This window comes from Cavia porcellus, unplaced genomic scaffold (assembly GCF_034190915.1).
Source record: "Cavia porcellus strain 051 isolate PalLab524CR breed Dunkin Hartley unplaced genomic scaffold, mCavPor4.1 scaffold_13, whole genome shotgun sequence".
Classification (NCBI taxonomy): Eukaryota; Metazoa; Chordata; class Mammalia; order Rodentia; family Caviidae; genus Cavia; species Cavia porcellus.
This window is the reverse complement of record NW_026947496.1, coordinates 1,100,984-1,389,341: the sequence shown is the minus strand read 5'-3', so window position 1 is coordinate 1,389,341 and position 288,358 is coordinate 1,100,984. Positions and strand designations below refer to the sequence as shown.

The window sequence follows — 288,358 nt, the reverse complement described above, 5'->3', positions numbered from 1 at the left end:
CTGCTGGAGATAGAAGGCTGGCCACCCGCGTGCTCCAGCAACAGGTGGCTCGCCTGCAAAGGGTGCTGGCAACAGGCATGTGGCACAAGGCATATGCCGTCAACTGGCGGCTGTCTGCCAGCATGTGGGGTGATGGCGGTTAGCCGCTGGAGCTTGCCTTGACAGGCGGCAGGACGAGGATATGCCCCCGTGACAGATAAAAAGGATGTCGGCACACACCAGCTACAGCCATCAGGCCACAAGCGTGCGCCATGACAGGAGGCTGGTCACCGGCGCACGACAGCGGCAGGCCAGCGGCGCGCACCGCCGACAGACCTCTGGTGCCAGCCCGTGCCAGCCACTCGTGACTAGAGATACGCAGCAGGCCGGCGGCGTGTGCCGTTGACAGACCGCAGGCTGCCTTTTATCTGTCACCCGGGCATACCGTCAGCCTGCCGCCTGTCACCGTGGCGAGCTGTCAGCCTATCACCTGTTGCCAGCACACACAGGCAGAAAGCCGTTTTTTGGCAGCACGTGTCAGCGGCCTCCCACCTGTCACCGGCACGTGCTGGCAGCAGGCCGCCTATGGACTGTGCGTGCCAAGCGCCTACAGCAACTTGCCAGCACGGACCGGCGACCTGTGGTGTGTTGGCACGCACTGGCCACCTGCCGATTGATGTGGGTGCACCAAGGGCCTGCACTGGCGACTTGTGGCAACACTGTGGCATGGGCCGCTGACAAGGAGTCTGTTGTCAATATCCGCCAGCGGGCTGCTACCTGTCCCCGGCGCATATCGTCAGCCTGTGGTTTGTCGCTGGCAAGCACAGGATGGCTGCCACTTGTCACCGGCATGCTCTGGCGGACTGCCACCTGTCTCAAGAACGTCATGGCATCCTGCTGCTTATTGCCGGCTAGCGGCAGCGGCCTCGCGCCCATCACCGGGGCGCGCTTTCGTCGTGCTGCCTGTGGCCAGTGCGCACCAGTTGACTGCCCCCAGTTACTGACGTGAGCCGTGTCAGCACCCTGTCGCTGGTGCATGCTGGTGGCCTGTCGTGACTTGCCAACGCGAGCTGCCAGCCTGTGGTCTGTCTGCGGAATGTGCCGGTGGCCCGCCGCCTGGTGTTGGCACAGGCTGGTGGACTGCCACCTGTCAACCACCCATGCCTGAGGATAGCCTGTCAGTGGCCCACGCCTGGGCCATCCCGCCCATTGACTGCCCACAGGTATCCAGCCATCTGTTGCTTGTGCGGTCTGGAGGCCTGCCACCTGTTGCTTGAGCGTGCCGGCAACTTCTTGGCCAGAACTGGCATGTTCCAGCGGCCGTTGACTGTCCCTGGCACATATTGGTGCACTCTTGTAACGAGCCTGCATCGGCTGGTGGCCTGTGATCTGTCAGTGGTGTGTGCCAGCAGCATGCCGACTTTCCCCAGTGCACACTGCTGGCAAACTGCTTGTCACCGCCCAAAACCAATGGCCTGCTGCAACTCACAAGGGCGAGGCGGCGGCCTGCGGTCTGTCATCAGAGCACACCAGTGGCCTGCTGCCTGTCGCCGGCGAGTGCCGGTAGCTTGCCACCTGTCACCGGCACGTGCCAGTGGCCAGTCGGCTGTGGACGGCATTCACCGGCAGACTGCCACCAATCACCAGTGCGGGGCAGAGGTCAGCAGCATGTATTCAGAGCACGACTGCAACCCTCTGGCTCTGCTGCAAGCACCATCGACCTGCCGGCTGTAACTGGCGCATGCCAGGGGCCCTGCTGCCTGTTGCTGGCATGCTTCCTGTTGGCAGCAAACACCAGTGGCCTGCTGCCTGTCACCGGCGTGGGCAGGTAGCTTGCTACCTGTCACCAGCACATGCCGGCAGAGAGCCACCAGTTGCTGGCATGTGCCGTGGCCCACATGCCTGTTGCCAGCACGCATTGCAGGCCAGTAAATCATACAAGTTATAAGCAGGTAAATTAAGTGGAGTCTTTATCATTAATTTTAAATGCATACACTTCTGTTCCAGGACTATGTTGGTTGTCTTTATGAACTAAACTTCAATTTAACTGAAAATTGCCACCTGTCACCAGCATGTGCCAGGAATAATCCATAATTATTCCTAAAACTCCAAAAAAGTTAAGAATTACTATTATATAGAATCAATGCACATTTTAATATCATGACCTCAAGCAAGTAAGTTAAATGAATAAAGGTTTCTATTTGTCCTGAATCTAAGTGGTCGCCTCCACAGGATCTTTCCCAGCTGCTGCCCCAAGAATTACAGGCGCTGGAGCAGGGCGGGGACCACTGGGGGCCGGAGTTTGAGGGCAGGACTCGGATTGGGGAAGGCAGGTGGCACGCTACTGAAGACCGAAGGCGATTGGAGGAGGCAGATCAGGGGTTGAAACTCAAGGAGTGGGCCAGCAAGCTGACAAGTCTACCGAGGAGGGAGCCTGCTGATGGAGTGATGCAGAAGAAGACGGCCAAAGTGCGGGGTGGATTGGTCAAAACTGGCCGAGGAGGCGTGTCCGGCGGGTGAGGGATGGGCGGCTGGCTTCCCTGCCAGCCAGTCAGAGCCACTGGCTAGCAGGGCGAGTTGGGGTTTGACTGGGGAGCACGGTGCAGAAGGCGTGTTCCCCAGCTCAGCGGCCCAGACACCGGTTTCCTTCTCTCCTTACCCTGCGCTCCCGCCTGGGTTCTCGGGGCGGGGGTGGAGGAAAGGGGCGAAAGAGGAGGCGGTGAAAGCAGGGTGAAGGGCGGAGGGGTCCCGTCGCGTGGCAAGGCGCGCTGACTCGCACTCTCTCTCGCCCCTGCCGGGTGCCTCTGTCCCCTTGTTTACCAAAACTTTATTTCCATTGTTTTCTTGTCACTTCTCCCCCCCCCACACCCCTTGTTCGCCTTTTCATTTGAACATCTTCTTCCCCTTTTCCAGTATCTGTTACACATTTTGGTTTTTATTTACACTTTTGATTTCCACACTAAGTAAACCATGTAATGTTTGAACATGTGTGTCCAGTTTATTTCACTTAAGAATGTGATCTCAAGGTGCATCCATTTAGCTAGAAGTGCCTCAACTTACCTTTCTTAATGGAAGAACAGTATGCATTTTATTTTTAAAAAACCCCACATCTTCTTTATCGTTCATTGGTTAATGGGCATTTGGGTTGTTTTCAAGATTGAGCTGTTCCAAACTGTGCCATTGTCACCATGATTTTGCATGTGTTACTGCGGTTTTAATTCATTCAGGAAGATACCAAGAAGGAGAATTGCTGGGTCAAATAAAGTTGCATTTTTTTTTCGTGGACTGTCCATACTGATTTCCACAGTGCCTCCCCCAGTCTGCACTCCCACCCGCAGTGGAAAAGGGTGCCTTTTTGCCACAGCCCCACAGCGTTTGTTATTCTTTAATGTCTTGGTGATAGCCTTTCTTTCTGGGATGAGATGGACTCTTGGCATTGTTTTCATTTGTGTCTCTCAAATGACTAATGATGCTGAACATTTTTTTCTGCATTTATTTACTGTTCGTCCTTCATCTGAGAAGTCGCTATTCATTTCAGGTGCCTATTTTTGAATTGAGTTTTTAAAATTTGGGGCGGCTCTGATTTGTTTTGAGTTCTTTATATATTTTAGATGTGAGTCCTTTGAGGAACAACCAGCAAGATTTTTTTCCCCAAACTGTGGGTTGTTTCTTTACTCTGTTGGTGCTTTCTTTTGCTATGCAACAGGTTTTTTTTTTCATATGATGAGATCTCAGATGTAGATTCTTTGTGATATTCCCATGTGATTAGGCTTTTGTTCATAAAATCTTTGTCTACCCCAGTGTCTTCAAGAATTTTACCAATTTTATCTTTAAGCAGATTTTTCTGTTTTAATATATAAATATTTGGTCTTTTTTGATTTTAGTTTATGTATTTATTTATTTCATTGGTACCGGGGATTGAACTCACGGCTGCCTGCTTGCAAGGCAGGGGCTTATGCTGCTGAACTAAATCCCCAGCCCTTGATTTTAGTTTAGTCCATGGTGAAAGATACAGGTCTAGTTTCAATCTTTGGCATGTATAAAACCAGTTTTCCCAGCACCATTTATTAAAGAGGATACCTTCCAGTGAAGAGGTTTAGTTCCTTTGTCAAAGATAAGGCCGTGGCTGATTAGGAATTGTCTGCATCTTCTAACTTGTTCTGTTGAACATTGAGTCTGTCCTCCCCCCAGTATTGTGCTTTTATCACACTAGCTTTGCGGTATAATTTCAAATCAGATATTGTGATGCGTCCTGCCTTGCCTTTGTTGCAGAGAATTACGGGTTTGGTATTACAGCTCTTTTCTGTTTCCAAATGAAGTTGAATGTTTTTTGTAATTCTGTGAAATATACTATTAATATTTTGACCTTGATATCATTAAATCTCTATAGTGATTTTGGGATTATGACCATTTTCACTCTGTGGGTCTTCCTACCCATAAACAAGGGATATCTTCATTTTCTGACATCCTCGTCAATCTCCTTTCTGATAGTATGATAGTTTTCAGTGTAAAGGTCTTTTATTTCTTTAGATCAAATCCTAGATACTTTATTTTTTTGGATGTAAAACTACCAAAACTGTAAAACTACCAGCTCTTTGTTTTGAAGATTGGAGACCACAAATTCAAAATTGATAGCTTTATATGCTTTCCTAAGGGATGAACAGAGGCTTGGGATTTTTGTTATCAGCCTTTTGAGATTTCCCATAATCCCATTAGGGGCGGGCTGTCCTCTCAGACCTGCTAAGATTAAGACTAAAACCAGTCAGACTAGGACTACTAAGGAGGCTGAGAGGCTCTAGGGCAAGTTCCTCAGTAGTTGAAGATCACCTCTGAGTCCTGTGATAATTCCTCAGTCAGTAAATGCCAAGGATCTGGCTGCCTTGTGGCCTTTTGTTCCTCATGAACAACTGGTCATCCTGGATCCCTTGTGTACTGCCATTTAGTCCCTTGCTCTTTCTTCCTTCCCTGTGCCATAAAACCTGGCTAGAGATTGGGGGCTCACACAGGGATCCCTGACAGGATGCTATTGTGCAAGGTTTTTTCCCTGATTGGGCTCTCAGTGAGTTTATTTGTGTACAGGAATGGTACTGACTTCGGAGTGTTGACTTTGTATCCATCTATGGTATTGAATTTGGTTATTAAATCTAGAAGTCTTTTGGTCTAGGTTTTGGGATCTTTCATGTAGAGTGTCATGTCATGTACAAGTAATGATAATTAAACTTTTTCCTTTCCCATTCTTACTTCTTTTATTTCCTTCTTTTACTTGCTCTGGCTAATGCTTCCTGAACTATATTGAATAAGAGTGGTGATAGTAGACATCTTTGTCTTATTCCTGATTTTAGAGAGAAAGCTTTCAATTTTTGACCATTTAATATAATGTTAGCTGTTGGTTTGTCATAGATGATTTTTCTAAGATTAAGGTAAAGAAAAAATAAGAAAAAAAAGGTAAAGACTGTATATCCCAGTTTTCTGTAGGGTTTTTATCATGGATGGGTGTTGGACTTTGTGGAAAGCTTTTTCTGATCATTTGAGATGATCATGTGATTTTTGTCCTTGGTAATATGGTATATTACATTTATTAATTTGTGTATATTGAACCATCCCTGCATCCCTGGAATCAGTCCTAATTGCTCATTATGTGTGTCTTCTTGATGATTTGCTGCTGCATTCTGTTTGCCAGTATTTTACTAAGGATTTTTGCTTGTGTAGGGGAGATTGGCCTGTAATGCATTTTTTAGCTTGGATCCTTCTCTGGCTTTGGTATCAGAGTAATGCTTGCTTCTGGGAATGAGTTTAGGACTATTGCTTCTCTTTCAGTTTCATTAAAGAGTGGGAGGAGAAGTGGGATTAAATCTCTAAATTTCCTATCTAATTCAGCAGTGAATCTATTAGGACCTGAGCTTTTCTTTATTGCTAGGTTTTTAATTACATCTGCAATTTTACTGACTAAAATTGGTTTATTTAGAAGCTTTGTATCTTTTTGATTTAACTTTGGTAATTTGAATGTATCTAGGAATTTGTTCATTTCTTCTGTGTTTTCTATCTTATTAGAATACAGTTTGTTTTTTTTAGAATATAGGTTCTTGAAGTAGATATTGATTTATCTTCTGGATTTCTCTAGGATCTGTGCTGGTGTCACCTTTTTTATTTCTCATTGCATGGATTCGAGTCTTCTTTTCGATAAGGTTGGCTAAGGGTCTGTCAGTTTTTATCTATTTTTTTAAAGAACCAACTCTGATTTATTAATTTATTGTTTTCTTAGTGTCCATTTATTGATTTATGCTCGGATCTTAGTAATTTCCTCCTTCTTACTAGCTTTGGACTTTACTTGACCTTTTTCTAGAAGCTTAAGGTTGAACACTGGGTTGTTTATTTTGAACTCATTCTGGTTTTCTGATGTGGGCATTCACTGCTGTCAACTTCCCTTCTAGGAATGCTTTCATTGCATCCCATAATTTCCAGTACGTTGTATTGGAATTACTGTTTAATTGTAGAAGCTGTCTTAAATGTTTAAAATTTCATGTATGAAATTTTAAAATGCGATGGCAAGCCGGGCGGAGCTGAGAGCCAGGCCCTGCCTGCAGTGTCCCTGAGTCAGGCCCACGGAGCTCTCTTCTCCCTATCTCCAGCTCCCTCTGTCCCAGCTCCAACCCCTCCTCCTCGCCCTCCTCTTCCTCCTTGGCCTCCTCCTCTGTGCCTCTGTTCCTCCTGCTCTTACTTACCCTGCTCCTGCTGTAGAGGACACCGGAGCCCAGCAAGGTGAGTGGTCCCCGGGCAGGGCGACTGGGAGTGTGGGCCAGCTCGTGCGTTGGCAAACCTGGGGGACGCTCACAGGTGGGGTTGCAAAGGTGATCTCACCCTGCGCGACCCCCAGGTTGGCACGGTTTTGGGTTTTGGCCACATCAGTCATTTGTCTGGGAAGAGGATACCTGACACCTTGCAATGGAAGCCTCCATCCTTTTTTAAAAGGCAGCCCAGACAACTTTTGGGGGTGTGACCTGCTTATGTTAAGCCACATGTATATCTATATAATAGGAAGGCAAGGATATTAAATAGTACCTTAAGAAACATTTGTAATTATTTCTAATATTGACATTGTATTTAGATTTTCTTAGTTTGATAAAAATATAAAGATAAAATATGTAGTTTTGTTCAGAGCCAAAAATCGTATCATCCTTTTTTGCTGTATTTCTGATTAATTTTGCACAGTGAAAATTCGATATCAGATATAAAGTTCACATGTTTGAAATTTCCTAATGAGAAAACAATAATAAAACGAGGTAAAAATGATATTAGATTTCTTGATGTTACAATCAAAACAAAGACATTTTTTCTCCATAGAGTTGGTAGTTGCTGTTAATTTTGCATACAAGTGAGCTTCATTCGGTAAGACCAAAAACCAAGATGAAAAAAAAAAAACGGTCTTTTAAGAGGGTTAATTTGGTACAACTACCAGTACTGGAATTAAAATGACAGATTAATGGATTAATTTCTGGAAGGATATAGTGAGATCATGTATGATGAGAGGAGATTAGATTTATATGAGGGTAGGTTTTTAAACTTGAGGACTGTGCTCTAAAGTGTGATTGTTGAAATAGGCAATGAAAGAAGCAGGTGTTTTTCTTGAGTGGCTTTTAGTCAGCCATGTAACCACAGCATTTTGCGTGTATTTCTAAACATTTCATAGATGATAATGATTGTGTAAAACTAAAACCTTAGAAAATTATACATAATTCTGTCTCTTAATTTATTAATTTACAATTATTTTATTCAGTATTCACGTACCAACATGCTCTTACATAATTCTGATTTTATTACTTTTAATTTTTATTTTATTGTTACATTTTATATATATAAATATTCATCATAGGGAATTTGTACCTGGGTATGATATATTTAGCTTCTTTTTTCCCATTCCACTCAACTCCCTTTAACCCTTTGTCCCTTTGTTTACCAAAACTTTTATTTTCATTGTTTTCTTTTGAACTCATTCTGGTTTTCTGATGTGGGCATTCACTGCTGTCAACTTCCCTTCTAGGAATGCTTTCATTGTATCCCATAATTTCCAGTATGTTGTATTGGAATTACTGTTTAATTGTAGAAACTGACTAAATTTTTAAAATTTCATCTATGACCCATTGGTTATTCAGAAAGGTGTGTCAAAGTTCTAATTTTAATAATGTTGTGTTACTTTGAGTCCATGTTAAAAATAATTTATCGTCTAATTTGCACAAATAAGAATACTTAAAATGTACAGCAGTTTAAAAATTTCGATATATAAAATTTCATCTCCAAGGACTCGTTATAAACTAATTACTATATCATTTAGAACTGCAATTACATTATTTTCTTTATTTCATTTTATTTTAAATTTGTCCTGGACTGGATCTTTGATAAAGCAGTTCAGTCAAAAGTGTTAGTTTATTGACATATGTTCTTTCTAGGTCATTATTTTTCAACATAATTTTGAGTTAAATGAAATGAAGACAGGAAATGCATTCAAATAAAATAATTATTTAATGAATGCCAATATAGTGCACATTGAGACAGATGAGAGAGTGGGTGATCTCCCAAGACCACTAAAGTATTACATAGCAAATAAATCTGGACTTGTAAATGTATATAATCGAAGAATAATTAACTAACTGATACTTGAATGACTGGAGGATTCCAGTTTACAGATTCAGTCAAGGGGAGTGACCCAGAATTCCCTACAAAGGTTTTGTGCAGTAGAATACATGTAATTTTCTAATTAAAATGGAATTTAAAATGGAATTGTTTGGGATTAAAAAGCATAAGGTATTGGTACTTTTTACTGTTTGGCCATTACAAACTATCAGAATGGAGAGATTGCAACCTAGAACTCTTAGGAGAGTGTGCATGTGTATCAACCCCGGGACATTGAGCAAAGACAAAAGACAAAGCCACCGGCTTCAGAGAATCTGTAGTGTCCTTAAGGAAGTAGTTTTGTCTAGGTAGGAGTATATGTATGAAATAACAACCAAGGGGAAATGCGCAGTATGTAGGTTATTAAGGGAGAGAAAACTCCTAATGCCTGGGAAGCAGGAGAATCCTTACTGATAAGTAATTTTAGGTGAGGAAGCTTTGAAGAATTGGCATGTTTCTAATCCATGGGGCTTGCAGACACTTAAAGAGATCACAATACTCAGTAGAGGGGGAGAGTCCAGAAAGTATGAAAGTGTGGCAGCTTGCCCTACGACAGTGCTTTCAAGCCTCTCAGCCTCTGGTCCTGGCCCACTGTTTGTTCCTTGATGCCTGTGCCCTGTGTCCCTGTCCAGTTATTGGACAAATACTTGTAGGTTGGTTACTGTAGACTGGTATGGTCCCATATACTGTACTGGGGAATTGTTCTTCATAGCTGTGACCATAGTGGGATCTCTTTATCAGTAATACACAACTTGAGCTCCTTTAAATATTGTATGTGTAATTTTTTTACAGCCGGACCTTGGTGTTACTCTGTCCTAATCTCATGCCGATGCCCTGTATCTTTTATAGTTCAGGCATTAGGCTTAGGTACTTTTTATTCTTCTCATGTATAATTTCATGTTGTGTTGGTCATATTTCTGTCACTGAGAGAACTTAAAAAGAGGATTTATTTTGGCCTAAAGTTTCAGAAATTTCAGTCCATGGTTAGCTGGCGGCATTGCTCTTAGGCCAATCACAGGATAGAACCTTCATTGGAGAAGGTTGTGGCCCAGCACAGCTGTCCACCTCATTGCAGTGAGGAGCGGAGAAACAGAGCAGGTGTGTCTTTGTGCATATTCCTTTTTTATTCCATTCAAATCCCCACCTTATTCGGGGTGCTGCCATGTAGAGGGCAGTTCTCCCCCCTTGGTTTTCTGTTCCTCATGTCACCCTCTGAAACACTGTCACACACACACTCACTGTTATTTTAGGTGCCTCTTAATCCAGACAAATTGGCAATTAAGATGAGTACTTGCCGATTTACCTTGTTCCCTGTACAGCTGTGTCTCCCGATGCAATTTCCTCTACTGGGAATGCTTCTAATTATTTTCCTTCTGGTTTTAATAAACTCTTAAATACTTTTAAAAACCCTTGTGGGCCTTTATCACCTGTATGAAGCGTTCTCTAACCAATAGCTACATTCTCATCTTCACATAGTACTTTCGGCACTGTATTTTAAGTATATGTTCTTATCAATGTAGAAAGTTATATTCACTTTTTAAGTTGTAATATTTACCATGGTATCTGTCATTCAAAATATATATATTAAGAACCCTCTTTCTGAAATGAATCCCTTGCCCTGAGTGTATTGTTTGGTGTCAGCCCCTTGTATATGCTTCCTATGATTGGTTATTGCCAAATCCCTGCAAGCGTTGGTCCCGTTTAAGAGCCTGGGCTTAGAGGACCCTCTCGAATCTTACAGATTGTTTGATGAGGGCCAAATGATCTGCCCAGTTTTTCCTCAGATCTTCTCTTACAGGAATTAGACCACATTTTTGTTCTTTCTTGAGTACCAGAAGAGTCCTTGTTTAAGTAAGAGCTCAGAGTAAAAGCAGGCTACTGAGCACACTCTGCCCTCCCCACATAGTCCTCCTTAAGAACAGTAATGACCTAAATCAGCACCAAGAAGTTCAGTGCACTTCTTTGCACTATGCTGTCTTTCATTTGGGTACAGAAATAGCCTTCTCCAGTACTATAAACTGTACTATATACTGGTTTTGTTGTGGTAGTTGCTATCTCCTTTCCCCTTGGTTTCTCTGTAAGGAAAAGGAAGCACAATTTTCACTCATATACTGAATGAAATTCATTGTATAAAAATGTGCTGATTTTTACAGATTTGGTTCCAACTTGCAGGAGTTCTAAACAGAGATGAGTTATGTATTTAAAAATGGTAGTAGACCTTAGAACTTACCATGACTGGCACTTAAATCCAGTGTGCCTTAGTCCAAAACCACTTTATTATTCTATGGAATGGAAGAGGTAAATTCAGTAGTGTGGTATCAGGAAAGTAATGAAAAACAAAAGCTAGAGAAGCTGATGGGGGCCATGTTGTCATGGGGCCCACTGTGGGGCTGACAGAAGGATTTGTATGAGAGGTTAGATATGACATCATCTTTGCATAGTTCTTTTACCTAGTTCATCTGTCCATCTCTAGGTTTATTGCCTCTTCGAGCTCAGGCACTTAACCTCATCATTTGGACAGTGTTCCTGCTTTCTCTCTTGGTAAACTTCAAACTTGGGCCTCTGTGATAGTGTCCATTGTCTGCTTCCTTGGGTTCTGGATAGTGAAGTTACTGGAAAAAGTCATGTGGCACCATGTTAGAGCCAGACAGATCTGTGCATAAATAAATTCTGTCCCATCAGGTCTCAGTGGGATGACTAGTCAGCAACAGCATTTTGACTCGTACTGTATAGAGCTGAGCTGTTATCTTGTCCCTTATCCTGGCATAACATCAGTTTGCTTCCTGTGTTCTTTGTCCTTTCTTCTGGAACCTTGTCTTCCAATTTGTCCTGGAGGCGCCTCCTGCAGGAAATAGAAATGCTGTTTGAGAGTGGCCTGCACTGCTATAATGCTTTTACTCTGCACTGGAAATAAGCACACATTGCCGCTGGCTTTTATACATCTCTCTCTCTCTCTCTCTCTCTCTCTCTCTCTCTCTCTCTTTCCAGTAATTTACTTTCCAGAGAGTTTATATCTCTGCTTTTTTCAGTGATACACTTTCAAGAGACTTTTATCTGTATTGTAATTTTTTTTACTTTTTGGCACACTGTAGATATCTATCAGATGATGAATTTCTTGTTTACTCTCTGGCAGTCCTGTACTTTACTGAAACTATTATTTAAGTTGTCAGGTTTTTTTGTTTATTTGGGTTTTTGGTCTGAAAAATCCGGGTGCTTTGGTCTTTCTTAGCTTTTTTTTTAATCTTACTGACCTTTGAAAATATGGAGGCTTTTGCTTCAGGCATACAAGGTTTAAAAACTAGCTATATTGAAATTAAGATCCATATAACCACTCTAACTAAACTCTTTAGAATGTACTGAGAAGAAACTTCAAAACTGTTCATGTAAGCCAATAAATGTTTTGTTCAGTAGTGAGTCAGTCTATGAAATGAAAATGTTGTTTTACTTTTCCCTACTTGGCAGTTAAAATCTCTGTAATTTTAAAGTGTTTGTTTCCTACTGAGATTCTGTTTTTTGGACACTTTGTGTCTTGCTTTTCGCCTTGATCTTACTAAGTAGCCCATGCTGGCCTCCAACTCCAGTTTGGAATGATCCTCCTGCCGCAGCCTCCTGAGCACTGGGATTACGGGTTTACGTCTGTCTGAAATTCATTTTTCTATCTTTTGCGCCTTAGTCCCAACCCACTTACTGTTTTGGGAGATTTTGTTGTGGCTCAATGAGAGAAGTCAGATTACGTAGTAGCAAGGACGTAGCAGTCCATGTAGCAAGGATTGTTCACTGGGTCTGGCTTTCCAAATCCATGATGTGAACAGCTTTCCTCTGCCATGATGTTTCTGTCTTGGAGCTAGCTGACCCTGAACAGAAACCTCTCAATCTTGAACTGAAGGAAACCTCTCCTCCTTCAAGCTGTATTTTGTCCCAGCAATGGAAAGCTAACTAGTGTGCCAACTACATCTTATTTTTGCATTTGCCTCTCATTTTTTTACCTTTGCTCTTTATCTTTTTTACTTTTGCTCAGCTTGATGACTTTTGGTATATTTCAGCTGTTTCTGTTCATTTTGTTTGGTGGTTATCTTCCCTCCTGACAGGCCCTTGTTTCTGGTTACTCTGTTGTAGAAGCTGATTGTGAGGGACACATTCCAGTGAATGGGTTGAGGAAGAGTGTCTTAGGCCTCTTGAGGTTATAGCGAGCATGGATTCAAGTCCCCTTAATGTAGAAGGAGCAGTGTGTTGCGGAGACGCTGAGGTAGTTTATAGAGGAGAGGTGCATCAGTTTAAGCTTAAGGGGAAAGCAGGGTTACGGTGAGGTTGCAGCTGGGCTTCCGAAACCAAGTACGCGGCCTAGTGTTTCTCACTTGCTTTGCTTGTCTACATGAGAACAGTCATGGCTACCTGCAGTTTATAAGGCTTGCAGCTCTAATTGAAGAAACACTGGGATTTTCCTTATTGTTTTAAGGTCCATATATTGAAGGGAAGGATAAGTTAAAGAGGTTAAAATCCCAAGCTTTAAAAAACTGAATGATTCTAAAGCCTTTCAAATATATTTCTTGCCCAGTACAATACAATACTTGATTTATTTTGATTTTTAATTTTATTATTTTTTATTTTGAACGAGGTAAAATACAGCAAAACAAGAAAGAACAAAGCCAATCAAGACAATGCAGTGAAACAGAACTTCAGAGCAGGATACCGGGATAGCGATAATAGGTACCACAGTATATCTTGTTATCTTCATAGTAGTTGTCCATTCAATCAGGTATGGCAAACTCAAACTAAAAACAGAACATTATAAAACCTATTGAGATAGAATATTATATAGAGCAAAACAATCAGGACAAAGCAAAACAATGAAAACAATGTTTGTCTTCAAAGAGATGGTAGAAGGAAATCTCTCATATTTGCTGTGTTGCATACGGTCATCCTCCGTATGTAAACAAGTAACAAGAGGTGCTCCTCAAGCCCCAGGTCAGCATAATCAACCCAACAGGAGTTGCTCTATGTGCTTAGTTGCTATCCACTCTGGCTGTCCTCCACATCATCCAGATGCTAATGAAGTGGGGTGGGTGTCGGAGCTCACAGGAGACACTGACTTGTTCTCACCCTGGCAGGCCTGCTGCTCGCTCCTGCTGACACCTACCTAGAAGGAGGGCTCTTTGCTTTCTTGCTCAGCTCCCAAGTTCCAACATGGCTGGATCTCAGGAGACGCTGACTTGTTCTCTTCCTAGGGTGCCTGTTGCTTTTGATTTATTTTTAAATTGAACATCTGTGCAGTAAGAGTTGTGTTTTATTTATGTGTAGATAACTATAAGGGTGAGTAGAATGGGTTGCCTTCCCAACAGAACTATAGGTTGGTGTGGGAAAGTGGCATAAATATGCATGATTAAACATATTCAATAAAGAGATTATGATGGGATGAGAAAGATGAGCTTCATAAAGGTTTTATACAGAATAACTTTAGCAGATCATTGCTTGTGGGTGAGAGGAGGATGAGCATTGTTTTCACCAAGTAGAATAGCATGTGCCGTGGCACAGAGGTGAAGGGTCTGAGGAGTGTCATTCAGAGTTCCACAGCTAGAGTGGAAACGTTGTATGAGAAGTCAGGAGCTGAGACTTGAGTGGGAATCAAGGGCTGGAATATAATCGGCTGTGTGTGACCTGACTGAAGAGTTGAGCTTCATTGTATCAGTGGAATTTTCAAATAAGGGACCGTGTATCCCTCCTGGTATTTAAGTAAAATAACAGTGAGTATGGACAGCAGGTTAAAGGGAGAGAACAAAGGGTGGGACACCTATTAGAGAATTTTACGGGGGCTTTCTTGTTCACAGGGACTAAATTCTGAAGGATTAAGGAGACTGAAAGAGTCAAACTTAATGACCATATTTTTTTTCTTGAAGTCCTCTTTGTCTTCCTCCTCAACACTTGTCTCATACACTAGAATTTTTTCCTAACTACTCTTTATAATTTACACACAGAAGCATCAATGCACAATATATAAATCATCCATAACTTAGTAATCATTTTTGGAATTACTGTGTCTGTAATTACCATAAACTCTATAAAAACATGAACTTTGCTGGTCATTTTCAGTATTGTCTCTCATCAAGCATAGAGCATGGTAAGTGGAAATTTATTGAATATTTGGAATGCTGTGAAACTTCTGAGCAAAAGGTTAATTTTCAGTAAATAACAGTTTGAGAGATTGGGGCCGTGGAGCTTTCTGCATTTGATGGTAACTGAAGTCAGATGCAGATGAGATTATCCACATAAATATGCACAGAATGGGTGAGAACACTTAAGAACTGCACCATCAGTAGTAGGAAGAAGGTCACAGTTAAGGTGTCTGTGAAGCTGCAGGTAGTTCAAATAAAAACTAAGACTTGGAGGGAGAACTTCAATAAGGAAGATACAGAAATAAGGAGAGAAGGGTAGCAATGTCCAATACCATGGAAAGATCATGGAAGATAAAGATGGAAAAGTGTCCATTGGCTTTTGGAAGTTTAGAAAATGCCTGCTAAATTTAGCACGTGTTTTTAGTGGGAAAGGAGAGAGTCTCCATAGTAGTTTCCTTGAGCTGCAACAAAATAGCCCAAAGTTATTAAAACAAAAGTTTCTCGTTTCACAGGGAGGCTAGAATTCTGATGTTGAAATGTCAGCTGGGTTTGCTCTTTCTCTGAAGGTTAGGGGAGGATCTTTACTTGCCTCTTCCTAGCTCCTGGTGCATGCATTCCTTACCTTTCCTGTGGATTTATCAATCTAATCTTTGCTTCTGTGCTTACGTGAGTTTTTCCAATATCTGTGTCCATATTTGTCTCCTGTTGCCAAAATATCAATCATTTGATTATGAACTAACCTAACCAATATATCATTTTAACCTATTATGATCAGCAAATAGCATATTTCCAAGTGTAAGATGATATCCATAGGTTCCAGATGATAGGATTCGAACATTATCTGTTTGGAAGTCACCACTGAACTCACGGTAGTCCTGAGCTAAACTGTAGTACACTAAAGTTAGAATGAGAGGCAAAGAAGTTAAACAAAGTGTAGGCAACTAGAATAGTCTTTGTAAAAGTAAAGCAAAGTGAGAAAGATGGCAGATGACAGAGGCTACCAGATAAGAGAATAAGGGGTGTGTGTGTGCTTCAGTATTGGGGCTTGAACCCAGAACCTTGTGCATTCTTGAACACACTGCTGAGCTATATCCCCAGCCACATGTGATTTTTTAATTGCTGCTGTTATTGTTAAAGTTTATTAAAGTACAAATTGAATGATCTACTAAATGCCTCCATTATAGGGTATAATTTGCCAAAAAAGAACAGTTATAACTGTCAAGCAAATATAAAATTGGCAGATCAGATATCAGCTGTTTCATTAAAGAAGGAATCAGTAAAATGGTAAAACTAGACCACAGGAGAAAAAGTATATGTTTATAGGTGTTATGATATGACTACTAGGTTAGGTGACCAGAACTAATTCATGGCCATCAAGGTGGAAACTGTAATTTTGGTTGGTTTTTCAACTCTACAGAAATTGTATGAATCTCTATGAGATAGTAATCTATGATTTAGCATATAACCAATATTGGGGTCTTTAATCAGTGATAAATAGCAAGTCGGACAAATAGATTTGCCCTATAATCTTTGGGTGGCTTTTGCCCTGAGTGATATTTGAACTTTGTTACTGTTTCCAAGTTTTAAAAACATTTTCTGACATACCTGTACTTGCTACAATCTGTGGAAGTGGAGATGAAGACCTGAAAACCTTGAATTAGTCCTTGATAAAAATAATGTTGGCTTTACTTTATGAGCCATTAACTAAGAGAACACTGAGTGGCCCACCTGAGACTGGAACCTGTTACTTTCTAATGATACCTATCTGGGGGTCTTGTGATTTTTGTTTTGTGTTTACTCAGTTCCTTTGCAGAGAGAGATCATTGTTAAATCTAGATGGAGAGTTTCCTAGGAAGATGTGCAAGTGGTACACAGTACCTAGGAAGCAGAAATATTAGGTAGAATGTAGGTAGTTGGAATGGGCATGAGATCCAGGACGGGTAGGAAGAGAAATGAGGCCAAGATGATCTTAATAGAGAAGTAGAGAAGTCAGGTTCCCAGAAAGTATACAGTGGCTGTAAGAGCTGCATGGCTGAGTGCCTGGCCCAAGTGAGATGTGATATGCAGAAGTGAGAATGATTTCTAAAATGGCTAAAGTAAATCTTACAGGTTTGTCTCAGAGTTTGTGGCTCTGAGAATGAGATACTGAATTGGAGCTGAGGTAACTAGTAGCAATTACTTTGTCATAAATTTCTGTTATTTATAAGGCATTAGATGTTAGCTTTAGAGTGGAGATAAATTTTATAAAATAGAGAGGTTGTTTAGCTTTAGTCACATTGTAGCCAGATTAAGCTGGATCAGCATACATTGACAAGCTTCTCAGGTCTCCTTTTAGTGGTGGTGTTGTAACATTATGGGAATAGTGCCTATGTATATATTTGTTGATCATATTAATAAGACTTATGCTCTTCCTATCAGTTGTTTTCATATAGTATTTTGTTTAATTCTTACTGTTTGAAGTTTGAATTGTTAGTGTCTCAGTTTTACAGATGGCAAAATCCAGACTTAGCAGGGATAGATAGCCTTCTCAGGGTCATAGTGGCAAATAGGGCATTTCAGTTTGTTGTATGACTCCACTTTGTTTAACCATTATGAGCTAGATAGGTGGTGTGTGTGCTTGGTAAGGGTTGAGGATTTATATATTGCTTTCCTTCCTGTTATTAAATTTTATGAATTACTGCATGTACAGAGGTGAATTTTGGCTTCAAAAACACGGAAGATAGGAGCAAATTTACTTGCCTAAAAGTTGCTACATTGACTTTTTTGACTATAAATACATATGTAGCTTGTACCCTGAGCAAAAATAAGTAAAAGAAAGGAGCAAACAAGCCCTTAAAAAATGAGACAGGTGTGATGGTACACACATGTAATCTCAGCACTTGGGAAACAGAGGCAGGAGAATCATTGTGAGTTTGAGGCCATCCTAAGTTGCATAGTGAGTTCAAGGTCAGTCTGACTATGTAGCAAGTTCTTTCTCAAATTCTGGACAAAGGAGAACTGTAGATGGAAAAAAAAAGAAAAAATAAATTAAAAAATCTTCATGGTGGGGGGTTTATACAGGTAGATCCTGGGATACTTAGGGCAGTGAAACTCCTCTGTATAATACTATAAGATGAATGCATGTCATTATGTATATTTAGCCATCTATGACATAGCCAACAGCCAACATCATATTAAGTGGCCCAAAGCTGAAAACCTTTACCTTAAAATTGAGAACAAGCCATGAATGTTCATTATCACCACTCCTGTTCAACACAGTGCTGGAAATACTAGCCAGAGCAATTGGACAAGAGAGAGAAAAGGAAAAAGGATAGGACAAGGCGAAGTTAAATTACCATTATTTGTAGATGACCTGATACTCTACATAGAGGACCCCCCCCCAAAGCCCCATTGAAAAACTCCTAGGTATAATAAATAAATTCAGCAATGCAGCTGGATACAAAGTCAATACTCAAAAAGCAATAGCATTCCTATACACTAACAACAGAAATCATTGAGAGAGAAATAAGAGAAGCCATATCCTTCACAATAGCATCCACAAATGTGAAATACTTACGAATCAATCTAACAAAAGAAGTAAAAGATCTATTCAGGGAAAATTGTAACACCCTGAAAAAAGAAATGGAAGAGGACCTCAGAAAATGGAAAGACATCCCTTGTTCATGGATAGGAAGAATAAACATTATGAAAATGGCCATTCTCCCAAAATTGTCATACAAATTTAATGCAATCCTAATTAAGATACCACTAGCATACCTCACAGATCAAGAGGAATCATTCCTAAAATTCATCTGGAACCAGAAGAGACCTAGAATAGCAAAGGCAATTCTAAGCAACAGAGACAAGGTAGGAGGCTTGGGCACGTGTAGTCATAATCCCTGAGTTGAAGTTATTACAAAGCTGCTGTAATAAAATCAGCATGGTACTAGAATAAAAAGAGACCTGAAGATCAATGGAGTAAGTAGATTAAAAGATACAACTACAAACAAACTCAACCACAAGAATCAAACCGCACACGAAATACTTCATAGAATCAATAACTGGGATCACATCCTATTAAAGAGGTTTTATTTTGTCTTTGTCTTTCCTTTTTTTTTTTTTTTTTTATTGGTACTGGGGATCGATTTCACGACCACATGCTTGCAAGAAGGTACTTATGCCGCTGAGCCAAATCCCCAGCCCCTTATTAAAGAGTTTTTGCATGTCGAAAGAAATCTCCAGTGTAGTGAAAAAAAAAACTCCCACAAATTGGAAAAAAATCTTAGTAAACTGTCTCTCAGACAAAGGACTTCTGTCTAGAACGTACAAATAATTAAAAAAAAAAATCAGGTTCTCAAAATTCAAAGACCTTTTCCAAAAATAGGCATCTGAAATGAACACACAGTTCTCAGATGAAGAAATAACAAATGGCAAATAAATACATGAAAAAATGCTCAGCATCATTGGTCATCAGAGAAATGCAAATTAAACAACACTGAGGTTCCATCTCACTCCACGAAGGATGGCCAGGATAAAGAAAACTCCAACAACAAATGCTGGAGAGGCTACTGGGAAAAAGGAACTCTTCTGCACTGTTGATGGGAGTGTAGACTAGTGCAAGCACTGTGGAGGTCAGTCTGGAGATTCCTCAAAAGGCTGGGATTGGAAATCCCATTTGACCCAGCTATCCCACTTCTGGGCATATTCCCAGAAGAACTGAAAACAACATACCACAGTGTTATATGTGCATCTAAGTTTATAGGAGCATAGTTTGTAATAGCCAGATCTTGGAAACAACCTAAATGCCCATCAGCTGAGGAATGGATAAAAACTGTGTTTTTTTTTATTCAATCTAGTACTACTCAGCTATAAAGAATGATCACATTGAGATACTTATAAGTAAGTGGATACAACTGGAGACCAAACTCATAAGTGAAATAAATCAAACTCACATCTGTATATACTATATCGTCTCCCTAGTGCAAAAAATGGGAAAAGTACATAAGATACAAAAAACTCAATAAATACGGTGAAAGGATAAGAATCTACTTAAAGGGGGAAAATAATATCTCAGGGAAAGTGAGGAAAAAGAAAAAAATATAATTATATAAACACACAGTATAGCTAAGATGATTGTGCTGCAAATTGTATAAGTTATTGGAACAAAATAGTTAACATTCCTAGGAATGAAACAGTATTGCGTGTTATTGTATGGTGATCTGAGGAACCCTTAACATTATGTAAATCAACAACCTCAGTTATGCTTCTACTACCTTGTTTTGAAGGTTTAGATTATCAGTGTTTTGGCCTCTTTGCTATTGTTAATTTTTGTTTTGTGTTTTTCTAGGAATTTGTTTTGTTTTCCCCTCTAATACAGAAAAGAATAGGTATAAGTGTAGAGACTCATACATGCATACTACTTCTCCTAAAGAGTTTATGGGAATCGATTATATAATGCATGATGAAGTGAACAGCTGCTTTGAAGAAAAAGAGACACTAAGGTACCCGGTGCTGATTCTATAGTGTCCTGCTGTGAAATCCAGCAGTACTATTATTCTTTGTTCAGAGTGGTTTCAGTCTGTTTTGTATTGTTCAATTTCAACATACATGACGGTATGGACAGCTATTTTGAAGAGAATGAGAGACAGTATGGAAGCCATTGTTGATTTCCCTATTATCTGGTTTTGAAGGCCTAAAATGCCTTCATCATCCTGTTCTGATCAGTTTAATACTATTTTGTTTTGTATGAGTTCATTGTGTGTGAAGATATGGACAACTATTCAGAAGAAAACAAAAGACAGTAAGATAGACATTGATGATCTCCTGTTGTCTTGCTTTAAAATCTGTGTGTCTTACATTGTGTTCTTCTGATCTGCTTTGTTCTATTTTGTTCTGTTCAATTTTATCTTCTTTGAAATAAAATTTAAAAAATGTAAAATCTATTTTAAAAAATAAAATTTCTGGGTTGTATATTTTATCACTACTACCACAACAAAAAAATAACAGGGCTAGAGAATGATGTGCCATGTGACTGCTAATGTGAAGTAAACTAGAACAACTGCATTTTAATTTCAGATAAAATTAACTTCAGAAAAAGGAAAGTTAAAACTGACAAAGGGGACATTAAGTGAAATTAAAGTACTAGTTTGATTACGTGTTTGAGATATGCAGTAACACAAATTAAGAAACCTCACAGTTAAAGAACTTCTGTCTTATTATTCACAGCGGTAGGTAATATACCAAAAACGTCACTGTATCCAGTGAAATTGCATGTAGTAGTTAACGGTTGCAGCTTCATGTTTTTGAACTTTTATTCCTAAATATTTCACCTTGTTTTTCATTTTATTGTGGGATCTCACAGATGTGTTACAAGATCCAGAAATAGTACTTAGAGGATACTGGCAGCCTCAGTAGGCCACAGTGATAAAAACAATATTCAGGCTCTCTGCAATTATGATGAATGATACATTGCTCTTTTTTTCGACATACTTTTATAAGCTTCCTGCATTTGTGTTGGCTGCTGTGAAAGGAAGTATTTTTGCCCCTCACAGGGTTCATATGATTAAAAATCTGTAATACATCTTTCTTAGTAATAATATTACTAAAATATGAATGTGGCAAGAGGGGCACATGAATCATCATCAGAACATTATCCTAAAAATACTTAATCTGGAATTTAGCTAGAATACAGTAGGTTTGCATTTCATGTTGTATTATTTGATTGGCATTTGAATGTATTTAATGTTCTTTCTGTTTTCTCTAGGGATAAGTAGTTTTAAAGATCATTGCATTTTTTCCCAGAAAAGTATCCAAATTCATATGTGGCTTAACACATCTGAACCTTACACTGTTCAAGGGAAGTGAACATGTGTTCTATGAGTAATCCCCTAGGTAAATCTGCATCTGAACCAAAGAGCACTAAGATCAACTTTCAGTGTTTTTTTTCTGTTTTTCTACACTGAATAAAAGTACAATTCAAAAATTACACCAAGAGCTTTCTATGGTTTATGATTAGTTATACTCGAGTGGAATCCATGTAATGGAGGAACAGAAGGTAGATTAGTTGACAGGGATGGTGGTTAAGATGTGGTTGGGAAAGGAGATGGCATGTTGGGATGGTTGGGGAGAGTAAGAACTAGACCTTTGACATCTATTTTGGAAGTTATTTCCCACTTGTAATAATTTTTTGTCGCCTCTTACCTTAATATGGTAAGTAAAAGGAGGTAGTGTGTCCTTGTCACAGACGATTATTCTTCCAAGCACCAAACACTAATCAATTTTTCAGATCCTATTGATACCCTTTTCTCCCTATGTTAAAAACTCTTGATGTATTGTCTAAAAAAGGAAGGCAGAGGACATTTTTAATAGTTTATCAGGATTTAAAAGCCACATTAATCTTATCACTCTGTTTAATTTGATTTTATTCTGTTCCAGTCTTTCTACTCATACTAGATTTGAGGACACAGACAGCTATCCCAAAACAATAGGATATACTATGGTAACTATCGTTAATTTCCTGTTAACTTAACTTGAAGCCCTGCATTACTTCTACGATGTCTTACTATGACTGATCTTATTTGAATCTGGTTTGTTAGGTTGCTGTTTTGTCTTGACTGATTTTATTTGAATTTGGTATGCTTGATAGTATCAAGTCTAAGAACAGAGCAATTACTCTGAAGATGAGAAGATGTAATAGGATACCCATTCTGGTTTGATTATTAACTGCTTTTGAAGTCCTATAATGTTGCCAATGTTTTGTTTTTATTAACATTGCTAGGTAGTGCTGTTCAATTATATTATGCCTGATGATATAGACAATTCTATTGAAAATAACAAGAGACATCATAGTAACTACTATAGATCACCTAGTATTGAGGTTTTATATGTCTTTATCATTTCATGTTTTTCTGGGAATTTGTGTTGCTATCTTGTTTGGAAAGAATAGGTATATGTGTAGAGATTCATGCATGTGTAGAACTTCAAACAGTTTACAAGAATAGATTCTATAATGTATGTTGTAATGAACAGATACTCTGAAGAAAATGAGACACTAAGATACCCAGTGCTAATTCCATGGCGTCATGATACAAAATCTGGCAATACTATTATTGTCTGTCTAGAGTGGTGTTAGTCTGTTTTCTTTTGTTTAATTTCAACATATGTAAAGATATGGACAGCTATTTTGAAAAGAACGAGAGACATTATGGCAGCCATATTTGACCTCCCTATTGTCTGGTCTTGAAGACCTAAAATGCCTTCATCATCCTGTTCTGATCAGTTTAGTACTGTTTTGTTCAGTATGAATTCACTGTGTGTGAAGATATGGACAACTATTTGGAAGAAACCAAGAGACAATATGATAGTGAAGATCTCTGGTGGTCTTGCCTTGAAGTCTGTGTTTCTTAATTGTTTTCTTATGATGTTTTGTTCTGTTTAATTTTACCCTCTTTAAAAAAAAAGCTCTTGATGCTGGGAGAAAATCATTTGAAATTTGAAGACTAATAGGATTATTTTTCTTCTTTAACTTGAAGAATAATGAAGTGTTCTATTTACTTATTTTAAAATTGGGAAGTGTGAGCACAAAACTTTTCCATAACTGCTGATGTTTGGGAGAAAACTTTTCTCTCCATTGATCCTTAGGGAGTAGAAGAGCATTACCCTTTAGGCCAAATGAGACTGAGCCAAGAACTAAACCAGATTTTCAGCCTGAGATTTCCTAACCTTGACTCTAAGTTAGCACTTCCCAAACTCAGCGCTATTTACATGCAGGTCCCATTATTCTTTGTTCTGGAGACTATTCCTTCACTGAGATATTTTAGCAGCTTCTTACCCTTTCCAATGAGGTGTCAGCAACATGCCTCCCCCTATTTGTGACAACTAAGAATGTCTCTAGATACTGCCAAGTGAGTGGTAGGATCATGCCTGTGGGATCTCAACCTCCTGTTTGAGAAACACTGCTGTGTGTTATTATTGACGAATATTTTCCAGCTTTTAGTTTTAAATATTTTGTCATATTTGAAGAATTTTGGTACAATAACTATAAAAAAATAACCTGGGAACATATTGCTACTTTAGAAGTGAAAGGACAAAGTCTTTCCTTAATGTGAGAATTTAATGTTCTAGCCTTTGAGTTGTGAGTTTTGTATTTTTCAGTTGTGAGTTGTATTTTTCAGACTAGGTGGGAGGTCATTAGTGGGTCAAGAATAACCATGTGGAAATCTACAGGGTCACAATATAAAATGTATTTCTCCAGAATAACAGACATTCAAAGCAGCTGGTCTAGTGAAAGCACAACCTTCTTTTGAACCAGATTATTCTAAGTATTTACTCCATATCAGTAGGTGACAGTTATGCTATTTATCTAGTCAGGTTGAACTTAATAAATACTGTATTCTTTGAAATAGGGCGTATTCAGACTTGGCCAGAGCAGTAGACAAGATACTTGACTTTTAACTTTGATTTTTAGTTCTTATCATCTTGCTTGCAAGACGAGGAAGCTCTGAACTCTATCACGTATTTTAGAACATTCTTGGCACATTTCTTGTGGACTCTTCCTGCCCTCCACCCCCCACACAGATTCTTAAAGAAAGACAGCTCTGTTTTAATTGTTTTTTATCACCATGTATGCAAAAGATCCGTTTTTATCAGTTTATTAACTTATATAGAATTTATGCTTTATGGTGTAAAGGACAAGAAACATTGTATTTATTCAAGATCACACAGAAGCATAAAGGCATCTAAAATTACTCTAACCACTCTACTTGTGTTATTTCATAAAGCACATTTTAAAATGACCTTGGGTTGACTAATTGGCTATGGGGGATGCATTAAACAATCTGCTGTTGCAAAGTTATGGATAAACATTTCAGTTACTCTAAAAGCAGCCTTAGCTTTTGTTTACTAAAGAAAACACACTAATATTTTGAGTTATTTCATTTATCCAGTGGTTTTTAAAGATTATAACACTTCTAGCAAGCACACATATATTTAGTATTGCTCTTTAAAAGTAGGCCAGGAGAGTGGCTGGAAATACAGCTCAGCAGATAAGTGCTTGCCTGGCAAGCACAAGGTCTTGAGTTCGATTCTTGATTAAAAAAAAAAAAAAAAGACCAGGGATGAATATTAATACAAACTCAAGGGTAAAAATTCTTTGTCAGTAAAGGATATGACTTCTAAGTATTACCATAAGAGTTACATGATTTGTTTCTTCATTAAAGTTGGGACTAGTTTGGAATTAATTTTTCATAACATTTCCTTATTCATACTATTAATATTTACTATCTGCTACTTACTAGATACTATGTAAAATTTTTATGTGTATAATTTTTATGCATATAATTTTTGTTAAAATTTTTATGTGTATAGTTTTTAAAATTAATCTGTTCTAATAAGTGATGTGATTACTTTTAAAAGTAATAAATCAAGAAAATTCTCTTAGAGTTGTGTTCATAATGAGGTTAAAACTCAGCAGCATCACATTTAATACAGTTTTTGTGTAAATACTGTACTATTCCAATGACATGATCATAAATAACTTGTAAGGAAGAAAATGCTTCTATTTTAAAAGTATGTATTTGTGATCCTGTTAGAAAGGGATTCATTTGAATCCTATCGTCATACATTAATCATCTTATTAAAAGGATGTCATTCATTTGAATCATGTTGTTAATGAATGCTAAATAATACAGTTGTAGCAACAGCCGAAACTTGTAAATGAACATATAATCAATGCCTCCTGCATGCTCAGTGAATAAAATGAGGGATGCAGATATTTCATTTTTACAAACAATAAGCTGGTTATCTAAGTTCTTGTATTTACTTGCTGAAAAATAAATGAAGCAAATGTCAGAACCAACATATAAAAGTAATTTTTTCTTTATCTTTAATAAGCTATAAACTTTAAAAGTATTAAACTTTTAATTATTTTCTCTGTTCTATAGGAAGAAAATGGAGAAGGAACAACAAAATAGTCAAATTTAAATAGAATATAAACTTAAACTTCAAAATCAACTACTTTCAAGAGGAATCATTTGTAGTCTATAATAGGATCAATAGTTTGCATAATTTTTTATCATATGTTAACTGTTATTAAGAAATAATCTTGCTTCACAGGAGATTTTAGGAGCTTATGATTGTTAAAAAAAGGTGAAGCTGCTCACATTTTTATATTAGTTATCTTAAATAGTTTAAATTGGTATTGTTTTAAATATTAGGCCATTTTGATATATTTATATATTTGTAACTCTTTGCTAAGATGGGTTTTAAGATATGTTCAGATTGTAAAGGTCTTTGACATTATAAATTATATAAGTAATCATTATTTGAACCTGACTTGATTTTTCTTGGCAATTGTGACTAGATATGCTAAGCGCTATGTCATTTTATTTTCTGTAAAGATATACTGGTGGTATAAATATCTGAGGTCATGTGTATTTTTAAATCACCATTAAAAATCTTGATTACTCAGAAGTTTAAAACAAAAAAACAGTTTATCACCCCATTTTTTTTTAAGGTGATGGATGTGGACACACTGTACGAGGCCCTGAAAGTGGAACTCTTGCATCTATAAACTACCCGCAGACCTATCCCAGCAGTACCCTTTGCAAATGGGAGATCCGTGTCAAGATGGGAGAACGAATTCGGGTCAAATTGGGTGATGTTGACATTGAAGATTCTGATTCTTGTCATTTTAATTACTTGAGAATTAATAATGAAATTGGACTTGGCAGAACAGAAATAGGTAGGACATTTTCTTAGAAGTGTATTTCTAGTACATTTTTGCTTTAAGTTTCAAAACTAAAGCAGTTTCATATTTAATATTGAGTGACTGCTGCATGAGGCAGTATGTGAGAAATTATTGAAAGTGTAGAAACCTCAAATTTGAATCTTGTAAAAGGAAGGTTGTCTATTTACACTTCTAGTAAGTTTATGTTGATACCTTTGCATAAGATGCTACTGTACTACAAAGAAGGAAGAAATTATCCTTTGTGTTTTCCATTGATCATTTTGTTTCCAGTAGGAAATACAAGCATGATTCATGCTTAGGACACTGTGTAGTAAGAAGATGGGTTTTGGATCCCAACTGCCTGAGATAAAGGCTTTAGTCTGCCATGAAGTGACTATATGATCTTGGGCAGTTCACTTTACTTTTCCATTTTCTCATTTATGAAACAGAGAATAAAACTAATTCAAATAAAGTACTAGGAGTTACACCAGACACATATATTTAGTAAATAGTAGTTATCATTGTACTCTTGTTTAAAAAGTCGTTCTCAATTATAGCTGCATACTACAGGTCTTCTGAGACTTAAAAAAAAAAAAACAAACACATTGTATATGTGGTTCCCGTCATAGACCAGCTGAATTAGAATTGATTGAGTGAAACCAAGATCTCAGTATGATAAAAGTTTTTCAGGAAAATTTACTTTGCAACCAAAGTTTGGAACCTTTGGTTTAGAGATCAGTACCATTCTTAAGTTACTTAAGAAGTAAAATCTGAAAGATTTACAAGACAGTTTTGGTGAAGTAATGTTAAAAATTAAGAACTCTAGAATTTTCTTCGTTTAGAAACATTGATTAGTGCTGGTATGTAAAATGTCTTTTAGAACTATATAGGTATGTAGGATTCTGTTTTTTAATACACTGCATTCATTCTCAGGTCTCCCCATGTAGAGCCAGATCTTTGACCTCTCTTACACACCAGAGGAAAAATTTCTTCTGTGTTTCTCTGTTTGATGAGTGATAATCAGTTGTCTCTCATCAATTCTTGATTAACATATTAGCTTGATCACAACCTACATAGTTCCATCAATTTAAGGTATCTGATAACTCGTAGAAATTCAGATTATGGAGAATGTAGAAACAATTTCTGCTCTTACTAGTAGAAGACCACTAAATGGTAAATGCCTGCTGACAGTGCAGTAGAGGGGGGGCACTATCACTGAACATTCTTGAAACAACATTGAGAAAAGGTGAGTCCCAGCCTAGTCGCCTATAGTACTTTACAAGTTGTAAAGGAGACAAAGAAATATGTTTTACTGACTCTATAGAAAAAGTGGCTTCATTTCTTTAACATTCAGATATCATTTAAAAAAGAGAGATGGAGGAGCTATTGAACATTGAGGCGTATCAGCTAGAATAATGTGTTGGTCTTGTTGGATTCTTTTAAGACAAAGTCTCAATGCAGTCCAAGCTGGCCTTGAACTCAAGACAGTCCTCCTGCCTCAGCCTCCCAAGTGCTGGAATTACTAGCATTTGTTTGTACCTGGCTCTTGTTTGATTCTTGATTCAAGTTAATTTTTAGAAGGAAGACATTTTTAAGATATCAGTGGTGCTGAAGGTGTAGGTCAGTGATAGAGTGCTCACCCAGCATGTGGACATCCCCAGATTTGGTCGCTAGCACCTCTCTCGCCTCTCTCTCACACACAAACACACTCTCTGTCTCACTCAGCAATTTTAAAGAGGAATTAGACATCCAGTGATAATAAAGAATGATAATTGTAGATGTGATAATGTTATGTTTTTATTGTAACTTGTTAGAGACATTCTGAAGTTCAGTTCAAATGTCAAGGGTATATTTTTAAATATTTCTGGACCACGAAAAGGCAAGCAAAACAGGGTGGCACATTTGGAAAGCTGAATGCAGGACACAAGAGTTGTTATGCTTTTCTCTTATTGTGTTGTTTTGAATATTCTTGTAGTGAAATGTTTTTAAAATCAAAAGACAAGGGAATTGTCTTTGGACAGTAAACAATGATTCTGCTAGAGGGAAAAAGTGACATGGGAACAATTTGGGCTTCAGATTTAAATTTCTGGGGTTCTGTAATCATGGCTTCAGGAGTTTCTTGCTGTGGGTCCGTCCTGCAAGGCATTGACCCTACCCAGGTTGCAGAGTTGTCTCCTGTACCTTAGGAAGGGCAAGTGAAAGAAAATAGTGTCTTGCCTGGCATGTTGAATGAATCGTAGCTGTTCCTTACTTGCATTGAGTGTGCTTTTCCTTTAGTCTCTCTTCATCTGAATGAATACAAAGCTACAGAAAGATCAAAGGGCTGGTGATGATAGTTGCATCTGAACTTAGTTTGTTATGCTTCCCATGGCCCATATTCTCCTGAGTCCTCTGTTCTGATAATCACCGATGGTTATTGAGAGGAAAGCAAGTTTCCTTGCATACTACAGGGAAGATCATTTAAGAACAGTCCTGGTTGAGTTGGGTATGGTAGTGCATTCTTGTAATCTCAGCAATTGGAAATCTGATGCAGAGGATTGTTGCAAGTTGGAGACCAGCCTGGGCTACAGAGTGAGCTCAGAGGCAGCCAGAATTGCATAGCAGTTCTTAGAAAGCATATCTTAAAAAGACAAAAAAAGAAAGAGAAAGAAAGAAAGAAAGGAAGAAAGAAAGAAAGAAAGAAAGAAAGAAAGAAAGAAAGAAATTCTCTTTAACATAAACCTACATAGAAACATAGGGTTCAATATTCAAGTGATAATGATACCAGATCTTTTTCCCTTTGTTTTTTCTAACTTCCCCTTCCAGAAAGACACAAGTCCAAATGAGCTCCATTTCACTAGAATGATAGATCCTATTGGTATAAAAATAGGTTTTAATTTTATGTTTATTTCAAAAATTTTTGGGCTGAGAATTTAGCTCAGCAGTTCAAATGCTTGCCTGATATGTGAGGTTGTGAGTTCAATGCCCAGTATCAAAACAACAAATAAATAAACAAATAAAAAGAATTTTTCCCAAGAGAGATGTTATTATGGAATAATAAATAAAAGATTATTTAGGGGAAATTATTTCTCAAGGAATAATTTATAAAAATCATAAGCTTAAAGAATATATGGCAGTTAGGCAGCTATTTCATGTTCTCTTAGGGCTAATGTGTAATAATATTTAATACCATAATTATGATTTTATACGACTACTTTCTGAATTGCTAAACTGTACAGTAATTTTTGTGGAATAACTCCCTGCATTAGTAGGACTAATTTCACTTGGAGACATTGCTAGGTTGTATATGTTTAATGTAGGAATTATTGGCTGTCTGTACCTGACTTCTGTTGCTTTTTAGGTACACTGTATTAGAATGGGAAAGTTTTATGAAGTCTTGAATTTCCCTTTTCCTTTCTTCCTTTCTCCTCTCCTCTCTCCTGGCCTCCCGTCCTTTCCCCTCACTTTCCTGCTCTTCCCCTCCTTTCTGGTCTCCTTCTCTGTGTCCTTCCTTTCCCTTTCCTTCCCTTCTCTTTCCTTTAGATTGAACTCAGGGTTTTGCTTTATTTTGAGACAGAGTCTTGCGGAGTTGCCCAGGGTGGGTGTAAACTAGTTATCCTCCAGTCTTGGCCTCCCAGATACACCATGCCCCACTTACTTCTCCTTTTTAATTATTTCCTAATTCCCAGTATCTGAGCTACAGTAAATTACTCCAGAAATATAAAAATAAAAGTATAAAAATTATTTATTGTATCAATTAGGCTTTGCTAGAGGAACAGACTTAATATCTCTAATATTTTTTATATTTATATAAAGTATATAAAATGTGTATATATATATATATATATATATATATATATATATATGTATATGATCTATGAAGGATACACAAGGGAGGCTTACCGTGGCTGCCTGTAGAGTCGGAGTAGGAGAAAAGCTGTGTAGGTGCTGGAGAGCTGGAGGATCGAGTCAAAAGTTGATGCCGGGAGCTCACTGCAGAGTCCCCTGCACCTCAGGAAGCTGAAGGGCCCATATTGGCAGGTAAAAGAGGCTCTGGAACGCTGAAGAGTCTGTGCTGGAAGCCTACAGACTGACGTTCCAAAGGCAAGAAGCAAGTAGCAAGCCTTTCTCCTGCTTTTCCTTTTCCTTCTATGAGCCTTTGCCTGGTGGGTCTCCCTCTTGAGGAAGTACATCATCCAAGACACATCTGTAACTGTGCCGTGCTGTCCTACTAGGCACTTCTTACTCAAGTTGACACCACAGTTTACTATCAATTTATTATTATTAATGTGACCTACATATTTTATCTCTCGTAACTTTTTTCTCAACATTTAGGCATCTTTTCCTGTAGGTCTATAAACATTAATCAGTATCATGCCCCCATAGACATTACTGATAATGAGTCCAAAGATAGAATTTTAAAACTGTTAAAAATCAAACTTTTACTTACCTGTAACCTTTTTCCATTTTTATATGTTTTCTTCTTGACTTTGTTCAAAAATTTCCATTAATGAACTTTTTTTGAGGAGGGAGATTCTAGGTGGGTCTATAAAAAGAGAGCATTAAGTCTAGTGGGGGGGGCTGGGGGTTTAGCTCAGTGGCATAAAGTCTTCCTGGAAGCGAGAGGTTGTGAGTTTGATCCCTAATACCGCCCCCCAAAGTCTAGTGGGTTGTTGGGAGCCTGCCATATTACCCATGAGAATATAGCCACAAGATGGCACCCGCCTGCCGCCTCCGCCGCTCCCCCGCCCATTGTGTGCCCAAGATGGCACACACATCCTGCTTCCTGGTTCTTGCTCCGCTTACTGTCCCCGCCATATATGGTAATGATTGATTGCTTCCTTGTTGCCGCCCAATGGCCTGTCCCCACGTGTAATCCCATGATTGGATAACATTAGCTATATAAGCCCAAGTATAGGAAGTGCCCGACGCACAACACGGAAGAAGCAGTCGAGGACGGACATGTATTGAGGTTGTTGCCCAGTCAATAAAGGTGCTTGCAGAGGCTGAGTGTTCGTGTGCTCCATTCCACGGGACGGAAGCGGCTCCGGACAGTGGGTATTACAAGAAAAGGAAGGAATTTAAAAGTGTTTATATCAATGTGTTCAAAATTAAAGAAATACATTCTTATAACTTCATTCAAGATACTGGTTTAATTCATGTCCCTTAAACTCTCAGGTAATTTTTATAAAGAAAGAAACTGAGGTCTTCAGAGCTTTATTTCTGTACTATTTGTCTCTATAGTATGCTTTGGTCTTCCTGTTGTAAGAGAAAAAAATAACTTCTCTTTTTGTTTACCATTAAACCTCTTTGAAAAACATTAGAGTAATATTGTATATGGTCATGATAGCTAACATGTTTCAAAATTCTTAATTCTTTATGAGCTCTGTGTAATAATAAAAATAACTATCATGCATGCACTGCTTGCTGTGTGACAAGTATTATTTGTTTAAAGTGCCTGAATCAGGTAACTTCAGTCTTTACTAGAACCCTTGAAGTCAATACTAGTACTCTATTTACTGTTGGGAAAACTATAGCACAGAGAGGTTAAGTAACTGGTTTGATATCCTGCAGCTAGCAAATGGCTACAGAGAGTTTAAAACTAGGAAGCCTAGTTCTGGAATTGGTGTTTCTTACCTTTTGATATGTACGATTTCATTGTATCCTACATGAGTCTGCAGTGTATTCTATATTACTTCCGTAAAACAGAAATATCAGAGAAGACAAAATCAACTTGACTGTAACTATATAATATTCAGGGTTTGAACTGAGGTCTGAGTATTCATAAAACCCATGATCTCAACGGTGGATGACTTACTTTCTTTTTACTTCTTAATATTTTACAATCTGGTTCCTCCAATTGTTGAAATTAATAACTTTTTAAGTGAGCTTAAACTCTTAGCTCATAACTTTAGCAGTTTCAAACTTAACAGAAAAGTTGCAAGAATAGGATAAAAAATTTCCATATACATTTTATCTAGATTTTACTTTCTTAACATTAAGATTTTATCTTTTTTCCCTAAACTGATAGTAAGTTTTGTCCATGTTGTCCTCTCGCTTCTGTGCATTAAAATGTTTAGTTCCTTAAAAGTAAGGACATTGACTTTCCATAAGTTACATAGATCATAGAACTATTATTGAAATTAGCATTGATGTCATATTCAGGTTTCTCCTGTTATCCAAGTAAGGTGCTTTATATTATGAAGAAAGACTTGATAATATATTTTATTCAATATCCACATCTTTTTAATCTCCAATACTGGGCAGATTTTGTTTTGTTTTGTTTTGTTTTGTTTTGTTTTGTTTTGTTTTGTTTTGTTACGGGGGATTGAGCTCGGGACCTTGCGCCCAGCTCTGGGCAGATTATTAAAAGAAAGGGCAGTTGTTTGGTTTCTTTTTATGTTTCATATTGGCAGTTTTGAAGAGCATTGGGTTATTTTTTAAGGCTGTTCCTTAATTTAGTTTATTTGATACTTTCTTGTGATTGTATACAGTTCACAGATTTTTGATGGGAGCCCCTCAGATTTGATCCTCTCAGTGCTTCATATCACGACACATGTTGATTTGTTTTGTTATTGATATTTTCTTGTCTAATGTGTACCCCAAGTATCTACACCATAGCTATCTTTTTCTTCACAAGCAGTACCTATCTTATGAGATTGTCTGAAATAATGTAAATTTATACCCACTAGTTTTAAGATCCATTAATGATTCTTATATGTTAGATATAATTGCCACATGATTTTCTAATTTCATCATTTCTTTTATGTTTATTAGTTTTTTTCTTCCGTTGAAAAAGGCAGCTTTCTTTTTTTTCTCACATTCATTGGTTCTCACATGCATAAGAACTTAGTGGATTCTCATTGACCTTTTACTGTTATTATTTATTATATTGTTCATATTGTCCCGGGTTTCCAGTGGGAGCCTCTTCACACCATCTCCACTGTGATGTCCTTGAGTGTTTCCTTACATCCTAGCATAGGATAGTCCAGCTTTCTTCTTAATTGTGCTTTGCCTACCCCAGACCTATAATCAGGCATTTTCTTGAGGAATTATGAGTACAGTGTCTGGTTGCAAATCATTGTATGGTTCTGGCTAACATGTCCTCTCAACAGACAGATCTGGTATATCTGTTTTTATATCCCACTTACAGTTATTTAAAAACATGAGTTCATGCTGGTATTTTGAATCCTTATCTAACATTATAGGGTTCATTCTATCATTTCTTGTGCATATTTGTCGCTCATTTCTCTGACAGTGAGATATCTGCTTCTTATGATCTCTTAATATATTTTAGTTTTTCAGCCTGTGTTTGGGGAAAGTTCAGAACTCCTAATAACCCTTAGCTTAGCATCTCTTCACTTCAGTGCTAAACACTGTCTCAACCGTGCACAAAATTAATGTGGGCTCTCTTTCCCTTTAGCCACCTTCAAATCTTAAATTGTGTTGTTGTTTATGTGAGGTACCATTTAATCCACTTGTTTTTGTTCATATTTCATTATGAGTTTTTACTTACATCCTTGTTTTCAATATGTGGGACATTAACCTGGTCTTCAAAGTCAAAGCAGACCTACAGCTGTGCACTCAGGGAGGCGGCAGCCTCCCAGGCAGCCTGCTGCTTTTATTCTTCTGATCTGCATCTGCCTGTCTGCTCTGACCAACCAGTTGTGCTAGTCTTTCTCCATCTGGTCTGCACTTTCTTTGTACAAGTGATGTATTTCTGTTTTCTCTTTCCTCCTGCTGTTTTGTACATAACCCAACATGCTGTCAAAACACCCTTTGCTTTGTCTTCCCTGTTTACAATGTATCCTTGAAATCATTCCCTGTCACTTCACGGACATTGCTCTTACCATTTTTAGAGGTAAACTGAATTTTATAGTTTAATGTAATCATTCTTTTATGTATGAACATTTTGATTGTTTTCATTATTTTCCAGATGCTGGATTTTTGCATTTTTTGAAAAGTGACTATAAAGTAGTCCCTAAAGTGCAATTGCTAGGTGAAAAGGTAAAACGTATTGCCAAATTCCCTTCTATATAGGTTGGGCAGATTTTAACTAGCAGTTCAAAAGAATGTCTGTTCCCCATAGTCTTTCCAGTATAATAATATGTTATCGTGCTTTTTAAGTCTTGCCAGTTGATAAGTGAGAAATAGTATGCTGGCATAGTTGTAATTTGCATTTCTTTGAACTGTGATTGAGGTTGAATTGTTTTCATATTTGAAAAAAATTTTTTTTATTTTTGACTATGTCTTTTGCTCACTTTTGCATCAAGTTTTTCAGCCCTTTGTGTCTTTCAGGTTTTAGGAAATTTCTTACAATCCTTAAGGGCTGTTACTATCTGTGCTGGTTACTTTTCTCTCATTGCCGAGACAGAATACCCAACACCCAAGTTAAGGAAGGAAATACTTACTTAGCTCATAATTTGTGAACATTTCAGTCCATATTCAGCTGACTCATTGCAAAGTGGCACATGCACAGGGCAGCAGTGCATAGTGGCTGGGAGACAGCAAAAGCAAGAGCAAAAGGGACAAACATGAGAGAGAAGTATTCTTTCTGTCTTTACATTGTAGGTGGGCCACACCCACCCTAGAATTGGTATAGCACTCACACTCGTAATCCCAGCATTGGACCAGGAATCAATCACAAGTTCTACAAGCTACCCCCATGGCAGTGTGAGGCTTTGGGGGACATGCAGGCATAAAACCATGGCAGTATCTATGTGATATGTGGTATAGATAATTTCCCCTAATTTGTCAGTTGTCTTTTGACTTTGTTTTTGGAGCTTGTTTGTGGGGGTTTTGTGTGTGTGTGTGTGTGTGTGTGTGTGTGTGTGTGTGTGTGCGCGCGCGAATGCGTATGTGTGTTTACTGTGCAAACTTTTAAAAGTATGGTAAGATTCATTCTCTTTTCTCTTACTGCATCTGGATCCTAATTTACAGTTAAAAAAACAATTCCATAGATACCATTTAAAAGAGTTTACACATTTTTTCCTAGTGTGATTATATAGTTTGACCTTTTTATATTTAGGCTCATGGTACATGTGTCATTTTTGTTTTTGTTTTTCTTTTGTGTATTATACAGATTATTGCAGATCTGATTGTATGTTTTTCAGCTGATTAGTCACTTGCCACACCACTGAGTGCTTGAAGCCTTTATCTTTCTCCAGTGGTTTGAAATATTTTATTATCTACTTAGTTTCTGAATGCTCTTGTGTCTATTTCTTGACTTTCTCTAATCTATTCTTGGCTTTCTCTAATATTCCTCAACTGTCCATATAGCAGAACCTCACATTTTCAATTACAGAGGCTTTATGGTGTGGGGGATTTTTTGTTTGTTTTTTTTTGGTACGGGAATCTAACTCATGACCCCACAACTGCGAGGCAGGTGCTTATGTCATTCCAGAAATGTTCATTGGACCATTTTTGCCTATTTGCCCATAAGAAGTTTCATATAAACTTACATAACTTTGTAAAATAGCTTGTTGATAGTTTGCGGTAATTGTGTTATATGTAAGTTGCATTGGGTGTTATGGCATCTTATTTAAGAACATCAGTGATTTCATGTTGTCTTTTTTACTTTTATATTTATTTATTTATATTTGGTACCGAGGATCAAACTCACGACCTCGCGCTTACAAGGCAGGCACTGTGCCACTGTGCTATGTTCCTGGCCCTTGAGTTTTTTTTAAACCTTATAAATAAAATATTTATCATTTCTACCACTCATTCACCCATTCAGATACTTTTTATTGAACATCTGTCATGTGCTAGGATGTAGAGAGATGTGAAAGCAGTGGTCTTATTGTCAGCAATGCCTGCCCTGAATCCACATTTTTTAAAAAATTGAACTCATGACCTCACACTTGCCATGCAGGCTCTATACCACTTGAGTTAAGTTCCTGGCCCCACATCTTAACTATTTTCCAGGAACATTTTATTATACAACTGTTTTTGCTGCTTGCACTTGCAAGTCTTTGACTGTATTTACAGTTTTCTTCTGCCTGTGACATTTGTACTTAACTTTTTTACTTTATGTACTTTTCATATTCTGCACCTGTCATGTTGTCTTTCAGTAGTGTTTTAAATTTTATCTCATGTAAGGTTTACACATTTTTTTTTGTTAAACTTACTCCTAAATATTGTGTCTTCTTTAATACTTTTACAAGTGGAGGTGTTTTTGTGGGTGTTTTTTTTTTGTTTGTTTTGTTTTGTTTTTTTGTCACTGTTTTTTCTAATAGGTTCCTAGTTATGTGAAGGTTAGATTTCTATATGTTGATTTTATAGCCTGTTTATTTTATTGATTTTTTAAATTGTTTCAGTTTTATTACTCACTGCATAGGAATTTTCACATGCAGAGTCCCAGCTGCAAATGCAGTTTTGTTATTTATTACTTTCTGTGTTTGAACTATCCCTACGTTCCTGAGATGAATCCTACTTGTCATGGTGTATAACCTTCTTGATGATTTGCTGCTGTATTCTGTTTGCAAATATCTCATTGAGGATGTTTGTCATTTATTCCATTAGGGACATTGACCTGTAGTTTTCTTTTTTGGTTAGACCTTCACTGGCTTTGATATCAGAACAATGTTTGTTTCGAGGAATGAGTTTAGAATTGTTTCCCTTTCCAATTTCATGAAAAATTTTGAAGAATAGTGGCATTGGAATGTCTCTAAATTTCCTTAGAATTCAACAGTAAATCCATCAGGACCTGGCATTTCTTTGTTAGCACGTTTTTAATTACATGTTCAATTTCATCAGTTACAATTGGGGCTATTTAGGATCGTTGTATCTTCTTGATTCAGCTTTGCTAATTCATATATATGTAGGAATCTCTACATTTCTTTTGTGTTTTCCATCTTACCAGAATTCATTTTCTTGAAGTAGGTATTAATAATCTTCTGGATTTCTGTACAATCTGTGATGATTTCTCCCTTATTGCATGGATTTGAGTCTTTCCTTTTTTCTGTAAGATTGGCTAAGGGTTTGTCAGTTTTATTTAATCTTTCAAAGAATCAGCTCTTCGATTCATTGATTCTTTGTATTATTTTGTTAGTCTCCATTATGTAATTTCTGCTCTAATCTTCATGACTTTCTCCCTTGCATGAAGTTTGGGCTTGACTTCTTCTTTAACTGCTACAAAGTTGCAGTTCACATTAGGTTATTTATTTCACCTCATTCTGTTTTTCTGCTGTGGTATTTATCATTATAAAATCCCTAGTAGGACTGCTTTCATTATGTCCAGTAAGTTCTGGATGTTGTACTGGAATTATCCTTTAATTATAGAAACTGTAATTTCTTCTTTAACTTCCTGTGACCCCTTGGTTTTCCAGGAAGGTGTTATTTAATTTCCACGTATTCATGCAGTACTCTTGGTTTCTTTCTTCCATTGATTTGCAGTTTCATTGCACTACAGTCTGATGATGCTAATGGAATTATTTCAGTACCTTTGCATTTACTTAAGCATTTTCTGTGTGCTGTCTGTTTTGGAGAATATGCTGTTTGCAGCTGAGAAGGATGTGTATTCTTTTATTGTGGGCTCAACATCCTAAATGTCTACTAGATGCATTTGCTCACAGGCTTAATTTAGTTCAGATAATTAAATAATCGAATTCTGTTGAATTTTTTTTCTTGTTGATCTATTTGTGCCATTAGTATTTGGTGATTCCCCCATTATGATTGTATTAGTATTTACTCAATTTTTATGTCGGTTAATATTTGTTGTATATAGATGGGTACACAAAATATATATGTTTGGTGCACACATATATTTATGATTGTTATCTCTTCCCCTTGGATTATTCCCTTAACAAGGCTGTAGTTATTTTCTTTGTCTCTCTTGATCAGTTTTGGCTTGAAATCTGCTTTGTCTGCAAATAAAATAGCTTCCTCTGCTTTTTTCTGGGTTCCTGTTGCATGGAATTTTGTTTTCCATCCTTTGATTTTCAGTTTGAATTTCCTTTTAATTACATGTGCTTTTTGTATGCAGCATATTGTTGGAGCTTATTTTTTGATGTATTCTGCCAATCTATTTCTTTGACTGGTGAATGTAGACCCATTAATATTGCTAGCTATAACTGATATGTTTTACCTTATCTTTGTTTTGCTATTTTCCTGATGTGGGTTCTCTGTGTTTCCCCTCTATTTAATTATTTGCCTTGCCTGATGGATTCATTTTGCTGGGATTCATGGAGTTGTAGCCTTCACTGTCTTTTTTAGACATTTTGACCTTTTAAACATTTTGGAGTGCTGGTTTGGTGGTTATGAATTTCTTCAGGTTTTTGTTTCATTGGAAGTATTTCTTCATGTATTTTGAAAGTTAGTTTTGTGGGTATATCAATCTGGGTTGGAGGTTGTTTTCTTGTTGGGTTGAAGTTCTAAATTGTCCTTGACTGAAGGTTTCTTTTCAGAGGTCTGCTGTGATTTGGAAAGCTTTTCCTTTATAGTTGATTTATTTCTTTTCTCGAATGGCTTTTAATCTGATGCGTTGAAGTTCTGGAATCTTGCCAAGACATAATATTGGAACAGTTTTTTTTTTGTTTGTTTTTTGTTTTTTCTCGATATGGCTAATTTTTGTTCTATAAGCCTCATTTATTTGTATGTCAAATGCTTTTTCCATGCTTGAGAAGTTTTCTTCATTACTTCTGTAAACAGGTTTTTTGTGTCCTTTGCCTTATTTCAGGCTTTTATTTTGACTCTTATCTTACTCTCTGCATCACTAGCAGCAGTTGGATTGATTTTCCATAGTTCTTTGCCATTTTTAAGAAATCTTTCTAGTCATGATGCTAATTGCAAGCCTGTCTTGCAGTCCTGTCTTCTAAATCTGACATTCTGTCCTCAAGATTGTTTAATTTTGCTGTGTATACTTTAACTAGAATTTTTAATCTCTTGGATATCTGATTGAATCTGTTCCATAGATTCCATTTCTTTACTGTATTATACACTTAAGCTTTCTTTCATTTTCTTATGCTCCTTTATTTTTTAAATCTGTATGTTCTCTACATTCACTAATCCTGCCCTTTATTACGGTAATCATCTCTGAAGTTACCTGAGAAATTGTTTCTGATTTAAGTTTTTCCCAGAGCCTCCTCCATCTGCTTTTTTACCTTTATTGTTACCACTTCAGAGAGTCTAGGTGCAGCTGGCTTTTGGGTTTTGAGTCTGTTGCAAGATCCTATTTGTTTTGGTTTTTGAGGATGAGGAATTGCTACCTAATTGACCTTGAAATGCCCCTGGCCTGAAGTATTGTTTATGACCCTCAGGCGGTCTCAGTCTTGGCATACAAACAAAATCAACTAATTGGAACAGTGTATCACCTTATGTAACTATAGCAATAAGCACACCTTTGAAAATCAGAAATGTGGTTTAAATCATTCACTTACCACCTTTAATCATGTGAACAAGGTTTGTAGTGTTTTGTTTTGTTTTTTTAAATCAGTATCAAGGATGGAACTCATGACTGCCTGCTTGCAAAGCAGGTGCTTATGCTGCTGAGCAAAATTCCCAGCCCAAGCTTTAGAGTTATATAACAAAAATTGAAAACAGATTATAAAATTGTATACATAGTAAATATTCCCTCTGTGGCAATTTTACCCTCGGGAGAAAATTTAAAAGAGATTAGAGAAAAAAATAGAGCAAAAGAGAAGGGATTAGAATAAAGACTGGGGAACAAAACGATTAGAAAACCTTTGGGAACTGGTGAAAAAAGCAGAAGGGAAGCAGGGAGAAACAAGAACAGAGCAGAGTAACGACAAAAAGAAATAAAGAAACAGTGTTCTTGGAGAAAAACATGAACAATCATGAAAAAAATATTTTTAAATGAAGAAATAATATTTAAATGCAAAGAAAGTAAAGCAGAAAAAAAAAATCAAAAAGCCCACTCTAGGAATAGTCTGCTGTCCCTGGTAGACAGAGGGGAGAGAGAAAACCCAGATCTGTATCAGTTGATCCTGCAACCCAGCAGTAGAATTACAGCAGCAGTGGGTGAGGCCAGGAAACCTGGGTCTTTAATTCCACCAAAGTTGGGGCTGCTTCTGGTTTGTGACTGGGAGGCTGAAATCTGAGCAGCATGCAACTCTCCAAGTTCCTCCTGCTGGCTTGAGCTTGGCCCTCTGACACTGGGAGCCGCTAGATGGAGCCAACCCAAAGTTGGTCTGGATTCTGATTTCCCTTGACCTCTCTATGAGATGGTGACTGGCCGGTCACTCTTTCCTGGGGGACAGCTGAACCCAAATAACACACTGGCCCCTGCTGCCCACAGTGCCCACTGCTCCATTCCACTGGCATTTTTTCTCCATAGATGCCTCTGAGTTGCCAGTAGTCACGGTGCTTCTGCAGATTCCAGCTGCCCTCCTGTGTCTGGAGCTGGGGCTCAGGGAGAAAGCACCGCTTGCCACCTCCCTCTTTTATGTTGAGGCCCCCTTCTTGGCTCACTCTTGGTGCTTCAGTTCTTACTCAGATCCTTGCTGGGTCCTAGTATCGCATTTGCCTCCTCTCCGTCTTACTCAGGTTGCTGTATTCCTGCATTGGGACTCCATATCTTAGAGAGGTTTGACTTACCCATTTTTAATAGTGTCCTTATCTCTTGCCACCTATGTAACATACAGTGAACTCTTGTAATTTTTTTTTGTTTTCTTTCCTATTTCCTATAATCGGAATATAAATTTATAGCACATAGCATGTATGATTAAAGATTTTATATTTGTAAAAACTTTTATTTTAAAGAGATTAAGAAAAAGTACATCACAAAGCAGATCTGATCAGAACAATGTAAACAATACAATATTTCACAAGACAACCCGTAATAAACAGTAACTATCATAATGTCTCTTTCTTTGAAATAGGTGAGCATAACTTCATATACAGTAGTATCAAACATAACAAAATAATATAAAACCATTCAAAAGAATGAAAGAATTACAGGACATTCAGAACCAAAGCAGAGAACAAACAATGGCTATTATATTATCTCATGTTCCATAAAAAAAAATGTTTATACTATCACATATAATAAAATCCAATAAGATAAAATATGGTAGAACCAATGGAAACAGAAGAACAAAAGCATACTAGGACTTCAGAGTAAGATGATATTAAATCAGCACTGGCTATCACAATGTGTTGTGTACTTCAAAATAGCTCTTCATACCATCACATAACAAAAGCAAACAAACCAGGATAAAACCATTGCAGCTAATGAATGCAAACATTATAATGCTTCAAAGCAATGTAGTTAGGAATCATGATTACCATAAACTCTTATGTCCTCTTACCACTTCTTACACTAGGGAGATTATATGGTACATATGCATGTGGGTTTGATTTATTTCACTTATGGATATGGTCTCAAGTTGCATCCATTTATTTATAAATACCTCATTGTGATCATTCTTTATAGCTGATCCATTTCTCAGTGGATGGACAGTTAGGTTGTTTCCAAGATCTGGCTATTACAAATTGTGTTGCTATAAACATGGGTGCACATATATCACTGTGCTATGATGTTTTCAGTTCTTCTGGGACTATGCCTAGAAGTGCAATAGCTGGCTCGAATGGGACTTTGAATCCCAGCTTTTTGAGGAATCTCCAGATTGATCTCCACAGTGATTGCCCCAGTCTGCACTCCCACCACAGACCGCAGACCGCTGGCACACACTGGCGTGTTGTGGCAGGCGGGCAGCACGCCCTGGTGACATGCGGCAGGCTGTTGGCACTCGCCAGTAATACACATCAGGCCACAGGCGTGTGCTGTCAACAGGCCACAGGTCACCAGCCCACGCTGGAGAGTTGTGGTGTGCCGCAGGCGCCCACCAATTACAGGCAGCTGGTTACAGGCATGCGAGAGACAGCAGGAGGCCAATGAAGCGCCCCGGCGATAAGCGTCAGGCCGCTGGCGCATACTGGCTACAAATCGCAGTCCGCCAGCCCATGTTGGCGAGTTGCTGCAGGCTGCCGGCATGCGCTGGCAACAGGCGGCTGGCAGCAGGTGCCTGTTGGAGATAGACGGCTGGCCCACCCGCGCGCGCCAGTAACAGGCAGCTCGCCTGCAATGCGTGCTGGCGACAGGCATGTGGCACACGGCACACGCCATCGACTGGCAGCTGTCTGCCAGCATGTGCTGGTGATGGCGGTTAGCCGCTGGAGTGTGCTGTGACAGGCGGCGGGACGATGATATGCCCCTGTGACAGATAAAAAGGATGCCGGCACACACCAGCTACAGCCATCAGGCCACAAGCGTGCGCCATGACAGGAGGCTGGTCACCGGCGCACCTGGCGGCAGGCCAGCGGCGCGCACCGCCGACAGACCCCTGGTGCCAGCCCTTGCCAGCCACTCGTGACAAGCGATATGCAGCAGGCCGGCGGTGTGTGCCGGTGACAGACCGCAGGCCGCCTTTTATCTGTCCCCGGGGCATACCGTCGGCCTGCCGCCTGTCACCGTGGCGTGCTGGCAGCTTGTCCCCTGTTGCCAGCACACACAGGCAGAAAGCCGTTTTTTGGCAGCACGTGTCAGCGGCCTCCCACCTGTCACCCACCTGTCACCGGCACGTGCTGGCAGCAGGCTGCCTATCGACAGTGCGCGCCAAGCGCCTACAGCAACTCACCAGCACGGACCGGCGATCTGCAGTGTGTTGGCACGCACTGGCCACCTGCCGATTGACCTGGGTGCACCAAGGGCGTGCACTGGCGACTTGTGGCAACACCATAGCATGGGGCGCCAGCAAGCGGCGGGTTGTCACCGGCGCATATCATCAGCGTATGGTTTGTCACTCGCAAGCACAGGCCAGCTGCCACCTGTCACCGGCATGCCCTGGCGGACTGCCGCCTGTCTCAAGAACATCCTGGCATCCTGCTGCTTATTGCCCGCTAGCGCCATCAGCCTCACGCCCGTCACCGGGGCGCCCCTTCGGCATGCTGCCTGTGGCCGGTGCGTACCGGCTGACTGCCCCCAGTAACCGAACTGTGTCGTCTGCCTGCACCCTGTTGCTGGTGCATGCTGTGGCCTGTCATGACTCGCCAGCACGAGCTACCAGCCTGTGGTCTGTCTGTGGAATGTGCCGGTGGCCACCTGTCAACCACCCATGCCTGAGGACAGCCTGTCAGTGGCCCATGCCTGGGCCATCCCGCCCGTTGACTACCCACAGGTATCCAGCCATCTCTTGCTTGTGCGGTCTGGAGGCCTGCCACCTGTCGCTTGAGCGCGCCGGCAACTTCTTGGCCAGAACTGGCATGTGCCAGCGGCCGCTGACTGTCCCTGGCACATACTGGTGCACTCTTGTAACGAGCCTGCATCGGCTGGTGGCCTGTGATCTGTCAGTGGTGTGTGCCGGCAGTATGCCGACTTTCGCCAGTGCACCCTGTTGGCGAACTGCTTGTCACCGCCCAAAATCTATGGCCTGCTGCAACTCACAAGGGCGAGGCGGCGGCCTGCGGTCTGTCATCAGAACACACCAGTGGCCTGATGCCTGTCGCCGGCGAGCACCAGTAGTTTGCCACCTGTCACCGGCATGTGCCAGTGGCCAGTCGGCAGACTGCCACCAATCACCAGTGCGGGGCAGAGGTCAGTAGCATGTATTCAAAGCACGACGGCAACCCTCTGGCTCTGTTGCAAGCACCATCGACCTGCCAGCTGTAACTGGCGCATGCCAGGGGCCCTGCTGCCTGTTGCTGGCATGCTCTGGTGGCCAGTTTCCTGTTGGCAGCAAACACCAGTGGCCTGCTGCCTGTCGCTGGCGTAGGCAGGTAGCTTGCTACCTGTCACCAGCACATGCCGGCAGACAGCCACCAGTTGCTGGCATGTGCCGTGGCCCACATGCCTGTTGCCAGCACGCATTGCAGGCCAGTAAATCATACAAGTTATAAATATGATATGATAACACTAAATTAGCAGGCATGTGCATACATACACATGTACACACACTAACCCCCTTCATACCCAAACATTTATCAGTAAAACATTAGCTTTACCTTAGAATAAAAAGCAATAAAAATTTTTATAGTCTTGCAAATGTTTCAAATTAGCTTACAAGCAGGTAAATTAAGTGGAGTCTTTATCATTAATTTTAAATGCATACACTTCTATGCCAGGACTATATTGGTTGTCTTTATGAAGTAAACTTCAATTTAGCTGACATTAATATAAATTCCACAAAGTCCTATATTCCATAATTATTCCTAAAACTCCAAAAAATGGTAAGAATTACTATTATATAGAATCAATGCACATTTTAATATCATGACCTCAAGCAAGTAAGTTAAATGAATAAAGGTTTCTATTTGTCCTCAATCTAAGTGGTTTCACCAATCACTTTCTGAGGCAGGTGTTGCTGAGAGACATTCTGTTGGTATCAGCACTGGGAATATCTTACAATCCAGGCAGTGGCTGTATTAGTTTTTTATGCTTTCTAACTATGGAAACAATTTCCCTTTCCTTGAGGTTCCATGGCTTCGGTAGATGAACCTCAGAAAGACAACTGCCGTCAAGCCCTCTACCTCTGTTTTAGCTCTCACTGCTCACTGAAGAGGATTTAACTAGCTTATTTCTCTCAGCTGTCCTTTGGGCCCACCAACCCTCAGGATTTAGGAGTAAGAATTTTCGTGTCTATGAAGAGCAATGGTATTATGTGCAGAATCAGAGATTATTTTTGCATTATAATGCAGACATTATTAAGAACAATTCAGTACTGCCAATGTGGATTTCAAACAGATCAAATATTTGCAATTATATTACTAGAATACTCACTCCTTAATGAGTGACAAGGTAAGGGGTATGCAATCTTGCTTTTGTAAAAGTTATTATAAGAGTAATATGTTTTTCAGAGTTTATAGACATAATCCCCAAGCACACAAGATTCCAGCCTCTAACTTAGCACTGTAGCTAAAATAAGAAATGAATCAGAAGTGTGTTCTATATAATAAATTGTCTGGACTGGTCCACATCGTCTTGTGTTCTGAATTTGAATTAACATGCCGTGCTATTATCATCTAAAGAAAATCAACTAAAAAAGACCACGAACCCACTGACTGTGCATTATGAAATAGTTGGGTGGTATGTTTAAATGAGATCAAAAAGATAGTTACAATAGCTTTTCTGCTTCAGTTATTTATATGTATTAATACTGTTTTACTCAGATACAAAGTACACTAATTTGTCTCAGGATTCAGTTAATAAAACCCATATCCGAAATAGCATTCTTTGTTACTTCATTTAGAGAAAGAAATCCTACGTCATAAGATGCTATTGTTACACAGAACTAAGTCACTATTTGAAAAGGAACTTTACTTAGAATTGCATAAAATGTGTGTTTAAACATTTTCATTTGTTTATTTCATTGCTATTCTAAACAATAGACACCATATCTAGAACTACAGTATTGCCATATCATTATTTGCAATTCCAATCATTGTGTTTCATTTCTTCAATAATTGTATGTTAAACAATACCTGTATGATAGAAGCTTCTAGGTGCTCTGTTTGCATGAGTGAATGAAGCATATAGTATCTGTACTCTCAAGGAAGAACATTTTAAAAAGAACATACAATAAAGAATGAATAAAATAAAAAGAAACACAAATTGTTTTTATGTGACATGAGGCTAGATGGTAAGGAAAAATCACTTTTAGAACAGGTAAAATAGGTGCCTGAATGTGACACAATGTTATTTTAACTGAGACTTCTTTAGAAAGGCAGCATTTAATAAGAATTTAAGGTAGAAATATACACTAGTAAAAGTATTTATTTACTGGTTATAGACAACTCTAGTGTTTCCAAAACTCAACAAACAAGAAAGTAGTTGGATTGGAAAAAATAAAAGATAAAAAATTAAAATTAAGAATCCAAGTTATGTGGAACCTTGAAAGTAAAGACTTTTGTCCTTACATTAGAGAATGTAAAGAGCCACTGTGAATATTTAAACAAAAGACTTTCAAAACTAATTCACATTTTCAAAACATCATGTTAATGCCTACGTTAAAGAGCATAAGGTCAAATCTAAGTGTTTCTGAAATTTTGAGCTTCATAAATGCACATGTATTTTAAGCTTCTTATAAGTGTGTCTTGCTTGATATATATTAAATTATTAGTTCCAGAATGGCTATTATAATAGGTTTTGTTTACATCTAATTTCCATTAACCTTTGTACTTATATGCATGAAACTGTTTTTCTTCTAAAGCATAAATCATCCAGCTCAATATTATTATCAGATCTTATGTAACTGGTATCATCTTATGCTAGAGAAAAATGCCATTTTTGGTTTCTTTGTACTATCTTATATATCTATAACCTTTTTATTCAGTACAATTCATTGTTTGTTCTGTGCTTCTGTAAGTATTGACAAGTACAGTTTTGCTAAATAATGAAATAGTGTAATACAAGGAATATTTCCTTCACTGCTTTTTCACTATAATTTGAATTTTTGTTACCTCAGAAATTTAACTGGAGAATAATAGTCTGGGCTGGTGGGGCATTTATGAAGTGGTTCAGGAAGGATTTACTCTTCTGGGTTAAACGCCTTACTGAGAAAACTTTGTGATGCACTGTCTTGTGGTTCCCACTTTTCTGCAATTAGAACATTTCTCTTCTCTGAGGTGCCGTCTTAGAAGCAGAAACCAAGCTCTTGCTCAACATCATATCTGTCAGCTGTTTGATATTCTGAGTTTCCACTGCCATGAAAACTAAATTTCTATGGTTTATAAATTAGCCACTCTATATGATTCTGTTACAAAAGTACAGACTGAACAAGACATCACCTGTAATTTTCTACACTGCTCCATTGTTGTCAAAGAAACTCAAAATTTTCAGTGATCTGTACTCCATTGTTATTCTTTATCTTTTGGTAAATATTATAGAAATAGAAGCAGTTCCATTTACCCAAATAAATACCTGGTATTTATCCATGTGTTGTGTATGTATTTGTTCATTTTGTTCTATCACTGATTGTTATTCCATTGAATACATATTTCAGTGTCTTATTCATCTGTTCACATATTGAAGGATATATGAGATGTTTTTATGCTTTTCTTATTATAACTGAAGATAATATCCATGTATGGATTTTAGACAAATAACAAATAATGATTATTTTTCTTGAGTAACTGCTCAGAACTGGTGTTGTTCGAATATATTTAAGAATATATATATAATACTTAAGAAACTGTTTTCTACCGTGTATAATCCCTAGCAATAGTGTTTGCAGATTAAAATTACATCTTAGTTGGCATGTACTGAAATGAAACTCTTCATGTTACTTTTTCCTCAAACAGAATTTATGAAGTATTTGTTCATTATATTAGTTTTATTTATTTATTTTTGGTGTGACATTGATTTTAATTTCTATATTCTTAAGGGCTAATTATTTAGTGCACAGTTTCAAGGTTTATTTGCCAGTTTTTTGATAAAGATTTTATTAATATCACTTGATCATTGCTGTTGGTTTTGGATTATATTTTGTTTTTAGAACTATGTTGTTATAAAGATTCTTTGTATCTCTTATACTCTGGGTCTTGTTACTTGATACATAAATGATTTCAAGTATATTTTCTTGATCAATAACTTATTGTTTTCCTCCTTTTAATAATGCTGCTGGAGAGCTACTTTTCAGTTGGCATCGACTCCATAGTATTAACTTTTATAGATGTATCTTTGGTGTTGTTTTGCTAAACCTGTTGCCTAACTTATTTTACAAATTTATTATCCTAGGTTTTTGTATACAATTTTTATATTTAACACTAATGTGTGTAATTTTTTCATATTGTTAAGCAAATTATATAACTACTTGGGAACATTTTATTCAAACACTGCATTTTCTCCCTATTAACTTTATCCAGACATTGCGCAAAGGTATTTTAAAAGATCCAATAAAGGCTTCTTCCATACAGCCATGTAACAGTTACAGAGGCAGCACAGAAACAAAGAAAACCTTTAATTTGTGATGATGATACTCCAGGAAAATACCATAGAAAATACAGTGGTGTTGACTCTGCACACACCAGAAAAGACTAAATGCTAAGACAAAATATCCATTCCCTTGTATTTCATGAGATTCTACCTAATCATGATATAAATATTGTCAGGAAAGGCCCAGTAGGGAGCCAGCCCTTTCATCACCTGTGACATCTGTGCATAGCTATTACCATGCACCAGAAATAAGCACCTTCCCCATGATGAGGAGGCTGATAAGTAGTGCTTTCAAATTCACTTGGTACCAAGTGGCCATAACTAGGCCATTCAACTACACTCTCGGCTGTAGCTTCTACACCAGGCCATCAGTAGTGAGATGCTACCTCACAGGTTGACTACCTCAGAGGCCTCATAGGAGGAATCAGGCAGTTGCCTTGTGCCTCCAAGAAAAGAATAAAAAAGAGATTGCACTTGCAAGAATTTAGTATATTTTGTCTATGGTTTTGAATTTTTAGATATCTGTTTACTTTCTTGTATCACGCTGTTCTTTAGTCAGTATTCACCTGTACATTTAATGCCTTAAGATGATATACTTTTGAACATTCAACATTTCTAATTTTTATAATTTAGTTATTATTACTAAATACTCCATCAAGTGATCAGTTTATCTTTCATCTTATTTAACACTTTATATATCATAACACTTCCATATGCATTACAATTTTATATTTTGCATTCATTCTCCTCCCATTTGGGAATCTATTTTATCATAGATTTTATTTTTAATGAAAGGCTGTTTTACTACCAATTTTTATTTTGACACCAGCTCATCTTTCACAGTATTTTAGATGAGAAAAAAGAGCAAAAAAGAAGTCAATCCAGCTTCTTCTCTGATAACTATTTTTGCCTGAAGAACTTTTTTCAATAGTTACTGTATAATAAATCAGGTGCAAAGAAATATGCCAATTTTTGTTTATCTAAAGAAATGTCTATTTTTAGTATTTGAAAAGCGTATTTTGGTAGATATAGAATTGTGGACATTGGAATATATATATATGTATATATATATATTTTTTTTTTTCTTCTAGCTTCTACTTTTGCTCTTCTTTCTTTGATTGTTTCTTCTTTTCCTTTTCTTTCTTCCTTCCCTTACTGTTATTTAATAGATATTCACTGAAATTATTAGCTAACTCTTGATACCTTACACTTGAAATTAGTTTTGAAGAATTATTGTGTCTCCAAATATTTATTTTATTGTTTTATTTTTTCTCTCCTTTTGGTTTTTAGGTGGAAATATGCTACATACTGTAATGCTGTCTCATGGCTCTCAGATGATTTATTCAAGTATTTGGTTTATATTTCAATTTATTCAAATTTCAATATTAAATAACTTCAAATTGACTGTGCCTGATTGTTTCTTTGGTGGAGTTTAGTCTCCTAATGAACCCGTCAAGTACATTCTTCATTACGCATTCACTGTTTTTGGTCCTGTCATATCCATTAGAATTTTGTAACTATTCTAACTCTTCTGTTGCTGTTTCTGTTGCTTTCATGTTTATGTCTTTCCCATTAGTGTCTCCAACATGTTTTTTCACATATTTTTGTGGTTGTCTTTCTTGGGAGTGTGTTATTTTTACTCTGTCCTTACTAATGCCTTTCAGTTTTTTGTTGAAGTGGCAGCATCATAGATGGAATGGCGGAGACTGACATAAATCAGCTTATGTTTTTAAAATGGACACATTTTCCCCTGTTACATCATTATTTGGTATTTCACTTAATATTAGTAGCTAATTTGGTTTTGAAGTTTGATGTTACTCAGTTGACATTTATTTCATAGTGATGATCAAATTATTCTAAAATTATTCCATGTTGAGGATGGAGATAGCTTGAAAGAATATTTCTACTTTTTTCCCTACACTCACTCTTTTCCTTGGTTTACATTGCTTTCCCAATTTTACTTGTTACTGGAAGCTCACTACTCTGTGCTGATGAATGTAGGGAAGCACTGCTGCTCTTCATAACTGGATGGAGATTTAGCTTTATAGAAAATGTTTCTCTGGTTATACAGTATCCAACTTTCAGTATTCTTTGTGATTTTAAGTTACATATTTATGCCCAAAAATGTTTCTACCTCTTCTTATGTATAGAAGATTTTTGTTTCCCACCTCAAAATATAATGAATTTTCATCAGTTTCATGCAACTGACTAATTTTATTCTATTTTTTGAAAAGTGTTAAGGAAAAAATATCACTGATTATATATTTCATTGTCTCTTTAGGCACTATTTGGGTTTTTCTGTCTTTTTGGTTCAGTTTTGGTACTTTATATGCATCTAGGCATCTGACCATTTCTTCAAGACTTTCCAAGTTGCTGGAGTCACAATTTTCACTCTAGTTGCTAGTCAGCTGGGATTTTGCTAGTGTCTGGTGTCATTTTGACTTTTTAATTTTTAATTGCATTGATACAACTTTTTCATTCTTTCCTTTAAATTTGGTTAAAATTTGGTCTGTTTTGTTTTTTTAAAGAATCAGCTCCTTAATTCATTAATTCTTTTATTATTTTCTTAAAATTACGTTTCATACTGATCCTTGTGAGTTCACTCATGCAGTAATTTGAGTTTGGATTGGTTTTTCTTTGACAGAACTGTGAATATATAATTTTGGTTTTTTTAAAACTTTCTCTGGTTTTCTAATCTAGGTGTTTACAGCAATAAACTTCACTTTTAACTCTGTTTTTACTGTGTATCCTAGATTCTCCACTGTTTGATTTATTCCTTTATTTCTTCTGTAATTGAATATTTCGGAGTATATTATTTAATATCCTTGTATTTGTATGGTTTTGAGGTTTCTTTTGTAATTTGTTTATAGTTCCATTGTGCTATGATCTAATTGTGTGTGTAGCAAGATTTTATTCTTTTGTACTTATTTTGTATGTTTAGTGGACTAGAATGTCTTCTATTTTTGAAAAAGTTCCCTAGACTGCCGAGAAGAATGTCTGCTTTATTGTTCAGTAGAACTCTTTGAAGGTATCTGTTAGTTTCATTTGTTCAGTGGTATAGTGCAACTTTGGTATTTCTTTGGTGATTTTTTGTTTACTTGATATCTCTGTTTGGGAGAGTGATGTATGTAGGTCTCCCATCACAGTTGTGCTGGTGCATATGTAATCTTTCATGTCCAGTAGTGTTTGCTTGATGTACTTGGGCTCACTGATATATGGTACATATATCTTTGTAATTATTATCTGTTCTCATTGTATTGTTCCCTTGACTAATATAAATTGCCATTCCTTGCCTTTTCTCATGAATTTAATTTCAAGTACATTTTCTTGGAGAAATTCATACTCCGCTTTCTTTCTGAGGTTCTGGTGCATGCAGTGTTCTTTTCTATCTTTTAATTTTTAGTATATGAGTTTTTCTCAAACTGATGCGTCTCTTCTATCCAGAAAATCACTGGGCTTTGTGGTCAATCCAGCCTACAAATTTGTCTCTTTTTTCTTATAGTTGAACATTTATATTGAGTTTTTACTGAAAAATGTTGATGCATTCCAACATGGCCTTATTTCTGTTGACATCTTTAATTTTCTCTTTGTCTTTAACCAATATGCTGCTTAATATACTTTATTCCATCAGAATTTGGGGTATTGTTGGTGTTATTTTTCTCTGACTAAATTATGGATGGTTTTTTTGAGCATTCATTTAGTGTTTATGAACTTCTTATGATGTGTTTTATTATGGGATACCTTTATCCTATGTTCATTTTGAAAAGGTCATTGCAGTACATTTTAGTTTGGGTTGAAAAACTTTTACTTCTAGTGATGGGTAAAGTTCAATCCACCCTCTACTAGTCTTTACTATGTTTGTGATGAGACCATAATTCATAGGTCTCAATGCTGAGTGGTTTGAATCACCACCAGCACATGCATGATTGTCCCATCAAGTTAGTATTAATTTTATTAGTAAAAAGACCAATAAAACTGATTACATCCATTTTCACTACCAGCCCTGAAAACTACTTGATGTAACAGTTATGCCTGTACATTGGTGGTTCAAGCTGGTGGGAATGTATTAAAGTTTTTGTTTAAAAAAAAAAAGCATTATTTAATACAATTACAAGTGATCTTTGGCTTTTCTCTGACAACTTTTATGACTTTGTCCATTGGTTTGAGATTCTCAAATTTTGATTATTATGTGCAATGGAGATCTTCTTAAAATCATTACTTGTTCTGTAAGCCTCATATAGTTTATATGTTTAGTTTTCCTTATTTTTTTCTATTGTGATTTCTTTAAACAGATATTTTATATTCTGTGTGCTATCCTTTAATTTGTTTCTAACTCCATTTTGTCTTAAGTTAGTCTTAGCAACCTCTAACAAACACTTACTAATCTTGCTATACTATTTTTAACATATCTGTATGTATAACATCTTTTATTTCCATGCTATCCTTGAAGTCTGATACTTCAAGTTCGTCATTGCTCGTACTCAATAGAATTCATTATCTCTAAAGGATTTCTGTTTACCTTCTTTTCATGAAGTCAAGTTTTTTGGTAAAGTATTCACTCATGTTTGAAATAGCTTTGATCAGGCCTTTTAATTTTTGGTTTTTGCCAAAATACATTAGTCACCATGTTTTTTAGTTCAACCATTTTGTGGGTTATAAATTATTTGAGCTTGCTGAGTTTCCATGTGTCCATTTTAATCATTTCATGCTGCTCACCCACTAATGTTTGACTTCCACCCTATCAGTGCCCATTGGGTCTTTTTAAAGAGAGTTGGGAGTCTTTGGAATCATTTTCTGTACTATTTTTTCATGTTCCTGTTTTTCTTTTTTTCTTTTTCTTTTCTTTTTTTTTTTTTTTTTTTTTTTTTTTTTTTTGGTATGTATGTGCTGATGGTTGAAGTCAAATACAGTGAAAATTTGTTGTTGGTATAAAGATCTCTTTAGTTAGGTTCTGTTTTCTAGTGATGTGATCTTAGCTTTATTTGTCAAGAGGCTTTTATTTGCTACTTTATTCTATTCAGTTGAATTGGGCTGTATCCAGCTACTGTTACTGTAGAGATTCCTACAGCTTATACCATCTACAGATCTAACCATCCAACAGTGATAAACATTGAAACCATTTAATATTATTAGCACCCTTTTATTAGTGCCAATTCCAAACTATGCTGTATTTATTGACAGTTAATGTGGGATGAGGAAACAGGGAAAGACAGAGAAAGGGGAAATGAGGGGGAAAATAAGGAGAAAGGAGAAAAGAGAATGTTTATAGATAAGATACAAAGCCAGACACTGTTGGATGCACTTTATAGCTAGAATAAAGGGTTAGTGCTGGTGAGTTTAAAAGAATATTTTTGGATGCATGAGAGTACTTTAATGAAAGGACAGAATAACTGGAGGTTGAGGGAAGCTGTGGAATTGTCAGAACCTACTAACACATTTGTGGTTAGATTTAGTGGGATCCTGTAAGCACATTCCATTAAAGGTTACCCCAGTATAACAGTGAATGCTGCCATTTAAGTTAAAACACTGGTCTAATCTTATTCTGCTTTGTACATTAACTGGCCATGTTGGAATCTATGGTTATATCTATTGATTGGGAAGTTATAAAATGTTTATGTATAAACACTTGAGTTATTGACAAATATACCTTATGGAGGATTATGTGGGGTAAAAATAATTAACGAGCCATGTTCTAAAAGTAGTAGAGTCCAATCCCCAGGATGAAGAGGGTCAGGAGGGATTGCAATGGTTAGAGCTTCAGGGCCAAGTACAGCGTTAATTAGCTGAGTTTTATGGATAAACTTAGCATCCGGCTGCATTAAAAATTAAATATCTTGTTAAAGAAACTATATAGCATAGTTTGAATGGAAATCATGTTGTCCTTTGAGTACCTAGGCACTCTTATTGCATGGGTTTACAGTAACAGTTAAAGGTCAAATCTTTCTCATGAGAATATATGATATATAATTAGAATTGTGTGTATGTAATCAGGCATAGACATAGTTAAATATTTTAGAGAAGTGCTGTTGTTAAATACTTACCACACAGGAGTTTAAATTTCAAAAGTGCAGTAACATCAGTTCAGCTGCTTGTTTTGAAGTGCTCTCTTTTTAATTCAATTTTTCTATTAGGTTAATTCCTCGAAGCAAATCATGGTGGTTTGTTGTCATTTGCTTTTCAGCTCATGAGTGTGAAAGCTCCCTGAGATATGCTCTCAACTTCTCTCCAAGTTGTTCTTTCAGATAAATTTTCATGACATTCTTTCCTTCCGTGGGAACTTCACGTCCCATGTCCTGTTTTCTGAGTATTTCATCCGTTGGAATAGAATAATTACAAAGAACATATTGATTGAGTGTTCACTTACTTTTGTTCTCTGTGTGTCTTAAAGCAGAGTCAGAGAGAAGTAGATTATTATGCAGTGTGTTTGTGCTGGCAAAATTTTAACTCTTTCCATAACTGTTGCTCATTATGGCCCATTGTGGGTGCACAAATGGTTCTGTTAATTTGTGCACACACAATAACTATGATGCTAGGCCACAAAGTATAATAAAATATAAGAAAAGTATAAGAATATAAAACATAAGTATAAGAAAGTGTAGTCTAATGTAGCTTAAATGTAATTTGTGAATTAAATTGTGAATCTGTAGAACTTTACTTCAAAAACTTAGTTTTCTCTGACATACTGTATATAGATCGAGTGATACTTCAGAATATACATAATGACAAATATTTTTGCCATTAAATATGTGGAGTTTATTTGGGCTTAAAATTAGAAGGTTGATCTTTAGCATATCTATGTATTACAAATGGCAGGTAATAAGGAAATTGAATGAATGCCCTGATAACTGTGTGAATTATTTTGCGGGTCACAGGAGCATGAAATTTAGTCATGACCTGCTCTCCTTTCTCCTCACAGTGCAAGAATGAATGCTCCACAAGAATGTGTGGCTGTCTTTTACAAAGCTGAAGTCTACTCGGAATTCACTGATTATTTTTATGTGGGGAAAAGTGATTCTCTGTAATCTGCATGAACTTAATGCATTTGATATTCCCAAAGAGGAATTAAATCACAAGGATCATCTAATCTAAACAGTACTGTGAGTATAAGTTAGGTATGTCTGTTGGGTCAGTTGCTTGTTTTAAAATGATTCCCTTCAAATGGACTTTTTGGTTTGTTTTATTTGGTTTTTGTTTCTTTTTTTTTTAACCTTTGTGTTAGAGGTTTATATACAGCTGTGGAAATAGAATTTCAACTATTTTCTGAAGTCCAAATTTTTGCAACACTATTGTGAGTTACTATTAATAATTTAAAAGCATATATCAGATCACAAGAATATTTCTTGCTGTTGTTATATTTAAATTTGTGTTCTATTATCTCAGTTTAGAAAACTAATATTCTATCATCTATAAAATATATAGGTTCCCTATCACTTTTTCTAAGTTACTACAGATATTAAATAATTTCAGAAAATAGCATTCTATCTTCTATAAAGTATATAGTTTGTCTATCACTTTCTCTGTTTAGTAGAAGGATTAAATGAGATATTATTTTTGATTTTTATTAGTTTCATTATCATCTTCAAGAAATACACTACTTAAAATTCATTGTAGTACCTGAGGTACAGGTGTTTAATAAAAATTATTAATATAACCTTGCTTTGGACATAAGATTCTTTTTTTTTTTTGTACCAGGGATCAAACTCATGACATCTAGCTTGCCAGGCACACGCTTATGCTGCTAAGCTAAATCTCCAGCCCAAGGTCCTGTATTAATAAATTCAAATATATGGTATATTTCATGAGCTGTTTAATATCGTTGGCTCATCTTTCTCAACTAAATAACAAATCTGAGTGAAATTTGATCTTCAAATGTTACATATACTATATATAGGCATATACTGCTTCTAAAGTAGCAGGCTATTTGTGAAAATTTCAGAAATACAAATTGCTGAGAAGTAATTTTATATTCCACACTTAATCAAGCAGACATAAATACGTCAAATTGTACAAATTTATGTAATTTTAATGTAATTTGTAATTTTTCACATACATTTAAGCACAATTTGAGATATATCTACATACCCTATAAATTGTAACTTGTATTAACTAATTAATTTTATGCTATTTTAATTAAACAGTTCATAAAATCTTCCTTGCTTATAGCAAGGAAGTTTAGGTTTATCTATATAATGTGGTACCTTTTCAAACAAATTTTAAATTTGTTAATAAATTTGTTAAATTTGTTAATAGCAGAATGGGAAGAAAAAAATAAGGAAATTGTAGCATAACTAAAATACGTAAATTTTGATTTTGATATTTTGAATATTTGCACACTGGTTAAATTACAAATGTAAAAAACAAAATAAACAGGTAAAATGACCATTGGAATCATTGTATTCAGATTGTTCCAGGAGTAATTTTTTCAGGGAAACCTAGATAATTTTATGTATATTACCATGTAACTGGAGCCTAACAGATTTTTAATTAATAGAGGTGCAAAAAATATTTAAAGAAAATAAACTGAAAATTAGTGAATGAATACATTCATGAAAATGTTCACATATTTTGCATATGTGAAAATGTTCACATATTTTGCATTATATTTTAGTGCATATTTTGAATAGGAAGTGTCTATCTGTACATTAAATGCTGCAAATATTTACTGCATACTTGATAAATGTAGACTGTCAAGTGTGGAAAAAAGAAAATGCAATGTTAATCTTTGTATTCTTTGTTTCCTTAAAAAAGCATATGGTTGTTTCTTTTAAGAAATGCAAACTCAAATATAAACCTAATAATAGAAACATTTTAGAAATGAGAATCAACTTTTAAAAATAAAAATGGTTTAAAATGGATGTATGATGCATATGCACTACAAATTTGAAGATCATGTGTGATTATTTTTATGAAATATTAGTATTATACAATCTGCATATTCATCATACAAAATAAGATATAAATTATTTCCTTCATGTCACATAGCTGTTTCTCCTCCTTCAAATCCTAACAGATAACCATGCTTATTTCTGCTAGCCGAGAACACTTTTTCTAGCTCTTGGACTTGAAAAAAGTACAAAAATAAGGTGAGGATTCTTTAGTGTCTGGCTCATTTTACAAAACATAATTTTTGTGTGTTGCTAAAATAATAGTTAATGCCATAAAACCGCCTGTGCTTTTTTGAGATCTGCAATGTAGACTACATGAACCAGAATGTACCCTTCTCTTTCAACACTTGGGAGATCCCTTTCTCTCGCTCAGATTGTTTTTTAAGTCCCTCATAGTCAATGAAGAATTCCTCAAAATTCTAAAAAATAAATGGATAAACAATCTTGCTTTTGATGAGATTATATTTATATAAACAAGAATTGTATCAAGATTTTGTGAAACTATGCATGTTTTAGAAAGATCTATTGTCGTTAACATACTTTAACCAAAACTTAACTAAAAAGTTAATGTCCCAATTATTGCCTATGTAAAGGCAAATGCAAATTTAAAATAAGAAAATATGAAGCTTAATTTTTCTGATCCAAATAAGAGTAAAAACATACAAATATTTTTAGTCATCACACATTTTCAGTATCTATATGTATACATATGTGTATATATATGTATTTCTGACTTCTCTATTGTTCTAATGTTCCATAATTACACTGAGCTTTGTTTCCTATTTTTTGCATTTTGACTACTGTATTTTTAAACTATAATTAAAATTAGAACTTTTGATACTTACAGATTTGTTCTTTTTTTCAAAGGTTGCTTTTGCCACTTTAGGTTTTTAGTGATTTTATATCAATTTTAATATATTTTTCTAATTATGTAAAGAATGCACCTAGTACTTCCATTAAATCTGCAGGTTATTTTGCATACTCTGGACTTATTCACAATTACAAATCTTCAAACCTGTGAATATTAGGAGTACTTTATTTTTTGCCTTTAACTTCCTTCACTATTGTTTTATAATTTTAGTGATTTTTATTTTTTTAATTCATTCCTAGGCATTTTATTCTTTCTGTTGCCAAATATAACTATGATTTTTTCTCAATCACTTCTTTTAAACTTTCTGTCATTCTGAGTGTTGAAACCAGAGCTCTCCACTAAACTCCATCCCCAGTTCTTTTAAAATACCTTTTCTTGAGAAGAAAGTTGCTAAGCACTAAGTGAGCCTCGTGGGACTCCAATTTGCACATCTTCTGTCCAGTCTCGCAGAGTGCTGGGAGTAAGGTTGTGTGGCCGTGCCTGGCCTCTTACCTCTTTTTTTATTGGTTAATTACTTGCATGTAGAACGACTACTGATTATTATTATTATTTTTGGTTTTCTGTTTGGTGATGCTGGGTATTGAATTCACAATTCTTGGGCATCGCCATGCTAGGAACATAATACATAATCTAGGTACTCTTCAGTCTCTACAATTATTTCATGATTTTGTATTCTGAAGTTTTCAGGAATTTATCAAAAATAACTTTTTTTATTGGGTCTTTGGTGTTCACTACTTACATAACCATTTTATTTGTAACAACAATTTATCATCTTTGATTTTAATATAGGTTACTTTTTTTGTCACTTTTTACTGTCTGTCTTGGCAGCCAGGCATGGTGATAAATGTCTGGAATCCCAGCATGTGGGGTGCTGAAGCAGGGGGATCACCATGAGTTCAAGGCCAGACTGCATTACCTAAGTGAGTTCAAGACCAGCCTGCACTAAATAGCAAGACCCTGTTTCAAACAATCTTTGCCCTCAAGAAAAAGTAATTGTCTTGGTAAAAATTTTCAGGGCAGTGGTCTTTCTTTCCTTATATAAGATCTTTAAGAAAAGTTCTTAGATTTTCCCTATTGATTGTATTGATGTAAGCCTTTAATATATGATCTTTATTCTGATCAGGCAATCTACTTCAATAACTATTGTCTTTAGAGATTTAATCATTAATGAATGTTCAATTTTGTCAAATGCCTTTCTGCATCAACTGAAATCATTACGTAATTACTTTCTTTGGGGTAATTTTGTGATGTATCATTGTGTTGCCATATTGTTGCTGTGACAAAATTCTTAAAACCAGCAACAAAAGGAATGCTTATTTGGATTCAGTATTTCAGTTTACAGTCCAATTGCTATGATCATTTGCTTTGATATTGTAGAAATAAGAGGTTTGATACTGTAGAAATAAGCAAGGAAAGAGACTGGAAGAAAATTTGAGTCTCAGTATTTTTTGTGGGTGTATCTCTGGGAGTACAAGGGCAGCCTGAACTGCATAGCAAGATCTTGTCTAAGAAAAAAAAAAAAGATACAAATACATTGTCATGCATACCTTTCTATGAATGTAAATATTAATTAGTTGTTAGCACTAGTTTTCTAATGTAGTTGACGGTGTAGCAAGAAAATAATTTAGGCATAAACAATACAAAGCCTCTTTAAATTTCATACATATAGCTATTCAAGGTTAAAGACTTTAACATTGTTTAATTCTTTTTGATGCATTTTGTACCTGATGTATGTTGTATTATTTAACATTTTCTAAACTTAATTTAAAGAAAATGTTTCATTTTTATTTCTCTGACAGTAGGAGTAATCTAAATATTTTGTCTTATAGAGCATTTTGAGGACACATATATGTACATATTCATAAATCTTAGAAAAATAAGAACTAGTATATTCCCATTAAAGGTCTCACTCTTTATACTAAGTTTGGGTTAGGATATTTAATATGCTCAAATTTATAAAATCTTCTCTAAATTTTATAAATTACTTTCATAAAAAAGCAAATCCGAAAGTATGATCACACCATGTGATCACATGTGGGTGGAGTTTATATTTGACTGAACAGTGGATATTCTTTTTCCTCTCACCAGGTTAATGCACTGAAGATACTTACAATTACCTGACAGAACTCTGTGGTGTCTGTTTCCCTGTCACTGATAAACTGATAATCATTCATATTAGACCAGTTGGCAGCCTGATACTCTGATAACTTTACTGACTTTCATCTGACACTTTTATAATGTTTATTGTTTTGACTATTAAAAGGAATCTTCAAACGAAGCGTCATTTTATTATTTCTGATTTTTTTAACCTGAGCACTGAGTGCTTGGTGTCATCAAAACCTTACAGGAATTCCTGTTTCAGAATTCCCCTCGCAAGGATCTCACTCATCAGCTTCCAGCTGGGCTGGTAGACTTGAGCAACATCTTACAGTATCTCTATCTTTAAAAAAAAAAAAAAAAAAAAAAAAAAAAAAAAAATATATATATATATATATATATATATATATATATATATATATCTTTCTCTTGATATTCAACAACCTCAGGAGTAAAGTGAACAAGTATGTATTTCACTTTTTAAAGGGATAAACCATCTCCACATTTTGCCTGCTTTTTGGTTTCTGCAGTGACATTAAAAATTTTTGTGTGGGCATGTGGGTATATATGTGTCTGTGTGAACATACAATTTTGGCATTTATAATTCTCCTGTAGTATTAGTTCATTGTAAGATATGTCATTATTACCTGAATTTCATCTCCTAGGATTAGTCTTTAATCCTCTCTATAAAATATCATGATCCTTTAGGCTGGAAGTAACACAGCATACAGCTATTTGTTGATAACTTAAGGTTATATTACAGGGTTTCCAAGTTTGTAAGTATCTAAATAATTGAAATATGTTATATGTTATTTTTCATAAAAAACAAGTGAACAAATGAAATTTATTGAATTTCAGTCACTGTAAAAATTATGTTTTGTGCAATAAATCCCTTAAAACATAGTTATAAAAGGAAATTCTCTAGCAAAATGTGAAAATTAGCTAATTATGAAATGAATTCTTCTAATAAATAAATTATATGCTCCAATATCCTTTATATATTAGACACATGCATTAACTTAGTTACATTTCATATATGTATGTAGTTTGCAATTAGTTATCTTAAAATGAATGGACTTGATGTTTCAAGTTAGACTGCAAAACAGCAAATACATAAACATTGATCAACCATAATAAAGAATATATCATCAAGAATAACTGTAAGCTAAATATAAACCAAAAAACAAACTCCATCTTTTCCTGCATGAAAAACTTATTGATAAGAAAGCAAAAGATGCATTTGCTAAAAGTTTGTGTTATAAGCTCACAGAAAGAATTTTCAGACATTTGTACACTGGTATGTAACAAAAATGCATTTCCTGGCAAGAGTTGCACACAGTTTATATAATCTTCAAAGTTAACTTTAAGATAACCACTATGTCAAATCTGGTGCCACGGTATATTTTATTTGATAGTACCACTTTTCGTCCTTCTCAACTTATACCCTAAACTCACAGTCCATTTTTTGTAGGTTTCTAGAGTTAAAAACTAATTCAACACTAATAGAATTTTAATGAAGAATGATTAAATGATTACTTTTGTGTTTGCTGTTTGCGATTACACTCATTATCAGTATTACTTTGCTTATACAATAAGGCAGAAAGAAAACACTTAAGATTTTACTCATTACACATCAATTTCCTACGTATTTGATTTTGATGCAGAAATTTCTGAATAAGCATTGACTACAGTAATGAAATTGATAAGTGAATTCAGCAATTTTCAAGTATAAAATCAATATACTTCATGAAAATTATCTGCAAATGTTTAGAAAATAAATTGGAAAATTATTATAGTTAATCTAAGTATCACTTAGAATAACCAAAATGCAATTTGTAGTGGGTTTAATAATAAAAGTACTACAAGTCCTTTAGAATGTGTAGTAGTTCTCTTTGTGTGACTTAATCTTCCATTATTACAAAAAAAAAACATAATTACAAAAGAAAAGCTTTGTGCTGGTTAAATTTGAGAGATTCCAGTCTCTGGGGGTGTTGACTTGCAGTGACACAGTATACGCAGTGAAGCAAAACTTCTAACTTCATGGCTAGGAAACAATAGAGGGAAGGGAATGCACTGAATTTCATGATCCTCTGCAGAGATTTGGTTTTAATGACCTAAGTACCTCCAACCGAGTTCCACCTATCAGAGGTTTCACTCTCTTCTACCAAGCCTTCAACCCACTTTTTTAATTTTAAAAAAATTAAGATAAAAGAGAACATAACAAAATAGGTCAGAACAGAACAATTTAAGCAACATAGTGTTTCACCACAAGACAACTCGACATAATAGTAGCTACCATAGTCTCTTGAAATATTTGAATATACCTTCATACACTATGGTATCAAACCTGACAAAATAGTATAAAATCATTCAAGACAATGAAAGTATTACAGGGTATTCAGAACCAACAAACAGAAAACAAACAAGGATTACTATATTATCTCCTTGTCCATCAAATTTTTGTTTATACTATCACACCTAACAAAATCCAATGAGATACAACATGATAAAACCGATGGGAGACAGAAGAACAAAAGCATGGTAGGATGATACTAAATCAGCACTAGCTATGATAATGTCTTGTTTTCATCAAAATAGCTGTTCATACCATCACAGACAATAAAGTCAAACAACCAGAATAAAACCATAATGAATGAAAACATAAGGCTTCAAAGCAATATAGTGGGGAATCATGATTACCATACACTTTGATGTATTCTTACCATTTCTTACACTAAGAAGACTGGTATTTATACAGGTCAGTTTGATTCCTTTTGCTTGTGAGTATGGTCTCAAACTTAAGACCAAGCCTTCAACACTTAAGCACTGAAGATCAAAACTGTAGCACCACTTGTTTCTGTTTTTGCTTTCCACACTTTGTTAGCTACAGGCTTTGTGTCTGTAATCTGTGGAATTATCCAAAAATAAATCATTTGTAAGGGTTAAATTTTATACCCTTTACAGTACTACAATGAAATCTAATTCCATTCCTCTCTATTCTGCTTCGAACATTAATAGTTGCTTTCTCAATCATTTCCACATTTTACATGCTAAATCGGTAACAGCAGAAATCTTGGTTTTCAAATTATCACAGCATTGCATTCTTGTGGTCCAGTGACTTTTTTTCTTAACTCGGCAAAAGTGCAAAGCACAGTATTAGTTATGTTGGCAATTTGGATAAGCCTGAAAGAAGACGTAGTGTTTTCTTTAAGGAAAAAGGTGAAAGTTTTTGACTGAATAAGTTCTTTCCTTAGAGAAAGCAAAATAACTTTGCATTGAGATTGCTAAAATCCGTAGTAAATGAGAAATTGTTAATTTCTCAATGTGCTTATAGTTTAAACTTAAACTTACTACAGATATGCTCACAGAATAAAGCACTGTATACAGGTTCTAGGATTTTCCATAGTTTCAAACATACATAAGGGACCTTGCAATGTATTTCTACGGGTAAAGGCACTAGTATACAATACAACGTATATCTAATTTTTAATACGGGTGTTTTCTGTATTCAAAACTATCATATACAGAACCTTGATTATTTCATCTAGACATGAATTAAATCATAGTTTCATTCTAAATAAAAGGAAATTTTGGATATACTACACAGATAGTTTCTAAATATGGATTTTAATGTCAGTGTCTAGAGACGGCAGGATAAGACAAAATTGAAAGACATTTTTAAAAACTTACCTAGTTTTTCTGTAAAGGTAATATGATCAATAGAATATTGGTACTGGTATAAAGCTAATATATCAACAGAAAATTTTAAAATAATGCAAAGTTAGTTCTATACCAAAATGTTTCTTTGCATTTTTATGTATGTATTTAATTGATGCCATCTTCCCAATTTAAGTCACTTAAGGTAATCTTTTAAATAACTGAAATTAAGAAATGTTTTTTTGCAGAAAAATGAAAGGATACCTTTCTAATTCTGCACATTACAAATAATTTAAAATATAAATAAGTGTAAAAGTAATACAAATATTTTATAATAAAAAACGATTTTAGTTTTGTGGTATCTAATAAGCAATAATCATTTTAAAAATAAATTTAAATCATCCATATAAAATGTATTTGTCATTTAAAATACATACCTAATAAACTATGAAAATAATAGACTAAATATATTTGCAAGTTTTATAACCATTGAAGATGTTTTTCTTCAAATATAACATACTCCTTCAAAACTACAGAAAAAAACTAATATAAATCAGCATAATTAGGACCATGTACAGAAAATGTGCATAAAATATGCTCAGTATTGTCAGTCATAAAGGAAATACAGACATAAAAATGTGCTCAATATTATTAAGCATAAAGGAACTGCAAATTAGACTCCCAAACAGATCCATTCACATGCACTATAACAGCTACAACCCAATGTAATTATGTCCCTGTGATATGTTGGCAAGAACTGACACAGTTGTAACCCCTGTATATTATAGGTGGGAGAATCATTAGAGGAATACATAGTCCAAGCTTCTTTTAATCAAGGTTTACTTTACTTCTGGCTAATAATCCTGTAATTACAGTTCCGAATATTAGCCGTTTCAGTTGCTCATTGTGAAATGCAAGTGTGTGATGGAAGGAGTCTTTCACGATTTGCTGTCAGGTTTCCCACCACTGCAGACACTGTAACACAAACATTATTGCTTATGAATTTGCTCATAAAGCTAAAAGCACACGAAAAACACAACAAAGGTGTTATAAAACTAGTTTTCAAAGAATGAAGATTTTGATATGTATTTTAATGTATTTAAATGATTTTGATAACTAAAAATACCAATAAGAACAGTTCAATATTATTCATTCCTATGCATTAATTGAATACTTATCAGCAAGAATAAGAGGATGTGACACAGGCCACAGCAAAGAATGGATTTGCAGTCTGACAATTTAGTACACAGTATGCAAAGATAAAACACTGAAATGAGGGATGAGATTATTTCCATTAGATTTCTGTGGTCCAGAAAGGTAAGAAGGATTGGGAGGCAGGCATGCAAACAGAACCATGTTTTCACGATGTGAAAATGCCTGTGAGAAGAGGAAAAGCAAAGTGGTCTGGTGTGTCTTATGTACAAAGCAGAGGCCCAGCTGCGTGTAACTGGAAGGAAACAGTTTAAACTCTATTTTATTTTCTGTTTTATCTGAACATTTCTTCATCATGTTTCATTCACTTTGTGAAATTTATTTTAGATGATACAATAAGACATAAGATTGTACATTCTAATGGAGTTTCATGTAATATTTTGGTAGCAGGTTTCCAAACAGCAGCAGGAAGCAGTAGTAGAGTTTTGGCCAAAATAACTTCATCCAAGGTGACTACAGCATCTCTAACTTGTTGTGAATGAGCCACTTGCATTCATAAGCAGGGTATACTCAGCATCCATCAGAGGGAGTCAGATTTTAGGCACAATCTGGTGGGCCAAGCATGGTGGGCAGACACATGTCAGGACTGGGTGGTCGACAGTTACTCGAGATGTCCAGTACAGCATGAGGCACCTGGACAATGAGGGCTTGGACTAAGATGAGCTTGTCAGGTTTCTTAATCGCAAGGACAGCAGCTATTAGAGCATGAAGATAAAAAAGGGACTAGGCAGCCCTGAGTAAGCATCATTGTTTATGTGAACTCAAGGGCCCACATTTTATAGGATGCAGAAGCTCTAAGAAATTTGTGGATTTTTTCTTGTAGTCAGTTTGTGCAAGACATTGTGCAGAGTTTTTCAGTCTTTCCAGCAGGCAGCTTGGATGTCATCAGTCAGAAGTGCTGCAATAGGTTGTGATGGGAAATCAACAAGGTCATTTGTGAGGGATTCTCGAAAAGAGGACACATAATTTTTTGATGCCTGGGTGGGTCTTTCCATCTTAAAACAAACATGAACTGGCTGACAGGAGCAAATCAAAGGCAGGAGATATTCTTTAGGTCCTGACAGCTATGCCAGCAGACAGCAGGTGGCAGAAGTCTGAGGCAGTGCATATGGAGGCCAACTGCTGCAGCATTGTTAGCTCAGAGATTCCGACCGGGCCTTACACACAGGAGAGGCCTATTTTAGCAGTATGACAGTCTACAGTGTTTGCTCAGGAGACCATAACAGAGCTGAAGGAAACAGAGAAATAGGCTGTCTCAGAGAAAAGGTGTTGGTGGCTTGCCCAAATATGTCCTCGGCCCCTCCCCCACCCAAGTAATGGGAGAGTCCTTAATTCCTTAGCACAACTGAGACCAAGTGAGCTAGAGCAGTGCAACAAAAGTGTATGGGTTGGGAAGCACAGAGTGCAAAGTGATGGCTGTACTATTGATGGCACAGCAGTTATTTTCTCATGCACGCATTGTGTTCCTCTCAGGGATCAAGTGACGGGGAGGCTGACTGACTTGGTGTAAAAGTGATGGTCCCTTCTAATTTGAAGAGCAAGCCTCTTCTCAGACAGGAACTGATGTTGGTGAGGTGTCCTTCCAGGCTGTAAGTTAGTGCCTGAAATAAAGAGTGAGAGATAAGAGTCCCAGCTGCCCCAAATGGTAACTTTTGACAGAGGGAACTTTGGAGGGTAAGAGGGTTCTGTTCCATTGTCTATCAGGAGGCCCAGATTTGCCCCAACTTCTACAGTGACTGCAGGTTCTCAGGGGCCCAATTTGATAGAGCTCAATATTTGTCCTCTTTATCCAGCCCCAACATGGAGAAAAGAGTTTCAGGCTGAGGGGGCCTGGATAGTCAGGTTTCTTTATGTCTTGCATATGGAAAGAACATTTTTCTGGTGTCAATAGCCTGAAGCCAGAGGGTATGACTGTCTATCAGGCTGAATTTTCTTATGGACATCATATGCTTTAATCAGGTTTTTGGGTGATGGCAGGTGATTAGCTTTTGTGTCCCTTTTTGATGTCTGAGATGTTCTTCATTGGGCTATTTCTAAGGAAAAGTAACCTTTGGGAAATGTTATGGTAACTCATTCATCAGGGCTGACAGCCCTATATTTCTTGGTCAAAATGTAGAACTCAGAAGGAATTGCTGCAGCTGTTGTGGGTAAGCATTAAATGCTGCTATCTGATCAGTGTAGGAAACAGAAGGCTCTGGAGAGAGGACCTCTGTGGCTGAGTGTGGGCAGCGGTTGACTGGAACTGGTGCAGGGCTGGAAGGAGGTGAGTTGGGAGGGGGGAGTGATGCTGTAGGTGCTGGCAGGGACTCTGGCAGCTGAGGAGGGGTCAAGGTGGACTTCTCAGGGAAACCTGCCTCTGCTTTCTTTTATTTTTTTCTTTGAGACTTAGGGAGCAGTTTGGTTTCATTTTTAAATCCGTAAAAACCCTTTTCTGCAGTCAAGGACTGCAGTTTTTGCCAAATTAACTCCCATTTCTGGCTTCCTACATGTGTGCTCTGTATTCTTGAACAATGTTGCAACACAAAAAGAGTGAGCACCCCTCAGAGGTGCTCTGGGTTTAGGGTTTCTGCAATTGAATTTTAGAGTGCAATATCATATTTCATCAATTATAGCTTTCAGTCCTATTGACTAATTTCAGTGTTTCTCAAAGAGAGAAATTTGAATATAGTTTGTAAACAACAAAATGGAGTTCTGAGATAGTTACACTGACTCAAAGCAAAGAATCAGATGAAACACTTTTCCATATAGAAGAACTAGGTGACATTATCAATAAACTGAAATGCATGTTAAGAATAGACTGACACACTCCAAGAACTAGTATTATTAGTTATACAACTAGTATTGCAGTTCCTGCTATTTATTATTATTAAGCAAAGTGTTATCTTGATTTTCCTCCTTGAAAACATTTTTGGTGTTTTAGTGTCTTTTCTGTTCACAGGGGTGAAACACCTGACATTTGCAATTTGAAGAGCAGAATACTTACTCTTTTGGTTCATGCTGACTGGCTCTGAGACAAAGGCCTGCTGGTGGAAGGACCGGGGAAGAAAAGGCTTCTCATGTCATGGTAACCAAAAGGGAGAGTATGCAAAGAAAAGCCAGAGAATGATGGTACTTTTCAGTTTATGCCCACATAATCCTGATCCTAGCCAGGTTACACTTCTAACAGCACATGCAGTAGCTAAACTCATTAGAGGGTGAATTCAGTGATGAACATACTCACTCCACGGTCTACTCACCTTCACTACCCCACCTGAGATTTAGGGGGGATGTTTTAAGTAAATCTTACAATTCTGTTCTGGTCCTGAAAAGATTTATCATCTCTTTGTGTAAAATGTACTTACCCAATCACCAAGATTCACCAAGGTTTTAAAAGTCCAAGAACTACTTTTTGGAAAAGTCCTAGTCTAAAATTTCCTTTGAGACTGAAGGCATACTCTTAGCCATGAGCCACTGTTAAAAATATTTAAAATACTACCACCATATAATGGCACATCATAAACCTTCTATTCCAAAAGACTGAAATGAGATACAGAGAGTTATGTAGACTGGATCAAAGTGAGAATGGAGCCCAGCATAGTGAGCATTAAATTCTAGAGCACTGTGTCCAGCACTCAGGGAAAGTTGTGAGAACATATGAGAACCCAAGTTTTTGTGAAACCCGGTCCATGTGAATTTGCCTATTGAAGCCCTCGTGGCCTTTATTGGGGTGGTTCTGCTAACTGCCTGCACCTTTTCTGACTAGGTGTTCCTCAGACTTGGCATCTTCAGCTTTCTCAAGCCTCCATTACACTTTTGGCTTCCCCTTTACAGCTTAATGACTTACTTTCAGGGCCACACTGCTGGACCTACCACATCTTCTGAAATCTGGGTAGAGGACACACAGCTCTTACATTCTTCTTTCCCATAAAACCAGCACCATGTGGAAGATGTGGAGGTCTGTGGTCAGATCTGCCAGTTTCCAGTTTCTCTTGGATCATGGTTACAAAGACTTCTGATGCTTGAACTACAGGAAACGCTTTCCTGGATAGCACTGCATGAACTTGGCTCCTCAGGGCTCTAGTTCCAAACCAAAGTCTTTCATTGTAGGACTTTTAGTCTTCTGATGGGTCAAGTATGCTTAATTTATGAAATGTTCCTCAGATAATTTTCTTACTTTCCTGATTCAAAGAATTTGGCTCTTTTTTCATGCTAATCTTTTAAACAACTGTACTCTCCTTTCTGCCAACTGTCCCATGCTATATTTCTGATGAAACTGCAAATTTTTAAAATAATTTAACTGTCATTTTTTTTTCTCGTTTTCATAACAGATCTTGCTAGAAACAGCAAGCATCCCTAACTATAGATGAACTATTGGGCCGCCTTGAACTTTCCTCAGCCACATAAATCCATCATACTTAATCTTAACCTTCTGCATAGTCTCATGATTTAGATAAAGTTTTCATTTGATTTTTTGCCAGAGTATGACACCCATGACCAGGAGTCCAACAGCAAATGGAGTTCGTATTCCTAACTGGAACTTCCGGAGACTAGCTTTACTGTATGCATTCCTATCAGTATTCTGTTCTTCTAGCTCTGATCAGAATTTCCCACCTACCTTGGCAAACAGTATTCTAGATTTTTCTGGTCAGATTTTCAAACTACTCCCAAGAATGTCTTCCAAACAAGTGGAAGCCAGTAAGTCCGATACATTCACAGAAATTATCCCACTTTGTGTATAAAAATCTATTTCGGTGACTTTCTTTCTTGCAGGGACAAAATATTCAATACCCAGAACTTTAAGAACAAAAGATTTATTTAGGCTAATATTTCACTGTCTGCAAGAGAGAAATGGCATGATGGAAAGGCCTGACAGGAAGAAATCAGCTCATGTCATGGTGGTCAAAATTCACACAGTGAATTCGGACCAGACAGTCATAGATGCCTCCAGGTCAAGGCCCAGGTACCTGCCTCTCGCCAGACTCTAAAGAGCACACTCAACTGCTAAATTCACATTAGTGAATCCCTTGATGAGTGTAGTGCCCTGATGATCCAGGCAACTTTCAAAACACAAAGTTTGAACACATGAGACTTTCTGGGAAATTTTAGATCTGGCAAAACGGTTGATATTATTTTCAACGTTCAAGTTCCAATATCAATTGGTGGTTCTTTTTAAATTTTATTTTAAAGCTCTGTGCATAAGCTTTCTATGGATTCCAATGCCATGAAATTACTAAGAATTTTTCACACTCATAACCCCACTCTCCCAGAATTTAAAGTCTATTTTCTTTGCCTTTCAACTATTTGTCATATTGTGTCTCATTTCTTGTAATATATTCGCATAACAAAATAACATTAATTATAGGAGCTAGCTGTGTCTTGTTTCATTCATTCATTAAATCACTTATGCCACTGGTATTTATTGAAATGTATTATTTTTGATATAATATGGATTGATTATAAAAACAAAGACTATGGCTACTTTTGAAAAATATATTCTTTCTAAAAGCGAGGGAAAAACAAACCAAAAGTAACAATTACGTATTTGCCAATTGAGGTAAATGATGTTCCAAATACAAGTAACATATTAAGAAAACAGTAAAAATGTAGTAATTAAATTTCTCTGCTATTGTGAATATTACCTTTTTTTTCATCTCAAATAGACTGCTTAGCAATTTGGTGTGTTATATATGTGAATACAGAAAAATTGGGCCTCCCAAACCTTGCCAAAGTTAACATTATAATAAAAAGCAAAACCTTTTTATTTCTCAAATTTGGTAGGATTATTAATGTCCTGATTCTTATGCTGAAATATTTTGCAACATATTTTAAATTACTGCTTAGCTGTTTCTTTTCACTTGGAAAGATACTAGAATGAATTTAACTAACTTTTTTTTTTCTAAGAGTTTCCTAAATTTTAAGATATACTTGAATTGAGGGATCTAATTCTTGAAAAGGGTCTGAACTGCAAAAGAGAAATTGGTATCTCACAAAATTGTAAACCATTTTTAAATCCAGTTATCTGGCAAAATGATTTAGGTAGCTATAGGCTTGTAGCATTCATATTACCTTGAACATTGTGCCACCTCTAATAAGAATGTTTCATCATTCTCTCTAAACTTAATTCAGCATCTTGAAATGAATAGAGGTAAGTTTCAGTTAATATCTAACCCTTCTGCTAATGAACATTCAGATCTCTCAAGGCCTAGGACCAATTTGACAGTTGTCTGAGTGCTATATACTCCAAGCTTCTATTAAGTGATATCATAATTTCCCAAAAAGTAAATGTCATTTTTGGCAAATTTTCTGCCAAAGCACATTCATTGGCAATATGAATTGAGAAGTTAACTTCCCTAGAGAAAATTTTTCATGAACTTTTGGCTATGTTATATGAAAATAATCAATGAAGGTCATTTTGAAAGTCACAATATAGTATTGTTCATGTCAGCTTATTTGATAACAAGAGAAAAATTTAAGTGACTCCAGGAAATTGTACTTTTGTTACTCAATATACTTTTATTAATATGTAAATTTTGGAATGGTTTTATTTAATTGGAAAGTATGAATTATTTAATAGGTGCAACTAAAATTACTAACCATAGTGAAATGTATGTACCTACATCTATGACTGAATTCGCAAAAAGTTTGCTATAACTTACATGACTATTTAAAAAGTGTAAAATTGTAAATTAATTTTAACTGATGAACAAAAAAATAAAAGTTGTGCATTGTAATGCGGTGCTTTGTGATGTTTCAATACATGTGTGCATTGCAAAATGTTTAAATGAATCTAGAAATATTTAATACTGCCAGAGTAATACTCTTTCCACCTGAGACAGAGACACTTCTTAAACTTTGAACTTCTAATAATTGTTTCATTTTTATATTTTTACTATCTGGATAAATATGAGGGTCTAAACACATGTACAAATATTTTATAGAATTTTACAAATACAGTAACCTAAAATGTGTGTGTAAAATAAATGTAGGTGCTACATAACTCTTCCTACTTTATCATTTCATCTTAAAATTCAGCATTAAACTTTTGCAAATTTCTGTTTTATTTGTAACACACATACCAGTGTATCCTCTCACTGGGATATCCTACCAAAAATGCATAAAAGCTACTGCCTTTCTTCCTATACTCTATTTTACATTGTATGATGACTGTTTCTCTTTTATTACCATTTCATTCTTATTGCACATCTGTTTTTTTTCCCAACAATGTGTCTTCTGCTTCATTTGTTAGACTATCTCATCTATTTTTTGCAATTATTCATTTTATTTATAATCAATTTTAATGTATAATATAGTAACTATGTAACTCAACATTGACAATTATGCTGGTTTCTATCCTATTAGACTTAATCCAAGGAGTCCTGGGTCCTGACGTTGCTTCTGTTGCATTATATAAGAAATATTGATGAATAGGGAAATTTTATATTTTTAGCTTTATAATTGCCTGGTTAAAAGCTTTCCTGTTCAACACAATCCATAAATATGAGTTATTCATATTACAATTATACTGAAGAAAGTTTAGAGCAGAAGAGGTGTAAAGATTGTTGTTCATGTCACCTAGGAAAAAATGATAATCTGCCATTATGTGCAGGCATCAAGGATGATTTCAGCAAATAAATTCACTCTCAGGTACCCAACACTCATACGTATAACAAGTACAGGCACTGAACTGATAATTCTCTTGTATTTCTTTCCTGTGTTTAATACTTTGGTTTTAAAACTAGTACTAAGGTCTTACTTGGATTACTGTTCTAGGTGAGTAGTTTTATATATACATGTATATGGGTGTATATACACATATGTGTATATCTTTCTGTATTCATATGTATAAACATAAGCATATGTCTCTATGTTAAAATTTGAACCCTAATTGTATTCTAATATAGCAGGTTTTTTGAAAGCCTTAATAGCGAACAAGAAAATATGTCTGTTTTAGCTCAATAGATAATCTTATTAGTGTTTTTACATATGTCCAGGGTTAAGATATTAAAACTCCAGATTAGCTAAATTTAGATATGATTTTTCAGTGAAAATATCTTCCTTGTCCTAGTTACTATGCCTACTTTGACACTGTAGTCATCTACTCAAAACCCATGGATGCTTAAACATACTATCCTGAGGAAGATAGGTTTATAGACATACCTTTCATCCTGGATGTGTGGAGTTCTATAAACTCTATTTTATGTACAATTCTTTATCCTGTTTGGGATACACAGTTAATTCTTGGGATAAATAGTTAATTCTTAATCCTGTTTGGGAAGTTTTCTGCCATTAATTCTGTGAAGAAAACTTTTATGGCCTTTGTGCCATCTCCAGCTTTTTCATTGATTCCATTCAAACTTATGATGGTCTTCTTTGCTTCCTCTAGCAAATATTGGATTTATGATCTCTTAAAATTTTTAAGGAATCTTTCTTTTTATAGTCCCTAGCCCCAATCCTGTACTCTAGATCTGATATTCCATGCTGAGAGATTTTTGATCTGTTTTATATACTTTCAGCGGTGATTTTAATCTGAATTGCTATTTGATTATGTTTCAAGGATTCTGTTTCTTCCTACATTGGGCATTCACAGTTTCCAAAGTCCTGTCCTTTTTTAAAATCTGTGTCTGCTTTAATGTCTTTCATTTTGATCACCATTTATCTGTGTACTTGAGAGATTTTTTCTATGATCTCTTCCTTTTTTTTTTCGCTCTTTTGCTATCATTTCAGAAAATTTCAATGCTTCGCTTTTGATTTCCTTTATCTCACTGTGCTCTGGGCTTGCCATGGGTGGGCTGGGGGGTCTGGGGTTGCATTTTGCTTCTGCATATTTTCATCTTCTCCTTTTACTTTATTTTGTTTTCTGTGTTTTGCTTGCTGATTTCTTATGGTAGGCATCTTTATCAGTAATATTTAGGACTCCCTAGGAAATGTCTTTTGTCTATCCCAAAATCCTATTTTCCCAATTGATTAAGGATGAAAAATTGTTATCTATTTGGCTTGGCACCCAATCCTTTGGTCCTGAACAATGAATGTGACTGTGATCTCATACAATCACCTTATTATCATACAAGGGACAAAAACATAGCCATATATGAAATCCTGCCTAACGTAGTACAGTTGTCAATAATAGTAGCATCAAGTACAGGCTATCTACTGACAAACTGTAACTGTCAACCTGATACCTTTAACCAGAGGAGCAAATTTTACAGTTATATAACAAAATGCAATATATATATCAGGAACTTGTATGCAATGATTTCCCCCTAAATGGAGTGATTTTACCCTGTGTGGGAAGAGAGAAGAATTTACAGAGATAAAGGACAAGACAGAGAGATGAAAAAGTTCAAACATAGTAGAAGCAAGGCTGGGGTTTAAGGATAATAATTGAAATTTTGGGAAACTGGAGGACACAGGAGACAAGAAAATGAAACTGCAAGTGAAGGGGTATTGAAGTAAACCAGAAAGACAAGAAACAATATTCATTCGTGTGAAGCTACCAAATCAGGAGATATTTGAGGAAAAGACAAATAAGATGAATAGAAAAAAAAAAAAAAAAAACATGGTGAAAAAAAAAAAAAGAAAGCTGAAAGAAAAGAAAAAGACAAAATAAAGGCAAAGTAACACAGCCACAAACAAAACAGGCAAAACCAACCAGAGAACAAACAGCCAGACAGAGGAAAATAAAAGTAGGAAAATTGCCCTGGTGTCCATAGTTCTCTGGCAGTTTCCAAGTCCGAATCCAGCAATGCGTACTCCAGTCAAGTGGGGCTTGTGCAGCAGCCTATGAGCATGACCTTGTCTTCTGGGTATAGGAACTGGGGCAGATCTTTTGTTTCCTGCTTTCTCCTAGAGCTCTTTGATATAAAACGCTCCCACCCACTTCTGTTCTTCCTGTCTGTGTGGTAGGACATAATGCTCACCTGATGACCAGCAGCTGCTTCATATTCTCCCTCTTGCTTCAGACTGCTCCCCGCCACAGGTCCTGCCTGCAGGAGTGCGCACCGTTTCCCAGTCTGTTCTTGCTGGTGCCGCCTGCACTGGCATGCACGCCTGCAGCTGGGCCTGTTCTCTCTTGAAGTGAGAACAGAGGATTGGGTAAAGAAGAATTAAAATACATCATATATGGGTACAAATTTGAAACATGTATCAGTGAAGTAAAAAGCAAACAAATGTTTTTCTTCACTGACTTTGGGGCTCTTTTAAGGCATAAATTTCTAGCAGGTCTCTGTCCTTGTTATGTTGGGTTGCATTATCTGCCAAAGATTCACTGGTGAGAATTCTTACACTATTACTTTCTGGCATGTAGGTCTGAACTTTCCAGAAGTTTTCCCTTCAACTGGAATGTATTGAATATCATCCTGGAGAAATGCATAGAAGTCCAAACCCTAGTGTTTACCACTGTCCTATCACATGCACTTATTTAGTGGGTGTACAATGCAGGTAAAAGAAATGGAGTGTTTTAAAACAAGTATTCCAGTTCAATGGAAATAAAAATGAAAGCACCTGAGATAAATATGGGAAACATTGGGCCTATCTTATGATATATATTTGTCGAACACAGAAAAAAGTGAAGTAGTATTTCCAAAACACAATTTTAAAGATTCTAAACTTAAAAAATGCTAGAACTATTTTACAAGGTAATTTTAATTATATGTCTACACCTCTGATAATATGACGTAGAGTAATGTTTATTCAATTTCCTTTCACTTTTTTGAGGTTGTATAAAGAAGCTGAATGGAGACAGCATAGATCTGAACTTCTTAAAATGATAAGAGATGGATGACATAGATCTGGAAAATAAATTTATTTGATTTTATGTAGCACAAATATACATAAAATATATTCATAAGGGAATGTTGTAATATTACTGACTAAATGACTTTTTATTGCACCATAATAATTATTTTATATGAGTATGGTCAGACAATAATATGATAAAATTAGTGCATCAAAGTTTTCAGTGCAGTTCTATTGCTCATATAAAAATACCAAATTTCAAAATAATCCCTTTAAATGAGAGAAATTTCCAGGAATATTTATCTGTAAAGTTCTCAGATTAGCAAAATCAATTTTTCAGTTTATGATTATGTATAATAATCTACATTTATATATTATGATGATTGCATAATAATCTATTATATATAATCTATATATTTCTTATATCATGTATAATATTCAGTATAATATCTAAAATTAACATTAATTTGCTAAACATTAGAAATTTAGAAAAAAATAATTTCTTGTAAAGAAAACTTAAATCTCTGCCAATATGAATTTGAACATATTTTTACTTTCTTTTTATAAAATGAATACTAATTTAGATTATATAATCTAAGATGATGTTTCAGGAAAATATTTAAAAAACTAATATTAATAATTTGAAAGATATATTTGCAAATTGTTTCTGAGATAAGTTGTGCAACATTAAGCAGAAACACCAAAAGGGCACCTAGGATTTGGAGGCAGCTTTATTCTACTTGGCCGAGCACTGATCAGGATCATTCCGAGAGTATCAGGCCCCGAAGGCTCAAGGAGAGAGGATTTTACGGGATTGCAAAGGGAAAGTCCAAACACAGAGTATTTGGCTGTCTTTGGTTCTTACAGTATGCCCCACAGTGGCCAGCTGTGCATTACAGTAGCCAGCTGTTTCTAGTGGATAGAAGCAATCAGAACTGCAACAGGAACTATTACCAGGGTGACTAAGAGACTGAAGTTACTGGCTTGGGGGTGGTGGGGGTCACATTTTCTACTGCAGCTACACACAGGCATTTATCTTCACCTCCCCACACTCCCCCAAGTCAAAACAATTTTACAATAGCATTTGCTTTATACGAATCCTGAACAAAGTTTTTATAAAATTTAAAAGATCTTCCATGAAACACATGTAAACTAGACAAGCCCTTTTAACATAAAATAATCTCATATCAACTGTAGTTCATTTTTATTTAACAACAAAATTACTTCTCTTTTTATTTTGGATATTCAACTTTCTTTAAATTCACATTATCAAATAACTCACACTTGAATTTCACAATGAACACATGAAATTTTAAGAGTAAGAGAAACATATTTCTTCCATTTACTATGAATCAAGTAATTATTATTATTAAATCTTATAATTATAAATTTATATTAATAAAATTTATATGCATTTTTCCTGAGTGGTATTTCCCAACAGGTATATTTCTGTAGTTGCTTTGACAGTTTGATCAGAATGCACTAACTTTTGTAATAACTTCACAATTCTAGGAGCTTACCACAGGGAAGCTTGTTTTTCTTTGATATCACCATGCACTCATGGTCAGTTCTCTTTTTTTTTCTAGTGAGGGTGCCCTGTTCTCTATCCTAGCCATGTTAATCAGGGATTTCTCTAATAAATTTCTGTATAGTAGATATATATCTGCTTTGTCTCTGTGTGAACAGGTTTCTATGAATGCCTCTGAATGTGTATAAATTACATACATGTATGTGTATATATATATTTCCTGTTGGCATATAGGAAGAAACTTATCATTAGACATTGAATCATGTAATTATGGCAACTGACAGTTCCTATCTGCTGTGGAGACTCAGGAGTGCTGCTGGTGTGACTCCCAGGCTTGGAAGCTGGGGAGCCCGTGCTTCATAGAAGTAATCTGAGAAATATATAACACAATAAATATGGACCACTTATACATGAAAATCATTTAAAAATCCTTCATATAATAAGCAAAACATAAAACACCCAGGGCTGGGCAAAGGAACACTGAAGTCGGAAGTCACGGTATAGCCTCAGCATTGAGCACCTGTTGTTTTTCTACGTGAAGGCATTTGATTTATGTCAGTCTCCTGGTATCTCTGTTCCTCTAGTTAATTCCCCTCTGAAATATAGTGAATAGCACAGCTCCACTCTGGTATTCAGTTTTCTACTACTGCACCAAATACTTGAAGTAATCAACTTATAAAGAAAAAAGGTTTATTGTGGTTCAATTCTGGAAGTTCTACTCTGTGACCGGTTGGCCCACTGGCATAGGCTGCTGGCAGCATATCATGGGCCAGGGTGTGGGGTGACACATAGCAGAACAAAGCTGCTCACCTCATGGCTGGGAAGAGAAGAAGAAGGGCGTGAGATCCTGCTGTCCCCTTCAGGGGGTTCTGCCCAGTGACTGGAGACCTTTCACTAGATTCCAACTCCTGAGGGCTCCACCACCTCCTAGTAGCACCAAGCTGGTGGCCTTTGAGGGACAAAAGAATCAAACTCTAGCTCACCAATAGGGTCACCATAGACAGCTGAGTTACTGCACCCAAAGTGCTGCTCCCACAGTGAACACTCAGACATCAGTCATGACTATTGGAAGAGAGAAGGTGGCAGAAAGCAGATGCTAAAGGGCCTGCATGTCTGCCATTTGCTTGACCACTGTAGAGGGTACTCATTCATATGCCCTGCCCAAGCTATCTTGGGTCATCTCATACCATGAAAATATTATTCATTCAGGTGCAGTAACTCAGCTGCCCATGATGACCCTGTTGGGTGAACTAGAGTTCAAAAATATGACTGAAAATAAGACCAGCTCTTACCTTAAATTTTGCTCCAAAAGATGCACCAGGACTTATTTTTCAGGGTAATCTTATTTTTTTCATATACAAAAATCCGTATTTCTTCAAATACAGTCTTGTCACCTTTTTCTAGAACACTATTATAGTTCTCCAAACCCCACATTATGGACTGAATGTCTTGAAATTCCATTTCTATGGAAATATTGGCCCCAGCCTCTCAGGTCCAGCAGTAGAGCTCTCTTAAAATGTGCACATCTCATCCACGTAGCCTGCTCACAGGGCATAGGAAACACAGCTGTCAGTGACTTTATCCCATGAATTTTTCACCCAAGTTACAATCCCTTGGAGGCTGGGCTTCACAGAGTTTCCATTAAATCAAGTATTAATTGAAGACTTAGGAGACAGTTGTGGCCAAAACATGACGGCAGTTAGGAACCATGATGGTTCACACAGAAGCAACAAAAGATTGCAGGCCCCAAAATTCAGAGAATGTTTACTTCACATGAGTGAATTAAGTATGTCTATTACAACACACGATGTATTGAATTTTTAAGATTCATATTATATACAACCATGTCCAGTTGTTATTGCATCCACACGTTGTTCATTACTTAAAGCAGTCCAATACAGCAGATCTTCAGTGAGTGAGGAGTGAAGCAGAAAGCAATTGAAAGTCACCATGAGTCTTGGTTTGGAGCTGGCAGATTTCACTTTAGGTTTACTCCAGATTGAAACTAGTGAAAATGCAGTATGATCACCATGGCGGTTTTACAATATGGCTGCAAAATCTTTTCATGGCTGTGATTTGAATTACATGTTGTAATTAAAGGTTTTTAACATGAGAAAAAAAGTGGTACACAAATACAAGTTGTATTACGACCACCAAGGCTGCATGCTGCATGACAAAACAAATGTATAAAGTAACTGTAGCATTACTGAACCAGGTACTTGAAATTGAATTCAGGCTGAATATGAATAAAGAGAACCGATCGCAGGTTTATGCAAAGTAAATTATGTCTTAGAATATCAAAAGGTCAACTATTCTGATTGTAAACTGCCTTATTTTCCTGGTAAACATTTTGAGAAGACTTTTTATAATAAATGCCATTACACTAAAAGATTGCAAAAAAAATAGAATAGTTAAAATTTTTGAAATGAAATTCCCCATAAAATACAGAGAGTAAATCTTACTACGTAAAAATTTTAAAAACCACATAACACCCTGAATAAAGATTGACTTCATTGAAGAAAAATTCTGCTTTTGTGCATAAATCATTGGTGCAAATGATAAGGCTTTACTGGGGCAACAGAGAAGATGATCTATAAGAGTCATGTGTTTAAAATTTGTTCAGAAGCATTCATAAGGTTGTAAATTGCTGCTTATAGCATTAATAACATTTCTATTATTTAAGTGGAGGACCAAAGAATAATGGGAAGAAAATGTTTCTCAAAATAAGGCCAAAGGCCCAAAGCAATTCTAATGTGGGCTCAGTAGGAAACATTTTAAACAAATGCCTTGTGTGAGTATTTTACTTTCTGAATGCCCAGTGGCAAAGAGCAGCTCTTAAAAGCAGGAACAGAAACATATTTCTGACAGGTCAGAGTTCTCTGCAAGTTCATGTTGTGTACACTGATTTTTGTTTTTAAGCAAGATCCGAGTATTACCAGAAACACAGATTCCTTGCAAATGAACATGTCAATCCTTAGAAACACTTTCTTTTGATGTTTTCCTTACTTTTCAAATTTAGCTATTTGATGGAAAGATAAAATATGACTCCAAGCTTGGGAAAAGTTATATTTCTAATGAAACGGGGCATCCAAATGAAGATAGAAAGATATGTTAGTAAATGCCTACACATGTTGTGATCCTAAATTTAGAACTAGATAGCTTAGCTAGAATTAAACTTCAGTAAGATTGTGCCATTGTAACTTATTTAGACAATGGTGGTTACTTTTCAAGTCCTTTGCACAGAAATGGCACTGAAACAGATCAGTGCTGTATCTGGCAGCTGTGTAAATAATGAATTGCTAACTACGAATTTTAATAAAAATAGAAGTACAGTTCATTTCTGGGGCAGAGTTCTTCAAATTATTTTACTACAATTTGTAGTTAGCAATTTGTCATTTCAAGAGTTACCAGATACAGCATTGCTCTGTTTCAGTGCCATCTCTGTGCAAAGGACTTGAAAAGTAACCATCATAGTCTAAATAAGTTACAATGGCACAAGCTTGATAATGTTTAATTCTAGGCAAGCTATCCAGTTTTAAATTTAGGATGACTTAAAATGTGTAGGCATTTACTAAGTTATCTTTCTCTCTTTATTTGGATGCCCCATTTCATTAGAAATGTAACTTTTCCCAAGCTTGGAGTCATATTTTATCATTCCATCAAATAGCTAAATTTGAAAGTAAGGAAAACATCAAAAGAAAATGTTTCTAAGGATTGACATGTTCATTTGCAAGGAATCTGTGTTTCTGGTAGTACTCGGATCTTGCTTAAAAACAAAAATCAGTGTACACAACATGAACTTGCAGAGAACTCTGACATGTTAGACATATGTTTCTGATCCTGCTTTTAAGAGCTGCTCTTTGCCACTGGGCATTCAGAATGTAAAATACTCACACAAGGCATTTGTTTAAAATGTTTCCTACTGAGTCCACATTAGAACTCCTTTGGGATTTTAGCCTTATTTGGAGAAATACTTTCTTTGCATTATTGTTTTGATGTCCACTAAATATTAGAAAGTATATTTATGGTGTAATACTTTAAGATGGTTAAAGTTTGACCTAGGAGACAGAGCTACAATGTATGTGGTTTCTGCAGAGTTGTTCAAAGTTGTTACTATTGTTTTTGGATTTCCCTGAATATTACAAAATCAGGGGCCTAAATATATAGGTCATATAGTTTGGGAGCAAAACAAGCATAATGAGATATTATTTTCCAGTATAGTAAATAAAAAAAATCAGGAATATGTCTCCAAGCAACAAATGGAATGTGTTTACAAACTTGGTAAAAAGAAATTGCCTCATCGTTAAGTCTTATCATAAAAAATAACTTTGTCAACCAAAAACCAAAATCAAGCAGGGCATCTTCATATAGAAAAAGGAAATTAAAATGATCTTCCATGCAATTATGAAAGTGTCAGTTGAATGCAAGCTGGTAACAAGTTTTGTCATGCATTAGATATACAAACAGATGCTTAACTGGAAGGTGACAATCAGACTCATTCTTCTTATGTGAAAAGGGGATTGATGTACTCAAAGCCCAAATTCATCTATGCTGTTCACAAAGTAACTGTCATCAGGTGTGAGCTGGACAGGTTCGTTGGTAAATTCAGGGTCAAAGTTTTCTATCCCGAATTCTGTACCAATACTTGGCTTAAAGGGAGGAGGCACTTGCTTTTTTTCCATCATGTTCCAGTCCAGATTGTTAAAGAATGGATGCGCTTTAATATCGATGAATCCTCTCTGAGGGTGACAGCCCAATCTTACCTCTGGCTCCTTCTTCAGAAGACCCTTGAGGATGCTTCTGGCTTCGACAGACAGGTGATGTGGAATGTGGACTTCTCTTTCTAACATAGATTGCAATACCTTGTATGTGTTTAGATCAGAGTTCTTGGGACTGTCTGCTAAAGGATACGGAGGCTCTCCCACCATCATTTCGAACATGACTGTTCCAAGATTCCACCAGTCCACACTGAAACCATAGCTTTCGCCTCTGATGATTTCTGGAGCCAGATAACTGAGTGTGCCACAGAAAGTGTTGGTCTTCTCGCCTGCCTTCAGTCCTGCCTTACATAGGTTGTAATCGGTAATTTTAATGTGTCCGTCTGCATCTAGTAACAAGTTCTCCAACTTCAGATCCCTGTGTAATATCTCATGTTCATGAAGAAACTTGATAGCTAAGGAGGTCTCCCCGGAGTAGAATCTCACATGTGCTTCGGGAAAGATTCCGAACTGTTGCAGATGGTATGATGTAATCCAGGATAAAGAAAAATCTGGTTGGTGTCTCGATGCAGGAATGCAGGCCAACCAGGTAAGGGTGGTTCAAGCTCTTCTCCAATATTTGCTTCTCTACCTGGAGACGAATAAGGTTTTCATCGTCCTTTCTCACCACTTTCATGGCATAGAGGTGATCTGCTGTTTTATGCCGAGCTAGTAAAACTTTACCATAGCTTCCTCTCCCGAGGACACGGAGAAAGTCAAAGTCTTTAAGAGCAGAAGAGCACAAAGGCCTGCCATTTTCCTCACCAGTATTTGTCTCATTCTCGTCATCTATTTCTTGCATACCCACATGACTTTTAGGATTTGGTGAGACTACTTCCTGTTTGGGATCTAAAGCCATGGAAACCTGGTTTATTGGCATTGTGCATTCATCATGCAAAGTATGGTGCTTGCATGGAACTCTGATGAGTGTATGGCACTTCTTATGAACTAAAATTTTACAGTGCATACATTTGTATGCCTTGCGTCCAAATCCCCCTGTGGGGTCTGAGCAGACAGCACAATTAGCACGCTTACTGAACCTTTTAGATCGAAATGTGTGGCTGTTAGTGCAGTGAACCTTTCTCAAGTGTCCTGAAGCTCTACAGCAGATGGATTTATCTTCTGGAGAAAGTGTCTTAGGCTGTTCTTGTACCCAAAACACCTGAGGAGCCTCTGGAAATGATGGTGGGAGAGCCTCCGTATCCTTTTGCAGACAGTCCCAAGAACTCTGATCTAAACACATACAAGGCAGAGTTGTTTTTGGCACCCAAGGCACTTTAGGATCTTCTGGTATGCAAATCACCTTTCCATCTTGTGGTAAGCAAGGCACTTCAGTACATTCAGATACACAAGACACCTCAGTATACTTTGGTGCACAAGATGATGTATGAATTAGCAGCTCAGAATCTGTATTAAGCTCAGAAAGCATGTATCGATCTTCTAATTGCAACAGAGGTAACGTATTGCATGGATCTCTCTTTTCATCTACACATCTTGTTGTGAGGTGTTTATTACCAAATGAGCAGGTGTCTAGAAGTTCATTGCCCTCAGAAGAAAACAAAATCTCAAGGCTTGTCGTCTTCTTATCCCCACCTACAATTTGGGCCTGTTGGGAGGTGGTGTAGGCCATGGAGGTACTTGGGAAGAATGGGTCAGAGAAGGGTTGGTCATGCAGGAAAACTGGCATACAGGGCTTAATGGGTGAGGGAGGCCTTACTGCCTTTATTGTCTGTTCAGTGTGGGGTTGGGCATCTCTCCCTGCCAAGTAATTCTCCATAATGGCTCAGCCCAGCTGGTCATATTGTAGGTTTCTTAGTGTTTGGTGGTTGCTGGACACTGTGACATCAGTCTCTACTTCTGGACACCTTGGTCTGTCTGACTTTACTGCTGCCAGCTCTGCTGAGACCTGCCCAGAGCTGCTGAGTGTCCCGGGGCCTGTTGAAACTTCTCCATGAATCTTTTGGGTTTCAGTGTCATTTGTACCTGAGTCAACAGAGTTTTGGTGTGGGTACCTTGATGTTGGCTGTTCACAGTTGATTGGTCTTGGGGAGACCGTCTCTGGGCTGACTGTGAAAGTTGGGTGCCTTTCACATCTTGGTCTGTCTGACTTGACTGCTGCCAGCTCTGCTGAGACCTGTCCAGAGCTGCTGAGTATCTCGGGGCCTGTTGAAACTTGCCCATGAATCTTTTGGGTTTCAGTGTCATTTGTACCTGAGTCAACAGAGTTTTGGTGTGGGTACCTTGATGTTGGCTGTTCACAGTTGATTGGTCTTGGGGAGACCGTCTCTGGGCTGACTGTGAAAGTTGGGTGCCTTTCGCACCTTGGCCTGCGGCATCTGGATGGTGTGAGGCATTTTCTCAATTTTTGACATAGACTTTGTCTGCCTGGGGTCCTGGGGTTGTGGCCTCTGGATGTGGAGAAAGAATTCAGCATCCTCTCCGCTGAGTGTCTCCAGGCAAATGAGCTGGGGAGGTTGGCTGTACTGGATTGTGATGTCTTCTACAAGTGTTCCAAGTTCTGCTTGGTCATGTTGCCAGGAAGTTATGTCCAATAACTTGAGGTCCAATAACTGATAAGAAAGCCTATGGCTCAACTTTTTCATCATGCTAAGTAAATCAGTGGCTAGTTATTTTATTATTTTATCTAAGTATCTGTGAATCTATTTATCATCTATTAGTTTTTTACATTTGCATTTTTCTTATTTTTACTTTGCATCTGCACAGTGAACTACAGATATATCCTCAGATATTCTTTTTAGATACACACTAAGAGTCTTCCTAAGTCACAAAATTGGTCTATCTTGTGATCTCCTTAACTCAGATGCCCAGAGTGCTGGGATTATAGTCATACACCATCTGTCTCATGCAGCATGCTATATATATATATAGCAAATCTGGGCAAACTCCTGGCACTTTCAATCATTGGTGATATCTTCACTTTTAAAGCCATGTGTGTACACTGATAGCTTTCACAGTGCTGGGAGGTCTTTTCCATGTAAAAAAGGCCTTTTTTTCTGAAATCAAGTACTGGGGATTTGAGCCCAGAGAGCTATGAAATTTTAGGATGTTTTTCTTTCATATCATCATTTCTATTTCATTAGGTAGTACTGAGTCTTTCTAGAAAATTCCACATTAATTTTCCTTTAGAGAGAAAAATATTTGTTTCAGTGTATAACATCTGGGTGTGATGATAGTGGCTCCATAGGTTCTAGTTTTAAGGAACACACGTGATGAATTGTTGAATTTTAGCTAATGAATTTAATACAATGTGTAGTATTCAGTATTATCACATATTATATTTCCCCCAAAATAATATATAACTAGAATGACCTAACTAGGATCACTCCAGCTCATCATAACCATGGTGATGACCAGGATCTTGCAGAAGATTATACCTTGGTAGTTTCTTGCTCCATAGCTACTCTGTAATGACATGTAAACAAGGACAGTTTGTTGAGGTGGTCAGTTACTTTCTGATTTGTTTTTATTTTCTGGAAATCATAAGGATAGCAAATGGTGATGACATGGCAGACAGTTTTGTAATCACCCAAGGGGTGATAATGAGCATGTACACAGAGCATTTCAAACTTTCTTTTTGGCTGCTTGGAATCACTTCCTGTCCTACCCCAATTAGACCATGTACTATCTGCCCCAAGTGGATAGTCTGCATTTTTTAGATGTGAGGAAGCTATAGCCATTCAGGATGTATTGTTTTTGCTTTTTAGAGAGCTTATTCACTCAGTACAACTGCACTGATGGGGGAGAACAGACACAGAGCAGCCCTTCACGCTCCCAAAATGAGTAGACCATGCAGGAGGAATAGCACCTCCCAACATGGAGTCACTCTGTGTGGAGCAGTGGTGAATCACCCCGAAAGGTTACACAAGGGCAGCGAGGCTATGAGCTTGAATGTTAACGACACATCTGAGTTGAAAGCACAAGGCCCATGGAGTGTGAGATTTTAACAATAGTGTGTTAGTAAATGTTTAATAACCAACATATTTGTTTATGTATATATATATATAATGTATTACATGTACACATATGTGTATTACAAATTGTGCTGTTGTAAAAGGCATGTAACACACAAGTTATAAAGAGTAAAAACACAGTGCTCTTTCCAATCAATTCACAGGATGCTTTTTATATTTTTGAATCCATAATTGACCTATGCCCCCACCCGACAAACTCCTATAGTTCCAACACAAGTGCTGGATGATACTTTTCTCTAGATTAAGTAGTAAGACAAAAGTTCAAATATCTGGACTTATGTCTGTATGTTACTTGTTCCTCAATGATATGAGTGACTTTTTTGCTGAATGGAATAATGATGGTTTTGGGGTAGGAGAAGAACATTTTCATTTTGTATGCAGCTGACATAACAGGTGCAGACATGACACACTTTTAAATTAAGCACATTTTTAACATTAATCTTCCTCATTTTCTTAAGACTGCAGTCAGTCATTGGAACTGCAAGTCAAGCCCTGATATGTGGCATTTCATTTCTAGGATATAAATCTTCTACTAGGCTTGGGAGTATAGCTCAGCAGTACAGCACTTGCCTCACATATGTGAGCCTCTGGGCTCCATCTCTAGCACTACAAAGACACAAACACAGAACCTCTTGTCATGGTCTTTCTAAACTACCAATGTGAGATGACCAAATGTGAAATAGGGAAGACATGACCAGTATCACATTTTATAGCATTTATTCCTAGAAGAATAAAATAGCTAAGAACACAGATAATAATAAAAAGACAAGCTGAGCATGTCAGTGCATGCCTGAGACATCAACATTCTGGGAGGCTCTGGCAGGACAATTTTAAGTTCAAGCCTATCCTGCATAACTTAGTAACATGCTGTCTGAAAATTAAAAAGAAAAAATTAGGGATGTAGCTCAGTATGAAGGGTGGTACTGGGGGAGGAGGTTGAATAAAAGCTTCTGCATGCTTCTGGTCACCAGCCATTTGAGTCACCACAGCCATTCAATCTTCACAAGCCCTTTACCATGTCCTAATCTAAATTTGACTGCATAATTTCTGAACGTGATAAAGTGAGTGGTTTATGGCACTTAGTTAGGGCTATTTTGTCCCTAGCAATGGAAAGGGCCTCATAGAAACAAGGGCAACATTGCGGCAGGTCCCGGCTGTCCAGAAAAGAGTGAATCACTCAGAGATCATAGCTGGTGGATGCTTTTAAGACTTTGACCTCATTTATAATGTTTACAACACTTTCATTTATTCAACAGCTAGATAATGTGCTCAGTGAGTGCTAGTGTGTGACAGGCACTATTCAGTGCTGGATAAAATCTTTGTCTTTGAGTGTTTATCATATTGTGGAGACCACAGACAATATGCAAGACAAATCCACCTTGTCAGATCAGGCCTGAGGAGAAGATGAAAAGAGACTACCAAGAGGAAATGCAGTGTCAGAGGTGAGGCTGGACCTTCAGAAATGATGGCCAGGAAAGGCCTCCTGGAGGAGGTGACTTTAATAAAGTCCTGTTTTGGAAAGGCCCAGGCTGGCCACCACCAGGCCCCACCTGGCTGTCCCCTGCTCTGCTCATCTCCAGTCACCTAGAGAGGCCTCAGGGCAACCTTAGGGTCCAGGAGTTTGGGCATCTCCAAAACAGTGGGCAGCAGCCTTTTCAGTGGGAACCACCTTGCTAAAGGGTGATATGACAATTGGGCACAAAAACAAAAGGAGGATCACACCTTTTGACCTAGTAACGCTTTTTTTCTCTTGGAAGGATTTGACACAACAAGAAAAAGAAACCATTTGAACAAAGATGTGATAATTCTAACTGTTACTTATAATAGTTAAATACAAACTGAAATTTTAATTTCTAAACAGTTAGAAATAGTTATAATAGTGCCCAACTTTTAGCAATTATTATGTGACAAGCACTGAGCCAAAAACTTTATTGGATTCTCTCACTTCTCCCTCACAAAACCATATGAGTTAGCACTGTATTACCCCATTTCTTTATTAAAAAAATAAAAGCTTGTTCAAAGTTATACATGATTAAACATTTCTAGTGTCACATTAACTTTTATAGAATTAAATATAATGCAAGAAAGTATATCATGATGGTCTCTTGAAGTCTTTTTAAATTTTAAAAATTGTATAATTTATAAGTATCAAAATATTTGATAAGCTTGCATAAAATTAATTCAACTTCATATATAGAAACAAAGAATTTATACAAAATTTTGTATACATAATGAGAATAATTATTAAATTTTCATTGTGTTATGTAATATAGATATCTAAGTCATTTTAACTGATATGAAATGCACTTAGTAAATTTAAGAAATGATGTTTATATCATACTTACTGTCTGATTTGTGTCTCACTCTAAATACTTGTTAGTCTGTATGTTTTTGAAGAATAAAGATTTAGACTTATCACTTTGAAAGCACATTCCAAATGAATACATAGGAATTCACTCTGCCTGCAATGTGAGGAGAACAAGAACACAAAAATTATAATAGATTAAGGAAAATTCTGAAATGACATTAATAAAACAAGGGGTTACTAATTTTGTTTGAAGTTTAGCACATTAACATTAAAAATAAAAAGGATGTGCTAATCAGTGTTAGAAAAGAATACTTGTAGATAATTTCACTTGTTAGATTGGTTCATGAGGGTAGTTTTAAACATTTGCTTGTTTCTTTTCTCAGAGTTTTTATACAACTTCTCTGGGATGAAGTGTGATCATTGGAAAATTAATACATTAACATTATCTGCTGCACTTAAAATTAAAGACAATCTAATCACTGTTAGTAAAGAATACTTGTAGAAAATTTTATTTGTTAGACTACTTCATAAGCTAGTAGCTTTAATCTTCTGTTTGTTTCTTTTCTCAGAATTTTGATATAATGATTCTGGGATGAAATGTGGTTATTGAACAATTTCCATGTAGGCCTGAGAACTATGACTATAAACAAACTCACCAAATTAGCTAACCTATCACTCTTTATAACAAATGGAATTAACATATTTGGCTTATACATTACATTTCCTAATATTTTTTCCTATAACCTCTTGTGATTAGAATTCTTATGCAAATCTCCTGCTTAAACATTTCTTGTGTTTTGTAACTTTTACAGAATTAAAAATAATGCAAGAATGTATATTATAGTGCCCTGAAAATTTTTCAGTGTTTAATTCCCACTTACATTTTCAGCTCAGTTTTCAGGTTATCATATAGCATTTTTGATAGTATAAATTGAAAAAAGTGCTTACTCAGTTAGGAAAAAGTGTTAACTGAGGTTTTGGAAAATAAATTTGAACACTTACTACATATTACATATGTGTATTAGTACAGTATGTGTGATATGCTAAATAAAGCAAAATTTCGTGTTTGCCTCCTGCAAGGTATTCAAGCCCTATGAATCTTTACTTAAAGGGAATTTCTGCACTTTGTATGATTACTCAATTTCAAAACCTATGTTTTCATTTCTAATAGAAATCGCCATCTTATTTTTAAATGCCTCACACATTCAATGTTTGTATTTTTTCTGTCTTTTTGAGTGTATTGTCTCGTCTTTTGTTACCACAGGAATGTTCTAAGGGCAAGCTCAAAATTTTGTACTCTAAGAATATTCACTGAAATCTCTCATAAACATTTTTATTTTGCTTTGGAAATATAACATTTAGCAATTTTGTTTAGAGACAGTTATCATTTCCTATCTAGTGTTATAATTCCCATGGGCAAATATCATGTGAATTTTTCAGTTTTTGAATCAATTATAACTAGCTTAACTTGTTTTCTAACTCTTGAAATCATTTCCCTACTTAGAAGATACTTAGGTAGTGGTTTTGAGTTTATTAAATACATTAACGTATATTATTTTGAGTAATGGCTTCCCATGTCTTTCACAAATAAAATTTTCAAAATATATTAAATTTGCACTTAAGGCAACATCCAGGATTATATTCACTTACCATAAACATTTACAAAATAATAACATTCTATTTCCACCCATTACCCCTTAAGCCATTAATTCTCTTATGAAACTACATTGTACAGATTCAGTAACAAGGATAATGTGTGAAATTTCTTCTATAAGCTTAGTAACTGTCAAAAGGTAAAAACAAGTGGAATTATATGACATCACAGAATGGAAATAAAATAGCAGAAATATTTGATTAGTATATTTAAAAGTCTGTACACTCTCATATTTGTCTAAGTTTTTCAGGCCCTCTAAATGGAAGTACACTGATAGAGATATTTGATTAACTTAGTTAGAAGTTTCTACCCTTTATATTTGCTTCAGTTCTTTAGGCTTTCTAAGAATTTTTCAGGGACTACTATGGATATTTTTTATGATTCTCAATTATTTTCAATAAGTAGGTCATTTTTATTGCCTCTTCATTTCTCATTTCTAGAACATTAAAGTACAAGTGTAATTTTTAGGTAAAGTTTCTTAAATGATTTCTTCTAAGACTTCTTCTCTTCTTCTTCTTCTTCTTCTTCTTCTTCTTCTTCTTCTTCTTCTTCTTCTTCTTCTTCTCTTCTTCTTTCTTCTTTTTATAATAAAAGTATATATTAATAAGTAAAAGTATTTATATATATTACAATTTTTATTAAAAGTAAAATATTATTATTTTACTTTTAACTTGTTTAGAGTCATTTTTAGTAGGGTAATTTCACAAGTATTCCAGTCTCCATAGTAACCATAAAAGTTTCAGTTCTGTCTTATTTTGTTATAATCTTTTTTCTTTGCTTTTCATTAAATTTATCCTATCTGCTTCTTTTAAAACATGTCTCCGGTGATTTTATAATGTGTACTTTTATACTTATCTGTTCACTAGAATTTTAAAAACATGAGCAACTTATAAGGAAGTTGAATTTCTTATTAAAATTAAGAATATTATTATGGGCTGGGGACTTAGGGCAGTGGAAGAAGCACCTGCCTGGGAAGTGCAAGGTCATGAGTCTGATCTCTGGAAAGGAAGGAAGGAAGGAAGGAAGGAAGGAAGGAAGGAAGGAAGGAAGGAAGGAAGAAAAAAAGAAAGAAAGAAAGAAAGAAAGAAAGAAAGAAAGAAAGAAAGAAAGAAAGAAAGAGAGAGAGAAAGAAAGAAAAAAGAATAAAGAAAGGGAAAGTAAGAAAGAAAGAAAGATGAAAGGAAATTATTAACAAAGTTAAAAATTGTTAATAAAAACATCTTTTGCCTCATAATTGTGTCACATATGAGTAATGCTAGCTTCATGTTATATTAACACAATAATTTCTTATTGAAGTTTAATTTTTACGAATCCATAGAAAAATCTTTGGTGTCCTATAAATTGTACATGCAGTCCATGTTTCTTTTGTAATGGGGAACATTTCTTTTGCTTAATCTTGAAGTTTGATTGTTATTAAAACTATACGATAACAAGACAGATAAGAAAAATAAAAAGGCTATTGTGATTGAGTACATTTAAATGATATTATAATAAATGTAGAAGTGGAAATCAGGATGTTTCTTAGTTGCTGATATAAAATATTTCATACCTACAAGTTAAGCAAAGAAAGGTTTATTTGAACTCATAGTGTGTTGAGGTTTCAGTGCATACTCAGCTGACCTTCATGCAGGGTGCTGTGAAAGATGGTCATAGCAGAGGAGAAACAGTCCTTGGCAGAGTAGGCAGCAAGCAGCAGGACTTCCTTCTTCTTTCCCTTTGTAGTTCATCCAGGCTGCAAGCCTGTAGGTTGGTGCCACCCAGACCCAGAGTAGGTCTTTCCTCTTTAGTAAGTCGATCATTCATACCCATAACTGTGCTAAACATCTCAGTAGAATCACTCCCCTAGGATCCAGTGTCACAAATCCATTGTCCCCGGACTCCAAAAAGCCCTACCTGCAAGCACTTCAGGTTTGAGAAAGACATGCAGATATAATTTAACAGGAAACATTCACAAAAAATGACACTAAATATAAGGTCTACATAACAAAATATATGAGAAATTTTGGTCAAAATTTCATGCAATTGAAGTAATAATTCTGATTCTATTACAGGGAAACATGTATCAGCACAAAATAATATGATGTTTTTGAATAATAACAATTAATATAATGCAAGGAACCATCAAATCATTAACTTTAAATAAGAGTTTTTATAATGTTTTCTAAAAATATGGAACCTTCAAAAATTTTCCTGCAATATCTTGTGGGTGATTAAAGTTTTGTTTTCTTACACAGTGTCTTTGTATTCTAGTTTATTCTGCTTGTGTAAATTATGAGCCAATGTTACTTTCCATTCTGATAAAAGAATTTTCACTCTATTTGGGCAAAATTTGAAATTTATTCTCTCGCATGGCTAAAATAATAAAAGAAACAATTAATTTCAGAAATAAATAGATTTAGTGATTCAAGCAATATTATCTGGGTTCTCTCTGAATCTCTCAGATAAATTCATTTTATGCATCATGTTTCATAGCCATTGGCAAACCGATCTCAACTATTTGTTCAATTATATCAGAGGTGAGACTTTTGGAAGGTGTTGCAACATGGAGGTTCTATACTCAGTGGATTCATTCATTAATGAGTTCTGTTAGGAGATGGGTGTTGATTAGAGGTGAGTTAGGGTACAACCTGGAAGGATATTGTTTTTGGCAGCCTTCCTCTACCATACTTTATGTTGTGGAATATTGAAACTATGGAGTGAAGCCTGTAGGACCTGAGCCAGAATAACTTCTGTCCATTTAAGTTTTTGCATTGGATATTTTTCTCAAGTGAGAAGAAAGTGACCAAGAGAGCTCCTTTGCCTGGTATCTGTCAATGTTGCAGATTCAACATTGCTTTGATTACCAGTAAATCACTAAAGATGCTAATTTCTAATTCAAACACTACAAAAATGTTTGCATTTCCATTTTCTTTGCCACAAAAAATCATTCATGCTCTAGTCAAATTTCTGTACAATGACAAATACATTATGCCTACTAACTGACTAATATGGATGAATTTTTAAAAGTATGTTTTAATTGTTTCTGTCTTTATTTAACTATATTCTTATTTCTAAAGAAAACTTTGTTTCACTTAGGGTAGTTTCCATATTATTAAAGAATAATGTTGGCATTATTTTCTAATTGTTTCATCTAAAAGAAGTCTCATTTATTAGATAATAGTAAAATTTATCATGTTAAGGGTGTGAATCATTGTAAACATCTTCTTTGGATTCATGACCAGTGTATGACTAATTAATGGCTCAGCTGTATAATATTTGGTCAGATATTAGTTAATATACAATGTTAATATTTTTTCTGTAGTGTGTCCTACTTTTACTATATTTTTCCTGATTTACAGTTCACCAGACATATATTTAGAAAACTGAAATAAAGTTAAACTGTGAGAACAGAGAACTGATTTGTTGATCTGTTTGACCCATCATACCAACTTCTATATCTGGTTTGTCCAATTGTCAAAAGGAGGATATATTAGTGAGTATTCAAGTTGTTGTAAACAATAGTGGACACCCACAAATTAAAGGAAAAGAGGAGGTTTAATTCAGCTCATATTTTAAGGAGACTCAGTCCATGATTAGCCAGCTCCAAAGTGGCATTTCTGCTTTTTAATCATGGTAGAATGGCATGATGCAGCAAAGGCAGTCAGACAATATTTGTGGCCAGGATGCAGAGCAAGAGAACAGTGACAGAGAGGAAGAATGAGGGACTGGACATAGATCCAAGTTAATGTCTCACCCAGACACAACAAGAAGTGTACATCACTAAAACTTATCAGATCTCAAAGTTAATGAGGTTGACACTCTACCATAGCTATCATATCCTAGTCCTTGTCAAAATCACATCAAAACACATCTCCTTAAATCAAATTTATTTTCCAAATGAAAACAATAGAAAGTTCGTAATTTTGTCTTACATAATAACAAATATCCTGTGTACAGCTGGAATGCAACAACTTTCCCCCCAAATCTCAACAATTCCAGAATTTTTCAAAAGTCCAAGTCCAAATCTAGTCAATGCTTAGTTTTATATTTTGGTGAAAATCAAAAAGGAGTAATGCAATCCCAAAGGAGACTGGTGCAGGGGTAACATTCTTCTTCCATATGTAGTGAAAAGGTGACTAGAATCAAATCAAGTTAAAGCATGATTGGAATGGTTAATATACTTTGTCAACTGGAGAAGTCTAGAAGCTTAACTAAATAACTAGCTGTTCTACTCTAGTGTACAGAGGGCATGTTCTCAGGACTCTAGGGTATTGCTCATTGTATCAATTTGAGAAGTTTAGCAGTTTAACTAAGTGATTCAGGATGGGTCCAGAGTCATCACATGAGCCTGCACATGAGAAGGGTGCAGAGATGATGTGAGTGCTACACTCAACTGAGGGCACAGCCTGCATACAATATAAGGAAGAAAAGAGGCTTGTATCCATCATTTGCTATTGTTGCCTTTTCTGTCTTCTCCTGCCTTGAAGTGTTGCCTGTGTCACATCACTTTGTCTTGGAGCCAGCTGATTATGTACTGAAACTTCCACACACTGTGAGTTCAGCAAACTTTTCTTTTCTTAAATTTTGGGCATTGGGCATTTTATCCCAGCAATGATAAAACAACCAAGACAATAAGCAATATCCAACAGGGCAACTATTAAGTTCTATAGCATCATAGCTGGCATTGAAGGCAAACAAGGATGAAATTTGAGTTCCAGAGTGCCTAAGTAGCCCTAATACTATGGCTTTGTTAGTTGCAGTTCACTTGGTCTCTGTCTTGAGCAGTGTCCACTCCAGACCTCTAGTTTTCCTTACTAAATGGTTCATATTTCTGGCATCCCTGACTTTCTGCCTTGTTCTCTGCTTTATTCCCACAGCTTTACAGATTGCACTCATAGGAGATCCTTGCTTGGCCTCCTCAGCCCTATTCTGAAATCTAGATAGACATCTTCCTAATTCCACAACTCTTCATTTCTGCATATTGGTAAAAAACAGCATCATGTGGATGATGCCAAGATCTGCTCTCAAATTGAGCAGTAACTGGACACCTTTAAACCTTGACTGCAATGACCTCTCAGAATCTGAAACCTGACAACATCAAAATAAATCTTGGGAAACATTACTAATAGTGTACTTTCCCAAGCAATTCTAACATATGTTATCTTCTAAAATAAATGTATTATTCTTATTCAACCTTTTCTACTTTGATGGTTAGGGCTTTACTGGTTTTTGGGATGCTCTCAAGTCATCTTTTTTTATGCCTTTAGAAAGTACTTGTTTTCTTTCTTTTTTTTTTTTGTCTTTTTCAATTTTTATTGGTACCAGGGATCGAACTCAGGACTGCCTGCTTGCAAGGCTGGTGCTTATGCCGCTGAGTTAAACCCCCAGCCCCTTGGTTTTTTTTTTTTTTTAAGATGATAATCTCTTAATAAGATTTTGTTTTGTTTTGTTTTTCTTGCAATGATTCTCATGAAAATTTGGTAAATCAGCCAACCAGGACTAAAGGGTACTCTAAAGGTTAGACCGCTTTACAATTTCCTTTGCTAGAATAATTAGTGTATTATCCTTTATCTCAGTTTTTTTTTTAAAAAGTCTTATTGGTTGGACAAATTGGAAACAGCATCTTATCCAGAACATCAGCTCATGGTCTCTAGTCCATTTCCCAATATAGGTCATTTGCACTTGAAACTTAAAAACCCTGGCTTTTCATCTCTGCATTCCTATCATCAGTATGATCTGAGCTCCCACTAGACTCACCCCTGAAGTTTTGCTTATAGCATTTTATTACATCTACAATCTGTGTTTCCAATGCTTTCCAATTTCCTTCCATAAGCCAGTTCCAAAAGTTTTCAGACAACTTCACTAGGTAGAATCACAAAAAGATCGCCTCTTTTGCTCCAATTTTTCTGTATTTATCAGTTCTCTTCTTCTGATACACAATATTATATATCCAAGACTTAAAGGAGAATTTTGATTTAATTCATGTTTACAATCTGCGCCCAATTTACTCAAAGACACAAGCATGATGGCAGAAGAATGTTGCACAATGAAGTTCCTGAGTCCATAATGACCAGAAATCAGAGCAGGAGAAAAGACTCATAGAGGAAGGGGCCAGAGACCTCACACAGTCCCCATAGCCATGCTTCCTCTCCACTACCCACTCAGACACCCCCAAAATGTGGTAAACCTCTCGAGCTATCCCAAGCAATTCTACCATGCATTATCTTCTAAAATAAATGTATTATGCTTGTTCACCCTTTTCAACTTTGATGGTTAGGTTCTTATTGGTTTTTGAGATGCTCCCAAGTCATCTTTTTACACCTTTAGAAAGTACTTGTTATTGATGCATCCTAATATGGCTCATAACTTCCTGCATAAATGAAATTAAACTACCTGTCTTAATGATTTATACAAGTCCTTGAATCATAGACATTATTGTTAGACAAATAAAAATATTCTGTCATTGTTTATAATGTCATTTAGATGGTTTTAATACAGCAAAATTTCAAAATATAAAATGACTTACTTGTTTCTAGCAAAATTATGGCTTATTTAAACATGTTATTATTTCATATTAAAATCAATCAAAATGTTTAATCGCATACAGTAACACATTATGTTCTACACTACAAAAATTGAGTTTCCAAAGGATGTGCATAAAGTTAGGTAAATAGATAGATCTACATTTGTGTGTGTGTGTGTGTGTGTGTGTGTGTGTGTGTGTATATGTTTCAGGTCCTTTAAAAAGTTTGATATAGTCTATATTATAATAAGATCTTCAACCAGAGTAATTAAGAGTATTAAATATTATTTTCCAAACTTTGATTAAAGAAGAAAGTATGATCAGCTTTTGAAACTCTTGTTTCTGAATACGAGTGAATATGCTATTTCACTCAGCTTTTTAAAAAAGTGACTACATAATAGCTTCTTCAGTCAGTGAGAGAAATAGTTGCCAAGTCATAAAAATGACACTTAAAAATTATGATTGTCTTTCTTCTTCATATTTCAGTCTTTCTCTTTAAAGTACAGTCATTATTGAAAATGTAAGTTTTAAAGCAGAAAGTCAGAGTAACATTACACTCTGCAAATTTATTTGTTAACTTACTCATTTTTATCTATATATCACACTCTGAATTAACTCTTGTGCTAAGAGAAAATTTGCTATGTAGGATAAATTATTGCCAGTGTGTGCTCACTTTTCTTATTCATAAATTCCACGATGGTTCTAAGAGGACAAAGGATGATATAGGTAACAGTAAAGATGGCTTCTGAGTTTGATTTTGCCTGTATTTTCCCATGGGAATTATAAAATACTTAATTAAGTTGAATATCTTTATTAAATACATGATTTCTTAGGCAAAAGAGCCCTCCACCGTCATCAGCATATTGTAAATATTTTAGGAAACAAGTAAACCATAATGTAAAATTACATGATATTTAGCTTAAGGTAATTGGCATCAATGTTAAACTACTGCTATAAAAAAAGAAAAAAAAAAGCAAGCAAGCAAGAAATAAAATTGAAAACTACCAAATTCTGTAATACAAGAACTTTCTAGTGTGCATCAAATGAGATTAAATTTCTAACCATTTGACCCTTTGTCCTCTTTTTTTCCCTTTCCTTACAGGAACACCAAGTGCAGTCATTAACTGGGCCTGTTCTGTGCACAGCTGGGTCAGTAGGGAGGAGGGAGCCCTAGTAAGATCAAAGCCGAGTCCCATCTGGGGATTGCTGCTTATGTCTTGGGTGCAGGCCTGTTTCAGGGAGAAGCAGGGCTGCACACTTGCTATGAACATGAATATTCTGTCCCACGGCTTCCTGATACACTCTCATTCCATGTTGCTGACACAACACAAAAATAAGGAAAAGGAAGAACAATCCATATAAAGGAGATGAGAGCTGGAATACAAATCACAACAAAAGACAGAAGTCTCTGAAAATGTTGAAAGCAAGCATAAACTTTCCCGAAATTGAGCTTTAAACATGGGGTGCTAAAAGATTGTGAAAAAGTAGAGAGCTTTTGAACACAGGTTAAACCACAAGCTAGGGTAGCAACTTGATCAGCACAATGTTATTCACACGGTCAGGAAAATTTCACAGCGGTATGGTGAAAATTTATTACCATTTGTTTAGCTAAAAAAGTAAAAATTATCAAAATATACTAATACAGATCTTTATTATTTATTTACAAAATTCTTTTAAAGTGCACAGTGCTTTCATTATAAAGTATGGACTGATTAATTCATCCTACTGCTTTTACTTCATTCTCATCTATTTTGATTGATGGGGACACACGTCTAACCAGAGAATGGAGAAAAGAGAACCAAAGTCGGAATACAGGAACCTGAGGCCACAGAAGCCCTCTCTGCCAGTCAGAAATAAGAAAAAAGAAGGGTGTAAGGAGCGGGAGTGCCAACAGCTGCGGCACGTTTATTTATCCACTTGGGAGGTGGAGTCTCATGTGAACCTCTGCCTCATAGTTTCTCCATGTGCAATGTCTCAGGCACCCAGTGTTCTTGAGAGCAGAGCTGCTTATTGAAGTGACTTGCCTCAGGCGCTCTGTGTTCTTCAGGCTGGCCTTGGCTCTGCTGCAAGTGATCACTCCGTCTTTAGTCACTACCCACATCATAGGAATTTGGGTGAGGATGTTTGGATTTTAATGTTTGATTGCAATAGCATTCTATCCTACTCAGGACCCTTATGTATCCATTTGCAGAATGTAAGTGCTCTTTAGGTTTTAAAATATTTTCATTAGAATATGTTTGCAATATATTATGATTACATTCATCATGGGGGTTAGTCTGTAGAGATATCCTGACCAGGTCTTTTCTCATATAAGAGAAACCATATGATATTTAACTGCTCTTTATATTGAACTATTATTGAGATTTGATATTGTTCTAAGAAAGAATATTTAAAGTTTAGTCACATGCAATATATACTTATGTATCGCAAATTGATAGGCAAAATAATGATTTGTACACAAAAACTGTTGTATTCAATGTATTTGGGATGTTCATTTTCTCATATTTACAAAAAGTTCACAAAAATAATTTTGAAAAGAAAAATGTGTTTGTATGATAATACATATGTAATAGTTACATGCTGCAAACATGCACTAATAATTTTATTGAAACTTTGTCTCTTCCTCTTCCATACTTTGTTTACATCTCTATTATCGTAGGCTCCATCTTTTGTTTTGACTTAAGAATTTGTACTATTTATGCCTTATGTCCAATATTAAACTATGTTTACACTCTCAAAGCAGGAGATGAGGCTCTTTAAAAATGTTACAGGCTTGTTCTGAGTTTCATAAGTTGTTGTACATGGTTGATTAAAAGATCTATTATTCTCATGTAAATTGATCATCGGCATTTAGAAACAGCTATCCTGTTCTATTCTAATGTTCTTATAACTGCTGTCTCTCCCATTTATCTTAAATGTGTGCAGCATTAGATTGTCAAAATACTCATCATTTAATATAGCACATTCCTTTCCTCTATGAATGAAGCCCTAGCAATTACATTGCAAAATAGCTGTCAATTCTTGGCTTGTATTTAGTTTTGAGATTCTCCTTTCCATTTGGAAATCAGCTGCTCATTTCTAGGATGACTCCTAAGATGCACTGTTTTAGGAAGTAAAGTTTCTTGGAAGTAAATGCTCAGGTACAATTTCAAGTGAATTATTATATGAAACAAAAGCTCTCAGCACAATGGAAGATGAATAAATAAAGTTCAGGAGAGATGCAATAAATGGTAAGGTCTTATCGTCTGTCAATTAGTTTTAATCCGATCTAATGTGAAAACTGTAAATCACAAAAGTCAATGCTACATTCCACCAAATTACCTTTAATCATATAATAGACCAAAGTCTGTGCACAAAATGAGATTAGCCTGTAGCTCCTGAAGGTGAAACTGCTGAAGATTTGGTTAATGGCAATTCTTTGGAGAAGAGAACAGATGTGAGATTTTTTCTTTCCTGTACTAGCCTGTAATCTCTGAGAGCCCTGTGTACTAACTGGCTCAAGGCACCTTGGATAAGACATTCAACATCACATGAATTTCATCTCATATGAAGTTACAAGATCAATTACAAAATTTCAAGATCATTTTGTACATGATATTACTATTTAAATGCTATTTGCCATAAGATTTGACAAAGCAGAATAATGCAATTCATTTCTTTACTTATGAAGTCATAATTAGGATATTTATATCAATCTGTGTTATGATGATTATATCACAAGAGTATAAGACTAATTGCTGGAATTACTTAAAATACACTTAATACGACAATTAAAAACACATTAAGACTACTCTTGCCTTAAATAAGAAGAGGTATGAAAATCTACACATAAAGTGTGAGCTATAAATAAATATCTTAGAAATATAATCTAAAATAACTGCCCTTAAAAATTTGTAAATCCAAGTTTTTTCCCAAGTAAGAAATTCATTTCAGACAAAATAAATATCTAAAAAAGAGAAATACTTTAAAGAGCTACTGATGGAAATTACTTTAAATATGAGCTGATGAAGCACACGCACTTTTTAATCAAATTACACAGATATAGTTACATAATAAAAACTACATCTATGCATTTTACAGCTTTTATATATTAGAAGTTGTGATCTTCCATATTCATTGCTCACTGTATGATGGTTTTAATGCATTATATATAACATTAATCCAATCTGAATAAAGATGAGAAAATTTTAAGTAACTATTAAGGAAACATAGAATACAAACCAAATAGCTCAAAGTGAAAGTAATACAAAAATCTCAGATTCTCACCATCTTCACCTTCTCTAACAGATGGCCAACAAGTGCCGTGATGGCTGACAAGTGCCAGGCCTACTATAAACTAGGTCCAGAAACAATGAGCAAGACCTTTCAACCAGAGAAGTTCATGCATCATGATTTTTGACATAAAGTAGTTAGCTAACGCAAACTCCATACAAGGGGTTCAGGGAATGAGGGGAGACAGGAGGTGAGGAGCAGAAGGGGAAGACAAATGATTAAGATACAATGATGATTGCTTTTGTTACATCAATAGTGCATATCTAACTAAACCGTATCTCTGGATTCATATGTCTGTACCTACATAATTTGTAACCTGTCATAATAACTCAAACTATCAATACCTTTAATTTAAAAAAAAAACAACTCACATGGAGAGTTATACAAATAGCAAATATTTAAATCTCACAGGACAAATACAATTAATTTGTATTGTTTATTGAAGTTATTTTTAGTATCCTTTGTCTGAATTTATCTAATAAGGAATCATGCTACATTGTGCAAATGTTCCAGTTATTTACTACTAACACTAATAGAACAAAAAGGGGAGGTACTGTATTTTATTGGAACAACAAAAAGAGATTAAGTTTAAAGAGCTGAATTTAAGTGTTGCATTTGACAGTATTATCAAGAACCATGCATGCTTCTAACCTCATTCAATTTCTATTTCTTCAAATATGAAAAGTAAATAATTACCCAATATTTTGCCTAGAGATACAATAATTTATTAGCTAATATTGAAAAATTAAAGTAGTAATGGTAATCTAAATGTAAAAATAGTATTTGTAAATTTATTTTCTAGAAATATAGCTTTTTGCTTATTTGAAGCGTGTATGCTCAATATTTGTTATATACAATGTCTATAGACTTTGCTCTCATTTGCTGTCACTTGCTCAAAAATAACTGGTACCATTTGGTTAGATACATTTGATTTTATTTTCATTTATATTTTTATTTAGTGTTACATTTGTATGATAAATATATTAAAGTACAAAAATGTATCAACTGTTCACAGCAAACTTTTGAAAAAATATATATACTGTATGCAATAATTCTTTCTTATATATTTATAAAAAGTTGTAACTTTCAATTTTCAGTATTTCAGCTGAATGAAAGTGGATTGTTGAGCAAGTCAAGTTATATTTTCAAAGACAGTTGAGGTATTATCTGTGTTGTGAACATCCATTGGGCTGATCGCTCTGAGCTTCCCTGTTCCTCAATTTGGCTCTTTGGAATAAAGTAGCTTTCTGAGCTATGTTTACTACTGAATAAGTGGAACATATTCCATAATTCCTACTTCATAATATGATTTATATAACATCTACAAGTCTGAGATTCTATCCATAGATGGAAAGGAAGCATCCTTCGATGAACTGTACACAAGAAACTCTATAAGACTACCAAAAATTTCAGCTTTTTCTTAATAAAATTTTGTATCTTTCTAAAGGGAAAATTTGGAGGAAATCATTCTGGTATTGAACATTTTATATCTTTTTGGAAATTAGGTTTATTTCTTCATCTTAGTGTTAACACTTTGAAATATCAGGCATGAACACCCCTTTGATATATTTACCACTTTCTGACTGTCTTTGTTTTCCTTTGAAATTAATCCATTCTCTCAAGCTAGGGCTGTCTAGTTTCCACAGTTCCCACACACTAATGGGTGTTATCTAGCTTAATCCATTCAGGATAGGAAAACTTATTGATGGATTCTGACATGTCTGCATGGGAAGCCCACAATGCAGAGGCAGGTTTGTATTCACATTGATCATCATATGTATCATTCTATGACCAAAACTTCTCAGAGGGTGGTACCCATGAGGAAAAATGAATTAGTAAGTCTAGTGTAGCTGCAGAATTTATATCAGTACCAGTAGATAAAAATTGTAGATACTTTTCTCCCTTTTAAAAAGTCCAACACAACCCACTCCTCACCATAAGACTAGTTTATTGCCTAGAATGATAGTCATATACTAAAGAGTCAGAGTTCAGAGAAACAACTTCAGCATGGGTCTGAGGGAGGCTCTGTCCAGCGTAACACAATGTGGGCCACAATGTTGTGCATCACCTGATCTCCATATATCTCTACAGCAAAAGTGTAAACATGTTAGTAGTATTGTCTTAGGTAGAGTATTATGGATTTCTGAACTCTTAACATATCTGGATATTTGCATTCTTTAAGTGTACTATATGATCCTTCTCACAAATATTGGGCCCTGTGGCCTGTCTCACAAAGATTGGAAAAAATATACTTACACATTTATCAAGCAAGCTAAGTGTCTTCCTCCACTGATGGCATCTGACCATAATACCAATCTCTGTTCTTTAAGGTGAAGAGCTGTGATTTTTCCAAATTTCATTATATTTTCAATTCTTTTGAGATAAGGTCATACTTTGTATATAGTTCAGGTTAGTTTTGAATTCATTACATACCCCATGCTAGCCTTGGACTCATTGTAATTCTTTTGTTTCTGCCTCTCCATTGCTGGGATTACAGGCATGTGCCACCATGCCTGGCTCAATTAATTATTTTGAAATTTCTCTGAACACATCCACAAAAATAAATACTGTTTCTCAGTTTATAATTTAAATTTACTGGAAATTACAGAATACTATATATGTATATTCAGATAATTACATTTTATTGATACTAACACTTTCTGAAATAAATGCATGAGATGCAGCTTTATTCAGATTTCACAAAAATAAATGTAGAATACTAAGTGTTACTTTTCTTGATTTATTGAAATAATCATAGGTTTTCCAGCTTTAATCAAAGCATTCAATTTGCATTCCTTTCGCTTTTAAATGGTTTCATTCTAGGAGGAGATTATCTTATCTTAGGTTATGAAAGATTGGAAACCTGAGTAAACATGATCTCTAAATTGATTAGACTTTTAAAGTCCAAGACCTAAATTTACAAGAGTATATCCAACAGTTGCTCAAAAATTATACCTACCCTGTACAAAATACACAAACATATGGCCACAAGTTATAAAACCAAAGTAGATTAAATGTTATATCAACTTCTGTAACATGAGAATGAAATTGAGGCCACGTTTTTTGGATATTTCTTTTTTGTGAACAAATGCTTTTGTTTTCCATAGAGAGTAAGTAAAAGACTCTCGGCTAGCAGATTCTCTTGTTGTTTCATACTTTCCAAAAGGATCTTTTTCTCCTTTTTTCTATAGAATTTACAATATATTTAAGGTAACTTCTGACAGGTGGTGACCACAAAGTATCAAATACTGCAGTTATCTTTGTAGAAAAAGAATAGAAGTTTCCTTTATGAAACATTCTTCTTCCATTTAACTAATTCTCTTTTTTGTAAAAAGTTTTCTCCAACCAAAGATTATAAAAATAGAACCTGAAAATTATTCGTCTGAATAACCCCCCCAATTGTTTTTATCATCTTGAGATCTATGTCAAATTGGAGTTGTTGTCCAAATTTGAGGTGGTTGTTTAAAGTAGCAAGTTTATGGAAGAATATCTGATATGGCATTATTTGTGTTATTTTTCATTATTCTCTTAGCAGAGATGTTTAAAAATGAAGGATAAAGACACCTGACAGAATACAATGTGAAGCCAGGCAGTGTAGCAATCCAGTGACATATCTTCCTCTGACTCACAGAGTGATGGAGACTGGCCAATCTAAAGAGAAAAAAGTAGGAATTTCACAAAATGTTGCCTAGGTCATACAACAAGACACACTCTGGCTATCTATTCCTTTTTGAAAAGAGCATGTGTTGATATCATTTGGCCAGCTCACACATGACAGATGTCTTTTAGCCAGGCTAAAAAAAAAAAAAACAACAATATGAAAGACAGAATTTGTATTTCTTGTCAATTCTGGCCTGCATTCTGAAATTGAAAGTTTATCTCAACATCAGGCTTCCTTGTAGTACTTACACTGAGATCTAACCATCTTCACTTGAGACTATTCTAAATTTTACTACTTTAAGAGCACTGTCGTGTAACTTTACAAATCACATATATAAAGTCAGAAATTGATTAATTATACTTAAATATCCTTTTCTCTGTTATCTCGTTCCACCCTCTTCTCACTTCTTCCTCTTTTTTCTCCTTTCTTTTTTCTTTACATAATAATATTTTTATAAATACCATTTTTATGCCAGACAGTGTTAGTTTGAGGATCACATAATTAAAAACACAAAACTTGTTAAAACTTAAAACTTAGTATTTCAGAAAGAAAGATAACCAGTAATTACAATACAAACCATTTGATGGGAAGGTGTGTAGGATGAATACCCACCATATATGTAGACAGATGCTGTGGAGAAACTGACTTCTTTAGTCTCTAAATATTATGTAGAAGACGTGTGGCTATAGAAAAGAAGTGAGGAGCTTTAGGGTTTCAGGATGGTTGAATAAGGCATCAAGAATTCATGTCCTCCTCCATGAAAAGGAAGCAAAGCACCAGGAAAATGGTTACATTTTGAGATGTGTGATCATAGGCAAATGCTTGAACTCAACAAGTTATAGCCTTGGAGATTTAAGTAACACAGAAGCAACAGATGTTCTGGGAACTTTGATATTGGCTCCCAAACTGGATGAGGACTCTCTTTTGCAAAGTAAAGTATAAACATTTGAGTCATTGCAAACTCCATGAGAACAAACTTAGATCATCATAAAGAAAAATTTCACAGATTGGACAAGTTTGCAATCAATTTAAGGGAGCAACTTGGAATTGCATAGCACCTGTGCTGTGAAGAAGGAACTCATACTATATCTCAGCAGATTTTCAGAGCCTAGGCCACTGATGGTGGGTGCCATATTGAAAACTGAGCTTTTCTCCAAACGTACATCACACTGCTGCTTGGAATCATACCTATTCCATCATTCCTTAGACCTCACTGCATTCCCCCACACTAGCAAAAGGGCCTGACTTTCACAAAACCATCTTGACCCGGCATGGCAACTGTGATCCCAGTATCCAAAAGTGCCAATCGCTGCTTTACAGAAGACGAATGTTTCATCACAGAGGTAACAAAAGGTGTCACTGTGGAGAACTAAAAGTCCACGGTTCTTGTTTTCTGTGCCCTAAGCTATGAGCAGCTTTGTAAGTCATCGTCTGCCTCCCAGAGTGACAGTAGGTGGCTGCTCAGTACCACAAATTTTCTTACAACAATGCACAGCTGTGCATAATCCCTGGCCCTGACTGCGAAGAGTGTAGATGGACATTTGCCTGCTTCCATATCTCCTCCCTCCTTGAGGCTTGTGCCACCACCAGTACTGAGAACACTCCAACGGGGCTCTGAGCCTGTCCACTAATCCATCTCCCCACTGCATTTGTGTGCCACCACCTGGACTAAGATTGGGTGCTTCTGAATCCTTCTCACTGTAAGGAATGCCAGATGCACAACACAAGCCAGTGCCTGAGAGAATGTCTATTTTCCCATTGCCGTTACCTACCTTGTTAAGTTGACACAGGAAGAGCATCATACCACTTTGCTCATCAATATTTCTTGCCTGATCCCCAGAGATAGGGAGTTTCTACAGTACTATAACATGAACTAAACCAAAAGCCAAAGGTACAAGGAGACCACACATTGGTGATCAACTGTATACAAAGTCAACATTATATGCAAATTCTCCATCTCAAGACATTTCTTCAAAAAAAAAAAAACAATTTACGATTTACTAAGCCCCATCATAAAACAAGTAAAGATAACTGTTCCAATAGATATACAAATATCCACACTGGAGCACAATAAGTATAAAAAAAGTAACAAGGTACAATGATACCAAAAAGAATACAATTATTTAGAAAACTCTACTTAGAAAAAGAGATCAAAGAAAAGAATATCAACAAACTTCCTAACATAGAATGTCAAAAACTGACAAGGTCCTGAGTTCAATTTCGAGTACCAAAAAATGTTTAAAATGAACAATTGTAAAGAAACTGAAATATACAGCATTGAAAACATACAAATTTGAATGAAATTAGAAAAATTATGTATGATATGAATGAGAAATTCAGCACAAGACAGAGATCTTGATAGAGTCAAACAAGTATTTGGAATCAAGGTGGAAATAAGTAAAATAAAAAATGCAGTCGAAACCTTTCCACAGAGTAGAGCAGACAAGAAGTAACTCTGAACTCAAAGGCAGTTTTTAAAAATATCCTAGTCAGAAAGAAAAAAGAAAAATTTATACCGCATGGCTTCTTTCATATAAGAAATTCAAAACATAAAATTCCAAGAGCAAAAGTAAAGATAAGCAATATGCAATAGGAACACAGGATTTTTAAATACGAAAAGGAAAAAGTGGAGATGGAGGTGAGCTAAAGGAGAGAAGGGCAAGCAGAAGTGTAGATAATTAAAATGTGCTACTTCCATGTCCCAGCTCCCAAGATGAGTGTAACCATTGTTCATATCAAATATACCAATAAACACAGAAAGAAAGATGGAAGGAATGGGAGAAGGGAAAGGAGGGAAGGAGAGAAGAGGAGAGGGAAAAAGATAGTAAGAGAGGATAAAGACAGCTTAGAGACATTTTGGATAAATAATAAACAGATATTCACATTTTATGAGCCCTTGAAGAAAAAGAAAAGTACACAAGACGCTTTCAGTAATAGCTGAATAACGTCAATCTTACGGATGACGTGCACACTCAGGCAGAGCAGGCCCACACAGACCTCACCAGAGAAGAGCCTTCACTCTGCATATTATAGTCAAAGTATCAAAAGGATAAAGAATTCTGAAACCTGAAGAGAAAAACATCAAGTCACATTTAAAGGATCTCCATTTAGACTAAATTACACTTTGTATCAAAGGCTGTATACCTTAGGAAAGAATGAACTGACATATTACAAGTTCAGAAAGAAAATAACACATTCAAGAGTACTATTTGCAGCAAAGCTATGAGATTTCCTTTTCATTAAGAACAAAATACTTGAAATATTTAACAATTCTTCTTTAAACTATTCATTTTATGGATGTTAATTCCATTGTGTTGTGATAGCCCAGTGTGTGTGAGTGTACCCTTCAAAGGTTATTAACTTATGTCGTATCACCAAAAATGCAGGTGGGTTTGTAAAATTCCATAGGAGCTTAAAACATGTAGATATAGATTCAGATTTGTAGACACAAATATGTAGATACAGATATTTTCATATTCTACTGCTGTTGGTTGAAGTAGTCTAAATATGTCAATTATATCCAATAAATTGGTAGTGTGAAGTTTCATTTCTAAAGTTTCATTTCTTTTTTAAAAGCTTTTATGTATTTAAATTTTAAAAAATATTATCAACATATGCATGCAGTATATGTAGCTTATGCTCATCTTGGGGAGTGGGTAAATTGGAGAGCTTGTTTCTGTTTCATTTCAATCCCCTCATCCCTTTCCCCCCTTCTCTGGTAATTCTCCTGTCTCAGTTTTCATTCTTGTTGAGATTATTAATCTTAGATCATGTTATAGAATATAATGTTATATTGATTGAGGTTATAGGCTCCTATATACAAAATAGCTTCTTTATTTCCTCTTCTGCTCCTTTTCACCCCTCACCCCTGTTCCTTTGGACCACTTCCCTACTGTAACAGATTCATCCTCTTGTCCTCTTTTATCCATCGTTTATTATTTTCTTTTTTATATGTTGTCCCCTTACTCAAACAATGACAGCTCCTGGCATGCCCCACATGTCTCCTAAGGTTCTCAGGGTGAAGCACCAGGCAAGGATGAGAGAAATAAAGCAGAGCTGAAAGTTGGGGTCAGGGGAGACCTCTCTCTCCTGATGGGAGAAAAGGAACTTATCCTTCACTGCAGGGCATTTATTTATACATTCAACAACACAGTGCCACGTGGTGCCTCTTTGACTAGCAACCCATGGCTTGAGTTCTCTGGATGCTTGGTGTTATTTTGGGCTGAAGCATCTTCTTACGTGACTTGCCCCACTGCTCTTTGTTCTTGGGGCAATCATGTGCAGGCCATGCTCAGCCCTGCATGTGTTATAATTCTCATTTCCCCATAAGGTACAATACGATATTTAAGCTTGTGTGTCTCATGTATTTTATTTAATATTATGTTTTCCAGGTATACCAATGTTTTTCTACAAATGTTAATATTTATAGCCAAGCAAGAGTATTCCAGTATATATGGATACCACATTTCCAATTGTCCTGCTATAAATATTGGTATATATGACCCAAAGACCAATATATACCAATAAATACCGGTATATTTATATGTTGACACCACCAGTGATACAGCTGGGTCATATAGAATTTCTAGTTTCAGTTTATTGGTATGTCTCTACACTGATTTCCATAATGGCTGTCCTAGTTTACATTCCTACCAACCACGAAGAAAGTTTTATTTTCCCCACAGCCTCACCAGAGTTTGCTATTGTAGATTTCTTAATGACTGTCATTCTTTCCAGATAAGATGGAATCAACATTGTTTTAAAATGCATACCTCTAATGGATAGAGATGTTGAACATTTTTTCATATATTTGTTGAGGATTTGTCTTTGTTTCTCTGTGACATTTGTTGATTTGTCTTGCCCATTTCTTGACTGGATTTTTAATTTTAGGTGGCTTAATTTTTTAAAATTCATTTTACAGGCCTGGGTCTGGTAATAGCTGGCAAAAAGTTTTATGCTGTTTTGTAAGTTGTCTCTCCACTTTATTCTTTTGCTGTAAGAAGCTTTTTAGTGTGATATATTCCCACTTCTTGATTCTTGCTTTTATTTCATATGCCACTGAAGCTGTTTAGAAAATCCTTTCTAAACATCCATGTCTTCGTGGGGATGTTTCTGCATCCTGTTTTCTGGTCTATTGATCTATGAAGCTGTTCTTGTTCCATTACTGTGTGACCTTTTCCACTACTGCTTTGTGGTATTGCCCTAAATCAGGCATCACAAGGCCTGTTGCTTGCTCTTGTTTCCCAGAATTGTTATTGCTACTCTGGGTATCATCTGGTCCCTTATTTATTTATTTATTATACCAGGAATCAAAGTCATAACCTCATGCTTGCCAGGCAGGAGCTGTGTCAGTGAGCTATATTCCCAACATGGTTCCATATGAATTTCAGACTCTTTTATGTCGGTCTGTAAAGTATGCTGTTGGCACTGAATTTGTATGACAATTTAGAAAGTATGACTATTTTAACAATACTGGTGCTGCCTATCCAACAGCAGAGGACATCTTTGCATCCTGGTGTCCTGTTCTGTCTCCTTTTTCAGGGGACTGAATTTTTATTTGTAGAGGTCTTTCATCCATGGTTACATTAATTCTTAGGTATATCATTTTTCTTGAAGCTAATGTGAATGGAATTCTTTCATAACTTCCTTCTCACCAAATTCTTTATTGGTACATACAAATGTTAATGATTTTTGTATGTTGATCAATATCCTGCTACATTGCTGAAGTTAATTATTAATTCTAAGAGCTTTTTGGTGAGATTCTTTGGGTTTTGTATGTAGAGTATCATAAATACTTGTATGCAGAGTATCATGTCATCTGCAAATAATGCTAATTTGAGGTTTTCTTTCCCTGTATGTATACACTTTGTTTCTCATGCCTGAAAAAGTGTCAGGTACTATGTTCAGTAGAAGTGGTGGTAATAAACATAACAGTCTGCTTCCTGATTTTTGGAGGAATAGTTTTGGTTTTCCCCATTTAACAAGATCCTGGCTGTTAGTGTGTCATAAATAGCTTTTATCATGTTTAGGAATGGTTACCGTATACCTATTTTCTTCAAGCTTTTTTTTTCATCGTGAAGCCATTTTGTATATTACTGAAAGCCTCTTCTACATCTACTTATATGATCATATGGTTTTTTACTTTGCTTCTCTTTATGTGATGTACTAACATTTACTAAGTTATGTATGTTGAACTATCCATGCATCTGGGATGAAAACTGCTTGATCACAATCTATAATCTTTTTGATAATGTGCTGCATCCTACTTGTTAATACCTTACTGAGTTTTACTGCATCTATGTTCATTAAGGATGCTGACCTATGGTTTTCTTTTTTCATTTGGTCTTTGTGCAGCTTTGAGATCAGTGTGATATTAATTTCCATAAGTGAATTTGGGAACAATTAATGTCTTTCCATATCATTGAAGATTTTGAAGAGTATTAGTGACACAATGTGATTAAAGATTTTTTAGTATCTCAACCATGAAGCCAGTAGGTCTTCGACATTTTATTTCATAGATTATTTATTATGGTGTCTATTTCATTGCTTGTTACTGGGTTATTAAATATGATCATGTATTCTTGGGTCAGTTTTCATAGTTTGCATGTGTCTGGGTATCTATAACTAATACTACTTTAAAATTTGCTAATTTGTTGAAATATAATTTTTCTAACTAGTTAGTGTCATCTGGATTTTGACAGTGTTGTATTGTTACCTTTTTGTTTCTATCTGCAAGACTTTTCTTTCTTTTTCATTTAAAATCTGCCTATAAATTATCTATTTTATTTATTCTTTCAAAGGAAAAACTCTTTGATTCAAAGAGTTTTTATTTTTTTTCTTGATTGTTGTATCTTCCCACTGTTATAAGATAGTATAAGTCAAAATATATTATAATAAGTCAATTTTTCCTGTGTAATTCTGTCTGCTTTTGCCTTAGATTGTTTTGGAGGGTAAGAGGTTAAAGATTATTACACATAGTTTGAGATTTGAACCATTATCACTATGTGGTGCTCCTGCTTGTCCTTGATGATCTTTTTGTTCTCAAATCAAATTGTCTGAAGGTAACAAAGCTATGTCCTCTTTTGATTAGGGATAACATAACAGATATACTTTTTAATACACTTAGACTCAATATTTAAATAGTTTCTAATAAATATAAATGAGTCTTATTTTTAATTCCCTCTGATGATTGTTATTTTCTAATGGTTCTTTTAAATTATTGACACTCATATTTTTGTTGATATAATAGCGATATCTACTATAGTCTTCCTCTCATCTATGCAATGTGTATTTTTCTTTTTTCCTATTTTTGTCTTTCATTCTTAGTGCATCTTTTAGTGTCTGTATTGAATTTATTTTTTACACTTTATTTCTTAGTATAACACTTGTACTTTCTTTACCATTTTAGTTTACATTCACTGTTTTCTCCAGTGCTGTTACTTTGCTATGTCAACTTCTTGTGTGTATCATTTTCTTCTATCTAAAGAACTTTGAAATTTAAGATAGATCTTCTAATGAAAACACTTCAATTTCTTTTTATCTGAGAAAGTGTACATTTCTCCATTATTTTTGAAGGATAATTTTTCATGGTACCGAATTCCAGATCTTTTTATCTTAGAAACATCTGAAAATTTTAGTCTACTATTTTCTTTTAGACTATTTTTAAGTAGTTGAATATGGTGTTTCTGTTTGTGTCTCTGCATTTTTATTCTGATTTCTTTCAAAATATTTATTTTTAGTTTTCTACAGTTCAAAAGTAACATTTCTGAGTACAGTTCTCTTTGGCACTTATCCATACTAGAGTTCTTTGAGCTTCATAATCTCTGGCCTGATATCAATATTCTTTTTTGGTCTTTTTCTGTTTTTATAGGTACCAGTGATTGAAGTCAGAACTGCCTGCTTGCAAGCCAGGCACTTATGCTGCTGAGCTAAATCCCCAGCCCCTTGATATCAATATTAACTGGGGAGAATTTTCAGTCTTTGTCTGTTTATTATATTTCTTATGTTTCTCATTTTTTCATATTATGCACATTTATAACTTTTATGTTTAACTGAATAACGTTGTTACTTTATTTCAAGTTATGTTTTCTAGTTTAATTTCTGCTTGCTTTTAACTGGGGAAGTTAATACTGAAATATCCTGAAGCTTAAAAATTTTTCTTCTCATCAATGTCCAGTCTACCAGTTAAGACCAAATGAACATTGCTTCTATCACAGTGTTTTTCAGTGTCTTATGTTTCTTGTTTGCTGTGTCTTAGCATACTCACTGCATTTTTCACTGATCACCTAGTCCTGTGTATTGTTTTCTTTATCCAGTATAGCCTATTGCACATTAATCGTAAGTGACTTACGTTGCTTTTCTAATCATACTAATGACTCTCTTATTTCTGAGTCTGACTCTGTCTTCCTAACTGTGATTTTACATTTTAATGTGTGAAGTACTGAAAATAAGGCTTTGACAATGTAGTAACAAGATGTTAATGAATGAGAGATTTTTAAGGTTTTACTTTAAAGAGAACAAAGCAAAACAAAATGAAACAGAATAAAGCGAATCAAAACAAAACCATGAAAGCAATACAGACTTTCAAAACAAGATAATAGATAATCAACGACTATCATAATATCTCATATTATCTTTAAAATAGCTGTACATACAATAAGACAATAATATCAAGCAAAACAACAGAATAAAAGCAATCAAAAAACACAATACAGTGATACAGGACTTCAAAACAAGAGAATAGGAGATGAACAATGGCTACCATAATATATCTTTTTATTGTAGAAATAATTTCCCATACAACCTGACACAATAGAATCTAACAAAACAAACAGAATAAAATGAAACCAAACCAAACAATGAAAATGATGCAGAACTTCAAAACAAGTTAATAGGAAATTAACTATAGCTACCACCTTCCCTTTTTAGACATTTCCTCCCCTTTCACCTTCACAATATCTATTGTACATTTTGGATCCCACTAATTCCTTCAGTTTTTCCTTATCTTTAAATTTAAGGGGAATAAAACAGCAATAAAATGCATCTAAACAGTGATAAGACAGTAGGAAATGTACCACAGTTACTATATTACATACTGTTGTCCTGTAAATAGTTGCTTGGTTTAGGCTTGCTAAGTCAGTCAAACAACAGTGCCTCCGAGTCAGCTTGCTGCTCATAGGGGAAGCTGTACTCCTCACCCCACCCCATGCACCAGCTGGCTCACAGGCAGGGCCTTTGCTTCCATCTCAGCTCTCCCCACCTGCACTCTGAATGGCTTATAGGCAGGGGCAGGAAGGAAAACACTTTACAGTCTTATATCTCGCTTATCTTTTGGTGAAGCTATGCATGTAACCTTTACATTACATAAGTCCTTAACCACCACCATGGATTCGTGAAGTGAAATAAAATGGCTAGAATAAAAACAAAAGCAAGGGTCAGTATTTTTCTTTTGTCACATGGAAGATTGGAGGGAGATATTTTGTTTATGTCATATCAGTAAAGCTTTGAAAAAACCCAAGCAGTTCAGTTTTTGTAAAATAATTTATACTGAGAAAACTTTGTTGGGTACAGAAAATGCTGGTCAAAATAATTCTTTTTCTATCTTTAAATCTACAATAGAGTTTCTCTCTTGTATTTACTATAGGAACCAGGTGAGACTTGTTTAGGTAAAACACAAAAGTATTGTGGCTAAATCTCATTGAGTATTTTAATTCTCAGAATGACACTGAACTTCCAAAAATTCTTCAACTTCAATTCACAGTTTCTTAGCCTGACATTTGGCCACATTTGTAGGATCCTGAAGTAACTCACTGGGTTGTCTGTATTCACCTGGCTCTCTAAGTGTGCTGAGGACAAATTCGTTGTCCTGTGCTTTCACTTCTTTTACAGTTCTCAATCTGGTAACAGATAGAGCTTGTCCTCTTCCTTCAGTTATTTTTTTTCTGATTGTTAGAATAGAATGTTGAATCTAAGTTTCTCATTTAGTGGAATATAGGAAGTATTGTGTTGCATTTTGGTATGAATGAATGAAAAATTCATGGGGGAATTGCATCATTCTGAGCCACAAAAGTCAGGGAGTTATCAGTTGCAGATCAATTCACTGTGGGTCACAAAACGGTAGTGATATTGATTCAGCTTGTCAGGTGGTATTAATAGATTAGACTTAGATGTGATTTAAAATCCACGATCACTATTGTGGAGGAAAAATAACTTGAAATATGAGATAGCAGACTCCTATTTTACATGTCAAACTTATCAAAATTTGTATGAAAAATATTTGGAATCTGAGCATGTTAATACAGTCTTATATGTGTACTTCCAAATTCATTTTATTATTTTAAGTTAACATATGTGACTTTTGTAATGTTAATTTTTTTTTTTTTGGTGATACATCAGTGTCTTTATTGATATCTAGGTCATGATTTGAGAAATAAGTTAGGGTTAAATTAGTAGTGCAACGATTTGGAGGAATAAAAACTCCAGCCCAGCCACCCACAGTCCCACCGGCCTATAGCTGCTGAGCTCTGAGTACAATAACTATGACCTCTTGACCAGTGGCCTGGGGTTCTTGTGGCCCCCAGCCTTCCTGGCTGGAGACAGAGTCCTGGTCCTGGGGGCACGAGCCTTGGAAGCAGTGGCGGCTTTGGGGGCAGCAATGACTTTGGGTCCAGGCCCTGGGGCGGCCTTCACTGCGGGTTTTGTACCCTTCAGGGAGGCAGCACATTTTCCAGGCTTGGAGGCTGCAGTTGAAGTTTTCCCAGGGGCTCCTGTGTCTTCTTGCCTGCTCCTGTTGCCTGAGACCTTGGGCTTCCTGCCAAGCTTGTGGACAGTTGAGGAAGCCCCAGTTGACTTTGGGGGGTCCTTCTTGGCTACAACCTGCTGTGGCCCAGTGCCTTTCGCCTTGCAGCCTCCCTGAGGGGCTGTCTCTAGGGCTTTGCCCTGTTTGCGGGAAGCTCTTGCTTCACATGGTTCTGCAATATTTTTCTTGCTGGAGCCAGCAGGCCCTGTCCGAGTACTTTTCCTGCTGCACTGCGGCTTCTTCTGATGCTTGGGGACAAGCTTGAAGCTGCCAGTGGCACCCCTGGCCTTGGAGTTGATGGGCCTGGCAAGGAGGCCACGGCTCATGCCTGTGGCAAGGGCCTGCTTCAGTAGGTACTTGAAGCAGGTGACATCGACTGTGGGGTACTTGTGCAGGATGTAGAGCTTGATGGCTGCCACTGAGGTGCCCCAGCGCTGCTCTCCTGCCTGTAGGGCCTCCAGCACCATGCGCAGCACTGTGGGTGGCAATGGGTCACCATGACCCTGTTTGAGTTCCGGCCTGCTGGCTTTCCATACTCAGGGGGCTCTGCTGGCCCTGCTGTGGAAGAGGAGGAAGAGGAAGAGGAGGAAGAAGAGTAATTGGTGATGCTCCCAGGAGCCATCTGAAGGACACTTATAAATGACCACCTCCGCTGTTCACATACCGTTAATTTTCATACTGAACCTCTAGCACTCATTTTGTCAATGTTTATACACAAATCATTGGCTATATCACAGTGCATAATGAAAAGTTATTTTTGTGGAAGAAATGTTTGAAAATCAATTGAAGCAAGAGTAAGGATTGTTAGTATTTTTAATTAATGAGTTAACCTTTTGATGGTTATTGTAATAATGTATTACTTTTTTCCTGTATTTACATTGCAATAAAATTAGTAAAATGAAACTTTTCATAAACATTGTCAATTGGCTTAAAGTTCAAGTTTAAAAAATGACAATTAAGGCATGAATACACAAAGATTTTGAATCAATAATTTAATTACTGTTATCCTAATTAGAACTTGGAATCCTCTGTTTCAGAAAGCAGAAGAATACCTCAGCATTTTAATTATAGGGCTATATATAGAAATATATTTGAGCCCTCAGTTAGAACTATATTATTATTTCAACTTTCATTAATGGAAAAATTTACTTTTAATGATTTTTATTGTACTGATTTAATGATTTCTATTGTACTGATTTAATGATTTTATTATCTTATAATCAAAAAAGTGTCTTATAATGAAAATTTTAATTGTAGTTTAATATCAAAATGGTTTCTTGAGCTTTTGAAATATCAATAGTACTGTGTCTGCAATTTCACCTAATTCTGAACTTTGTAAGGACTCCTAAATGCTTCCTAGTGAGCAAAATGTTAAATACCACCTATTTAAAGTACAAAATTATTATGCCTGGTGTGCTCAAATACAATCATTTTACATTTTTTCACTCAGAAAAAGTACACTTTTGTAATGACTACTCACTTTATTTCTGAATTTTGTCTACTCAATTCCATATGAAACAAATACAATTGAATTGATCATGTTCTCATCACAAAAATGATAATGAAATGAAATCTAGCTAATTAGCTAGATTTTTTTTATTTCATAATGTATATAAACTTCAAAGCATATGGACAACATATATGATATATATATATATATATATATATATATATATATAATTCAACATAAGAAGCCATTTTAAAATATTTTTATAGTGTATGCTTTAGTTTATATCTTAAATGTCCCTCAATGGCTCATGCATTAAAGGCTGTGACTTAGGACGCCCTGTAACTTTAAATGGTGGCATCAGAAGTTAGATATTAGCAGAAGTGCCTTAAAGGGGATATGTAATTCTAAAACCCTCCACTTTTTCTCTTTGATTTCTAGATGCCATGAACTGAACATACCTCTCTGCCACATGTTTTTCTAAGGTGTTTTGCACCACCACAGCCCCATATCAACAGAGCCAATTGAATATGGACTGAAATCTTTGATGCTATCAACTGATGTAAGACTCTAATTTTTAACTACATTTTTAACGTAAATATTTTGTCACAATGATGGAAACTGACAAACAGTGTATTTGAATAAAATACAAATGGAAGGAAGCCGTTGGTCTTAAAATGAGTAATTATAACCCTGTGAATGTGTAATGAAACATTACATATTACTAAATGCATAAAGCATTATAATATATTTATTATGTAACTTATATGTATTACTTGATTTTATTATATGTCACATAGGAGTTAGCTAATGTTATGATTATCTATCCTTTCCCAGTAATCACACATATAATAATCCTGGAAATACTGCTCCTTGAAGAGATACTTACTTCCTACAATACCAAATGACTGTCATGGAAATATATGCAAACCAAAAAATCCAAATCCTGTATGGTGAACTATGCCCTTTATTCAGCTCACACAGATTGAAATAATATCTTCCTGCTTTCCTACAATCCAGGGCCAGCAATTAGAGAATTTCTACATACCAAAGCCCTGGGCTTGTTTCACATGGAACAATCCTTCATCCAGTGCCCCTGCCTCATCTCATCTTCACTTTCTCAAAAAAATCACAGTAAATTTTCTTATCCATGACTTTGTCATCACTTATTCTGCTACTTTACTAAGCCTGGTACTTTCTTGTGCAGTTCTCCAGAGATTACAGTTCTCCTTTTTCTTTTGAATACTATTTATTCAATACCATTAATTTCCTTAACTACTGACCTCATCAAAGCTGAATAAATTCTCCATTTTAAATACATAAATGTTTAAGTGTGTTTCTGTATTTGATCTATGTGTCTAATAACAAGGATTTTGTGGTATAATTCAACAATTTTATCATTTCTGACTTCTGTGCTGATAAAATATTGTCTATACTGAACAAATAGTTTTACAAAATACATTAACTTATTTATATTACTTTGGCCTCCTAAAATATCAGTTAATGGTATTAAAAATAATTCAAATCAGTTTTAAAAACATAAAATTTAAAGTACTGAAATTTACTAATGCAACATGAAAAGCACTTTTTACTAAAACTGTCAGTAGACTTTTTCTGGAACTATTTGTAAGGTTTTTATTAAAGGAATTTAAAATTAAGAAGAAAAACATATAACCTCACACTTAGTTTTCAAAAGGCCACATTTTAAACCTGCTTGAAAACTAAAATATTGCTAAATAAACAAGGTTTTATTATTTTATAGTTTTTCATTTTGAACAAGAAGTTTATTGAAGAAACAAGGCGCTTGACTTAAAGGAAAAAATATTGAAGAATCTTTTTTTAAGAGTGATGTACAGCTACGTATGTAGCTGATTGTTGCAGGTCATACAGAAAAGTCATAAAATTGTCCTTGCTTTACAGTGATAAATGAGAAACTTGAAATTCTGCAGTCAAACAAGATATGCCAGAATGTTTATGCTTTTTGTCTCTTCTGCTAAAATTTTGAGGGCAAAATAACTTACTTAAAATACAGTATGCAATTATATCAAAGCACTTAAGCTTTTATTGAAGTTTCCTGGGAAGTCTTATATATTCACAAGGAAATGTTGTATCTGTTGTATTTGTTATACAAAAAGAAATGATATTTTGACATGTTAAAGAAATTATGCTGTCTGTTTTCACCCTTTATCACTTGGCTTCCCTTGATTTCTATATCAGATTTTGAGGTAGACCAGTTTAGTTTCTAGTGTTTCTTAGCAGTGTGGAGATTATATGTTGTACAGAAGTCAGGTATACCTAATGAGTATAGAGAAGGAAAAAGGAGAAATGTTTTTTCCAGACTAGAGAAGTATGGGGAATGGGCAGAATGTCACAATAATGAGCAAGGGGTTGAGTCTTCTATATTCTAAGCCACGTCCTTAGAAATGAGAAAATGAGAATAAGATAAGGGAAACCACTGAATTGGTAGATTTTACTCCATGTTGTCTTTTTGGGAAATTCTGGGACCATGAGTTCCCAAGATAATAGCTTTGCCATCACGTGAAAGAAACATATTTAGTGGCCAGATGGATCATGTATCTTCAAATCCCTGAGGATCCTGAAGATGGTAAGTTTCTGGATACAAAAGTGGAATCTCCAGTTTGTCCTGTTGCCACGGGTCATATAATAGTACTTTTCCTTGTCTTTGACCGGGCTGATACATAATGAAACAGTGACATTTAGCTTGCATGTGTTCATAATGAGAACACTGTAGGACCTCTGACACTGTTTTGATATGAACAGATCATTTCTACATCTTTTTTAAAAATTTTATTTAAGGAGAAAAAGAAAAAAAAGCAAAGAAAGGGTACAAGTTATACAGAATTTCAGAAAAATAATAAACAGTAGGAAATCACTAGTTAATGAATTACATATTGTCATCTTAGAAATATTTGTTCAAGTTACAAAATTAAAGCTTATATAGTGGACATTCAAACAGTGAGACCAAATAGTTCTGTTCAATGATCCAACAAAACTCAGTAATATCATTGTCTATCTTATACACTTAAATATACATGCAGTTATATCGTTTAGAGCACTTTCTTTTCCTCTCCTTTGTACAATGACTATTACACATTTTGGGTTTTATTGCTCCCACAGTTCTTATTACTTTTTAGAAGAGAGTAAAATCAAATGTGACATAAAAGAAGAGAGTCAGTCAAATCAAAAGGGTGGACATAATAAATAATGTAAAAACATAATACAAGGTGATCAACAATGGTTATCATAATGCCTCCCACTATCTCTAATAGAATTCCCAAATCATCAGTTATAATAAAATTGAGCAAAACAGTAAAGAACGAAACCAACAAAACCAAAACTTGGAGACATTACAGGTCTTCAAAAGTAGATAATAGTCAACCAGAATGGGCGTCATAATGAATCCCACTATCCTCATAGTTGTTGCCTATACTTTCGAACCTCGTACTATCAAGCAAAACAGAATAGAGGAACATCAGTCAAAACAAGATGGTGAGAGCAATACAGGGCTTCAAATCAAGTTTATAGTAAATCAAAGTGGATTACTATAATATATCCTGCTATTTTTTAGTTTATTTTTTCCCTTAATTAAAAGGATAAAAATAAAAAAGTAAATAATAAAATGGAGATTGAGATAAAAGAGGGCATAACAACCAAACAGCGCAGAAAAAAACAACCATTTAAGCAAAATAGTGTTTTACCACAAGATAATCCTGACATAAATGTAGTTACCATATTGTCTCTTTCCTTGAAATCTTTGAGTATAACTTCATATACTGTAGCATCAAATATATCAAAACAATGTAAAACCATTCAAGAGAGTGACAGTATTACAGGGTATTTAGAATCAACTAACAGAAAATGAACAACGGTTTCTGTATAATCTCCTTGTCTATAAAGGTTTTTGTTTATACTATCACATATAATAAATCCAATAAGATACAACATGCTAAGACCAATGGAGACAGAAGAGCAAAAGCTTGATGAGACTTCAAAACAAGATGATACTAAATCAGCATTACCTATTATGATGTCGTTTTCTCCAAAATAGCTGTTCCTATCATCCAGTCTTCTCTGCCTCATTTCTATTGAGCTCTTTTTCTGTCATTTGTTGTAAGTTTGTCTTCTTCATTTCGCTTTCTGCTCCATTCATTGTGGCCTCTCTACCACTATTTCTGGAATCTTGGTATTTTCCTTTTTTAGAATATCCTGCAGTATTCTCTGTAAAGTTGGATTGGTGGTTGCATATTCCCCTAGTTCCTCTTTATCCTGGAAGCACCTTGTTTTTCCATCAATTTCCAGGGATAGTTGTGCAGGACATTTCAATCTTGGCTGGAGGTTATTATCTTTCAAAGCTTGAATTATTTCCCCCCACGCTCTTCGTGATTTGATGGTTTGTGCTGAGAAGTCTGCTGTAATTCTGATGGGTGTACCCTTGTAAGTGATCTGTTTCTTGTCTCTGACAGCTTTTAATATTCTGTTCTTATATTAGATTTCTGGTATTTTGATTATTATATGCCTGGGTGTAGCTCTGTTTGGGTTGTAGGTGGCTGGGGTCCTGAATGCTTCATATATCTGAGTATCTTTACCTTTTGCTAAATTAGGAAAATTCTTCTGGATTATTTCTGTGAGTAGCTTTTGTAGTTCATGTCGCCGTCTCTCTACATCTTTTTTCTGAAGAAGCAAGTTTAATCATTCTGATGAAGGGAACTACATCTACCAACCATTTGAAAACAGCTACATTAAACATCCTAATTACATATAATTTTTTTAGTCAAGTAATATCTAATGTGCAGTGAAATCAATCTTTTCCAATTCATCATAGTTTACAACACTCAAACACAAAAAATGGAGGACATGAAAAGCTATGAAGTCACTGAAAACAAGTGGATACTTTGAGATTTAATGGAGGTTAATTTGAAAATGGTGTTTCTTGAAAACACAATAATGCAATCAGATGCAAGAAATAAGTTGGTAAAATTTCTATATAGTTTTATAAATCTAATTTTCTATGATTTTTCCAGTTAAAATTAAAAACTAGACCTTTACCCTCCTAATCCATTTTCTAGGTTTCTTTTCTTCCTTTCTAGTTTTGTATTGAGACTGCTTACTTTTAGTGTTTACTTTAATAAGTTTTATATATTCCTGAAAATGATTTACTAGATCTATGAAACCCAAGAGGTTGACAAATATTTCATTATACTAAAAATTATTGTAATAATTTTTACTCGTTGATAAATTATTACCAAGTAGACAAAATGTATTATTAGGAAATCCCAGGGCTTACATAAAAAATGATAGCAATTTTATATACATAAAATTTAAATAAGCTTAATAAAATACTGTTTAAATCAAAGAACATGCTATTTGACCACAATGACTTCCAAAATAAAGTCTGACTACAGGAGCTTTGTTCATCTGTTAAGAATCATTTATATATAAAACATATATTAATATGTTTTAAATCAAGTAAAAATATAGATATATGATTATTTGAGATGATGTGTTTATTTTATTAAAAGTTTTAGAGACTATCCTTTTTTATTAAAAAGTATATATGTGTATAATAGAGAAGAACATTTTCTAGAATCACTGGTTAAACAGCCTCAAAGTTAGTTTGCTATTTTGGTTTATTTTTAAAAATATGATCTAGGAACCATCATCCTGTGCTTATCTACAATGCACAGTACTAAATCTACAATGAGTCTTCTCAAAATAAATATGCATTTTAATAGAAGCTGCGGGTAATTTTAGATACTTTAATGGGTTGGTGAAGCAATTTGAGATTTAATCTGCCTACTTACAATTTAAAAATTTTTTTAAAAAGTTGTTAATAATTAAATGTAACTATCAAGAAAAAGTGTTCAGAATAACGTGATACTGGTGAAAGAGGAAGTGTCATGGTGTATGTTGTGTCCCCCAGGCCTTATGAGTTTGCATCGTGCATTTGTGATTGGTTCATTGTCTAGTGCTTGGATTGATGGTCTGAGTGCTCCACCCACAGAGGGGTGGAGCCAGGATGTGATGTAATGACAGGAAGAGGGTGTGTCAGGCTCTTTTGCTGGTTTCAGCCTTGCTGTTTGCAGCCTCCATGAACTGTGGCTATGCCATGCCACCCTGCCTTGGAGCCAACTGAGTATGGACTGAAACCACCAAAAACTGTAAAAAAAAATCTTTCCTTTCCCACTTTGTGGGATATTTTGTCTCAGCAATGAGTAAAAAGTAACCAAGACAATAAGCAAAGAGATAAATGAATGCAATAGTGAGCCCATAAATAGCAACACAGAAATATAATCAACTGTGTATTGGTAAAACACATACAAAGTAGGGAGACTTAAATAAATGACCATGAAAATACTGGACATCTGGTTGCAAAACAAATTAATGTAGATATAAACTTTATAAACTTCACAAAAAGTAACTCAAAGTGGACCATGTTCTTAAAAATAGACTTCAAAACTGTAAAACTCATGGAGGATAACCTAAAAGAAAGCCTAGGTGACTTTTTGATGATATCTCTAATAACAAAGATATTAAAAAATAGTTGAAAACACTCACTTTATTAAAACTGAAAGCTCCAGCCATGCAAAAGACAACAATAAGAAAATGAAGCCACAACCCCACAGACTGAGAGAAAATGTTTCTTCAGTAAACCTCTAATGAAAGCAATATTCCAAAATGTGCAAGCACTCCTTTATAATAACAGTAAGAAAAAAATTCTGATTGCAAAAATAGGCAAAAGACTTGAGCAAAAGTCTCAACAAACACAATGATAAATGACAACATGCATTTAAAAATGCTTATAGTCACATGTTTGGAAGAGCTCTAAGATTCCCATCACCTTTGGTTGTCGGTTTCTACTTTCTTCAGCCTTCCAGTGCAGACTTACACAGATGTCAACGCTAGTCAGTTTCCAGGCTTTTGATCTTGGACTGGTGCTGTGTCCTTGATCCTTCTTGTCCATCATCCTGGGTTGAACAACTTCTGTATCTTCCAGTTCTCCTTCACACAGATAATCACTGTGGACTTTTCTGCTTCTCATTCTGTAACCTTACTAAAAAAATCCTCTTGAATAAGTGTTTGTATTTTCTACTTATGCTGTTCCTCTGGAGTACTCAAACAAATATGTCAACATACTAATTCCAACTCTATGACTTTGTGGAATACTGAAATCTGCAAGGACAGTAAAATGATTAATGGTTTTCAGAAATGATTAGAGCTTGAGGGAGAGGGATACTTAGCCAGCAAAGGATATTTAGGGTGATAAAATATTGAGTTCTGATGAAGTGTATATGGTCATATATTGTCTTAATCTTTAGAATATACAACTTCCAGAATGAATTCAAAAGTAAGTTGTAGATATAGTAATAATGGTTTATATACATAGTTTCATAAACATCTACAGATATAATGCTCTGGTGAGGCATATTAATAGTATAAAGATTGTATAAATATGATGAGAAAAGCTTTCAAGAATTTGTAACTTTCATTTAATTTTTGTGTTTTTCTAAGAAATGGTTTATTAAAATTGATTACAAAAATATCTTGTTAATTAAGATAAATACAAACAAGTTAATGTGTTTGTATATTTACAAATGTGCATATGTATGCACAAAGTCTTTATAAAATGATTAAATTCATCATGAGGAGGTGATACGTGTAAAAGACTCAATTAGTTATTTTTTTACTATTGATTTCTCTGCTTCCCCCCTTCAATCTTTTGTTTTATAGATTCAGTCTTATCCAAATTTTCCTGTAACACATTTGGGAAGTGACTGGAAGTTCATTTAAATTTTACAGTATTAAAATAAATATTTTTAGGCTGATTCTCCATGAATTTCTCCTAACTCTAAAAATATGCTAGGCAAAGTGTGAATGCTGAAGAAAAAAAGGGCAAAGTATAAAATCTAGTGCCTTTAACGGACCTTGGATGCAATTCCTTGTTAAATGTTTTCTACTAACTTCAAACTCCCGAAGGGAGAACAAATGCCATAAGGCCATGAGTACCATAAAACAAAATGACGAACACTGTAGTCATTCTTCAGGGTTCATTTTTGAGAATGCAAGACTAGTGATTATTGTAAGAACTGGAAGCACTCTGAAAGTAAATGCAATAACCAAACTACACTCGGTGCTGTCACATACATTTAATCAGAGGACACTGCAGTCTATATACCATCGAAGAGTCCATTTATCTATTCAGTTATTCTGGATTCATTTTTGTCAAGAAATTTTTTATCATTGAAATTTTATACTTAGAATATATTTAAAAATGTAGAATTTTAAAACTTTCTAACATTTTTCTACTGATGATGTTTCATTGTGATATTTATTATTACCTTCTGGGTTTCCTACTACAAAGTACAAAATTGACCTTGTTGAATAGTTGATATTATGCTTTTATTAATAGTTATGCATTGATTGCACAATTTATGTAACTGGTCAATAATTTGCTATTCCTTTTGAAGAATACACACTATATACAAAGTAAAAAACAGCATAAACATCCCATGACTTTATAAGTTATACTTTAGGTCCCAAAATATTCATAAATATATTTTTGTATTTTTATAGCAATATAATATTTACTTCTGTATGTTATAATGATATTTTATATTTAGAAAAATTATATTTGCTCTTTATAGTTACTGCAAATGATTAAATTATTTTATAGTTGTAAAAATTCAGGTAAATACAGACTACTGCACCCTTGAAAATTGGTCAACTGTGTACTCAAAGAGGGTTTCAATCACATTAAATAGTCTAAATTTATTTAAGTATGATATTTTGATATTCTGTTCCTCACCATAATAAAAGACTCTAAAGTCAAAATCAACCAAATTATCAATTCAAAGCAAAACTACACTATTTCCAAGTATAAAGTCAAAATTAGTAGATAGCAGTGAAGATTTTTGTAATCGTACATTATTACATTCTAAAAATTAATGTTTTTTCTAACCAAATGTCTTGTTTCTCTAGAAAGAAAAAAAGAAAAAGAAAAAAGTATGTGGCACTGGTTAGAGCAAAAGAGATATAACATTTCAGAGGCAGTTCAAGTAGCTCAAGATCAATAACTAGTATTCCCAAATAAGTTGCTTTATGTTAGACTTTCCCCTGCATTAGACTTTGCTGACGCTCTACTTCAAACCAAGGGAAAAACAGAAATATAAAAGTAGTCTTTAACATGGGGATGATAATAAATGCATTGCTTATAGGTCAGTGAGTTGACAATATTATCCTGAAGATTAGTAAATCTATTGTATCTTTCCACATTAATTACTACATAGTCATATCCATGAACTGTTCCATTAATAGAATAGATGAAGAAAAGTGAATGCAAGCAAATTATACATTCTCCATATAATTTTACTCTAGTGACTCCTGGTAAAATACACACACACACACACACACACACACACACACACACACACACACAAATGCTAACAATGTGAAGACAAATAAAATAGCAGGACATACTTGGCAAATGTGTGGCTTGTGTGTGTTTCTGTGTGTTGTACTGTTGGCTGCAGTTAAAAGAATGCATAAAGGAGAGATAAATTTCCTTACAAAAATCATGTTATAATTTTGAATTTTAGATAAAAGGTGATCAAAGTAGTATAGTATATCATGTATCTTCACCATCAAAGGAAGACTACGCATTACTCAACTTTTTAATTAAAGTTTATAAAACTGTATAATAGGCTAGTAACCAAAAATATCAAAAGGTTATAAGCTATAAGGTCATTCAAAAGAATATGGAGTTTTCTCAATCTAGAGTGTGTTTCATGCTAATCAGTAAAACATGCTATCTAGAATGACATTTAATTATAATGAAATATTCAGTAGCTATTTAAAATATATGGTAAGATTTACAGACAAAGATCAAAGAAAAGTTTCACTTTTGGCAAAAAATTTAATAATGTTTTGTTAATCTCTTATTAAAAGTATAATTTGATCCTTTTTTGATTTATCACTTAAAACTTTGCATTTGAAAACATTTGCTTTGCTTTGAATTATTAAGATTTTGCTATTTGTGTTTAGTGAAGATAACTTGTCTTATTCATAAAATCAACAAAAAAAATTTGAAAATTGTGTTGTAGCTCTGCATTTAACATCTCTACAGAGGAATACAATTGAATATAAATATCCAATGAATATAATTGAAAAACAAAATTCATTTTATTATTCCCTGTGGATCCCTCAAATTGTTTATTAATTTTAGTGTACATAATATAATCAACAAATAAGGTATACATTTAAATTTGTAAAACTATCACTGTAAAAAGCACATAAACATTAATTCCCATTAAACTCTCTCCTTTCCTTTAAACATATTTCTTCCACCATTCTCGTCACTTTCTGAAGCAGTTCTTAGTTTTTAGTGAGTGTTTTGTTAAATCTGTTTCCAAGTTTCACCTACTCTGAAAAATTGGAACTATTTTATGTTTGTTTCTTTATTTTACTTTATTCAAAATTTTAGATTTTAAAGAGAATTTTAAAATATTTTCAGGATTATCTGTAAATTGGAGTTTGTGGCTTAAGGTATAAAACATAATTACTGGGTTCAGATTGACTTTTTTCTTCAAATTAGTGACTCTACTGACAGTATAAATTAACTAACTTCTCCAATATACTATTTGTCTCGTGTAATTTTAAAAATATATAATCACAATGATAATTTGTCATCTGTTAGCTTGTAGACAAACTGGGCACATGTGAAAAATTAAAGAACTGCTAGATCTTGTTAGTAAGTGACAAATGGTCAATTTTTTTAACAACTCAGAGATTCAATATATCGTGCAGTGGATCGAGCCCTCTGTTTGGCAAATAATTTTTCTTTCACTGCTTCCAACATTAATTGTTATATTCTTCTTTCTTTTTAGTGTCCAAACTTCCACTGTTGCTCTGATAAACTTTATTTCTAAGCTAGTGAGTAAACTGTCCATGCAATACTTGTTCAAAGAATACAAAATAGAAAAATATAAAGGAAAATATTTCCTCTGATAATTATTTCTTGGCAGCACAAAGGCATATGATATTAGATAAGGTGCTTATACATTAAAATTTCCACATTTCTAATAAGCTGTCATAATTTATATAAGAAATTATGCTCCCATTTCCCAGCTATAGCTCTTTGAACTGACTTTTCAAACTTGACAGGAGAATTCAGCAAGAAAATATTCTATCATGCGTTTATGTTAGAAATGACTGGATGAAAAAATTTAATGATAGATGACAGTGAACTGTAAAACTTTTGTGTCATAAAACTAGTGAAACATGAAATTACCCAAATCAATTGCTTAAATAACTTAATAACTTGAAAATTTGAAATTTATTCATAGATGGAGGACAAAGAGGAATTACAATATATCAATAAAAGGTCACTGGAAAGTCTTCATTTTAAGGATTTGCCCTCAAACTGTATTTCACCATTTCTTCTTAACTCTCAAATCTCTGTTAAAATTTACTGTTGTGACAAATTTTAATATTAAATTCATAGGTGAGCAAGCAGATATATTTCCTTTGGTAACAGGTCAAATGGCAGATGAAAAATTCAATACACTATTAAGAATAAGAAGATAGATTTCAGATAAACTCAATTAAAATAAAACTGATTAGAAATAAACACATATGGGGCCTGTGATCTTAATGATGAAAATGATTTATTTTACCAAATAATATTTGAAAGTTCAAATATATATTGTTATTCCTTTTGCATTAGTAAGGCTTACATAATGACTTGAAAAAACTTTCTGAGGAGACAGCTACTCAAAGTGATTTAATTATGATTTTTAAGTTTGATCAAAAGTTATTTTTGTCTCCACAAAGAAGAAGAGTAATAAAAGTAGCTAAAGTGAGGGCATTGTAGTTAACTTCTATATGACACAATGTTTTAAAATCAATTCTTATTGAGCTATTCTTATTATTATATCCACTTCTATTGTCGTTAATAAATATATGTCATATTTCTTGACAAAACCATGGTCCATTTAATCATTCAACATTGTTTACACACACACACATACACACACGTGCATGCACACATGCACACACGGACACAGGAGGCTCCAAACAGTGACATTGTGCAGACAACTACGGCATAGACTTGTTTAAGGACCCCTAGCAGCCCAGCAGAGACACATGTCACCACAAAGTGTAGGAATATTTGATATAGATATGTTCCTAAAACATTAAGATTTGATGGAGAAGACATATAATTAGGTGAGAAAGGCAAAAGAGGGCATTTTGTGTCTGTGGGGAAAACAAATTCAAAGAAATTTATAAGCTTCAGCAATGTATTATTATGCGGATTGAGTTTAGAGCAGAGATGAAGGATCCAACCTCTGAGGATGCTGAAGAAGGGTAAAGAAGGGAAGTAGTGAAACTTGAACTCTTGAGGAAGAGCTTGCAAACTGAAGGGGTCTAAGCTTAATGATCTCCTTGCACTGTGCGAACTGAATGCCCCAGAATCCTATAACAATGGCAAGCCATGAGTGACACATTTAAGGGGATGGCAGGGATTCAGATGAGAATGACCTAGATCACATCTTTTCTTTATTTTACAAGGTATGTATTTTACAAGGTATGCATGTAATGTGCGAATGTGCATTTCTGTATCTATAAATCAGTATTAATTTAAACCTGCTCATTAGTGTCTTAGTTACTGTACTTGTTGCTGAGAGAAAATACTCAGCAGCCAAATAAAGGAGGAAACATACCTTTAGCCCACAGTTAAAAGATTTGAGTCTGTAATTGGCTGGCTCCAAGGGAGGTGTCATGTCAACAGGCACCGGGGAGGAAAAACAGTTCATGGAAGGGTTCAGGTAGAAAAGCAAGAAGGGACACCCATAGCTCTTTCTATCCCTTATATCTCATCCAGGACAAAATAGGATGAGTGGCACTCACACCCTTAATCCTAGTGCCCTAGCAATGCACCGTGAATCAATTCCAGCATCCCGCACTCTAGATCCAGTCACCTCTGAAAAAGCCCCACCAATGACTGCATGAGAGCTGGGAAGGCATCTTTACACAAGCCACAATTAAATTTAAATTTGTTCATCTGATAGGTTCTTTAGTAAAGGAGAGGTGATATTATGCATTAAAAGTGGTGCTATAGTTTCAAAATGAGGAATTCTATCCCAATTAATTAACAATTTGATGCTTAGAAAATAATTTATCAGTCTTAGTATTTCATTCTTCATAGTTACTTGTCTAAGGTTACCAAAAATGCATAGAAAAATATAATTTAGTATAAATCTACCTTAGAAAAGTGTAAATATATTCAATGAAAACAAGATTCTTTGGTTAATACATAGTGGGACCAAAATATAGGGCAAAGGTTTAAACTGCATAAAAACTTACACTGTCTGAATTTCATCTCCACTGAAAATGTTTTTTTTTTTCAATCATCACCTTCTGCCTTTGTTTTACTAAAAGAATTTCTAAATGATCTCCTTGATTTTAACAAATCACACCTGCTAAAATTCATCCTTTATGCAATGGAATAACACATTTTAAATGTTATATTTTCAAATGTGTCAAAAATAGGAACAATATTATATTGCCCTTACAAAGTATATTCAAATGCTCACCTGAGGCATAGGCCCGTCCATGAGCTGTGCTGGCCCATTTATTTGACCTTGTCCACTATTCTACTCATAATCACTTAATGCTACTCAAGTTGTACTGGTTTCCATGGTGTTCCTCATTCAGGCCAGCTCTATTAATGATTCAGGTCCCCTATACCTTCCTCTTTCAGCTAGGAACTTTAATGATATCATTGTATTTCTGTTCCTTTTCAGCAGATTTCTCAGTTTAAAATTCAGTTTATCACGGATGTCTTACTTCATCATATCACCTAAAGCTAAGGTTAACTTTATTGTTGTTGATGCATTTCTGAGTTAAATTATTTTTTCTTGCTTTTTCTGCATGCTCTATCTCAAATTTAATACTTGGAAACAGGGTTGTTTTCTTCATTTGCCGCCTATTTGTGCCACTTAAAATAGAAGCTGACACACAGAAGATGACACAATGTATGGAATTGAAATTAGTTTGGTATGAGAGTTTCTTCAGCAATTAGAGAAAACATTGTAACTACTGTCTAGATAAAATGAAAACATAGAGATATCTAGAAATGATACCGATTGTAAAAATATCTCCTAAACTAGAAAAATAAATTATTTATAAAATTTTTACAACATGTCTGTATCACTTACATGTGAAATAAGCACTACTTATTAGAAAATAAAATTTGATTAATTTTTTTTAAGAATCTAATAACTGCCAAGCACAACTGTTAATGTTGCAAAATAAATATACTGTAAAACATTACATATGAACCACTGTGGAGAGATTGGAATATAAGTAAGCAAATATTAAGTCTGAGAACAGAGGTGTGAACCTCACAGAGCAGAGGTATGGACTGAAACCATGCATTACATATGAGGACATAACTCAGAAAGAGTTAATTTTACACATTTTAATTTTTTGTGTCGTAAGCATTTGAAATCCACTGCACATTTCACAACTATAATGCATTCTAATTTAGACTATATACCTCTTAAATGTTCATTAGAGTTAAGTGCAGTACAGACCTGTAATTTCAGCCTTCTCTGAGTGTAAGCAGGATGATTTCAAGTACGATCCCAGCCTGGGCAGCTTAACGACTTACTGACATCATGTCTAATATACCCACATGCACACACAGGCACATGTGCGTGCACACACACGCACACACGTAAGTAAATGATTACAGTCACCTAAGGTTGTAAAGCTCAATTCAAAAGCCCAGAATTCAATGTCTAGTATGGAAAAAAGAAAAAGAAAGTATTCAGCGCAAACATGTTCCTACAATCATATCATAGCAGCTTATTCCAAGCAAGAGTCTGTCTCTTTGGTCTTGTAATCAGATTGTAAATGACTGGCTAGCTTTTCCATGTATTGAGTTCTGCTCACTTTGCAGCAAATTGAAGTTCCTCAATCACATGTTTTGTATGTATAAATGATGGCAAATGACATAAATGAAAATGTGAGCCAGCAATGAAATATTCTGCAAATCATCAAAAATTGTGAGTCAAATGTTAGGATTCCTTTAAATGTGCATGTCAGAACAAGAGATCCAGAAAATAAATATATTATAAAGAAAAAATACAGAGGTAGAGATACTAGAAATAAAATACATATCCATATATATACATGGCACATATAGGTGAGAGAGATGTTAAAGAACTAAATTAACAATCTTGTGGGCTGTCATGGTCTCAACTTCAGAACTGTATAAAGTGATAGAAAGTTGGTATTAACTGTGATGAGGAGTATATTACAGAGAAAAACTGAATTAAATTAATAAGTAGTTTACCAAAGTCAACCATAAGAATTGAAACTACTTTATAAGTTAACATTGCAAGGCCCTGATACTTTAGTGTTCATAATTCACTTTTTTAAAAAGGTCAATTGGAGCAATTCTGATGCACAGAAAACTCTCACATCTAAAATTTTATCAAAGTAAAATAGCATCTTCATAGTACCAAATATATTATTAATACATTCAGTATTATGGTTGTAGTAATTTAACTTTATAATTATATCTACTAGTTTAATCATTAGACACAACTTAATTGTAATTTTACCTACCACTCTTATTACAAATTCATACTTTGTTTTTATTTTTTACCCTAACTAAAATTTATGATTTAGTCTAGCACAAGTCACACCATTCTAACCCATATTCTAATCAATCCATGTGCAATTTTCAGAAACAAGTTATAGCACAATTCATATTGTATTAGGCCATCTTAAAATAGGCTTATTATCTGAACTGCCGGGATTCAATTTAGCTGTAAGGTCATATCATGAACATGAGGCTAGTAATGATTCATTTTCTTCCATAATTTAATAATATTAACTTAGTAGCTTGAAAAATGAATCAACAAAGTCCTATGAATAGATTAACAGTGTTTAAAAATGTAAAGCAATGATAAAATATAGGTTACTTCACTGAAATTGTTAACAAAATTCACTCCAAAATTTATGGAAGCAAAAGTAGTATTTTATTGTTAATTGCTATAATATGGGATTAATTAGGCACCTCCAGAAATGTATTAAAACTCTAGGGTACCATCTGGTAAATTAGCACTTTAGTACATCAAAGGGTACCTAAATCATTATAGTGCTCACTTCCTTCTTATGCTAACCCTTAACTTTTCAACTATTAAGGATAAAGATTGCTCAGGGCATTTAAATTTGGAATATGAAGTAAGAGACTATGACTGACAGTGTTTGATGGATTCCTGGGAGGCAAGTGGACCTTCTCTTTCCTGATAACTCAGACATGAAACATGTAAAAATCATATGGATGAGACTAGAAACCTCTTCCACGTGGCCTACGAAGCAGTTTCTCTTCTTATCCTATTCTTTACCTTTAGTATTTGATAGTGTGCAATCTACTACAATCTAATAGAAGTAATAATCTAGCTAAGTGCTCATATGTTTATCATTCTTAAACAACATATTCAGTTTTATATATTGTGCAGCATTATTGTACACTTGCATAACTAGCTTTATTAATTTGATAATGTTTGCATTCATATTTGTATTGATTAAATTTTTATATTAATGTTTAATAATTAAATGCATGCTCATATGGCACATATTCAGTATATGCAATAAATATTTTTAAGTTGCACATTATTATATAGAAAACTTTCAGGAAATCTACATCCTAGTCCTTGTGACCCTTTCTATACTTATAATGGTTGTTCATTTAGGGCATGTGTCTGCAAAAGTTTGTCTGTGCTCTAAAGATATATCATATACCTGCATGCATAAAAAGTGTATTTCTTAAGTGCATAGACATTAATAGGCATAGACAAATGTTACATATGCTATGCATAAGTGTGCATATTTATCATCATGCCTAGATTTGTCTTCCATATCAAAATAATATTCTTTGGTGCCATTCTTAGTATTTTAAGAGAAGCAAAATGTTTCATAGTGGTAAGCAATTCTTTGTTTTTTCACAGATTTACAGTTTTATGTCAGTTTTGTCAAACAATAAAATGAATATTAACTCACATGACATGATATTTACAGGCTGTGCATTTTCAGGAAAGTGAAAACCACAGCAATATAAAATATTCAAATACTTAAGTTATTTTCCCAGTATGTTTATAGCCACCTTAAGAATGGCATTATGAGTACCTGACAATGTGTCACATACTTTCACATTCATTACTAGAAAAAAAGACAATCATATATAGTGAGAAATTATATTAAATATTATTTCCAAGTTAGCTATGGTGGCATTACATTCCCACACTTAAAGAGTGCATTGCACAACATTTATGTCACCCACTCTGTTCTTCTTCCATAGCTCTGAAGGAGCTTATGAAACACAATACCTGGGGCGGGGAGTAAAATTTTTACTACCAGGAAAGAGATGAAAGAATGGCTATTAGACAATCAACTGGATGTGTCTGCCATAAATTTTATATTCTCTGGATCAGTTTACCAAATGTGATAAATGATGTTTACAAAAATATCATTTTGTATTTCTTCTGTGATTTTCTAGAGAATTTCTAGAATTCTAGAGAAATTCTAGAGAATTTCTAGAGAATAGGTGCAAAGAAAAAGAGGGCTGTATTATGGATTTCAATAAAAACATACAAATATTCCATTGATTTTCATCATATGTTGCAACTTTCTATCACTGTGACAAAATACCTGACAGAGACAACTCAAAGAAATAAAATTTTTATCTTATGGTTTTGGAGGTTTTAATCCATACTCATTTGGCTAATCTTTTTCTGGGTGTATGGGGAGGCAGAGCGCCATGAAAGGGCATGTATAAGGAGCAAAGCCACTAACATTATGGCAGTAAGCTGGGGGATGTATCAGGGTCCATTATATCCTCAGTGGCCTATTTCCATCAGTCCTCAAATTCTAAAGCTTCCATCACCTTTCAACAATACTTTATGGTGGAAACATGTCTTTAGAACATAAACTTTTCTGAGGCATTCTAAATCCAAACTATGTCACATGTAACACATAAATATTTGCACATTGATGATTACAGGATGCATTGTTTAATGGCAATGAAAGAGCTAGTTAAAATTATGTCACATTAACAAGCAATTAAAAGAAATTGTGCTAAACCAAGTAGATAATTTTATCAGCCTGTAGTTATACACATGACCAGCATAGCACTTAATGCAGGGAGGCAAGCCCAAATTTTCAATGTTATTTGAAAGGTAATAAAAATGAATTTAGTATGTGTCAACTGGTAATTTGATTCTTTTTCATTTTTGAGGAACAGCTCTTTTTATCTTATATTTTTATCAATTTGGGATAATTTTGAATTCAGGGATAAATATGAACACACATATATGATATGTAAGCTAGCATATCTATCACCTATCTATAGGTAAATATATATGTATATGTATAAATATATATAGTACATATATAAATACATAAATATATATATATATATATATATATATATATATATATATATATATATACAGAGATGGAGAGAGACAGAGAGAGATCACTTACTTTCCTAATTAGCAACAAGTTTTTCAAATCTTTTTAAAATAGTAGTTGAAAAATTAATAAATTCTAATCTATGCTTCTTTCCTATTGTGACTCTAAATTTTATTCAGAAGAGGATTAAATAACTGAATATCTTAAATATATTTTCATGTATTCATTTTTTTCTTGTTGCTTATTCGCTATTTGAATTATGTTGGGAAATTGTTTCTCAAGAATCATTATTTCGGGGCTGGGGATTTAGCTCAGCGGCATAAGCACCTGCCTTGCAAGCAGGCAGTCATGAGTTCGATCCCTGATAGAGATAAAAACAAAAAAGACAAAAAAAGAAAAAAGAATAAAGAAAATAATCGTTTCTCACATTTTGAAATTTTTATGCATAATTCATTGATCTACTATATGTGAATAACAATAAATGATTTAACTGTCTAAGGCTGGAGAAAGCTACTTTTTTTCAAGTGGTTGCCAACTACCCAAAACCATTCATTACATGGTTCTTCCTGATTTTAAAGACAATTACAATAATCAATTGGACAAAACTTTTACTCATGAATAATCCATTGCTATAGAAATTAGCATATTGTCATAAATAATAGAAAAGTTTATAAAACAGAGCTCTAGTTTTCAAGTTGTGTTTCGGATGAAGGAAAGGATGCAAATTTCTAAGAGAACAGAACAACTAGTCCATCACGTGGAAGTGGATTTGAAGATATAGTGCAAGAGTACAAAATTCAAATATCCAAGGAAATTAAAAGGACAGAATATGGTAAAAATATCCTAAAAGTAAGTGACAAGGAGCTAAACAGTCAATTTTTTTTCTAAATGAGAAAAGCACTTAAAAAGATATATTGACCAAAGTGATGTAAGAATGAGTAAAAATTTTAAAGTTCAATATTGCCAGTTACTAATACAATTCAAATTAAATCCACAGTGAAGTAGCACTATGTATAATCGACAATTGCCACAATTAAAAAGGCTAGTAATTCCAAGTGTTTCTAGTGAGTTAGAGCTATCAGATCTAGTGGATGATTTGAATAACTGTACAATCATTCTAGAAATTGTTGTGGTAATTTCTTATACACATAAAAATACACTAATGAAATGATTCAGCAATTCCTTCAATAGGTACTTACCCTAATTAAACACTATGAGTGTGGACATTAGTTAAAAATTATGAGCTCAATCATCCAAACTGGCTTTATTCACCGTACTGAAAGTCAAACAAATGAAAAAGTACATTCAGCATAAATAAATATACAAATGTCACTAAGTTCAAAATGAAAGCAAAATATTTACTCTGATTTTTACTTTTCAATACTGAAATGCAAATCCTAGATAATGTAAGAGGATATGAAATACAATCTAAATGTGTAATTACTAGAAGGAAAAAATATTTTTATTCATAAATGATGTTGTTGGGTAGAAATCTCGCTCAAATCAATAACTACTCAATTGTATGGATATGGTACATTGTCTGCTAAGAATTACAAAAGCTTTGCTATAAGAATGAAACTAAACCTAATATGATGTGTTATAAAGCTCAACATGTATGCAATTACAGAAAAGGTAAAACTACTGTGTAAAAGAGTAAATCAGTAATTTCGGAGCCTACTAGATTTCAAGATGCTCAATTTCATATAAGAAAAAAATGAATATTCTGAGTGTAGAAAGTTGATCTTGTCTCAATTATGGTGCATCACTATATATATATATATATATATATATCTCCAAATTTAAATTGATAAGCTAGATTTTAACAGTTGACTCTTTATAAAAGTAAAAACAGAGAAATACAATGCTTTAAAATTTGCTTAATGTAAACTAAAACAAAAGTTTCCAGAATCCAACCATGAGACAGTGTTTTTATGAATATAAATAAAAATCATAAAAATACTCAAATTCATCATGATATCCATTCTTTCTAATTTAAATGTTTATTATAACTCAGATTACATTTAGATGCTGAATATTTAGGTGTTGACAAAGAGATTCAGAATTATAAAGAGAGCTGGAGATATGGCTCAGCTGTAGAGTTCTTGTCTCGTAATCACAAGGCCCTGGATTCTATCTCTGGCATTGCAAAAACGAAACAAAAACAAAATTAAAAAGAAACACAAGAATCAGAATATCTAATACTATAACACTACTTTAAAGAACAGCAAAGTTAGAGAGTGGACACTATCTGACTTAATTTATGCTACGAAACTATGATAATCAAAAAGTTTGATTTGGGGGGGTGGGGGAATAGAATTGGCAAATAGATCAATGGTACAGAAGGCTCAGAAAGCTCATAAAAACATTCGCAAAGGTATAGTAAACTTATCTGAGAAAGATTGTCCTCACACACTGAGATAACTGATCATCTACATTAATAATTTAAGAAAGAAGAACACAATTAGCTGGGCATGGTATACACCTGTAATCCTAGCACACAGGAGGCTGACACAGGAGGATTGTTGCAAGTTCAAGAACAGCCTGGGCTACAAAGTGAACTCAGGGTCAACGTGAACTTCATAGCAAGACTCTGTCTCAAAAAGATGGGAAAAAAACCCACAGATGCCTTGTACATTTCAAGTAAATACATAAAATAGAAAAATATAAAATTCTTAGATGATTATATAAGAGAAATCTACAAGATAATGTGTTAGCTGAAATTATATACAATAAAAATCATAATTTATAAATTAAAAATTCTATGTTGTGAAATCGAATATAATTCAAAAGTTCTGCTGTGTGACAAACCATGTGAAAATATAAATACAGGTCTGAATTTCTTTGAAAAAGGTTACTTAATATCTATAGTATTTGATAAATAACAATTTAATAAGTAACAAGAATAAAGAATAACTACTAGAAAAATTACAGCAATAATTTAATATTTTTATAAATGTAAGTATGTTCATTGAAAACCTTCTATTAGCCAACTGTGGTGGCTCATGCCTATAATCCCAGCACTTGGGAGACAGAGGCAGGAAGATCGTTGTGAGTTCAAGATCATCTTGGGCTACACAGTGACCTCAAGGCCAGCCCAAACTTGTCTCAAAAAGACAAAAACAAAACTAAACTAAACCAACAAAACAAGAGGAAATCTTTCATTAGTTCATAGACTAAAGAGATCTGACTGACATGACTCCTAACCTGACAATATATAGATCAGTTAAAACTTCTAAACAGCGCACATTGGCACAGCTCATGTTCAATAATTCAAAACAGTATTTGATCCACTGAAAGTGACAATAGTATTCCTAATTTTATAATCTCATTTTTATAGAGTAATGAAATAGTATAAAACTGTATAATTAAAAGAGGACTCCTATGATTTCACAAGACATCACTCATATTTCTGCTTCATGCTTGGGTTCAGTGGTTCTAGGTCGGATAATCTATGCCTATTTGTCTTGGTTTTGCTTGCTGACTTCTGTACATGCCAACCGCACATGTTTAATCACTGTGGAGAGTGGATCCTCTGCAATAAATCTTCATTGGACAAGTAGATCACCCAAAATAAATCATCTGTGGGTGAAACAACTCTGCTCACACATGAGCTGCTGGACAAGGAGCTTATCTGTCATAAACCACACAGAGATAAGTGGCTCAAGCTTGATTTACTGCCTCTAACCATAACTATGGTTTTGGCTCACCTAAAATATACCATGATTTTACAAGAAGCACAGTTTTTGCAAAATAAAAAAGTGTTACCTCCTTAATATTGCCTTTGCAAACATATTTTCTAATATATCATGGCCAAAATAAAAAAGTAAGATACTAGACTATTATGAGGTTATATTAATTTAGCAATATATAAGACAAAAAATTTGAAATTATTAAAGAGTAAATACAAAAAATTCCATACATTAATGTAATATTAAGTATATATTTCCTTTGTAAAGTTTCAGTGATAATAAACAGACATATGGATATTACGAAGGATAGGTTAGATGCTCATTAAGTACAAAATTACACTTGTCTGATGGTCTGTTTTTTGTATAGGCATATGAAATATAATACACACTACATTATTCTTATTTTATGAGTTTGTAGCAAGGTATATAATCAGAAAACAGTATGATAATATTCAAACAGAACTATGTTGTCAATTATTAGAACAAACAGAAAAGTTGGACTGTGATAGACAGCAAAAACTCCCCCAAAATTGAACTTCACGAATACTCTAAAAGTTCAAAAGATACATTAGATGGACAATGGAAATAGGGACTTTATACAATAAGGATTAAAATTAGTGTTGGTGTTAGTGGACACTAAATATGAGAATCTGTAACTCTACACATTTGGACATGTGTGAAGTTATAAAAGAATTTAAATCACTGAAAATTATTTTTTTTATCCTAGACCAAAAGGGCATCACTAGCACGAAGAGAGAGAGAGAGAGAGAGAGAGAGAGAGAGAGAGAGAGAGAGAGAGAGAGAGAGAGAGAGAGAGGACTCCTGTAACACTTATTGGTCTTTTCTGATCTTATTTTGTCTAAAATGTCACTATCTTAATTTGTGTTACATAGAAGTTGTTATCCTGCAAACCATACCATAAAACACATTTTGCCAAAACATTTTCTGTTAGAGTTGACAAAATATATAAATTTAATATCTGTGGAAATAAACTTGCAAGCATTTTGGCAATGCTAGGAACCTATTCACCACCTTTTGACATTTATTTTTCCGTCGCATTTAATATTATATTTTAAAACTCATTTTAGGACTTTATTTTCTAATATGTTGCTCATTCATAAAAGATGTGAGGTTGATTTAAATATATTAAGTTAATAATATTTTGGTTCTAGAGTAATACAAAGCATTTGACTTTACCATCCAAGTTAGGAAGTTTGTGACTGAGTAATAAAAGAAAATATTATTTACTATTCTCTTGATATTCTTTAGTACAATAAAAAGTATGCTTTAAGGATTTATTTTTATTTGTGTGGTTTATTTTTGTTCCTGTGATTTGTCTAAAAATTATTGTTCTATACTCAGAAATGAACACAAAACTGTCTTTTTTTAAATAGTAGAAGTATAATTCAGGGTGTGTTATATAGACATTTTTTCATAACATATTGTGAACTGATAAGGGATATATAACAGGTGAAGTAAATATTCCTTCTTAAATAAATTGCTCCTGGTGTAAAAGAGTGGATTAAATAATTTTCTCAGTACCTGGATTTTAAAAGAGAATTTTTCACATCATTAAGAATGGCTTCATTTTTCTCCTAAGGTGAATATATTTCTAAAGTATATGTGTAACATTTTAGATATGAAATTCCTGAGGACAAATTGGTAAAACATAACAGCAAATGAGAAAATATTCTAATAGCGAATTCCTCTTTATTGTGTCTGAAATTGTCTATGGTTTTAGATAGATAGACTCAAGGATACATAGACACATAGATAGATAGATAGATAGATAGATAGATAGATAGATAGATAGATAGATTTTTAGGATATATATATATATATATATATATATATAACCCTAAGATACATCAATAGGATATATATATCCTATATATATTTTAGGATATATATATATATATATATATATATATATATATATATATATATATATAACCCTAAGATACATCAATATATTTTTATATGTATACATCTACTTAACAATATGAAGGATTATATCATGATCATTTGTATTCCTGTAAAGATACAGATACCAGTGATAGGGAATATTTGGAAGATTGTATAAATTCTTCATTATCTCTCTAGCACGACATTTTCAAGAAAGTTAAATTATCATAAGCTGACTCCCTAAATTACAATTTTTAGAGTTTCTCTCTTTTAAAATTTTAATGTCTTTAGTAAATAAGAGTTAATCACTAAATATCAAATATAATGTGCTTGCAGTGCAATTAACCTGTATATTTTTGACATAGAAAGTTACTTAGAATTATGATTGCTTGCACACACCAACTTCAGACAGCTTCTTTCCCAGTAAGGGGAGAAAGAGAACAGAATCGATCCTTTCTATGCATTAATAGTTGTTCCAAATAAACCAAATTTAATTATATAAATATATATATAATGTCAATTTCTTTTTTTTTTTTTTTTGGCTTTTTTCTTTTTTATTGGTACCAGGGATTGAACTCATGGGTGCCTACTTGCAAGGCAGGCTCTTATGCCACTGAGCTAAATCCCCAGCCCCCTATTATATCAATTTCTATAAATTAGTTTGATGACTGGTCTTAGGTATAGTAATTGAAGTGTGACACTATTGGTTTACTATACTATATTTTTTTCCTAAAGTATTTGTACCATAAACTACATAATGACTGTCAACATGCAAAAAGATAGATAAATGTTTCAATCTGTAAATCTCTATTTCTTCTACCAGACCGTAGTCAGGTTTTTGCCATGGCTAGCTGTCCTGCATGAATAGTTTCATGATCTGTATTTTAGGAAGAAAGGAAAATATTTTCAAATATTTGTGGATGGAGAAAAACAGGAGCTAGATAGCAAAGTATTCGTATTCCTGATCTTAGTTCTGAGAACTCTGTCATTGCCCTACTCACTGCTCTTTAAAACACAGCCTCCTCACTTGTAGAGAATTAACTGCGGGCGCCCTAATGCCAAGGCATTTCCCAATCACAGTAATTTACTGCCAACTCGTCATATCTCCATAAGTCATCCTTCTGGACAGGAAGCCCTCAGCATAATCTCTGCTTGGACAAAAAGCTGATCTATGTGATGTGCATTTTGTTAGTTGCTGATGCAAAACATCATTGTATCATTTATTGTATTTTTGATATGTAGGCCACATTTTCCATGGCTTTTACTTGCTAAGAAGTTTTTTGCAGTAATATAACTTTTACAACAGTTCACAATCAACATAAGAGTGAGTTATTTTTAAATTATCTCCTCTTCTTAAATTAATGGCAATTTGATGAAGGATGGATGATTTGTGTTGCCCTTTTATTCTTGGGTACTGTTGGACCCTTTCTTGGTGACTTTTTTCTACTTTTCCATTCTTCTGTTGATAATTTCCTTATTTTTCAGAGTCTTTTTCCCTCCACATTTCCTGCTCATCACCTTGGACTTGAACCTTGCTGATGAAGTATTTTCTTTATCCCATTTTCCTTGGGAAGTTTGAAGGCACTCTCTGTCCAATCCTCCTAATTCTTCCCATTTTCTTTTTCTGCTGTCAACACTGCGATCCAACTTGCAAAAAACAGACTGACTTTCATCATGTGTTGTTCCTTTGCACAGTTCATACAGAGCCAATCAGCAAGCATTTGTTAGACAGCATTTCTCGATACGTCCTTTATGTGGTTTAATTTTGATCTCTCCCTCCTAATTGGATATCTTGACTGTAAAGTCCCATTTTACAGACAGTCTAATCTTTCATACTGCATTATACAAAGATTTTTCAAGGGAAGTAAAAGCAATAGAGAAAATGTTTGATATTTATGTCATAAGTTTTACTCTTATTTTAGAAGTTCTTACGTTTTAGTGTGCAAGAGATTAAGAAAAGCATATCTGCTTGTTAATAAGTACATAGTCTACTTTTCACCTGTAGACATTTTTATGGAGCACGAGTAGAAGACCAGGAACACGTACTTCAGTGGCAACTTCATTGTCTTTTGCTGCAGACAGCCTGAGCTAATTTACCAATTTCCCAGTAGCCATATTTTATTTTTTGGAAGATTTTATACATTTTCAATATTTGTAAATAAATTCTTACTTTCTTTGATGTTTGGCCTAGATTGAGTCTTCAGAAAGGCATTTCCCTTTCAGTGTCCAGGGAAGAAAAATTCAGTCAGCTCAGTGAATTGATTAATTTGCTTTAATGTTTACCTCATAATCTGATTTCTTCAGAACATTTTAAATTATAAGTTTCTTATAAAAATATAGCTGTGATACCTACTCTTTGAAAAGTGCATCTTGTATCTCTTCTGTGGCATCATCATCTCTTTGCCTGTGCTCTAATGTCTTCCCTTCTTATCCTCGAATGCTCCATGTTCCTCTGAGGGCCAGGCAGAAAGCTGTCATTTGGTGCTGAAAGAAAGCTAACAAAAAATGTCCTAATATAACTTTATAATGTTAAAAGTTTGGGGGAACAAAATCTCATATGCTAAGTTATTTTTTCCCTCAATGCCAAATGCAGAAACCCTCATAATTTTCTGAAAGTCTTTCCCTAAAACTGTCACACTAGAGGTATGTGTAAACACTTACTACAGTGTGGACTTGTGGCCTAAAATTTTACTGATAATCATATATGAAGTGGGCTGCATGAAATCTGTCCTATTTCTCAACTCATGCTTTGCATCCCTCCTTGCTTCTTTTCTCCATCTCTCAGTCACCTCGAGGCTATTTTAATACTGCTGAGCTGAATATTTTATATGGCATATTCCTGATATCACATAAGTTTAAAACCAAATAGCACTTTCACAAAATAGACTTTACCAATAAAATAGCCAAAGAATATTTCCTCCATCAGAGCCCCCAAACTAATTTATGTTACACCATGATATTATTTTTTCTAAGTAATTCTAGTACTCTGGAAGTTTTTGACTCACTTACCTACTTATTAATTTTAGTATTTATGTCTTTCATGGCCTACACAACAATGGTAGTCATTGTACATTTCCCTCTGTTCTCTCTTCAATATTTGAAACACACACACACACACACACACACACACACACACACACACACACACACAAAGTCTTGTACTGAAACTTGGTCGCAGTGACTTACAAGATTAACTTTGTTTTGCTCCTTCTAACTGAATTCAGAATCATGTAGATAGCTTGAAACTAGTCAATGAAGAGCATTTTTACCACCACAACCAGAAAACACTAAAACCGAGGATTTTTTTGAGAATCAAAAAATAATATTACCAGTAACTACATCGATGGAAAACGCAGAATTTTTCCCTCCCTTGCTTCCCTCCCCCCAAACTTTTCAATTCTAAATATCAGACAGAAAGTGAAAGAACAAAATGATTTCTTTCCTATAACTAAAATCTGAAATAATATAACAATACGTGAAAAGAGACTTCATTCTAGCTGGATGGAGCATAAAAGTTTTATGTCCTGTTTTGTCTTAATCTCTTTAAAATAAAATGAAAGAGTTTAAAAGAATAGAAAGCAAGAAAATAAGACTGAAGGAAAGCCCTTATGAAATATTGCATCCCAACAACCACTTGGTTTTCCAGTTTTGAAATCAAAAGCAAATGTGATTAATAATTCACTATAATTTTCATCCCAAATATATATAAAATCCAATATTAAACACTTATTAAAATAGAGGGAATTGTAAGCTGTTTTAGCATGTAGACAAGAAAAGCTTTCACACTAGGTAATTATTGTCCATAACTACTACTTGCAATTATAACTACATTCTCCTTCGTTCTGGCTATTATTCCACTTTCCAATTATATAACACAAAATCATTTGTGAAACGTAACTCTACCTTTTCTTAACCACAGTAAGTATTCCAGTGTGCTTATTTATGTGCCAACATTATCAATCCATTATGATGTATGGAGAAAAGAGACTTTTTATAATTCTTTAATTTCTAAAGAATGCATACCAAAATTAGGGACTGTAACTTCTGATAGTAAGATAGATTTTTAATCATAAAACAAAAGCTTGAGCTGAGTATGCCAGAATTTCAGTGCTAATGGAAAGAATGTTTAATAGTGTAGATATAAAAAGTTGCCACCAAGAATGATTCAATGTAATACATTGTTTATGTAAAAGGAAATATCAAGGAGGAAAATGCTATTGAACAATTAGTTTCTTTTTGTGTTTATTACACCAAACTGTGTAAAGTACTTTTTCAGAAATTTTCTCACAAAGTCAATATCATAGCAGTACTTGTAAGTTTTTTCTGTTGTTTCAATTTCTAGATTACACTGACACCCTGTAGAAAACATGAGATTCAATGTTAGATGCCCAAAGTCTATATTCCATAGGATCTCATATTCTATTCCATAACATAATATTAAGTCACAAAAATTGTCAGTGATGACAGATAAAAGACCATAGGATCCTCAAAGGGTATAATCATTATCATCATCATCATCACCAATTTCCACTAGGAGATGTTGCTCTAAATTTTAAAGCAAGATACACATGTGTATATTTCTGTTACTGTCTCATCAAGGTATACATAGATAAATGTATACATATGCATATTTGTTCCTCAATTTTTATTTTTTCTCAACTTTTTATAGTGCAAAATTATATTCAGAGCCAAACACAGCTTGATCATTATTATTTTGGAATGATGGTTCTATTGTATTTAGTTCCTTATCTTAACATGATATATTCATTATTCCTTTTGGAATATGATGTATCAATTCTATTGCTTTTCTGTAGACTCTTACAATTTAGTAATGTGGAATTTAGATTTCTTTTGGATTTGCTGACATCAAGTTTGAGAAGCAAACATTCTTAAGTTTGGTGCTCAGTACAACAGCAATGACTGTACTTCTTTTAAGGCATAGATCCATTTATCAACTTGATGATGGGAATTACTAGAAAAACACATCTAACATTATGCAAAAACAAAACAGCATAGTTAAGAGTTGCTTATTATAAATCTTCTTAAAAGAGTAGATATAGATGATAATATAAAAGATATAGATAAAGAAAAAATATTACTCATATTTGCCATTTGTGCCAAATTGGTTGGAAGTTTAATTCTAAAATATAAATTGAAGATTCTCTGAGGGATGGAAAAGTGGGAAACGTACTCAGATGTGTATTTTGAGTCTTTTTAGTGCAGCATTAATCATCCTGAAAAACAGTTTATTTGATAATTTAACTATTAATTTATTTTGCTTGAGTAAAAATAGAAACAAATATGGAATGCAAATCACACTTGTTATGTTCAGTTAGGCAAAAATACATATGAATGTTACAATGTGTGCATAATAGTTTACATTTATGCAAGGAGTAAAAGAAATAAATACTATCTATAGCATTTTTTCTGAGATAAGATGTGATACAAAATTTGTGTAAAAGATATAAATTATTTGATTTTAAGGAAAAAAATCTACATGACATTAGAAAAATTTATCTTTTGTTGGTTGGAAAATAAGAATACTCTCATAATAATTAATAACAGTCTTTTCGTCATGAAATGTTCCTCATTTGTTAAGTAAATGATTTTGAGAAGAATCTCAAATAATGGGCACAGTAAGTTAAGGTGCAATCACAAACAGAAACACTGAAGTGACACCCAGGATTCTGAGACAGATCTTTTTTACATCAACTAGCACTGATTGGGATCATTTCCAAAGTATCAGGCCCTGATCCTTGGCAATTTGAGGCTTATATGTGATAAGCAAGCAGAAAGCACCAAAGCAGAGTAATTAGTGCTTATTCATTGGGGTTTTTTTGTTTGTTTGTTTGTTTGTTTGTTTTGTTCTGGAGATTGAACTCAGGACCTTGACGTAGGAAGTGACTTCTCTTAAATTTTCTGAGACTGTTTGTTTATAATTTGTATTACTTTTTCCTTAAATATGTACTAAATTTTCAAAGAAGTTCACCGGTAAGGAGTTTAGTTTGTGGGAAAGCTTTAAAATGGAATTTCAAAGTCTTTGATATAAGTATACAAGGATACTATTGTTTCCTTGAGTGAATTTACTTTTGTTCTTCAAGTTGTCCACACTACCCGAGTTACCAAATTAAATGACATAAGCCTGTCCATAACAATCTCTTATGTGATTTTTTTTCTTTTTGCTAAATTTTTCCCTCAAATTGGTATCTCACTATTTTGTGCAACATGGATTCCAACACTGGGCTCAAGTGGTTCTCCCATCCAACCTCTAAAGTAACCAAGACTCATTATATTCCTATGAACTTGGCTGTACAATTCTCATTTATATCTATGTTTATGCAACCTATAACACTGTCTTTGTATTACTCATATTTATGTTTTCTCCTTTGAAGAAAAATAATCTGCATAGAGGTCTAACTACACACTACAATACAAGGAAATAGCTGTTGATTTTGTTGGTTTTTTTCCTTTTAATGTACTATTTTATAATATTTCTTTACTGTGTACATATATTTAGATTTTTCTGTTTCAAGTTTCTTTTGCAGTAGGATTACATCTATGATAGGAGATTTCCTAAAAGGACATTAATTGCTATTCAGTTTTCTATGAGTATTTTCTCAAATGCATGACAACAATTGTTTAGGTCATTTTATTTTCATTTTACCCAGTTATAACTAATTTTTAATTGCATTTTTAACTTTTCTCATTGCTTTGATCATGGTTACTGTAATTTTGTTAATTGCTTTCCGTGTATGTGGGTATTTTACTTTCTTTCCTTTTTTCTCTATGCCATGCTGGGGATTGAATCCGTGGTTAAAGGCACTATGTGGAGCATGCTACAGTGAAATAAATTCCAGGCTGTGTTCTCAGATTTATATTCCTTCCTACTATTGTTTGATTTTAATCAGAGGACAATCTACATGTTTCACATATCTTTATAATTTATGGGCATTGTGTCACAACCTAAAATATGATCTACCCTTGCAAACTTTTTGAGTAAACTTAAAAATGTTTTCTTCTAACTTTGATCAAACTTATGTAATTGTAATTAGTCAAATTAATTGATAATATTATTTAAAATTTTAACTCCTAGCTAAATTATTGTATATTTATTCTGTTATCATTTGAAAGAAATGTATGGCTGGCACCATGTTTTCCACTTGTATTACTATCATATGTTGTTGTTGGTTTTGAACCTTTGTTAGCAGATGCAGTTATTTTGTGTTTACGTGTACCATCTATAAATTAAAACTTTTTAATTATGAAATAACCTTCCTTATCTGTAGTAGCATTATTTTTTCCAAATCTGCGTTGCTGTATGTTCATATGCCAGTATTATTAGGTATTGATTAGTATTAGCTTTGTTTCTCCATTGTTATTTAGATACGTTTATGGTTTTAACTTAATTTTAATTACATATACAGAGGGAATAAAGAGAGACAGGACCCACTTCAACTCACTTGTCATTGAGATCCAGGCACGTTGCTCACTGGGGACTCCTGCCCGAGCCTATTTGGAAATCCCAAACCCAAGCTACCTGGGCCCTGCAATTTCCTCGGGAGCGATTTACCTGGCCTCCTCATACCAGGATAAATTAAGGGTTATTTGCTGCAAAGGAAACCTTGTGAAGGAGACCGGCACTGAGCACCACCAGGTCCCCTCCACCTCCTGCAGCAGCCCCAACAAGCGAGGCCCCCCAACGTACAATGAGCACATCACCAAGTCTGTGACCTCCAGCCCAGCACCACCTGAAGACCCCAGCCACCCCCGGGAGCCAAGCACACCCCACCGCTACCGCGAGGGGCGAACAGAGCTGCAGAGGGACAAATCTCCCAGCCGTCCCCTGGAGCGTGAGAAGTCCCCGGGCCGGATTCTGAGCTGGCTGCCTGTGGGAGCTGTGAGGACCCCACTGTCCCAGGTTAACAAGGTCTGGGACCAGTCTTCAGTATAAATTTCAGCCAGAAAAATCGACTCCTCATTTCAGTTTGCAGAAGAACACCAAACACACTATGGAACTCTGCTGCAGGGGACCCAAGCACCTCTCCACTCAGCTGCCCCATGGCACAGCTAGGCCCAGACCCACCTCTGTCTCCAGGAGGTGCAGGTGGCTGAGGCTCTTTGAAGCTGTCAGTGCTCGGTGTCTCCTCTGGGCACCTTCCTGCAGTCATCCTCTTTGCACTTTGTTACTCTTTCAAAGCATTCATAAACTTTTGTACTTAGCTCTAGCCTGTACCAACTCATCAAAAAGGAACCAACCAGATACTATGTGGTTACAATCCTAATTAGCTACTTCAAGACCCCAGGCTTGGTTGGTTTTTCTTTTGGTTTCATTTCTTTTCTTTTCCTATTTGTTTTTCTTTTTTTCTCTCTCTCTTTCATTTTTTTTAAGACAAGAGAATTCTTAATAGATTTGAATAGCAATGTAAAAAAAGAGAGAGACAGGAAAAACAGCTGAATCCTACTTTTTCTGTGTTACTCTAAAAAATTCTTGCTTATAACTTTCAGCTTGCTTTCATTTATCTATTAATGTAACTTTTTATTATTTTGGTTTTTTTGTATTTGTCCTTTTATTTTTCCTCTATTCCTTTTAAAATATTCTTTATTATATTATTACAACTTTATTGTTGTATTGACTAGATTTACTTTTAAAAACATTTTTTTTGTACTTTTTGGTAGTTCTGGTGATTTTACCCATGCATGTTAAGCAATAGCTCTACCACCAAGTAATATCGTCAACTAATTAATACCTTTATTTTAAAAATAATTTTGGGTTTATGGAATAATTATAAAACTAATAAAAAGAGACATTTGCCATATACTAAATTTGTTCTCTAATTTTATCTCTGGAGACTTCACTTACTCTTGGTCTACTGAAAAGTATGCTGATTAATCCAAATATTTTTAATTTTTCCAGTTATGTTTCTTTTATTGATCTCTAGTTTTAGATCATTGTGTTCCAAGAAGACACTTCATAAGATTTCTGTTCTTTTAAATTAGTTTAGGTGTATTTTGTGGTCCAGAAGTGTTTTTTTCCCCCCTTAGGAAATGTTCTATGCGAACTTGAGACAAATGTGTCGTCTGCTACTGTTGGATAAGCCAGTCTACAAGTGTCAATTAGATCCAGTAGATTTAATGGCGAGATTTGCTGTCACTGTACTCTTATTGATTTTCTGCCTGCTGAGTCTATCAATTATGGCATGAGAACCGTTGACATCTCCACTTGTAACTTCAGATTTGTTTATTTCTCCCGGCAGTCTTATTGCTTTTTGTCTTCATACTTGGGCATGTTTCTGTGAGATGCACATAACCTCATGATTGCTCTGTCTTCTTGAAAGACTGATCCTTTTTATTGTTATCTTTTGACTCTTTTTACATCTAAAAATTATTCTCCTCCTGAAATTTACTTTAGGTGAAATTAGTATAGCCAGAGTAGTTTGCTTTAGTGTCTGAGTGAAACAATTATCACTATCTCTTCATTTTTAATCTACATGAGTCTGGATATCTAAGTTGTCTTTTAGGTGGTATGTTTCTCCAATTAAAAATCTCTGTTTTTGACTTGTATGTTTAGAACATTATATTTCAAGTGATTACAAATATAGGTCCTATCTGAGTAAAATCTATTATATCTACCTGACTGTGGTGGTGTTTTCCTGTAATCTCAATACACTGGAAGGCTAAGCAAGGAGATCACAACCTAGGGCACAGCCTGAGCAACTGAATGACTTAGTGTGACACTGTTCAAACAAACCAACACCCAGGCAGACAAAAGCTACCCTGTCTGTTTTCTATTATTGAGGATTTTTATTTTCTTTTTATTTTCTGTACTTTTAGATTCCCTTATTTTAGTGGAACTTTTAATATGACAAATATATGGGTACAAGCCTTACACATTTTTATTAAAATTTTGTGTTAATGTTTGCCCTAATGTGGACAATGCACATTAAGTCTATGACCGAAATCTTAAGTCCTCTTCCAACTTGTACTACAGTGCTACATTGCCAGTGAAGACATAATAGTTTTTCATTCATTACAATATATTGATTTGACTTTTTCATATTTAATATCACAAAATACATTTTTGCTCTTATTTCAAATAATTATCTATTAGATCAATTAAAAGTTAAAAATAAATTCATATTTTACATTCATTCACCAGAAGTTTTCTTTATTATGAAAAATTTAATGTATTTAGAAGTCAGATCTGCTACTGACAAAAGACAACTTTGATGGATACTGGGTGTTGTTTTGATGTATCTTTTTATTTTAGCACTACTAATTTTGATGTATGTTTTAGCGTGCTTAAATGTAAAAAATTTTGATGTATTTTCTTTATTTCTTAGTGGAAATGTTTTTTATCTGGTTTAATTTCTTTTGAGATGTGCATGTGTGTATGTGTGTGTCTCTCCCTCCAGGAAGTTAAAATTGACCTGATTACATGTTTTGCTATTCTTTTTTTGGTATTTATTTTTTGCAACTCTGAATTAATTAGACTTATGGTTTGTTTTCATATATTGATTTTGAAAATAATTGTTTATTGTTACTTCAAGTATTCCTTCTTCTCTGTTCAAGTTTTAGTCTCTGATATTTAATTATACTTGTTATTTCTTTATGAATTGTTTTATATTTCTTGGATATTCCAAGTCATTTCATTTTTCTCCATTTCACAGTGAGCAGCAAATCTTTCATTTAAATTCATTTCATTGACTAATTTTTCAGCTTTTTATTTCACAAAAAGCTTTTATTTTACCTATTTTTTACAAAACACTGTTTTTGAATACAATGGAACGTTCACTGTCTTTATTTCTCAGTACATAAAGATACTTCTCTGTTTTCTTATTTGCACTGCTTTTCAAGAGCAATGTAGTGCTATTGTTTCTTTTTAGCTTCTTATGTCTTGTATCTTTATTCTTGATGCTTTGGAGGGTGTTTGTGCTTGTGTGTGCACATGCACATGTTTGTGTGTGTCAGAATGAATTTGCAGTTACCTATGTCCCTACCCTAGCTTTGTGCATTCATTTTTACTTTGAGATAAAAATCTCACTGAGTTACCTATGAAAGGCCTGTCTTAGCCTGCTCAACTGCTTGGTTTACAGGCATTAACTCACGGAGTGAGTTCATTTTTATTAGTTGTTTTTGCAATCCTATTGCCATGTACATTAATTTTATATCTTATTTTTTCTGAATTTTCAATTTTTTCATTTTTATTGTATTGGTACATACTGCTTATACATATAAATGAAATCCATTGAAGCATAACTATTTTTATGAATAAAATAATTTGATGTGTAAAATATGTAATGATGAAACTCAGGGCACTAAGGATTGTCATTTCCTAACATATTTATATTTTATGTGTATTGGGAAACTTTGGGCTCTCATATTCAGTTTTTTAAAAGTAAAGCATAAATTATCTCCTAAAGTTATCCCGTGTGTTATCCTACACCAGAACTAGTTGCTCATATTTAATTGTATTTTGGCATGCATTATCTAATCTATCTGTAGTTCTCATCCCTTAACCTTTTTGTCCCTTATGACTATCACTTTATTTTCTACTCCACTGAATTTTTATCTTATACAAATGAATAAGAACATGAGACATTGTCTTACTCTGACTGACATTTCACTTAGGATAATTAATTTTCTCTAATTGTCACGTTGCTGTGAATGACTGCATTGCATTCTTTCTGTGCTGGAAAAATTCTGCTTTCAATATTAACCACAACTTCTTTATCTCTTCTCTGTTTCATAGGCAGCCTATATGACTGTGTTTTTTGACTCATCAATAATGCTATAATAAGCATGAAAGTTTAGGTGTCTAAAGATTTCATTTCCATTGGATGTGTACCCATGAATGAGTATGGTGGATCATATGGTAGTACCAGTATTAAAATTTTTTTTGTTAGGTAACATTCTACTATTTTCCTGAGTACCTATACTAATTAAAATCATCAAATAAAAATTCATTTTTCTCCATATTTTTATCAGCATTTTTATATCTTTCACTTAATACAACATTGTAAATTTTCTTTGTTTTTCACTCATGTTTCATAATATCAGGCTTAATCAGAAAATTATTTTAAATGGAATGTTTTATTATATATGTAAAATGGATTTATATAAGCAATGAATGGGAAGCTTAAAAGTATATATATTCTCTTTATATAATTTAAGAATTACAGAAATATGCTCTATTTCATTTGCAATATATTGGCTAAAATATTAAAAATAATGTATGAAAAATGTATTACATTGCTTCAGATATGACAAACCGCAAAACAGAAGCAATTTAAAAAACAATTTGATTCCTAGAAATGAAACTAATAGTTTATAGTAAACATATTTTCTGTTAATAAATAAACATAATACTGTAATATATCACTTAATCAAGTCAATTTTTCAAATTAAATATACATTAAATCACATGAGAAGCACCCAGTAAAGCAAATAATAAACTATATGTATTTATAGCTCTACACCTGATAGTTTTTAAATCAGCAGTTTTCTTAATTTTGATATCAATTTATTCAGTTAATTTCAGGCATGTAACTATTTTTTCAATTATAAGCAGACCTTTTATATTTTTATTAGAATTTATTTTACATAAAATGTATTGAATTTACCTTTCAAAAAATGTTCTTTACAGTTTAATTCTAATTAGCATGTTCATATTTGGCAAAAAGGCACCCATAAAACCTCTCAGATATAAATACATGCAGTGTAAATGAAAAAATTTGTCAACAGTACTGTATTTGTATCAGCTCTGCCTATCCATTCCTCATCTTCTCATGTTGAAAAACTCAAGATGCATCTGCTACAAAGATAAATCACTTGATCTTGCATTGCAAATACTAACAGAACTCATTCAATTAAAATGCTTACAAATTTCTGACTACATCATACTATTTTAAGTATTATGCTCAAAAATTTCTTTTTTCACTACCATATCAATACAGTAATATATGAATATTATAGTATATTATAATATAGGAATGGTATTTTTGAAATGTATATCAAAAAGATTTTTCTTCATATCTGCCATAAATACAATTGAAATAGATTGGACATCTCCAAATAAACTATGGAATTGTTTCCACAGAAAGTATCTGTTGATATTTTAATATCTGTTGATCCATGATTCAAGTGTTTGATAACTTCTATTTGATGAAAGAAAACATCTAGTTGCTCAACTGATAGCGCAAAATACATTGAAATGGATGGCTTGTGCACCTACAGTTTTCCAAATATGTAGATTTTTCATAATATTACTGCCATTAAAAATGAATGCACAGGAAGCATGTTCATCTGAGTCTGAAAATATATTCAGTATTAGTGAGGATGTTTGATGTGGTATACTGCTTAGTTCAGTCACATCAGGTCCTTAATATAAGAAAATCCTAGTCTATAATGACAATTTCATTACTTACTATTGAATATAAACTTTAACTGTGACTTATGTTTCTCTTGGATTTATTGTTATTCACTTGACAGTTATCTGAGTGTCATTATGTTACAGATACTTTATTTGATATTTCTGCTATTCTGTTTCATATTAAACCTTCTTCTACAGACTTACATTCAGATCAGACAAAAAGATAAGCAATAAAGGTGAATAACAAGCAAATATCACTATGCATAAAAGCAAAATAAATGGTATGAAAAAATATCATGGTAAAATTTTCAATATTTAAATGGAAAATAGGTAATATGGAGAACTAGACCGGACACTTTAATATGTGTGGTTGAAATAGCAAGTCTTAATTTTGCATAGCAGGGCTAAGAAAGTTTTTATGTGGAAGTGAGAGATCTGTAGATTCACCTCTAGAACTGTTCCATCCATGGTGTATGACTAGTGAGAATATCTGAGCACTAGTGGAAAGCTCACACACAAAGTACAAGCTTCACACATTCCAGTGAAAGACAAGAGATGGCAGACTGGTGAGAAGAAATAAGACAGAGAATAGGCCGAGTAAGGGAGAGAAAGTGAAAGAAGGAAGCTTGGATGTATTCTCCTCAAAAGATGTTTGTTTGGTTTTTGGTTTTTATTTATAAGAATTATACAATTAGACATACATATAATAATTTAGAAATATTTAAACTTATAACCCTATGTTACTTTAAATCATATTGTGCTAATGCATGTTTGAAAACATTTGCAACAGTTTTAAGGAATTAGATATATAATACAAAAGAGTTCTGTAATAATGTTCTTAAATTGTTTAATATATGCATGCTTTTATCCATTCATTCAAAAAGAATTACCCAATAAAATCTAATACTTGCCATCAAATTTACAACTTTGCAAAATAGTTGTCATTATTTATATATTCCTCTAGATTTTTGTGTTTTAATATGTTCTTAAAGCTATTTAGATAATCAATAGTTTTCATTTGAGTGCTTTTTATGTTAAGAAAGAAAAAGGACAATTTCAAAGATATATTCCATTTTGTTATTTTATATTTCACATACTTTCAATTAAAAAAAGATTAAAGCTAAATGGATATTCCACATTTTAAAGCACATTTTAACTGTTATAAAGAAATATATTTAGAACAGAAGTGGTATTATAAAAGCAATGCATTGGTATCAATAAAAACTGGATAATAAAGATTTGCTTGTGTTGCATGAAAAATATATGATGTGATTCCATGAAAATTATGAGTTACACTTGCACTTAAATGTACCTTATTATATGGTATGTAAATGGCTAAGAAAACCAGAAATAAGTTAAATAAGTTTGCCACTATAAAATCATCCTACATTTCTGTGAAAATAATACTATTTTTCAAAATTATTTATATTTCACATAGTGAAATTCTCCCATGACGTATGTTCTCATTGTGTCTGTTATCAAATGAAGTTATCTTACCACACTAAAGTTAATGTGCTATCAATTTGTTTGCAGCGTGTTGCAAAGATCATTAAAACCAGGGTTATAAACCACTAAAAGGAGTGCTAAATGTTCTGATGTTTTGTATAAAAGTTGTTCTTGCATTACCCCCACCACACAGCTGATAGATAAGAACTTAAAAAGTCTACCATTTATCACTAATATACATATTACAAACTTTAAGCTTCAAAAGTAATGATGATAAATCCACAAATCTATAAGATATTAAAATAAATGCACCTGTGAGTATTTGACTATTCTGAAAACAAAGAAAGTAGTTTATGAATTGTTGTGTTATAGTTTAGTTTAATATAGGATTAAAGAAGCAAGAGGCCTTCTGGGATGGCAGGAGGATGGTGACACATCTTCTCTGATATTTGGAATCCAGATGCTAGAAGAGCGCAAGGGGAAGAAGAGAGAAGTGACTTCCCAGGACTGAGCAAGTATCTAAGGTGAGAATTAGGGCCCACAGAGAGAGAAAGGAGAGGGACCAAGTGCAGACATGGGAAGTGAGGAGTGGCACTTTCTCTCTGAGCTGTAGTGTGGGAGGGGTGGCTCAAACCTATAGAGGTACACTGACTACTGGTGACTACAGAGAGCTCCAAAGAGAAACACACCAGCAGAATGGAACAATGGATGCTGCAAACTGCTGTGCCTGGTGAATAACTCAGTTTCACTTCAGAGATGATGACCATAATAAAGGTCATGATTAGTGAATCTAGAAAAGAGAAAGAAAAAAATAGAGGAGCTTAGGAAAATGAAGAAAGCCATAAAATCCCAACATAAGAAAGAAATGTAATCCATGAAACAGATTCAATCAGATATCCAGGATTGAAATATGTGTAGCAGAATGAACCATTATCAGGACAGAGTATCAGATCTGGAAGACAGGATTATGTCGTGGTCATGAAAATAAAGGGTTCTTAAAAATAGCAAAGGGCTGTGAATATATCAATACAACATTTGCTAGATGATGCAAAGAAAAATAACTTAAGATTGACTGAGTCAGTGATAAAACAGAAGACAGCACAAATAATATAAAAATGTATCCAAAGAAGTAATGGCAGAAACTTGTTGAGCATGTAAAAAGAATTTTACAAACAGATAACTGAGACACATACAACTCCAGTTACCCAAGATATATATATAAATCTACCCGAAGGTGTATAATAGTAAGGATTCCAGGAATTCAACACAGGAATGGAATATTAAAAGTTCATACATAAAGAAACAATTCACTTACAAAGGAAAGCCCACCAAAATTACAGCAGTCATCTCAATTTAAACCCAAATGCCAGTGTACTCAACTATAAAAAATGAATATTAAATACATGAAAAATCAGATAAGCACTAATGCAATTGTAATGGGGGGACTCAATGCCCTATAGTCAGATATAAACTAGACCAAAAAGATCAACAAACTCTCAAAAATGCATCAAATTTTTGAAAAAGTGAATTTAAGTGATACCTGCAGAGTGTTGTATCCCACAACATCAGAATACATATTTTTTCAGATGCATTCAGAACTTTCTCTAAAAGAGAACACATATTGGTTCATAAAACAAGCTTGAGTAAATTTAAAGGAACTGAAATTATTCCATGCATATTGTCTGATCATAGTGCAATGAAATTGGCAATCACTGGCAAAAGAAACCAATAAAACTACTTAAAAACATGCAAATTAAATAACATTTCAGAGACATGCAACTCTTTAATGAAATTCAAAGTGAATCTACTCTCCCAAATTCATTCCTGGAAATAAGCATCACCATGAAACCAAAACCAGTAAAGGACCTAATGAAGAAACAGAGATACGGGCAAATCTTCCAAATGAATATAGATGTAAAAATCTTCATAAGATATTGGCAAACAGAATACAGCAAATCATCAAGATTACACAGAACAAGCAAGGATCATCCAATGGATGCAGGATGGTTGAAAATAAGTATATTAACGAATTTAATACACAATATTAACACAGCTAAGGACAAAAATGGCATGATCATCTCAACACATGCATAAAAAGCATTTGAAAAGTCAAATATGCAAACATGGGAAAAACAACAAAAAGTTGGCATAGATAATCTTTATCTGATACAACATTTATGAGATCTATGAGAAACCAACAGCCAAACCAACAGCATACTGAATGGTCAAGAACTGAAAGAATTCCTGTGAAATGAGGAACAAGACAAGGGTGTCCACTGCCAGGAATCCTGTTTAATATAGTTCTGGAAGCATTAACTGGAACAACTAGACAAGAGAAAAAATTAAAAGGAATAAGGATAGGAAAAGAAGAAGTTAAATTGTGAGTATTGTGATTGACATGATACTCTACATAGAAGACCCCATAAACAGTACCAAAATAATTCCAAATTTAATAAAAAATTCACTACTGTAGTTGCAAAGAAAGTCAACATGCAAAAATCAAAAACATCCCTATATAGGAATAGGATACTCACTGAGAGGAAAATTATGGAAATAACCTTTCAAAATTGCATCCAAAACATTTAAATATTTAAGTTTCAATGTAAGGAAAGAAGTAAAATACTTTACATTGAAACATACAGTACTCAGAAAAAAAAGAGACTGAAGATGATATGAAAAAAATGGAAAGATTTTCCTTGTTCTTGGGAAGAAAGAACACATACAATTAAAATGGCCATCCTATAAAAATGATTTACAGATTTAATGCAGTCTTGGTCAAAATATCAATATCATACATTACAGATTTGGAGGAAACAATGCTAAAATTCATTTGGAAGCTGAAGTGATAAGCAAAACCCATTCTTGGAAACAAAGGCAAGGTAGGATGGCATCACAATCCTTGACTTCAATTATAGTATCAAGCTACAGTGACAAAACAGTATGGTAAGGGGGAAATAACAGACCCATAAATCAATTGAACACACTAGCATATACAGAAACAATTCCAAACACAGTCAGCCACCTTATCTTTGACAAAGGAGCCAAACAGTTTCATTGTAAAAAATACACCTACTTAATAAATTATACTGGAAAAACTAGCTTTCCACTTGACAGATTAAAACTAGACCCATATTTTCATGATACACTAAACTAAAATTGATCTGGATCAAATCCCTAATTATTAAAACAGAAACATGAAATCTGCTAGAAGACTAAATAGAACATCGAATAGATAGAACTCATGAAGATATGGAAAAGACATTATGAATGTTGCAGAGAAAGTATCACAAAGAACTTACAAAAGGGATCTAATCTTATTAAAAATCTTTGCACAACAAAAGAAACCAACAGAGTGGGAAGAAACCAGAGAGTGGAAAAATATTCCAGATAAAGCACTAGCTAGATAGCTAGAATACGTAAAGAATTTAAAAAGTTCAGACCTGGCAAATTTCTTTAAAAAATAATTTTCCTTTTTATCGGTACCGGGGATCGAACTCACTACTGCCTGCTTGCAAGGCAGGCCCTTATGTCGCTGAGCTAAATCCCCAGCCCCAGACCTGGCAAATTTAATGATGCATTCCAGAAATGGACATTTGGAATGAATACATAACTGCTCAGATGAAGAATTAGAAATTGCAAATAAATATACCAAAACAAACTGACAGTTGTGGTCATTCAAGAGATGCAAATTACAATAACATTGAGGTTCCATCTTACTCTAGAAAAAATGGCTGCTAATCAGAAATCAACAAATAGCAAATTCTGGTGGGGCTATGTGGAAAAGGAAACCATCTCCGTTCCTGTTGAAAGTATAGACTGGTGCAACAATTATGGAAACCAGCAGAGAGATCCTTCAAAAAACTAAAACTAGGCTTTGTTGGTTGCTTACCAAAAGAATTAAAAGCATCATACCACAGCAATATATGCACACCCATGTTTATAGGAGCACAGTTCACAATAGCTAATTCTTGAAAATACCCCAGCTTCCCATCAGCCTATAAATGAATAAACTACATGTAGTTTTTTATACAATGGATGTGACTGATATTTGAAACATTTCTATATCCGTGAACGCCCTTTGAGATGATACTCTATCCGTGAACGCACCTTGAGATGATACTCTTAAATGAAATAAATTGTGCACACATGTGTAACTTTTTTCCTCTGGTGTGAGAAACTGAAAGTATAAATAAGGACCAAAATGTATAATAGATAGTGTGAAATAGGAATAAAATGTTCAAATTGAAGTGAAAATTAGGAAGGGGGATGGGGAAATGGAGGAGAGGAAGAGGACAAAAAGAGAAAAGGAGGAATCAATAGAAACAAAGCTTTTGTAAATAAGCAGGGGAAAAGGAGTGAAATGGAAGAGAGAAAAATACAAACATAAAGAGGAGTCAAGGTGTATCATGTCTAACAGCTCCTGCCTGGAAAGTGTGAGTTTGATTCTCAGTACAAAGAAAAGAAAACATCATTTACAGGTACAAGTTCCTCCATGATGAATGTGGACATCATGTATATATAAAATACAGCAATAAAACTGATTTAAAATAAAAAGTAAATAAGTAAACAGCAAAACAGTTACTTTAGGTACTATGATTACTTTTTAATTATACATTTATGAGTTTGAGAATTATTTTTGTGTGTCATTTTGCATGTATTATGTCATAAATACTATTCTACTCATTCATGTTCTTACTTATTAATTCTCCAGCAAACAAAATTTTAAAGAAAAATTGATACGCAGATTTTAAAATAAAAGAAACATTATGCAGATTTCCAATTATCTGATACTTCTAAGAAAATAGTTTCATTGACTAGCAGTTTAATGTTACTGTATAAAATATAATATTACAAGTATTTAAGCAATTTGAAATTTTTGACTGTATTCATTGAGAATTATATAATATTACAAGTATTTAAGAAGCAATTTGAAATTTTTGACTATTAATTCATTGATAATTAAAAATGTTAACAATTTCTTGATATTAATGATTATAGCATCAATTTATTAATTAAAATTTAAATTTTAAAATATTATGTTTTTCTAGTATTGTCAGCGTTTAACATCTTTAATAAATACATAACATGTTGAGATTCCATAGTTAGACATTAAAAGTAAGCTACTGGAAAATGTCAGTTGCTTTCTAACCCAACCCAGTGCTGACTGTGTCCTTACTGGGCTGTAAATATTCCATGGTTTTTGTGGTGTGAGAAGCCAAAAGTTTAAATAAGGATCAAAATTTTAACAGGTTTTGGGAAAAGGGAAAACAGTGGTCACATGAGAAGGAGGACAAGGCACTGGGGTTGGGAGTGGCAAGAGAGAAAGAATAGAAGGAAACAATGGAAATGTAACTTGTAAATCAAGAAGAGAAGAGGGACTGCAGGGAGGGGAGGGGACAGGAAGAAAAGGAGCAGCAGGAGTACACATATAGGCTCAGCTTTCCTATGATGAATGTTATCACTGTATACTAAATGTACCAATAAAAAATTAGAAAAAACTATAGCCTTACTGCTTAATCAATGAAAATGAAAGCTTTCCAGGGAGTGGACACCAGAAACTGATACTGTTCCCAGATTCACATTATAATGGCTTATTGAGAAAGAATCACCGTTGAAATTGGCAGAGTGAGGTCATAGGAAGTGAATCTTCACCACTTGTCTACTAACTCAGAATTGAGATCAAATGGTAGAAAGCATAATTCCAAGGATCTTCCACACTTGATGTCCACAGGTGACAACTACATCTAATCTATGAACAGATGAAAAGTACAAAGTTTCTGATGATTAAAGAAAGTAAGGGGGGGGGTGTAAATGTAATACCTATCACATTAGAATTCTAAGTTTGTAAACATTTTTAGTTTTAGTTTGCTTTTAAGATTATACATATATATATATATATATATATATATATATTATAATCAGCATCACTAGAAATTATTGAGTAGAGTCTCTTTGTTATTGGGAATGTAATATAATAGTTACTAATATTGGATAATCTCAGTAATCAGAAGATATCAATCTCACATGAAGAAACCCATATGTTAGTCAATTAAGTACTCTTTGCTCAATTATGAAAAGTAAGAAATTACACTTCACCTCACCTGTTCTATTCTACCATCTTTACAGAAGAATGTAGCAAGTGAAGCAAAAAAAGAAAGTGACAAGTATATGAAATAGAAAATAAAGCACATATCTTAGAAAATGATGACCCTATATGTAGGGAAAGATAAACAACATCAAATAGAATATTATGAAGAAAATTCAGCCAACTCAAAAACAATTAAAAATCAATTGTACTTATATATTCCAGCATCCAAGCATTGAATATGTAAACTGGCTCTTTATATCATAAAAAAGTGCCATTAGAGGGGAATAAACATCTGTCATAGTGTCTTGATTGTACTCATTTCTGCCCAGTGGTCCATGTCTCTCTGTCAGCGTTCTTTATCTTTCTAGAATGAACCTAATTTATTTCTTATTCTAATTCATTCTTTGGTCAAAATATTTTACTTTGCTGTTAATTTCACCATTGATTCTGTAGAAACTGGGTTTAAGTGTATATAGACCTATTTATCATTATGAACTAGAAAGTCAGAGATGAATTTTGAATGAAAAAAATATCATTGGTTAACAAATGCCATTAAAATGAATATTATGAAATTGCAATTTTCTAGAAAAATTAAAGAAAATAAAATAAACCATTAAACAGATATATTTTCATGAAGTAGATGAATATTACAAATTAATGAAATAATACATGATTTAGGCTTTCTAGTAAGAGTCAAAAACAAAATGATTGAAGTACCAATAATTTCTTTTAAAACAAGTATGAGGGGAAAACATGCTATTATCAGCTAAAACAATGTCATATTTTCTGTACATAATATCATTTAACATTCTTTAAAATGGTACATGGATAGAAATAATAATTAATATAATCATTCATATTCTAATACTTTAAATAGTGTTCATCTTTTGTCCTCATCCATAAAAGCTGTGAAAAATAATGCAAAAAAATTACAAGAGAAAACATTGCAAATTTAGATAGTAAAAATATTATTTAGTTTTAAGTCTCTAAATTAGAATACTTTTTGCATATAAAATGTGCATGGTTTGCTTAGTTTATGATAATCATTGTTCACACCACATAATGCATTTTTCCTTAAGCAAAATGAACCATGTAATATAATGCAGGCATACTATATAAGTAAAATAAACAGTGTTTCTGAAATTCTAATAAAGAAACAGCAAATAATCCAGTAAAATGCTTTGTTATATAATGCCAATCACACTAAAAATGTTGAAAATTAGAAAACATCATCACCAGATATAATGTAATGAAGTAGATACCATGTACATGGGGGCCCACTGTAAAGTGGTGATTAGTAAAGAATTCTGAATTGAAATAAATTAAATTTAAATAAATTTATAGCTCAATTCCTCAACTGTATTAGTTGCATTTCAAATGCTCATGAAGCACAAGAGGCTAATGTTCATGGCTACCATAATAGATCATGAAGAAAAATGGGAATTGCCATTCTCACAAAAATTCTTATTTTATAGTGTCCATTATAGGCACATAATTTGTTTCTACTTAAAACACTTGTCTTAGAACATTTTTCTATGTTTTGTTCACTTTTAAAATTTGCTTTTTTGGTTGAAATTTTCTTATTATTTTAGGCTGAAAATATAAAGAAGATAGAGATTTGAGGTTTATACTGAACACTTGATCAGCTGGCAGAGGCCTCAGCAGCATCTTTCCCCACCTGGAGGATTTTGGAGGGCTGGAAGAGTGCAGGTGAACCTTCCCACCACCAAAGGGAAGCTGGTTGGGTCTGCAAGATCCCCTGTAACACAGTAGGACCCCGGCTGTAGTGTACTCCATGGACAGGCAAGTCCAGTGGCCTGGAAATGTATGAACCTGCAGCAACAATATTGGCTAAAGTTTGTATCATATCAATATGCCTAGGCTTGTTAGCTCAGGAAGAATCCAGGACCAACCCAACTGACCGTGCAGGAGGAATTTAGGTGACTGGCCTGTCTCCTACAGTGTGGGGCTCAGCAAGTAGGTGAATATTAGCCAAAGTATGACACTGACTGAAACACACACAAAGGATTGACAGAACTAGTGGGATTGAAATGATTGAAATATAAACCAAGAAGCTAAAATGACAATATAAAAAACAAAATGCAGTCTCAGACTTCCAGCCCATCTGGAACAAGTACAGGAGATACTGACATAGAAGACATTGAAGAAACATAATTTAAATTTTTGTAAAAACACCAAGTAAAGTAAAGAAACAAATCCATGAGGCTATAGAGAAAATCAGATCAGAAATAATCTCTAAGCTAATGTAACAAATGACAACCTTAATGAAGGAATTTTTTACCTCAGCTAGAGAAGACATAGATGAATAAAGGAACACAGATGCACATAGGAAAATGATAGACATTTTGAAAGAATAATATAAGACATAAAATGCATGAAGCAGATACAAAGAGATATCCAGGAAATTAAAATTCTATTGAAATCTGGCAAAATAGCTTGAACAAAAATGAAGATAGACTTTCAGATCCTGAAGACACAATTGTAGCTACTGATAAACAATGAAAAAAATCTCTTAAAAATATCAGAGAACCATGAAATAACAGTTCAACACCTCCAAGATGATACAAAGAAAAGTAAGGTAAAACTGATTAGATATCAATTAAAAAGCAGAAGTCAACACAAGTGATATAAAAAGAAACTATTTGAATAAGAGCAGAAAATTGCCAAAGCATGTTGACAGAATCCGAAATACAGGTAACTGAGGCATATAGAATCCCAAAAAGGTATAACCAAAATAAATATACACCCAAATATATAATCATCAAGATTCCAGAAATTCAGCCCCCCAAAAATCCCAGAATGGTAAAAATTGTTAGACCAAAGATACGGGTCACATATAAAGGAAAGTTTATTTCTGAATCACACTGACTTCTGAATACAAACCTTCAAGTCAAGGAGAGTTCAGTAAAGGTTTTTGAGTCCTTAAAAATCAAATTAAAACAGCTTGCTGCCCAGATTGAGATAACCTACAAAAGTGTCTTTCAAAAATAAGAGACATAAGATATTTCCATGACAAAGAACAAATGAAGAAATTCATGTCCGCCAAAACAATCCTAGAAAGGTTACTGGAAGACATGCTAGATAGAGATAAAAATGACTACAAAAATAGAAAGAAGCCACTGGACAAGACAAACAAAGAAAAGGGAAAAACAAGTAAAAAAAAAAAAAAACACAAAAAAGCTAGGCCAATACTTTATCAGTTATAATCATCAATGTAAATGGCCTCAATTCACTAATCCAAAAAAAAAATTGTCAGAATGGGTCATGAAACAAGATCCAAAGATATGTATACAAGAAACACATTTAACTCAAAAAGAAATTCATGCTCTGAAAGTCAAAATATTGAAAGCAGTACTCTATGCAACAGGAACCCAGAAAAGAAATGGTAGATACTCTCTTCACAGATAAACTGAACTTAAAACCAAAAATGACCACCTGAGATAGAGAAAGTGACTGCATACTTGCTAGGGGAAAAGTTCAAGGGGAAGGGTTAACAGTCTTAAATATGTATGCATCCAACATGGGAGTGCCCAAGTATACAAGAAAAATATCAATAGACAGGAAACATCAAATATGCAGTAACACAAGGATAACAGGGGCATAATAACCCATTATCACAAAGGGATAGATCAAAAGACAGAATGTCAGCAAAGAAATAGCAGAAATGAATCAAACCTGTTAACAAATGGATTTAATAGATGTTTACAGAGGGTTCCACCCAACAACATCAGAATACACATTCTCTTCAGCTGCACGTGGGATGTTCTCCAAAATTGAACACGTACTATCCATGGAAGATGCCTAAGCAAGTGCAAAGGAACTAACATTATCCCATGCATATTATCTGAACATAATGCAATGAAATTGGAAACTAATGGCAAAGAAGCTACAAAAACTACATAGACACACAAAAATTAAATAACCCCCTCTTGAACAACCAATGTGTCACAGATAAAATTAAAGAACAAATTGAACAATATCTACAGTTAAATGAAAATGCAGATATAACGTACTTAAACCTGTGGGATGCGATGAAAGCAATCCTAAGAAGGAAATATGGCAGTGAATTCTCATTTCAGGAAAACAGAACAGCACAAATGAGCAATCTGCAAGTCAAGACCAAAGCTCATAGAAGGGAAGAAATTGTAAAGATCAGAGTAGAACTTAATGTAATTGAGACTAAGAAAATAGTACAAAGAATTAATTGAGTTGGTTCTTTGAAACAATCAACAAAATTGGTAAAACCCTAGCCAACGTTATCAAGAAAAGATAAGAAAAAACTCAAATGTATGCAATGAGAAATTAAAAGGATGAAATCACTACAGATCATGTGGAAATTCAGAAGATCTTCATTAATCACTTTAAAGGCCTTTACTCATGCTGGAAAACACAGAAGAAATGGATAGATTCCTAGAAACTCACCAGTTAGCAAAGCTGAATCGAGAAGATACAAAAAATTTGAATAACCTACTATCAACTACTGAAATCAAATATGTAATTAAAAACTTACTAACAAATAAAAATCCTTGTGGATTTATGGCTGAATTCTAGAAGAAATTTAGAGAAGATTTAATGTTAATACTCTTCAAACTCTCTAATGAAACTGAAAGGGTAACAACGCTCCCTACCCCATTCCTGGAGGCAAGCACCATTCTGATACTGAAACCAGAGAAAAACTCAACCAAACAGGAGAACCACAGGCCAATCTCTCTAACGAACATAGATGCAAAAATTCTCAATAAAATAGCAGACAGAATGCAGCAAATCATTTAGAAGATTATACATCATGACCAAGTAGGATTCATCCCAGGAATGGGTCAGTATATGCAAACCAAAAAACATAATGCACCACATCAAAAGAGCCAAAGACAAAAATCATATGGTCATAGCAATAGATGTAGAAAATGCTTTTGATAAAGTCCAATAGTCATTCATGATAAAAACTCCACAGAAAACCAGTATAAACAGTCTCTACCTCGATATGAGAAAAAGCATCTATGACAAACCAATAGCCAATATCATACAAAATAGACAAAACCTGGAAGCTTTCACTATAAAGTCAGGAACAAGAGAAGGTCATCCAATATCACCACTCCTTCAATACAGTTTTGGTAACAGTAACCAGAGCAGTAGACAAGAGAGAGAAATAAAACAAAGATAGGAAAGAATAAGTTAAATTATCATTATTTGTAAATGGCATGATACTCTACATAGCAGACCCCAAAAACTCCACCAAATGAGTAGACTAAATAAGTAAATTCAGTAGCATAGCTGGATACAAAGTTAGTACCAAAAATTAACAGCATTTCTGTACACAAAAACCAAATTGACTGAGAGAAGTATTGTAGAAATAACACTTTCACAATAGCATCCAAAAAAATGAAATACCTTGGAATAAATCTAAGAAAGTACATAAACCATCTGTATACTGCAAATTACAAATTACAGTATGCTTTGCTCATGGATAGAAAGACCCAATATTGTGAAAATATGGTCATACTCCCAAAACTGTTACACAAATTGCAATGCAATTCTGATCAAAATACCATTAGCATACCTCACAGATATAGAGAAAACATTTCTAAAAATCATTTAGAAACAGAAAAGATCTAGGATAGCAAAACCAATCCTGAGAAACAAAGGCAATGCAGGAGGCATCATGATCCTAGATTTGAAATTCTACTACAAAGGGACTCTAATAAAATCAGTATGGTACTGGCAAGGAAAAAGACATAAGGAACAATATACTAAAGTAGAAGATGAGTACAGAACTGTAAAGACATTCAGCCACTTCATTTTTGGCAAAGGAGTCAAACATGGTCACTTGGCAAAAGGCTTTGTAATAAATAGTGCTGAAAAAACTGGCTTTCTACAGCCAAACACTAAAATTAGACACATGTCTATCACCATGAAATAAATTAAAATCAAAATATATCAAAGATCTAAATATTAAACAGAAAAACTAAATCTAATGGAAGACAATGTACATAGAAATCTTGAAGACGGGTAAGCAGTGATTTGATGAACAAAATGTAAACTGCACACGAAATACTTCAAAGAATCAACAACTGGGATCTCAATTTATTAAAGAGTTTTACACATCAAAAGAAATCAATGCAGTGAAAAGAAAACACACAGAATGGAAAAAAATTATCTAAGTTTCCCTCAGACAAAAAACTTCTATCTAGAACATGTAAAGAATTGAAAAAAAATATGATATCTAAATTCAAAGATGTAATCCAAATAAAGGCATTTTAGAAGAATATACACATCTCAGATAAAGAAGTACAAATGGCAAGTAAATACATGGAAAAATATTCAACATCACTGGTCATTTGAGAAATGCAAATTTAAAAAGCACTGATATTTCATCTCACTCCAAAAAAAAAATGGTTTTCATGAAGAAATCAATCAATAACAAATGTTGGCATTGCTATGGGATAAAGGAACCCTTATGCCCAGTTGGTGGGAGTGTAGACTGCTCCAATCACTGTGGAGATTCCTCAAAAGGAGGTTCATTGCTAACCAGCTATTCTCCTTCTGGGTATTTTCCAAGAAAAAGTTAAAACAACATACCACATAAAAGTTGTGCCATCTCTCAACAGTTCCACAATCTGTAACAATAGAGCATTTGGGGACATTTAAGATTCTGTCTTAGTTACCTTTCCCTCATTGTTGAGACAAAATACTTGACACCCAAAGTTGAGAAGATGACCGGAGCCGCGGGAGACAGGAGGCCAGACTCGAGCAGGATCAGCTCTCAAAGTTTATTGCGTACAGCAAACCGGACCTAACAAGGTCCGCCACCCTCAACGTTGGTTCCTCTTCCGCCCGTTGGGGGCAGGAACAACCTCTTATAAGGGGAAGCAGTATCCAATCACAGAGAAGCGCGCCTAACAAGCTGATAGGCTAGCGTCACGGGTAACTGGGCAGACATGACAATTTGGCGGGCTTGTTCAGGCCGGGAAGAACCCGGAAGCCGGAAATGGGCGCCATCATAGGCGGCTTCCCACAAGAAGAGAAGGTTTATTTCTTACAGTTTTGGGGGTTTCAATGCATACTGAGCTAGCTCCCAGGCAGAGTGGCATGGTAGGCTCGCAGTTCATGTCCACCACAAACAGCAATAACAAACAGAAAAAGAAGGAAAACACACCTTCTTTCTACTGTTAGAGTGTGCTGGCTCCACTCCTGGCAGCTCTTACACCACCAATCCCAGTGCTAGACAATGAACCAATCATGAACACTACTAGATTCACCTGCATCCACATGGGATTATTACTTGCTTCCTTTAAGAGTAGTGGATTTAAACATTTGAAGACAGCAAATAATTTGCTCTACTGAAGTCAGATTGTGAATTTCAACAAGAACAATCCTCTAAACAAGTATATGAAAAATTAAAAGATGTATTATCGGTTGGCACTAGTGGCTTTCTAGTTGCCATGAGCCACATTTTCCCATAAACAATATGAAAACCTCTGATGCAAAGCTGTCCAACATTGTCCTATACATCTTACCTTCCCTACAAAGGGACACAGATCTTGTCTTCTTGTTAGGTCTTTTCCCTTTAATCACTATGTAGGAATACATATAAAATTATAATAATAATAAATGTGACAAAATTACGAACTCAAAGAATATTTCCCAATGCCTTGTCATTGCTCCACCTCCCTAAATAGTCATCTACATTAAGAGATTTTATAAAGACTGCTGGAGTGTGTCCTACTTAGTATTGTTCCTTTGAAGTGCAGCTCATTCTTTATCTACAGATTCAAATTTTTCTGAAACTAAAATCATATCTACAAACGTAATAGAATTTCTTCCTGTGATGTCCTTACTGTCACTCAATAGGTAATTCTTACGTTAAATACAGATGTTTCCTTGAGCATCATAAGGTTCTGACTGACTTAAGCAGTTCTCACAAAGACTAGACTCAAGTGAAGAAGCAGCATGTGAAATGAGAAATGGGATGGGAAGTGACAAAATGAGTGGGTACAGGTGAACAAAAGCCCTTGAAGGATTCTTTTCACACACATGACTAATGCTCTGCAGTCAAAGCCTTTACAGTGTACACTATGTTCTTTGTAGTTGAGTTTTACACTGATTTAGCAAATATCCCCAGGCTGGGGATATAGCTCAGCAGCACACAGTCTGCTTGGCAAGTGCAAGGTCATGAGTTCAACTCCTAGAAGTAAAAAAACAAACAAAAAAAAACAGTATTTCCTATATAGATTGATGCTTTTATATCATCATTGCCATATTTGCCACTTTTGATTCATCAGTAAATTAGATCTTTTTGTTTTGAAAATGTATTAAAATTATTCATTTTAAAATACATTTTATTCAGTTGGCTTTGTATAATTTTGATGATTTGGTACAATATATTTTAGTTAATAAACATGATCATGAATGTACAGTTCATACTGAAAATTATTTGATAAGACATATAAAATATAATAAGAATTAAATTAAATAAGATTAAATTAAATTAAATTAAATTAAATATAAAATGTTAGAAACCAATATTTTAAAATATTTCACATAACTATTTCAAAATATGTGTTAATTATATTTGTACCAACTCCCTTCAAAGAATGTGATCATTATGTGCTACAAAATCATGCTGATAAAAGATAAAATGTTGAGAAAAAATTTTTAAAATATATTCAAAATCAAATTTAAGTAAGGTAAACATACACAAATTCAATCATGGAGTGCTCTTAATTTCACACAGATTTTAAAGTTATTTACAGTGCCTTTAGTGCAAATATCTTTCATTAAGTTGCATAATATTTCTAGTTTAAAACATGTTTTAATTACTTATTTTTTAATGTTGCTCTAGATAATTTTAGCTTAATGATGCTGCACTTCTTAAGAAATGTCAGGGTAGTTGAATTGCAATTTTAAATTTTTACATGAGAAGATATACCTGTCAATCATTCAAAATTGCTTTTAGGTTTAATGAATACATTTCCAATACTTAGGAAACAACCAAAGTAAAGACTGTTGAGAGGACCTTGATGTAGAAAAATAAGAATGAGTTTGAATATTTAAGAGTAATAAAATTATTCTGTTGCATATATTTTCTTGTGTTTAAAAAATGTTTTGACCTGGACGTGGTGGTGCTTGCCTGTAACCCTAGCATGTAGCAGGCTGAGGCAGGAGGATTCCTATGTGTTTGGGGCCAGCCTGGGCTACAGGGTGATTTCAAGGCCAGCCTGAACTGCATAGCAAGGCCCTGTCACAAAAAAGATAAACAAAGATTTTGATTATAATCAAATTAACATCATTTAAAATATCTGTGGCTTATACATTATTCACTTCTAATCAAACTGTAGGTCTAAATATCAAAGTGTTACTTTAAACATGAATGTTACCATGTTTCATTATCAATAGTAATGTTTTAAATGATAGAATTCATCTAGATATAGAAAAATATCCATATAATATATTAGGATTTGATTGACCTGTTTGCAAAATGAAAATTACATATTTATTTACATTTACTAGATGATGCTTCACACATTTAAAACAAACTTTCTTGTCAATCTGATGTGAAACACACAAAAGAAAAGCTGTTAAAACTTTCCCTGTGGGGCAGCTTTTGTGCTACTTATTTCACTAGAGCTAGTGAACGTATCGAGCTACTTTTTTTCACCCACAGGGTCTTAACTCTCGTTTCCAGGACTCTGCCTTCTAACTACAATGCCCTATTACTCACCACCTCTCCTATGAAAATTTTTAGTTTGATATGGTATCTTTCTCACAATTAATAGAGTGAGCATGTGCTCATTGATTTCCTCTTACTCTTTTTCCCTCCACTTGATTCTGAATGGGAAATAGAATTTACTCTCCACTGAAACATCCACAGTAGAATTTAAACTACAAAAGAATTCATCAGAAGTTCAGTCTACTTTTGCAACAGGATTTTTAAGTTTCAGTGAAATAAAAATCAAATCATTTACAACCTCAAGAATGGTGTCTGAAAAGCAGCTGAGTTTTAGAAACATGTTATGGTACATAATGGAAAAAGAGAGAGAGAGACAGACAGAGACAGAGAGACAGACAGAGAGAGAGACAGACAGAGAGAGACAGAGAGAGAGACAGAGAGATAGAGAGACAGAGACAGAGAGAGAAAGAGAGATGTAGGTATATATAAACATTACAGAAAGACACAAAAGTTACTTTTGAAAATAAAGTCTACAAGTAAATTAAAATTCATATTTTGTCTTTCAAAAAGACAAAGCAGAAGAAATAGTAACTGAGAGAGGAAATAATAGCCAAAATAATTTTAATGCTTGAATCCTAATAACAAGTTTATGCTCTAATATGAAAAGACATTTCATATCTGTCCTCCCAAAGAAAAATACGAAAGTTTGTAGATACAAAATTTTAAACTGAATGTGTGCAATATTTCAGACAATAGTAATGAGGGATATAGGAAGAAAAATACTCTGGAAATAATTCAGTATTGACTGATATGAAACTTGAATCTATTCTATAAAATAGAATGTATGTATAGTATGTATACCCTAGGAAAACTAAAATGCGTAAAAGAATATATTGTTATCTTACAAGGAGTTGTTCAAGTTATAAAATCAAAGCATAAAAAATGATCAATCAAACAATGACAGCACCAAATATTGTTTGATGAGCTAACAAAAAATTAGTAGTATGGTTATCTACCTTGCACTGGTTTTGCTTTTTTTCTTTAAATAAAAAATAATATATTAGTGTATAATTCTGAATATAATTTAGGAAATAAGTAAATTAAAATCATTTACGGTAATATGAAAATTACTTTTAAATGCAATGATGTAAGAAAATTTCAAGAAAAAAGTGAAATAAACACCAGATTTCCACTTATGTACAATGTACAAGCATAAAATACAATCTTTATGCTTATAAATACATTTAAAATCATAAAACATAATATGCATTACAGACATGAGACTTGAAAGAGTAGTTATCTTGGGATATCTTAGGTACAAATAACATTACTAATATACTATTTAATGGATTTTGTATCCAAAAATAGTTTTATTTTTATCATTTTTTTCACAAAGTATTTATTTTTAAACATGAAAATGACAAGAAACTATTACTCCTCATATGTGCAAAGAAGACAAAAGCAATAAAAAGGTGCTTTAATGAAATACACTAACATTAGATAAATAAGAGAAAATGTTATCCATTAAAATGTCAAGAACTTTTTAATATTTCCTGACTGACTAACAGACAATCATAAAACCAAAAGATGCGAACCCTGGAGTAATTTCCATACTGCAACTGCAGCTTGTCCCTCTGACCACACCTTTCCTCTCAGTGCCATCCCCCTTCTGTTTCACCCTTTTCTTGTGAAACAGTTGGCAGAATACCAGCAAAGATGTGGAGATGATCCTTCTAACTCACTTGGGTAAAGCTCCAAAGTAACATAAAGCACAGATCTCCAGGAATCAGGCAAGTGTGGTGGGTTCTTGATCTTTAATCTTATTGCTCAGAGAAATTATTTACTAAACACTGGAAATGTAATAAAAACCAGGAATCATGCAAGTCAGTGACAAAGTTAATAAAAAATTTTATCCAAAATAGTAGTGTTAACTATATTTATATTTAATTAGCCTCAACAATAAATAAATCACACTTTTGCCTAAAATTGTAAACTACATAACAGTACCAAATTAAAGATAACATAGTCTACTAGCAGTAGCTTTTCTCTAATCACCAATTCTAAAATTTGAGTCTGTGAAAATTCAGATTCACACTGTTGGTATTAAATATAAATTTTAGGTCCTGCATTATGTTTTCCTAATTCACAGAAAATATTGTTTTCAAAATTGTTAATTCTATGCAACTCCTATAAAATGATCACTTATTTGCAAATTAAACAGATTTATGATTCCTTGACAAATAATCATGTTAAAAACCAAATGACAACAAAAGTAACAGAAATTATGCCACATCATATTTATAATGTAAATTCTCAAAAAAGACTCATTGCATAATCAATAATATGAGAGCTGTTCAAATTTCACTTCAGTCTCTAGTGTTCCCACTGTCCTCATTTCTAAACTTTATGTACTGATTGTTTTCACCTGGGAACAACGTGATGAAAACTAAATAAAACACTTAAGGTTAAAAAAAGGAGGTAAACAATGAGTAACTGTTAGATATTCAACAATTTTATTACTTAGGTATTTATGTTAATACACTTTTTATTTTGTAAGCATGTTCATGAAACACTTATTTCATGTTTCCACAAGGTGAATTGCTAAATACTTAACTCAACTGTAGTATTTTTTTCCACAATACAAAGGGTACATAGGAACAATTAAAACATGTTTTTATGCCTCTCCTAGGTGCCTTTGATAACATCCTCTGTTAAAGGCCTTTTTCATTCCACTAATTAAGGGCTAAGATTGAGTTCAGTAGTGAGAATTATATGCAGTTAATTTGGGACCTCTTGGAGGATTCTGTAGTTCATTACTATCTTATCAGGCCACGAAATTCTTTTGCTATATGAAGAAAAGTCTCGCGTTAGTTACCTGCTGCTGAAAGTATCTGGCTATCCCCCGTCTCTGTACTGTATTGCCTTTTTAAGAGAATCCACTTGTAACACTTCTTGTTCTGAACTCTTTTTTGTCAAATTATGATTACACGTGGATACTGAGTGCTGCTAACCAAGCAGCTGTCCTCACTGGAGGCTGGCAACAAAGGGGGTGCCAATTATTTTCTACAGAAAATCTTCAGGAAAAACAACCCTTGATGTGAAAAAGCTGCACTTTCATTACTCTCTGGTCCCATGTCAATATTTCTTTAAGTAATTGACTACAAGTCATAATTAACCAAGTGGGGACTACCAAGTTTTAACAACTTAAAAACAGCTCGACTATAGTTTCAAACACATGTTTCTTTCTTTCCTAAGAGAGTGAAAAAGTAAAAGATACAGTTAACACTCAAACTAATTTATTTTTATATATTTTATAATCAATATCATGATAAAAGAAACATCAACAACCTATGCAATAAAAGAATCTTGATGTTAATTTTTTTTAGTTAAAGGAAAGACACTGGAGGCTGAGTCAATGATATCTGAAAATGATTTATGCTTCAGTGTCTGAAATTCCGTAACAGTCAAGCACACAATGATCTAAGTGAACAGCTAAAATCTGATTATCCATGAGTAGTAACTAAAAAGGCCGCACAGAGAAAATCTTTGCCAGTAGATGAAACCTTCATGTTTTTAAATTTTATTAATCAATTTTTCAAAAAAACATAGGGGTAACAAAGCTTTTAGACTTAAATCCTGTGAAAGTATTATTTTTCACTCTTAGAAGAATGCTTAACAGACATCAACTTTCTCAATCTTGATTTTGAAGTAAGCTTAGCAGGAAAGAGCTTCAGCTAAATGGAAAGTGTATTAGAGTTTTAAATGCTTGATTGTCTTTCACGGATATAAATCAGTGTCTAGTTTCTGATTCCAACTTTATTTTTGGATAGTTATCCCAATTATAAATGCTTGTAGTTTCATGATAGTGTGTTTCTGGGCACATTGTTTTCTATTTAAAGCATTCCTTCTCAAAAACCAAACACTGTGGAAATTGAGTAGGTTCAAGAAGTAATTGTGGTGAATTAAAGAAACTTTATACAACACAACACATAGTAACTTGTGTTGTAAATGCTGAGGTCCATTTAAAGCACCTGAAGACAAAGTTTTAGTATCACAAGATTCCTCTCTTCAAAAGTTACTTTATCATTTTTCTAAAGTAGAAAATAGTATGAGGAGCCAGAGGCATAAGCAAGTCAATGGTAATGTCCAGGCAAACAATAAAGTAACAAGAGGAAATGTAACTCGTGAAGTAAAGAATGATAGTAAAATGAAGTTGTCATGATATCTTCAGTCACATTTCATAGCAATGTTTTGTGTGGCATTGTGAGTAGTCAAATAATATCAATAAAAAGGAAGTTGCTTTAAATATCAAACATCTACATTTAATAAAAATGTTGGCCATAATATAATGATAATTTCCATATGGGTCAAGGGAGAATGAGAAGTTGTCAGTCAAAAGATACCAATTTTCACTACACAAAGGAAGTAAGTCCAAGAGATCTAGACATTAACATGTAAGTGACTATAGTGAAAAATATTGTATACTTCACAATCACTGAGAATTAACTTAAATCTTCTCACCACCAAATAATAAATATGCATGATGATTATTGAACACATTGGCCTTTGAAAATCTATACATATATGAAAATATCAAATGTAATATATGCATGCATATATATACATATATTAAAAATAAGTGCAAAAATTAGTGGTCAGATGGTATGTTCATGAATTTGGAACATCAAAAGTTGCCAAATGATGTTATATTCTAAAGGATTTGTTATGAAACCATTAACATACTGTTTCTTCATATAGCAAAAGAATTTCGTGGCCTGATAAGATAGTAATGAACTACAGAATCCTCCAAGAGGTCCCAAATTAACTGCATATAATTCTCACTACTGAACCCAATCTTAGCCCTTAATTAGTGGAATGAAAAAGGCCTTTAACGGAGTACATTTTCCATACAGTCTTTTAAGTGTGTTTCTGTTAATACCATTTCCTGTGCTGTACCATGTCACTGGCCTATGAAGATGATGTCCCTGGCTTGCATAGTGTGAAGCTACTGTGGTCGCATAGTCCTATTCTGACACTTGGGACAGAGTCTTCTGAAAGGATGGACAAGAGGTGGGAACAAAGCCCCAACAGGAAAAAACTACATGACTGCTACAAAGAAAGATAATGCGACTGTGTTTCAGCGGCCATTTGCATATTGTAAATTTTGCTCTAAGTGCTAATCTCATTAAAATTAAAAAATAAATTATAAAACTTTTATTATTATTATTATTATTTTGTACCAGGAATTAAACTCAGGACCTCATGCTTGCCAGACAGGCATTGTTCCACTGAGCTATATTCCCACAAACTAATGCTTACTAAAAATAGTTACATGCAGTTTATTAGCTAAATACCTTGATTCTGTATGTAAATAGCTTTCACTTATGGTTAAATTACTTTTAGTCAGCTCTATTTGACACACTAAGTATCACTTTTCTCCCATCAAAGCAAGCATGTTGTTTAGTTCCTATTTATAGCAATAAATTGCAACTTAGATCCAGAATGTCACTTCAGGGTCACCATATTAGGTAAGCCATATTTCCTTCAAGTTCCATGAATGATTATTTATAGTATTTGTAGTTTAATTAAAAAAAAAACTAAGAAAATTGCTAGTGACCTCCATCTGGGTCTTGCTTCAGATGTAATTCCTTTTACTTTACTGCTGATCTGAGATTTCAGATTCATTTTTAAAGCCATGATATATTTTTTTTCAAAAATTTCTGTGAAGTTTATCCATAGTTCAGCTTTTAAAGGATGTAGAAAAATGAACTAATAATCGTTGAAAAGAAATTGATGTTTTAGCACTACAAAAGACACAGCTCAAGATTAATAGCCTGCTCCATTATCTGTTAATGCCTTAGTTCTTTTTATACAAAAATATTTCCTTAAAATTGTCATTTTCAATGATTAAAGATATTTATTTTTCTTTCCTTTTTCGGCATAATGTTTGCTTTATTCATGTAATAGGAAAACCAACATTGTGGAAGAAAAAGAAAAGGTCCAATAAATTCTAATCCTCTGGGTCGCAGAGACCTATTGGAAATGCCATCATGCCACAAAATGTCTTCCTGTGTCATCACTGCAGTAGCATCTGGCCACATTTGAACACACAGAGCTCAGGTCAAAGGACGGGAATAACGAAGAGAGGGATATTCTGTCTAACACATAACTTAGACGATTAGAAGTACACTACATATCAGGTAATACAGTACACTGACTACAAAAGCAAACATACTAAAAGAAAAAAGTGGTTGACAATAAAGCAAATATTTTTAAATTACACACTTAAATTTTTATTTAGCAGCACAAAGAGGCATCTAAATTTATGATGCAGGTAAACACAATAAGAGTGCGTATAAGACCATTATTTTTTCCTAGCAAATGTTAAAATTACAAGATACCTACCACATAATTATGATGCTACGGAGCAGAGGTGATTATAAATTCAAAAGTGCTGTATATGTCACTTAACATAGTACTTTTGCTTTCTAGTAAAAAAGAAAAGTAATAAAATGAAATCATGTTGGGACTGGGGATTGGCAAGTACGAGGTTTTAAGTTTGATACTCTGCCTGGTACACACATATACACACATACACAAGAAGAAATCATGCTGACATTTTTAAATTAAACTCCATACTTCCACATTCAATAATACTAGTTTAATTAGCACTCATGTTGTTGATTAAAAGATAAACAATGAGCTGGGATTTAGCTCAGCAGCACAAGCACCTGCTTGGCAAGTGCAAGGTGGTGAGTTCAATCCCTGGTACAAAAACAAACAAACAAAAAGATAAACAATGAAAAGTCAGTTGTTTCTGTGATATAAAGAAAATTACTGAATTTTAATCTTAACATACTGCCAGAACCACTAACAAGTACTATCCTATTGGGACTAATATTTAACTGTTAATTTTTCAAAGATTTTACTGGGTGATATATACACAATATTATATTAAATTATATATATGTATTTATTCTTTTAAAATTGTGTCTGTTCATCTGCATTACCAACTTGTAAAGATGAAGAGACTTTGAAAGAAGTGATTGGATTGTGAGGATATCAACCTCATCAATGGGTGAGTTTATCATTGAGTTTACAACGAAGTGGGCTTTAGGGTGTGGGTCCGGCTGGAGGAAGCAGGCCACAGAGACAGGACCTCGGGGACTGCATCTGTCCATCAACTCTCTTTGGCTTTGCCCTGTTCTCCCACCCTTCTGGGATATTTTGAGCTGTCTTCCTGTGAATGCTCTACTGCCATGATATTTGAGCCTTAAAGTTAACCAATCATGATTTGAAAACTCTGAAAATGTGAACCAAAATAAGCTTTTCTTTTAAATTATGAGGTTTGGAAGTTTTGTCCAACAACAGAAAAGTGAACAGTTCAGAAAATTTCCAATAGAGAAGTGGGGTCATTACTGTAACTACACATGACCATGGGGCTCAGAAGCCTTTGTAACTATTTCTCAGGAGGAATGTGTGATTTGGTGATGTGGGCTTCAGACTCCTAGAAAGCTATAAACAGAGACTGATAGATGATTATCACAGTAGCTCAGAAGCTCTGAATGTTAAACAGAATTTAGAATAAAAATTGTACTCAAGAAGCTTTAGACTTCTGATGGAAAAAGAGAATTCTTTTGACAATTGGACAAGAGACCAAAATGCTATATTCTTACAAATCATTTTTCTACAGTTTATCCACACGCTAAAATTATGTAAGGTGGAGTTCAAGGATGATGCATTAATTGGTCTGGTGGAGCAAAAATACTATAAGACCAGCATCCCTGCCTGCTACGAGATCCTGAGAGGCTGCTGAGTCCCTGGGAGTGGAGTGAAGCTGCAGTGGATACCACAGAAACTTGGAGATGCCAGGAAAATGGAACATGGTCCAAAAAGTTATGAGCAAGGAGCAGAACCAGCAGAAGAATGAGGTCATGGTGTATTTGAAGATCAAATGTATTTGAAAGATATAAGGTTATTGAGAGATTAATCATAGTTTAAAGATGTGTAATTAAGTGTCAAATTGATAAAGTGATAGTCTTCAATCAGTTGAGCTTCACTGTAGTCTTGACTGGACTGAGAGACCCCGGGGGAGGTGTTAGATTGTGAGGGCAATAACTTCATTAAAACTGAGTTTGTATTTGAATGGGCTTTTAGGACTTGGGGTATAGTTTAAGAAAATGGGTCAAGAGAGCATAACCTTGCGGACTATATTAGTCACTGAAACTTTTTTCTTTGGCTCTTTGTAATCTGCTCTGCTTTCCAAATGCCATGAGTGTAGCAGCTTTCCTCTGTGATGCTTTTCCACCAGGGGGACTGAAATCTCTGAAAGTATGGGCCAAAATGAAGCTCTGTGAATTTAGATTGTAAATGTGAGAAATTTTTGCCCCCGAACAGAAAAGCGACAAATGTGATTCTCAAACAATCATAAAATTCAGATATCTATCTACCTAATATATTGTATGCTCTAAATACATTAAACACTAACAATCAGTAAACTGAACATTTTCAGTAAGAATATATATATGTATATATATATACATATATATATATATATTCATCTATATCATATATAATGTATATTTATTTTTATTCTTAACAACCTAGACCGTGCAAGTGTCATAAAGACATCTACAAAAATATGTTTAATATTTGGAAGCCTCTTGATAAGAGTTTTAGTTTTCAAGTTATAAAACTTTTTTCATACTTGAATTCACAAAACAATTATATAATGCAGAAACAAATGCAGAATCATTATATGTATTTTAATATGAGTAAATGGCGAGTGAGAAATAAGTGACATACCCAAATTCACATAAAAGCTAATGAATATTCTTAGACTAGGTCCTCTAATTCAATTTCAGTATTTAGTTGTTCAAATCTGGAATGTTCCCTGAAAGTCCACATGTTAAAGGTGATTCCTGAGACTGGGAGGCTGTAGAAACAAGAGTTGGGGCTTGGTGAGTGCTGTGCAGTCATCATGAACACATGCTCTGAGGAATTATGACTCAGGCTGTCTCTCTGTGCTCACGATGCGAGCAGGGTTACTTCACCACAAACTTCATGCAGTCTTGTGCTGCCCTGTCCTCATCAGAGGACTGAAACTATTAAGTCTTTCTCATCTAGACTGCAATCTCTAAAACTGTCGGCAAAATTAAACCTTTTCTTTTCACAAACTGACAATCATACCTTAATTGACTAATACATTTATTTCACCGCCCCTCATTTCTGAACTATGGTGGAGAGATTTATGCATTCCAGTTAATACCTCCATGAGATACTCTTAGAAACTGGTTCACATTTATTTACTATTCTTACCATATTGAGTTTTTGTTAGAAACATGTTTTTCTTACTTTCATGCTATTCTGTTACTTAAAATGAAACATATTTAAGGAGACGTGGAAGCCAATCTGAGAAAAAAAACTGTCAATTTGCCTATTTATTAAAGAGTGATAGATTTTTGAAAACAATAAAATATACAACTTAAATAAAAGTTATCAAATAAATGTTTCCTAGATGTGAATGTATGGGCTAGTAACTAAAGCAATGATTTCCTTTATTTTTTAGCCTTGACTAATAACAGTTCTTAAAGCAAATCCCACAATTACTATTATACTTCATATTGTATTGAGACAATATACTAGGTGTTATAATATCTATTAAGTACATTTAATAATATGTTACCATGGTGATATAAAATTTCATATTTTTAAACCACTTAGAAATTTTGAATTATTCACATTTTACTTTTAAATAATAGAATTTAAATTATGCAAACATCTGAAGTACTATTGAGTACTTTGAATATAAGCATTTTACTATTTAGCCACAAAGAAAGATAAATTTGAGTTTTTAGGAAAACGATTGCATTCTGAGAACAAAATGTTAAATGACATTAAACAAGTGCACAAGTTGAATACCACATGGCTTTTCTTATATGAGTTAGGAAAAATGTATAAAGCAAAATAAATGATAGGTAATAAGAATTAGGAGGATAGATCTTTCTCAGTGGAGAAGGGGATCCCCAGGTGGAAGGGAAGGAGTACTGTAAAAGGAATTAAAGTGTGTTATGTACTTGTAATAATTCTGCACAAGACATATAAATAGTATATGTACTATATGCGTATACAAAGTAGGATAAAAATAAATATAATTTTGGAATGTCTTTAGTAGTATTACTTAAAATGTAGTTAACTGAATATAACTAAATTTCATGGGCAATGTTGCATTTGTAAATCAATTTTTAAATTTTCAATTTAGACAAAAAGTACATTTAGCTACCAGGACTCATTTAATTTTACATAAATATTAATCTCTTTGAGACTGTGGCAAATCTGATTGGTTTTCAATGTGAAATTAAAATGCAAAAAAAAAACTTCTCTTGGGCTTACTTATGAATAGAATTTTTCACTAATCATTATTTAACAGAGAGCTGTATGATGATCAGTATTTGACATTTTCATGTGGTAGATTTCAAAGCTTGAAACTACAAAAAGTAGGTCCACCCCAAAATACTGTTTATCTTGGAGTCTTGCAAACTTTGTCTCTGTGAAAAGAGCAAACTTAGCAGCAACCCTTTGAATTCTATTCCTCTGTTGTAATCTGCAAGTGACAGAGCCACAGCCACTGCTAGTGAGTAGCCTAGCAGCAAATGGGAAAATAAACAGGTTAAAATAAATTAAGAAAATTTATTTATCTTTAAAACATGTTTTGATGTAATTACTGTTAACTTTATCACTGAATAACAAGTACTTATATTTTGCAATGTTGTTGAAAAGTAAGCACAAAATATTCATTGTAAAAATGTTACTATAGCGTGAGGGCAACTACTGGCAAGGCCGAGGGGTATGGGGAAGAGGGCCCCCCTCACCAAAGCCGGCCTTGGCTCCCTACTCACTCAGAACTACGAGAAGGGCACCCCTTGACTCTGGAGGCGCAGGCACGTTTTTAACCAGCAAGAAAAAGTCACCCAGGACTGGCATTTCTGGAGCAGAGCAGGGTTTGGGGCTCCCGTGAGGAGCCAGGACCCCTCAGCGCTGCCCTGTCCTCACTTTGACCATTTTCAGGTTGCTGTTAGAAGAATCGGTCCCGCAGCCCCGCGTGCCCAGGCGGTGCCAGGCATGCACTAGTCTGAGCCCCAGAGTTTGGGGTCATTGTTCCCACTGCCTGTCAAGGAGCTGCCCGGCCTCCTGCACACTCTACAGCTCCTCTGGTCTCGGCCTGCCTGCCCCAACCCTAGTGACCCTCTCTCAATCCCAGGAACTGGGCTGTCAGAGGCCCAGGATTTTATGATTCAATAAAATCACCAATAAGCTGGTGATATATTAAATGTTCATTTTTCTAGTATTACAAATAAGTTTATGCAATAAGAAATAATTTATAACATTATCTGATCACAAATAATAGAAATATTCCTTTAAAACTCAGTAAGCATTTCTATGTGCATCTGAAAAGAATATGTACAAAGCAGATTTATTTGCAATTTTGTGAGGTCTTCCTCTGATCTTTATAGTATTTATTCTTGAATCTTTACTACTCACATGTAGTGATTTAAGAGTACATTTTCCTTTTAAATACACTAATGTTTTTCATCATGTAAATAATATTTGAGTAAAAATTGTGGCTTTAAAAATAGCTTTCATACTTTAAAGAATTTCAAAATTTTCAATAATTGAGGCAAACCTAACTAAATTACTTTGTATTTTATTTCATTTGCAAAAGTCAGACAGGAAGCATATAAAACAGAATTATGACGCAAAAATTTTTATAGTAATTTAAAATTTACCCATTCCAAAATAACCCAAAATGGACTGTTCATTATAAGTATAGTTCAATTGATTTTCAAAATATTTATTCAAGTTTTTCAAAGGTAAACTGTCATAGTTTTAAAAATTGGTCCATTTTACAATCACAGTATTGGAATGATTTTGATACCTGTCTAGGCAATGTAAAATTATTAAAACTCATGTATGTAATTGGATTCATAAATTGTGATTGATAACTTAAAAGATATGAAGAGGCCTCTTCATCCTGTGTTATCTATAATTTGGTATATTCGTAGAACAAATTTCAGGTCATAAATTTTAAAACGAGAAGTTTTTACCGCTCAGAAAATAGTATATTTACTTTTGGCTCCCTAATGCTGCTTATAAAACTAGATATAATTAATTTTGTACTCTGCCACATGTAGGTTTCAAGATAGCCATGAACACTGGAGAAGGCAACAGGGTATCTATAAAACATGTAACAGTACAGATTTGGAGGAACACTTGACACAAGTTGTTGGAGGGGGGAGATATCTGTCCACTTACCTAGTCTTAGTTGCAAAGCAGAGGAGGAAAGATAAGTCCTTCTATTTTAGAAACACCATATTCTAACCATCTCCAGGAATGAAATGTGTGCGAAAGCCTGGAATATGATCAAAGTAATTTAAAAGATACTTTTGCAAAGTCAGCAATGAGAGAACTTTTACGATAACCAAGCAAGACAAATATCACCTGAAAATTCATGGCTATTGTTTTATTTATGTGACCTTAGTCTTAGCCAGCTTTGGTGCTACAGGCCTCTAATTTCGGCTTTTGAGAGGGTAAAGAGTCAGGAGGATCACCATCCCAGGCCACTTAGTAAGAGCTTTTCTAAAAATTAAATTTGAAATTTGGCTGGGGATATAGTTCAGTGATTCTTGAGATCAATGTCCAATACCACAAAATAAACAAAACAAAACATACAATATTTTAAATCCTTGAGTTTTAGGAAAAATAACTCTCCTGAAGTCTGAGGAGATATTGGACGAACCTATGAGAGAAGTGGTCAAGAATCAAAAAGAGAACAAGGCCCCACAGGTGACATATCAGAGCTCATGTTCACAAACCTCATCAAGCAGCCATAAAAGTCTACCTGGAGACCTGAGAAAGCACTATTCAGGTTATTAACCAGAAGAAAGCAAGAAAAGGAAAGGTACTAAACTGTGATGACATTATCATGGATCCTTTTCCTCCTTAGGAAAGCCTTAAACTAAAAGCAAAGCAAAAATATTTTAAGGAAATAAAATATTGTACAAATATCTCCCATTGATATAGACAGAAATAAACAAATACTGCTTTACAAAATTTAGGATTTATAAGAGAGTATCATCATGATGTGAGTGAAGCAAGGCTAGTCCAACAATGAGAAATAAATTATTTACCGATTAAAAGACTAAAGATGGTTAATGGCAAATTTGTCATACATGTGGGACAAAGAGGAAAAGATTAAAAAGAATTATAAGTTGGAATTATTTTTTCAAACACCTATTACAATGATGTTTTAATATTCATATTCAAAATCAGAGTTAAAGACCTAGTGAGGCCAATAAGTAAATGAAAAAAAAAAAAATAGGGTAAACATGTCAAACTCCAACCTGTATATGTGAATGCGTGTTAGTTATAGTATCAATTGTGTCTCAATAAAATGATCAAATAATTAAGCGAATAATCAGCAAAAAATAAATGAACTAGAATTAAAAAGCAGAAAATTGATTATGTAAAACTACTTGACAGTTGTACATGGTACTATTTTAATGTAAAATATATCAATAAATAGAAAATGAGAAAAGATGTCACTCTTTGCAAATGAGATGATTATCCAAATAAAATAGCAATAAAAATCCAAAACATGTTTACAATCCAGTGATAAGCTGTAAGAAACAAAATCAGTATATAAATTATATATGTGAAATATCCATTATCACAGGAAAACCAGTGGAATTCTTACCCATAAATCTAGAAAATGTCTGTGAGAGACTTGTGTTGAAAATAATAAAACTTCCTCTTCCGTAGTCCTCTTGGTGTTTGTTATCCCTGTGTTCTCTGGGCTTCCTCTTGTGACATTCCAGCTTACTAAACATTTTTCACACTTACAGATAAGAAAATTAAACAGGTTTTCATTGTACTTTCATCCAAGTAGTCCCTGCTGTCCTTCTTATTCTTTAATGATTATGCTGTCGGATGGTGAATCAGCTGTGTATTGAAGTTATAAATGTGACATAAGGCGCTTTTATGAAAACCATTTTGCATATCTACATCTTCTTCCCTGCATTTTGTTCTGGCTTCTACTCAAAAACCTAATGGACTGGGAAAGCAATAAGGACCCAAGAAAGATTTGAAAGTTTTATTAAATGACTACTTTTTAAGCCATGCAAGGAAACAATAACTGTCACAAAAGTCTTCAAAATCTGAGGTATGAAAAAGAGTGGGGTTATTGACCACCAAAAAAAAAAAGTGCAAAACAAGACAAGAAAATCTTGCACAGAAAGAGCCTGAGAACGTTCCACAAATCTGCTGCTGCTCCAGGGGAGCAGGAGAAATGAAGAGCGAGGCTTGGCTATGAAATCCTTAGGAAATCTGAGGATGAAATGAGAAGCAATACACACATAAGGCTGAAGACTGGAGCCCATGGTAGGGCCACACATGAAGCGAAATCATGCTCAAAGGACCAAAACAGAAACAGCAAATGGCATCTTTCAGCTGACAACCTACACTCAAAGATGGTTGTTACCCTGCATTCATTAGATGACCTCACTATGTCAGACTCTGCAATGAGTCATTGAAAAGGCTTAATTCATGTTTTATGAAACAAAAGCTGGTCGAAACAGTAGAAGACAGGATTTTCTTGGTGTGATGATTAGTTTTTTCCTCCAAATGTGATGGGGATTTCCTTATGAATTAAGCTTAAATATCATAATTGATCATGTATTTTTTCTGTATATTACTTTTTAGGCTTGTGAAAAGTAGTAAGTGTTTTCACAGTTATACCTTTTTCAAATAACCACAAGTAAGAAATTCCAAATATTTTAAAAGACTTACCAAAGTAGAGGGTCTTTGAGTTTGATCCCCATACTGAAAAAAAAAAGAAAAAGTAGAGGGTAGTATAAGAGAATGTATAACACTGTGATAGAAAAAAAACCAATTGAAATTTAAGAGGGAAATATAGAAAATCAGAGTGCCTTTGGGGACTAAATTGTATATTAGTGAATCAAGGGAATTTCTATGAATCAAGTAATTAAACAAAGGCTTTAAATTCTGAGTAACTCAACAATTCAGTCACTCTACGTGGAATCAGAACTTACATTTTTTTTTAAAGATGTGTTTGCAATTTCTTTGGGAATCTGAAAGCTGGTCTTTTCAGGCTGATTAAAAAAAAGTCAGAGCTGAAAGATGTGTGTCTCTTTAATTATTTCAGGAGGAACTGTTCCCGGGGCTTAGGAGGGTATTCCTGATCCACCTTTTTGCCTAGTAATGTTGGAGGGGTCTTCTTGGGAAGCTCCAGAACATTCTCCATGAGTCCAGCCCCAACGCACTGCACCACCTGTGCCGTTGGTACGTTACAGCGGAGCCTACACAGCAGCTGCCCTGGTGGGGAGTCAGGAAAAGCTGAGAGGCCGGGTCCACGTGGAGGTTCCCGACTGGTAGGATTTTTCTACTTCTGGAAACATTCTGTTACTGTAGATTTTCCTCAGGGTAGGAATGGCAGCAATGTTTTGCCCTCAAGCTGTAGAGAGACTCTCAGATACTGTTACTAAATGTTAGTAACAAGATATTGTTACTAACACTGTGGTAGTGTATTGTTATCTTCTCTACACTGAGGACACTCTGGTGCAGTTGCTAGACCAAAACAAAGCCAAACTGAAAAAACAACAAAAGAAAATTCTTGTCATCCAGGAAAACACTGAATGTCCAGTTCTGCCAGTGATTAAAATGGTAAGCCTTTTAATTGGTCCCAAGTATAAACATGCTCATTTGGCCAGTCAAATTCCCAACCAGCATTAATAACGCTAAAGTCATTTGCTCATCTACATTTTTAATGGACTTACTCATCTTGGTATTATTTTATTCTTGTCTACATTTTACACCATAATTTTCTCCATATGTGAAGTCAACAGAAAAGTACTCCAGGTTTTGGCTTTTAAAACACCAATAGGCACTCTGTCTATTGTATCCACTTACAAACAAACATCTCTCTGTGCATGTAGAGTTTCAAGAGGAGTGCAGCTGTTCCTTAGTTCAAATGAAGATTTACATCTTAGCCTGATGCTGGTGTAACAAGTGGACTTTAGGATTTGACACAGGTAGTTAACTTTAGTTCAGGGAACACCAAGATGATGAACTCAAATTTTATTAATTTTGGCAGGCCTCATAACAAATATTATCAGTTTGGCCTGGAATCAGATAATGTTAGCAGGCCCAGTAGGGAAGCAAACAGATTACACAGAGAAAAAATGAAGACCAGGTGGGAAGGAGGCAGCAGCTGATACAGCTGTGCATTTAAGACCCTCTCTACTGAATTACCTTGGCCTTTATTCTGTTTTGCCTCGTTAGGCTAAACAGCATGATTTTTCCCACCAGCACAGCTGCACCTGAGGAGCCTGCGCAGGAGCATCCTGACTGTCTGCCTGCACTCTCGGGCTTACCTGAGGCTCTCTGTTCATGACTACTAGAAACTGAAAATTTTCATTTCTAATTTCATGATAAAACCCGAGAACGGTATCTGTTAACTTCTTCATCTTCTTTAAGTGGAACTCAGGTCCTTGTTCTTTGACACAAAGTATATTAGATAATTACAAAGGAAAAAATACAGGTTTTCCAGGTAAAGAATCAAGATGATTGTGACATATCCGAGAGCATTTTTCTTTCTGCATGTCTCTTCTACTTCATTTCATTTTTACTGCTTCCTTCATATTGTGCAACTTTCTTTTTGCATGCACAGGGATCCTTTGCTGTTGCCCGACAGCATGCAGTGCTGTTGCATTTGGCTTGATATCCACCTTTGTCTATCACTGCAGTCTTGTCTTCTGTTTTCTGCTGTTTCTTAGCTGACCTCTCCGCCTGTCCTTTGGGTTACAGATTCTCACTGAACAGCTCACACAAGTATAGATGTTCCCTACAAACAAGAGAATTGTAAGAACAGCAAAAGAATATAATACAGTAATTTCAAAATATATTTTAGTAGCTAAACACACCACTAATATCATCAAGTATTGTTAGTTCTGTCCAGTCAAATGGCTACAATCATTTCCCTCCTAAGTCACATTTCAAATTAAACCTTGTATGTTTCCATGTCTCTGCACTATGTTGTCTTTATGTTTGCCTCTATTTTTCTCTACTTGCTTTAATTATTTGTTATAAAAATACAGAAAAAGTACATTAATTCTTCGTAGTGTTGTAGTTTAATAGGTAGTAAAGAATATGTTCTGGTGTCATTGGTTATCCCCAGAGTACTTCACAATTAGTCTGAAATTTTAGCTAAATTTCATAAAATTCAGACAATTTCCAACTATTTGATAGATACTCTGCTGTGCTCACAAAGGACATTGTCTTTGTTTATAGCTTAAATATTTATTTGGTGAAAAAGTGACCTATCTCACAGTTATTTATCCTTCAGAAAAGAAAATCCTTTTATCTTCCCTTAGCATGTCTGAGCCCATTCAATGACAACTTGGTTTCCATCTATGAGTATTACAACTTACCTCTTTTCTAAATAGGATATGTATGTAACTTTCCTTCTTGAATGCCATTTTTATGCCTTGACTTCCTTGAATTCTGTATAATTAAATATATTTTTCCATAATTTTACTTTTTACACCCTTATTGCCTGTACTATGAGAAAAGTACATGATACACTCACAAAAAAATATGTGTAGCAATTTTGATTATTGATTCAACCTGGTATTCCTAGATGGAGACAAAGTTAGAGAGAATGTAAGGATAAACATTAATGAATGAATTTTTTAAAACTATTTGCTTTTTCCCTCCTTGGATTTCAGGATGTATTTAGAGGAGGAAATGAAGATTTCATCTACCAGACATTATCCACACATCTCCCAGAAGGCAATAGTGGAAAAAAAGGGCACACGAATGCTTTGTCTATGACTTCCATTCTACCATGTGATTAAAATGTCACCACCAACTGAAAAAAGAATGAGGAGAAGCCAGTAGGAGCCAATACTTACAATAATTTGAACCAGGTATGTCAATCCAGCAAAATTCACTAACAGCAAATGTTCCGTGGGTCTCTCTTGCTCCCTAAAACCTTGCAGTGTGTCGACTAGAGAAATTTAGCAGCTTATATGGATAACTCAGCACTTCTACATCCTACAGTGTAGAGGACATGCCCTTAGGGCTCTAGGATATTGTCTGTGTCAATTTGAAAAGTTTAGAAGTTTAAGGGACTCAGCAGGTGGTCAGGGTCCTCACTTGGGAAAAGTTCTGAGACTGTGCAAGAGAGGGGCAGAGGGTGTGAGTGTTAGACCAGCAGAAGGTGGAGAGCTTGCATACAATATAAGAGAGGAAAAGAGGTTTGTTCTCCCTTTTTTGCTGTTGTTGCTTTGTTGTCTTCTGCAGCCTTGAACTGTTGCCCCTCAGTCAGGCCACCTCCCTTGGAACCAGCTGATTATGGACTGAAACAAACTGTCTGCCATATCAGGTGGTCAGAAAAGGAAGAAGAGCGGCACACTTTTAACCAACTACCAGAGTCTAGGTATCTGTGAAGTGCACTTATTTCATCTCTAAAGTCTATGTCTGATGTGCTTGGGAGATGGCAGGTGTTATGTGCCTGAAAATGATCTGAAAAATAGTTATCCTCCTTGGTCTTTCTGCTTGGGTTTCTTGTTATCTACATACAATATTTGTGTAGGGAAGCATTTGCTTACCAAAATTATTATCCACTTTGTAAGTTTCAGAATAAATGTAAGAATATTTAGTTAAAGTGTTAATATTTATGTAATTTTAAAATTATTATGCACAAAAATGTACATCAATGAAAACATATTACAGTAGGTTAAAGTGCAATAAAACTATGACATCATTTTTGACAATAATAAATTTTTAAGGTGATAATGAGGATTAAATCAAAAGCTATTTTCATGCAAGGTACGTGTTTTACCACTAAACAACATCCCTAAGTCAGAAAAAATAATGTTTTAAAAATACTTGTATCTATTAACGTATAATGCTATAATGAAGTACAATGCAAGTATTTATGATGGAATAGAATGTATGATTATTTGAATAGGAAGGTCAGCTAAAAGTACTTCATGTGAAGTATTATGTTTATACTATGTGCTTCATTTTAAACATTTACATTTTTCTTTAGTGAGGACTTAGACTTCACCAGAGAGTATCATTATAATACCATCAAATATGGGTTTCTACTCCTGAAAGTTAAACAAAAACGTTTAATGAAAAAGTAAAGTGTTCAGTAAAATATCAAACCAACAGAAAAAAATTTAAATTATACTTTGGTGTGCCTGTCTTATCTATCTTCCTTTCAGAGCATTTTGCTACTCTCAAAATTATAAAATTTTACCAACAATATCAATTAGTTCTCACACACCAAAATTTATTTAATTTTTTTCATTTGTCATATGCATAAGAAAATTGATATCTGAAGCAAAAAGACAGTTATATTAAACATCAATCTATATTTAAAGAAATACATATGTGATTTGTTAGAGTCACAGGAAATAAAAATCTCATTATATGTACAATATTACATACTCAGGAAAGAAGTCAGCAGTTCAGATCAAAATTTATGTATGTTTACATTTACTGCAGCATTGTAGATAAAAAAAATCAGTGTAACTACTTACATGTGTTTTTATTTTTCTACCAACATTTCACATCTTCCATAAAAAGTATGACACAATGTATTACATATTCATTATGAATAAGTTGTGATTTGTATTTATCAAGAAATTTGGTTGGTATAAAATTATAATACAGTAGTGCTACAAAAATTAATAGGGAAACAAAGTTTTTGATTTATGTGTCTACCTTTATGACAAAAATGTGAAAATTTGACATAAGGGAAAATTGGAAGCTTCGTACACAGCTGCTGAGACCTCATGAGACCATGAGGGGTTGTAGCTGCTATTGCCATTAGTCTGCAGGACCCAAAGTCTCAAACCAAGAGGCACCAGCAATTCCACATCTAATTAAGTAGACAGAAATGCCAACAAAACTTGGAGGCAAAAATTCATTTCCATGTCAGGTTTTATTGCTCCGTGGTGATGTTTAATTCATTTTCTTATTGTAAATTCCACTGAGGTTTTTCAATAAGAGTGAAATAGGCCATGAAAGTCTTCTGCTATCACTGTGGAGCTGTTTATTTTCCTTTTAATGCAAAATCTTCAAGCAACACAACTGTTCACCAATTGTTGAATTAATTTTTAATATATTATATAGGAATATGATGCAATATTGTCATCACTAAAAAAGAATGAAGTTCTAATAGGTTCTATCACATGAATGTACCTTGTAAACATCATGTTAAGCGTAACAAATCAATTATGATAGGGGATCTTTTGTATGTTTCCATTAAATGAAATATACAACAGACAGACTTAACCAGACAAAAAAGTATGCTATTATTTTTCCAGGGTTGTATGTTGGAGCTTGTTGAAGGAATTCCATGAGGAAAAAGATGTCCCTGTTAGTGTGCATTTATCTTTTCTTACTGGTAGGTTATATTTGTAATAAAGTTAGATTTTGATAGTGATTGAAGAATCATGGGAACTTACTAAAATTATTCAATTTTCCTTTTAAAATAGATTGTATATCGATGAAATGTCTAAAAACTAAAAATATTTAATTTCAAAATCATTATAGTATTTTATAATTCTGATTACTTTTATTTATTTATTTAATTTTGGTACTTGGTATCAAACTCATGACCTCAAGCTTGCCAGGCAAGGGCGGTGCCACTGAGCTGTATCCCCATCTGATTAATTCTAAATGATATATAAAGCTCAACAGTGGATAAAATCTCTTTTAAACATGTGGAAGCCATTAACATAAAATACATTTAGTATAATTACCATGAAACTGATAAATATTAAATAAAAATTCTGCCTCATTCTGCACAATCCAACATTTAATGCCTGAGAATTCTACATACTGAATTTTACTGAAGTTATAACAACTATAATTACTTCATAATAAAAATTCATCTAGCAATTATGTCTGAAGATATTTTTTTATACAATAATATACAGCTAAATCTGTTTATTAAAAAGTCACTGTTTCTTGAAAACATCACAGTTACCCTTACCTAACATTATCCACAGATGTAGTAAGGCTCTGTATTGTTTTGATTATCAAGCTACTATTAACTTATGCATAACTAGCGATACCCATATGGAAAAAATGCAGTTTGAGAAATCCTGCTGTGATAATTGAGACATGTTCTGTATTGATCCAGGAAGTACTTGGCTTATAATTTAACATTTTCCAGTTTGATATAACAAAATAAGCATTCACTAAACTGTTCACCTACACAGGGAACCATGATCTTTCAATTACACTGAAGTTTATTGAGGCCATCAATAGTAGTGATTTGTAAGGTCAAGAGGCTCAAACTTCTAACTCTGTGTTGGAGATCTAGTCACAGATTTTGTGGATGAAAATATAAAGGAAAGTAAAGATGTAAAAATTATAATTTATATTTTATGATTTGAAATTGTCTGGAATTTAAATCAACTATTTTTCATAGTATCCTCTTAATGTTTATTAGCTGTAAAAACTGTTTTTCATTCTAGTGAAGTTTCAAAATAACAGGACAGTATACTTTTTTGATTTCTAACATAGGAGAACCCATGTATTTCATTCATTTTCATGCAAAGTACTACTTTTATAACTGATATTGTTTATTTTTAATGCACAGCGGTATTATATTTGGTAGTATTTTTACTTAATTAGCAAAATATCATTGTTAATTTTACTACTTCATTATCAAAAGACTATGATATTAATATTATAAGTAAACACATATACAATCAAACATAAATCAGGAAAAGTTAGTAATAAATGATCCTTAAAGAATCAAATGAATATTGTATTAGTTACTTTTCTTATTGCTGAAACAAAATGCCTGACACCCAAAGTTCAAAGAAGAAAGGTCTATTTGGCTCATGGTTTGTAGAGGATTCAGTTCATAGTTGGCTGGTTCCAAGGCAGGGTAGCATGGCAGAGGGGCAACTCACAGGAGGAAAAGGTCATGGTGGGCAGAAGACATCAAACAGTGAAGTAAATGAGAAGCAGCTCACAACAACTACCCTCTTTCTATCTGCTATATTTTATTCAGGCTACCCACCCTTAGCATTCACACCCAAGGTGAGGCATCCTTCATCCTAGCATGGCTCCATGAATCAATCCCAACATCACATCCTTGATCCCAGCAGCACACGTCTTAGATTCATCTGTGTCCCAAAAGCTTAACCTATGACTGCATGAGGATGTGACGTGATGTCTAGGTACGAGCCACAACAAATGTCTGGGAAATTAACACATCAAACAGAAAATAAGCAATAGAATTATAAATGAATTTTAGACTTCTTGACTTTTTGTCTTTTAAGTTATAAAATTTATTAAGTATATATTTAAGAGGCCTCACCACAAACCATATGTACTATCCACCACATGCTTCAATTATTAAATGGTGCTTCAAGTTCAAATACGAAGTTGTTTGTATTATGTTATCCATAATATTAAAAGAGATAAAATACTTTTATTTTTTGTTAAAAATGAGATGCAGACAGACATGAAATGCATAGTATAAAGTTTTCCTTTGGATGTTACATGAAAAATTTAAGAATTTTCTAAATTATTTCTTTTTTTTCTAAGTTATTTCTTAAGGAGTAAATATATCACCTTATCGGTATAAGACTGGATGATATATGAGGATGACTTACCTAACTACATGTTGCTTGATCTTTACAATTTTATTTGTCTCACAAAATCTTTTATTACTGACTCTGAGTTCAATGGCTTTAAATATATATAACAGTCTGAGATTTCTTAAATGCTATCACTGCTTTTATAGGCCATATTCAATTACTTGATACCTTATACTCTTAATCCAGCTTTGTAAATGTCTAGAAAATATTAAAGTTATCATTTCAGTCAAACTATTAGGTTGTATGAAATTTTCTTGAATATAAGATAAATATTTGATTTAGACTTACTGTCTGTATATTTCTTCACAAACTGCAGAAAGGTTTGGACAGCAGACTTGAGAGGAAGCATAAAAGTAATAAATAAAGAACAAATTTTGGCCTTACAATTGATATATTTTGGATTATTTCCAAGGAAATTTTATTTGGACAAAAGTTTTCAGGAGACAGAAGGTCATTAAAATTGCTGAGTTAAAAAAATTACCAATGCAGGAAATTTTATGAAAACGTATCTTTTGTCAGTATATTCACATTATTTAATAAATGAAAACAAATAAAAACTTTACAAAAAGAGTAAAACAACCAGAACTAAGCTCTACTGCTTATTTTTTCTACAGGAAATCCACCTTCTATAACATTGCTCTGGTTCTTATAAATAAAAATAAAATATTATTGTATAAAGGACCTTTGTAATTCATCATGAAAGAATACTTAAAGTAGGAAGTTGACATTAAAAATAAACTATTCTAAACAGTTTTACCCATTGCTTCTTTGGGAATTACATGACATAGCATCGAGCAATAGCTTATCAAAATTGTTTTACCCGCACTAGCAGAAAACTATGTATACTGAAACATTTTTTCTCTTGTGCCCAAAAACTTCACAAGTTCAAATTTTCTATAGTTGTACAGGAACTTAATTCAAACAATTTTTGATAATTATGTATAATAGTGTTCACTTAAATTTGCTTACATAAATGTTCAGTGAAATTAAAAAAGATTTTAAAAGGCAGCAGTCATTGAACAGCTTCCTTATAAATAATTGTGAATAATATCATCTTTATGGAAGAGATCTCACTGTTCGATACTGATGCTACAAATGTTACATGAATTATATTATAGACTTTGAGTTGAAAATTATGAAGTGTAACCATCTTTATTTCCTTAATTTGTTTTCATACTTCTTAAAATAGTTTTAACCCAATGCATTTTATCATAAAATTGATATCATTATTAAAGGGAGTGTCACTAATAAGAAAATGAAAGGGGAATCAGCAGATGAGAAACAGATGTATCAAATCACAGATAGGATAAAATACATATTGAGAATATATACTGACTTGTATCTCGAATATATACAAAGACTTCAAAAGCCAGCATACAACCCCATACATAAATTCAGAAACTATCTGATCATATATTTCACCAAAATAAGAATAATGAATTCTTATCATAACATAAGTGGATGTCAAATTAACTATGATTCCTAAATAAAGACAGGCAAAAATAGTTTTATGTAAACATTTAGATTGATCTATTGGAAATATAATTTAATTTGTTGTGGCTGAAATTACCTTGATGTTTATTAAAAACAAATTACATAGAGGTTAATGAACATTTTAGCAGAGAATGTATATCATCAATATTTGATTATGATAATGATCTGCCAGCCATATACCTACATGTAAACCAATTAGCTGAAACAAGTAAATGATTTACATTTTTGTTTTATATTGGGTATAGCCCAATAAATGTAAAAATATTTTTAAAATGAGTATGTATATTGCAAGTTCTATCTTTGTGGGAATTTTCAGGAATTAAAATATATGTTTTGGAAATGTTGATTGAAATAAGGTCAAAAATTATTTTAAGTGTGCTGCTTTTGTGAGTTACCTACCACTCTGAATAGTAAATGTTTAGGCAGATGGTTATTCTTCATAGAAAATATTCCAAACTAATTGTGAAAACTACTTTTATTCATGAAGTAATAAACTTAATATGTAGATATAAACTGAAATAAAATCTAGCTCATTATTTATGTTTTTATTTCTGACATTAATTTTATTACAGTTCATTAACTGTCACTTAAACCTACCCAGATTAAGATACTGTTTTTCAACAAAACATATATTCAGAAAGCGATAGCAGACTAAATTAGGTAACCACCACAGGCTGATCCAGGAATTCCATCCAAACCATCAAGTACATGGTGCTGTGAGGTTACAGGAAAACCATGGAAAGTGTGAGACAGAATTTGAACAAGGTAGGAATTTAAGTGATTACAAATAGGGAAGAAAGAAGTAAAATTATCCCTATTTAGAGATGATTTAATTCTTTAGCAAAAATCTGCATCAGAATTCTTTCAGTGCTTATAAATTAATTCAATGAAGAGGCAGGATATAAAATTAATACATGAAATCAATTGCATCCCTGCATGCTAATAAACAATATGCTAAGAAAAAAATCAAGAAATAATTTCAGTCATGATAGCTTTGAATTATGTACCTTGGAGTTAACCTACCCAGGAAGTTGAAGTCATTTAAACTAAAACTTACAGAACTCTGAAGAACAAAACTGAAGCTGACTTTAGAAAATGGAAAAACTAAACTAAAAGAAAACTGAAATGAATTGTTACATTATTAAAATGAACATATTACTAATAATTGTGTGTAGATTCAGTGCAAACACTATTAAAATACTAACATTGATTTTCGCAGCACTAGATAAAAGATATTAAATTTCATTTGGGAACAGAAAATAATCCTGAATTTAATCTGGGATGGAAAAAACAAAGGACAGCTAAATCTCAAGATAAAAGACCAAGGCTGAAGGCATCACTATGCTGAAATTCAAGCTATACTGCAGAGTCAATACAATGGTAACAAGTATTACATGGAACTAGCATGAAAACAGGAATGGAGACGAGTGGAGTAGGAGAGAAGACAGAGAAATAAACCCAAAGGGCCATAGCTGTTTGATTTTCAACAAAAGTGCTACAACACATGCTAGACAAAAGACGATGTCTGAAAGAAGAATCTACTGATAGAATTTTTAGGGTCTCCTATGTAAGTAGTCGCATCATCTGCAAATACTTTCCTATTCATAGCACACTTACTTCCTGATGTAAACTGCCTGGCCTGGCTAAATTTTAAGCACTATATTGAACAGGTGTGTGGAAAATGCATACACTCTTCTCCTTCCCAATTGTCGATGAAAATTTCATTGTGGGGTTACAATGTATGGCTTTTATCAGTTTGAGGTAAAATATTTCTGCAGCTTCAAGGTTTTTAGTTATTAACATATGTTGTATTTTGGTGAAAGTTTTGTTCTGTGTCACTGAGATGCTCACTTGTATATACATGCATGTGTATACATATCTGAATTATGTATATATTATTTAAAACATATTTTATGTACTTGACCATGTATATATAATACATATATTTATATGTATATAAGTATAAATTCTATATAGCCCAATTAAAAGCATTGATTTTACTTTGTGCTATGACTTTTGCCTTTGTTATTAAAAGTTTGGTGATTGTTATTCAAGAATTTTTACTTTTAACTGCTATTCATAAGAAGATTTTGACATTGGGAAACTTTTTAGGAAATTCAGTAATTATAAGACTTTGGCCATAATATATTAGGAAATTCAGTAATTATAAGACTTTGACCATAATATTTCCAAAACTATATATGTGGGTCAAAAATACAATTTAATTTATAAATTTCAATTCTTATACTCTAAATAGTAACCAAAGTGTACATAGTAACCATAGGTAAAGTTCACATTACACTTCAAAGAAAACCCCTAATTAAACTATCAGTTGGGCCATACTTACTTTGAATACCCTGGAGGAGAATTCTTCCTTATCCCCTCTACCTTCTTGTCGATGTCCGCTCCCGGCCGGCAGGAAGGACACACGACAAAGTCTGGTAGTGGACAACCTTTTCTTTTTATTTTCCTTCTCCGTACAGCCTGCCCTGGGTTCTCCCAGCTGAAGCCTCCTCTGGTCCGCTCCCCGCGGCTCCTTTTGTGCTTCAGTCTGCCCCAAAGCCTCTACCGGTCCGCTCTCCGCGGCTCCTTTTGGGCTTTTACTTCTGGGCTTCTACCTGGCTTCTTCTTCCGCCCAGGGGTGGCACCGGTATATATACGGGTACAGTGTCCAATCATGTTAAAGTAAGCAAGGCAAGCTGATTGGCTAACATCATCAGTTGCCAGGCAGACTATATTGTTGAGCGGGTTGTTTACGCGGTAAGCAGGAAACTAACATATTCGATGGGAGGGGTAATCTACCTCAGGCTTTGCTCTTTACCACAGGCCGCACGTCCGCCGCGCAAGGCGAGCTATCACAGACGCGGCTCCCAACACCTTCTGGTGGAGTCTGACATCCCTTGGTCCTTGGCAATATACTATATCTCCAGTCTTTGCAAGACATTCTTTTAGTATCCTTGTATCCCATATTCCTACCTTTTCCTTTAAAGACATGTATATTTGGATCGAGGGCACACTTTAAATTCAGGGTGATCTTATTCTGAGATTCTTATTTATGTCTCCAAACACTGTCTTTTTTTCCAAACTGAGATCATATTCACAGGTTCTTTGGATGGAGAGGATATACCTCTCTGGGAGTCACTATTAAAGATGCTACTCATACCAGCTTTTCTGAAAGTAACTACTATGCAGAGTTCCTGAGATATTTTCAAGAAAAATATTTAATTGATTAAAGAAATAGCTTCCTAAAGATTTGTTTCACGTTCTGTCTTCTCATATTCTGTCCCCTCCTCTGTCTCTTTCTCTTCATCCTTTCTCTTACCATTTCTCATTTCTCCAAACACACACATACACACACACACACACACACACACACACACACACACACACACACAATTCCAGTGTATTATTTTATATAGTATATTATGTTATTATTGTATCATTTTAATTCCATTTATTTAGCTGTATGTCACATATATCAGTAACTTTTTAAAAATAACTTTACTAATTTCTCTGGAAATATAATTTACGTGTGCAGGTACAAAACTGGAATAGCAAGAAAATCTTATGCCAAGCTAGAATGATGGCAAAAGTTCTGAAATTTGAGTAACATCTAATTTTTAATTAGTTATTTCTTTTTATGTTAACAACAAAATTTAAAGTATAAGCATAGGCATTTATAGCTCCTATTGATATGAGAAGACACTGCAATTAACAAGATTGCAGTTTTAGTAAGATCAAATGGCAGGTAGGACCCAGGTAAGCAGGAGGACCATGCATGTGACTTCATACTCTAATTTCATCAGTTGCAAATGTACTTTCAAGATCACTTCATACACCAAATCATTCCTAACTTACAAGTCATCCTACAGTCATCCTGGCTTGATCTCTGTTGGGTCAACCCATTACTACTTTATAGATCACCTTTTCTTTGAAAAATGACTTCATCCTATCGTACATCCTCAGATGTACATCCTCTGCCTGCCATTTGGAATAGATGCATTCTCTAAGTTTAAAATGTGCTTTATAAAATTGATGGCTTTCCAAACATAAGTGTTCCTATAAGATACTTTATGCTTGATACTAAGACAAGATGTGATTCCAATAGATAGGAGAATTTCCAACCAATGAAAAGAAGAAATATTAGGGAAGGAAAGTTTCTTTTTTTAACATAGCAAACAACAATATCATTGATACACATTTCTATAGTAACCTTTTTCTTTAAAATTATTTTCTTAATAAAAGTTTTTGGTATGTAATGCAAATGTTTCTTCACAGGTCTTGGCAAATGTCATTTGGATAGAACAAATATCACTTTATTTCATATTTTGAAGGACATTTAGTGACATGGATACAGCAAGCTATTTTTAACTGTTCACTATTAAAATTTTAACTAAAAGAGTATAGTTCAAATTTAAAATAAGACCTATAGCTACTTACAAGACTACACGCTTTGAAAAGTTTAGAAGATCGGATGATTTTTATTTTAGACACTAAGCTATTAAAATAATAGTAGCATATGTGATTTGGGTAGAGAGTGCACACAAGAGAGATAGAGACAGAAAGACAGAGACAAATAAATTTCTTCTTTACTATAAATAATACTTCAAGATATATGTCAGTCATTTCAATTTTCTAGAAATATTATGATATATTGCACATTACATTTAACCTCAGCCTTTCGGATATAATTCATCAAATGATGACAAAGTCTCAGTTTTGTTTTGTTTTGTTTTGTGAAACAGAGTATGTAGCCCAGAACTTGTTACATAGTCCAGTGGTGTCACTGTGGCTTATTTCAATTATCTTGCCTCAGCCTCCTCAGTGCTGGTGTTAGAGGAATGTACCATTATGCCCATCTCAGTCTCACATGTGAAATAAAAATATTATTACTGTATCAGAAAACTACTCAATTTTTTTCCTAAATGGCTCCTTTACTTCATTTTATCAAGATATTTTACTGAGATTGATATTATTGAAAGATAGTTACACACCAAATAAAATTATCAGAATAATTTTAAATTTAAATACATATTAAGTTACTGTGATCATTAATCATGATATATGGACTTGAATGGATTATCAGCTCCACATAAAAATGTAAACATTATGTGCTGCAACTATATACTAATAAAAATAAACATCTAGGGATTTGTAAAACAGTTTTTGTAGTGTCCGTGGATGTTTGATGTAAAGGACAGCAAGCTGGGGGGAGCAGATCCACCTTGGATGTGATTGGCATCAACCAATAGGATTGTAGCTTGAAGAGAATAAAAAGGGAAAGAAAAAGGAATTGGTCCCATTTTGGAAAACATACTGACTTTGTCTTAACTTTGGATATGATCTGTAGGTCTTCACCTCTCAATGTAAATTCACACCTGTGACTCTAGAATGAACTTCCAGGGCTCTAGGTTTGGGATGGTGCTGTGTTATTAATATTTCTTTTTCTGGCACTTTCATCCTCTTGGACTTCAGAGATATCGGACCTTCCAGCTCTCCATGGTACAGATGGTCATTGTGAATTTTCTGCTTCTGATCTTTCAAGCCTACTTGATAAATCTCTATTCTGTTCCTCTAGAGAACTTTAACTAATACACTTAAATATTATTATTGTAAAGAAATGTAACAAAATAGGATTTGGTAAATTAGTTTAGTAAATTGAATCAAATCAAGGTATACACATGCGAAGGTTGTTAGAATGTCACATTCTTAATTATTCAGAAATTAATTATTAATCTTCAGCTAAAGTAAATTGAATTGCAAAATGTAAAGAATACTTTCCTTGACCAAATAATTGTATTGATGTTTTATACAGTCCATTCAAAAATAAACTTCCTAACCTTGGCATGTATGAAAGCAAGTGCATATATAAGTTATATAGCAATGATTCAGTTAATAAGGTAGAGACTGTAAAATCTGAAAATAATGCTGTGTTTATTCAATAGATATTGGCATGAAATAGCACACTACACTAAAATATAATGTACTCCTTTAAAGTCACAGTTCAGAGTTCGATGCCTCGGGCCTTCTCTGAGTTTTCCTTAAAGTTTAACTAACTTCTGCCACTTTGTGGTGAAACCACACGTATCTACTTTAAGTGGATGTTCTCAGTTTTGTTCTTAGAGTCCTAAGGTCCTTAAGATGATAGGAAAATGCAACCTGAACTTTTTAAGCTTTTATAAGTATAGTTATTTTGTTGAGTTACATAACTGTGGGAGACAGGGTATTTAGGGCTTAAACTATAAAAACAGGCTTTTATAGGCATTTTTCTGACCATAATTGGAATTCACTGTTTTACACAACTTGCTGGTGCTCTAGGAGTGTAACCGAAGCAAACTTTGGTGGAACAACCTCTTCTACATGTTTGTAATCGACATAATGATAACATTTTTTTCCCCATAAGAAGCGGAATGAAGTCGCAGACAGCTTCATAACCTTTTTTTTTCCTCAGAAACCTTAAGGAAATAAAGACAACATACAGAGCATAAGCTATATACTTACATACAGATAAGAAGAAAATTGATGGCACATTTATATATAAAAATAAAGCATGCGTACTGCTGAATTATGCCCCAAAATCATTCTTGCTTTGAGAGTGGTGCCAACATACTGTAATCTCAACTACTTAACAGCCTAAATCAGGAGGGTTTCAAGTTCCAGGGCAATCTGGATTGGTCTCAAAATTAAACAAATTAAGAGCATTTGATACTCTGCTGTATGGTCCTATCTCTGCTAGTATAAAAAAGAAAGGAAAGGGCTAGGGATTTAGCTTAGCGGCATAGCGAGAAAAAAAATAGCTTTTATACAGGGGATCAAACTCGAGACCTGGTGCCTACCAGGCAGGCACTTATGCTGCTGAGCTAAATCTCCAGCCCCCTGATTTATATCTTTGGTAAATTTGTCAGTCATGCTTTGTTGATTTTGGTCAGATCTTATTTGATTCTTCTTTAAACACACTGGCCAGTTTGTCAGTTCCACTCCCATTTTAGGAGCTTACAAAGTTTCTTTGCTTCCATTTTAACCATTTGTGCAGATTAGCTATTTGGTGGTTTTTTTTTTTTTTTTTCCTCTCCAGGAGTCTCCCTTGTGTCACTTTGGAAAAATTGAGAGTCAGTAATTTTGTGATCTCAGAAATTCATATGGTTACAATCTACTCATGAGTATGGGCATACTGGGAAGTGGAATCTTTGGAGGTTATACGTTAATGTGAAGTTATAAAAGTGGTGCCAAAGAGTGAGAGTGCTGTCCTCGTAGGAAAAGGAGGAGCGATCATAGCTCCTTCCTCCCCCATGTAAAGACACAGAAAGAAAGTTCTGTAAGCCAGGGTGAAGCCTCACCAGAATCAATCAGTATTTTGCCCCCAGAATCCCCAATATAGGGACAGCAAGAAACTGTCTCTTGTTTATATACCTTGCCTAAAAAATATTTGATATGATAGTCCAAACAGATTAAAATACTTCATATAAATTTCAAAGGAAATTGTGGAGAAAAAAATAAAGGGAAAGAGAGTATAGAAAGAACAATATGCCTGCTGGGCTTGTTGGTATAGACCTGTAATCCTAGCACTCAGGAGGCTTTGGCAGGAGAGTGTCTGGGAACTTGAGGCCAGTCAGTGCTACAAAGTGAGTTCAAGGACAGCCTGAACTGCATAGTGGGATCCTGTCTCATATAAACAATCCAACAAAAATCAAAAACAAACTGCATTCTTTTTATACTTAAAATTGAAGAATAAAAATCAAACTAATTTATATTAATCTTTGAGAAGAAAGGATAGGCAGCCAGACATATCCAGTTCTTTCATTTTGCTTAGAGGCATTAACTTTTAAATATGATCCAACTTGGAAAGAGAAGTGAATCTGCAAAGATGGTAACAGATGAAACACAGTATGTTTTGGGAGAATTTAAATGAGGGAAAAATATTGTGACATAAATAGTGCACCTGAAAAACAAAGTCTAACATGACTTTTATAAAGCAGGTGTTAAAGACTTGTGTGGTATAGAATGACAACTGGAAATTTTATGGTAAAGTTGGTGTACATTATCATTTAAGGTAAGTAAAATGCAATCATTAATAATTTTATTTTACACACAGGTATGATCACAATGTAACAGCTTGGTCAGAAGCATGGATGTGCTATTTAACTAGTTAGTTTTCATGACTAAAATTTTCTCTATAAGAAATATTTCAGCCCTTCCCAAATTATCCTTTCCAGATTACTAAAAATTCTTTTTCTTAGGGACAACACAATGGCACTGTCAGATATTTTATCATGGCCACTTATTCCTGTTTCCAATGTAGGTTTTCTATATTTTTAACTCTGGCTTGAGAGAGTTATTCCACAAAAAAAAAAGTCTTCAGACTCACTTTCCTTTTAGTTTACAACCTAAGAATTCAAATTTTCAGGAGGGATATGTGGTTCAAGCTAGATACTTGCCTTGAGGATATTTTTTCTCCATTAAAGTAAGAAAAATTATAATATATATAAAATTTCTTTCATGGTTTCTGCTTTAGGCCTGAGGTTCTTTTTGATCCTGGGAAGAATATATGATAATTTTCATAGTTGCTTCAAATTTTGACACTCCCATTTTACACATAAAGGAACTGAATTGAAAATGAATAAATTATTTAAATATACACTGGTTTTTAATTATAAATGTTTTGTTGAAAGTTACATAAAAAGTCACTAAATTTATTCTTATCATTGAGATAAAAGGGTATCTGTCAGAGGTTGAAGATTATATAAAGGTTCCAAGATAATTATGTTCAAAACATTTGCCATGTATTGAAAAAGTTTGTTTAATATACTTAATTAATGAATATGTTTAATATGCTTAATTAATATGTTTAATTCACATTAGTGAATTATTTATATGAAGTATTTTTTTTCTTTTGAGAATCAATATTTTACAATCACTCCATATCAAGTGAGTATTCTTCCAAACCACAGCTAATAAAATTGTATTTCTCAATTACATAAAAGGTTCAAAGTCTATATCTTAATTTGCTTATCTTGCTTTAGTATTTTACATTTAAATACCATTATATTTTCCTCAAAATACCATGTTTCTTTCATGAACCCTGTATATCATAGGCAAAAACTTTTGTTTGCAGAAATTTGGATGAATAATTATGATCTGATTAAAATGTAAAGTCTTCAGAGATTCTGTTAATCACACTCCTGTTGATTTTCTGCTTGTGCAAGTGAGTGAAATGTCTTTCATCATCCTATAACTGGGTAGCAATGCATTTTCCCTGTGTGTAAAATGTACAAATTTAGAAGACAGGTCACATTTAGTGCCACATCATGGTCACCAAAATAATTACTTGGCAGTTTCCCTTTAGGATTCTTCTGTATAAAATTGCATAGATTCCCCGAGCCCAGCCGCGCCTAGCCATCAGCATGCAGAGGAGGAGTTGGGTGGATCCGGAGTGCCTGCAGAAGCCCCTTCCTTTGTCTGGAGGACTGAATACTTATGCAAGCAGGGAGGCATCGCAGGTTCCTGAGGCACCTCGGCCTGTGGTGAGTGCCCAGCACAGTCTACCCAAATCTCAGACTGTTCCAGACCCCCCAGGCTTCTGGGTGCAGTGAAGTGGAGCAGTGGGTTAGAGGCAACTACAGCCGCCTCCCCATCCCGGCTACACCTGGAGGTCTGCGGAGCTCACGACGGGTGGGCGGGCCTACACTATCCCCCGAGCTCAGCCACGCCTAGCCATTGGCGTGCAGAGGAGGAGCTGGGCGGATCCGGAGTGCCTGCAGAAGCCCCTTCCTTTGTCTGGAGGACTGTGGATATCTCTGCAAGCAGGGAGGGATCACAGGCTCCTGAGGCACTGCGGCCTGTGGTGAGTACCCTAACCCGGCTGTGATTGAAGAGCTGTGGATCTCCCAAGGGGCAGGTGGGCGCACAGTGTCCCTGAGGCCCAGCTTGTCTGGAACTGCAGAGTTCTGAACAAGCAGAGGAGGGCCATTGGTTCTGCAGGCCCAATGGCTTGGGGTAGACTGGTGCCAGAGTCTCAGTAGCTGCAAACATACAAGGGGATTTTCAACAGATCCTGAGGAAGCTTTCAAATAACACTTGAAACACAGAAATATAGGAAAATGACAAAACGAAAGACCAAATTACAACCTCAAACCTCCAGCCCATCTCAGGAAACACTAGGAGGAATGTATTTAGAAGAAAATATATCCCATCCTCCTCATATATCAGATACAATAGCTACTGAAGTTGACAAGCAACTCCAGGAAGCCTTAAAGAAATTCAAACTTGAAATAATATCCCAGATAAAAGAAGAAATGATTAAAGAAATGAAAGAGATTCTAAATATATCTAAAGAAAGCACAGATAAAAAATTGGAGGAACTAAACAAAAAGATAGAATCCCTAGATGAGCAATATAATAAACAAACAGAATACATAATGCAGATGCACAGAGATATACAAGAAATAAAAAACTCCACTGAAAGTTGTAAAAACCGCCTTAATGAAAGTGAAGATAGAATTTCAGACCTTGAAGACAGGATCGCAGCTACTGAACAGGAAAGGAAAGATCTTTCAAAAATAACAAGGAATCAGGAAACAACAATTCAACAACTGCAAGATGATGCAAAGAAGAATAACATCAGAATGATAGGGATTAATGAAAAAGAAGGAGACAACATAAAGGATATCAAGAGGATATTCAGAGAAGTAATAGCTGAAAATTTCCCAAGTATGAGATCAGAAACTGACATCAGGATCAGTGAAGCATATAGAACTCCAAATAGTCATAACCAAAATAAAACTACACCCAGACATATAATAATCACCATCTCAGAAACCCAACACAAGAATAGATTATTAAAAGCAGTCAGAGAGAAAAGACAGATCACTTATAAAGGAAAACCTATCACAATCACAGCAGACTTCTCATCACAAACAATAAAGTCAAGAAGAGCATGGAGTGAAGTATTCCAGATCCTAAAGCAAAATGATTTCCAACCTAGACTGATATATCCTGCAAAACTATCATTTAAAATAGATGGTGAAATACGATACTTCCATGACAAAGAACAGCTGAAGAACTTCATGAACACCAAACCAACCCTGCAAAAAATATTGAAAGACAGTTTAGATACACAAAGGAAAAAACCACTAAGCAAAGCAAATAATTAAACAGAACAGAAAGATAAAGATGCAACAGCAGAGAGATAAGATTCCTACAATTAACCAACATTTAACAGTAATAACCATTAATGTAAATGGTCTCAATGCACCAACGAAAAGAAACAGACTAGCAGAATGGATCAAGAAACAAAATCCAACCATCTGCTGTTTACAGGAAACCCATCTAACCCAGAAGGATACTCACAGACTGAAAGTCAAAGGATGCAAAACAATTCTTCATGCAGCAGGAATCAAAAAAAAGGCAGGAGTAGCCATTCTGTTTACAGACAACGTGAACTTTAAACCAACAATGACCATAAAGGATAAAGAAGGTCACTACATACTCGTAAGGGGAAAACTGCAAGAGGAAGAGATAACTATCTTAAATATATACGCACCAAACTCCAGAGCACCCAGTTATATAAAACAATTATTAACAGAAATGAAAACTCAAATTATCAGTAACACAATTGTAACAGGAGACCTTAATACGCCATTGACACCAAGGGACAGATCAACCAGACAGAAAATGAGCACAGAAATAACAGAACTGAATCATACCTGTGAACAAATGGGTTTGATAGACATATACAGAATGTTCCACCCAACAACATCAGAATACACATTCTTCTCAGCAGTACATGGATCATTTTCTAAAATAGACCATATATTAGCTCACAGAACATATTTAAACAAGTGCAAAAGAGCTGAAATCATCCCTTGCATGTTATCGGATCATAGCGCTCTGAAATTAGAAATTAACGATAAAAGATACTGCAAAAATCCCACAAACACATGGAAACTGAATAACACACTCTTGAGTAATCAGTGGGTCACAGAAGAAATTAAAGAAGAAATCAAACAATACCTAAAAGAAAATGAAAATGCAGATACAACTTACTGGAATCTGTGGGATGCAATGAAAGCCGTCCTGAGAGGAAAATTTATTGCACTGAGTCCCACATCAGGAAAACAGAATGAGTACAAATAAATAACTTGATGCTACAACTCAAACAGCTAGAAAAAGAAGAGCAAGTCAAGCCCAAAGCCAAAAGAAGAGAGGAAATTATAAAAATCAGAGCAGAAATGAATGCAATACATACTAGGAAAACAATCCAAAGAATCAACAAATCAAAGAGTTGGTTCTTTGAAAGAATAAATAAAATCGATAAGCCCCTAGCCAACCTTATTAAAAAAAGGGAAGAAAAAGCTCAAATTCATGCAATAAGAAATGAAAAAGGAGAAATCACTATAGACCCAATAGAAATACAGAAGATCATCAACTCCTATTTCGAAAACCTCTACTCTCAAAAGTTTGATAACACAGAAGAAATAGACAGATTCTTAGAAGCATATGAAGTGCCAAAGCTAGATCAAGAGGGTGTAAAACTGTTGAATAACCCAATCTCTGTTACTGAAATTGAAAATGTAATTAAGTCCTTACCCACCAAGAAGAGCCCAGGCCCAGATGGATTCACTGCAGAATTCTACAAGAAATACAAAGAAGACCTAATGCTGACACCCCTCAAACTATTCAATGAAATTGAAAAGGAAGCAATCCTTTGTGGGGGATGAGGTGTCACTTTGTAGGCCCCAACCCTCTAACCTGCAATATACAATAGCCCCTGGTATGCGAGACAGAGGTAGGACAGGAATGCCTGTTCTCAGTGAGATCTCTCACCCTCTGAAAACCATACTGTGAGCTGGCTTTGTTTTGCAGAAGTCTTGAGGAAGTGGCTGGCCACCCTTTGTGACACTAACAGCAGACAAATTAACAACATTCTTGAGCTAATGAATTTCTTCCTGGGCTAGAGAAGTTAGGAGAACTGTTTGTGATTATTTACTTCACTTAGATAGTTTAGAATAAACATTGTAGTCTGTCACATTGTAGCTTGTCACAAAGAATGCCTTTTCACTACTTAATTGTCTGGGCTCTGTGAACTGATCCGGTTTACTATATATGAATCTTAAAATAAAGATTGTGCGTGCAGTGCAGTGCAACGCGGTGCAGGAAGTAAAAGTGCCGTGTCTCTCCTGTCTTCCTTTCCGAGCGCTGCACCCCCCGTGTCCAGATCAGGCGTGTTTGCGTGTTTGCCTTTCCCGGAGTTCAGAGTACCCTAGATACTCACAACAATCCTTCCTAAGTCATTCCTGGAAGCAAATATTACTCTAGTACCAAAACCTGAAAAAGACCCAACTAAAAAAGAGAACTATAGACCGATCTCCCTAATGAACACAGATGCAAAAATCCTCAATAAAATATTGGCAAATAGGATCCAGCAAATCATCAAGAAGATTATACACCATGACCAAGTGGGATTCATCCCAGGAATGCAGGAATGGTTCAACATACGCAAATCAATAAATGTAATCCACCATATCCATAAAGCCAAAAATAAGAATCACATGATCATTTCTATAGATGCAGAAAAAGCCTTCGATAAGGTCCAACATTTATTCATGATAAAAACTCTACAGAAAATTGGAATAGATGGTCTTTACCTCAATATAATAAAGGCCATTTATGACAAACCAACAGCCAGCATCATACTAAATGGCCAAAAATTGAAAGCCTTTACTTTAAAATCAGGCACAAGACAAGGATGTCCTTTATCACCACTCCTATTTAATATAGTACTGGAAGTACTAGCCAGAGCAATTAGGCAAGAAAGAGAAATAAAAGGGGTAAAGATAGGAAAAGAAGAAGTTAAGTTGTCATTGTTTGCAGATGACATGATACTCTACATAGAAGACCCCTTAAGCTCCATTGAAAGACTCTTAGATACAATAAATAAATTCAGTAATGTGGCTGGATACAAAATCAATACTCAGAAATCAATAGCATTCCTATACACAAACAACAAAATCACAGAGAGGGAAATAAGAGATACTGGACTATTCACATTAGCAAGCAAAAAAATGAAATATTTAGGAATTACTCTTACGAAAGAAGTGAAAGACTTATACAGTGAAAACTATAATACACTGAAAAAGGAAATTGAAGATGATCTCAGAAAATGGAAAGACATCCCTTGCTCATGGATAGGAAGAACAAACATTGTGAAGATGGCCATTCTCCCAAAACTCTTATACAGATTCAATGCAATCCCAATAGAAATACCATCAACATACCTTATAGATCTAGAGAAATCACTCCTAAATTTCATCTGGAACCAGAAGAGACCTAGAATCGCAAAGGCAATTCTAAACAGCAAAGACAAAGCAGGAGGCATCACAATCCCTGACTTGAAATTATACTACAAAGCAACAGTAGTAAAATCAACATGGTATTGAAATCAAAACAGAGCTGAAGATCAATGGAATAGATTAGAAGATACAACCACAACTACAAACACACTCAACCACCTTATCTTTGATAAAGGAGCCAAGCAGGTTCACTGGAAGAATGACAGTCTCTTTAATAAATGGTGCTGGAAAAACTGGCTCTCCATTTGCCGAAAACTAAAGCTAGACCCATGCCTATCACCATGTACTAAATTAAAATCTAAATGGGTCAAAGATCTGAATATTAAAACAGAAACACTAAATCTATTGGAAGACAAATTGGGTACAAACCTTGGAGACATAGGAGTAGGTAGAGAATTCATGAACGGGACTCAAACCGCATGGGAAATACTTCCCAGAATCAATAACTGGGACCACTTCTTATTAAAAAGTTTCTGCATGTCAAAAGTAATCTCCAGCATAGTGAAAAGAAAACCCACAAACTGGGAAAAGATTTTAGTGAACTCTCTCTCAGACAAGGGACTCTTGTCTAAAACATATAAAGAATTAAAAAAACTCAGACCTCCAAAATTCAAAGATCCAATCCAAAAATGGGCATCTGAGATGAATACACAATTCTCAGATGAAGAAATGCAAATGGCAAATAAATACATGAAAAAATGCTCATCATCATTGGTCATTAGAGAAATGCAAATTAAAACCGCACTGAGATATCATCTCACTCCTGAAAGAATGGCCAGGATCAAGAAAACCAACAACAACAAATGCTGGAGAGGCTGTGGGGAAAAAGGAACTCTCCTGCACTGTTGGTGGGAGTGTAGACTGGTACAGCTTTTGTGGAGGTCTGTCTGGAGGTTTCTCAAAAAGTTGGGATTGGAAATCCCATTTATTCCAGCTATTCTACTTCTAGGCATATTCCCAGAAGAACTGAAAGCATCATACCACAGGGTTATATGTGCACCTATGTTTATAGCAGCATAATTTGTAATCGCCAGATCTTGGAAACAACCCAAGTGTCCATCAACTGAGGAATGGATAAAAAAGTTGTGGTATTTCTATGCAATGGAATATTATTCAGCTATAAAGAAGGATCACATTGAGATATTTATCAATAAATGGGTGCAGCTTGAGACCATACTCATAAGTGAAATAAATCAATCTCACATGTATGAATACCGAATAGTTTCCCTAATGTAAGTAATGATTCAAATATATAAAAATATGTGGTAATCATGATTCCCCATTATGTGGCCTTGAAGCCTTATAAAATTTTCACTTATTAATTAGAAAGGCTTTATTCTGGGCTTCTTGATATGGAAATATTTGAAGCTATAGTATATGAAGTTTTATCCAAATATTTCAAGGAAAAAGACAGACACTATGGTAACTACTATTCTTTAAAAAAATTATTTAGTTATTTCTTATGTTTATTTTAATTAAGGGAAAAATTTAAAAAAATTAGGATATATAATAGTAACTCTTTTCGATTTCCTATTAACTTGTTTTGAAGTCCTGTAATACTCCCACAATCTTGTTTTGACTGATTAGACTCTGTTCCATTCTGTGCGATGGTAGCAAGTCTGAGGGAATAGGCAACCAATTTGAAGGCAATAAGATTCACAAAGATGCCCATTCTGGTTTGACTATTGTCTCCTTTGGAAGTCCGGTAATGTTTACAATGCCTAAGTTTTATTGGTCTTGTTCTCTACTGTTCTGTCCAACTTTATAATATCTGATGAGATAGACAATTCTTTTTAAGAAAACAAGAGACAACGTTGATAACCATTGTTAATAACCTTGTACTCTGTTCTACATCATGGGCTATGTCTATCCTTGGTTTTGACTGACAGCTTTGTTTTGCCATATTTGACTCTATTCTCTCCCCCCCCAAAAAATAATAAGAACTAAGGAGTAATAAAATCCAAAATGTGTAAATTATGTTGTAAAAAAGAGAGGGAGGAAAAAAAAAGAGCTCTAACGGATATAACAGCAAGTGTGTTTAGGGGTGTTAAATAGCTGACTATATTAATGTTTTTGGATCATTGAACACAGCTGTTTTCAGTCTCTCTGTTTGAATGTCCACTTTGTATTCTTTGATACTGTGATTTGAGCAACTATTTCCAAGATGATAATATGTAATCTATTAACAGGTGATTTCTTACTGTTATGTTTTTTTTTTGTAGTTCTGTATTATGTGTAACCTTACACTGCTTTGTTTTGTTTTGTGTTTTTCTCTTTTTCCTCTTAAATAAAAAAAATTGCATAGATTTATGTGTTTTCAATCTAAATAACATTTAGGTTTAAAATGTGACTTACTGCTTTTTGAACAGCTCCAGATTCAGATCTGTAAATGGTGAAATCTAGCTTTATAGATCATTATTTTTCTATGTTTGAGAAGTAGTAAGTACCAGTCAGCCTAATTCATTTTGTTAGTCCTTGATCCAGTACAGAATCTCTACCAAAAAAATTCTATGATATATTTTCTATATTAATAAATTTAGAACAGTTGAATATTGTCACCAAATAAATACAAATCTAAGAGTTTAAGTTCATATCTACAAATAATAGTTTCAACTATGCAGCAAGTTACAGTAAACAGTCACAACCAAATGTATCTGACATACATAGAAGTAAACACTTACATCATTCTTGAAAACTGGGTATTTTTATAACCTTTTGCTATTGTTATCTTTGCATTACCATTACACAAAGGAGACTGGAGGTGAATCATTAGGACAGATTGCCCTGTTTCCTATAGAATGATATGAGCAAATTAAACTTCTGAGAGCTAAGTTCCTTTGAATTGTGTCAATAATCAAAGAGACATTTCTTAAATTCAGAATGTACTGATTTTTTACACAACACTGATTGGAATGCTTTAGTCACTCACTAATTCCTGCCTCCCAGATGTTTTTCTGGAAAAACTCTAATTCTTATGCACCAAATAACAAATTTCAAAACTCTGAAAAACTATAGAATCACAGGGTACCATGGAATCACAGGGTACTATGTTAGTGTGTACATTTACATATTAAAATAAAGTGAAATGAAGAAAGTTATTCCTTAAGATGTATGTAGTTTTATCTTTGATGCAACAACATACTTTTCATTGATTTCTATTTCATCATATTATAAAATGCATTTAAATATTTTTGAATGGTGCACGTAATTAAACCTAGGACCTAGTACATGCTAGAAAAGTGCTCTAAAGTTGGTCTGTAAATCCATCCCTCAGATATATTTGTTCAAATTTTATTATAAATATTAATCTACTAGATTTCTTTGCATTTGACACTATAATTACCTCATACGCTACATTTTTACCTACACCTTTTGCTATGATGGCCTCATAATTTTCTGGAACAAACATCACTGTTGTTAAATTTATTAAATGGATATCATTGAAGAGGAAGAAATGAATATTAGGCTTACAGGAATATATAAGTCATTGACTAATGAAAAATATATGCAAAAAGAGAAAAAAGTTACTATAATCCAAAACAATGTAACTTGATTTAGTAAATTGTCTTATACATTTATGATTTTTAGCCTACTACTTTGTTTTTTTATCCATATGTATGATAAGTAACTTTATAAAGACTCATGCTCTAAATATATGAATCTAATGCAGACCATAACAAAAAGGAGCAAGTGGAGAGGAAGGGGAAAAATAATTGAGATGTGTTAAGTAATATATATCAATTCCCACACTGAATGTGATCATTTTGTACTGCAAATATATAATAAAACTTTTTAAAGAAGAAAATAATTTTGATAATGATGTGACATTCACTTTGAACTTAACTTTGTAAACTAGAACAATACTTTACAGTAGCATATATGTTAAAATTGTATGTTTTGTACTAGTACAAAAATACATGTACAGCAGAGCAATATATTTCCTTTTCTTTACAGGAGCTTATACAGTCACCAGTGATTGGAATGGTAAAAGCAGTCAATTACAGATCAAGTGCCATCAGTCAAAAATTCACTTGATTTTTCAGATGTTTTGTTCTCAGAATACTAAATGTATATCATGTTAAAAAAAAAAACATGGTAGTGTTATCTAAATATTGTATTATTGTACCAAAGGAAAACACATACAAAATCCAAGATTTGTTACCTAGTACTCTGAAATCCTTTCATAGTAGCTGTTCTGTGAGTTAAAAGAGATAAAATTTGAACAACTGTATTTATAAATGAGAGCAAACATTTTTTGGTTAGCATAAGTCAAGGTAAAATGCTGTTTACTTAAACTATCTTTATCATTTCTTTTTTGAACAATGAACTAACTCTTATGTATGCTATGTCCTAAAAGTAACTATTTTCTAAAATAAGTTAATCTTGCTGAAAATAAAGAACAAGATTAAAATATTCTTTTGGTTAGAAGCAGATATCATTTGCAATGAAGTACTGCTTTATAACTAATAATTTTTGATGAATTATTTGTCTACACACATCTTCAGAATTTCAGAATCCAAAGAGTATATGAAATAACATTAAATATCTTTCCATTTTGGTAGATTAAGCTGATTTAACTAAGCCAACTCCAACTATATCTATTTACTTATTTCTTATATAATTGTATTATGCACCGTGATTAAAGCTAGAGATTTAGCTGCTACCAAATATCCTCAAATAATTTATTACCTAATAGTGGAGACAAATTTATAAGCAAATAATCATTGAATCAAATTAGTACTACAGAGAAGTGTGAATTTTATGAATCTTCCCTATTGTCTGCAAAGAGAAGGCAAAATATTATTGTAAAAGATCCGATTATGAAGCAAGCAAATGTTAAGGCCTGTGTGTCCTTGAATATTTTAATTCCCTTTTTGTAAGCTGTGTTCAGATAGAAGATTTTATAATTTACACAATTACATGTCAGTAGTTGAAAAAAGTAGTCTAAAGTTCGGAGGGAATGTGTGAAACATAGGCTTTGATGGGAAAGAGAACAGTAACAGGAGCCCATGCTCACTACTTGTTAGTTTTGTGAGTTTACATGTCGTTGACTTAGTTGATGCTCAATTTTCAAAATAAGAAAAATTAAATGAAATAAAATGAAAAAATTGTGATGCCAATGTGAGACTAAAACACATTTAAGAATTCTCACATTGAAGAAAGGAGAATTACTTCTAGCATCTTGGATCTGGCTGCAGTAGGAAGAATGTCACATCAGGGCCATAACTCGAATGTGGGGTACAATCTGCTCTTGGCAGCCCTTAGCACCTACGTATAAAGCCTGACTACATGAGTATTTAGGTTAAACTGTCCATTCCCAGAGCAGCTGAGGACACCTGGAGATGCACTGGGGCGCAGTTCACGTTTCTGCCATTGCACCCATCTACTCTCAGATTAGAAGGTAATAATGCCTCTTAAATCCTACAGATGAGACCAGGTCCCTGCTGAATACCAGCTAGTCAGCCTCAGCTGGAGCAAAAGATTTGCTCAGCCCATACACTTGTACCAACAGAACAAAACTCATTTTAACTGATATGTTCCTGTGCATTGGGGGATTATTGTCACATGATTAGATAATTGGAAAAAATGAAAAACAAAAGCACTTAGGGTTTTGTTAGAGATGAGAAAATCATGTGGAAAACTTCCCACCATGTTAGAATCTCTAGAAAACTGACTTTTGAGTTGAAGGCTGACACTGTGGCCATTAATTCTATGGAGCTCTGATTTTACTGGTGCATATGCAAATGCATACCAGGAAAAAGATGAGAAAAGGAAAAGGAAAGGAACCAAAGCAAGGGGAGGGCATGGGAGTGGAAACAGAGGATATAAACAAGGCAAGGAGATCTGATGTCATCAAAGCAGAGAAGGAACACAATTACATAGGCAGAGCTGCATGTATTTCCCAGTACTATTAAAGAGCTTTGGCTGTGAATGTACAGTAAATAGGAATCAATGCTGGACACAGAGTGTGATCTACACTCAAGTGTAGATGAAAAAAGGAAAACAAAGATAAATTGGTGTATGCAAGAACAAATTTGTTTCTTTGGTGATAATATTAAATTGGTTGACCTTGTTGACAAAATTTGAAATGATGGAGTAGTTTAATGTGTATTTTCAACATTTTTTGGGACCTGTCACCCATGGCTTTGGCTCAATTTTAACTCTATTTGTTCCTATAGCCACATCCTAGTGACTTTTCACATGCTTGAGACAAAATATCCAACATCCAAAGTTAGAGGAGGAAAGATTTACTTAGCCTATAGTTTGCAGAAGTTTCAGTTCATAGTTGACTGGCTTTGAAACAGGGTGGTGTTGGCACAGGGGCATCACAGAGAGAAACACACTAGGGCAAAACAAGAGCAGGCAGTAAGCTGCAAGCAACCAACAAGCGATGGCTATAGCCCACTTTCTTATATTTTATCTAGGCTATCAGCTCTTAGCCTACTTACCCTTAGAGATGGTAGCACTCACTCCAGGTTGGGACACCCTTAATCCCACCCAGAAGTATGATGAACCAATCAGCGGTCCAATTCAGTAACCATATAATCGTAATCCCAGCATTATACACTTTAGACACAGCCACCTCCAAAATTCCCCATTGGCATGAGAATTTGGGGAAACATCTAGAAACAAGCTATAATGTCATATGCTCCAGACTGAACTTCCTAAATCTTACCTTTGCTACACCAGTAAATATCTCCCACTTGCTTCCCTAGAGACTCTGCAATGTGGACCATGACAGAAACTGATTAGTTATTCTACAACATGTGTAAATCTCAGTAGGGAATTAAAACCTGTTGCATGGATACTAAGCACTGTAGTAAGAATGCTACTGATTTGTTATCTAGTTGTGAATTCTGAAAATAACATCCTTCCATATAAATACTGAAAATTTCCATCCCGTTAAGATTTGTGAAGCTAGATTTTAGGAGCTACTATTTTGCATAGCAAGAAAGGGCACTGGCTTCACCACAGTTGCCTTCCACAAGGCTTTCTTATGTACCACTATTTGAAATTAAATATGTGTCCATTTTCTCTGTCATTTAACTGTATCAGTATTCGTGAACATGCAATTAGCTAATGGAAAATCTTCACTATAGTTATTTATCACTCCTGGTTTGCTTAACACAGAGTGATTATAAACTGCTTCTCTATACTCTACTGTGTTTCTTACATTTTATAAACACTACAAATTCTATATGTTGACCTCTTATCAGAAACATGACTTACAAATGTTTTCTCACCCTGTAGACTTTATTCCCATCCTGTATCCTTTGATGTACAGAATTTACTAATTCTGACATGCATGCAGTCTATTTCCTTTAAAGGAAGATACCTATGATACACTGAGTACACACATATACATATAAATACACATGTATATAATTCTAGTTTAGTATACAGTGACTTAAAATATGTGAGTCTGTTTTTCTCAGGCACTTCTCAAAATGTTTTTAATGTTTTTTAATAAATTATCAAATCCTAGGACTAGAGTCATAAAAGCTACAGACATATGTGTACAGACTTTCAAAGAGTGAATTCCAGGGAACTTGTCCAAAGTTTTCTCTTTTTTTAATGTGTTTTTGAAACAGGGTCTTGCTATGTATGTTCAGGCTGGCTCTGTACTCACTATGTAACCCAAATTGGTCTCAAATTCCCAATCCTTCTGCCTTGGCCTCCCCAGTGCTGGAATTATAGGAGTGTGCCACCATGTCTGACTTCAAAGTCCTTTCTTATACAAGCTGGCAGCTTCCCTACCCCTTCCTTAAATCTGAGAAATTATTCCCAGTTAATATGAAAATATGCCCAGCAGGGATAATTCTTAAACAATAAATAATAATCAACAATAATAATAACAACAATAAACAACAATAAAATTGGAAAATCACTGCACTCCTAAACATATAAAACTATTCTGTTTTAGAAGAGTAGAAAGAGATAGTATGAAGAAAAGGGTTAACAGTCTCTAATAGGTTCTTTCCCAAAGAGTAGAATTTTGGCATTTAGTTCACCGTGATATTCAATATGGGCGTATGGTAGAGTTTTGTACATTTTGATGGCCACTTCACTAAAATATATTTAAGATAGAACTGTATATAAACAATTCAAAATAGGTTTCTTTTTTGCGAGCACTGGAATAATGAGTGACTATAAACTGCTTGTCTATACTGTACTGTGTTTCTCACATTTTGTTAGGCTAAGATTGTAATGCTGTGTATATCTGATGCATTTTTCTCACCATGGTGACAAAATATCTGACACTCACAAAATAAAGGAAGGGAGGCTTATTCATAGGTCATGGTTGCAGCCCATGGTTGGCCCCCTTCAAGAAAAAAACCCAAGGGCCTGAGGGCAGAGGGTGAACTAAGAAAAGCTGCTCTGGTCATGGCACCCAGGAAGCAGAAGGTGAGGGAAGACACAGGGAGACACAGGCTTCCACGTTATGGTCCAAGGCCTGTATCTTCCATCCGAACCTCTCTTCACGGCATATTCAGCTATGAATTTATCTCTACTAATGAGAATAACATTCCCATGACCCAATCACCTCCTCAAATCCCACCTCTGAAAAAAATGAGTTTTATTGGAGTGGGGCATATTCTAGATCTAAATCATGACAGTGAATCAAATTCGGAAAATAAAGATGATGGAAAGATTCATAGTTGTTACATGTGTTAATTTCTTCAATATAACATCTTCACCTTATTTTGTGATTAGCCTCAGAGTTACTCAGACAATAACTTTGTGATAGTTTTTAAACATAAAGACACTGAAATAAAAAAGTCACTATCATTTTGTGCTGTGGCTTGTGTGCCTCTTGATGGTCCCCCAAGGGTCCACTGTGATTGAGCACTTGGTTCCCAGATTGGGGTGTGAGGGTATGTGCGGAACCCTGAAGAGGGGGCACTCGGTGAGGATTCCCTAGATTATAGGGTGTGTCTCAGAGGCAGTTCTGGCACCCATTGGTTCATGTCATGGAGTAGCTGATAAATGCCTAGCCTAATAGCTGCTAATAGCTGCCATTATTCTTTGTGCTACCTGTTCGAGGTGAAATCCCTTGTTTGCTCTCAGAAGACCTTCTACCGTTGGTCAGCTCTACCAGGTGATGCGATCAGGAAGCCACATTTGCCATGGAAACGTGCTCTTTGGACTTTGAAACTCAAAATCGTGAAGTGAAAAAAAAACAATTCTTTTCTTTTTTTCTTTTTTTGTCTTTTCCTTTTTTATCTGTGCCAGGGATCAAACTCACAGCCGCCTGCTTGCAAGGCAGGTGCTTATGCCCCTGAGCTAAATCCCCAGCCCCAAAAACTTTTTTCTTAATAAACAGCCTGTGTCAGGTATTTTACCATAACACAAATCTAATAAAATTTACATTAAAATGCATGTAAAATGGACTTTTAATTAACATTTTACTTTATATTTATATTATGTTATTAAATCTAGGATGTAAACATCTATATGAATCTCTACTGAAACCTTGTGAGTGTGGAGGCAATGAAACTAATGAAAGAAGCTGATTATTTCTCCAAGAGTCTGTTATAAAATTGTTTCTTTTTTTACATTTTCCAGATGTATGAATGTGTGTTCATGCATGAATGTACACATGCATGTTTTAGTCTATTTTTTAAGATCATAAATATGGAATACATGGTCTTAAGTTTCTTCATTATGATTTTCATGGAACAAACGCTCCAATATTGACTGGTAGACAAAAATTTAATTAAATATTTGGAAAATAAGTGGAATTTTCATAGTCAATATAATTCCTAACATGCCTGTAAACATCATGAATTCAAGGCATGCCTAGGCTTCATAGGGAAACCCTATCTCTAAGAGAAAGATAGAGAGAGGGATGGATGGAGAGAGAAACAGAGAGAGAGACACACAGAGAGACAGAATGAATGAATGAATTTCCCAAAGAGAAATTTTTTTTTTCTGAAATCTAGAAGAAATTCCTTTTGGGGACTGCAGGATAATTAGGGCATCTTAATGAAATGAATAAAGAATAATTACGTTGCTCATTACCATTGCAGCTTAGAAATGGAGCAGTGTTTTTCTAGCACAATGGAAGAGGAACTGTAAGTATTACTTAGCTATTTCCACATTTGAAACTCTCCTTTCATGCTGGAAGGTTTATCTTAGATAGGACATGCAACTGTCTGTGTGGATGCACAATATAATCACAATGAACACATGCATTTGATCAATCAATAGAGAGTAAGTGGCATTTGCCAGTGATCTTCTATGTTTTTTATCCCTCAGCTGTGTTATTCACTAGCATTCAACTTGTACTGTCAGTATTTTGTATCAATGTCAGAAAGTGGTCATCTTGTCTTTAGTAAATAGAATAATGAGAGTTAAAAGCTGAACAAGACAACAGCTATTGAGACAATTTTAGTCTCCAGAAGACAGACATTTTGTCATAGATTGATAACTGTTGTATTTTAAAACGAATTATAAAAATCCATTTTCAGAGTATAAGAGTTGTGAATAACAATTAAAAAGCTTTACTCTGCCAGGTCCCCAAGTAGTCAGTCACATCTGTGTTCCTTTTGCCCAAAGTACAATGTTGTTGTAAATTAAATACTGGTTTTATCAACTGATGCTTCTACCCAGCATTTTGTTTCCTTAAATGAAAAGCAATTAGAATATATTGCAATATGATGGTTGAGAAAGGAAGCCAGAAGTAGGAAGATGAGGCTGGCATTTCCTCTGCAGCACAGAACCAAGCATGCTTATCATGGCAGCACCTGCGGGAGTGGAAGCATGAAGGTCTACATGACAATACTCTTGACCTCAGTCTTTGAACTTACACCTGAATCAATTCTGCGGCATTGAGTGTACCATGAAGTCTGGAGGAATACCAATGCGAGTGACTAAGTAACATTTCAGGGCTTCTTGCAAATATATTTTAATCATAAAAGCAGCTTAAATGTCCACTGAGGGATAAGTAAAGAAAATATGGCATAGTTACAAAATGATATTAATGAGGTATAAAGAAGAGTAAAATGTCATCTCTAAAAACAAACTGAACCTGGGATAATTATATAAAGTAAAATAAGCAAAACTCAGAAAGTCAAATTTTCAAGTTTTCTTTCATATGTAAAATCTAAAAAATAAAAAATTAGAAAGGAAACACAAGCTTATATGAAAGCATAAAGGAAGCTATTACAGGAAAAAATCAGGGAGGGGATCAAGAGAGGAACAGGGAATCCATGAGGGAGAGAGCTTGCTAAGTGTAGGTTACACACATGAATAAATATGTCAAAACTTCCCACCATGTATAACTAATAGGACCCAATAAAACAAACATGCAAAGGAGGTAAGAAAAATGTTAAAGACACTATAATGTAAATACTATTTTTTGCCTAAAAATATCCCAGCACTTCTGATCTCATAAATAAATTCTATAAAGTTGCAGGATACAAAAATAAGTAGCATTTTTTATATGCTAGCTATTCAAAAAAGAAATCAAGAAAATAATCCAATATAGAATAACTGAAAATATATACTCAAGAATATGTTTACCCAAGGAGCTTGAAGCTCTTTTTACTTGAAAATATAAAACACTGTTAAAAAAAAATTGGTGAATAAACAAAGAAATGGGAAGATGTCCTGCGTTTATGCATTGAAAACTCAATATTGGTAACATGGCCATGTTTACCCATCTGGGACTCTTCAGAGACCCTGCAATCACTATTTAAATTCTAATGATATTCAACGTAGGTCTATAACATATAATTTGAATTGTACATAATTCCATGAAAAATCTGGAATAGCCAAACTGATTATGAGCAAAAAGTATGTGTCTAGAAGCATCACACTGATGCTAGGTATACTTTAAAGCTATTATAATAAAAACTGACTAGCATAAAAACAAGAATACAGGCTAACTGAACAGAATATGGAGCTCAGAAATACATCTATGCTTTTTTAAACAGTTGCTCCTTGCACATTTCCAAGAGCGCATAAAAGAATGGCTACCTCTGATGCCCGGAGTAGTAGATATCTACAAAGCAATGAAATTATGTGTTTTCCTTATGCAATAAATAAAAATAAATTTTAAATGAAGTTTTAAAGGTCTGAAAATGTAAAATTTTTAGAAATTTGAGGAAAAAGTTTGTGAATACTATGGAAAGCTGTAGTTATAGGTCACTGTATGATAGGGAACTGTTTAGCTGTATGTCTCCTAGAAAGCATATAATCCGTAGTTTAGACACTCATTGTTAGACTAAAAAATTTAAAGCACCAAAAATAAAACTAAGCAGTTTATTTAGAGTAAACAAAATATGAAGTGGGCAAAAAGCATACATGTGATTAGAGTTTAACATCCAAAACTAGAAAATACTTCAGCTCAATAACCAACCAAACAAAAATAATGTGAATAAAATGATTAAATGAAGTCATAATATTCTCAATTGACAACATAAAAAAAATCTATCAGTTTTGTGAAAAATGCTCAATGTCATTAATCATCAGAAAAGTACAAATTGAAGACACAAGGAGATACTGATTCATAAATGTCAGCATGACTGTTATCAAGAATACCAAGGATAAGAAGTGTTCGAAAGAGGTGAAGAAGAGTAACATCTTGCACACTGTTATAAGGAATGTAAACTGATATCGAACACATGGTGGAAGTTTCTCAAAAAAATAAAACTAGACCTGCTATATGATCCAATAATTTTATTATTTGGTACGTGACTAGAAATTTAAACTGTTATGTGAAAGTGTGATCTGTATTCTCCTATGGATTACAGAATTCTTCAAAATACTCAAGACATGAAATGCACTTAGATGTTCACTGATAGAAAAATGGATAATGAAAATATCATTCATAAGTGCTGTGTGTGTGGGTGTGCTTGTGTGTGACTGAATGCTTTTCAGTCTTACACAAGAAAGTATTCTGTCATTTATAATATATAGAAGAACTTTCACTTGTTAAGTGAAATTAGGCAAAGAAAAATGCTACATGATCTCATAAGGGTAGAATGATATTTAACAAAGGCTGATGCACAGGAAGTGGGGGTTCGTGGTTAATCGAAAAAGGGCTGTTAATGAAAAATCACAAACTTCATTTAGGTAGAATGTTAAGTTCTGTATATTTATTTTAAAAAATGGTGACTATTGATGATTTAACACATACTTAGAAATTGCTGAGAATGGATTTTTAAATAAAATAATACCTCAGTATATGAATTCTTCTGTTTGCAAACAATTTGGTTTGCAAACAAAACATTTAGCAAACTTTGTTTCCACACACAAGTTTTACTTCCGTGGTTATACCCATGCAACCACAGTTATTTTCCCCAAAATTGTGAAACAAATAGATTGTAAACCAAGGCACTACTGTATCTCACCACAAGAAATTTGTATTTTTGCCATATTAAATTCCTTTTCTTTTAATCTCGAAATGGGTCTACATCAAAAGCCACTATATTTTGGAAGTATAATTTTTTAACTTTCAATTTTCTGACCATAAGTTCCCCTCTTCCAATTATAATTAATTTACTTTCCTATCTTGAAATAACTTAGATTTATTTGAAACTATTCATGTATTTTATGGAGTAATTATTAACTATGTACCGTATATCCTCTTTTGATGGTTTATGTATTTATATGGCTTATTCTACATACTATTAATAAATTGCATCAAATTAAATATATTAATGGTATTAAAGCATTGTTTTAGCCTAGGAAAACTGCTCACATTTTTAACACTTCTGTTGTTTTTAATGGCTATCTGATTTCATTTTGGACTAGTAGAATGGAATACTTGAGACGTGGTAGATTAAACTTAACAGACATGTTTCAGCATATGGGTTCACAGGCTGTGAAGGCTACGGTCAAGGTGTAGGCACTTGTCAGCAGCCTTCTGTGGCATCTCCCACAAAGTAGGAACAAAGTGGTTGAAAAGATATAAGAATGGCCCTCAAACACTTTTGTAATGACAGAAATCCCAACCATGAGCATAAATCTCTAGACACAAACACCTAAAGCTTACCATTTAATTTCAGCAAGTCTTAGCAAAAGCTATAAACCATACCACGTAGTTTGTTTCATGTACCACTTAACATTTTACATCATATTAAATAAGCTAATATTTTAAAAACTCTAATTCAATGAAATTCACTCAAATTGCATAATTTTGTTGTTTTTGACTAAATATTCATCAATTTTAGCATGATTACATTTATTTTAATGTACTTTCCCTGTGTTAGCATTTAGTCTCATTTAATGCATTGTAAGTTTAATTTTATTATGTAAGAAGGTGTTCTAAGCCTTACATCTCATTTATAAATTTCATATGCTATTTTGCTTTACCTTTAAAAAACATTTAATATGTATTCCAGAACACTGCTGAAGTAAATCACCTTGAGAACTTTAAATTTTAATTTTAAATATCTAAAAATTTTTAATTTTTTGCTTTTTTAATTTTTATAATTTTGAAGATTTTGTATCTCATAAATTTATGAGATAAAATGATCTTTGATGCTGGCATCTCAACAATTCTTACTGTGATGTTTTATTTCCTTGTTTCTCCACAGAAATATAATGAAGAAATAATAGGCCTCAAGCAATGCACAATTTACCTTACAAATCTGGAAATATTCTGAAGTCAAGGTTTCCTGAATCTCCTCTCTCAGAACTCCAGCTGTCCCTCCTGGATGCAAGGGACCACTACCAGTCCCACCGCTGTTACTGCCGCTGCTGCTGCCACTGCCCGGTGAGGAGGCAGTCAAGCCATCCAAAACTTTTCGGAAATTCAACTTCTTCATTTTAAGAACTGTTGAGAAAGTCAAAGGAAAAGAGAAAGGGTTGACTAACTACATAGAATTATACCGGGTAAAATCATTTATTTTTCCATATTCAAGGCAGCAATAGCCAGCCCCATTTTATGAGCATTGGCTGAAAAGTGGAAAAGAAGAAAGGCCTCGTTTTGTCAAATTTTAATTCTAAAATACATATCTTCATAAAATAAAGACCATTCCTAGAGCAACTGTATTCCTTCTTCATACATCAGATTTTCAAGGGCTTTATCCCCAGCTGTAACTACGCTTTGACAGCACTGGGGTCAAAATAAAAGGCAGTGTCGTCCTCGTCATTAGTATTATATCATCATTATTATACAATCAAACCAGAATCAAAAGAACAAGACCCTCCGCGTCTCTCTTCAAGGCGGGATTTCCTTCTAAAGGTTCAGCTAGAATAATTTTTATTTCCAGAAAAACGTTGTTGGGGGGGGGTTGCTGCAATTTACTCTGCCACCATCTTCCAGGCGACCCCCCCCCAACCCTCTGTCATCTTCAACCCTGCCTTTTTTCTCGGCAAGAAATTTGGGAGGCAAAGACGCCTTTTATTCCACTCCCCATTCCCAACAGTCAGAGCCCAAAACATCTGCGGCTGACAGCACCACAGCCGACGGGAGGGACAAGCGGCGACGCCGGCCGCCTCCGCGCTGCCCCGCACCCTCATCCCGGCCCCTCCCGCCCGCGCCTCTAGACCCCCACCCCCCCCTCCTCCCACCCCAGCCAACCAGCCGCTCGCAGCCCCCGCGGCGTCCGCCCGCCCGCCCCGGCGCTCTCCGCAGCACGACAGCGGCCCTCAGGGGACGCGAGGCGGTGGCGGCTGCGGCGCAAGTCCCGCCTGAGCCGGCCGGGCGCGCGGAGTCAGGCTCCCGCCGTCGCTCCCCGGGGCCGAGCACCCAACGCGCGAGCACACAAGCACCCTCAGCAGACCGCCGCGCTCCGGGCCGAGCGCACACACACGCGCGCCCACGGGCCCCTACAGACCCTGCACGGGCGCCCACACGCATGCCAGCAGGTGTGAGGGAAGCGCGGCTGGACGGCGAGCGCTGCGTCCCGGACGAACGTCTAAGGACCCGGATTTAGGCGCCTGCCTCACCGCCGCTAGCCGCCTGCCAATCCGGGAAGAGAAGGTCGCGGAGGGCGGCGGGCTTACAGGAGTGGGTGCGCCCGTCTAGGGCAGCTCCGCCGGTGTCTCTGGTCCCGGCGCCGGGCGCTCTCCAGTATTAGAAGAGTGTCCATCATTTTGTTTATAAATTCTGTATTTATAAGAATTCAAGCCTCTGGCAATGCCTTTGGAATATCTTTTAAGAGATTATCAATGGTTTATTTTGACCAAATTTCCTAAAGTGAGTTCATTGGAATTGTAATTCCTCCATGATAGATTGTGAATGTCAACTTTCAGTCTCCCAAAATTGCCTCTTAATTGCCTTCTACCTGTTGCAATACATTAGAAATTACATTCCACTTTCTGTTAATATGTATTAAGTGTATGGGACAGTAATAAAATATGCTTCAATATGCATTTTATAAATATAATTTTAATCCACAAATTCTAAAACCTATTTTCTGGGTATGCAAAATGAAAGAATTGTCTTTAAAAGATATTTGATTATTCCTATTTTAAGTACTCATTTGGCTGCTTTTCACTTAATCTTTATTTTCATGTTTCTAAAATTTTATATAGGTTATTTGGAGCCTGAAACATTTTGCATTGAAAGAGTGATGACTAAGGATATCATAGAATGGCAGTACTAAAGTGTCATTAAAAATATTTCTATGAGAAAATATAGGAGATAGCACAGGAATAGTTATTTCTGGTGGAGTACATACAGTATTTTTAAAAATGTAACCTTTTTTTCTACATATGATTAAATTTTATCGTGACATTTTGGAATTCTTAGAGTTAGGTTTGCTTTTAATCAAACATTGCTATTTGAAGAAAAAAGATTAAATAGAAAGATAATTATTATGGGAAATATATTTTGGCAATTCCGTAAGAAAATCATCTGATATAAACCTCAGAAAAGTCTCTGTGAAGGGAATTATATCTATGCTGAGAGCCGAAGGATGAGTTTTCAGATACAAAAGTGAAGAATCAGGACAAAGATGACAATTTTCCAGGAAAAAAACCCAAAATGTTCAAAAGATAGATGGTGAGAATTTTATGTTCCATGACTAGAAATGTTTTGAGTTTTGGTTGGGTTGAATGGCTGGAAGAGAAGATGGCAAGAGATATATCTGGGGCTGTAATCAGGGGATATATAGAAATGGTCTTATAAGCCACTTAGAGTAGTTTGAAAATTAAAGTCAATAGGAAGCTAGACTTTAAATGATTTTAGACAGATGTAATTTGATTAAATTTAAATTTTAAAAATATCCTATTCAGGAATGGAGAAATGATTGGAGAGAGAGTAAAAAATTATACTCTGGGTAAAAATTATAATACTTTGTGGGGAAGAGTTAAGCTGTTTTATTTTAAAAATAGAGGAAGAAGTGGAACAAATATAAAGAGAAAATTCAAGGATGGTATCGAGGTATTTGTCTTGAAGAACTGTGTAAATAGTGCCTGTTACTGAAAGAGAGCCAAAGATTTAAGTTTTGAAGTAAAGCAGTGTTCAATTTTAGGTGTGTTGAACTGTAAAGGTTCATTACATTCAGATGGTAATTAAAGATGAGAAGAGGGATATAGCTCAGCAGCACAGCGCCTACCTGGCAAGCACACTGTTCTGAGTTCAGTGCCTGGTACCCTCATGCCAAAAAAATTAGATTCCCAGTTTTCAGTGAAAGAATTCATAATGAAATTATCCTACTGCCGTATTCTTGCAGGGATCTGTGAAACAATTTTGGTTCTGTAGGTGGGCAATGTGCCATCTAGTTTGTCACAGTTCTTATCCTTTTTAACTCAGTGATTACCATGGATTTTTAAATTCATGACCACATATTACATAGAAATAGATGGCAGTTTAGGACAGGATACCACGTGGTATTAACATTTAGGATAGGACAATATGAAAAGACCAACAAATCAATTTAAGATTCAGATATTCTTTATTATTTTGGGCAGAATCTTTCATGATTTTCATGCATGCTTAAGCCATGATGAATGGGAGAAAGAGAAATGAATTGTGATGTCCAGAAGAATTACTGAGCATTGTTTAGGTGCTGTTATATGAATTTATTGTCATTGATTTTTCTATCTAAAATAATTTTTTGAAATTTCATGATCCATAATTTTATATTTTAAAAAATTCATTATAAATAACAGAAATTTATTCTGATAAACAAATATAATCCTACATTATTCTGCTGAATTAGTTGGTTTTATAACCAACTAGAAGAATCTTGCATATAGTTTCATTCCTTAAAAAAATATTTTAGTGATTCCCTTATGGTAAATGAAAAAATATTTCAGTGGACCAACAAGCTTGGAAAATATTGAAGATTTGGGATAACTATTTGCGTAGTACTGGTTCTAAAAAGTTTTGTAGGAAAAAATATTTAACTTTATTTAATTTAGAGTTTCCCAAACTTTAAGGAAATGAGTCACTCTTTCTGTGGAATGTCTTATATCTCCACTAGTTGAAAATGGAATACACTTTGGTAAAAGCAGCTCAGTCAAACCCTAGAGACAAGAGGTTTTTCTTTTGTTTTGTGCTTTTGCTTATTCACTCTTGTTAGCTACTAAGTGGTAACTTAAACATTATACTTTATTAGAAGTAGTTATATCTTTATGGAAACTATATCTATAAATGGTATTTTACATATCACTAGAAAAAACTGCAAAATACTAGTATGAAACCTGTTTGTTTCTCTTCTTTCCAGACTATATCGTAGAATGCAAAATAATAACAAATTCCCAATGATTGTCAGAAAAATCATAAAACATACTATTAATAAATGGGTTAATGTTTTGCCATTATATTAGATATTATATAAGTATAATTTCTAATCTGCACAGTTATTCAGTAAGATCAGGCTTACTGAATGGAGGCTAATACTTTGTTTTTAGATGAGAAAATATAGAATAAATCCACTATTAATATCTAATCTGTATTTATTTTTTCTGGGTCACTGAGAATTTAGTATCGGGGAGCCTAAAATTACTTAAATTTTCACTTTTATCTAATTTTAAGTAGTTTTTAAAGATTCAAATATTCTTCATTGCTTTGTGCTGACTCTTTCATGATTTTCATGTGTATTTAAAAATAAACTAAAACTAGATAATGTGTGCATCAAAATAAACTAGTCAGGTGTGATAGCACACGCCTGTAAGCCCTGCACTTTGGAGGCTGAAGCACAAGATTACCATAAATTACAGGCCAGGTGGGGTTATATCAGTGAGTTTAAGGCTAGCAAGTTCATAGCAAGATCCTGTCTGAAAAACAAACAAGAAAACTAACCACAAAGAAAGTGAATACTAGGTGAGTTTAACCTGGCACGATTACTTTTATTTAAAAAGACTAGGAGAAACTGAGCGCTAATAAATCTCTGATCATATCAGGTTATTTCATAATTAACCATAATATAGACACATGAAAAAGTTAAACTAGGTATTATGAAAAATATATGCCAGATATCAGAGTAGAATAAGATCAGATCCACAAGGTCCCTTTAAGAATACATTGTTGGTCTTACAATTGTGTTGTTCATTACACGAGATAACCACAGATGATATGGACTATAGCTAATGAATTAGGGTTCCCCAGCTTATCAGTTTTCTGGAAGATGGCAATCACTAGAATGAACTTCGTTTTAAATTAAAGGTCCCACTGTACTTTTGTTTGGGAGTAAAATCAGAGATTTCATTGTCATAAGCAAATTAAATCAGGTATGTACTTTCAAATTCAGTTGAAACAAGTTCACTGCATCAATTTTGTGGTTGTAATTTAAGTCAATTTCAAATTTTCAGATGTTCATATACACAACAAATAATGACAAATCTGATTTTTATGCAGAAATTTGTTCTTAAACCTGATTTTTTAAAAAAATTGCATCTCATTTAGCGCTAATAGAGGGAAGCAAAGTAGTGCATAAATAAAACCAAAAATTGTACAAATTTGAGCTTAACTCCTGAATTTCTTTACTTCAGTCTCTAATAACAAGTTAATTTAATGTTTAGTTTTTAATTGCTGCTTTGAATTAATTTAACAGGTCCACCAAAACTCATCCAGGTCCAGTTGAACATTTAAATGATAGTCCAAGAGATGAAGGGAAAGTAAGTATTATAACATCATTATACATGCTTTTATTTTACTCATTCTTGATAAAAATGTGTTCTCCTCCCTATCTTCCTCTTTTTTCTCCTTCCTCTTCTCCTTTCAAAACATTCAGTGTTACAATTAAATTTGAATGTATGGAGTAAGAAAATGAATGAGTGCATGAATTACTCATGCTCGTAAAGGTCCCTAACTAAATCTTCAGTATCATTTGGAGCTAAATTTGATACTTAATTTGAAACTAGAGGAAGTTAATATGTAGAACAAAGTTTATTGTCTAATATTTAATGCTTGAGCTTTGTCAATATCATAAACATTTGTCTTTGTTGTTTAGTTTTGATAGTGATAAATAACCAATGTTAAGTAACATAAATCAGCCAATCTTGAGATCATAAATGTTACTAAAATATAAAATGTTAACAGAATACAGAGAATCCTTATTACTTTTGATTATTTGATAATTGGCCTTTGATGATGAGGAAATAAAATTGGTAACATGAAGCGATCTAAATAATCACTACTATAATATGCTATGCACATGTAATGATTATATACTGAAAGTTTGTATTGATAGAAATAAAAATTTGCTGTCATATATAAGTTTCTTCAAGTATCTAATTTTTGATAAAGACTGTAGAAAATATCAGTAAGTTATTTATCAGGTGTTTCATTCTTTATTGGTAAAGGATAGAAACAGCTATCTGGTCATTGTGCTGTACACCTGTAATCTTAGCAATTCAGAGGTTGAGGCACAAGAATTGTTGCGAGTGTCAGGCCAGCCTGAACTGTTCGTTGTGAGACTCTGTCTTAGAAAAAGGGAAAGAAAAAGAAAGAAAGAAAGAAAAAAGTGAGAAAGAAAAGAGAAGAGAAGAGAAAAAAGAAAAACTGAAATAACCTAATAAAAATTAAACCAGAATGGCAAGTGTACATGATGGAACTACATTGCATTCCCTCAAACTGATCATAAATTTGGTGTAATTCCAATCAGGTGCCATCAGAATTGATTTATTATTAAATAATTCAGAAGCTGATTTTGAAATTGATCAGAGAAAGAAAAAGTTTAAGAATAGCCAAGACATTGTTTAAGATGAAATGCTATGTAGTATTATTTCATAAGTGTACAAGAATACCAGTCATCTAAATACATATTCCTGAAATGGTTCAGGAGAAATTTTACACATTTTAGAGAAGATATTTTAGGACGTAATTTACTTATTTTATAAATAGTATTGGAAAGTTCACTGTCCACTTAAAAAAATAGCAAGATCTCCACCTTAAACCTTTCTCAGTAGTAAATATCATATTAGAAAATACGTAAAACACATAAACATTGAAATCACGTCTTAGAAAGCATTTAAAGAAACTTACAGAATATAGTTTGTTCCTTTAGAGTAGGGACACAGGCAAGACATAAAACCTACAACCAGTAAGGAGTATAATAGCATAACAAGGTGATCATAAAAGACAATATTTACTACAAATAACAGGTAAATAATGAATATTAAGAAAATACAACAAACCTTTGGTAATAATAAATCAATAGATGATACTTAATAAATTACAAAAAGGCAACAGAAATATATTTAGATATGTGAACATTAGTACTAGAAAAAGTATTTTAAGAATTGAAAACATGGTTTTCTTATCCCTAAAGATCAGTGTCTGAGAGTGAGGAGGAAATAGCCTCCCAACTAATTACCAGTATACCAATTTCCCCCATCATACTTGCAAAATACTAAAAATTTATAAAAAGCTAGCAATACTCAGTAATGAAAGAGACCACTGTTGCATAGACATCTAGATATATGTTTATATACCAATATGAGAAATTTAAAATTATCTACATTTAAAGCATGTATTTTAAAAATCATTACAATGCAGGAAATCAATTTCAAATGTTTTTATGAGATACTAGCGTGAGATATTTCAAATGTTCTAAATGTCTATCAGTAGAAAATTGAACAATTGAATGCTGATATACAATGGAAACTTCCTTCAGATATATTTTTGAAGGAAAAGTTGTGAAGCAGGAAGACATAGAACCATTGGAACAATGTATTTATATTTGTGTTCATACATTCATTTGCCCAATATAAAAAGCCTGAAAAAATATACGCAAATCAAGGAAGGACACTGGAAATTAGAATTGGGAAAAATAGTAAAAATTACTGGTTTTCCTTGTGCTGTTCGTATTTTTAGGAATGAGTGTAATACGTGGTAGTCATATAATTTCAATTAAAGAAATGCAAAATAAAAGAATACTGGCCTCAGAAAACTATGTGAGTTGAGGTTGTACCACTTACTAACATATAACCTTAAATCACTCTATCAGTGAATGAAGTAATGTGAAGTTTTTAAATTTACCTACATTATTGAATGTTTTGTTTTTAATAGCTGTCCTTAGATTTTCTGGCATAGTTGTGTATCAAAGCACAACAAATATAGATAAATTTGATGACTTCCCAATATTTATACATATATATATATATATATATATATATATATATATAGTATATTTTAGTGTTTTCTTGGCTGTTACTCTGCAGTGTTGAATATAATGACCTTACCTTTGTTTTTAGTCTCAGAGGAAAGTTTTTTAAGATTTTAACAATAAGTAAGATATTGCTATAGGCCTTTGGCCGATTGCTTTTATGAAATTAAAAAATTTCCACCTATTTACAGAATTCTAAGAATTTTAAACTGCGAATCTTGATGATTTCCATTATCTATATTTTATGTTTGTCATTTAGATAATTATTACCTGACTTGTTAAGTTTGTTGAAATATGTTAATAGATTAAATTTAAATAACTATGTACTTCTGGGATTATTCAATTTGGAAGAGGAAGTTCCCTTGAGGTTTGCTGGTGAAGTGAAAGAAAAATTAAAGTATTGCAGCTAAAATTCCTATCCAACAAGCAAAATAGATTGTAAAATCAGAAGACAGAACATTTTATACCCGCAAGATATAATTACCAAAAAAATGCAATTAGTCTGTCAAACAAAAAAGTACTCACGAATGGTACCTATATTGAGCATAGTAATGATTTCATCTCTCAGATTCTGAGCTTTGTTTGTCTCCTAAACCTTGACTGTTCCTTCACCTGAGCTTTGTTAATTTCAAGCAGAGTTAAATTCATACAGTACTGCTTCCCGAAGTTGGCTATGCCTAGAGTCTCTGGATCCTCTCATTAATTAAGAATTCTAAAGATGTGCCATAAATAGGCCCTTTGATCTGGCTTCCCTAACAAGATAGAGGAAATTTTTCCTGCTTTCCTTCTCTTCTCCCTTTTGACTGTGTGATGGATGTCCTTATTCTGGGCTACTTGTTTGTTTGTTTGCTTCCTTGCTTGTTTGACACAAACTGTTAGAAACATGCTACAAGTTCAAATCAATGAAACAATTGCTAAGTGACTGGAATATCTCTCTGCTTCTCCACATAAAATAGTGGTTAGTGGAATAATGAATCACCTTTCTTTTACTTCTTTGTTTTATTTCACTTTCCCTTTCCTGTTACCTTTCTGTATTATTATGCCCTGACATTACACTTGAATGAAACATTCACACTTAAATTTTTCCATGAGATTTTTTCGTATAGAATCAGGTTGATAATAGTTATCATAGTTGTTCTAGGTTTAGACTATAGCCCATGAGCCAAATCCGGCCTGCTGCCTCTTATAAAATGTTTTATTTGGAGTACAATCATGTTTTGTTATTAACATATTGTCTGGGGCTGCTTTCTTTATATCAAAGCAAAGCAAAGCATTTGTGATAGGGACCATATGGCCTGCAAAGCCTAAAATATTTACTATCTTCCCCTTTACATAAAACATTTGCTGACTCCTATTCCAGATGGTAGACCCTCAGCATGGGATTTTGCATTGGATTGTCTGCTTTCTAAAATCAAAGAATCTATTGAAGGTGCCACATAAGGTAGGCATTAAACTCTGCCACACAGTCACATAATAATTACTTGGACATTCTCTTGGTAATTAACTGGGATACGGGCTGCTGGAAAGATAAGACAATGAGTGTTCAGGTACTTGTGATTATTTAATTTATAAGGCGCAATGATAAGCATAATGATGATGACAAAAATAGATTCATTTGATGGTATTTGCATTTTTTATTACTGATATAAATGATTACAATGTCATTGCTGAAAACAGTAATTTTTTACATTACAATTTTGTAGACCAGAAGTTCAACACAGGTCTCACTGGACTATAATCACAAGGTATTGGGAATTTAGTATTTCTTTAGGTACTCCAGAAAAGAATCTGATTTCCTGCCTTTTCAGAATCTGCACACATTTCCTTGGGTTATAGCTCGCTTTCTCCAGCTTGAAAGCCAACAGTGTAGCTTCTTTCTGATTTTCTGTCCATTACTGCATCCTGTCTGACAACGTGTGGGCAACATTCTCCAATCTGAAGGACTCAGGTGATTAGTTTTTATCCACTTGGGTAAGCCAGGATAATCCTAATGTAAAGACATCAACCTCTAATCCTTAAATATATTTGAAATATCATTGTCATATAAAGAAATTTTTGTATGTATGGTGCTAAGGATCAAATCTAGAGCTGTTTTCATAATAAGCGCACACTCTACACCCACAGCCCATTTGGATTATATTTGAATATTCTGAGGATTAGACTGTTGGCATTCTTAGAAGTTCTTTATTCTGTTGAAGTCATACTAGAAGTTAATTACTGATTTATCTCACCCTAAAGCCCTATGAGATAGCTCTAAAGTACCTATTATTTCCTTTAGCTCTAGGTCCAGTATATATTTATAGAGTCCAAATACATAGGCTTTTATAGGCATCATTGTTATAGTCAGAGCCCTAATGAAGAATATGACCATAATATCTGGTATATTTTTTAGGGTGCCATAACAAATTCCCAGAAACTGGGTGACTTAAAACAATAAAAATTTAACTTCATAATTCTGGAAACCAGAAGTTTGTAATCAAGTTGTTGTTTAGACCATGCTCCCTCTGAAGACTTGGACAATCTTCTCTTGCCTCTTTCAACTCAGATATTATATGTCTTGGTACACTTTAACTTCAGTCTCCACTTTTATATCTTCTCTGTGTCCTTTCTTCTTCGTATAAGAACAGTAGTCATTGGACTTAAATAAGCCTAATAAATCCAAGATGATTTAATCTCAAGTTTCATAATTTTATCTGCACAAATACTAATTTCAAATAAGGAAAAACACATTCTGAAGTTCTAGATAGGCATGTCTTTTTTGAGGACACTAGCCACACTGTACCCAGACTGGGTAAATGTCTATAGATTACCTGATAATTATAATCCCCCTCCTGATCCTTCTGCAAGGTGCCTGAACACTCAAGACTAGCATTTTGTGCCACATTCATATTTCAGGGTGAGATGAGTTTCTTATTTCTGGGAGACTGTATAATGACTTCCCTTGAGACAGATGAATTGTATGATGTATATATTCACAAGACTACTTCAGTATCATTCCAGCCTATAATCAGAATCAGAAATATATTTCAGCACATCCTAAGCATAGAAATGAACCACATATAAAAGGACAGAACATTTACCAAAGGAGCTGAAGACCTTTTAATACTGTCATTTCTCGAGGGAATGCGCCTGGGAATGACAAAAAGGATTGTGTAGGGAAAAGTTTTTTTTTTTAATTTTATTTAAGGAGAAAAAGAAAAAAAAAGCAGAAAAAGGGTACAAGTTATACAGAATTTCAGAAAAAAATAAACAGTAGGATATCACTAGTTAATGGATTACATATTGTCATCTTAGAAATATTTGTTCACATTGCAAAATTAAAGCATATAAAGTGGACATTCAAACATACAATCTCTCTCCTTTATAGTTAGTGCAACCACAGAATGTTTTCTCCTAGCGGCAGTGGTTTATGATCACTATGTAATTGCATACAATCCTTTGCTTTACCCAGTCATTTATCATTTGTAGGTGGCTTCTTAATGCCTTAATTCATAATAGTTTTTTTATTCAGATTAACATTCTGTAATTCCCACCTCATACATGACTTTTATTGTGAGGTTATACCATTGTTTAAGATTTATTGTACAGATCCTGCTCTTAATTATCTACTGGTTTTTATTTTCTCTGATTCATTTCAGGTACTCAGAATTTTGATTGTTCTTATTTCTTATACACTTATTCTATTCACTGTTTTAAACAAGAAGTCTCTCAAAGGCATAAGGAAACCCTTCACCACCTGCAGAACCCATCTCTTGTCTGTGTCTTTATACTATAGCCCCCTTCTCTTCATGTATGTGCACAGCATCTTCACAAGTAGATGATCAGGATATGATCTTTGTCTGTTTTTCAACATCAGAAACTCTGCATTAAATCCATTTTATTACAGTTTGAGAAATAGACCACTCATAGATTCACTGAGAAAAATGTTCAAGAGAAATGCTTAGGTCTCATATTAATATCTACTCTCTTTTATCTAAAATAAAACATAAAAAATGCACATTTTCAGTATTTTTCACAGATTTTTGTGGTTATAGTTCTATAATATTAATGACTTAAGTGTGTGTGTCTTAGTATGTTCTGAAAACATTTGCATCGTTCACTCATAAACAGTTTTAATATATTATGTCATACAAGAAACTTTAAAGCTGAAAAGAAGTAAAACACTTTACAGTTTGTGTTCTTGCATTATTTATATATTGATCAATAAACTACATTGTTCCAAATGACATGAGTATGGCAAGTTTATCCAAATAATAACACTGTGTTGTTTGGACTCATATCACATTTATGTTTCTGTGGCTGCAAATTTGTTTTTGAGTAAAAAAAAAAAAAGAACTGTATTACTGCTGGTCATAAAAAGTTCTTTCATTCTACTTTTTTGGAGAGAGGAAATGGTGAGTTTCATATCTTGGAATTATTCAACTCGTATGTGTTAGAGAAATATCATCTAAGCTTTGAATACTCAAGAATAAGACGGTTACTAAAACATTGAGGTCAAGGCTTAGAGTAAAAGTTGTTTTTAAATTGGTGTTCAAGTAAAGAAAAGAGATGTGCTAGCTTTTTTTGTCCCTGATTTGTATTCACCTTCTTTAAAGCTGTCTTGATTTGTTCTGGGCAATGTAAAAAGCCTCGCTAATTCAGAAAACTAGTGATGAAGTTAAATAATGGATGAACATTGGAATCAGGAGCAGCGTAGGAAATTTTCATCTTCCCTAAGTGTAAACAAAACTAAAAAGATTAACATCCAAACATTATTGTTCACATGAGGGGCTTTAAATTGATTTTACCAAAGTACAAATTGTTAACTCTGATGTAATGAAGTACTATCCAGCTTGGGGCTGGGAAAAACAAAAAAACTTTGAATGTTGGGTTTCCTTGCTCTTCAGATTCTCTAAGTATAATGTGTGATCATGCTACAGGTTTCCTTTTGCCATTTTTCTCTCACGACTAATCTTAGACATAAAGCCAAATATTGAGGCCATTTATACTACCATAGTGAAATTCCACATTTTTTCTTGTGATACCACTGATTCCCTCACCTTAAAAATTACTTTTTTGTACAGAATTCTAGCTAATATATCCTCCATTCTGCTTATACTTTGATTCCTCTGCCTCACTAAACTTTGCTATAACATGTTTCTTCATATACAGACTTTAGATTCATTCATATCCCAATTTAATAACACATTAGATTGTCATTATTTCCAGATATAGGTCACAGTGTTCTGTAGGGTCACAGTTCTGTAGATAAATAGAATAGGTACTTCATTATGTCTTCTAACTAATCTTTTTAAAAATGAAAAAAGAATAAAAATGATGATACAGTATTTCAAATGAAAATAATCAGAGATTAACAGTGGCTAATACATATATGTATTTATCATTAAAGTAGTTGCTCAGATTACAAGACTGGGGCATGAAAAAATGATAAACAATGAAAGCCCACACTCTTCCTTTTTCAGCAGTTTCTTCCCATTTCACTTTCACAGTATCTATCAGGCATTTACTCTTTCAGTATTTCATACTAGTGAGACAATATGATGTTTACACAGCAAGTCTGACTTATTTTCCTTATGAATATGGTCTCAAGTTGCATTGATTTATCCATAAAATCTCAAATTCCCCTGGGTAATTTGTAGATAAAAGGTAGAGTAAGAGAGAAAAAAAGGATTAAAAAAAGACACCAAATGTCCTTAGGACTTGCACCAAGGAAGTGGAGAAAGAGCTGACAGGCAGGACACAGAGAGAAAGCCAAGTACGCAAATGGTAAGCTGCCCCTCTCTCCAATAGAATATAGGTGAAGCAAATGGGGGAGGGGCAGTGAGTAAGTTTAAGACAAAATATATTCACACTTTCCATATACATATGCATTTACTCTAAGATCACTATATTCATATCCAGTCTAGTGTCACTATATAAATTTCATCATTATAGACTACAATAGACATCCATACTCCCTCTTACTAATTGTATGTTAATGATGAATAAGGTATCTCTTTGTCAAATAGTGGTCCACTCCAAAAATAAAGTCCTAAAGGTCAGAGACAATCAAGTAGAAACAAAGAAGATGAAAAGTACCATTATGCAGAGGTGTCCAGAAGCCTATCCAGGTATAGGAATTTCTGTGTATGGTGGTGTCTCCACCCAATACAAGCATTCAGGAACAAAGGAGTGATGATTCCCCCATTTTTGGAGCCCCCGCTCTGAATGTTTCTTATCAAAGTACTTATCTGTCTTCTCCATCTACTCATTCCCTCTTCAAAAATAAAGTATATTTCATTTAACTGTGTCTCTAATTTTTTATGTATTTTACCATCATGGGGGGTTGCTGGGACAGCACATTTTGGTTGCTCATTCTCTGGATTCAATACTTTTATGGTATAATTATGTAGATCAGCAAAAATTGATATGTACATCAGTATGTCCAAATTATCCAATTTATATGTCAATGTTCACACATATGTATAAATACACATATATTCATATATAGGTATATGAATTTTTGCTGCTATTTTTGCTCACAGTGGCATTATTTGTGGCTTGTAACAATATCTTTGTTAGTTGAATCTTTCTGTATTTTAGTTTGGCTTTGAAGTTACAGTGATCCTCTTGTCTCAGTCTTCCAAATGCTCAGATTATGGATATGCCCCTCCATACAATTTTAGCTGTTAAAATTTTAGTTGTATAACACTTATGGTGATTTGAAGTTTATGGTTTTATAAATCTGTGGTGACTGGGGACAGTGTGGAGTTCTCATTCATGCCCAAATTCACAGTGTCCAACTCTTTGATGCAGTGGTCATTTGTATCATTTTGTAATCTCCAATGTGATAATTTCTGCTCTGCTGTTTATAATTTCCTTCCCTATACAAGCTTTTGGCTTAGTCTGATCTTTTTCTAGAAGTTTGAGTTTCACCATTAAATTGTTTCTGTGTACTTGGTCTGTTTTCCTGGTATGAGTATTTACTGCTATAAATTTCGTTCTTAAGACTGCTTTCATCCTGTCCCATAAACTCTTATATGTTGTACTCTTGTTAACATTCAACTGTAAAAACTGTCTAATTCCTTTTTAAATTTTATCTGTTACCCCTTGGTTGTTCAGATTAGTACCAGTTAATTTCCATGTGTTTGTGAAGTTCTTATGGTTTCTTTTGTCATGGATTTCCAATTTCTTTACACTATTGTCTGATAATATGCAAGGAATGGGATAAGTTTGGTTCCTTTGCATTTACTTAAGGTTGATCTATGGGCAAGTATATGGTATATTTTGGAGAATGTCCCATGTGCAGTTGAGTAGAATATGTATTCTGATGCTAAGAGGTCGAACATTCTACAGACATCTACTAAGTCCATTTGTTCAAACCTTTGGTTCAGATTTTTTTCTGGTCTACTTGATCTGTGAGAGTGGTTTGCTGAAATACCCCAACACAATTGTATTAAGCCTTATTTGATTTTTCAGATTATTTCTTTTATATCATTGTGTATACAGGTTATATATTTGTTGCATATATATTTATGATTTTTATCTCTGCTTCTTGGATTGTTGCCTTTATGACAATATATTGAACTTATCTCTCTTAATCAGTCTTGGCTTGAAATTCTGTCTGTCTGAAAATTCAATAGGTGCCTTTGCTTTTTTCTGGGTTCCTGTTACATGGCATACTGTTTTCTATACTTTGAATTTCATCTATGAATCTACAGTTTTAGTTAAATATGTTTCTTGTATGCATGATATTGTTGGATCTTGCATCTTGATCCATTCTGCTAGTTTGTGTCTTTTGATTGGTGAATTGAGATCATTAACATTGATGGTTAGAACTGATATGTATTGACTTATCCCTGTCATGTTATTTTCCTGTTGTTGGCTACCCTTTTTCCCACTCTCTGTTTGTCTGCTGGGTTCATTCAGTTTGGGTTCATAGAGTTGTAGTACATTTTATTTCTTTTTAGAATGACTGTCAAAATATTTTTGAGAGCTGATTTGGTGATTATAAATTTCCTCAGATATTCTTTATCAAGGAAGTGTGTTACTTCCGCGTCAGTGTTGAAAGACAGTTTTTCAGGGCATATCAGTCTGGGTTGAAGGTTGTTTTCCTTTAGAACTTTATATACTTCACTCCAAGCTTCCCTTGACTTGAAGGTTTGTGTTGAGCAGTCAGCTGTTATTGTGATGCTTTCCTTTATAGGCTATTTTTCTATTCCCTAACAGGTTTTTAGATTCTATTTTGTGTTGAATTTTTGGATTCTTGACTATAATATGCCTTACTTTAGATTGTTTTCTATCATAATTAACTGGAGTTCCTACTATCTCAATTATCTGCATGTTCAATTTTTTTCTTTATCCACAAAGTTTTCTGCCATGATGTCTGTGAGCAGTTTCTTAAAAATTATTTGTGTTACCTCCTGCTTTTTTCATAGACTCCAATCAATATTAAATTATTTTTGTCTCATCTAGTAGCCACTAGCTTCCTTTGTTGTTATTTGATATTTATGAAACAACAAGCCTGTCTTCTATCTTAGACCCTGCCCTCACATTGGCTTAATTTGCTGTGTGTACTTTCAATAGAATTTTTATTTTCCTGAGTATCTGCTTTAATCTACTTTATGAATTGCACTTCTTTCCTATGCTGTTCATTTCATGAATTCCATAATTTTCTTAGGCTCATCTATTTTTAATCTGTATCTATTCTAGAATCACTAAGCACCATCTTTATTGTGGACACCATCTCTGCAGTTACCTGAGAAACCATTTCTGGTTTGATTTTTTTCCAGAGCCTAATTCAATTGCTCTTCTGTAACCACTTCAGAGAGATCACTGATGGGCTTTCAGACTTTCCCACATCATTGCCCCTGGCTTTGTCTTTGGGGAACTCAATGTATGTGGTTGCATCTTGTTTAAGTATCTTCTTATTTTCTTTCCTTAGTTTAATTTCTGGAATAATGCTTGTAAATTATCTACAGTATGGTGCTTTATTGCTAGTATTGAAGACATTTACTAAATGGCTACTTCTCTGGGGTATCTTCCAGTATAGCTGGTTTTGGAGTTTTGAGTCTATTGAGAGATCGTACCTCTTGAATTTGTTGGCAATGAGAAGTTGTTGCTTCTTTGGCACTCTGTCAAAGTATTTTCTATGATACTTATTCAGTCTAAGTCATAGAATACCAGGAGGACCAGTTGTTTATAACAATTATGTCACTTTGGGCTATAATGGTACCAATAGCATCACACACAGTGTAGAAAATGACAAACTGAGCAAACCATTATTTGCTACTTTTAACAATATAAAATAGATTTTTTTTGGTTACATAACAAAATTTGAACAACCCAGAAAATTACATGCCGTATACAAGTCCTTAATATGTCAATTTTGTCCTCATGGTTAATTTTTATTACGGATTAAGGAAAAATGGAGAAGTAGAAAAAAGGAAGAGATTACAAGCAAGGGTGGAGGATAAAGGGGATCACACTAACTTTGGCAAACTGCTGCAAAATACTGGAAAGAATGAGAAAAAAAGAGTTAAAAACAACAGAACAGAACCATAACCATAAACACATCCCTACTCATAAAAATAAGATCAAACAATAAAGATAAAATTTAATTTAATTTAATTTCAATAAAATTAAAACAAAAATCAGAAAACAGAAACAATCTCACCACAACAAAACACAAACAAGAAAGAGGAAAGAAAAAAATCCACTTTCAAGTTTCCATGACAATCTTCCAGCAAGCCAGCAGCAGCTTATTGGTGAGGCAGTAGATAATCTCATTAAACCTGCACTTTCTGGTTAAAATGAGATTCATTCCACATGCTGCTGTCCAAGCATATTCTGGGGGTCTAGCCCAGCTGGAAGCCACTAGATAGAAACACCAGCAGTTTCGAAATTGATCTCAGCTGGTCCATGTCAAAGATGGCTCTGGGCCAATTGCTGTCTTCTGTGGGAGGACTGAGCCCTCCGCACTCATTGCCAGCCAGTGCAGTCCTTCAGGTCCACTGTCCCCTCCCCTGCTGCATCTCTCTCTGAAGGCCGCTGGGGTCACCAGCATATCAGCATGTGTCTGCATGTTTGAACCACTCCTCTTGTGCAGTGAGTTACGTCTCAGGGTGAAATGTCACCAGCTATCTTTTTCTTACTTATTGAAGTTCTCTTCAATATCTCCATTGGCTTAAATTCATGCTTCAGATTCTTCCTGTTTCCAGATGACTCACTTTCCTTCTTCTTGTCTTCCTCACTTTACTATATTCCAGTGTCTAGATGGTGACTCTCCAAGAGGCGCTTTGTCTGCTGATTACTTTTTGACCATCTTGGTCTCCCAGGTCTTCTCTGTTTTAAAACTTTTATTAGGTGCTGTACAAGAAATATGGGTTACATTTGAATACACACAATACATGTATAGCAACTGTGCTCCAGTCACTTGGAGTATGTTCTTTCATTCTCTTTTCCACTATGTTAACATATTTCCAACATACTTTCAATTATTTTGTGATCTTAAATGTATTAAATGATAAAATTGCTCTCAATCAAATGACTAAAATTTTCTGAATTCCTACAATCAGATAACTTAATTTGTCATCTTATTAGACTATTTATTTTGGTTCTTGGTAACATGTCTTACTGTGTTATGCTTGAGTATCCCTCTCCTATGTGCCCCAAAAGTTTGAGGATTGTTTTTTTTTTTTTTTCTATTTCTGTGAAGAACTTTTTGTATTTTGATTGGGATTGTATTATATCTGAGTTGCATGACATTTTAATTCTTTCAACCAGTAAATCTAGGTTTCTTATCACCTTTCATATTATCTTGAAAATCTCTCATATGTTCTGTATTTTTCACTGCTGAGATTTTAGTTTTTAAGTTAAAATTAATCCCACATATTTGTTTTTTAGACCATTGTAAATAAAATTATTTTCTTGATTTGTTTCTCAACAAATTTGTTACTGGTATGCAAAACAATTTTTATGTTTGTCTGTTAATTTATATTCTACATTATTACTCAGTTCATTATGTTATCCCTTTGGAGATGTCTTTGTATTTTGGACATACTAAATTATATCAACTATAAATAAGGATAAATTGATTTCCTCCTTTCTTGTTTGGATGATTGTTACCTCTTTATCTTGCCTAATTGCCTTGACTAGGTGTTCCAGGCCATTCATAAATACCTATGGGGAAGGTGATAGTCATTTTGCTGCACACACTGGTGTCAGGGCTTCCAGTTTTTCCCCATTTAGTTCCATTAGGCTATTGAATTATTATACAGTTAATCTTTATTGTGTTGAGGTATGTTGTTTCTTACATAAAATTTTTAAGACTTTTCAAAAAAATGAATGGAGAACTTCAGTGAACATTTTTTTCTGCAACAATTGTTATCATTTGATTATCTTTCCTTCTTTGGTATAATGAAGTATATTTACCAATTTGTGTTTGTTGAGCTTCCCTTATATAGTTTAAATAAATTCTCCTTGACAACAGTGTACAATTATTAACTGTTCAGCCAGCTTACTTGCATTATATTTAGAATTTTTACGTAAGTGTTCATCAGAGATATTATCTTGCAGTTTTACTTATTCATAACATTCTGATCTCCTTTTGGTACACATGTAAATTTGGCATCTTAGTGTGTTTTTGGAAGAGATTCCTGCCTTTCAATATTTTGTAGTAGTTCAATTACTTTGAATGATATAAAGTTGATCTGAAAGATCAACTTGTTCTTGAATTTTAAGATTTAGATCTAAAATGTCCTTCAGTTCTCACACTGAAAGGTGGGACCAAGTCAAAGGGGTGGGTCACTGAGTGCAGAGCATGTAAGGGATTATTTTTGTTGTCTGTGGCTCCTCTCTTCTCTCTCTCCTTCTTGACTGACCTAAGATGAATTGTGACCCTCTACCTTGGCCCTTCCACCATGTTTTCTGGCTTTGGAGTCACCCAAATTTGAACTGTTGAAGAAACTGTGAGCCCACCAAAATTCTGTACAGATTTAGACAGACTTGAACAGGTTAGCTTTCTGAGAAGCTTACTTTCTTCAAATTGTGATTGTTGTATCTTGTCCCAACAACAGAAAAGCAACTATAACATGGCCTTCATTTTTGAAAAACCTCATTGTAGATTAAGTACTATTATTACTCATTGGCCTGTTCAATTTTTGTTTATATTCAGGTTATAATTTTGGTTGGTTCTATGCATTTTAAAATTTATTAATTTCTGTATTTTTAAACTTATTGGCACTGAGTTTTTAAAAGTAGTTTTAATGATTCTTCCTGTTTCTCTGATATTAGTTGAGTATTAACTCTTTATATATGATTTAGTTGAATTTTTCTCTTATTCTATTTAAAGTTTTATCTTTTCATACAGCCGGTTTTGTGATTACTTGATATTTGTATCATATCTATATATCCTTTTTCATCTACTGGTTCTCTGCTTATTATTTCTTTCTTTCTACAATTTTGGTTTAGTTTGTTCTTTCTTTACTAGTTTCTTTAAATTACTTTAAAGTTTTCTCTTATTTTGGATGTAGAAGTTTCTTTCTATAAATTGTAATATTGCTCCTTTAGGAGTCACTAAAGTTTGGCTCTTAAAATTTTCTATTGTAATTTCTGCTCTCTGCTGAAACCCCTGAATACCATGTTTATTATCTGTATTTTGACCCTTGGTTTTTGATAAGAATCATGAATCAGGCTCTACTTAAAGTATTTTAGAATGCATCTGAAAACATTTCTGGACGTCTTCCACAAGCCTGCTTCAAAGACTTGAACCACTAGGTTTGATACAGTCACAACAACAATCCTACTTTTGGTAGAAATTTTTTTAGCATTCATAAATTCTGTTGACACTGAAACATAATACCTGAAACACAAAGCATAAAGGAAAACTGATTTAATTTAGTTCCTGTTTGAAAGTATCCCACTATATGTGCATGAGGGACTGAGACAATAACATTATGACAGGAGGGCATGATGGCCAACATGCTTAGTTCACAGTTGTGAGAAGCAGAGCAGGGAAATAGTGCCAGTGAGAAACAGGTGACAGGTTTTTACCCTTTCAGCATTGTATATATAGAGAGTAAATTAAAATTTCATTAGGCTTTTTTATCAGTCCCTTAAGATATCAGATTATGCCATCCCAGGTGGACCAAGTCCATCTGCTTTCTTCAGGAGTAAATAATAGGACAAAAAAAAAAACAAAAAACAAAAAAAAAAACCAAGGTATCTGAGACACACTGAAAAAGAAGAAAATATTTATGAAAATTATATTTTTCACTTCTAACCCAGTCAACTAGTATTTATGTCCTTTTACTAAATTATTATATGTTTATTATACCTTTGGTAATAAAAGTAGTCCTAGTTTGTTGTTTGGTGTAAGAACAAAAGGATCTGTGCCAGAGTTCTCCCTGGATTGAATTATGAAAGTTTTCCTCTGAATATAATAACAGATCATGATGACACAAAAAGATGGCCAAAGGAATCTCTTACATCCTAGAATTTTCTCTCATATCTCAATTGTGGACAAACACTCCAGTTTCTTTTAGTATGTAGATAAAAATTTATCAAAAGCAGAATATCCTAACATTTTGGGATTATTTGGAGAAAGAAAGAGCTCAAAATAGTAAGTAGTGGTTTTAGATTGCAGTTCAGTGGATATTTGTGTTTATCCTGGTAGAAACATTCCTCCTGAACTATGTCATCCAAGCCAAAAGACCATGAATTTATGGAGACAGAAAAGAACAATTTTACTAAAGGGTCTCTCACTGTAGTGAATGGTCCAATTTTTGTTGTCTGACTTGGATCCTTGTGATGAATAAAACAGCACCATTTATTTGGTACTAACTCATAACCTATAAAATCTTTTGCAGAATTTTGTGCTATACCACCAATGAGTCACTACCTAGCTTTTCCTGTACTTGGAAGGTCACTCCTTCTAAGTGACCAAGCATTCACCTTCATAAGGTCACTCCTCTCTTGCATCAAACTGACTTCTTCAAAATTATGGAAAGTAGTAATTCAACAGGTAGGAGCTAATTTTTGCATCTCATTTGCTGTGATTTTTCAATATGAAAGCAATTAAATTTGAAAATAAAAATGGATAACATTGGTTAGAAATTTAACATTTTATAATGTAACTAAATGTAACATAATAACTGTATGAAGGTATAACAAGTCCATATTTATGTGTCATAGTCAATTGTTTGTTACTCTATCAAACATATGAGACAGGGTAATTTTATCTTCTCCAGTCCGGAAACCTAAAGAGTCCAAAATCAGGTATTCCTATGTGTGTGTTATCAAGATTTGGTTGGACCCATGTTGCAGTGGATCTTCAAAAATGCAGAACCAAAGTGTTACAATATCATCAGGGCATCTACCAAGATTCCAGAGAAACCAACAGGAGGCCAGGTTGAAGTTTGAATGCCAGCTTGGAATGCCTGATGGGTGGTGTCTAGCAGAGTTACCGGCGTCAGGTCTCCACATCGGCCCTGTTCTCCACTGGGCTCGCTGACCCCTGACTTCAGTGCCACAACTCCAGGTCAGGGCAGCGAATTCAGGTGGCTTCAGGGAGAGCACTGTGGCTGCTAATCTTAGCTGCTCAGATGGTGGCCCCGGACCATTTCCTTGACCAGCTCTTTCCCTTTAGTTTCTTCTTCAGTAGAGAGAACCCATCTCCCTCTGTCTGCTTGTCTCCAGGATGTTTTATTCCTCCATCTGAATTGTTTTTCTCAGGAAACTCTGTATTTTGCTGCTTAATGATCTGCCATCTTTAGCTCCACCCCTATTGTTTCAAATATATCAAATGCACTACAGTTTTGTGACACTTATGTAATTAAATTTTAGGTGTCATGAAAAATTCCCATAATTTATAGTTATTCTGACTTATTGGTCTAAGGAGCTTTTTCATAAAGACCATACTGAACCAGGTGTGGTAACACAATTCTGTAATATCAGCACTGAGTGAGACTGAGGAAAAGGAATAACAATGGATCAGAATAAGAAGATGTGAGAGTTTGCCAATGATAGAGTGCCCTAATTTCAGCTCTGATACCTTAAAACAAAACAAAACAAAACAAAAAAACAAGATTATATTGTTTATGATAAGATCCTACTGCGATTCTTAGGTACCAAACTGACCATGATACTACTATTAGCATTATTTGCAACTTCAGAGTTCTCAAATTTAAAATATTTTTTCATTTAATAGGGAAATTCTTGGTGGTAAAAATTGCATAATCACATTTAATCCATAACATATCTATCTAAATGGATAAGTCATGGAACTACACCTTTGAGTCTTACCCCTGAAAAATAGCTCAAATCAAGTGTCACATTTTAATTATAAGTTCAGAGGTAATTCACTTGATTTTTGCCACATGCTATTTAAAGACATTCGTAACTTCATGTGAAAACAGTCACATGCTGCAGAACAGTGTCTGGTGTACAGATTAGCCTCTTCTAAAATGAGAAAGATTAATGTTACAACAGAGAACATTAACAGAATAAGATGAAATGCTAGTTCAATGATACTTCTCAAAATTTAGCACTCACACAAACATCGAATGAGGAGAAATAAAATTAACCATAAAAATAATATCATGTTCAAATTCAAATGCTACTTTAGAAATAGTTCTTTAGGTTTTTATTGTCAAAGTAGGATCTACTGTGGAGTTGAAGCTTCAGAATCTGTTACTGAGATTGATGTGCAGGGGTATCACTGGCTATGGGGTCCCAAATTGCACCTCAGAGAAAGAAATCATAAGAGCTTAGGCAGGAATTAAGCCATGATTCAGGCACAGCACTGGTCCTAAGTGATTTCATGAAGAAAATTTGATAATAACTTTGACTGAAAGCAAATTACTTAGCTTTCCATACCATGTGTCATAAGTTGAATGTAAGTCATAGCTCAAAATGTAATACTTTCTCTCTAGACTAGTAGAGGAGGTGTTCATCAGAGAACAAAGACTTTTAATTTGTTGAGCATAGAATGGAAAACTGGAAACTATAACTCCTTCAATGCCATCAGGGTGAGAATAAACTTATACTAACCACTGTAATCCCCCGTTTTCAGACGTTTGTTTTTTACTTGAGAGGGAGACACAGCACTATGCAATTGCCATTGAACATGGTAACTGCTGCTCTCAAGGAACTATCTCTAAGCTGAGTTCACAACAATATCTTTGAGGGTCTTCTACTGTCCTATATGAATGTCAACTTCTTGAGTTGTGGCATGCCATAGGAAAAGTAGAACCTATAAACACACATGCTGTAGCATTTCTCAATTTTATAAAAGAATAGCCTTGATCCATAGTGATGATATCTAGGATCTCACACCAGAGGACTAATTAAACTTCAGGTGCTCAAAGCTGGAAGGAACTGTGGTACTGCCAGAAAGAAGTGGGAACAAAATTGAACTTCACTTAATTATGGTCACTTCAGTCTTACATGCCGTCCATTTTAGTATGGAAAGGGCCCAATACAACTAACATCATCAAGTGACATTACTGGTTTTTGAAGGGACGACATGAGGCCTTTGTTGCTGGTAAGTCTGCCATTGGCAGAAATAGCAGTTTTATCAGTTAAAGTTAAGTTAAATTCAAACATATTCTCTGCTTTCTGTTGATGAACATATAGGCTGCTTCTAGGTTTAGGGGTTTTGCTACTGTGAACACGGGTAGGCCTAGATCATTCCAATGCCATGTCTTTAATTCTTTGGGGAAAGACAAAGGCTCTAGAAGAACTGGATCAAACAGAATTTCTATTTTAAGTTTTATAGAACTCTCCATACTGATTTCCATAGTGGACATACTAGCTGTATATTGCCACCACCAACAAAGAAGTGTTCCTTTCCACACACAGCCTTAACAACATTTACTATTGGATTTCTTGTTGATAGATATTCTTTTGGTATAAGATGAAATCTTAGTATTTTGATTTCTACTTCTGGATTGTCATTTAGTTCACAGAAAATGCTATGGCCTAGATTCATTCTTCAGGTTTACAGCCATTCTTTACAATACCATTTGATGAAGAGGCTATCTTTTCTCCAGCATATGTTCTTGACTCCTTTTGTCAAAGATCAGGCTTCTGAATGTTCCTCGGGTTGTTTTTGTAACTTCTATTTGGTTATATTGATCTACAGCTTTGTTGTTATTGTTGTTGTTTCTGGGTTTTTTATGCCAGTTCCATGTTGTTTTTGTGTGTCAATGTTTCTTTGTAATGTAACTTGAAATCAGAATTGTGGTGTACTTTGCTTTTTTGTAACTCAGAATTGCTTTTCCTATCCTGGGTCTCTTCTAGTCATCCATGAATTTTAGGATTATTTATTTAGGTCTGTGAGGAAAGCTCTTGGCATTTGGAGTGGAATTATTTTAAGCCTACACATCTGCTTTGGAAATGTGGAGATTTTGACAATGTTGTCTCTGGAAGACTCCCAAAAATCTTTTAATGCCTTCTTAGGATTAGCTGCTAAGTATTCAGTTATTTCTAATTTAGCATGAATGGTCTTGTTTCCTAATTTCTTTCTCATTGGGTTTGTTATTGGTGTACAAGAGTGCTACTTACGTGTGTGAATATTTTTAACCTCTTGTTTATTTATTTGTTCCTTTTCTTTTCCTATATGTATCTCTTTTATTTTGTCCACTTGCCTCATTTTTCAGGTTGCAAGTTTGATTACTACATTGAACATGAGTAGTGTTAGTGGACATCATTGTCTTGTTCCTGATTTTAGAATAAAACCTTTCAAATTTTTCTTCCTCCTAATGTGATCTCAGCAGTATGTTTTTGATGGCTTTTATCAAATTTAGAAAATGTCTTTCTATAACATATTTGCTTCAAGGTTTTTATTAGAGCAGATGATGCATTTTTAAATTCATTTTCTGGGTCTATTGAGATGATCATGTGATTGTTTTCCTTGCTTCTATTTATGTGATGCATTGCATTTAGTGATTTGTGTGTGCTGAAGTATTTTAGCATCCCGGGGATGAAGTCTACTTAATCCTAATGTACAATCTTTTTAATTGTTGCATTCTGTTTGCTGGCATCTCATTAAGGATCTTTATATTCATTGGAGAGATTGACTTATAGCTTTCTTTTTTGTTGGGTCCTTTCTGGTTTAAAAAAATAAAAGATTATGTTGGCTTTCAGGAATAAGTCTGACAGTACTCCTTCTGGCATAAGTTATTAAATAGCAGAATATTGACTTTCAATCTTCCATGGAGTTATTGTAAAATTTAGTGGTGAGTTTTTGGATTCCTTGTAAAATCTTACTTGGTAGGGGTTTTTTTGTTTTTTTTGTTTTGTTTTTTTACTACTGCCTCAATTTTATTGTTTGTTATTCTATTGTTTAGCTTTTAAAATCTTTTTTGACCTAGTTTTAATAATTAATATATATCCAGGGATCCATTCTGTTGTCTGGATTCTCCCGTTTGTTGGGGTTCAGAATTTTGAAGTAGTTGCTAATAATTTTTTATATTTTGTGTTGTCTATTGTGATTTCCCTTTTTTCATTTCTAATTGAATGATGCACATTTTTCCTTTCCTTTTTCCTGGCTAAGTGCGGGTCTGTCGCGTTTATTCTTTTGAAGAATCAATTTTTTGATTCAATGATCCATTTCTTATATTTTAATTTGAATTCCATGAATTTCTGCCTTGCTATTTATCATTTCATTCTTTGCACTACATTTTTAGTTGTATTGTTTTTCTTTTCCTAGGACTTTGAGGTACAGCATTAGACTAATTATTTGGGTTTATTCTGTTTTTTTAATATGAGCATTCACTTCCTTTTTAGGACTGTTTTCTTGTCTCCCGTAACTTTGTTACGTTTTATTGGTAATATTGTTTGATTCCAGAAGCTACCTAATTTCTTCAAATTTTCATGTGACCCATCAATTATTCAAAAATGTTTCATTTAGGGGGCTGGGGATTTAGCTCAGCGGCATAAGCACCTGCCTTGCAAGCAGGTGGTGGTAAGAGTACCCATAAAAATGAAACAGACAAAAAAAAAGTTTCATTTCATTTCCATGCATTTACATAGTTTGTTTGGTTCTTTTTTTCCTTTGATTTTTAATTTCCTTGTACTAGGATTCAAAAATACACAAGGGATAATTTTGACTGCTTCTATATTTACTTAAGCATGTTTGTGGGTTAGTAGATACCCTGTTTCTAAGACAGTTTTGTGTGCTGCTTAGGAAAGCATGTATTCTGTTTCTGTTGGGTAGAACACTCTGTAGTTATACCTTAAAACAATTTGTTCAGAAACATGCATCAACTGATATTTGTATGTTGATTTGTCTAGCTGGTTGATATGTGTATTTATGATATTGTTGTATTGAATCTCTCTCAATATTTTTGTTGATAATTATTGAATCTCTTATGTCCAGTAGTATTTGTTTTATGAAGCGGTCTGTGTCACTATATGGTATGGATACATTTACAACTATTATCTCTTCTTATTGATTATTCCATTAATGAGTATCTAGTGACCGATGCCATAGATAATAACATTTGGAATCATTTCTCTTATTAAAAATATATTATACCAACCTACATCACAAAGTAAAAAGTTTTAGTAGAAAATACTATAATTTTAAAATATTTTTTCTAAAGTTTTTGAGTACAAATATCATTATAGTTTCACTGTTGGTTATATTTTTGGTGTCACAATTTGATATATTCAAAAATTTTCTCAAATAGAAGCACCAATGTGAAACTGATTTTCAAATATAGTGATATACTTTTAAAGCACAGTTGAAGGGCCAGCAATACAGCTCAGTGGCTCAGCAGTGCAGCCTGGCAAGTGCAAGGTGCTGAGTTCAATTTTTAGTACCAGCAAATAAATAAACACAAATAAAAAAGACTTGTCACTGTTTATTCCACCGTACTTTTTAGGAACTCATACCACAATCACTTTTAAACATCTTAGAAACTCATGTTCCAAATAGGAATTCTTGGAAGGATGCCCATTTGTTTTTGGAGGATGTTCATCTGTTTTTGTTAGAAAAGAATGAAACACCTCTGAGTTTTAGTTCCTTATGTGACCCTTAAGGAGATAAGTAAACTTTGCAGTGACTAAGATTTTTTTTTCTCAATGTTTTGACTTCCTTTAGCACATTATTCACATTTGGTTTTATTCATGGGAAAAATGCTCATAGAATTTAATTTTTCTGGCCTACTACTTTCTATTCTTTTATATATTTTCTTTATAATAGTAACTAGTAAATACAGAGCCTGCCAAAAAATAAAAAGATACATACACAAAGACAAAAAACTTGTATAAATATTTTAATGTAAAACTATTGAGACACAATGAGATTAATACAAGTTACCCTTTACCTCTAAAATTAAAAGAGGTATTTAAAGTGGTGGTCCCTACCTTCCAGACATTTTTTAGCATGGCAAACTTCGGTTGAGTGACCTTCATCATTGAGATTGCTAAACATATGTTTTAAATTTCTTCTCTAAAGGCCAGAAGTGTAATGGGTTTTCTGCGACATGTTTTAGGGTTCCCCATACCAGGATAACGCTGTTGAAAAAGCATCATACTGAGAGGGGAGCCGGGAGCTGAGCCGCGCGGAGCCAGCCGAGCCGGAGAGCAGCGCCCGCCGAGCTGCGCTGCACGCGCGCCTGTGCCCTTCCCTGAGCCTGTCCCGGTCCCCCGCCCAGTGGCCGCAGCGCAGCGTTGACGTCACGGCGCTCGCGGGGCTCCCGGCAGCGGGGAGCCGGCCTTTATTTCTCGTGGCAAAGTCAGTCCCCTCTCCCTCACCCTTCCGCCTGGCCCCGGCTCATGCGCCCCCCTCACCTGTCCACCTCCGTGTTTTGCTCCGGAGGGCGTTGCAGGGTGGGGGCGCGCAGGGAATGGCCCGGGGTGCAGCTGGGGGTGTCTGTGGGCTCGGGAAAGGGCTGCGGCGGGGCGCCTCGCAGCCGGGGGTGGGGGGCGGAGGGAGGCGAGGGGGAGGGGACCCCGGGTCCGAGGCTGAACGTGCAGGGTGTGGGAACATCCCGCGGAACCCAGGGCTCGCGGAGGGCGCGGGCAGGGGCTCACCGTGTGGTCCCCCAGCCTCTGCCCGCGCCCGCCCGCGACTCCCTCCAAAGCTCCGTTAACCTCGGTGCTCTCCGCGGGCGGCAGCGTTGCATGGAGAGAAAGGCAGCGCCGAGGCCGCGCGCTCCCGCTCCCCCCCCCCCCCAGGCTCCCGCGTCCTTCCTCCTCCCCGCCAGGCTCCCTTGTCCTCCCCCCCCCCAAGCCAGGCTCCAGTGTCCTTCCCCCCCTCCCCCAGCCAGGCTCCAGTGTCCTTACCCCTCCCCCCCCAGCCAGGCTCCAGTGTCCTTCCCCCTCCCGCCCCCGCCCGCCAGCCACACCCCCAGGGCGGGGTGCGCGCTCACCGGCGCAGCAAACTTGGAGCAGGCTGCTGGGTCCGTGGGGAGAAACTTGGGTTGTTGGAACTGGAAGAGCATCACTCTCCGGGTCCTGGAACCTGGGAGCTGCTAGGGCGGCCGGCCTCTCTGATCAGTGGAAGAAAGCCAGCTGGGCTTGGAGAGTCCTGGGGGCATGGGGAGAACCTGCCTGCCGCAGTGCCTGGGGCGAGGATTGCAGCGGGCCTGGAGGCCCACAGTGTCTTGGTCACAGAGCTGCGGCGCTAGGGATCCGAACCTGGTGGAGTCCCAGGACTGATCCCTGGACCGGGACCCTTGGGGCTTACCTAACATTTTAGGGTGGTTATCTTGGAGATGGTACATAGGACCTCGAATTGTCATATCCATTTCTTTGGCAGGTAACAGGAAGAGACACTTTCTCTGTCTTTCTCTCTCTCTCTCTCTCTCTCTCTCTCTCTCTCTCTCTCTCTCTCTTATGCTTTAAATTTCATTTGGTCAGTAGTTTGTTGACTGCAAAGGTGTTTCAGGTTTTTTGATTTGCCTTAAGTAAAAATGATAGACAAACTTATAATACAGGACCATCAGAAAACTTTTATTGCTAGTGTTTTTTTTTATTAGTCATGAGAAACTATAAAAATATTATGCATATATTACTTCCTTTAGATTTCTTAATTCTTATTCAAATCATTATATCACAGGTTCAGTGATTATCTGTGTTTTCTGAAGGTGGGTTGTGTCAGATTTTGTTGCCTTGCCCAAATACTAAAAAAAATTAGTTGAAATGGAAAGACATTTTTGTCTCATGGCAGAGGTTTCAGTCAGATGGTTCCATTGCATTAGGACATTTGCAGGAATATCGTGGCAGGGTCATGGTAGAGGAAACCTGCTTCTCTTATGACAGCCAGGAAGAAGAGACAGCAAGATCCAGACAGGAATGAGGTAGAGACCAAATACACCCTTCAAAGCCAGTGACCCCAGTCACTGCTTTAACTAATTATTAATTACTATAATTCCTAATAAGATCACTCAGCTAATTAACTCCTCAATGGATTAATCTACTTGATGAAATTGGAGCGTTTATGATCCATATATACATTGGCTTTGAACACTCCTAATTAGGGATTAAACTTTGAAAAAACTTAATCTTTAAGAGGCATTTTAGATTCAAATTGCGGCAGGAGATTAAGTTTGCATTAAACTGGACAACCAACTCTGTGGTGTGTGCCACATCTCATGGAAAAGTGCAGTTATCATTAGGAAATGTGATGTTTCTTTTAAAAAGAAGATGTGTGCAAAACACTGCACCCAAAATGACTCCAGGAGGCCAGGGATACATCTCATCTATACAGGGTCTGCCTGCCAAATGCAAGGTCCTGATCGGTTCCTGGTACCAAAAATAAAACAAAATAAAATGCCTCTAAGCTTAATGCATCTGGAGCACTGTTCAGGGGAGCAATTAGCAAGTGATCATCTCAAATCTTCATTTACAAATGGTCATACTAATCAAATGATGTTGTTCTTGCTCATTCATTTATATTTGGAAAAAGGGCAAGATAACTTTTTGATAGGACAATTTGCATGTGGTGAGAGGCCAAGAGAGTTTTTTTGAGGGAAAAAAGTCACAGAAAAGAAAAAAAGCAAAAAGGCAAACAATAACAAACTCAATACAATAACAGTATAGGTTTCCAAAACAGGATGATAAGAATTTGACAAAGGTTGTAATATTGCATATTGTTACCTTCAAAGGGTGGCTTAGATTAACAGTTATAGACATGTAAAAATGATCTAATCGTATAAGTATTAACTGTTCTTTTCCAATAACCAATACTATTAATAGTATATTCATTTTAGTTATGTTATGTATATATATGTATATATGCATATATACATATATACATATATATGCATATATGAATGAATTTCTGTTTTGTTTTTCATTTTACTTTATTTTTTTCCTCCTTTCCCCTATCCTAGTTACTTTTCCTCTTTGAGCAGTTAGTTCCTGACCTTACACAGTTTTGGATCATATATACATTTTCAGTTTCTTACACCAGAGAGACAATATTTACACATGTGAGTTTGATGTATTTTATTTATTAGTAAGGTCTCATTACATCGTCTTACTTATAAAAGTCTCAATGTGATTTTTCATAGCTAAAGAGTATTCCATTGTATAAAAATACACGTCTTTTTTATTCATTCCTTGCTTGATGGCCACTTAGGTTGTTTCCAAGATTTGGCTATTACAAATTGTGCTGCTAAAAACATAGGTAGACATATATCACTGTGGTATGATGTTTTCAGTTCTTCTGGGAAAATGCCCAGAAGCAGGATAGCTGGCTCAAATGAAATCTCCAATTCTAGCTTCATAAGGAGTCTCTCCACTGATTTCCACAATGATTGAACCAGCTTACACTCCCACCAACAGTGGAGAAGGGTTCCTTTTTCCTCACAGTGCCTCCCACATTTGTAATTGGTTGGTTTCTTGATCTTGGCCATTCTTTCTGGGGTGAGATGGAATCTCAGTGTTGTTCTCATTTGCATTTCCTGAATGACATTGATGTTGAACTTTTTTTCATGTATTTACTTGCCATTTGTATTTTTTCAGCTGAGATGTGTATAGTCATCTCAAATACCCATTTTTGGGTTGGGGTCTTTGAATGTGGGGGGCCTGATTTTTAAAATTCTTTATATATTCTAGATAGTATTCCTTTGTCTGAGGTGCAGTTGGCTAAGATATTTTCCCAATTTGTAGGGTTTTCCTTTCATTCTGTTGGAGATTTTCTTTGACATGCAAAAACTTTTTAATTAGGTGAAATCTCAGTTGTTGATTCCTGCAAGTACTTCTCATGCAGTTTGATTTTTGTTCATGAACTCTTTGCATACTCCTATGTCATACAGATTTCTACCCACTGTGTCTTCAAAATGATTTAGTGTTTCTGTTCCAATATTTAGATCTTTGATTTCTTTTGACTTTCATTTAGTGCATGGTGATAGACATGGATCTGGTTTTAGTTTTTGGCATACAGAGAGTCAGTTTTTCTAGCACCACTTATTAAAGAGACTGTCTTTCAGTGTACATGTTTGGCCCCTTTGTCAAAGATGAGGTGGTTGAATGTTTTGCTAGTTGTGGCTATATCTTTGAATCTATTTCATTGATCTCCAGGTCTGTTTTTATTCAAGTACAATGCTGATTTTATCACAGTAGCTTTATAATATACATTCAAGTGGGAGATTGTGATCAATTCTGCCTTACCTTTGTTACTCAGAACTGCCTTTGCTATTCTAGATCTCTTCAGGTTCCAGATAAATTTTAGGGATGATTTCTCTAGATCTGTAAGGTAGGCAAGTGGTATTATGATTGGCATTGGATTAAATCTGTATAACAACTTTGGGAGAATGAGGTCTAGAGAGTTTTTATAGGGCAATTGTCCCAATTTCTTATTTACATGGGATAGGAGTTTTCCAAGGCATTTTGATAATAATTGAGCCTTTCTCTTTATCCTTTGGGCCACTGTGAGCCTTCTTCACCAGTGTACTCTTATAAATTGAATTTTGTTTTCTGCTTTCTGTTTTCAACAAGTCTACATTCTTGCTGCCTTTTCTCTGTGTCTAGTCCAAATCTCTGTTCAAGACATCATTCTTGTGAGTAGCATTGTTGAAGTCTTATGCAAACTCAGATTTATTATTCTGTCATTAGAAAAAAAGGAAGGAAATTCACACATAAGGAAATTCACACATAACGTTGCTCTACTCATATTTATTGAATGAATAAAACTTTTTATGAAATGAAATTTAATGTATTTAGTGTATTGGAAAAAAGAGAGGAGGAAGAGAGAGAGAGAGAGAGAGAGAGCATGAGAGAGAGAGAGAGAGAAAGAAAGGAGTTAATAAGTTGTGTTAATAGTTTTGTTAATAGTTGTGGCTTGGCATGTCCGGTACCAACATCTAGTTTCCTAGATTTAATTTAGGTAAGTCATTATAAGTAAATAAGAGCCTTATCCTTAATCATTGCAATATATTTCCAGTGAAAAAGTTTTTGTGTTTCATTCACTAAAAGCAGTCACTGGATGTAAGTTTTAAGGTCTATGAGGATAAGGACTGTGTTTGCATGACCCACGATTATAGCCACTGTGTTGATTCCAGATTAGTTTTCAGAATAGAAAATCAATACATTTTAAATGAGCGACAAATTTAATGAAGACTTGGTAGCAAAACTTTCAAAAGTAGCTAAATTTTACAACAGTGCTAGGAAAATTGATATGCAATCATGTGATTTATTCATTTACTAAAACATAAAAAAAGAACAAAAATGATGATACAGAATTTCAGACTAGCATAATAGGACATTAGCAATGGTTAGTATATCGCATATTGTTATCTTTGAAGTAGTTGCTCAGATTATGAGTTATAGGCATGAAAAAATAAACACTGAGTTTCCTTCTGTGTGTATGACAGTGTTTGACACTGGGGGATAAGAAATAAACAAAAGAGTAAGTTTGAATACACGCAGCTTACACTTTGAGTGAGAAAACAACAAGCAATGGGAGTGCACGTGTGCTGCGTGACTGGCATCGGAATCGACCACTTCCAAGTGTTCCGGTAATCTTGGGCCTTCCCTGCAATAAAAGCAGTGTATCCCTCCATGTGTGATATAACATGCTTTCGGAAAGGTAGTGGCATATTATTTCATAGAGCAAGCCTCCAGAAACCTTGTATGTTTTTCTTGACTGCTTTGTTCTTAGGTCTCTGCCATACTTTGATTTCTGTGCAAACATGCCCAGAGTAGACTAATGTATAAGAAAGAAAAGTGAAATGTGGTTGGCTGCCACTCAAATCAAGTGAAAGTCTGAAAAACTTCTAATTCTCAAATAACTTAAGGTGCAGGGGTAATATAATCCTAGCATTATGTGCTCCTGAGATTTTTTTTACCAGTTATGCTGTATTCTACAATAGGTTACTGGCACAAAGCAGTCTTAATATTATAGGTAATTAAATTAGGTAAAAATTAATAGGCAGTAAGAAAGGAACAGGCCCAGGAGGAAGTCAATGTGAAAATGAGAATATATCAAAACAGACTGGACTTATCAGAGACTCCTACAGTGAGACCCAATCTCCTGTCAGGTGCTACCATGCACAGAAGAAAGAAAGAAAAAGAAAAAGAGAAAGAAGCAAAAGAAAGATAGAAATGAAAGAAATGAGAAAGAAAATAAAAGAAAAGAGAGAGAGAGAGACAAAGTGGTGGTACAAGGGGATCCAGGATGACCAGTTGTTCACAAGGCTACACAGCAGCCACAAGGAAACTTGACCTCAGCATTTATTGATGGGGGAGGGGATGATCGGATGACAGTAATTTAGCAGGTAGCTGTGGTTTTACACTAATGAGAATCTTGCACTGGAAATACTTTACTCTTCATAGTTTTAAACTTAATCTTAGTACATGGGAGAGGATGAGTTGCCCCTATAGGGATAATGGAAAATCTCAAAAGTGTGATACACAAAATTTCAAGCCTCTGTTAATCTCTTATGGAAGTGTGCAACACTAGCCATTGTGATTTTTGGTCCCTAACATGAAGGTGTATCTGAAGAAGGCAAGGCCTCAAGATTAAAATACAATGTACAGATTTACATTCATCCCTAAAGGGTGAATGGGACTTAAGATTACATTGTAATTGGTATCATCCAGTCCATTAAAACTAGATATGTATTGGACACCCAGTGGGTGACCCAAACAGCTGGACTTATCCATTCTCAAAATGTTCTTGTTTGAGAAATCATAGATAACCACGGCTAGTGATGTCAGTCTCATACCCTGGCACTCTGCTTCCTATTGGATCAATAAGAGCTAAGTGGCTATATTTATATTCTTGCTGATTGATTATAGTTTGAACCATGTTGTATCCACATGCTGGACAAGTTGTATTTCACAGAGCCTTCAGTGACAATCCATTTCTGAGACCCCTCTTGTCTTTCAGAGACTATGTCTTAATAAATCTTTCCTATTCTTTACCTGCTTTGTCTTCTGGAATTCATTTTCAAACTTGGCACATCTGAACATGAGCAGGTTTGGTGTTATACTTTTCCTGTATCATTATCACATTTTAAGTGGTGATCATTGCTAGGGTGAAACAATAAAAATAAAGCAGCTCAATGAGAAAATGTTGAACTCATCACATATTCACTGAGAAAGTGTAAAAAGTGAAGAGAAATTTGTGTAGAAATTAAGAATAAAGTGAGAATTCCAATTTAATATTTCTTTTGGCTTAGCTACACACTAAATAGGCCAGTTTCCTGCTTCCTGGTCTTCTCTCTCCTCCACACTTTAGAAAATTTGTAGTTGTAATTTCTGTATGAGATGTAAATATTTTTAAAAACTCCTTGGCGATTTTACAAGAGTGTTTCACTTGAAGGATGGAGAGGCAATCCCTCTGAAATGCATAATTTGATATAGGGCAAAGAAACTAGATGTCCATATGTGTTGTGTTCTCTAAAATTAAGATTGAATTTTTGAATCAACAGACGTTAAGAGCAGAGAAAGAAAATTTCTGTCTGAGAGATACACAGAAAGGGTCCCACGTGGATTGCCCAAGAAAGCCACAAGATGAGGCAGGTCCAACCTGGGAAAAGTGGGCACACAAGATGAGCAAGAGGTGGGACAGAATTATGGTCAACCAGTAAGATTATCAGTCTAATTGCTCAGGTAGCATTGATTAACTTAAGGATGAGGGCCTTTGCTTGTAGCAGCTGAATTAGTGGCCCCTTCTGGCTTCCTCAAGGTGATGTGTATCCATGCAGAATATCAATCCCTGATGTTTATCTTTAGGGTGTGACTGCATTTGTTTTGTCTTTCCTTTTGAGATCTGGCCCAAGGTGCTAGGTATTTGTTTTCCCTTACAGTTGCAAGGTATATGATCATGCTTATAACTGTCAAGGAAGATAGAATCTGTCCTAATGACTGAACATCTATGGGAGTATAAGAATGTAATATAGTTCTAAGTATGAAACTATCTCCTATCCTCAAAACAAGAGAAAGTAATTTTAAAGGTTTTATATGACATTCATAGAGAAATTTGTATGCTGGTGTTTGAAAACCAGTGTAGAATTTAAATGAATAATATTAATTATAATGATACATAATATTCCTAGTTACAGTTATACATAATATTCCTAGTTAATATAATTCCTAGTTCCACTAGGAATATGATATCAAGAGTAGAGTCTCTGATATAAAGGCCTTAACATTAAGACCAGTATCTTCTTCAAGCATAGGCCACCACACAGATAAGCTGTGAGATATCTGACATAAAAAGATAAAGACATATAAGGAGATATAAGCAGATAATTGTGAATAAAAGAAAGGCAGAAAAGATTTTTAGAATATGGGTGGAGAAAGGACTGAATATATAACAATATAAAAATTTACTAAGCTTTTGGAGTAGCTGAGAGAATGAATTAAATGTAAAGAAATCACTAAGAAGGGAGTAGAGAATGTCTGGAGAAACATAGCAGGTATATGACAGTTGGCCTTTTTCTTTCAAAAATGACTTTCAGTGTAGTCCACAGGACAATGAGCATATTTATCTTGTTTCTAGTCTTTTTGAGAAATATTAAGAACACTAACTTTTCCCCTTATTTCTTTTTCTTTATAACTGCTGTTTATTTTCTCTTATAACATTAGAATAATCATTAAATATATTTTCAATATTAATGAGATATGTGTATCCCAGCATAAGATTTAACTACCTGGTAATGATAGTACCAACAATAAGAAATACTGTACAATAGTGACCTGATCCAAATTCTGGTTAGATGTTATGCACTGCCAAAGTATTTACCCTGCTTCCTGGGCTGCAACAATTATCCTAAAAGGAATCAGGTAACAGCTTTTGGTATGGAGTGTTACTTTTAGTTACTTTTCTCTTGTTTCTTAGACAAAATGCCCAATGACCACGTGAAAGAAAGAAAGTGTTTATTTAGCTCACCGTTTTTAGACTGTGTAGTTTGTTTCAGTCCATAATCAGCTGGTTCCAAGGCAGGTGGCCTGACTGGGGGGCAACAGTTCAAGCTGCAGAAGACAACAAAGCAACAACAGCAAAAAGGGGAGAACAAACCTCTTTTCCTCTCTTACATTGTATGCAGGCTCTCCACCTTCTGCTGGTCTAACACTCACACCCTCTGCCCCTCTCTGGCACAGTCTCAGAACCTTTCCCAAGTGAGGACCCTGACCCCCTGCTGAGTCCCTTAAACTTCTAAACTTTTCAAATTAATACAATATCCTAGAGCCCTAAGGGCATGTCCTCTACACTGTAGGATGTAGAAGTGCTGAGTTATCCGTATAAGCTGCTAAATTTCTCTAGTCGACACACTGCAAGGTTTTGGGGAGCAAGAGAGACCCACGGAACATTTGCTGTTAGTGAATTTTGCTGGATTGACATACCTGGTTCAAATTATTGTAAGTATTGGCTCCTACTGGCTTCTCCTCATTCTTTTTTTAGTTGGTGGTGACATTTTAATCTCATGGTAGAATGGAAGTCATAGACAAAGCATTAGTGTGCCCTTTTTTTCCCACTTGTTGCCTTCTGGGAGATGTGTGGATGATGTCTGGTAGATGAAATCCTCATTTCACTCCTCTAAATACATCTTGAAATCCAAGGAGGGACAAAGCAATTAGTTTAAAATAATTCATTCTTTAATGTTTATCCTTACATTCTCTCTCTAACTTTGTCTCCATCCAGGAATACCAGGTTGAATCAATAATCAAAATTGCTACACATATTTTTGTGAGTGTAAGTATCATGTACTTTTTTCATAGTACAGGCAATAAGGGTGTTAAAAATATGGAAAAATATACTTAATTATACAGAATTCAAGGAAGTCAAGGCATGAAAATGGCATTCAAGAAGTAAAGTTACACATATATCCTATTTAGAAAAGAGATATGTTGTAATACTCATAGATGGAAACCAAGTTGTCATTAAATGGGTTCAGACATGCTAAGGACAGATAAAAGGATTCTCTTTTCTGAAGGATAAATAACTTTGTGAGATAGGAAAGTTTTTCACCAAATAAATATTTAAGCTATAAACAAAGACAATGTCCTTTGTGAGCACAGCAGAGCATCTATCAAATAGTTGGAAATTATCTGAATTTTACGAAATTTAGCTAAAATTTCAGACTAATTGTGAAGTACTCTGGGGATAACCAGTGACACCAGAACATATTCTTTACTACCTATTAAACTACAACACTATGAAGAATTAATGTACTTTTTCTGTATTTTTATAACAAATAATTGAAGCAAGTAGAGAAAAATAGAGGTAAACATAAAGACAACATAGTGCAGAGACACAAGGAAATGTTGAAATGTGACTTCAAGGTTTACTTGAAATGATTGTAGCCATTTGACTGGGCAGAACTAACAATATTTGATGATATTAATGGTATGTTAGTTACTAAAATGTATTTTCAAATTATTGCATTATATTCTTTTGCTGTTCTTACTATTCTCTTGTTTGTAGGGAACATCTATACTTGTGTGAGCTGTTCACTGAGAATCTGTAATGCACAGGACAGGCGGAGAGGTCAGCTAAGAAACAGCAGAAGACAGAAGACAAGACTGCAGTGATAGAAAAAGATGGATATCAAGCCAAATGCAACAGCACTGCGTGCTGTCGGGCAACAGCAAAGGATCCCTGTGCATACAAAAAGAAAGTTGCACAATATGAAGGAAGCAGTAAAAATGAAATGAAGTAGAAGAGACATGCAGAAAGAAAAATGTTCTTGGATGTGTCACAATCGTCTTGATTCTTTACCTGGAAAACCTGTATTTTTTCCTTTGTAATTATCTAATATACTTTGTGTCAAAGAACAAGGACCTGAGTTCCACTTAAAGAAGATGAAGAAGTTAACAGATACCATTTTCGGGTTTTATCATGAAATTAGAAATGAAAATTTTCAGTTTCTAGTAGTCATGAACAGAGAGCCTCAGGTAAGCACGAGAGTGCAGGCAGACAGTCAGGATGCTCCTGCGCAGGCTCCTCAGGTGCAGCTGTGCTGGTGGGAAAAATCATGCTGTTTAGCCTAACGAGGCAAAACAGAATAAAGGCCAAGGTAATTCAGTAGAGAGGGTCTTAAATGCACAGCTGTATCAGCTGCTGCCTCCTTCCCACCTGGTCTTCATTTTTTCTCTGTGTAATCTGTTTGCTTCCCTACTGGGCCTGCTAACATTATCTGATTCCAGGCCAAACTGATATTAATCGTTTGTTATGAGGTCCTCCAAAATTAATAAAATTTGAGTTTGTCATCTTGGTGTTCCATGAACTAAAGTTAACTACCTGTGTCAAACCCTAAAGTCCACTTGTTACACCAGGATCAGGCTAAGATGTAAATCTCCATTTGAACTACAGAACAGCTGCACTCCTCTTGAAACTCTACATGCACAGAGAGATGTTTGTTTGTAAGTGGATACAATAGACAGAGTGCTTGTTGGTGTTTTAAAAGCCAAAACCTGGAATACTTTTCTTTTGACTTTACATATGGAGAAAATTACCGTGTAAAATGTAGAGGAGAATAAAATAATACCAAGATGAGTAAGTCCATTAAAAAAATGTAGATGAGCAAATGACTTTAGCGTTATTAATGCTGACTGGGAATTTGACTGGCCAAATGAGCATGTTTATACTTGGGACCAATTAAAAGGCTTACCATTTTAATCACTGGCAGAACTGGACATTCAGTGTTTTCCTGGATGACAAGGGTTTTCTTGTTTTTTTCAGTTTGGCTTTGTTTTGGTCTAGCAACTGCACCAGAGTGTCCTCAGTGTAGAGAAGATAACAATACACTACCACAGTTTTAGTAACAATATTTTGTTACTAACATTTAGTAACAGTGTCTCAGAGTCTCTCTACAGCTTGAGGGGAAAACATTGTTGCCATTCCTACCCTGAGGAAAAGCTACAGTAACTGAATGTTTCCAGAAGTAGAAAAATCCTACCAGTCCAGAACCTCCACGTGGACCTGACCTCTCAGCTTTCCCTGACTCCCCACCAGGGCAGCTGCTGTGTAGGATCCGCTGTAACGTACCAACAGCACAGGTGGTGCTGTGCGTTGGGGCTGGACTCATGGAGAATGTCCAGGAGCTTCCCAAGAAGACCCCTCCAACATTACTAGGCAAAAAGATGGATCGGGAACACCCTCCTAAGCCCCGGGAATAGTTCCTCCTGAAATAATTAAATAGACACACATCTTTCAGCTTTGATTATTTTTAAATCAGCCTGAAAAGACCAGCTTTCAGATTCCTGAAGAAATTGCAAACATATCTTTTTAAAAAAATGTAAGTTCTGTGTGATTCCACATTGAGTCATTGAATTGTGAGTTACTAGAATTTAAAGCCTTTGTTTAATTACTTGATTCATAGAAATTCTCTTGATTCATTAATATACAATTTAATCCCCAAAGGCACTCTGATTTTCTATATTTCCCTCTTTAATTTCAATGGGCATTTCTATCACAGTGTTATACATTCTCTTATACGACCCTCTACTTTTTCTTTTTTTCAGTATGGGGATCAAACTCAAAGACCTTCTACATTGGTAAGTCTTTTAAAATATTTGTAATTTCTTACTTGTGGTTATTTGAAAAAGGTACAACTATGAAAACACTTATTACTTTTCACAAGCCTGAAAAATAATGTACAGAAAAAATGCATTATCAATTTTGATATTTAAGCTTAATTCACAAAGAAATCCCCATCACATTTGGAGAAAAAAACTAATCATCAACACCAAGAAAATCCTGTCTTCTACGGTTTCGACCAGCTTTTGTTTCATAAAACATGAATTAAGCCTTTTCAATGACTCATTGCAGAGTCTGACATAGTGAGGTCATCTAATGAATGCAGGGTAACAACCATCTTTGAGTGTAGGTTGTCAGCTAAAAGATGCCATTTGCTGTTTCTGTTTTGGTCCTTTGAGCATGATTTCGCTTCATGTGTGGCCCTACCATGGGCTCCAGTCTTCAGCCTTATGTGTGTATTGCTTCTCATTTCATCCTCAGATTTCCTAAGGATTTCATAGCCAAACCATCGATCTTCATTTCTCCTGCTCCCCTGGAGCAGCAGCAGATTTGTGGAATGTTCTCAGGCTCTTTCTGTGCAAGATTTTCTTGTCTTGTTTTGCACTTTTTTTTTTTTGTGGTCAATAACCCCACTTTTTTTCATACCTCAGATTTTGAAGACTTTTGTGACAGTTATTGTTTCCTTGCATGGCTTAAAAAATAGTCATTCAATAAAGCTTTCAAATCTTTCTTGGGTCCTTAATGCCTTCCTAGCCCATTAGGTTTTTGAGTAGAAGCCAGAACAAAATGTAGGGAAGAAGATGTAGATGTGCAAAATGACTTTCATAAAAGTCCCATTTATAACTTCAATACACATTTATAACTTCACATTTATGTCACATTTATAACTTCAATACACAGCTGATTCACCGTCCAACAGCATGATCATTAAAGAATAAGAAGGACAGCAGGGACCATTTGGATGAAAGTACAATGAAAACCAATTTAATTTTCTTATCTGTAAGTGTGAAAAATGTTTAGTATGCTGGAATGTCACAGGAGGAAGTCCAGAGAACACAGGGATAACAAACACCAGGAGGACTACGGAGGAGGAAGTTTTATTATTTTCAACACAAGTCTCTCACAGACATATTCTTAAATTTATGTGTAAGAATTCCACTGGTGTTCCTGTGCTAATGGATATTACACATATATAATTTATATACTGATTTTGTTTCTTTCAGCTTATCACTGGATTGTAAACATGTTTTGGATTTTTATTGCTATTTTATTTGGATAATCATCTCATTTGCAAAGAGTGACATCTTTTCTCATTTTCTATTTATTGATATATTTTACATTAAAATAGTACCATGTACAACTGTCAAGTAGGTGTACATAATCAATTTTCTGCTTTTTAATTCTAGTTCATTTATTTTTTGCTGATTATTCCCTTAATTATTTGGTCATTTTATTGAGACACATTTGATACTATAACTACACACATTCACATATACAGGTTGGAGTTTGACATGTTCAACCCTATTTTGTTTTGTTTTTTTCATTTACTTATTGGCCTCACTAGTTCATTCATTGTCATTTTGAATATTAATATTAAAACATAATTGTAATAGGTATTTGAAAAAATAATTCCTACTTATAATTCTTTTTAATCATTTGCTCTTTGTCCCACATTTATGAGAAATTTGCCATTAACCATCTTTAGTTTTTTAATCGGTAAATAATTTATTTCCCATTGTTGGAATAGCCTTGCTTCACTCACATCATGATGATACTCTCTTATAAATCCTAAATTTTGTAAAGCAGTATTTGTTTATTTCTGTCTATATCAATGGGAGATATTTGTACAATATTTTATTTCCTTAAAATATTTTTGCTTTGCTTTTAGTTTAAGGCTTTCCTAAGGAGGAAAAGGATCCGTGATAATATCATCACAGTTTAGTACCTTTCCTTTTCTTCCTTTCTTCTGGTTAAAAACCTGAGTAGTGCTTTCTCAGGTCTCCAGATAGACTTTTATGGCTGCTTGATGAGGTTCGTGAACATGAGCTCTGATATGTCACCTGTGGGGCCTTGTTCTCTTTTTGATTCTTGACCACTTCTCTCATAGGTTCGTCCAATATCTCCTCAGACTTCAGGAGAGTTATTTTCCTAAACTTTAAGGATTTAAAATATTGTATGTTTTGTTTTGTTTATTTTGTGGTATTGGACATTGAACTCAAGAATCACTGAACTATATCTCCAGGCAATTTTCAAATTTAATTTTTAGGGGCTGGGGATTTAGCTCAGCGGCATAAGCACCTGCCTTGCAAGTAGGCAGGTTTGATTCCTGGTACCGATAAAAACGAAAAAGACCAAAAAAAAATTCTTATACAAATTTAATTTTTAGAAAAGATCTTACTTAGTGGCCTGGGATGGTGATCCTCCTGACTCTTTACCCTCTCAATAGCTGAAATTATAGACCTGTAGCACCAAAGCTGGCAAAGACTAAGGTCACATAAGTAAAACAATAGCCGTGAATTTTCAGGTGATATTTGTCTTGCTTGGTTATCATAAAAGTTCTCTCGGTGCTGACTTTGCAAAAGTATCTTTTAAATAATTTTGATCATATTCCAGGCTATTGGCACACATTTCATTCCTGGAGATGGTTAGAATATGGTGTTTCTAAAATGAGAAGGACTTATCTTTTCTCCTCTACTTTGGAACTAAGATGAGGTAAGTGGCCAGATACCTCCCCCCTCCAACAACTTGTGTCAAGTGTTCCTCCAAATCTGTACTGTTACATGTTTTATGGATACCCTGTTGCCTTCTCCAGTGTTCATGGCTATCTTGAAACCTACATGTGGCAGAGTACACAATTAATTGTATCTAGTTTTATAAGCAGCATTAGGAAGCCAAAAGTAAATACACTATTTTCTGAGTGGTAAAAACTTCACATGTTTTAAAATCTATGACCTGAAATTTGTTCTATGAATAAACCAAATTGTAGATAACACAGGATGAAAATTCCTCTTGATATCTTTTAAATTATCAATCACAATTTATGAAACCAATCACATACATGAATAATTTTACACTGCCTAGACAGGTATCAAAATCATTCCAATACTGTGATTGTAAAATGGACCAGTTTTTAAAACTATGACAGTTTACATTTGAAAAACTTGAATAATTACTTTGAAAACCAATTGAGCAATACTTATTATGAGCAGTCCATCTTGGGTTATTTTGGAATGGATAAATTTTAAATTGATATAAAATGTTCTGTATCCTAATTCTGTGTTATATGCTTCTTGTCTGACTTTCGCAAATGAAATAAAAAGTATGAAAGCTATTTTTAAAGCATCAATTTTTACTCAAATATTATTTAAATGATGAAAAATATTAATGTATTTACAGGGAAAATGTACTCTTAAATCACTACATGTGGGTAGTATAAGATTCAAGAATAAATAGTATAAAGATCAGAGGAAGACTTCACAAAATTGCAAATAAATCTGCTTCTGTACATATTCTTTTCAGATGCACATAGAAATGCTTACTGAGTTTTAAAGGAATACTTCTATTATTTGTGATCAGATAATGTTATAAATTATTTCTTATTGCATAAACTTATTTGTAATACTAGAAAAATGAACATTAAATGTATCAGTAGCTTATGAAGTTGATCAGAAATATTCATAAAATCCTGGGCCTCTGACAGCCCAGTTCCTCGGATTGAGAGAGGGTCACTGAGGTTGGGGCAGGCAGCTGGAGACCTGAGGAGCCGGTAGTATGTGCTGGAGGCCTGCTAGCTCCTTGACAGGCAGCGGGAGCGATGAGCCCAAACTCTGGGGCTCAGGATGGTGGACACTCACTCCAGCCCAGAATTCCTCCACATTATTTAGAGTTTCCCGGCTCATGCCTGTTACTGGCAGACTGTTCACTATCCCCAGGGGCCTCCACTGCACACTTCCTCTGGATTATCCATGAACTGTTGGCCACACGCCTCGGCACAGGGTTCCGGTGCCCTGCACGCCTGGCACCGCCTGGGCACGCGGGGCTGCGGGACAGAGTCTTCCAACAGCAACCTGGAAACGGTCACTCTGAGGACAGGGCAGCGCCGAGGGGCCCAAACCCCGCTCTGCTCCAGACATGCCAGTCCCCGGTGACTTTTTCTTGCTGGTTAAAAACGCGCCTGCGCCTCCAGAGTCGAGGGGCGCCCTTCCCTGGTTCTGAGTGAGCAGCAAGCCAGGCCAGCTTGGTGAGGGGAGCACTCTTCCCCGCGCCCTGGGCCTTGCCGGTATTCGCCCTAACTCTATAGCAACATTTTTAGAGTGAATATTTTGTGTTTACTTTTTAACAACATTGCAAAATATAAGTACTTAGTACTCAGTGATAAAGTTAACAGTAATTACATCAAAACATGTTTTAAAGGTAAATAAATTTTCTTAATTTATTTTAACCCGTTTATTTTCCCATTTGCTGCTAGGCTACCCACGAGCAGTGGCTGTGACTCTGTCACTTGCAGATTACAGCAAAGAAATAGAATTCAAAGGGCTGCTGCAAAGTTTGCTCTTTTCACAGGGACAAAGTTTGCAAGACTCCAAGATAAACAGTATTTTGGGGTGGAGCTAAATTTTGTAGTTTCAAGCTTTGAAATCTACCACATGAAAATGTCAAATACTGATCATCATACAGCTCTCTGTTAATATTTACTAATGACATTCCAAAATTATATTTACTTTTATCCTACTTTGTATATGCATATAGTACATATACTATTTATATGTCTTGTGGAGAATTATTACAAGTACATAACACACTTCAATTCCTTTTACAGTGCTCCTTCCCTTCCACCTGGCGATCCCCTTCTCTACTGAGAAAGATCTATCCTCCTAATTCTTATTACCTATCATTTATTTTGCTTTATATACTTTTCCTAACTCTCTCATATAAGAAAAGCCATGTGGTATTCAGCTGGTACATTTGTTTAATGTCATTTAACATTTTGTTCTCAGAATGCAATCATTTTCCTAAAAATAACTCAAATTTATCTTTCTTTGTGGCTAAATAGTAAAATGCTTATATTCAAAGTTCTCAGTAGTACTTCCAATGTTTGCATAACTTAACTTTTATTTTAAAGTAAAATGTGACTAATTCAAAATTTCTAAATGGTTTAAAAATATGAGATTTTTATATCAGTATGGTTAACATATATTATTATACTTAATAGATATTATAACACATAGTATATTATCACAATACAATATGAGTATAATAGTAATTGTGGGAGTTGATTTAAGAACTGTTACTAATCAAGGCTAAAAAATAAAGGAAATCATTGCTTTAGTTAATAGCCCATGCATTCACATCTAGGAAACACTTATTTGATTGATAATTTTTATTTAAGATATATATTTTATTGTTTTTAAAAATATATCACACTTTAATAAACAGGCAAATTGACAGTTTTTTCTCAGATTGGCTTCCATGTCTGCTTGAATGTTTCATTTTAAGCAACAGAATGGCATGAAAGTAAGAAAAACATGTTTCTAACAAAAATTCAATATGGTAAGAATAGTAAATAAATGTGAACCAGTTTCTAAGAGTATCTCATGGAGGTATTAACTGGAATGCATAAATCTCTCCACCATAGTTCAGAGATGAGGGCCGGTGAAATAAATGTATTAGTCAATTAAGGTATGATTGTCAGTTCGTGAAAAGAAAAGGTTTAATTTTGCCGACAGTTTTAGAGATTGCAGTCTAGATGAGAAAGACATAATAGTTTCAGTCCTCTGATGAGGAAGGGGCAGCACAAGACTGCATGAAGTTTGTGGAGAAGTAACCCTGCTCGCATCGTGAGCACAGAGAGACAGCCTGAGTCATAATTCCTCAGAGCATGTGTTCATGATGACTGCACAGCACTCACCAAGCCCCAACTCTTGTTTCTACAGCCCCCCAGTCTCAGGAATCACCTTTAACATGTGGACTTTCAGGGAACATTCCAGATTTGAACAACTAAGTACTGAAATTGAATTAGAGGACCTAGTCTAAGAATATTATTTAGCTTTTATGTGAATTTGGGTATGTCACTTATTTCTCACTCTCCATTTACTCATATTAAAATACATATAATGATTCTGCATTTGTTTCTGCATTATATAATTGTTTTGTGAACTCAAGTATGAAAAGAGTTTTATAGGTTTAAAATGGAAACTCTTATCAAAAGGTTTCCAAATATCAAACATATTTTTGTAGATGTTTTTATGACAATTGCACGGTCTAGGTTGTTAGGAATACAAACAAGTATGCATGATATATATGATATAGATGTATATATATATATATATATATATATATATACTTACTGGAAATGTTCAGTTTATTGATTGTCAGTGTTTAATGTATTTAGAGCATACAATATATTAGGTAGCTTGACAGATATCTGAATTGTATGATTGTTTGAGAATTACATTTGTCGCTTTTCTGTTTGGGGCCAAAAATATCTCTCATTTGCAATCCAAATGCACAGAGCTTCATATTGGCCCATACTTTCAGAGATCTCAGTCCCCCTGGTGGAAAAGCATCACAGAGGAAAGCTGCTACACTCATGGCAGCTGGAAAGAAGAGCAGGTTACAAAGAGCCAACGAAGAAAGTTTCAGTGACTAATATAGTCCGCAAGATTATGCTCTCTTGACCCATTTCCTTAAACTATACCCCACGTCAGAAAAGCCCATTCAAATACAAACTCAGTTTTAATGAGGTTACTGCCCTCACAATCTAACACCTCTCCAGGGGTCTCTCAGTCCAGTCAAGACTACAGTGAAGCTCAACTGATTGAAGTCTATGACTTTATCAATTTGACAATTATACATCTTTAAACTATGATTAATCTCTCAATAACCTTATCTCTTTCAAATACATTTGATCTTCAAATGAACCATGACCTCCTTATTCAGCTGGTTCTGCTCCTTGCCTATAACTTTTTTGGAGCATGGTCCATTTTCCTGGCATCTCCAAGTTTCTGTGGTATCCACTGCAGCTTCACTCCACTCCCAGGGACTCAGCAGCCTCTCAGGATCTCGTAGCAGGCAGGGATGCTGGTCTTATAGTATTTTTGCTCCACCAGACCACTTAATGCATCATCTTGAACTCAGCCTTACAGAGTTTTAGCATGTGGATAAACTAGAAAAATGATTTGTAAGGATATAGCATTTTGGTCTCTTGTCCAATTGTCAAAAGAATTCTCTCTTTCCATCAGAAGTCTAGAGCTTCTTGAGTACAATTTTTATTCTAAATCCTTTCAACATTCAGAGCTTCTGAGCTACTGTGATAATCATCTATCAGTCTCTGTTTATGGCTTTCTAGGAGTCTGAAGCCCACATCACCAAATCACACATTCCTCCTAAGAAATAGTTACAAAGGCTTCTGAGTCCCCATGGTCATGTGTAGCTACAGTAATGACCCCACTTCTCTATTGGAAATTTTCTGAACTGTTCACTTTTCTGTTGCCGGACAAAACTTCCAAACCTCATAATTTAAAAGAAAAGCTTATTTTGGTTCATATTTTCAGAGTTTTCAAATCATGATTGTTTAATTTTAAGGCTCAAATATCATGGCAGTAGAGCATTCACAGGAAAACAGCTCAAAATACCCCAGAAGGGTGGGAGAATGGGGCAAAGCCAAAGAGAGTTGATGGACAGATGCAGTCCCCGAGGTCCTGTCTCTGGGGCCTGCTTCCTCCAGCTGGACCCACATCCTAAAGCCCACTCAGCTATAAACTCATGGATAAACTTACCCATTGATGAGGTTAGTCTCCTCACAATCCAATCACTTCTTTCAAAGTCTCTTCATCTTTTCAAGTTGGTAATGCAGATGAACAGACACAATTTTAAAAGAATAAATACATATATATATAATTTAATATAATATTGTATATATATATCACTCAGTAAAATCTTTGAAAAAACTAACAGTTAAATATTAGTCCCAATAGGATAGTACTTGTTAGTGGTTCTGGCATTATGTTAAGATTAAAATTCAGTAATTTTCCTTATCTCATAGAAAGAACTGACTTTTCATTGTTTATCTTTTTTGTTTGTTTGTTTTTGTACCAGGGATTGAACTCACAACCTTGCACTTGCCAGGCAGGTGCTTGTGCTGCTGAGCTAAATCCCAGCTCATTGTTTATCTTTTAATCAACAACATGAATGCTAGTTAAACTAGTATTATTGATTGTGGAAGTGTGGAGTTTAATTTAAAAATTTCAGCACGATTTCTTCTTGTGTATGTGTGTGTATGTGTGTACCAGGCAGAGTATCAAACTAAAAACCTCGCACTTGTCAATCCCCAGTCCCAACATGATTTCATTTTATTATTTTTCTTTTATACTAGAAAGCAAAAGTACTGCGTTAAGTGACATATACAGCACTTTTGAATTTATAATCACCTCTGCTCTGTGGCATCATAATTATGTGGTAGGTATCTTGTAATTTTAACATTTGCTACAAAAAAATAATGGTCTTATATGCTCTCATTATGTTTACCTGCAGCATCAATTTAGATGCCTCTTTGTGCTGCTAAATAAAAAATTTAAGAATATCAGCTGAACTCAAAACCTTCTTAGAGGTTTTATAATCTGTATTTTGTAGTTCATCTGATTATCACTTATAAATTGAATTTGTACAAAACAGAAAAATTTTAAAATTTAAGGCAAATGATACTATTTATATTATCTTTTAACTTCAGAGTTTGGAAAAGATATGCGGCCATAAAAAGAAAAGGTTGCAAGAATGTTTAATAATAAACATATTGAGACAGCATGAGGTTAATATGTCACATTTAGCTGGTAAAATTACAACAGGAGCACGCCCCACTCAACAAGGAAATTGTACATATTCTAGAAAATTCTAATTTATATTTACATTGAAATTAGGTCTTGCAGGTTAAAGAGTGAAAGTGCTACTTTATTTAAATGAATGCAGAATGCATTGTTACCTGTTTATGAAGTTGCGCCGCATTCTGCTTTCCAGATGTTATATTCTTGAACTTCATCAGTCCTTCCTGAAAACTCTATTTACCAATCTAAACTATCATCTGTGACAAATTCTGAACTGTTTTTAATCTATATCCCTTTCATTCCACCTTTCCTGATTATTGCATACTCATTTTTACTTTCCCCTAGTGTAAATTCCCCAAATAAAAGACTGCGTTTTCTGGCCTTTAAAGTGACATGTGGCCACTGAACTTAGTTCTAGTCAAATGAAATGGCTGTAGTAGTTTTAGACTACACCTCCTGGAATTTGAGCACAAGTAGAAAGAAAGCTGTATCAAATATCCTGCGTCCAAACTCCATTAACCTTCCGGATGTCACTAGGGTCTCTGTACAATCCGTCATCAACACAGTAGCCACACTGACTTTTAAAAAGCAAATTAGATATCATTTCTGTCCCCTGCCCAGCCACTTTCAAAAGCCATACTTTGATTCAAAAACAAATTTCACAGCCTAGTAAATAAAGCCTCCACGCATTTCTTCCATCTCTTACACCTTTAACCACCTTGTCATCTTTCAGGTCCACTAATCTTTAGAATATTTTCAGGTTTTTAAAATGTGCCAAGATCCTTTCTACTCACTCTGCCTAGAATGATCTCCCCCAGCTCTGTGCAGCTAGCATGCTCTTGTCAAAGTCTGCTCTTTAGGGAGAACTTGCCCAATGAACTGGTTCATCTTTTTACAGTACGTTCAATCATGATGTAGTGTGTGTTCTCTGTGTGCTAACCATGGACTGCATTATTTGTTTATTTACTGACTTCTTACAGAAGCACAGATTTTTAGCTATTCCTTTTTTGCTGAATGAGAACTCATGTTTGGTCCTCAGTGTAGTATGTGGTGTGAATGTAGCCACTTGCTGTGAAGTATAAAGCCACTATCCTCTTCCCTAAGAAACAAAATTTTCCTTCCACATAAACCGCACCTGTGGTTTTGCCTCCTGTTACACCCAAGACCTAGCCACAGTGCCTTGTTCTTCTCTGATAGACCCAGCAACAGATCCAGCCACAGACCCAGAAATCTAAAAGGCCTACCAATGGGAGTCCTCAGGGAGGGGCACCCCTGACCCTAGTCCTCCTCCCCAGAAGCATAGTCAAAGGACTTGATTTAACCTCTCCTCCTCTCAAATAAAAGCACTTTGTCCACTTCCATTTCCTGCTGACACTTAGACCCATGACCCAGGTGTATTTCACTGGAGGGAAAGAGCCCCACTTTAAATTTTCTTGAGGCTGATAATTTTGTTGATTTCACCACAGATCTTTTCTGCCCTAAAACTTCTACACAAATTAATTAGTCACATGTCCATTTTACAAATGTTATTGTAAAGTATAAACTCCAAATTGGCACTATTTCCTGTATTTGATTTGCTAAGCAGTGGGTTTTAGAGTCACCCTACTCTTTGACTCATGTTCCTACATCACTGTGAGATGGTTCTGTGAATTAGATCAAGAATGTCCCCCAAATCTTGCTTCATCCCCCAGCCTGCTGGAGTTACAGGTTTGTGGCGTCATTCTGTCACTCCTGCTCTCCTTTTCATTCTATAGCTTGTTTTTGTTTATTGAAATGTAACTAAACCATAATTATACACAATATATGAATATACAGTTGCTATTTATTTCATGGCCATAAGTGACTTAAATAGTAATATCATGTACAAAATGATCTTGTAATTTTGTAATTGATCTTGTAACTTCATATGAGATGAAATTCATGTGATGTTGAATGTCTTATCCAAGGTGCCTTGAGCCAGTTAGTACACAGGGCTCTCAGAGATTACAGGCTAGTACAGGAAAGATAAAATCTCACATCTGTTCTCTTCTCCAAAGAATTGCCATTAACCAAATCTTCAGCAGTTTCATCTTCAGGAGCTACAGGCTAATCTCATTTTGTGCACAGACTTTGGTCTATTATATGACTAAAGGTAATTTGGTGGAATGTAGCATTGACTTTTGTGATTTACAGCTTTCACATGAGATCAGATTAAAACTAATTGACAGATGATAAGACCTTACCATTTATTGCTTCTATCCTGAACTTTATTTATTCATCTTCCATTGTGCTGAGAGCTTTTGTTTCATATAATAATTCACTTGAAATTGTACCTGAGCATTTACTTCCAAGAAACTTTACTTCCTAAAACAGTGCATCTTAGGAGTCATCCTAGAAATGAGCAGCTGATTTCCAAATGGAAAGGAGAATCTCAACACTAAATACAAGCCATGAATTGACAGCTATTTTGCAATGTAATTGCTAGGGCTTCATTCATAGAGGAAAGGAATGTGCTATATTAAATGATGAGTATTTTGACAATCTAATGCTGCACACATTTAAGATAAATGGGAGAGACAGCAGTTATAAGAACATTAGAATAGAACAGGATAGCTGTTTCTAAATGCCGATGATCAATTTACATGAGAATAATAGATCTTTTAATCAGCCATGAACAACAGCTTATGAAACTCAGAACAAGCCTGTAACATTTTTAAAGAGCCTCATCTCCTGCTTTGAGAGTATAAACATAGTTTAATATTGGACATAAGGCATAAATAGTACAAATTCTTAAGTCAAAACAAAAGATGGAGCCTACGATAATAGAGATGTAAACAAAGTATGGACGAGGAAGAGACAAAGTTTCAATAAAATTATTAGTGCATGTTTGCAGCATGTAACTATTACATATGTATTATCATACAAACACATTTTTCTTTTCAAAAATTATTTTTATGAACTTTTTGTAAATATGAGAAAATGAACATCCCGAATACATTGAATACAACAATTTTTGTTTACAAATCATTATTTTGCCTATCACTTTGTGATACATAACTATATATTGCATGTGACTAAACTTTAATATTATTTCTTGGAACAATATCAAATCTCAATAATAGTTCAATATAAAGAGCAGTTAAATATCATATGGTTTCTCTTATATGAGAAAAGACCTGGTCAGGATATCTCTACAGATAACCCCCATGACGAATGTAATCATAATATATTGCAAACATATTCTAATGAAAATATTTTAAAACCTAAAGAGCACTTACATTCTGCATATGGATACATAAGGGTCCTGACTAGGATAGAATGCTATTGCAATCAAACATTAAAATCCAAACATCCTCACCCAAATTCCTATGATGTGGGTAGTGACTAAAGACGGAGTGATCACTTGCAGCAGAGCCAAGGCCAGCCTGAAGAACACAGAGCGCCTGAAGCAAGTCACTTCACTAAGCAGCTCTGCTCTCAAGAACACTGGGTGCCTGAGACATTGCACATGGAGAAACTATGAGGCAGAGGTTCACATGAGACTCCACCTCCCAAGTGGATAAATAAACGTGCCACAGCTCTTGGCACTCCCGCTCCTTACACCCTTCTTTTTTCTTAATTCTGACTGGCAGAGAGGGCTTCCTGTGGCCTCAGGTTCCTGTATTCTGACTTTGGTTCTCTTTTCTCCATTCTCTGGTTAGATATGTGTCCCCATCAATCAAAATAGATGAGAATGAAGTAAAAGCAGTAGGATGAATTAATCAGTCCATACTTTATAATGAAAGCACTGTGCACTTTAAAAGCTCTCTACTTTTTCACAATCTTTTAGCACCCCATGTTTAAAGCTCAATTTCGGGAAAGTTTATGCTTGCTTTCAACATTTTCAGAGACTTCTGTCTTTTGTTGTGATTTGTATTCCAGCTCTCATCTCCTTTATATGGGTTGTTCTTCCTTTTCCTTATTTTTGTGTTGTGTCAGCAACATGGAATGAGAGTGTATCAGGAAGCTGTAGAACAGAATATTCATGTTCATAGCAAGTGTGCAGCCCTGCTCCTCCCTGAAACAGGCCTGCACCCGACACATAAGCAGCAATCCCCAGATGGGACTTGGCTTTGATCTTACTAGGGCTCCCTCCTCCCTACTGACCCAGCTGCGCACAGAACAGGCCCAGTTTATGACTGCACTTGGTGTTCCTGTAAGGAAAGGGGAAAAAAGAGGACAAAGGGTCAAATGGTTAGAAATTTAATCTCATTTGATGCACACTAGAAAGTTCTTGTATTACAGAATTTGGGAGTTTTCAATTTTATTTCTTGCTTGCTTGCTTTTTTTTTCTTTTCTTTTTTTATAGTAGTAGTTTAACATTGATGCCAATTACCTTAAGCTAAATATCATGTAATTTTACATTATGGTTTACTTGTTTCCTAAAATATTTACAATATACTAGTGACTGTGGAAGGCTCTGTTGTATAAGAAATCATGTATTTCATAAAGACATCTAGCTTAATTGAGTAAAGTATTTTACTATTCCTAGGGCAAAAATAAAGGCAAAATCAAACTCAGAAGCCATCTTTACTGTTACCTATATCATCCTTTGTTCTCTTAGAACCATCGTGGAATTTATGAATAAGGAAAGTGAGCACACACTGGCAATAATTTATCCTACATAGCAAATTTTCTCTTAGCACAACAGTTAATTCAGGGTTTGATATATGGATAAAAATGACTAAGTTAATAAATAAACTTGCAGAGTGAAATGTTACTCTGACTTTCTGCTTTAAAACTTACATTTTCAATAATGACTGTACTTTGAAGAGAAAGACTGAAATATGAAGAAGAAAGACAATCATAGTTTTTAAATGTCATTCTCATGATTGGGTGACTATTTCTCTCACTGACTGAAGAAGCTTCTTGATAAAACTATTATGTACTTATTTTTTAAAAATCTGAGTGAAATACTATATTCACTCATATTCAGAAACAAGAGTTTCAAAAATTGATCATATTTTCTTCTTTAATCAAAGTTTGGAAAATAATGTCTAATACTCTCAATAACTCTGTTTGAAGATTTTATTAAAATATAGACTATATCAAACTTTTTGAAGGACCCAAAACATTTTTATGTGTGTGTGTGTATATATATATATATATATATATACACACAAATATAGATCTATTTACCTAACTTTATGCACATTTTTTGGAAACTGAGTTTTTGTAGCATAGAACATAATGTGTTAATGTATGCAATTAAACATTTTGATTGATTTTAATATGAAGTAATAAAATGTTTAAATAAGGCATAATTTTGCTAGAAACAAGTAATTTTTTATTTTGAAATTTTGCGGTATTAAAACCATCAAAATAACATAAACAATGACAGAATATTTTTATTTGTTTAACAATAAAATCTATGGTTAAAGGACTTATATAAATCATCAAGACAGGTAGTTTAATTTCATTTATGCAGGAAGTTATGAGCTATATTAGGATGTATCAAAAACAAGTACTTTCTAAAGGTGTAAGAAAAAGATGCCTTGGGAGCATCTCAAAAATCAATAAGAACCTAACCATCAAAGTTGAAAAAGGTGAACAAGCATAATACATTTATTTTAGAAGATAATGCATGGTAGAATTGCTTGGGATAGCTCAAGAGAAGTTTACCACATTTTGGGGGTGTCTGAGTGGGTAGTGGAGAGGAAGCATGGCTGTGGGGACTGTGTGAGGTCTTTGGCCCCTTGCTCTATGAGTCTTTTCTCCTGCTCTGATTTCTGGTCATTATGGACTCAGGAACTTCATTGTGCAACATTCTTCTGCCAACATGCTTGTGTCTTTGAGTAAATTGGGCGCAGATTGTAAACATGAATTAAATCAAAATACTCCTTTAAGTCTTGGATATATAATATTGTGTACTAGAAGAAAAGAGCTGATAAATACAGAAGAATTGGAGCAAAAGAGGCAATCTTTTTGTGATTCTACCTAGTGAAGTTGTCTGAAAACTTTTGGAACTGGCTTATGGAAGGAAATTGGAAAGCATTGGAAGCACAGATTGTAGATGTACTAAAATGCTATAAGCAAAACTTCAGGGGTGAGTCTAGTGGGAGCTCAGATCATACTGATGATAAAAATGCAGAAATGAAAAGCCAGGGTTTTTAAGTTTCAAGTGCAAATGACCTATATTGGGAAATGGACTAGAGACCATGAGCTGATGTTCTGGATAAGATGCTGTTTCCAATTTGTCCAACCAATAAGACTTTTTAAAAAAAAAACTGAGATAAAGGATAATACACTAATTATTCTAGCAAAGGAAATTGTAAAGCGGTCTAACCTTTAGAGTACCCTTTAGTCCTGGTTGGCTGATTTACCAAATTTTCATGAGAATCATTGCAAGAAAAACAAAACAAAACAAAATCTTATTAAGAGATTATCATCTTAAAAAAAAAAAAAACCAAGGGGCTGGGGGTTTAACTCAGCGGCATAAGCACCAGCCTTGCAAGCAGGCAGTCCTGAGTTCGATCCCTGGTACCAATAAAAATTGAAAAAGACAAAAAAAAAAAGAAAGAAAACAAGTACTTTCTAAAGGCATAAAAAAAGATGACTTGAGAGCATCCCAAAAACCAGTAAAGCCCTAACCATCAAAGTAGAAAAGGTTGAATAAGAATAATACATTTATTTTAGAAGATAACATATGTTAGAATTGCTTGGGAAAGTACACTATTAGTAATGTTTCCCAAGATTTATTTTGATGTTGTCAGGTTTCAGATTCTGAGAGGTCATTGCAGTCAAGGTTTAAAGGTGTCCAGTTACTGCTCAATTTGAGAGCAGATCTTGGCATCATCCACATGATGCTGTTTTTTTACCAATATGCACAAATGAAGAGTTGTGGAATTAGGAAGATGTCTACCTAGATTTCAGAATAGGGCTGAGGAGGCCAAGCAAGGATCTCCTATGAGTGCAATCTGTAAAGCTGTGGGAATAAAGCAGAGAACAAGGCAGAAAGTTAGGGATGCCAGAAATATGAACCATCTAGTAAGGAAAACTAGAGGTCTGGAGTGGACACTGCTCAAGACAGAGACCAAGTGAACTGCAATTAAGAAAGCCATAGTATTAGGGCTACTTAGGCACTCTGGGACTCAAATTTCATCCTTGTTTGCCTTCAATGCCAGCTATGATGCTATAGAACTTAATAGTTGTCCTGTTGGATATTGCTTATTGTCTTGGTTGTTTTATCATTGCTGGGATAATGTGCCCAATGCCCAAAATTTAAGGAAAGAAAAGTTTGCTGAACTCACAGTGTTTGGAAGTTTCAGTACATAATCAGCTGGCTCCAAGACAAAGTGATGTGACACAGGCAACACTTCAAGGCAGGAGAAGACAGAAAAGGCAACAACAGCAAAAGACGGATACAAGCCTCTTTTCTTCCTTATATTGTATGCAGGCTGTGCCCTCAGTTGAGTGTAGCACTCACATCATCTCTGTACCCTTCTCATGTGCAGGCTCACATGATGACCCATCCTGAATCACTTAGTTAAACTGCTAAACTTCTCAAATTGACACAATGAGCAATACCCTAGAGTCCTGAGAACATGCCCTCTGTACACTAGAGTAGAACAGCTAGTTAGTTAGTTAAGCTTCTAGACTTCTCCAGTTGACAAAGTATATTAACCATTCCAATCATGCTTTAACTTGATTTGATTCTAGTAACCTTTTCACCACATATGGAAGAAGAATGTTACCCCTGCACCAGTTTCCTGTGGGATTGCATTACTCCTTTTTGATTTTCACAGAAATATAAAACTAAGCATTGACTAGATTTGGACTTGGACTTTTGAAAAATTCTGGAATTGTTGAGATTTGGGGGGAAAGTTGTTGCATTCCAGCTGTACACAGGATATTTGTTATTATGTAAGACAAAATTACGAACTTTCTATTGTTTTCATTTGGAAAATAAATGTGATTTAAGGAGATGTGTTTTGATGTGATTTTGACAAGGACTAGGATATGATAGCTATGGTAGAGTGTCAACCTCATTACCTTTGAGATCTAGTAAGTTTTAGTGATGTACACTTCTTGTTGTGTCTGGGTGAGACATTAACTTGGATCTATGTCCAGTCCCTCATTCTTCCTCTCTGTCACTGTTCTCTTGCTCTGCATCCTGGCCACAAATATTGTCTGACTGCCTTTGCTGCATCATGCCATTGTACCATGATTAAAAAGTAGAAATGCTGGGGCTGGGGATTTAGCTCAGCGGCATAAGCGCCTGCCTTGCAAGCAGGCAGTCATGAGTTCGATCCCTGGTACCAATAAAAATGAAAAAGACCAAAAAAAAAAAAAAAACAAAAAAAGCAGAAATGCCGCTTTGGAGCTGGCTAACCATGGACTGAGTCTCCTTAATATATGAGCTGAATGAAACCTCCCCTTTTCCTTTAATTTGTGGGTGTCCACTATTGTTTCCAACAACTTGAATACTCACTAATATATCCTCCTTTTGACAATTGGACAAACCAGATATAGAAGTTGGTATGATGGGTCAAACAGATCAACAAATCAGTTCTCTGTTCTCATAGTTTAACTTTATTTCAGTTTCCTAAATATATCTCTGGTGAACTGTAAGTCAGGAAAAAATATGGTAAAAGTAGGATACACTACAGAAAAAATATTAACATTGTATATTAGTTAATATCTGACCAAATATTAGACAGCTGAGCCATTAATTAGTCATACACTGGTCATGAATCCAAAGATGTTTACAATGATTCACACCCTCAACATGACAAGTTTTACTATTATCTAATAAATGAGACTTTTTTAGATGAAACAATTAGAAAATAATGCCAACATTATTCTTTAATAATATGGAAACTACCCTAATTGAAACAAAGTTTTCTTTAGAAATAAGAATATAGTTAAATAAAGACAAAAACAATTAAAACATACTTTTAAAAATTCATCCATATTAGTCAGTTAGTAGGCATAATTTATTTGTCATTGTACAGAAATTTGACTAGAGCATGAATGGTTTTTTGTGGCAAAGAAAATGGAAATGCAAACATTTTTGTAGTGTTTGAATTAGAAATTAGCATCTTTAGTGATTTACTGGTAATCAAAGCAATGTTGAATCTGCAACATTGACAGATACCAGGCCAAGGAGCTCTCTTGGTCACTTTCTTGTCACTTGAGAAAAATATCCAATGGAAAAACTTAAATGGACAGAAGTTATTTTGGCTCAGTTCCTACAGGCTTCACTCCATAGTTTCAATATTCCACAACATAAAGTATGGTAGAGGAAGGCTGCCAAAAACAATATCCTTCCAGGTCGTGCCCTAACTCACCTCTAATCAACACCCATCTCCTAACAGAACTCATTAATGAATGAATCCACTGAGTATAGAACCTCCATGTTGCAACACCTTCCAAAAGTCTCACCTCTGATACAATTGAACAAATAGTTGAGATCGGTTTGCAAATGGCTATGAAACATGATGCATAAAATGAATTTATCTGAGAGTGTGGAGGATGAGGAGTTACTTTGAGGCTCTGGCCCCCTCGTGACCTGCAATAAACAATAGCCCCTGGTATGCAGGACAGAGATGGGGCGGGAAGGCCTGACCCCAGTGAGGAAAATGTTCCCCCCTCTGAACCCATGCTGTGTGACTTGGCTTTGTTTGCAGAGTCATGAGGAGGTGGCTGACCTCCAGGTGGCTAGAAAGAACAAACATAATTAAAAGCATTCTTGGGCTAATGGAGTGCATTCTTGGGCTAATGTAGTTCCTCCTGGGTTAGTGGGGCTAGAAGAACTGGTTTTGCTTGTTTAACTTAGAGAGTTGAGATAAACATTGTAGTTGGTCACAAATCTTGCCACAAAGAATGCGATTTGAAGATAATCGTCTGTGCTCTGTGAGTTGACCTGGTTTACTATATAAGAATCCTGGAATAAAGACTTGGTGTGCAGTGCAGTGCAGTTGCAATTGGTGTGTCTGCTGTTTCTTTTCTTCGTGCTGCACCCCCCATGTCCCGACTTGGTGTGTGTGTGCCTCTTCCTGGGGTTCAGAGTGCACTAGACACTCATGACAAGTGGCGCCCGAACAGGGACCCTGACATTCGCTTAGGCGAGGTGAGTGTATATATTTATTATGGGGAAATGGGACAATCTTTCTCTTCTCCTTTCTTAAAAATTCTTAAGCATTTACTTTTTATGTATGGCATATCGCTCAGGTCGACTGACTTGGATATGTGTGTTTATACAATTAAAGAATATAATCCTTGGTTCCCGGATGAAGGAACTTTGGATGTAGTATTATGGAGGAGGGCAAGAGCTAGTATAGAGAAGGCTATGCGACAGGATGAAAAAATTCCTTTATGTTTTTGGGCTATTTGGTCAGTTGTGTGCTCTTTATTAAAAGCTATGGAAGATGAACATATTGTAGAAAATCTCCAACAAGAAATTAAACCGGTTATTCATGAATTACCCCTCACAGAGGCGGAGCAAACAGTAGTCCAAAATCACACTATCGCTTTAACTAGTGAAAAGGCGTCCAAACCGAAAGTAAAACTCGCCACAGCTATTTCGGCTTTAGCTGCCGCAGCAATGTCAACTTCTGATGATCGCCCACTATTACAGGCTGTACAACACCAAACACAGGCGGTAGAACAGCTTTCCATTAAGCAGAGCCTTCCTATATATCCCTCCACACCTCCCCCATCTAACCCTGACTGGAAGAAGACTAAACTAGCTTTGGCCGATATGCCAGAAACAGGGGACTCTGAAGGCGAGGAAACGTCTGTCTTTGCTTTTCCTGTTATTAGGCCACAACCTGCAGATGGAGTGGCACCTTCCCCCAGATGGGAAGGATTTAATATGGATGATTTAGCAAAATTAAAAAAGGCTGTGACCCTTTATGGCCCTCAGGCTCATTACACTAGAGAATTATTAATGGCAGTAGCAGATTGATATTGTAATCTTGCTCATTATGATTGGAGAACCTTGGCTAAAATTCTTTTAAAGGAGGCAGAATATTTACAGTGGCACATGTGGTTTACGGAAGGTTGTGCTGAGAAGGCAAGACAAAATACTGAGGACCAAGATCCTAATGTTAGACTCATTTCCTATCCCATGCTTTCTGGAACAGGTTTTTATGATACTGTTGAACATCAGGCTGTGGCCCCAAGAGAGATTCATGCTCAATTAAGAAATATTGCTTTAGAAGCTTGGGATAAAATGTGGCCTCAAGGATCAGAATATGGATCTTGGGCTAAAGTTCTGCAAGGAACTAATGAACCGTATGTTGAGTTCATTGCAAGACTTCAAAATGTTATAGAAAAAACAATAGTGGGGAAAGATTTACAACAACATCTCTTAAAACTTTTAGCCTTTGAAAATGCCAATGATGAATGCAAAAAGGTTTTAATTCCAATAAAAGATACTGGAATGACTGACAATTTTATAAAACAATGTAAAGATTTAAATTCAGAATCTAAAAAAATGCAACTGTTTGCTGAAACCATGGTAACCATGTGGAATAATTTGCAGTCTAAAAAGGAATAGTCTTTAAAATGTTTTGGTTGTGGTCAGACAGGGCATGTAAAAAGGGCCTGTCCAAAACTTTCAGGCAATGATCAAGGAAAAAATCTAAAGCCCCTGGCTTATGCCCAAAATGCCATAATGGGCGTCATTGGGATTGTGAATGCAGGAGTAAACAAGTTAATTCAGCTGAACAGAAGGGAAACGGGAAAACGGGCCCTACCCCAGGCCCGGGACAAATCAATGGGGGAAACCTACCATATTCTCCTTACAACCTGCCACCCAACACAGCGCCGCAGTGGACATACCAGCCGTAAAAGACATAGAATTAAACGGCGGACAATCTCCCGTGAGAATTCCTACAGCAATTTTTGGCCCCTTGCCTGCAGGAACTTTTGGCTTACTCACGGGTCGGTCTAGTTTAAATCAGAAAGGCATTACTGTTCATCTAGGAATTATTGATGCAGATTATACTGGAGAAATTCAAATCTTGATGTCCTCACTTGCAGATTATAAATTATTAAAGGGAGAACGTATAGCTCAACTCATATTACTGCCCTGTATCCCGATAGGATTCTCTGTTGTTCAGCGAACAGGAGGGTTCAGCAGCACTAACCATATTAATGTAATGTGGACAGCTAAATTATCTCAACAACAACCTCTTATTAACATTTTTATTGAGCATAAGAAAATTCAAGCTCTTATAGATACAGGTTCAGATATTACTATTATTAAGTCTACTGATTGGCCTTCCCATATTACTTATATTATTATTCCATGTAATATAAAACGAGTAAGTAAAACTCCAGTAAATACAATTGGTCAAGCCACAATGCATATACATATAAAAAATGAAGAGGGTCAAGTTGCTGTTATTAAACCTTATATCTTAGAAGTGCCAGTTTCTATTTTAGGAAGAGATATATTGGAACAATGGGGAGCTCATATACATTTTTAATATTTTAGATGTCTCTGCAGCTTTGGGGAATGAATCCTTTAAAGCTTAATTGGAAAAATGATGACTCAATTTGGATAGATCAGTGGCCTTTGACTACTCAAAAGTTACAGGCAGCACAGGAATTGATTGATCAACAACTTTCTCTACATCATATAGAACCATCCACATCTCCTTGGAATTCTCCAATATTTGTGATAAAAAAGAAATCAGGCAAGTGGAGACTTTTGACAGATTTACGCGCTGTTAATGCATCTATGTGTTATATGGGAGCTCTTCAGCCTGGCATTCCTTTACCTTCAGCGCTCCCTGCTGGTTGGCATGTATATATTATAGATTTACAGGATTGTTTCTTTAATATTCCCTTACATCCAGAAGATAGAAAACGGTTTGCCTTTTCAATTCCTCAAATAAATTATCAAAGACCTTATCAAAGATATCAATGGAGAGTGTTACCCCAAGGAATGATGAATTCTCCAACTATATGTCAAATTTATGTTGATGCAGCATTAAAACCAGTGGGTGCACAATGGCCTCAGATTTATACGGCTCATTATATGGATGATATATTATTCTCATATAATGATAAATATGTTTTAGAAGATATTTTGAAAACTTTACCTCAATATTTTTCCCCGTTTGGACTTGTAATAGCACAAGATAAAATTCAAAAGGAAGAAATTAGTCATTATTTGGGATATATTCTTACTAGACAAAAGGTGATTCCACAAAAAATGTCTATTAGGAGAGATAAGTTATCCACTTTAAATGATTTTCAAAAATTATTAGGAGATATGAATTGGCTCTGTCCCACACTAGGTATTCCTACTCATGCATTACAGCATTTGTTTGCTACTTTACAGGGTTCTTCAGACCCATCTAGCCCTCGTACATTAACAGCAGAAGCAGAGCAGGAATTACAGTTTGTAGAACAACGAATTAAGGATGCATTTTTAATTAGGATTGATCTTCAATTGCCTCTAACTTTATATATTATTAACACCTTTCAATATCCCTCTGCAGTTTTAGGTCAGAATGCTATGTCAGTAGAATGGGTATTCGCTAAAACTAAGCAATCTAAAAATGTTATGCCTTATATTGATATGGTTGCCTCTTTAATTATGAATGGTAGGGCTCGTTCTATAACTTTGATAGGAAAAGATATAAATAATATAGTTATCCCCTTAACTAAGGAACAATGGGAATATTTGTTATCAATTACTGAAACCTTACAAATTGCCTTAGCAGATTTCATGGGAACCTTTTCATATCATTTTCCTAAAAGTAAATTATGGGACTTTTTTAGACATCAACAATTTGTGGTTAATACTTTATTAGCTGTACAACCGATTAAACAAGCTTTGACTATATTTACAGATGGATCTAAAAATAAAGCTGCATATTGGACTCAAAAATCTTATTGGGTATGTCAGACAAATTTTAATTCTGTGCAACAAAATGAACTTTTTGCTATATTACAAGTGTTTTTAGATTTTCCTGACCAACCTATTAATATTATAGCTGATTCAGCCTATTCTGTTGGAGTAGTGACAAATATCTATTAAGCTGTGTTATATTCTAATAAACCTACCTTATTGTCTTTATTTCAGAAATTACAAATACATGTTCAAAAAAGAAATCATTCTTATTTTATTACTCATTTACGTTCTCATTCTCAGTTACCTGGACCATTAGTATCAGGTAACAATACAGTGGATTCCTTAGTTATGT

At 34.8% G+C, this 288,358-nt stretch overlaps 3 protein-coding genes and 3 long non-coding RNA genes across 33 annotated transcripts in view; 2 read left to right on the top strand and 4 right to left on the bottom strand.

Annotated features, from left to right (window-relative positions):
• Positions 1-71,760, top strand: part of LOC101789224 (discoidin, CUB and LCCL domain-containing protein 2-like) — an 84,936-nt gene extending 13,176 nt beyond the window's left edge. Inside the window, exons 2-7 of one of the 22 annotated variants that reach the window (XM_063259733.1) lie at positions 26,248-26,475; positions 55,245-55,425; positions 57,339-57,411; positions 58,913-59,004; positions 67,989-68,114; positions 68,793-71,760. In XM_063259733.1, coding sequence (XP_063115803.1) covers positions 26,248-26,475; positions 55,245-55,255 — 239 coding nt within the window. In that variant the 3' untranslated portion in view covers positions 55,256-55,425; positions 57,339-57,411; positions 58,913-59,004; positions 67,989-68,114; positions 68,793-71,760. The other 21 variants (XM_063259739.1, XM_063259736.1, XM_063259732.1 and 18 more) reach the window with 21 other exon arrangements.
• Positions 64,909-79,674, bottom strand: LOC134478442 (uncharacterized). The gene is made up of 3 exons (XR_010051053.1): positions 78,584-79,674; positions 78,102-78,240; positions 64,909-75,097 (listed from the first exon to the last, which is right to left on the bottom strand). It is a non-coding gene; the product is annotated as an uncharacterized LOC134478442 (long non-coding RNA).
• Positions 79,675-81,786: 2,112 nt separating this feature from the next.
• On the bottom strand, positions 81,787-83,825 carry LOC111757198 (protein kinase C iota type-like). Its single transcript, XM_063260477.1, is given in 3 exon segments — positions 81,787-81,829; positions 81,831-82,603; positions 82,641-83,825. Coding segments are annotated over 3 exon segments (2,001 nt in total).
• Positions 83,826-113,195: 29,370 nt separating this feature from the next.
• Positions 113,196-225,840, bottom strand: LOC106025422 (histone H1.8-like). 5 transcript variants are annotated; one of them, XR_010051052.1, is made up of 7 exons: positions 224,511-225,405; positions 186,476-188,286; positions 186,213-186,245; positions 183,681-183,777; positions 143,131-143,272; positions 136,383-136,459; positions 113,196-115,793 (listed from the first exon to the last, which is right to left on the bottom strand). XR_010051052.1 is itself a non-coding variant. In XM_063259724.1 (6 exons), exon 6 carries the CDS (start codon positions 115,700-115,702, stop codon positions 114,974-114,976), a length of 729 nt encoding a protein of 242 aa, XP_063115794.1. In that variant the 5' UTR covers positions 115,703-115,793; positions 136,383-136,459; positions 143,131-143,272; positions 156,282-156,382; positions 157,133-157,196; positions 161,202-161,373; the 3' UTR covers positions 113,196-114,973. The 5 variants fall into 5 exon arrangements, 4 of the variants coding, with proteins under 4 accessions (XP_063115794.1, XP_063115792.1, XP_063115791.1 ...); XM_063259724.1 differs by lacking the exons at positions 183,681-183,777; positions 186,213-186,245; positions 186,476-188,286; positions 224,511-225,405 and adding exons at positions 156,282-156,382; positions 157,133-157,196; positions 161,202-161,373; XM_063259722.1 differs by lacking the exons at positions 183,681-183,777; positions 186,213-186,245; positions 186,476-188,286; positions 224,511-225,405 and adding exons at positions 156,282-156,382; positions 157,133-157,196; positions 157,811-158,123.
• On the top strand, positions 116,445-118,006 carry LOC134478444 (uncharacterized). The gene is made up of 2 exons (XR_010051057.1): positions 116,445-117,244; positions 117,520-118,006. It is a non-coding gene; the product is annotated as an uncharacterized LOC134478444 (long non-coding RNA).
• A 30,017-nt stretch (positions 225,841-255,857) lies between the features above and the next one.
• LOC134478443 (uncharacterized) lies at positions 255,858-273,248 on the bottom strand. Of its 3 annotated transcripts, XR_010051056.1 has the most exons (5): positions 273,135-273,248; positions 262,221-262,423; positions 261,766-261,848; positions 259,794-259,901; positions 255,858-257,473 (listed from the first exon to the last, which is right to left on the bottom strand). It is a non-coding gene; the product is annotated as an uncharacterized LOC134478443 (long non-coding RNA). The 3 variants fall into 3 exon arrangements; XR_010051054.1 differs by lacking the exon at positions 273,135-273,248 and having other exon boundaries at positions 262,221-263,337; XR_010051055.1 differs by lacking the exons at positions 259,794-259,901; positions 273,135-273,248 and having other exon boundaries at positions 262,221-263,337.
• Positions 273,249-288,358: the final 15,110 nt, after the last annotated feature.

Excerpts from the sequence above, each read along its gene's own strand:
- LOC106025422 (XM_063259721.1), bottom strand. The coding sequence starts at position 115,702 with ATGGTGCTGGAGGCCCTACAGGCAGGAGAGCAGCGCTGGGGCACCTCA.